Raw genomic sequence first — 288,358 nt, forward strand, 5'->3', positions numbered from 1 at the left:
ATTGATCCTCAGGCTTAACTTCAGACCAGTTAGATCAGAAACTGTAAGGGTAGGACCCAGGCATGTATATCTTCTGAGTGCTTCGGGTGATTCCAAGGAGCTAAATTGAGAATCACTGAAGATATAAATAATTGAGCTGTGAGGTAGTGTAAGGATAAAACCGTGCTCTCTGCTCCCTTCCTTCAGACCATACCTCCTTGTAATGTTTGTGTGACTTCAATTATTTATAACATAAAGGTTGCATTTTATTATTTCAAAATGCTTAACTACAGAATTCAACTCAAGCCTATTAATTGTATTTCTTCAACAAGATTATCAAAATGGCTAAATCTATGTTGTTGCTAATCAGTTAAAAATGTATTATAGACATTACAATTTTCTTTTCAGAAAGTTCTGGTAGAGTGGTAGCAAATAAACATTACCTGGGTGTAAAAGAGCAGCTTTCTTCAACATGAATATTCCTGAAAAAATTACTAGGCCTAGAATTGCCTTTTTGTTTTTTAACCTTTAACTGTAATAATCACCAAAAATAAAAAAGAAAGTTTAGCACCAAATCAATAGTACTCTTTGAGAAATAATTGTTTAAATAATTTATAAATGATCCATCTGTGGAAGATATAACGGTACGATAACAATGCCATCACTAGGTCTCAGTACTATCACAGGGTATCAGCAAACCACAGTTAACAGAATAAATATTTTTGGCTGTTGAGAGGTAGGCCCTCCAAACACAAATCAATCTCTTTAATGGATTTTCCTTACCTTCATGAAAAATGCATTATGGGCTCTTAAGTCACACTCAACACATTGTTAGGGCTCTATATGATGTGGGGTTGGCACAAAGATGATTTTTCTTTCACACTGTGGGTAAAAAAACAATGAGCTGGGTGGTCTGGAGCCAGACTATTTAATCACTAGGTAAAGACTGGTGACCAAGAGAAGCTGCAATAGTCTCACCATCCCTCTTTCTGCAAGAGCTCCTTAAAGTTTTTTTTTTTTTTCCTCGCATATACTTTATTTTTTTTTTAACATCTTTATTGGAGTATAATTGCTTTACAATGGTGTGTTAGTTTCTGCTTTATAACAAAGTGAATCAGTTATACATATACATATGTTCCCATATCTCTTCCCTCTTGCATCTCCCTCCCTTAAAGTTTTTTGAGAGGTAAAAAGAAATTATATTAATGGGTTTAATATCTGTGAAAATTTAAAAGTGTCAAAGAATGCGTCCCAGTTGGCCTCTTTACTAGTTGTCCTGATTTTCTTAAAAGCTGATTAAAGGAAAGTTGTCCTGGCACGCTGGAATTCCTCATGTTTATGCCTAGCCTTCCTTTTGTAATTATAATTATTTCTAAGTATCATTTAGATTTGCAGGTATCTATTTACTGACATAGAGGTAATACGTAGACGGACAATCACTCAGGACTGAATGCCCACATTAACCAGGTCACAGGCATCACATAACTAAGTTTATACTGCCTCAGACCCATCAAGAGGGGCAGAGGAACTTCGTTGCCACGCTTCTTGCAGTGTTTAATCAGACACACAGACACAGTCAGCCCTGAGTTCGGTAAGAATTTTTAGAGGGCAGATATGTGACACTCGTGAAGCTATACTCCACATTTGAGTTTTCTGGTAGTACTGGCCCTGCCTTCTCTTCAGTTTTTGTTTGTTTGTTTTTTACAGTTTCGGTTGCATAAAGCTGTTTTAAAACCACTACGTTTTTATTTTCTTTTAAGAAAAGGTCAACAATCAGCCTTCATTCACATGGTTCAAATTAGTCAACAGAGATCAGAGCTGAACCCGTGCCCTAGAAGTGAACGCAACTTTTCCTGGGAGAAATCACCTAGTGGCAGAACTGCAAGGTGAGAGAACTGTTACAGCTGTGCAGAGCATGCAGCTTTGAAATGACAGGGGCCACATCAAGTTTGCAGCACAGGATCTGCCTAGCAGTGCTATTTCTAAGGATCTGGATTTGCCAATCTTTGATAACAATATCGAGGATTCATAGGATGCCTGAATTGCAGGCAAAGTACCTTCCAAATATATCCCAGGAAGAAATTAATGACCTAGATATTTGGGGTTGTCAATCTGTAGGATGACTATATTTCATCACAAAGCCAAGTGAAGAAGAATTCGGAGGCCATTTCAAAATTTTATGAGCATTCAAGTAAGTAGTGGAACTGGAACAATATTCAGATTACAGAGGTAATTTAAATGATGGTGGAGAAGTACTGCTGTGACTATGGTGTCTTAGAGTAATTGGTTTGAGTTACATAATGCTGGAACTATTTTTTTTCTTTTCAATTAACTGTGTGCAGCAACCCATGCATTTTCTGAGCGTTTATCACTGAACTCTAAACTCACGTAAAATCTAATGTGTAGTATGGCCTTAATTTCTCAAATTTCACAGTTAATAACTTTTCTAGTATAGAGGCTAAAAGTCAATGCTCCTTTTTACAGTGAACGAAGATTGTAAAATAAAGTATTTTACCTCACAAATACCAGCCTAATTGTTACTTATTTCATTTTCCAAAGTAATATATGGAAATATAGAAAACAAGTAAGCATTTATGTTTACTCTTGCTTCACTTCCATCCATTGTTCACAGAACATGTGACATAAATTAGGCCATATAAACTTCTTCATTAAAAAAAGAAAAAAACTTAAAGGGTTCCTCATGGTGTTAATAATAAATCCAAACTTTATACAGGAGTCCAAACAATTTAGAAGACCTGATCCCTGCATCAGTCATCAACCTCTGCTTGTGTCACAGTTCACTCCTCAATCTCAGGTCGTTGGTCACTGTGGAAGCTGAATAGTGGTCCCCAGAGATGTCCACATCCTAATCTCAGGAACCAGTGAGTACATTACCTTACATACAAAAGGAATTCTACAAATGTGATCAAGTTAAGGATCCTGAGATAGGAGATTATTCTGGATTATTCAGTTGGGCCCAATATAATCACATATATCCTTATAAGAGGGAAGCAGGAGAATCAAGTCAGAGGGAAAAGATGTGCAAGTGGACACAGGGGTCAGAGAGGAGAGAAGATGTCATGACGCTGGCTTTACAGATGGAGGAAGGGGCCACAAGCCAGGGATTCTTAGGCCACTAGATGCTGGAAAAGGCAAGGAAATGAATTCACCCTCAGAACTTCTAGCAGTAACACAGGCCTGCTGACATCTTGATTTTTAGCCCAGGGAAACTGATTTTGGACTTCTGGCCTCTGTAGATGTATGATAATAAACTTATATTATCTTAGACCCCTACGTTTGTGGTTATTTTTAATAGCAGCAATAGGAAATGAATGCAGACACAGTGCCCGCTTTCATTTTCTCACATATGCAAAACCCTTCCTTGACTCGGGGATTCGCAGCATCTCTGGACTCTAAGATGTATGAAGGAGAATCTCTCTCTCTTCTTCATCCTTGTCTCCTGCATAAACAAGGTGCTGAACTGAAATGTGTTAGATAAATGAATGATTGCAATAGAACGTCAGAAGGTAAATGTATACACTCGGAAACTGGTTCAGGAGTGTGATTTTTCTTGTTCCACACAGGATCCATTAGAAAAGGTAAGCAGGAAACTACTACGTAACCAGTGTATACTGGAAATATTCTCAGCTTTTATTCCCCTCGCTCTGTTCCATACATAGGGCCCTTTACTGAAAGCATATAGAAAGGAAGTGATGAAAGCAATGGGATATGAATCACTCATCTTTCTTCAAAAGTGATAACTGAGCTCCTGATTACAGTAAGTCCCCTACATATGAACGAGTTCTGTTCCGAGAGCACGTTCTTTAGTCCAATTTGTTCGTTAAGTCCAACAAAGTTAGCCTAGGTACCCAACTAACACAATCGGCTATGTAGTACTGTACTGTAAAAGGTTTATAATACTTTTCACATAGATAATACCTAAAAAACACAGTACAGAAAGTACACAGAAGTACAACCATTTGTAGAGGACGCACGTGTGTGACAATGTACACCAGACACGTGAACTTACGTGACTGGGCATGCGAACACACATTCGCATCTTTGAAAGTTTGCAACTTGGAGGTTCGTGTGTAGGGGACTTACCGTACTACAAACACAAGCAACCCACCTCTACTACTAACCATGATATCACTAACTGCTGACCTCTTAGAGGACTTGACTGGTCATTATTCTATCAAATATCTCTTTGAGGAGGGAAAATATTACAAGGAGAAATTACTTCATGTCTTTCAGAAATGCTGCAAATTAATCCCAATTGTTTTAGGACCAACTGACCAACTTGTGCCAGGATCTTCTCTTGTACCTCCTCTTACAATCACATTATATCCAATAAAATAAGTTCCTGTTGTTCAGTTAGATCCATCAGACAACATATTGGCCTTCTCTATTATGTTTTTTTTTAAATTAATTAATTAATTAATTAATTTATGGCTGCGTTGGGTCTTCGTTTCTGTGCGAGGGCTTTCTCTAGTTGCGGCAAGCGGGGGCCATTCTTCATCGCAGTGCGCGGGCCTCTCACTGTCGCGGCCTCCCTTGTTGCGGAGCACAGGCTCCAGACGCGCAGGCTCAGTAGTTGTGGCTCACGGGCCCAGTTGCTCCGCGGCATGTGGGATCTTCCCAGACCAGGGCTCGAACCCGTGTCCCCTACATTGGCAGGCAGATTCTCAACCACTGCGCCACCAGGGAAGCCCTCTATTATGTTTTTATACAAAATTCTTTCTAGAAACGTTGCTAACCTATACTAGCACTATCAGAAGGTGATGAATTTGAGCTGCTCTTATTTTACAAACTATATTTTAACATATCCAAGTATGAGTCCCTATATGAAAATGTATATGCTGTTCTTTTTATGCAATACATTAGGAAGAGACAAACTTTTGGATCTTGACTTTTTTATTAAATATCTTCTCATATAATTCTCATTTGCTGTTGTTTTTTAAACTACGATTTTATAGATTAATTTGGTTATTTTAAAAATGTGAACAATACTTTCTTTGTGCAAAGAAACAATTTTAATAGTTAAATATATTTTCAAGCAAAGTATGAATATAGTGAAGCCATATTATTTTATTTGATGAGTAATACTTATGCCAGGTTTAAAAGCGTTAAGACTTTTTTCTTTCACCATGAAGTATGAAAAATATTTCTTTTTTTGAAAGCAATGCTTTTATATTAAAATTTCACAAAAATACTGTTCATTTTTTGCTAGCTTTAAAATCTTTTACATTTATTAAAGTCACACTATACTATTTCTTATTAATGAACTAAAAGTTAGGAATAGCTTTCTTCAGGATTGTTTATGAAAGCTCATGAAATCATAAAATCTCAGATCCTCTTTTTGCTTGATCTAGTCTTACAAAAATAATATTTTCCCAGAAATTCCCCCATCTAAAAACAAGATACTATAATCTTTTTAAAAATTCTATTAAGAGTTCACGGGGACTTATGATGACTTCTTGATCATGGAAAATGACTATAAAACAAAAAAATATAAACAAACAAACAACAAAAAACTTAAATCCAGACTTTTCTACCTAAGGAGGATAAAGGACAGTGAACAAGTGTTTTCTTTGAGTAGCTTAATGAGAGTCACAGGAACACAGAGAACTATTTTACTATTAAGATAAAGTACTGGGCTTCCCTGGTGGCGCAGTGGTTGAGAATCTGCCTGCTAATGCAGGGGATACGGGTTCGAGCCCTGGTCTGGGAGGATCCAACATGCCGCGGAGGAACTAGGCCCGTGAGCCACAACTGCTGAGCCTGCGCGTCTGGAGCCTGTGCTCCGCAACAAGAGAGGCCGCGACAGTGAGAGGCCCGCGCACCGCGATGAAGAGTGGCCCCCGCTTGCCACAACTAGAGAAAGCCCTCGCACAGAAAGGAAGGCCCAACACAGCCAAAAATAAATAAATAAATTAATTAATTTTTTAAAAAAAGATAAAATACTCATTCTAAAACAACTGTAATGGAAAAATCTGTTGAGCGTTCAAGACTAGCCATAGTTATCCCCTGGGACACAAATCATTTAATGGATTTTCAGTTCTGTTCTAAACTTTTTTTCTATGCTCCACCAGTGTTGTGCAAAATATCAGGTTTTCTTTAGCTTTATTTTCTTTTTCCTTAGAAACCTTTGGCCTTTGTAAATTGTTTGGAGGAAGAAAGTTTTCATCTCTCTACAGGAAGTCCAGCTGAGTGTAAGATACTAGAATCCAAAACCTTCAAAGATTATAACAAATGTACAATTATGCATTTAAAATTTATCTAGTTTGCTGCCAAGCTATACAACTTCAGCTGACAGACTATATTTGTGCCTTGGAAATAAAATAGTCAGAAGGTTAATTTGCCACTAAATGAGGGGGTAAAAAGATCAGCTGGCAACAGGATTGTGTCTTTTGCTCCATGTATTCTCTTTTATAAAAAGAAGGCAGAGACTAGTTAATCAAAATATTTTGAAGTTACTCTTTTGGAGAAGTTTTGTTCTGAGACTTTTAGTTTTGACACCGTAATGTCCCTGACTTTTAAGTAACAACATTAATTAGCAATTTTAAATTCTGTTTTATTAAAGCGGCAACATCTGTTATCAGATTTGCTGGAACATTGCTGATTGTTCTGCCCTCCACTGAGAGCCACCGGGGAAATTTCTATCTCAGCAAAAGAAAACTCCATAATTTTGATTCTGTTATTAATTAGAAAACTGAGCGATATGAGAGGAGAAAACAAAATGTCTATAGGGGACTGTAAGTCTCTTGGTTTGTCTGAATTAACTGTTAAGACAATCAAGTTTGTTTTGCTCTAGCCTGAGTTTACTTACTAAATTTCGAAGTAGTTTCAAGCATTATTACTGCACATACAACACAGGAGGCTAATTACCCTCTGTTGAATATTTTAATATGTTCCTCTGCAATACGATTGTGAATGATAGAGAATAAATTAAACTTATATTACAGGAAGAAAGAGAATCTACAAACTGGTGCTTCTTAATTGTCATCAAAGGAAAAGTAACAGCAACACACAGATTCATTGGGAGTATTAATAATTCAATCAACAGATGGCTGTGTACCTCTGAAAAATGCAGACAAATTAATTCTCACTTGCTCTCATCTATTGGGAGGTAAAAGTAGAACTATGTCTTTCTATCAATATATTTACATTACCTATATGCCAAGATACTTCATAATAATACTCTGATATAAGCAATAAAAGAGTATAAAGGGTTATTCTGCAGTTTCTATACCACATAATATCCTCATTGCAATTAGTTCGAAGAATATCTTACATTATTAAACTTGAAGTTCAGAGCTATTCAAGTCTTTGTTTCATGAGCTTGTCTGTATCCGTCAGTTTTCAGTACACTATGCTACAGTAACAAATCACCCCATCTCAATGGCTTACAACAAAGAAAGGTTTTGTTTGTTTGTTTGTTTGTTTTTCTCCTCACTCTCATGAATGCTCATTGCAGCTCTGTTTCATATAGTCACCATTCTAATACCTGGTGGAAGTTGCATCCTCTATCTCGAATGAGCTGTTCTCATGGCAGAAAGAAAGGAATGATGGTGGATCTAGGGGCTACTTTAAAATGTTTGCTGAGAAGTGTCATTACTTCCGTTCACATTTAATCGGCAAAGGGAGCTCACATGACCAAGCCTGATGTCAGTAAAATGAGAAAGTTTTCCTGCAGGGATCGTCCCTGCAAGAAGATGCAACAGAAATTTGGATGATAACACAATCTGTCTTATAATTATTTTTTCTAAAATAAACTTATAACACTTTTCACCAGTCCTGAAACTAAGTTCTTAATTCTGACAGAAAGACTTTGAGTAGACATGACAGAAAAATGAGGAAATATTATAGCTGATTATAAAATATGCTGCCATTTATTTACGTGTTTCCAAGTCTGGCTAAAATGTAGAAGAACCTGATATTATCACACAAGTATCTTCCATAAAAGGGTAGGTATTTTCATTAGACCATTCTGCTTGTAGTTAATCTGATCTATATCAGATTTATATGGCTATATGAAAAGATTGCAATCAGAATCAGTTCACTTCCTATTCTGAAATTTAATCGGTAACATGGCTTAATGCATGGATAAATACACAAATAAATTTATGTATCATGTACCAGGGGGTAAAAAGTTTTGGAAATAGAGTCAATGATCTGGCTCTCCCGTTACTGTAAATAAAGAAATTGTGATAAAAAATCTTTACATTAAACCCATATTCTAATCCTAGCACTGGGCTTCTTTAGAATCATTGGCAATATTTTAAGAACAGCTCACAGTTTACTAAATACCAAAGCAATGTCAGAGCAGAAAAATACTGCTCCAACTATGAAGTCATTCATAGAGTCTACCGATTCATCACCCAAAGTAATCAAGACTAGCTTTAAGCCAAAGATGTGGGATTGGCAATTGGCTGTTGTTAAAGTCAGAGCATGACCTCAAGAGCTCATTCCCAATGCCTGAGAGCAACGTTTTCTGAGTCTATAAACTCACAAAAAGAAGAAGAACATTTATTAGTGTCTTAATTAATATCACATCATGTACAACAAAGCTACTTTAATACCCCAGTAAATCTTCTATCCTATCTCCCCCTGCTTTATTTCTTGTCTGAGGACACTATACTCTAATCATGTATATTCTTTAGTCAAAACAAAAAGAAAAAAATACAGTAACTACATCTCAAAATATCTTCTCCCTCTTGTACGTATGGACCACATATTATGTCATGAAAGGCAGAATTCAGTAAGAATTATATTGTACGTTTTCTATATTAGACTCTTCCTTACACACACAAATCAAAATAGGAAAGTATAATTTATTACTTTGAAGCAAATTCTAATTAGATATTTTAAATTATTCTCTTTTCCCTTGAGAAATGATTTATCTAGTCTTTAGAAAGATTTAGAAGAAAGTATCCACACATGCAAGAATGGTGTGTTGAAAGTATGGTATCTGTGAGGCAACTCTAAATATATTTGTATTTTGCTTTACAGTGTACATTTGTGTTTTAATATATTCTGTTTAATTAAGTCTCTCCGTCATTCGGAGGATTAAAGACACTATCATTCAGAAAACTTGAGCAACTTGGTAGAGTGGCAAAGAGATTTTTAAAGAAAGATGTGAGATGAGAGCAGACATCAAGCCAAGGGTTTGCTCCATAGCCCGGACTCATAAGAGGCTGTGTTGGGTGCAAAAGGGGTCCAATAGGAAGTGTGAAAGGAGTAGCCCTCCCAATTCTCCAGCTTCCCAAGTCTCCTTCTACTGTCACCTACACCCAAGAGAGAAGCTTCAGCAACAGAAGCTGTGGCATTTTTGTTCATGTGTTTTATATACTGTGTTTCAAATATCATTTGAACCAACTGTTTTCTTTCTTCCCCATAGTGGGCTTCTCAGGTGTAGTTGTAATTACTGTGAAACATCAACTGACTAAACCATGCTCAGGAGGAAATAAGAACAAAATAAATGAAACACTGAGGACACAGGTAATCAAATAAGGGCGAAAGAAATGAGAATTCCGGCACAACATTTTAATAGCGTTATAAGAATTCATGGAAGGTAAATGCTGCTTTGTATTTAGAAACCTCAGTTTCTACTGAAATTAGTATTCGATGACATTTTCAATTTGCAGATATTGGGCACAAGGAAACTCAGGATTTTATAACAATACAGTTCCCTAAATAAGTATGCTCTATAATAAATTAAAGCTTTGTTTATTTGTTTGTTTCTAGGCCACAGTTATTTTCACTGTAACACCCTTTGTCCCTTGAGAGAAAGGAGATTATACAGTGTAATTCATAGAACTCAGAGAAACAGAAAAAAATAATTTATATACAATAGCAGTCAGCTAATGCTAATTTAGTATTTAATGCCAGTAATTACGGATAATGTGGCTTTTGAAGAGTAGTTACTCTGGTGGGCTTCATACTATAATTTAGCATTACTTAAGTGAGAACAAAATCAAAATATGCACTTTTGAACAACGTGTGAAAAATGTTTAATCCTTATTAATTTTTCTTTTTGTGATATGCCTGAACATGTTCCTTTTCTTTGTTCAGCACATTTTTATTTTTTAGAACTTGATTGTAAAATCTGGAATGTCATAAGAGGAAAACCATTTTGGGAAATTAAAATTATCTTTTCTAAGGCCTTGTTATTTACCTAATTATTATAAATAACTTCAAGGAAACTTTTTTGTCTTGAGACTGCCACTACCTTGTTATTGTGTATTCTTATAACAATATTTAAAGAAACAGCATTCTTAGATTTTAAAGGTTAAATTAAAAACTAAATTTTTGAGTGATGGCTACATCCACATCAAATATCTTAAGGAAAAGGTGAAGCATTTATACATTCATGAGTAATTGATTCTTTTACAGTTTTTTAGTATCTAGAAAAGGGCCTGTAAACCATTTGGGGCTTTACATTTCAGAGAAGATTCATTTGTAGGTTTTGTAGGTTTTATATTATTTTTTCCAGTTATATTTAAATATAACTGACATATAACATTGTTTTAGTCTAAGGTGTACAACATAATAATTTGATATACATATATGATATATATATCAAATATATATATATTTGATATAGATATTTCATTATATATATATAGTGAAATGATTACCACAAAAAGTTGCATAATACATATCATCTTACATAGTAACACATTTTCTTCTTATGATGAGAACTTTTACTATCTACTCTCTTAGCAACTTTCAAGTATGCAACACAGTATTGTTAACTCTAGTCACCATGCTGTACATTACCTTCCCAGAACTTATCTTGAAACTGGAAGTTTGTACCTTTTGACCACCTTCACTTATTTCCCCCCTCCTCCCACCCCTGTCTCTGGCCACCACCAATCTGTTCTTTGTTCCTATGCATTCAGTATTTTTAGATTCCACACATGTGAGATCATAGAGTATTTGCCTTTCTCTGTCTGACTTATTTCACTTGAAGCTTTTTTAAAGTATTCTATTATTTCACAATAAAAATTGCTGAGCAATAATATTATACACACATGGTTCCCCTTCACAAGAGCAACGAGTCTTCCAGGGACCATGTGATGATTTTTAACTCAATTACTTGAGAAGGATACTAAATTGGCTGCTCTAGAAATGATTCTGTTAACTGAACTGGCTTGCTATTTATGCCTGGAGTATGACTTTTCTGGTTGCAAACCGTAAGGGTAAACAATTTCATATCAGTATAAGAGAAACCTTAGATTTAGAAAGGTGAAACAATGCATCTACAATGGCTTTCTGAAAAGAATACATGTTTTGACAAGAAATATTGGAAAATTTGAACTCATTGCCTCAGGTCTAATGTAAAGTCAGGCAGACCTTGGAGATATTGAAGGTTTAGTTCCAGACCACTGCAATAAAGCAAACATAGCAATAAGGTGAGTTGCAAGAATTTTTGGTTTCCCAGTGCATATAAAAGTTATGTTTATACTATACTGTGGTCTAAGTGTGCAGTAGCATTATGTCTGATAAAACAGTGCACATACCTTAATTTAAAATGCTTTGTTGGTAAAAAATGCTAGCCATTTTCTGAGCTCTCAGTTAGTCATAATCTTTTTGCAATAGCAAAATCAAAGATCAGTGATCACAGATCACCATAACAAATAAAATAATAATGAAACAGCTTGAAATATTGTGAGAATTACCAAAATGTGACACCAAGATATGAAGTGAGAAAATGATGTTGGAAAATGGTGCTGATAAGACTTGCTCATCTCAGGGTTGCTACAAACTTTCAATTTGTTAAAAAAAAAAAAAAAAGCAACATCTGCAAAGCACAACAGAGAGAGAAGCTCAGCAAAACAAGGTCTGCCTGTCCTGACTTAGCGATATCTCACAGTCACTCACACTGTATTCTAGATACAAACCCCTAAGCTTTTCTACTTAGAATCTTCTGTATGAACTGACTTGAAGGCTCATAATAATATCATAAAGATCTTTCAAATTTGTTTGCCTCTTCTGTGCAGTAAAGAGCTTATACTTTTATACCAGGAATATTAGATGAGTTTGTTATCTTTTCTACTCGTTTGACTAGAGGCCAGATCAGACTGTACTAGTTTGATGACAGAAACTCCAACTTCAGGATTACAATCATTGTAGATGCTCACTAACAGTTTGGAGAAAAATGATCGGTTTCATCCTTCTCAATGCTAATGGAGCTCTGATTACATGTGGGTCACTTTAAGGTTTAATCACTTTACATAAATTAATCCATTTAATCTCAGACCATCTTATGAGTAGGTATTATTATCACCCTCATTATGCACATAGAGAAATAGCAAAGAGGAAGTAAATGGCAAAGCACATTGGTTCAGGATCAACGTCTTAAGTAAAGAGAAATAGGAGGAAAGTTCAATTGTATTATAAGCCCTGTTGTGGAAAACAGGGCAAAGACACACCATGTTAAGAAATGCACGCAATAGATCATTGTTGGTTATCTATTTTATACATAGTAGTATGCATATTTTAATCCCAAAGAACCTACTGTATAGCACAGGGAACTATGCTCAATGCCTTGTAATAACCTATAATTGAAAAGAATCTAAAACAGAATTCCAGTTCTACTCTTCATCAGTTATATGACTTTGAACAAAGCCCTAACTCTCTATTTCCTTGTATGTAAATTAGAGAATGAAATTACTGCTTCGTATGGTAGTTGTGAGACTTAAGTAAAATCAATTAATTAAATAGAATAGAATAGAATAGAATAGAATAATGTGCATAGGTGCTTAACATATTCTGGAGATCTTCTCTATACATGGCTTTGTATTTTTAGCTTTTTGATGTCATATTTTCTCTATAGATTCTTTAATATTGGTTCCTAATTTCCAATAATATTCACTATTGCCAGAGTCACACTCCAACACCGTTATTTCTAGTATGATCATTCCTGGCTCAATGTTTCTCAAGTAGTTGCAGTTTAATATCAAAGATATCATGCCAGTGTTTCACTCTCTCCACATTTTATCAGAATATACTGGGAAAAAATACTCCAGAGGGGGCTAATGTCTATTTCGAGATAAGCATTAACTTTGTCAGTTATTAACTGTGACTTTTTTTTTTAATAAATTTATTTATTTATTTATTTATTTTTGGCTGTGTTGGGTCTTCGTTTCTGTGCGAGGGCTTTCTCTAGTTGCGGCGAGCGGGGGCCACTCTTCATCGCGGTGCGCGGGCCTCTCACTGTCGCGGCCTCTCTTGTTGCGGAGCACAGGCTCCAGACACGCAGGCTCAGTAGTTGTGGCTCACGGGCCCAGTTGCTCCGCGGCATGTGGGATCTTCCCAGACCAGGGCTCGAACCCGTGTCCCCTGCATTGGCAGGCGGATTCTCAACCACTGCGCCACCAGGGAAGCCCATTGAGCAAGTCTCTTTAAGTCTCTGTTTTCCTCTCAGTAAAATGTGATCATTATTTTTGTCTGATCAACCCCACAGGTGTGATATAATGTTCAAATTAGATAACTCATTTGAAAACTCTTTAAAAGCTGAAAAGACATGTACAAGTATTAGGTAGTAGTGGAAAAAGAAGGAACTTTGAAATCTAGTTCAAACCCAGTTCAGATTCTAGCTCTGACCCTTATCGACCTTGTGGAGATTAGAGGTCACTTACCCTCTTTGATACTCAGTATTTGTAAAAAAAATTGGGAAGAATAATCTCTACTGTCAAAGGAAAATCCTATTGCTAAATATTGTGGGATTTTTGTAATTTTTGACATAAGTATGTCTTATCAATAAATCATGTTGTCCCTAGGACTTAGACATTATTTTATACCATTCTTACATGCTCCACTATGATCAGCACAACATACAGTAAATACAAAACAAAAATAAAAAACAAACAAACAAAAAACCCTGATAGGATAGTGATCATTATTCTCCAAACGTTTAGCCAGAGCTTACCATGATTCTAATAGGTTCCTGATTCCAAAGGAAGGAAATTCACTGGAGTCTTAAATAAAAATGAAAGGGGGATTCTTTTGTAGTCCATGATGATTTAATTATGTAGCATGATTATAAAGAGTGAAATTTGTTTACCATGACATAATTTCATTGCATTCGAATTGTGTAGACAATGGATGACAGTAAGGCCTAGACAGCTGTCATAAGATGGGATGAAATGGGTTGGCTGCCAGCGGTGAGAGCAAGCATCAAACACTGGCTTAGCCATAGACTTCAGAGAAACAAAAAGAACTGACAAGCCGGCCTGGTTTGAAGCAGGAAAGCATTAGTTCACCACTTGACACTGAAGAATCCCTAATGATGCTGAATGCAAAAGGCAGGGTCACAGATGATGATGATAATGACTGTATCAGGACAGGCTTGAAGAGCCGTGGCTCTCAATTGCTTATCAAAGAAACATCTTAAGGTAAATTGTGTGAGAAAGTTATTATTTTTTAAACTATCACATGGGTACACCTATGGCAATTACTGAGAAGGGATTTATTTCAACTATTGACAAAACTAAATCACACTGGATAAGACCATGTTTAACAGTAAGAATGTACACAGTATTATATAGGGTTTGGGTTCTTGGTAATTCTATGTTCGTTGTTTTACTGTTTATGCTTATTATTATGTTTGTCATTAATTCTTTAATAAATTTTTATTTAAAAAAACTAAATTACAAAGGCAAATTAAGAATTAACTATAATTTAGAGATACATTTTCATTTCATGTGTCTTACGGATTTTGTAATAGAAATCAAGTGCTGGGTAATCAGTCTTGATTTAGACTGATGGTGTTGTAGCTTACACAAATGAAGCGATCAGTGAATATTCAGTGTGTGGAAGAAAGATACTCGCCGTAAGGGTTCTTAGTGCTCATTCTTCAAAAAAGATATACATAGGTAACTTGGATTCGTGTATTGCCTGCTTGTCCCATTTTTTGTAAGCCAAATGGCAGAAGTCTCTGCTATCAAAATCTTATATGTAACGTCTAAGATTAAAATAAGAAAAAGTTACTTTGAGCAACCAAAGATATAGATGAGATTAACTGGACTGTTTTGTGGGGAACCTTTAAGAGAGTTTAGAATAAGATGCAAATGCATCACCCCAGGATCTGTGTGATTTGAAGGCTGCTTCTCCTCACTCCTCGTTTTGAGACTTCCCTCACCACATGGCAACACCCTGGCCCTTCTCAGGTCCTGGAACACAGCAACTCCTCGCAGTGTGATGACTTTGCTCCTTCCCTTCCATCTGTGTGAGATGCTCGGTCCAGCTCTTCACCTGACAGGCGCCTGTTCTAAACCTTAACTTCAGTAGTCGCTCTGAACCACCCCTGTCTGTAACTTACTAACCACATCACATCCTTTTAGAATTAAGAGAACACTCAGTATATTGGCTGCAAATTCATTCTTTTTAAATCCTTGTTTGAGAAAGTTAGACTATTTCCTCAAGTCTCAACAGTATCAAATTGGCAAAAACACTCAAGAAGCTTTGATTTAAAAAAGGGTCACAATTTTCTTTGTTAAGCTGTGTGTGAACATGTGTCTGTATCAAAGAGTGTAGTCACAAGAAAGTGTATCTCAACTGTTAGATTTATTGCTATCTTTCACTTCCTTTATTAACTAATCTTGTCTGTATGCTGATGTTTTAAAACCAATTTTAATATTAGGGGAAATATTAAAGAGGTCACCTTAGCTTAATGAAACCAGAAATTAATATTCTTGTACTTATCTCTGAAATTGTTCCAAACTTCTCAATTATCCCCAGAATTAAAAGACTTTACTATGAGAGACAATATTTTAAACACTTCAAACATTTTTTGCAGTGTTTGATACTATAGGCAAAATGTTTTTCTACATCAGGTTGCCCCATTCATTATTCTGATATTGTCTTTGTTACAGAGTGCTACTGTTAAACTATTACAGTATTTTACTTTGTTATTGGCCTTTACTAGTACTTATTAAACAAAATATAACTAAGGTTGGTAGAATCGTAAAGTAAAACTAAGTTTTCCGATTAATACTATAAAAAAAAGCAGCAATGAATTGTTATCTAAAATGCATTCAGAGTAGAATTCAGTGTATAAAGATATGTTTCTTTTGTTTTGTGACATTAATGGTGATAATATCATTTATACTATGATGATAGTAGATTATATTTTTCAAGTTATCTCATGATGATTACTGAGTCTATAAAACTATTTTTTGCCAGTTATTTCATGCAGTACCTTTTAGGAGATATGTAATCTGCTTAAATGAAAGACTTAAAATGTAATATGAAATTATATTGAATACTCCAGGGGAAATTTAGAAAAAGGAAAAAAAAAAAAACAGGACACATAGAGGTATTTTATTCAGTTTCTCATGAATAATTAGAAAAATATATGGTTGGAAAAACAAAAATGTCAGAAAAAAGCATGAACCATTTGGTTATTCTTTTTTTCTTCACAGTTTTGAATGTTTCCTTTCCACAGAATACAGCCACAAATGGATCCTATAACAATTTGAATGGAGTCCAGAGAAATTAAAATGGAAAATTAAAATCATTGGAATTGGAAGGCAAATGGAACTTTGAGATAGCTAGACAACTTGTCAGAGGTGATTATTCAGTAATTTTACCCAAATTATACTTCAGCTTTATTTCTCACAAACTCAGCAAACCATGATGAATCTGTATAACATATTTTTTTTGCTGGGGATGGATGACACCAAATTCTGTGAAAAAGTATAATCTTGAAACCAAATGAACCAGTTTCAAAATAAGTAGTAAAGGAGAAGACAAAGCTGATAATAGTTAGTTCAGGGCAAAAGCTCTCAAATGCCAGGAATTTTAAACTAAGTCTTACATAATTAGACTATGAAGGAACTGCTGAAAAATATTAGACAATTGCCTTACTTCAAGAACTTGTGTTCTTTAAAACTCACTAAACCTACTATTTTGTTACTTTAGAAATGCAGTAGATTACCAAAGTTTAGGGAGTTATTGATTACATCAATTGTCCAAAAGAATGCATGTGGAGCACACATGAGTACAAATAGAAATGTCTTTGGAAATATTGCAATAATTCTCCGAAAACCGAGCTATGCAAATTTTAAAGTATGTTGGGAAAGGAAGAGTCTAGTCACCAAAAATCACAAGCCTCTTGAAGGCAAAAGTCATCTTTATTCACCAAGTTCTTCCCAGCACTTGGCAGACAAGACTGAGCAAATTTTAAAAAGCATGCATAACCAAGATTCACTTACAGACTAATTTATAAGGAATAGTTAAACTTTAATTCAATGTCCCACAAGTATCTATTTAGAAAGGCCCATTAAATGCAGAGTGGCCAGGAATTGTGCTTTAATGTGGATAGAAAGCTCCCTATAAATTATAGATAATTGACTTTGCCACTTCAGAATCTCTTGAATATTTCTTGGTCTCATTCTGTTCTTGATCTGAAGCTGCATAAATTAAGACAATTTCAAATGCGAATGTACTTTTTCTATCTTACAATGCTGACAGCCCAAGCCATCCTCTTTCAGGAAACACTATTCTATAATCACTATCCATAAAACTTAAAAGAAAAAAAAAATTCTGGTTTTGATTCACTCTCCAGATCCATGTATCAGTGTGTGCAGCTCGTGCTATCATAAGCTTTTTGCATCAGTTAGAAGAAACATGTTAAAGACATGAATGGTTTCCTGTTAGTAGAGATCATCAAATCAAGTTTCATGATGACAGTTCTCCCAAAGCAAAAGAGGGCAGCCATCTTTTCATTTTCTATTTATCCAAAGCCATTTCTCATATTTATCAGTTTCCCATAAAGAGTCCATCTCATGATCTGACTTTCTGATGAGCATTACCCCTCATTCAGTACAGCATCTCTTTCTACAGACTCATAGCTGTAAAAGAATTAACACATTTTTGGAGCAGGTTATGCTGCACTTATTGTCTTAATCATACAGTTTTTCTGAAGCGATAATTCCCTAGATGTCTTACTTTTCGACATCAAAGTCAAGTACTAATAACTCTATCCTCCGCAGCATTCTGGCCTAAGACTGTGTGAGTACAGTAAGGAAAGGATGACTTAAGTGAGCAGTCAGCTCTGGCAAAACAGAATCTTATTCTGATCAACATCTGTACCACATACAATATGGTTTTAATTGGAAACGGGGAACTCATTGACATTGCCAAAGAACTTTGTACATTGGTGGTTATTTTATTTGGGCTAGAATGGTACACAGATTAAGATCCCAACTTTCTGCCAGAATACCATGATGACTGCACTTTGTACTTTTCAAACTGATTTGGGTCTTTGGCAAATTGATTCATAAACTAATAAAATTGGAAGTATCCAAATGGGTCACCTGGAAATTTTCTGCCTTTATGCAGTGTGCTTTTAAACATTCTGGGGTCTTTTCATTTTAATTATATATCTTCAGATATGGAGACTCTCTCACAAATATTTTCAGTATTTCTACCTTGAATATATCACATGATATATGAGGATTTGATGAGTCTGTCCATCCATTCAACATATTCTTTTAAGAGATACAAAGAGTCCTTAAGTTACCTATATGATGTCAGTTACACATTTGTCAGAATTGTCTATGTGAATTCTAACATAATTATGGGTCTGACATGTATACATTGTACGTATGTCAAATGTACATTAAAAAAAAAAAAGACTTCCAAGAGTTTTCCTGGTAAATGCCTAAAGTGTGTCTTTATATCTATTTTTTAAATTAATTATTTATTTAATTTTTATTTTTGGCTGTGTTGGGTCTTCGCTGCTGCACGCGGGCTTTCTCTAGTTGCAGCGAGCGGGGGCTACTTTTCGTTTCAGTGAGCGTGCTTCTCATTGCGGTGGCTTCTCTTGTTGCAGAGCACGGACTCTAGGCGCACGGACTTCAGTAGTTGTGGCACGTGGGCTCAGTAGTTGTGGCTCGTGTGCTCTAGAGCGCAGGCTTAGTAGTTGTGGCGCATGGGCTTAGTTGCTCTGCGGCATGTGGGATCTTCCCGGACCAGGGCTCAAACCTGTGTTCCCTGCATTGGCAGGCGGATTCTTAACCGCTGTGCCACCAGGGAAGCCCCTGTCTTTATATCTTAATCCTAGTTCACTACACTCAACTTGGATCCTTATTAAAATTCTAACATACTTTGAAAAAGGTTTATTAGTGATGCAAAGATGGAGGTTAAGTACACTCATTACAAACAAAGACTCATTATAAGATATTTGGACAAGCTTTAGTTGCCTTAAATTTAGGCATAGATTTATCGTCATGTCTTAGAGATACCTCGTTTGCCGCCATTTCCTACCAATATTAATCTACCTCATTCCACTTGAAAAATGTTCCTCGCAAATGATCTACTTCATAAAAATAGAAGTCAATTTTTAAAATTAAAATTTATGCAACCTTCTAAAAGGTAGGAATTACATACGTTGGCTTTATCAATGCCTCAGCAGTAAGGAAACAGACTGCTTTACTATTATATATCTTAATATGCTTCCTATTAATACACGCACAGGTTTGGATTGGTCATGGAGGGTCGCATGAATCAATCAGTGTTAGCACAGACATTCACCTCAGTTAAAAACATCTCTCCTTTTGTCTTCGGGATCTTCTTAGACATCAATGCAGAGTGGGCGCATATCCACATTCTCAGGGTTTCCTTTGCATTTGGAGATGCACTTATTTGGCAAGAGAATATGCATAAATGAAGGTTTGCTTCAACAATCATTCTGTTTCTGGGCCTGTTCTGAATTACCAATCTTACTCTTTATCCTCACATCCATTCGACCCGAAGGTTTCTGGGGTGCAGTCTTTGCTGGTGTATTGACAGTGATCTGGCCTCCCTGTCTCTCTGGCTGTTCCTCTAACATGGAATGTTCTCCTACTTGGGGATTCCCCATGCCACCGCCTCTGCCTGCAACAGCATCACCCAAGCGTGTCCGTGGCTTGTTTTCCTGCCTCATTCAGCGCTCTACTCAAATGTCGCCTACCCAGAGAGGCCCTCCCTGACCAACCCATCTAAAATAGAATGCAGGAATTCCCTGGTGGTGCAGTGGTTAAGAGTCGGTGCTTTCACTGCTGAGGGCCTGGGTTCGATCCCTGGTCGGGGAACTAAGATCCCACAAGCCATGCTGTGTGCTGCGTGGCCAAATAAATAAATAAAATAAAGTAGCAGGCACACTCCCAAGTCAACATTTAGCCCTTACACTGCTTTAGTTGGCTTGCAAGCATTTGTCTCCACTAGATATTACACTGCATAGTTATTACTGTATTTGTTACTTATTGATGGCTTGTCTAGCTCCTCTACCAAAATGTAAGTTCCTTTGAGGAAGGTCTTTGTCTATTTTCTTCGCTGTTTTATCCCATGATCTAGAAGAGTGCCTGACATGTAAAGCACATTTGATATTGTTTGTGATTAAATGGATTTACCCAGGACATTGAACTTCTTTATATCTCAGTTTATTTCTCTGTTGATGGAGAATGTTGTACTTCATGGACTTTGGTCTAGAATATATTTGTTTGCAATGATTATCATAGATGCATAGGTTATGTTAGAATTGAATCACTGATATTTATCTGTATGCATGAAAATTGTATGCACCAAAATTTATTAGAACCTAGTGCCTTTTGCCTCATTAACAATAAATGAAAGTACTGAATCATGTATAATACTGATCTATAACTCTTGGACTGATAAACCATTAAAACTGCTGGCTGGCTCAGTAATGGTAACCATATAAATTACTAATAATGTGACATTTCACTCAAAATACCTTTAAGGAATATATACTAGATTAATCACAGACTTTAATATTTTATTTCACACTGAAAGCTCTAATAAATATATCCCAAAATACATTTCATTTCTAGGCTTATTTTTCCTAAGGGGAATGTAAATATAGTCATCTTAGAATGTTAGTCCTTTTAAAATTGAATCTATGACATAAAATAATGAGAAAAGGAAAAGTGCATTGCTGAATTATTGATTCAAAAGTTTAAAATCACTTTCACCTTTTACACATTAATTTTATCATAATGTTGAATTCAAGTGAATAAAAATGCATTTGCATGAAAATAGGGATTTCTTAGATGTGTTGTCGGGAAGTAATGAAGTCACAGGGTGATATATTTTATTTTTTTCTTATAAATAAAATATAAAGAACATAGCTTTCAATAGTTTAAGTCCGTTATCATTCTCATCACCCCTTGGGTGGGTAAACATTTTAAGGGCAACATGTGAGGCAGAAGCTGTGCTCCACTCCCTCCTGATGCTCTGTTTTCCTCACATGATTTTAACATATCTGAACAAGTGGTCAATGAAATCAGCTAACAGAAAATTTTGGAAATAGCCTTGAAAGCAACAGCAATGGGCTCCTTAAGAGCTGAGTGATTGGAGTCCTGTGCCATGTCACCAAAGCCCACAGATCTTGTGGCTGAGTGATCACAAGCTGCTTTTCCTGGCAACATGCCCACTAAGGTATTTTCTATGTGTACCTGAAGGAAAGTAATGTTTCCTCCACAACAGACATGCAGGAAGAGCCCCAAAGAGTGACTGTATTCCAGGCAAGCCAATATACCCTTGCAAGGGCTGGATTAAAATTCTGAAGGCATGATTTTATGTGCGAAACTGCAGGTCACCACTAGCAATTAATTTGTGGGGATTGTTACCTTGTCAGTTTGTCTTCAATCCCCATTCCACTACAGTAATGTTATGTCATGTCACTGTTTCGGTAAGGATTAATTTCCATTTTGAATGAAAATTTCATTGCATACATTTCTGATTTGTTTTGCTATGTAAGTATTGTTCTTGCTTCAATGGAAAAGATTTAAAGAAGAACCAAAGGCTAGAAATTTTCCAATAAAAATTCTATCTTATGCCGAAACTGGGATTGATTAATCAAGGGAATAGTAATTCTCTATCTCACAAAGAATTCCTAGAGAATTAGAATACAGAATCCTGGCATCAGATTCCTTCTCCTTAACCCTTAGCTATAATCATGTCTATCATTTTACTTTTAGCTCTGTTCTCAATTATAGAGTTTATATTCTTGAGGACATTGAGATGCTGCAGAGTTTCTCAGAAAGAAAAATGTATCCTGTTTTGAGTTATGCAAAGCTATCAACATGTTCCCATATTTGGTACATAGATTCATAATCCTAAAATTCATAGGGAAATACTAAAATATGTTGGCTTATTGCAGGTGACCAAAAAAACCCCCCAAATTAGATTAGCATCTTACACTCAGTCCCTAAATTGTGTTATATGAATACTATAATTTAGATTATACCCACATTTTATTTTCTATCAATAATTCTGCCACAGATCTCAATCTGTTGTTACTAATTTAAAATATTTTATTTACTAAAAGCTTTTTCATATTTTATGTACTGAGAACTTTTACATACGGTTAAAACCTCTATTCATTATGGGGCAACTAGTGGTAGAGGATAATATTCTCAGCAAATATTAGGTGTGGGGCAGATATTTAATTACGAAAAGTGCTGAGGTTGTGACATAATTTGCAGAAGTCCTGTTATTTCAGATGTAACTATTTATACGCCACTGGATTTCTTCTGGGCTAGTCTCTTCTCCTGGATTGTTTCACTCTTGGGTGACTATGTGAAAACAGGGGTTTGTCTTGGCTAAGATAGTATGTAAAATTTGTTTAGAATTTATGCAGCAGAGTGATCAATAAATTAAACACAGGTACGCGTTACAGAGCTTTCACTGTCATTCTTCCTACCCACGACTGGACTTGGAAAATTTGGGGCTGCATCCTTGGAGAAAATGAGACCCAGACATTTTCCCATAATTAGCTTTAATTCATTGCTACTCCTATTATTATAAGCCTGGCCCAAAGCTGGCCTTTAGTGAACATATCTAGGGGGAACTTCCAAGCATTTTTTATCAGAATGCTTAAACCAGGCTCATAACAAAGTTAGTCTCCTAAGGTCCAACCTAGTCTAGACTCATTATGCTCTAGGGAAGTCTAAGAACCCTGACAGGTGGGAATGCACTAACGCGACCTTAAAATATCTGTTCTGGCAATTATCCATACTCATGTTTTTTGAAAGAAAATGATGTTGCCCATTTATCATTCAGTTTGTCATACCCTATTGACAAGTAAAGACTTCTCTCAATTGGGCATGGAAAGAGTATGGGAAAATGAAAAATTAATAGTACACTATGAATGCAAAGTATTTTAAATAAATATTTTAATTCTATCGTTGGCATTTAAAAGTAGAAAGCATACAGTATGTTACAAATATCAAACTGTGAAAAATATGAACGTTACATAAGTAACAAATGTAAAAAAGGTATTTTCTTACCTTCCCTGAAAGTAAGAAAACCATTCAGCATAGGAAAATATCAGTATCAAAAACACAGCTTCGGTGTAAAAAAAAGTTTTTACACAGTATTAAAAAAAGGGTCTACAAAATGACAGAAAGGTAAGAAGTGTTGAAATTTGACTTTATATAAATTATAAAAACTGGGTACTTGGGGTAAATGTTAAATGGCTGAAAACTAAGTCCGATCATAGGCTTTCTTTAGGTTGATTCTTTAAGATTTTAAAAGCATAGAACATTTTTCAATAAATAACTTTTAAAAGTGTCTCTGAGAAGTGCTGCTAGGACATCATTCCGCAGCAGGAGAGCGGCAGCGTTCTGGGGACAACATTTTGTTCCAAGTGGAAGCCTCATGAAAGTCAGAAGACCAAAATTGTTTACAAAAAAGATTCGGAATTTTTAACAAAACTTTGTAAGAAAGTTCTAAAGTGCTGAACAAAATGACTTAATTTTAGTACCCACTGTCATGACAAACATATTCAAATATTCAGACATTTCCGAGCAACATCGAATGCGGAATCCATAATTCTGAAAAGTGTTAATGCTTAGTCGTTCATTCAAGGATAGGAGGGCTCTTTCTACACTTTACAAAGATGGGTTAAACCTCAAGGATCTTGCAATGCAAAACATGACAATAATAATACAATGGAAACAATACACATACCCCACTGTGAAAGCACAAGTTCATTTCGGCAATGGCAACGGTATTAATTTTAAAAGTCACAAATCAAACATTGGTAAATAAGAAAAACCTTTCCAAACGCTGCATGCCACATGACTAGTTACAAAATACAATGCATGCAGGAAAAGAAATTCAACCAAACATATTTAAATTAAAGAGTTGTTTTGAGTCTGTTTCAGCAGCATTGTGGTTATTATTTTTAAGTTTTCCTCTAACACCAGTTCATACTGGCCTGTTTTGCAAATGTGACCCACCCTATTCGGCAACCTTACAATGGTTTGAGTGTTTCTTGTTTTTTATATTTTTATAATGCCAGCACACAAAGGTCACACATACTGTTCTGCTTCCCCATCTTTGGGGGCTGGCTTAGTTGTCCCACCTTTGCCTTCTTCATTTGCTGCTGCTTTTTCCGGGAGAGATGCCAAATCTTTAAACACATCTACATAATGGCCAAAGCCCGGGCCCCAGTTCAAAAGGTTGTCCCAGTTGAAATTCCCTGCTTGCTGCCCAAGCTTCAAGGGCAGTGTGTTGTCAGCCACCCCGGGCGCTGCTGCCTGTGTGCCCACAGGTCCCCCCTCAGCCCTGCGGCCGTGGTATCTTCTAGGCTTCAGTCTGGCTCCATAATTATCTTCATCATCTGCATCAGATTCATTGACTTGAGATAATTTGGGCATCCTGGAAGTATATACCATTGGTTTTTCCCTGTCATATTCCATTTCTGAGCAAGTGAAAGACTCATGAGAGTCACTATCGGAGGAAGATTCTGGAGCCGGAATGCCATCGGCTGGGTTCCTCGTTCTGGACAGTGGCCTTCTGCAGTCCTCTTCTGAAGAAGACCTCCCGTGATCTGCACTGCAGATACTTGGGTTTCTAGGGCGAGGGGTGTTTAGCCTCTCCACCTCCTCAATGGAGAGTCCTACTGGTGGAGAAGATTCCAGAGGAATCTGCCCAATTGGCTGCTTCAGGCGACTCCCCGGTCTAGAGCCATGAGATGCCATGGCCTGAGGACTCTTGCTTCTCCTTCCCAGCCTCGCGGCGTAGTTGAAAATGCCGGGTTGGCACACGTCGCCGTGCATTTCCAAAGTATTTCCATCCCTTATCGGAAGGTGCAATTCCCTGGCCGGGCTGTTCCTGTAGAAAGTGGAGGACTTGGAGAAAGGGGCGGGGCTGTGTCGAGACAGAGGGTTGGGAGTCGGGCAAGCCGAGTGGCTCAGGGAGCTGGATCTTAAACCTTGACTGTAGGAAGGCTGGTAAGTCAAGCTGCTGGCTCCTAAGGGCATGGGAGACTGCCTGGCGAAGCCTAGCGGACTGTGCCGCTGGATGGAGAATTTCGGGGTGTGGCTGCGGAACTGCTTGTAGTGTTGGATGATGTCTGCGTCCGAAGGGGCGATGCTGCTGGCGTTGTCGATGTCGTAATGCTCTATCTCTTGCTCCGGTGAAGCCAAAGGGGCACTGGGGATGGTTTCTGAGTTGTGGGGAAGATCGGTCTCATCGTAGATGAGGTAGGGATTCTCCCTTTCAATGATATCAGGCTTCGGGTTCCCTTCGGGCTGTTTCCTCACGGTCATGTCCTCCCCGTAGGGGGGGATGTTGTCTGGATCATCAAAAGCAACGTTCTCACTTCCCTTTTTCTTCTTCTCCTTCGGTTTCTTCTCCTCTTTGGGATTTTTGGCCTTCTTCCCCCGGCACTGGTTACACAGGATCAGGCTCAGGACCAGGAGGGCCAGGACGGTGGCACAGCTGCCCACGATGGCAGGCACGGCCCACAGGGGCAGGGAGATCTCCTCGGGGCCCTGACTCAGAACACAGACGTGCCCTCCGGGACTTCCAGCCTTGCACACCCTCCCCGGAGGACAGAAGACACCGAGACAGGCCACCACCGTCTCACAGGTCCTGCCTGTGTGTGACTCCGGGCAGCTACAGGTGAAGCCGGAGTGCAGGCCTGGCTCACAGCTGCCCCCGTTCTGGCACGGGTGGGAGGCGCAGTCCCCGGGGGGGACGCACTTGTACGCGTACCACTGATTGATGCACAGCAGATCCCCCCAGCAGGGGTTACTGGCACAAATGTTCGGGCCACGACAGCCCATCTTCACTGAGGGATCCGTCTTCGAAATGGAGGCCAAGCTGTGCTTCCCGCTGAAAGGAAGACTTTCTCCGCCGTACAGCACAGAAGCGATGCAGCCATCAAACCCTGCCGGGGCGAGAAGGAGCAGTAAGGCGTTTTAGGGAAAACCAAAGGCTTAACAGGCTGCACAAATCTGCCGAAGAGAAGCTTCGCAATCACATCACGGGAGTTTAGACACCACAGTCCCAGCGCCATCACCCCGTTCGAAGGCAATAAATCTGTGCACCTTACAGCAGAAGTTAGCCAGATGAGTAAGATTTCCATAACAAAACGTGGAGCACGTGGCTGGGATCCTGCTCTTTCTGAACATCCATGAAGGGCTCTACCAGGCTGCGTCTTCGTTTTATCCCTCCTTTAATTATGTTGGTTTTATGTTTATAGTCTATGCACCAAGAATTACATACATTAAAATAAATTTTATTTTAAAACTACTTAAAAAGAACCAACATAGGCCAATAGCTTCAAGCGTTAGATCTTGCACTCTCAATGGAGGTGATACGGCTCCCAAGGGGGGAGTTGAACATAGCTTCTTAAGGAGCAAAAGAAACATCTTAGCTATGACCATGACTTGTGGGCCTCCAAAGGGCAGATATAGAGTATACTTGTGGCGGGGGCATGGGGGGGCGGGGATGTGGATAAATCAGGAGGTTGGGATTAACATATAAACACTACTATGTATAAAATAGATAACCAACAAGGACCTACTGTATAGCACAGGGAACTCTACTCAATATTTTGTAATAACCTATAAGGGAAAAGAATCTGTATGTGCATATCTGTGTGTATATATATATATACATATATATGTATAACTGAATCACTTTGCTGTATACCTGAAACTAATAGAACATTGTAAGTTAATTATACTTCAATTAAAAAAAAATGGAGTATACTCATTCAATTAACGTTTTATGCGGTGTGATGGCAGGGGTTGGAAAAGAAGATCTAACACAGCTCCTTAGAGGGCGATGATTTTAAAAAAAGTTGAGAAAGACTCTGTTACACTAATATTTGTGTGCTAATATTGCTAATGCTCCAGTCACAAAGCCCAAGGATTTATCTTGACATTAACAAAAGGGCATAATTTACATTGGCTTATTTTCTTACAACATCCAAATGAATTAGCATCCATATTCTAAAACAAGCTAAATATGTAAGAACTAATTATTACCTAGGCTTTAACTTTTATGCTTTGCCTCCTTTACCCTGCAACACATTTTTCAATTTTCCTCTTATTTGGTGCATCATTCCACCCTAGTGTCATTTCCATCCCTGATACACTCTTTTTCCATGAGCTCCTGGGACATCTGCTTTTGTTCCTCCTCTCCTGGTTTTCTTTCTATGGCTTAGTCCCTTCTGTCTCATTCTCCCCTAAACAACCATTGGCTCTTAGAATTACTCAAGGTAAGGCCCTAGGCTTTCTTTTTATTCTACACCCTCATATTTGCTTATCATATCCATGCCCAGTACTTCAGTTACCTGCTCGATACTCATAATTCCTAAATAAGTATTTCCAGCTGGTCTCCTCCTGATTTCTAACCCATCTACCCAAAGGTCTTTCTCAAAGGTGCTCCAAACTCAGAAAGCTCCAAACAAAATCTTGATGTTCCCCATAGATGTTTTTTTTTTTTCTTTTTTTTGCACCCTTCCGCAGTTTCCTCTCTTAGTGGCACTACCCATTAGTTGGAATGTCAGAAACCTTCCTGAATTTTACCAAAAGTATCAACACTCTGGCTCATTTTCATTCCTAAAATATTCTTCCCTATCCACTACTTTTAAACTCCTGTGCCACCAAACTAGTCCAAGCTCACACAATACCTTGCGTAGATCACTGCAATATCTTCCCGGCTAATTTGTGCAAGTCCCCTCTTGTCCTTCTCCAATGTATTTTCCATGGTGTAGCCTGAAAGATCTTTAATGTCACTGTATATCTGATTTTGATACTTCTGTGATTAATTTTTCAGTAACTTCCCATTGTTCCAAGAATGAGATAAAAATTGCCACATAGTCTAGGAGAACTTTCATTCTCCAACTTCGTGTTTCATCTGTGACATCAGTCCCCAATATTCTGGGTTCTGTGATCCTGACTTAATCTACTTCTTTCCCTTTAGTTCCCATCAATATAAATTAACTTTCATACTTTCCCATCCTCATCTTCATAGTTCAGATTTAAGTACAAATGTCAATTTCCAGAGAAGTTTCCCCTTCTCCACGTTTTTGGCAATCTCTTAGAATTCTATATTCTTCCTCACATCATTTATCATAGGTTAAAATAATATAGTTTCTTGTGTAATGATTTGATTGATGTTTGTCTTCCTTACAGGACCATGTATTCTATGGAAAGAGTCCACCATTGTAGTTCATGCCAAGTACCTACAGGGCTCTATAAGTATTATGTGAATGAACAAACGGATGAGTAAATGAATGAATGTATAAATAAATATTTGGTACACAAGGAAAGGATCAAAACACCCTGGGCTGAGTTATGAACTTGGTAGAAAATGCCTAAAGAAAGTGACGACCAATAATTTATTACCAACTTTCTAAAGACAGTTATGATAGTCTTAGAATATTCATAATGGACATTATCAGATATCCAACTACTTTAAAGGAACAATTTTACCTTTCTTTTTTGCCTCTACTCAACACAAGGCTTTACCTGTTTGAGTATCTCGATGAGCTTGATTGGGAGGAATTCCTCCAAGAGATATAGTGAGCACGTCGAGGCCACCAAAATCCTGAGTAGGGTGAATGATATCTCTGTTATAAATTCTGTCGATGGACAATACTGTGGCTGTTCCATTTTTTCCAATTAGAAAAGTATGCCAGTGGCCGTCAGCAACGTAGACTTCAGGAATATTTCTCTCCACTTTCCCAGCAATTCCTGCATCTGACGTAAAATGTACTTTGCCATTCTTAATCTGTAAAACATATTAAAAATAGTGTACAATTAAACTATGATATGCTTGAATAAAAATAAAAGTGTCAAGAAACCTTAAAACATTGATCAATATAAAGCAGAGAGAACAGTTGAGGAGTCTGGTTGTACTAGAGTATGCCTTTACAATTTTAGGTAACATATACCTTCACATTTAATAGGTTCAATAGTTTTCAAGATATTCTTGTATTTATAACTAATTTGTCAAGATGTATAGATTTATTCTCCAGAACGTAACTGAGATAAATAATAGGGTGAATACTAATTTTAAGATAGGTAAATCACACCTTTTTATGAGTACTTATATTTTAATGGCAATTGCAAGTTTAAAAAAATTGTTTAATAAATGGCCCATAGCTATCAAAAAATTTTAAAACTATATCCAAAAAGAGAAATCAGTGATTAACTATAAATGAAGCATAGTTGGAAAAGTGAAGACATAAAGAAATTGTTTTACCTGTCATCTATTACACACTGGAATTTTATCTTAAAAAATCATGCTTATTATTTATTAAGATGACCACGATGATGAATAAAGGGTGAGTTCTTAATAATGAGGCATCTGGACAAGTCTTTATTTTGGCTGTCTTTTAAAATTTATCTAAGGGATATTTGGTTTCTTTTACTTTGCCCAGTAGAACATCGGGTAACAGGATGCTCTAACTCCAGTTTCCAGCTCCCAAGTTTGCAGTTTTCTAAGTAGACACTTAGAAAATGAAATAATTTATAAGGCAGGATGAAAAGAGCATAATCCCATCACTACTGCCAGACAGAGCTGGTGCCTCGGCCGGCGGATAAAGTGGCACTGCGTATCAAATGACGGGAATGAGAGGATGGATCCGTTTATTTTGTCACTCAGATCAAATGCTTTTTCTACATGCAACAAACACATCTGGTAGAATTAAAAATGAGTTCATTTTTACTTTATGGAAAATATGCCTAACACATTTACATAAGTTATTCATAATGTAATATTTTATTAAAGCAGTTTCTCCAGATAGTAATATATTCCAGTACTGAACCCAGGGGGAAAAAAAAAAAAGAAAATTGTGGTTAAATGACAATAACATTTCATCGAATGGGCAATGTCTCATGAAACAGACAGTGAAAACAGCAACTCCTCTTTGGTTATAGCCAGAGTCTTTTTTGGAAAGAAGCCTTGAGAAGAGCCTTCCGCAAGCTCTGTGTTTCTCTCCTAATTGATCACACCATGTCATCCTTTCATTCGACCAATTTCTGATAAAAGGGTCCTTGGAACATACCATGGAGTAGGATGAATAAGAATATATGTTTCCATTACAACATTCTTCATGTTCTCCTTCTCCCCAATAATACTCCACCTAACTCTTCTACCCACCCTAACTTTTGAAACGTCATGCTCATTTTTTGCTTGGTTTTATTTATTCATAGATTGATTTGCTCATTTATTTATTTTTGACTCTATAGAGCTCGGAATCATCCTAACTCTGTACAGCATACCTGGCCTCACTTCAAAAGAAAAACAAACAAACAAACAATACACCAAAAACCAGAATTGACTTGGAGTAGAAAGAAAGCCCATCATCTGGCATTATTACATTTCCAAATATGGAGATACCCAATGTGCCATGAAAGAAGAGAGATTTGTGAAACACTTTAAATACAGTTCAAAAGCCGTTATACATAAGAATGCTTTTCTTTTGTTTTCCTCTCTGAAATTTTCTCTCCTTAGTTTCTTTTTTTATCTGAATTAAAAAAAAAAGAAAGAAAGAAAAGAAGGGGAAAAAGGAGAGAGAGAGAGAAAAAGCAACTGTCAGAAACTGAGCCAAAAGAAAGACAGAAGAAAACCAGGGGCCTTGGTCACTGATAAGCTAACTGATAAGTAACAGTCCATTCTAACTTGCTTCCTCGCCTGGATAAGCAGATCGGATTCCTGTCATCCAAGTAACTTGCTTACTTACAAAAGTCGCTCTCTTCCTGTCTATTCAGTTCTTCTTAATCACTGTTTCTTTTTAATCTATTTACTCCACCTGCCAAACCCCTGAATCTCTGAAAAACCACCTTTCAAAATTTTCATACAAAAGAAATGTGCATTTTGGTCTGCATTAGTCATTATTTTTACTCATTTTCCCTTCAAGGAAAAAGAAATCTCTTTCTAAGTGCTTGCTACCAATGCAACGAAATCTGGAGAAGTTGCATGCTGCTGTCCTGTTGGAAATGCAAGATTTTATGGTGACAAAAACGGATGTCGACATTCAGCTTCTTCCTTGAGGAAGAAAAATATTCTGTCTCCAATTTCTTCAAGCACATTGTTTTTGTATCTCTTGGCTTAAAGAGATAACATACAGAAATATTTCATATGTCATTTAAATGGCACGAGGACTTGGAAGCAGCCTAACAGATAACGCACAGACCTCAATGTCAAAGCCTCTCAATGCATATAAAAAATGTTTCTGGTAGAATATGGTGGTCTACTTCTTTCCTTACTTTCTTTACTTCCAATACACTTTTCAATGAAAACCATAAACACCGAATAGTAACGTTATACAGTGACTTAGGTGTTTTCGTTTTGCAGCAGTTACTCTATTAATTCTGGATCTGGGCTCTTTGTTTCAACAATGGAGGTAAAATTATAACCTGAAGATATTCTCCAACTGGATTAGGGCAGAGTTTCTCAACCTCAGCACTGACATTTCAGACTGGATGGTTCTTTCTTGTGGGGTGTTGTGGTGTGCATTGAAGGGTGTTTAGCAGCATATTTGACTTCTACCCACTAGATGTTGGCAGCAGTACCCTTCTCACTCCCAACAACCAGGACAATAAAAATGTTCCCAGGCTTTGCCAAATATCCCCTGTGGAGGGGTGGTAAAATCACCCCCAGCTGAGAATGGCTGGACTATGGCGATTATGAGAATTTTAAAAAGATTATTTTTTATACTATTTAAAGCTCTGTACAGGCCACATAACAACTGAGTTGGCATGGACAGAGAGAAATTTTGAGAATAAAGAAGCTGAAGTTTAAAGGTGAATGTCTGTTTTTATTTTTAGTATTTTATGTGAATTAAACCTAGTAATTTTCTATGCATATTGCCCTTTTCTTTATGAACTAAGCATTCAGTAATTTTCAAAATATTGAGTTATAAGTGAAAATAATTCAGGAAATCTGGATTTGTTTTCTTAAGAATTAACTAAAATTCATATAAAAATTACCAGCAGATTTATAATAGACTGAATGATATTAATAAAAAAGCAGTTGATAGAACTAAACGAAAAAAAATGATGGTCTGAAAGATGAAGTCTTACTTGTGGGAAAGAAAGCAGAATAATCATTTTAGAAATTAAGAAAGCTAAGAGCTGACAGGAAATGCATATGTAATGAAATTATCCACCAGTTTAGCATCTCATTTAGAGCTGAGAAAAAAAATGTGTAAAAGCCTAATGATAAATCAATCATGAAATATAATGTTTCAAAAATATTTATTTAGAAATTATTTGGAGGAGTTAACTGAAATTTTACTTCCTATAAATTCCAAAGGTATTTAACTTTACAGGATTTACCTGGATAGTGAATTGAATATATGTTCCAGAATAAAGCCAGAAAATTTCAAAAAATTTTTTATTCTTGTCACTCCAATTAATATATACATAACAATGTTTGGAATAATTCTTGGGAAAACACATTTTTCCATTTCAAAGACATATTATCTTTTTGTTTCACTTTGTTTAAAAGTAGGGTAAAAACAATATAAATTTTTATCTGGCAAAATAGATTGCAACAAATTCTTTCTTTGCTGGCCTACACAGCAGTGCTCTCTACTCTAAACAAAAGTGTTTAGAAACCAGACCATTCAGTTCTTTGTTACTCTGGCCAATGCCTGAGGAATAGTTAAGATAGATGATATTGGAATAGTGCCCAGCCTCAGTCGGAACTCTAATGGGTTGTGAAGAAAAGGATAGAAATTATGGGAGAAGTGATTTAAACCATGACACAGCAGGCGGTCTAATCAAATGAAGTCACCATTAGCTTTTATCTTACCTTCACAGTAGTGTAATTGCTGCTTTCTTGGATATGGATTAAAATGCCATTCTCGCTTCTTGTCCTGAATTTTACTTCCAGGCTGTTCACACCAAAAGGTTCCAACATGGCACCTCGGATGCTCTGTCTCAACAAATACTCTCGCTTCTCGTTCTGACTCATGTGGTAGTCCAAGCGCCCTTTGCCTTCTAATGATAAGGCCGTGTCAGGAGTAATAGCTGAAAGCCAATGAAGAAAGGGAAACATGAACGCATCCAATAGGCATTTCATAAAGAGTTTCTTTGGTGCCAAAAAATTATAAAAAAAGAACAATGAAAATATTAAGGTTTTGGAATTAGCATCCCTTAATCCTCCTCTGAAAAAATAATTCCCACTTGTGAATTATTGTGTAAGTTGATTTCAAATGCTTAAATCCATTTTGGAACCATGAAATAGAAAACATTTTATGATAATTATTCATTTGGAAAATATTCATTAAAATATTTGATACATGCTACATACATTATGAATACCTCGAGAGATAGCCACATGTTAAAAATATACAGTTGAAGAATTTGATTATAAGTTTCACTGTGTTTCTAAAACTAATAAATCCATATATGTTTTCACAGTTATAATGATTTGTAATCTTTAAAGCCTCTAACATGGAAAATTTGAACAAAGAATTGTACGAACATTCACATTTGTAAGTAACTTTATTAGTAGTAATAATCACGTCGAATTTAATTTGTCATCATGTATAAACATCATATGTAATTATAATTTTTCATAATCTGATAAAATGTTCACACTTCTGAAGTATAAAAGTATGTGTGATAGCTAATAGAGCTAAAGAAAGGACGTAAAGAAAATGAGCTCAAAAGGGCTTCAGCAATGCGTGGTACATTTTAAGAAGGTAAACTTTGTAGTATGTGAATTATATCTCAACTAAAAAAAAAAACCTCAGGCATGGCTCAAGTGAGTGACATTTTATTTTCCAAATATAGTTGGGTTCCTACCTACTAAATACTCATTACTTTAAAAAATATCATGTGACAATGTACTTTTCCCATGTTTTGATTTTATCTTAAATAAACACAATTATACTCTGCTACTAAGATCTTTTTGATTATAGTATATACGTAATTTAATCATAAATTTCTATTCATTCTCATATTATAATAGAATCAAATGACTACTTAAAAAGTGATCAGATAAGTGCAATGATTTAAGCAGTAACCACTTATCTGAAAATAAAGCAATTTTTATAAAAGAGACTCCATTAGGGCTAGTTAGTGGGATATACAACTTGAAATTAGAGAATGCCATGCTCTAATGATGGCTTGAACATCATTAATGTCTTAATAACAATAAAATTAGGCTTTAGAAACAAATAACTAATAAAAGAATTTAAAAAGTAATATTCGAAGCCAATTCCAATAATTGCAATTTAAAATTCAAGTATCACCTTGAACTATAATAGATTTTATTGCCATTGCATGTTTTGAACTCAGTGTCTAGTGATTTAGTATTATACTTTTCAACCAAATACAACATATGCACCAGAGAAATATCCCCTAAATGCAGATAATATTAAGCCAAAGCCTGAATATAGCCTAGGTAAAACAAAAATAACTAAGTGATATATTTATAAAATGGAAATGAAGGACATATTTAGTAAATAATTCTAAAAGGATTTCACTCTTTCTCAGGTGAAAACATGAATTTAAAAATGTCACTGTGTTTTACCGAGTATTGCCCATTTAATCTTTTCAATATTTAGAATCAAAACATAATTCTTTTACTTCAATTACATATTTAGGTGCATATATTTATACTTTTAATGGTTACTATAATTTCTGGTGGAAGATGAAACAGCTTACATACATTTTTCACAGTATTTCCCAGTCAGTCCTTCTCTGCAGTGACACTGTTGCCACGACCAGTAATCCGTACACGTGCCACCGTGTTGGCAGGAACTGTGAGTACAGGCACCTTCTAGTCTAGGGCACCTAAAATAAACAGAATAAAGACGCATAAAGCACAAAATCGGGTGGCGGGAAATTTGTTAAAATTAGATATAAACTTGTATGAACCTGCTTAGTTTTCATGAACTCAAATCTTTGAAACTCAGGTTACAACTATATTTGGAGCATCTAATCTAACAAGGTGTCCTGTAACACATGCCCTGTCTCATTCATAATGGAGAAGATTAAACAAAATAACAACTTACACAATAAAGAAAAGGGGTGATCATTCCTATTTTTAAAAAAAAAAAATATTTATTTTTATTTATTTGGTTGTGTCGGGTCTTAGTTGCGGCTTGCCGGCTCCTTAGTTGCAGCACGTGGGCTCCTTAGTTGCGGCTTGTGGGCTCCTTAGTTGTGGCATGTGAACTCTTAGGTGCGGCATGCATGTGGGATCTAGTTCCCTGACCAGGTATCGAACCTGGGCCCCTGCATTGGGAGCGCAGAGTCTTATCCACTGCACCACCAGGGAAGTCCCCCTTTTTTTAATTAATTCTTAATTGAGCCTCTTGGTCAAATAAACACTTTGGTTCACGTGCTCTCGGGGCCACATGTTTATCTGAATACCCATCTCCTCCACCAGACAACTCACGCACCTAATGTTTATTGAATGGCTACTACCTGCCAAGCGCGGTTCTAAGCATGGAGATAAAGTGATGAAAAAAATCCATATGTTCATGGAATATTTTTTTTTCCTTGTGGGGGACACAGACAAAAAACAAAAAAATTAGATAATTGTGTAGTATGTTAGAAAGAAGGAAGTTCTATGGGAAAATTAAGGCAGAGAAAGGGGATTGGGAGTTTTGAGGGGATTGCTGGATCTCTAGGTTAGGCAGTGAAGGAAGGATCTGTTTTCGTAAAGTCCTAAACAAAGGGAGAGAGAGCAAAGTATTTCTGATAGAAGATCATTCCAGGGAGAGGAAAGAGCCGAGTGAGGAAGTCCTGAAGTGAAAGTGTCCTTTGCATGTTTCAGGAACATCAAGTGGCCAATATTGTCAGAACAGCATGAACAAGGAGAAGAGTACGTAGATAATGGTGAGGAAGTAAAGGGTGTGGAAAGAACTATCTCAGAAATGGCTGGGACTTGGGCTTCCCTGGTGGCACAGTGGTTAAGAATCTGCCTGCCAATGCAGGGGACACGGGTTCGAGCCCTGGTCCAGGAAGATCCCACATGCCACAGAGCAACTAAGCCCGTGCACCACAACTACTGAGCCTGCGCTCTAGAGCCCACAAGCCACAACTACTGAGCCCATGTGCCACAACTACTGAAGCCCACACGCCTAGAGCCCATGCTCCGCAAGAAGAGAAGCCACTGCAATGAGAAGCCCACGCACCACAATGAAGAGAAGCCCCTGCTCGCCTCAACTAGAGAAAGCCCACGCGCAGCAATGAAGACTCAATGCAGCCAAAAATAAATAAATAAATAAATACAAGAAATGGCTGGGACATGACCTAAGGACCTCCACGTTTGCCACCCATGCTGGATGTCTGCTGAACACTCTAAATTAAAACCGCTGAATAGTTGCTAAGTTGCAAAAAGGAAAGAATAATGCTGAGAACTGGACTTTTTCTGGACTAAAGAAAACATACCTTTCCCCAGTAACAAATGAGATGTGCTCCATAACCCAATCACATGTATAGAATAATTTTACCCTCCAGCCCAAATTCTGCATTAATTTCCCTCTTTTCCCTATAAAAAACCCCTGCCCATTTTCTTCTGGTGGGACATTACTTTGGTTTCTGCTGGAATCTGTGATCCCTGAGTTGCAATTCTAAGACCCCAAATAAACTGCCTTTATGCCTCTTTACAGTTCCTGGTCCATTTGGTTGACAAGAGGGAGGTCAGCCTTATAAGTCAGGGTAAGAACTGACCTCTGTTTTTATTTTATTTATTTTTTCTTTTTAAAAAATTTTTATTTTATATTAGAGTATAGTTGATTAACAATGTTGTGTTAGTTTCAGGTGTACAGCAAAGTGATTCAGTTATATATATACATGTATCTATTCTTTTTCAAATTCATTTCCCATTTAGGTTATTATAGAGTATTGAGCAGAGTTCCCTGTGCTACAATAGGTCCTTGTTGGTTATCTATTTTAAATATAGCAGGTTGACATGACTTCTGTTTGTTGGTGGATTGAATGTGGTTTGTCAGAAAGAGAGGAGTCAAAGGTGGTCTACAAATTGTGGCTGACCAGGTGGGTAGATTGAGTTATTATTACCTGAGATGGGAAAACCTGGAAGGAGTGGGTTTGGGAGAAGTCAGGAAGGAAGGCCAGAAGTTCAGTTTTAACCTTAAGTTTGAAATACTTTTTAGAAGTACACACAGGATATTCCGTATGCTGTTGGATATGAGGGTCTAAAGTTCAGAGGAGAGGTCAAGTTTAAGATAAACATTTCAAAGTCATCAGCTTTAGCGATAGTACTTAAAAGCAAGGACTATAAAAAGTGACTTAAAAAATGAATATAGATACAAAAGAGAAGAGGTTAAGGAGATGAGAAGAAGAATCAGAGTAGAAAACCAGGGGCGTACCATGTGCTGGTGGACAAACTAATAACGTTGTTCTCAATGTTGCTGAAGTTCAAATAAGATGAGACTTGACCATAGATTTTAGCAACACAGTGGTTATTGATCACTTGACAAAGACAGAACAATGTGAAAATGGGATTAACCAAGTTTAAAATAAAAGGGGGGGGGGAGAAATAGCAGCCTGAATTGAAATGAGAAAAGAAACACTTTAGAAAGCTGGAGTACTGTTTTAAGAAGGTTTGGGGGGATGGAGTCTATCACATAAAAGGGGGTTGGTCTTCGTGGGAATAAGAACAGTTCATTCAATAATAGGATACAGGGTAGACTGTAGGCTTCATGGGCAGACGTGGAGGAATGAGCTTTGGGGAGTTTTGTTTCGATTGCCCCAATTTTCTGAGCAAGTCAGGAAGCAAATTCATTAGCTGGGAAAAGGATGCAGGAGATGATGTTTGAGGTTTATGGAAAGAACAGGCATGAAATAGTTACTGAGGAAGTGAAAAGTGATTAAACTAGGGGAATATAATATATTGCCAGGCAATAATTATGGCTGCACTAGAGGCTAACAACCAGGAATTTAAAGAGACTATGAACTCCTCAAGAGCAAGGATCTGCCTTGTCCGTTTAGTTGAGCCTAGGGCCAGGCCAAGGGAATACGTACATTTATATGTAAAGCTATTTAATTTCAAATAGTTTTTGTACATATTATTGCTAACACTTATATATTACTATGTGCCAGGTTCCTTTCTATGTGATTTACTTACTTAACTCATATATTCTTCACAACTATGTAAGGTAAAAGGTATATACATACATATATGCACACATCCATCTGTTTTTCCCCAAATATCACAGCTATAAGTAAAAAATTAAAATTCAAAACAGCATAATACATTTGGTATTTTGAGGGCTTTGGGCACAAGAATTTCATCTTTTGATGCTCAATCATACACTTTTTGTGTCTTTCTTTAAAATGGTAAGAAATAAGGTTGCCATACTGATCTAGGATGCCTTGCGCTGCCAGAGCTTGGCTTGGTTCCAGAGGCCTTCCATTGACGGCAAACTCCATTATACACCCGACAAAATCGTGGCTTTCCACGTGTCCTCTCCTCTGAAGGATTGGTTCTAGCAATCTGATACCTCCAACTGTGACTCGATTTGGCTGAACGTCAAGAGTCCTGCATAAGAAAGGAAAGATACGTGTATTAATACCAATGCAATAGATTTCAGTACAATGTTTAGCTTAAGAAGAGGTGACTAGGGACTTCCCTGGTGGTCCAGTGGTAAAGAATCCACCTTCCAGTGCAGGGGACATGGGTTCAATCCCTGGTCGGGGAACTAAGATCCCTCATGCCGCAGGGCAAGTAAGCCCCGTGCCACAACTACTGAGCCCACGCGCGCCTCAACTACAGAGCCCGTGTGCTACCAACTACAGAGCCCACGTGCTCTGGAGCCCGCTTGCCACAACTAGAGAGAAGCCCGTGCGCCACAGCGAAGAGTTTGCTCGCCACAATGAAAGATCCTGCGTACCTCAACTAAGACCTAATGCAGCCAAAAAAATAATAAACAAACAAACAAATAAATAAAAGAAGAGGTGACTATAACTTTTTCTGGCATGTATTAAAGCACGGTATATTTGAATGGGAAACATTACCTATGGATGCATGCCCTCTAAATAGATACCTACAGGATTGTTAGATTTTCAGGGTATAAAAAAATAACAAAACTAATGGAAATAATATGTTCAGTTAGTCACATGAGATGTACATAACAATGTTGAGTCTTAGAGAAGGAGCATACTATCGGAAAGAAAATAAAATGCAGTACAAGTGACAACTCTAATATTAATGTCAGATTACATTTTTCCTTCACTACAGAGATGATAAGGAATGCCAATAAGTTGATTAAAGCAAATGAACGAGGTGTCACTATTTCTTTTTCTGTTTGTTACTATTTCTAACAAAATCACTTATGTTTTAGGTGAGGTAATGTATTTCACCTTCAGGTGCTATTGAAAAACATCTGCCAATCATTGTCACATACAACTTTCAGAAAATACATTTAAAAGAGGTGGGATCCTTATCCTAACCTTCTTGCAGGACCCAGGTCACGTGCAACTATTTCATGAAGCTTCTCAAAGAGGATAGGCTACGTTCATCTTCCCTTTCTCTAACTTTATCCTCATCTGTACCACTTCATTTTTACACCCTTTTTACACATTTTGTAGACTAATTATTAACTTTTTATTTTACAGTATGAAAATCCCTTCAGAGAAGACAAAATATCTTAAACTTTTGTATAATACTGAGCATAATAAAATGATTGTTAAGGTATAATTTCATTTTGAATGTCAAGTAATAATAAAGATCAAACGAAAAATTTTACTTACCAGTCATCTGAAACTGCCACATTACTGACAGTACAGTACCCTGGTTCTTGGTTTTCAGAACAAGAGTCCACAGTTAAGGAAGCTGCCTATAAAGCAAAAGAAAGAGATGTTCAGTTTGGATTCTACTGACCCTGTTGTCCTTTTCAGCCAACACTACCCAGGACTTGTTTCAATATGGACATGATTTTAAAGTTGAAATACATTTTTGATGTAGTATATTATAATATTATATAATTATAATACATGCTCAAATTAGGGGTACATATTTCTTTGATATATCTAAAGCTAAAATTGTGAAATTATTGCATGTAAGAAGTGGGAGGGTACTTTTAAAAATCTCCAGCCCCTTTGTTTTATAGATGAAAGAATAAAAATGTTATTAATGTCTCTTAGGATATCATACATTAAGTCTGGCACAGCTTCCTGGGATTACAATCTTAAGAAAAATGTTTATCCTACTATCCAACTATTCCAACAAATAAAAAAAAATTAGATTCTTAATTTTCAAAAGTCTATTTCCAATAATATTTCAGTCATATTCACAAAAAGATTTTGCAAGTATAATATAAACACTATTACTGCAAACTATGAAGGTCGTAATACTTGTATTAAAGATAAAGTTTGAGATAATTTAAACAAGTCGATTAGATGCTCTTTTCATTTATAAGAATCATTGTTTATAAATGGCATATTACAGCATATTTATGTATAATCTGAATGCATTATTATATATTGCTATACAGTAGAAACTCACCAATAATATTTAAACCACATCTAACAGTAATTGTTTTTGTATCCTAAGGGATGCATATTCCCCTGAGACAGAAGTCTTCTGTTTAGTAGGACAGATTAACACTCCATTTGATCAATAAACAAAGTCATCAAGTCAGGGTCACCAGGACCAAGAATATGATGAAGTCAGGGCTCTCTATATTGGGCAATGGCCATAATATGATGAAGTCAGGGCTCTCTATTTTGGGCAATGGCCATTGGGGATGGCTGTGGTCCAGTTTAAGACCATGGCTGTTGCATAACCAAGTTACTCTGTGCTCTACAAGGCTGTAATGATGCCCCCCCCGCCTTTGTTTCCCAAACTGCAGTGAAATTCCGCAAAACTTTGGATATCTTAACTGGTGAGATTATAAAGTTGATATTCAGAATGTGGTATTTCAGAACACGGCCAGTAATTCATAGGAAGAGGCCTAACCCCGAATCCAGAAACACAGAAGGACTAAGGGTTTCTCCTAATGCAGAAAATCAAAGGTTCTATCTAAATTTACTTGAATACCACAGGACAAGACTAATCCAACTTTGTCCACTTGTATAGCAGAAAAATAAATACTATGAAAGCATTTATAAGAATAATTGTCTTGAGGACAATTGTCTTCCCACTTACCAGGTTGAAGGAAAAAAATTAACGCTATTAAGTCTAATGTGGTTTAGAACTTGGTAGGATCCAGTAATTGTGAAGTCCCTTTAGAGTGTGATCAGTCTTTGGGGGATAATTGCACAGTCTCTTCTATTGCCATACCCCCTCCTTCATTTTTCCTGATCTTCTCCAATTTAGTATCAGAGTTTATGGGCGGGGGGGTGGGGCTCATGAGATCTCATGGTGCCTGGAAAATTCTTTCAGAAGCTCAGGGGCCACTGCTGGGTAGAACTGCCATCCTATGATTTTCAACCTAGACTGGCTCAGCAATATATATTTTTTGTTTACATATTTGGGTTCCATGTAAAATTTTGAGAAAAGGGCTGTTCTGCTAAAAAAAAAAAAAAAAAAAAAAAAAATTAAAAACCACTGATCCAAAACACCTTTGAGGCCATCTGCACTGGAATGTGAATTAAAGGCTTAGATTGGTGTCCTGTGACACATCAAGGCATTTTTATGGGTATCATGACATTTGTTTCTAGGTTTTGTTCCTGAGAATTGGGCTGCCCAAACCTTTCAGTCATGTCCAATTTTGTCATCATCGTGTAGATGTGGATAAAATCTTTTCATCATGGTCAATATGTTCTTTACAAATGTAGCAATTTCTCATTGAAAACTGCCCTCCTGGGGGAACATAATAGATTTCATGGTTGCCCAATGAAGAGGGAAGGTGCTAACTAGCCGTGTGGCTCCAAGTACATCATTATAGTAACTGCTTCCCTTTAAGGAATAAAGAGCTGGTATTACAGCCTTAAAATTCCCTTTTAGTACCAATAAAAAGACATTTTCATACTTGTTCTGGGAATAAAGTTTCTTCAGTAACAAAAAAAAAAAAAGAGAATAATTGTCATTTGAGGTTAATTTTAATGAAAGCAAAGCAAATGTAGGAAACACAGCACAGGGAAGTTAAGCAAGTTAACATTACCTTTGACTTAAATGCAAAAGTATCAGGTTTTCTATCTTCTTTCATTATGTATGGAAATGATTGGTTTCCTTAATATCACCTTCTTATTGACATTGCATATGACTTTAAGGGATTGTCCATAAAAATATATATTTAGGATTTGTAAAAGTATATCTTAAATATCTCACATTTCAGAAATAATAAATAGGGCCAATTTATACTTACTGTGCCTCAAATATTACTGTCTAAACTATTTAAAAATATTTCTATAAGTTAATTATTATAACTGATTATAAACTCCATACAACAAACTCTCATAAGCCGTGTAATTTTTTTTTGCCACCTTCTCAAAGAAATTATAATAAATACTAACATTTTTAGGGAACATTTACCTTCCAATTCTATATAAAGACTTTCATGTCCTATTTAGTTAACTCTTTCAGGAGTTAATTTTTTCCAGTGATCTATAAAATTGAGGGACATTCAATCTCAAAAGAGGTATTAGGTTTCCATAATACAATGTATGTTTATGTTGACTATTAATTTAAGCACAATTCCTTTCAATTTACTTCTAAAACAAAATGTTAACACATCTCTATGTATACTATGTAAGCTATCCATCCATTCTAGAGATCCTTAAAGTTATTACAAGCTAGAGAATATCACATGGATATTTATGAATGCTTTAATTAGGGAAAAAACCTTGCATAATGGTATCATATTTTCATGAATGTTAATACTTAATATATTTTTTCTTATTTTCTAAAAGCTTAGTGATACAACTCAAAGGAAAAAATACCTGAGGGAAAGTTTTATTTGAATAATAGCTCATTCAATTTAATCTTCAGAGTTAAATGTACCTTCTTTTACTGTTGAATTTTTCTACCACTACCACTGTAAATTGAGATATTTTTATCCTGTCTATGCAATAATTCAAAGCTGAGAAGTTAATGATTTTGCCAGTTTCCAAAAAAATCCTTTTGAACTGTAGAAAACAACAGATTCAAAATCCAGTAGGGCCTTATTTTGGATGTTTTCTGAAATAGGGAGAGATTTTTCCTCTGACTGAAGTAATAATGACAAGGGCATTTTTTCCACATTTAGTATTATTCAAAACCTCATGACTATGGTGACATATTACAAATGAACTGAAATAACTTCTTTCTCTTTCCCTTTGGGCATATTTCATGGTGCCTCTTTCTCTGTTCTCCCTCTTGCTCCCAAGCTCTTCTTTGATAAAATCAAATGTTCATGAAGTTTAAGGGGACCTTAGAGGTCACCACGTAAAATCCTCTATTCTATATAAGAGCCCACTGACAACATCTTAGCAATATGGTTACCTTACATATGCTTGGAGGGTTGTGGTGAGTGGTATCTACCAACCCCATTAGGTTTCCCTTTCAGTATTAGAAAATCATTATGGCTAACATAAGCACCAATCTACATATATACACCAGACTCCACGTTTGTCCTAATTTTGTCAGATTCAATATGACTGGGTACATCAATAATCAGGGACACTGGAATTTTCTAAATTCCTATTATCCTAGAGTTCGTCCTCTAAGCACACTGGTTTCATATTATGTTGGTGTAAAAAATCTCAGGCAGAAATGAGTGTAGCAACCTATTACTAATCTGAAAAATTATTTCCAAGATATATTTGCTATACCTCTATTAAATTTATTAAGCACCTTTTCATACAAAATGTATGCAATTTTAGATATAATTTATATTACTATTTGTGATAATGCTAAAAATGTGGAGATATTATCTTCACATTTTGATTTTCTGTCCAATTAACCAAGCCATCTGAATTACTATCAAATCAGACCTCCAATGAGTGCTTTTCAATAGATTTTTTAAATAGATTATTTTTAGAATCTAAATGATCTTAATTATAATTATTGTTACTAAATTTTATTTTTGTTTCATTCTCATTTTCAAAATGTTGGGGTAATTTTATAAACACTTTATAAATTAATTGTATTAGAAAAAAGTTATAGTAACAGATATTAACACCAAGTTCATAAGGAAATGGAAGACAATATAGAATTAAAATAATTCATAAATTTGCACTCCTTTTTCTGTTTTCTCACCTCTCATTATATTCAAATAGCATACATCTAATAATCTAGTAGGGTTCTGAAAGCAACACAATGGATGTGGTGAATGTACCTGATGAAATATCTGAACAGCTAACCTTGACCATGCTGACACAATCATTTGGTCACCTTAGGGTTAATCACTATTCTCTTTTTTTCCATAATTGGAAACAGTTCTATATTTTAAAGCTGTTTAGATCTTCTTTAATGTAATAAATTAGAGTGGAGGAGAGAAAAGCCATTGTATCTGATGCCAATTCAACATAGATTTATAGTATTCCTAGAAACAAATGGAGAATTTTGTCCTTGGATAAAGACAACTTGTTATTCATATTTGTCAGAAAAAAAATTAATGTTATAAGGTAGCTTCTGTCTTATAGCTTTATGAAGTTGGTAATTATAGAGGGCACAAAATTTTTGCTTTTAAAATTAATTATGGATCACAGAAAAAGCTAGCAAAAACATGGTAAAAACATTTTCAATATCGTTTCTGCAAGTTGCTTACATGTAGTACAACAATAAAAAGTATTCCCGAGGTTTAGTGGCAAAAATACTTCTCTCATATGATTCATTTCATCCGTCTCAGAACTATATAATTACCACATTTTTCATATTTTTCTAGCTTGTCATAGAGCCAAGAGGTAAAATTATAATCATTTAGATTCCAGTTTCTTCATTTAAAAAAAATTTCAGAGTATTTATTTTGTTCTTTTGGCTAATTTTTCTTTTAATAGTTGGTTTAATACTTTAACCATTCTATTCCATTTTTAGGGTGAAATAAAAATTTTAAAGAGCAGTTATGGTTTTAAAAGGTCAGCATTAAAATCCAAAAATATTTTAAAATAGTTTTTGTTACAAATTACTTTTTCCAAAATCTTTGATAGTTGTTGAAGACAGGGGGAACTATGGAGAGAGTGTTGGAATAAATAAATGAATAAATAAATAAATCCTTCCATGCTATTATTCTGTGTCAAATGTTTTCAAACATTAACATGGAAAAGATATGACGCATTTCCCTTTATAAAGAAAAATACTTGTTTAATGAACACAAGTGCTAAATATGTACCCTGCTTGTTATGAGAGCCATATAATGAAATGGAATATAATATGGAAATCTTGGATATTACTGAGTTATAATTTTGAGAATACTTTAATAGTCAAAAACCAATATTTCATCCTAACACAATTTCATGTCATAGACCTCACAGATGACAGTATACTGAAGTGCTGGTATAATAAGGATTATTACCTACTATATGGAAATCTGTGTTAAGTATCATCTTTTACCAGTAATTTATTTGTAGAAAAGTTTTCCCTGTTTGTTTTTAAGTCGTTTCTTCAGTTTGGTCAAGGATACTTAGAAAAGCAAAAGAGCCATTTTAAGTACTGTTCTGACACAGCCTTAAGTGGCACATATATACAATGGAATATTACTCAGCCATAAAAAGAAATGAAATGGAGGTGTTTGTAATGAGGTGGATGGAGTTAGAGTCTGTCATACAGAGTGAAGTAAGTCAGAAAGAGAAAAACAAATACAGTATGCTAACACATATATATGGAATCTAAGGGAAAAAAAAAAAAAAAGAGGTCATGAAGAACCTAGTGGCAAGATGGGAATAAAGACACAGACCTACTAGAGAATGGACTTGAGGATATGGGGAGGGGGAGGGGTGAGATGTGACAGGGTGAGAGAGTGTCATGGACATATATACACTACCAAATGTAAAATAGATAACTAGTGGGAAGCAGCCGCATAGCACAGGGAGATCAGCTCGGTGCTTTGTGACCACCTAGAGGGGTGGGATAGGGAGGGTGGGAGGGAGGGAGATGCAAGAGGGAAGAGATATGGCAACATATGTATATGTGTAACTGATTCACTTTGTTGTAAAGCAGAAGCTAGCACACCATTGTAAAGCAATTATACTTCAATAAAGATGTTTAAAAAAAAAAAAGAAAAGAAAAGCAAAAAAAAAAAAAAAAAAAAAAAATGTGTTCAATATAAGAAATGTATAAAATGGAATGTTTATGCACTAGGGTATTTTCTTTCCTTCGTTCCCTTTTTGTTTTTGAGGTGAGTTGTTTTTGAGACAAACAACGCTGTCATGAGCAAAAGAAGAATGTTATCCATTTGCTGCTGTAGTTCATAACAAAATTGGACAAATAATGAATACATATAACTGAACTCAATTTGCACCACAATTCATGCTTTAACTTTTCAAGTTTCCAGCCTGATTGACTGGATATTCAATAAAACAAGTTTTAATGTGGAATGAATATCTTACCATTCCTGCCCTCCGGGCAATCACAGTATGAAAATGTCCATCTGACACCTTCTTCATGGTGGTGAGTTTATAGGTACCACTGCCTAAGTTATAAGAGAACCTTAGTCTTTCTTCAGCAATTTCAAGGGCCAAAAACTCAGCCCGGTCCCCTGTCTGGTTGTCATAGTTGTAAAGCAATAAAGCATGACTTTTAATAGTTGCAAATTTGACATAAATATAGTTGTTATTGGGGTCCAAGCTGGGAAATTCCATGTATGATAACTCCTCAAATCCATAACTGTTCAGCTCACAGTGTTTTCCAAAGACACCTGTAAATGAGAAAATTGACAAACTGACACATCACATTCAAGTAAAGTTTTATTAAATGACTTTGATTAAAATATTTTTAAGTTACAATAATGTCACGTTTTAAACAACTTTTTATTACTCTCCAAAGAATACTGTCTAAATTTATTTGAAATAGAAAAAAAAGTGATGATCTCTAAAGCATATAAGAAATGATAAACTGGTGTAATTATTTTTCTTTGGCCAATATGGAAACATATCTAACTATGCCTCATTTTAAAAAATTAGAATTAGTAGAATGGAGTAGGTCTGAAGAGGTTTCTTTTCTGGAAAGCTTTCAAAGTGAGTTTGTCAATCTTTTTAAAGTTTAATATGCTGTGATTTTCAACCAAGTTATTTCCTTCATAATAAACAATTCCTGAAGACAATTTTAATTCAATTAAGGATGGTAAATTTTGTTTTGACCTAAAAATATCAGTCCCTGTGCTTGTGGTATTTTCAAGTCACAAAATTAAGGAAAGGAATATACTGCCTTTAGCGAAGAAAATAACTGTCTTAAGTTTTTATCTCTTTCTTGTTTTATACCCTCTTTGGGTATGATTTACAGCAGCTACTTTGAAACTGATTTCTGTTTTTCTGAAATCTAGCATTCCCACTTGTTTGTGCTGGTTCTTTTTCAAACTTGAAAAGTGAGTTTTACTGATGTTACAATTCTATGCCAAAATTCTTTTCCCACAAATATTAGTAGCCTGTAGCAAATAATCAGAAAATTAACCCATGCCAACACATCATAATTCTTATTAACTTGCAAAGGTTTCATTCCTTCATTTTGGCTGTACATCTCATGTAAATGCATTAAATTTAGATGCAGGGAATTGTTCTGCTAGAAGAAACCAATGTCATCATTTTACAGAATACTTAAAATTTGTCCAATGTCATAGAACCATGGGAGACAGAGCCAAAATTTGAGGCCAGATCTACTGATTGCCTAGTTGTTTTGACTACACCACATTTTATATCCAAATGTTCTTTAAATTAAAATGGCCTAGAATTTCCTTGTGTCATTTATCTTTCCTTTTTCTGTAAAGGCTTAGATAATATTCATTATAAATGAGTAGGAAATCTATATGATTTCTTTTTTTTTTTTTTTTTTTTTTTTTTTTTTTTTTTATGGCTGCGTGGGGTCTTCCCATTGCGGCGGCTTCTCTTGTTGTGGAGCACGGGCTCTAGGCACACGGCCTTCAGTAGCTGTGGCTCGAAGGCTCTAGAGCGCAGGCTCAGTAGTTGTGGCGCACGGGCTTAGTTGCTCCGCGGCATGTGGGATCTTCCCAGACCAGGGCTCGAACCCATGTCTCCTGCATTGGCAGGCGGACTCCCAACCACTGCGCCACCAGGGAAGCCCTATGATTTCTTTTTAATCATTAACTAAAGTTAACAAAAAGATAAAGAAATTATAGGAATTATATGTATTATATATCATATATATTATATACAGCATATGTTTATATATCATAAATGTATCTATCATATAGTATTTATATTTTATATAAAACTTATATTTATATATAATAAATTTTCAAGTTTATATTAAACATATTTTATTATATATATTATTTATATATGCAGAAAGAGTAATCAAAGTTAAATAGAAAGGAAAAATAAAGCATACAAATGAAACACATGATTAGAGAGAAATTTTTACTGTGTGTTCCCTCAGGTCTCTTATGATTAAATTTTAATAAATCTATGAAAACATATTTAAAATTTGAATATAAATATATGTAGAAAGTATATACTGGAAATATGTTCTACATTTTATTTAAATTGACACTGTACTTTCAAAAATGATAATATTTTTATAGAATATATTATCTTTCTAAGGGTTTTTGTTATTGTTTCTAGAGAAATGTAAATTTTTGTCTTTGAAATAATTTTAATGAGGATTTCAAAACTGTCTTCCAAATAGAATGCCATGAAATAAATCTACATAAAGGTTAAAAGAAATTATTTAAATTACCTTAATAAGAAATATTTTGTGTGTGTGTATGAAGTTATACGTATATATATAAAGTTATAGCTATATAGGTTCTTCTTTATAAAGTCTTAAGCACTTTATGTTTTTTATAAAACATAAGCTGAAAAATATATAAAAATCTAAAAAAAAATTAGTCCAAAACAGCAAATCTTTCAGTGATGAGAAGGGAAATGGTGTAAAAGTTTTTCCAACTTCAGAATTATAGCTAAGATGTTCTGTTATAGGATGCATGTGTAACTACCTCCAGCTATTTGCCTGAGGCATTCCATCTGCCATTTTTTTGTATGTTTCACCCATATTCAATTTGTAAAGGACAATACTTTTTCCTTTTAATTCTATCTCTCTTTTCTCATATCTGTATTGTTTCAAGGTTTTTTGTTCTGTTTTGTTTTCTTTTTAAGGCTTCTGTTCCCAACTAACAATGTCTAAGTTTAAATAATGTTTTTTTGCCTTTGCCACTGGAAAGAATAGGGGGGTAAATGCGCTCCCCCGGCTACATGTGATCTGTCTCTATTTTAATTTACGTTATTGTGCTAGTCCCCCACCCCTGAGGATCTCTGGTATGGTGAGGAGGTTTATTTGGACACCAAAACACTTCCATCCAACAGGCAATCACTGTTGTATCACCTACAATGCTGCAACAATTTGCTCTTATTTGTTATCAATTATCTATCTTAAATCCTCATATGTACAAATGGAATGCAAAAGAATCTCTAAAAATGTAAAAACTTTTGGTTCATTCACTTGAAAATAATTTTTCCACTTTCCACGCCAATCCCCTTATCTTTCCTTCCAAAACACAAGTTAAAACCATGAAACTTGATTGTGGTTATCGGTCGAAAGCAGCACCCTTTATTTAAAATGGAAAACCAAGGACCTACTGTATAGCACAGGGAACTCTGCTCAATATAATGTAACAACCTAAATGGGAAAGGAATTTGAAAAAAGAGTAGATACATGTATATGTATAACTGAATCACTTTGCTGTACACCTGAAACTAACACAACATTGTTGATCAACTATACTCCAATATAAAATAAAAAGTTAAAAAAAACAGAGATAATTGAAAGAAAGACGTTTTAGGAGATCTAACATTGTGGTTATTTCGACCTTGATCTACCTTTTACTGCTTCGAGGGTATTGTTGGTGAGAATCTGAAGAAGTTTTAAAAAAGAGAGGTACTGTGAATATCAATCTGGACTGAAAATAAAATTGTGTTTTAGTCAATATATCATTTTGGGGTTGTTTTGTTTTGTTTTCTCTGTTTGACTGTAGACAAAGCCCTCAATTTCTGGGCCTCAGAACCATTGCTAAAATACAAGGCTCACAATTAGATATTTTTATATTCTGTTTTTCTTTATCATTCTTTTGATATTGTGCTTTAGAAAAACAAAACTAGATAGTCATAGAATTACTTGAAAATGAATTAATGTTACATTTACTGGTTACTAGAAACCTGAAATTCTTTTTAAGTTCTATTCTCTACTATACATTGAGATTCACTTTTCAGGTCCATGTAGCACTGTAATAAATATATTCAAGGAAAGACTAGGAAAAAATCCTTCTCCTCTCTTGCTTATGGAGAATGACAGAGTCTCTAACTACTGCAGGGCCTCTGGAGACGAATACTATGTGGTGGAGTAAAGCAGCTTTTAAATAAATGGAATAATCACCAACCTATGAAACAAACCAAGTTAAAATAAAAGCTTCCTGCAAAGCTGTTCTCATAGTTCTTGGCTGTCCCAGTGTAGGGTAACATTTGGGTGAGACCTGGAAGGAATCTTTTAATTCATTCCACTATGATGAATAAATATGCATGCATATGAAAAAATTCTTTTAACAATTTTCTTCCTTAACAGAACACATAATTCTGAATTTTGATTAGTTACACGACACTATCTACAAAGCCTATATGGAAACTGCATGTCAAGTTACCAAATCCTTCTAACTGAAGTGGTTGAATTAATGCAAAAAAACAAAAGTAAAGAAGCAAAAGCAAAACAAAACAAAAACGTTTTGACTAGTCTTAAAGATTTTAGTAGAAAGTGATGTCAAATAGCTCTTAAAGGATTTTTCATTTGATAGGTTCTAGGCTAAAAAAAAGGCATACACAAGTTTTTGAGAGGAAATGTCCCGAGGAGACAACATCAAATTTAATTATCTTTGGTTGATTATTTTCTAGTAATGATCAAAACAATATATTCAATGGAATTTCCATAATTAACTTAGAAAATATTAAACCTTTGAGATTTTATTTTGCTAAAATCTCCTGTGTAAAACGACTAACATTTTCTTAGTCACTCCAAGACACGATAAAACAAAATTGCTAAACTGTGCGTCAAAATAGATTGATATTTTATATCAACCACTAAGTTTTACTCACCAAATGGACAATGGCAGTAGTATGACTCCACACCACTTTGACAGGAACCACCATTAAAGCAGGGGTTGCATTCACAGTAATTGACTGGAGATTCACACATTTTCCCTGAAAAGCATCAAATTCATTAAAAAAATCCTTACATAAATATATTAACACCATTACTGCATGACCATATGTAATAGTCTATCCTGAGAGAGCCTATCTTTGGAGAAAAGAAATACAAGAACATTTTACTTGACATGAGGACATAGGAATATTATATCCAAGTTCAAAGTCTTATTCAGTTGTCCTATTGTAAAGATGTGCATTATAATATTTAGGAAGTAATTTACATAATCATCTTGGAAGGAACTACTGTTTTCAGGGAAATCACAAATGGTGAACATATTTAAATGTTTTCACTGAATTTATTTTCTCTTGTCCATGCCAATTTTTTCATGTATTATAACTGGAGAGTTGAAACTTCTGCAGTATAATTTTCACCATCGAGATTTCCTTAACTCAGATTTCTCAAAGGTAATAATGAATCTCATTTAGCTTATTTGCCAAATTACAATCCTTTCACTCTCAAGAAATATTCTTTAACTTTGACTTAACCTGTTGTAAAGTAGAATAAGAAATAAAAAGACACGTCAAACACATTTTCAAATACTTATGAAAATTTATTCTTGACTATAGATTATGTATGCTCTGTCTTTCTTCTAAACCAATAATACCTAGCCTGCATATATTTCAGTGTATAAAGACTTCTCATACATCATCGTGTTAATTGAATCTGTTAATATTGACTGAGTGCCTATTATGGGCCAGGCACGCTAGAAGATGAAGGTCTGACAGTTAAAAAGCAGACAAGTGTCTTTACATGGTGTCTCCACTTTAGTGGGGGAAATTGATCCACACAACAGGAAACATATTTCACAGATGGCAGAGAAGAAGCCTTTGGAGGGTAATCTCTTGCCTAAGAAATTATAAAACTATGGTACAGACCATTGTAACTCTGCTCCCATATCCAGGTTTCAGACAGCTATAATTGAATAATTAATCACTTAGTAGGCAAAACTTAGGGTTTAAGGCCAGTCCCATCTGTGTTTTGTTATCGTTGTGATGTTGTGTGGTTTTTATGCAAATGTAAATTTGTTCTAATATCACTGTTCTATAATAAATATTGTAATAATTTAACATATTTGTTAGAACAGTTTTTAGTTTTCTAATTTGAGGAAATAATGATATTTCTTAATTTCCTAAGAAATTAAGACATTTCTTAGAGTTCTTAACTTCCATTCATTGACAGGAGGGAGAGTTTATTTCTGTAAAGCTATTACCTACTTCCCAGCATGACTGCACTAATGCCTTTATTCAATGTCTCATGAAAGGGCGTAAGTTTTATATGCACAACTAGACCATGTTGTGCATAGATAACCCATTTCATCATAATAACTATGCTTGAAACACAGTCAAAGTTTTTGTTTAATTTAGTTCTGCTTTTGTGGCTTGATTTTGTAGCCACGCTTGCTGGTTTGTTTGAAATTATAAGTGTGAGTCAGATCTCGTGACACTGCTAACTGAACATGATTCTCTACATCATAGGGTCATAAACACAAAATTTTTTCCTTTATAAATAAAATTGGGAATCTCCTTACAAGGCAAAACAGTACAATTTCAGAATACCTTTCTATTCTAAGGGGAAATAATGAAAATAAACAAGTTAACAATCTAGAAGCACAGAAATTAAGTTTTAAGTACTTTAGCAATGAGTCATACTGGAGAAACAGGCAGGACAAATTTATTCCAAGCCCATACAAACTATCGCACCAGAGAGATGCTGTGCCATGGGAGAGCTCTCTTCTCTGGTGTTTTCTAACTGGATTTGTGACAGATTGTTCTAGAGAAGTGTACTTTTTTCCCCTTAATACAATACTGATACCGCTCAATAGAGAATGAAATAAGACCTATTGACTATACTATTGATTATTTACCTAGTATCAGGAAAGTCACATCCCAGTCTTTCCATTTTTTCCACTGTAAGATTATGCATAATTTTCACATGTGCCGTTGTACTAAGTAAGGTTTTATTTTCATCTTTTCCTTTCTTTTTTTGAAAATTTCTTTTAGAGTTGTGTTAAAAGTAGCATGCATTAAGGATATAGACTAATATTCTTTACAGGTACGGTCAGTATAACCTTCATGTTGTGAACACATATACGTAGGTTACAAAATCACAAACTTCACTTCTTGAAGACTGGAAATGGGGAACAAAGGCTAATCAGTTTAGCGGGTGTGGTCATGTACACTTACTCAAGTAGTTGGACATCTGTGCTCTCCAAGAACAATGTATGACTATAAAAACCCAAATCACTGATCCTGTAAATCTCAACTCTCTACTTTTTTGAATCTTGTTGGAAAAGACCACCTTGAGTCTTGGTTTCTACAGCAATAACAACAAAGAAATTTAGGGTTTTTAAAAAATAATTATATAAAATGGTTATTTTATTTACCCCTTACAAAATAAGATTTTAACACAGACATCTGAATTTAATTCAAATACAAACTATGAGCTATTTCAGTTAGTCCAAAGCAAGAGGTGGAAAGAAACCCAAAAATAAATACGACTTACTCATGTGTTAAAACATACAGTGACTACATAAACAGAAGCAGCTACAAACTGAGAAAATATTAGTTTGAGAATGAACTTCTTTTAAGGAGAAAGAAAATTCAATCTTTCATTTGACATTTTATTTTAAGCCTGAGTTTTATCTTCATATTTGTCAAAAATTTAAGAAATGAATTTTCTAGGGGTTACGCAAATGAATTTATTGTTGAGTTTGGGTAAAATAGTCTTATTTGTTGTTGTTAGAGTATGTAAATTATTTACCATTCAAAACTTTAGTTTGAGTACTCCATTTATTGAGTAATATTTTTATTTTACAATTAGTAAATTTCAAAGAGGTTGCCGTACTAGATTCCAAGATACAGTTTGAAAACTCAATGTTGCAATTTAAGTTATTATTAAAAGAACATTTTTTCTTACATGTGAGGGAAAGATGTCATAATTTTACTTAGAATCAAAAAGCCTTTAAATGTGTATTTCTAGGGTTTGGAAAGTTTATGCTCTATTACCCAATTAGAAGTCAGCAACAAATTCTGTAATGTTCTGCATACATCTATGTTAATGGCATAATGATTATCAGAGAATGCAGCAGTTTGAATTACTCTAACATGCTTCTGCTACAAACAATCTGATGTGTTGGAGCACCGTGAAACAAAATTTTGCATCATTAACTTAATTAATGCTGCAAGTCAATTAACAATATTTGTCAGTACCTTGAGGCTTGGAAGTATGCTGATAGGGCTTGCACAGAGAAAGGCATTTATGTCTCCTGAACTCAAGGAGCCTTTTTCTATTAAGATATGTTAACTGTCAGAGCAGCTGTTTAGAGGAATAAAGTGATCTCATTGCTTTGACATTCATCAATTAATGGTGTTGATATACATTATTTATTATAGATAGAAAGAGATGTGCTTTTGGAAGTGTAAGCTCCTAGCACATGGAGAATGGGAATTGTTGAAGATGAAAGTGAATGCATAATAGGAGGCCAAGGTAAATCCAGACTTTTCAAGATTACAGTTTAAACTTACAGGAGAAATTTAGCATGTGTCTTCATGTTCTGGGGCAGAAGGTGTGATGAAGTGTTGAACATAAATCGAATCTGATGTGATCATCTAAGATCTTTTCGACAAGGATATATATTCAAGTTTCACTCATTGCAATAGCACATTTTAATGTTAAGTTAGGTATAATTGTGCTAAATTAATTCTTGCCTGTTAAATTCAGCCACCCTATGGGGATATGATGATTTCTGATATCCCATAGTTTGTGTAGGCTTCAATTTAATATCTTAGATCAGATATATGTTAGATCACCACAAGTAATACTTTTGAATCTCTTGTGTTTATACACAGAGGAGAAGGAAGACCGTGTGGAACTAACAAAATTCATTTTATATCTAAATTGATTATTTTATTAGCAAATATAATTCCATAATACATACACGCTATATATTCTGAATGTTTATGCTTATAGGCTTTTTTATTATTTTAATAGAAAGTAGCTGTTTTTTGCATGCTATGTAAATGAAAGGCACTATGAAGATAGCTCATCTAAGTATCCTGATCAATTAGCATTATGGTTTTTCACATGGAAACAAAGCAAAAATATTATGCTTAAATAAGGGTTGCTAGTAATAAAACCAAAAAGAAAAAAAAAAAGGTCTTACCTTCGTATATTAAAACACACACAAATACGATCTCAATGAGACTACAAATGATTATATATAATGATACACATAATATCTACGATAAGCTTACAAATACACGCTTATTTTCCACAGAAATAAGAAGCTTTTAAGCTACTAGAACCTGTTATTAATGCTTTAATAAGTTAATGTATCATTTGAGGCAAACTGTGTAATTCCACTCTTGGAAATAAAATTTGTTTATATTCTTTGGTTTCCTGGTCACATGATCATTGACAACATTAATATATGACTGCTGTGATTTTAAGAGAATGACTCTTAGTTACGACTCCCATCTTCATGAAAGCAAATGTTTGCCAAGTTTCCTGGTAAAATTACTATGCACAACCTGTAAATAACTTTACGGGCCTTTTTATACTGTCAAGTGACATAAAAGTGATGAATGGACAAATCTCATCCTCCCCTGAAATACTGGGACTTACTAGAGAGCACAGGAAAACTTCTCCTTGTGGGAATACACTCCTGGCGTTACTACAAATACCACACCTAAAATGCATCCAGATGTGTGAAAGTGAACAGGAAAGGTTAAAGGTGCTATGAACTAATTCTGTTATGAGAGACCAGGATTTAGAAATAAGTTCCATATACATGCTGCCCTTTATAACACCATTCATTACTATGAAGGATTTAATGCAGGGTGTACTGCAAACAGAAAACCTGGGAGCAGGAAGACAGATGCTGTGTGGTTACTGACTATAATTGTGCTTTCTAATTAGTGTTCTATTAAACACAAGGAATTTTCATTTGTATAGGAAAAGAAATATTAGATTTGTAGTTATTAGGCTGATGTTTTCCTCCAGGGTTCCTTGAACTTCTGAGGCACGAATAATATGGAAGATATTTTCTGTCAGTTTACTGGGGCACATTGACGGTTGATGCAATTTCTTATACTATTAAACTTTGTGAAAATCTAGACATTTTTTCACATGTTCTAGACTATATTAAAATTTATTCATCTTTTCTAATATACTCTACATATAGCTAATCAAAGCTTCATTTAGTGCTATTAATATAAAATTAAATTATAGGAAAATGTTCTTAACAGTGAAACATGAAGTGATTATAACGGAAAATGAAGTCTCAGTATTTTTTTTCTCAATTTCTTTTTGGTTCTTTTTCTAGTAACTAAGAAAAACCCACCCAAAATACAAGTTATACAAACAAATTAGTTTTCTCTAAAGTCATTAAATAAAAAATATTCTTATTCCATATTTATTATGTGACCCTATAGCCACAAACTTGAAAATAAACTTAAAAAAATAAATATATCAGGAATATGGTAGCAATATGATAATAACTATATCTCTTCATATCTTTTTGTTGTAATCATTCCATAATTTTCATTTTTCTACTTGCATCCTTATAAGATGTTCTCCACAAAGATTCCCTGTTGAGCTAATATTTAACCACTCTCTGTGGGGTATTCTTAGGATAAAGCCTCTCAACTTGCATCAATTCATAAACACTCATCTAATCTTTAGCACAATCTCTAGCTTCACATGAAATATTCAGTAGTGTGTGTGCATGTGTGTGTGTGTGTGTGTGATGGGGGGCAGCAGCTGAGAATTATTTTAATCAGAAAGTTTATATACTCTCACAGCTCCAATTTGTAACGTCACCAACTTTAAAAATCACTGAAAAAAAATGCAGTGAAAGTCCACAATAGTAAATAGAGTATAAAATATAGGTGCTTTGAAATAATTCTGATGATCCAAAAAAATCTGAATACAATACATACAGACTTTGAAGAAGGCTTCACTAAGGCACTAATACTTAATGTTAACAGAAGTAAAATCTAGCCAGAATGAATATTTAAAAATTCATTCTGTGAGGCACACTTGTGCTTAACTATGAATTTTGTCTTATGACTTATTAGCTCTGATTGGTTCTTTAAGATGTTTTGGTGCATTAGCTCCACCTTCCTGAGTCAGGTTACCTGGTAAAGACTAGCTGGAAAAAAGTAACTCAAAATGATACTTGAGGGATTACCTTTCCAAGGAACATTAAACATTTACAGACATTTAAACAATGCATTCCTAATTTAGTGTGTGGGTTAACAATTTGTCAGCATGGTTTTTCATATACTGTTTTCTGCAAAACAAAATAAAGAAATAAAACTATCAGACTTTAATTATCTGCTAGTTTTACTGGATGGACTTTGCATACAGAGTTTGGAAACAAAGAATAACATTAATTTAAAAATGTAAGATTTATATGAAGCATTCAATTATATGTTTGCTTATATCATTCCTGATCAATTGGATTATCTCCAATTATGCAAACAGGGACTAAAGTGAGCTCTGAGGAGGGACCACATGTAAAATTAATACATTACTTCAAATGATGTTCCTTAGAGAAAGAGGTTATGATCTCGTTTTTGGCAGCTCTGGGCCTAGAGTCACCAGAGTGTAGGCTCAGCTTCCTACAACTTAAATAGGAGCAATAGGAGGGTCTTTCTATGTCAGATATTCTCTGTTGACGCTCAGCTCCATTCCACCCTTCTGTATTGCAGGGACTGCAAGTTGGAAAACTATCATTTTTCCAGACTCCCTTCCAACAGGACTCAGGTTTAGCTTCTGCCAGTGGGTGAGAGTTGAATGATATCTGAAGGGTGAAAGCAAAGCAGGGACTGTTCTCCTGGGAGTCACTCATTGCAGCACTGCAGTGATGATTAGCAGCGGTTTCTGGAAATACCTGCAATGTCCTTATTGCTGAGGTTATGGGTGAATTTTCCTGACCTTCACTCTTATCCAGTTTGAGCATTCCAATACCTGTCTCATAGGCTTTTTGTGCGGTTTAAGTAGAATCATGGAAAAAAATTCTTAGAAGATATCACAGGCCCACTAGCAATACTCTCTAGCAAGTGCAGATCAAAGTGTGATGAGACATGACAGGCATATAAACAGCAGAGGCTCCGGAGTAAAGCTTAGAGTCAAAACTCAGATCACTTTCTGTGCCATGCTGGAGGCAAGTTATTTCATCTCCAATCCCTCTCAGATCCAAATTGTTTTGTTTTTAAATGGGAATGATAAAAATATTCATTTAATAGAGTTGTGAGAAGAACTGAATAAATAAGTGAATAACAATGTCTGTGATGCAAGGAGCTTTAAGCAGTGTTTTAAATAGTCACTCGATAAATGTTATTAATAGTTCATGATGAAAGAAGAGTAGGCTTAAAAGTTTCTACAACTACATTTAGAAAAGGATGCGGTGTATGTTTAAATAAAATGAAACAAATAAAGAAACAAACTACAGAGAAGTGAAGTGAAAGGGCTAGTTCTGTGCCCCTTCATGCAGTAAGTAACATTTATGCTGAGATCAGCATAGGGTGCCTTGCTAACACACTTTCCCTCTTCCCCATCTACTACCCAATGCAGTCACACTTTCTTCATTCCAGAACTAAGCATAAACTCACTCTAAGTGTGAATCAGTGTATTATACTAAAATGGGACAAATAAATAATCTTTATTGTTGAATTCCCAACAGAGGACGTAATGGGGGGGGGGTGTTGGGGGCAGGGGAGAAGGATGCGAAAGAGTGAGGAAGGTTTTCTAGAAACCCTGAACTCATAACATGTATGTAAGCCTGTTATTCATGATCCTACAAGTACAACTCTGGTAAGACTCGGACTTGCCTTGTGCCACTGAGGCTTGTCTTTATAGAAATCCTATGGCATACCTCTACATCTACCATTATACTAACACTACTACTAATGCTACTAATCAGCATTGCTACTTATTGAAAGCTGGGCTCTGTGCTAGGTGTTTTAAAAACATTATTTTTACTCATTACAACAACCCTAAAAGATAAGTAAGTATGATTATTCCCATTTTACAGATGGGGGAGTTGAAGGTCAGCAAGCTAAGGTGACTTCTCAAAAGCTATAGCTAAATCAAGTTCTGTCAAATCCCTTGATTCTTTCATTCATATGTTTGCTGCCCCTTTTTTCTTTACATTTCAAGGACATTATTTTGTAGAAGGCAAAGCTTATGCGATCTGCTTTGGCTTATTCAAACTTGCTTTATATCATCACCAAGCAATTCAATTCTCCAAATATAAAACTATAAGTCTACACATGATGGGCATCATTTTAAAATATGATATCCAAATACATTTTCTGAAAAACTTCTTTTAAAATAGTATTCTGCAAAACATCTACCACATTTTTAAAAATATATCCTGGTTTTACCTATTTCACTGTACTTTAAATTGTGTTCATAAACACTACAGGGCAACCCAATGTAATATATATGCTCTAAAAATGTATACTGTGCAAATTACAGCAGAGAAATTGTCTCTCCTCAAACTTATCAACAGCATAAATTTATACACATTTGAAGGTGCACTAACTACAGATCAGCTCATAAATAAATAGGTGATAGATAGATAGATAGATAGGGATAGAAACAGAGATATATTTATAAACATACATCATGTCCTATTAGGATGCCAAAGACTAGTCAAACAAATTTGCTCAATATGTTTCTAAAATGTCAAGGTACATTGTGGCTCAGTTACCTTAGAAATAGGCCTATGATGTTTTCTAAGCGACTACTACAAATAACAAGGCATTTCAATCTCAATCTAAATCATAGCTCTTGCTTCATTCTCCTCACAGTGTGGGTCAAATTTCAATCATCCTAATGATAATTATGATAAAAAATCATAAAAATGACCATGATAAAATGAAGGAACCAACAACAACAATTGAGAACTGTATTTAGGACATAAAATAGTCCAGGTCTTATACTTTAACTATACCATGTCCTTTAACTTTACAACACTTTTTTGAAGCTAAGATGCTCTTTTTGCTCTTGTCCAAGACAAGAACTTAACCTCTGGAATGAACTGTGTAAGCTCACATCCCGACTCTACAAAAAATCAACTGAGTCACCTTAGAAACCCAACTCAACTTCTCTCTACATCATCTTCCTCCTCTGTAAAACCTGGAAAATCATTATCCCTACCTCGTAGGTTTCTTGTGAGAAGTGAGTGAAATAAATACAGATCAAGTGCTTAGAACAGTGTCTGGCCAATAGTAAATGCTTCAGGCATTTGCTGTGATTCTGCTTATTCTTTAGGGAAAATCATTTGAAAATGACAAAGTTCATGACTTTCTATTATACTTGATAGGGCTAAAGTCTTGGTGGGAAAAAAAAGCCAAACATTGTCATACCTGTGTATCCAGTTTTGCAAACACAGTTGAAGCCTCCTGGAAAGTTCTGGCAGACGGCACTGTTCTTGCAGGGACTAGGCAGGCACTCGTTGATATCTCTCTCACAGGCCCTGCCAGTGAAGCCATCTGGGCAGCTGCATGAAAATCCTCCCACTAAATTGTGACAGGTCCCACCATTGTGGCAAGGGGACGGAAGGCATTCGTCTATGTCTATTTCACACCAGCTGCCAGCATAGCCTGGCAGACACTTGCATAAGAAAGGCTGCAAAGGTTCATTTGCCACGATGATGACCGGAAGGCTCTCATGGCTCTTTAATTCGAAGCTCACGGCCAGTCTCCTGACACAGCTGCCTCCGTTCTGACATGGGCCAGGAGCACAGGAGTCGTGATCTACAGACTCTACCTTCACTCCACTCTGCCGGAAGAGGATCTCTTTGATGCTTTCAAAGAAGGTGGCTACACCACTGGGATTCACATACTGATTATGGTTTCGCTTCACAGCTGCCAAAAGAAATGTTCTGTTGTTCCCTTCATAGGCCCCATACAGTTGCACAGCGGTCCCGAGGCCAGTCAGCTGTGAACTGGCAATGCGTAAGAAATGAAGGTAGTGGTTCGTCAAGAAGTCCTTTACACTTGGTACGCTGAGACGCAGCAGGATGCTGTTATCCACTGTCGTGTTGGAAAATCCAGTGAAGAAAACTCGGATATTGCTCGTGACCGCGCTGTGGACGCCATCATTGCTGAGGACAGTCAGATCAAACGCGCCATCCGTGGACCTTGGCTGGGAACTCAGATTGCAAGTGCCCCTGGGAATACTGAAGAGGCTCGTAACTCCCGAAGCCAGGGAGCAGTGGAAGGTGTCTAACACATCGGGATCCTGTGGCTTCACGGAGCCTAAAATCCCACCAGGAAACAAGTTGCCATAATAATTAACAAATATCTCCACCGTCCGAGACTGTGAAGGGTTGTCATTTTGGTCTATCACTGTGATATGCACGGTTCCTGTGGAAGACATCTGAGGAACACCGGAGTCCCTAGTGACCACAGACAGATAGAAGTCTGCAATTTGCTCTCTGTCAATCTCTCTAGTCGTGCTCAGAACTCCAGCAGTGTTCAGACTAAAATAGCTGGTGGCAGGACCCGTGCTCAGCAAGTAATAGGTAAAGGGGCCTTGATTTGGAGGGAGGTCAGGATCCGTGGACTGAAGGGTCATCACCAGAGTTCCTGGGCGTTTGTTTTCCATAACTTCTCCCTCACTGATGGTCAGCATAGGCCCATTATCATTTATATCTTCCAGGGTGACTAATAAGGAGGCACTTCCTGTAGCTGAGGGGGTCCCTGAATCCACAGCTAAAACCGTGAGATTATAGATGGGTAGGGTTTCTCGATCTAATTCTGCAGTAACGGTGATCTGTCCTGTCTGTGGATTAATGGAAAAGGCACCATTTTCATTCCCTGATCCAATAAAATAGGAAAACCTACTCCAGCTGGGAACAGAGTCTGAGTCGAAGGCACTGACAAAGGTCACATGTGTTCCCGTTGGGACCCCTTCACTGATCTGAACACTGTAGATGTTTAGACTAAAAACGGGTGGGTCATTGGCATCAAGCACAGTGACATTTACAGTGACCTCATCGATGTCTGCACCCCTAATGCTGCCAAAATTCTTGGCCAGTACCTTCAAAGATACCCTTTCTTCTTTTTCTCTATCAAGAAGTCCAGAAACATAAATTTGTCCAGTCTTCTTGTTGATCTGGAAACCCTTCTTTCTACTGTCACCAAAAATCAAATAATGCACTTCCCCATCAGTGCCCAAATCACGGTCACTGGCAAACACTTCTCCAACAATAGTACCTTTAGGAGCTGCTTCTGAGATTTCAAAATAGTAAAGTTTGGAAACAAAACGAGGCACATATTCATTTGTCCCTTTTAACTGTATATTAACAGTGGCAAAACTGCACCTTTCTTCATCGGGGACATTGAAAGCTTTCACAGTAAGGTGGTAGCTCTGCTTGGTTTCAAAATCCAAGAAGCCTTGAGTGGTGATGACTCCTGTGTTGGGGTCAATGACAAAGAGGTCACTGTCAGATGACTGTATAGTATATGCAGTCACAGCATTGGTTCCAGAGTCGGCATCTGTTGCATTTAGGTGGATAACTGTCGTCCCACTGGGGGCATTTTCCAAAACAGCGGGGAAATATTCATCAGGGAGGAACACTGGAGAATTGTCATTCACATCAATCACATCTACAGTCACACTGCAGTAACCAGTCCTTGCAACCCAGCCTCCATCTGTAGCACTAATAGTCATTTCGTGTTTCTGGCATAGCTCATAATCAAGAGCTTTGGCTAGTGTTAATACACCTGTGGAGGAATTGATTGCAAAGATGCCTTCTTCATTTCCTGAGGAAATACTGTACTTAATCAAGCCATTCATAGCCGTGTCTCTATCTCTTGCAGAAACGGTTCTGACAATGGCCCCAATACTATGGCTTTCAGGGATGGTTGCACTCATGTGGCTTTGAGAGAATTCAGGTGTGTGGTAGTTTTCCTCGGTGACAATTATGTGAACAGTGGCTTGGGATGAAAGTGGAGGGTTTCCCTTATCCTTCGCGGTGACAGTGATCAAAAAGTTTTGATTCAAGTCAGATATCAGGGGAGCTGCTACTGAAATCCACCCCGTATTATTGTCTAACTTAAATTTTCCCAAATGATTTTCATTCGAAATGAAATACTCCACTTCAGAATTCAATCCAAAATCTTTCTCATCTACTGCAGTAACTTTGATTAACTTTGTACCAATTTTAACATGTTTGGTGACTGGAGTAAAATATGCAGGTTTAAGAAATTGTGGTGCGTTGTCATTACTGTCCACCGTGTTGATGGTAACTGTTGTCTCACTAAGTAATGCAGGATTACCTCGATCTGAAGACGTCACTATAAAACTATGTCTGTTGATGTTCACGTTACTGAAGCCACTGACGTTTTGGTATATTAAGACCTGTTTATTGAAAATCTCTCCTGTGGTGGCATTAATCCTGAAGTACTCTGACTGAGATTTTATAAAATAGAACACTTGTCCGTTTGATCCCTCATCGGGGTCTGTTGCAGATACCTGAGTCACTCTGGAGCCAATTTCAGTAAGTTCAGGAAAATCTAAGTAATAGGATGGTCTGCTGAATCTTGGAGCATTGTCATTGACATCTGTCACAAATATCGTGACATCTGTACTTACAGTCCATCCAGAATCGTGGGCAGAAACTCGGATTCTATAACGGTCTGTGTCTTCTCTATTTAAAGGTCTACTAATTACAATATCCCCAGTGCTGGGATTAATCATAAACGGAAGACTTGTGTCCATTATAGAATATCTACTAATTGCATTTACACCAATATCTTCATCAGAAGTTGTGACACGTGTAACTGTGTACCCTAATGGGGAATTTTCAGGAATGTGGGCACTGAATATTTGCGAAAACCTAGGGGCATTATCATTTTCATCTAAAATGTTAATGATGACTTTTACTGAGGTACTCTGAGAAGGGGAGCCTTTGTCTGAGGACTTTATGGTAAGCACATACTGAGATATTTTTTCCCGGTCTAAAGGTCGAATGCTTCTAATTTCACCAGTAGCATGATTGATACTGAAACTATGTTCTCTGTTGCCATTAACAATTTCATAGTCTAACTGTCCATTGGGTCCACTATCCTTGTCCACTGCAGAAACAGTAAGTATTTTTCGAGGAGAAAGGTTTTCCAATATTTCAGATACAAATGGATCTTCCTTAAAAACTGGGGAATTATCATTGACATCTAATACTGTTATGTCAAGTTTCTCATAAGAGGAGAAAGGAGGGAAACCTCCATCTCTGGCTTCTATCCATACAACATATTTTTGTATCTTTTCAAAATCCAGAGGTTCACTAATGGACACCTGCCCTGATAACTGATCAGTCTGAAATGTGTTGCCAAGATTCCCACTTGCAATATAATAGGACAAAGGTTCTCCTCTCAAGGAGGACCCCGTTATGGTAGTGACAAGAGTGCCTACTGGTTGGTTTTCAGGAAACACGAAAGTTTGTTCTTTGGCTCTGACTTTAGGGAAATCTGCTTTGTTCACAAATCGAACAGTCACCGTTGTAGAATCTGTCTTTGGAAATGAGCCACCGTCTTTTACATGTACAGAAAACGTCACTTCTGAAGTGCCATTTAGTGGTCCGGCTGCCATAATAGCTCCTCTCAGTGGGTCAATGTGAAATTTTTCAGAGTTTCTACCCGAAAGAGAATAATGTAGTTCAGAATTGGGTCCAAAATCAGCATCTGTGACAGTAACCGCAAAGACGAAGGAACCTATAAAAGAGGGAGTGTGCAGTTATAATCTCATGGAACCCCAATAAAACATTTGATAGTAAGTTAAAACACTATATTAAAACTATATATAAAACACTATATTGCTACCTGACATAACTTTATTTCCCCATGATTACTAGGGGAGAACAGTACCTCTTATATTGTCTCTGAAGTTCCCCAGTCAAATCTAACAGTAGTCTTCAGGAACTGACCTCCCATTATCTACCTAAAACCCATACAGTCTACTGAATTCAATAATTTTCAGTGTGCCTTTGCGAGAAGCACAGGGAAGAGCAATGGCTAATCTTTCCGAATTATAGTTCCTAGGAGAAAAATCTGTACACAACAGAACTTCCAACAAACACAATAATACAGGAGTTCTGCTAAGAACTATGTTTATGCCCAATTGGGAAAAAAAATAATTGCTCTATTATGTCTTAAAATATTGTTGAATTACCTTTTATGTAATCATGTCAACAAAAATAATATGTTTAAAAAATTACTGTTGATTCCTTATACCCACTGTTTTATAGCAAAATTCTTTTATCTGTGAACTATTCTCATACGGAGATGAAGTGTATATATGTATGCGTGCATACATTATATATATAACAATTATAAATTACACACACACACATATATGAACAATTATAAAGTACACACACACACACACACACACACACACACACATATAAACAATTATAAAGTAGTAAGAAATAAGAACTGAGGAAGAATGGACTCAATTTGGATTCCAAAAGTCAATGCTTGGGATGAGGGCCAACTGGACAGATTGTAGAGGAGATACGCTGAAAAGCTGCCGTAAGGACATGTTTTCGATAAACTTATTCAGAAACCTTTCCCAAACCTGCACTCCTACCCGTAACAGAAGAGTTTGTGACACAAGTGAAAAGTCTCTAATTTAAAAAAGGCCAGTGATTCTGATTAACTATAATATGTCTAATGAGGAAAAAAATGCTTAAGCCTTACTCACTTTGTACAGGAGATGTTATATTGCATCACCACACATTGGGTGTGATTAGAATCATGCCTGCCAGCATCATTTCAGCTGAAGGCCGTCATCAGGGATTTATGACTTCACTATTGACATTTCCTTTTGATAGAAATTTGGCACAATAATTTATGGATTTTATACTTGCAATTGGTATCAATTAGACCTTCTTAAGTGAATAGAAGCTCAAAGATCACTAGAGGAGAAATCCTGCATCCGTTTTTTTTGTTTTTCTAATTAAAAATATTTTAAAGCAAGGAAAATTAATTATGGCCTTTATTTGTATATTTTCCTGTTTCAAAATTCATTTCAAAAATTACCAATGGCAGATGATTTCTGTAGTGCCTAAGAGAGTAGGCCATTCCTTGCAAAGAAACAAACAAAACCAAACTAAATTTAGAAGAGATGAAGAAAGATAAATACATATTGTCAATACGAAAGTGGTTCATTAACGGCTTCATACTCATACTAACAGAAGAAAAACTTCACTCATCAAAACTAGAGTAAAATATTTACAGTAATAATTAACTAGAAGGATTCCTTCATTAAACCTTTTGAAAACTTATCTATGAAGCATTGAATAAAATATTCATTTTCTACTAAGAAATACAGTTGAAGGCCTATTACTTCCCAGATAATGTTTCAGGTGCTCGGATATGGCATGGAAAAAGAGATAACGTCCCTCCTATCAAGGAACACACAAATTGCATCTCAGGACAGAACCCTCCCTGACTACAAGGTGAAATCTATTCTAATCTTTAACAATATTCAAGTAAAATTAAGAAACAGCACTAGGAAAGGTGTGGCAATTATAAAACCTTAAATACAATTGGTCTGGGAAGAAAGAATTAATTTGCAAGATTCGATGTTCCTTCAATGTATTTAGGCAAGAGTTGAATTTTAGAGGATTTGCCAACTTTGGCTATATCAGAAATATACATGTAAAAATAACAGCAATGTAATTATAGGAAGTGTCCAATGTATAGTTTTTATTTATCTATGAGACCTCCCAGTTGGTTTGGTTACCTGGAAGAGTAGGAGACGGGATGTGTGTGACATACGGGTGATGCTGAAACCTTGGTGGGTTGTCGTTGACGTCAGTCACCGTGACGAGCACACTGGCGGAACTGGAAAGAGGCTCCAGGGATCCAGTATCACTGGCAACGACCACTAAAGTATAATTCTCTTTTGTTTCCCTGTCTAGCAACGCACTGGTGATGATTTGTCCTGTGGAGGGGTTGATGGTGAACTGAGAATTTCCACCAATGATCCTATAACTAAAGCAGAGAGCAGACATGGGCATATTTCTTCCAGTTTTAATGCTGCAACATCTATTTACTATAATTTAATGACCGAGGCAGAAATGTCAAGAAAAACATTACAAGTAAGATCACACAACAACGAAAGGATATGGCGAGTTCAAATTTTATGTGAACATCACATTAACAATCTTTATTGTGAGATATCCCATGACCTCAAGCAGGTCCTCACAAGGTTTGTGGGTTTCTTAAATCATGCAAGTCCCCAGAATATACCCAGAAGACTATCGTGTTTTAAATAAACCAGCCTGAGAGCATAAATCAGGGCCTTGCTCTAATATTGTGGTCAGTGGCCAGGATCACAAATGAACATCTGTTAAATGAATCTAAAAATTATTTTTTCTGCAGTGCGCCATAATATACCAGAAAGGTCAGTGGAAGATCTTTTTCTTTAAAGACCAAACACTGTATTTGACACATATTGACTATCCAGAACAACTCAAGAACTGATTATTTATACAGAGACATTCCTAGTTACTAATTCTCTCATTTGCTATTCCTCATATGGCCATGCTGCTTTGCTTTCTTGTTGTAAGGAGAGGTATGACATCTTCATGGATATTTTGATGCTAACCAGATTAGTTAGCGGGGAGGAGTTTCCACTGAGAATAGCTTCTCTCTTCTTTCTGAAGAAAAAAGCTGTCTGTATATATTCCTGAGAGGTCAGCTAGGAAAGAAGTAGCTAAGCTTGAAGGTTCAGAAGCTAGCTGTGGTCCATAATTTTTTAAGTTGGAGGGTAGCGAGATAATAGACATCTTTCAAAGTTTTCTCCTTTATGCCAACAAAGAAATGCCCTTGTTGGAACTAACTGGTGTTTCTATGGTTTGTGTCCATAAAAACATAGCAACAGCAAGTGCCTAATAGAAACAGCAGGAAAAAACCTTGCATTGCAGCCAGTGAACATTTCTCCTATGAAGTTCATTGGTTAAAACAAACATTTCAGCATCTTCATCCTTTTTAGAGACATAATGAACCATTGGGAGCTATTTTTTAAAAAAAATAGAGGTTCTATAAAATGAGAGCTAAATAGAAAAAGAATAGAGAAGGAATTTGGTTGAGAAATGATTTTAGTATTGATAAAGTACTTGGTATCACTCAGATTTGAACACCCTTTGACACACCCACATGCCACGATCAGGAGTGAGAAAAGCACTGACTATATTTCCTAGACCAGAAATGACTCTTTACAAAGTGTAATTACTACACTTACACAGTAGAAGATATCTATTCCCTTTATCAAAATAAAAATATCAAAGGTTTGTAAATGATTTCTCAAAGTTAGAAATTCAGGACTCATGAAATAATCATATTGGGTTACCTTTTGGAGAAAGTCTGTAGACACCTGGATTATGAGAATTATGTGATTTTACTTTGGGAAACTTTGCTTCTGTCGGTAGGTGTAGAAATGACCAAATAAGTTAATAGGGGTTGGAACAAGTGCTTCATAGTGCCACAAGCTTTCTTACAGCTTTATGACAGCAAAGGCCAAGGTTCTCTCAAATATTTGTTCCCTTAAGCATTCACAAATAAAAATAAGAAGGATGCAAAATGCATGTAAATTTGATTTGGATGCTTTGTATGTGAGAAGACCATGGTATACTAGAATGAACAATGTGTTGAAAGGCAAATGATGTGAGTTCTGGCCCAGGTTGAACTAAATAATCCATAGAGGAACTTTATACTGTAAATTCTTATTCTTTATTTTATGCTATTGCACATAAGATTGTCTGTTTAAAAGTAGGTAATATATTTATTATTTTTTAAAATTAAAGAATGAAAGTGTATCAATAGTGTATTTTAAATATGAGATATTCTTTAATATCTCACAATATCTATAATACCAGTTTCAATCAAATTTATTCTTGTAAGTTACAAAAAAGAAAGAGATAAAAGAAACATAGGGGACAATATAAATGGATAGACTGCTGAGATCACATGCCCAGGTTTTCCCCACTTGTATTATTTGAGTCTTGTTTCACTTCTCATCCTTTCATACATCTCTCTCCTGCTTCTCTGGTCCACATTAATTTCTTTTAAGGTTATGAACTTAGATCAAGTCTTGTGCTACATTCTTAACAGCTAAACACCTACGCTGTTCTTTACAACTTTGCAGCATCTTACTGTGTTCTTAGTGTGTACCCAGCAGACTACAAGGCATTTTATATACGCTCTCATTTAAGCCTCAGAACAATCCTAACAGTCTGGCTTTGTACTACATTTTTTATCGATGAGGAATCTGAATCTAAGGGAGGCTAATCTAGTTGCACAGAGAAACATGCAATCTATAAATGGTACATGGAGAATGAACTTCTGTCTTTATGACTTCAGCATGCACTTTTTCCATTATCCTACAGCAGATGGAAGGTGAGACACAGCCTGAGGGGATGTGGGTGAGACAAGGCACACTGTAGCTCTTGCTAAGGCCAAAAGGGACTCTTGCTCAGGTTTGTCGATGTAGAATCAGTTTACAATGATTTCGTTCAATGCAAATCAACAAGGTGTTAATTTTTTTTCTGACTCAAGAAATTACTGTTTCAAATTACTGGCATAAACTGATCATTATTATCTAAAATCTAAATCAACTGTCGTTGCATTTGTAAAGCTGAAATATCCCCATTTGATTTTTTGAAACTTTTTTACCTCTTCCTGAGATTTGCTACAGTCATAAGGCACTGCACTGTGGGCTGCTAGAATACAGTGATTTAGTAATAGTTTAGAAACTGGACTTTGGAACACAGTTCCCTTGGACATGAATTTTGATCTCATTCAAGGACTTAAATTCATAAAGTTTCTTAGCCTTTCTAAGTCTTCTCTATCTATGAAGTATTATACATATATGTATTCCCTTCATTTGGTAGTTTTGAGCATCAAATGTAATTTCTTTTGAAAAGCACTTGGCATCGTAATTAGTATGTGACAAGAATTCAAAGTTTAGGTTTACACACATAACAGTATATATACGTACATAATTATAATTATTATATATAATCTCTTATAATCCATCTTTAGGTAAAGGGATGAACTAGTAGAGACATGGATAAGTAGGTAAAAAAATTCTGTGCTCAAGCTTATACCCTAGATGGAAGAAAGACACATGGAAAAGTAAATACAAAACCAGGCGTTATGTTTAAGTGCTATGAAATTGCTCAGAAGCAATGTTTTGGGAATTCAGAAGACAAAGAGATCACTTTTGATAGAAAAGCCTTTCTTGGAGAAATGTAAATTTAGGCTAAGTCTTAAAGAGGTTACCCACCTTACAATAGTATTGTAAAGGGAGAATGAAGGTATTTTAGGCTAGGAGTCAACAAATTTTTTTTCTGTAAAGGACCAGTTAGTAAATATTTTCAGCTCTTTAGGCCACCAGATCTCTGTTGCAACACTCAACTTGCTGTTTTAATGCAAAAGCAGCTGCAGACAATACGTACATGAATGGGCATGGCTATTTTCCAGGAACACTTTATTTACAAAACTAGGCACTGGGCCGAATTTGGCTTGCAGGCTGCTGTTTGCAGAACCCTGGTCTAGGATATAGAAGGATTTGAACAGAGCCATAATGCTTGGGAAAGCACAGGTCCTTTTCCCAGGAGCAGAAAGTGATCCAGTGAGGCTGAAAGTTTGGCTATACATTTGTACAGGATAAGCTTGGAAAGATGCTGGGGCTGTTTACGGAGGGGCTGGAATATGCAGACTGGGCGTTATGCCCTAGGCAAACTGGAAGTTGAAAGATTTTGAGGAGGGGGGAGTATCATTGCTAAAGCTGAACCACTGAGCTAGCTGTTTCATGTTACTGCCATTTTCCCTCCATTCACCGACTCAGGCTTTGCTTTATCCAAATCACTTTCTACAACACTGAGAGAGGAATCATCATAAAACGTAAACTAATCATGTTATTGCCCACCTTAAAACATTTCAGTTGCTTCTCCCACTAGACACAGAAAGAAATGTGAATTTTCTCCTATGGTATACAAGGCCCATTCCTAACCCACACCAACCATACTGAACAGCTTTGTTTTTCTGATGCTATGTTTTTGCATAGCTTTGGCTTTGCACCTGTTACTGTCTTTGCCTAGAATGCCTTTCATCCCTTGTTTGTCCATGAGCAACTCCTCTGTCTTTCCAAAATTCATCAATTACTTGAAGCTTATACTTATTTCCTCAGGTATCACCGAGTATGCTGTTCTTTCCACACATTCTGTGTTAAAACTATACTTGTTACAAGGTACTGTAATTGTAATATTGCAAAATTACCTTCTATATTAAAGTGTTCTTATTAGAACTGAAGTGCTTAACTCCTCAGAACTTAACAAAGTATCTGGGACATCGTAAGGGCTCCAAGATTATACAGGATCGTGTAGTATATAGATTGGAAGGATTAGAAACCAGAGTCAAGAAAGTAAGTTAATTTTTATTATAATAGTCCAGGCATGATGTAATTATGGACTGAACTAGGATCTTGGCAGGAGGGATGCACAGAAAAGAATGAGTGCCAGAGGCATTAGGAAAGAAGAAACATGAAAACTTGTCCACTGAATGAGCGTAGGGGGAGAGGATGACTGTTAGCCATCAAGATGGGAGGATGAAGAAAGCAAGGCAACATCATTAAAAGAGAGCAGTACACCAAGATGAGAAACAGAAAAGGTTAGGAGCTTCTGATACGTTGTCCTTATGACAACAGAACCTCTACGTAGAAGTGCCTCCTAGAGAGTTTTAAAGACAGGTGGGAATCTCCAGGATGGAGTCAGAGTTGGTACAACAGGTTTAGAGGTTTTCTGTCGAGTTTTCTGGGTAAGTTTTCTCATGGCTGCAGCCATGGAAATGGATGATTCTCTACTCTCTCTTTCTTTTATTCTTTCTCTCTCTCTCTCTCACACACACACACACAAACACATACACACACGTGCGGGAAAATAAAGAAAGGAAAGAAAAGGACTGAGAAAAAATGCTGTGGGGAATGTCCAAATTTCTTTGGAGAGAGAGAAAGAGGGGACACAGAAGGCAAATTAGAAGGTGTGGTCGCAGACGCAGGATGAGAAATAAGAAATAACATTTACACAGACACTGAGGAGAAAAAAAATGCCAATAAGAAAGGCTGACCTGTGGTGCAAATATTGCAAAAGGCAAAGGAAAATAAAGACTCAGAAATCACTGGACTTGATAAATTTCAGTAGAATCTTCGAATAGTCTTTTTTGGTAAAGCAATGGAGGAGAAAGACTGAGAGATTTTCAAGAATAAATGGCCAGAGAAAACTCTGAGGCAGTAACCCACCCTCTCAAAAATGTGGTGTGAAAAACGTGAGGAAAAGCAGCAGTCGTAAAGAATACTAGAATCATTCATTTAATGCATTTATTTCGGTGGCAGTCACTATTATGTTGTAGACATTTTTCAAGGAAGAATATATTAGGAATAAAATAGATAATAGAATGATGAAAAGAAAAAAAAACTAGTATAAATTTAGCGACTTTCATGTCCCAATAATGTGTTAGAGACATTTGCACATATTAACTGATTCCATATATGATACTTGGCACCTAGTAATTGGTCAATATATATTTAATTCTCACAAATTTCGAAAGTAGCAATTCTCATCTCCACTTTTACTGATGGATACACTGAGCCTTAGAGACACTAAAATGACTTTCCTAAGTCATGTAAGTAAATAAAGGAACCGGAACTCAATACCAGATATTCTGAGCATTTCTATAGGGATAAAGATATGATCAAGGAAAGAAGGATTACTTGAAGATCCAGAGCAAAATGTAGTAACTGCTGAATTAATGATTTGAGGGAAATCGAATGGGATGGGATTAAGAGCACAGAGAAAGGGATTTGCCTTTGAATGTCAACCCTGTTGATACAGTTTTGTCACTTTCTCCAATGTTATGACATAAAAGAATTAAAAGTGAGGTTTTGAATGGAGATTTGGTCAGTTGGGGAAAAAAAGGAATATATTTCTATAAGAGCTAAATTCTGGAATGGGTGTCTGGGAAACAAAGATATAAACTAGATAAGCTAGTAATTAATGCAGGCTGGTTTACTAGAAGGGAAAATATTAAAAGTTATGTAAAGTGTTTAACTCAAAATAAGTATACCATCCATTAAAATGCATAACTTGATCAAACTGGTAGAAAGAAGAATATAAATAAATATTTTTTGGGTAGCTGCTGTGTAAAAGATCATGTTAGACCATATGGGAAAATTAACATCACACATAAAAGGTTGTGCTTTTAGAGAGTCCATCAGTAGTTGGGTAAATGACTTAAATATGTAATACTTAAATAGTCAATATAAAAATTAATACATAAAAGCTCTGTTAACCAGAGGAAAAAGTGGATTTTCTCCAGGATTCCATGAATAACAAGGAGTGATTAACATCCAAAATATATATTCCATTAAAAACATATCAAGCCAGAGTAAATAAGATTTAGGTTGACATAACAACTTACTATTCTGTGAAAATATTTTTCATTTAAGTTGTAATAATTGTCTGTCAATTTAAAGTGAACATAATAGTTTTTTGCAAGATAAAAATGGCATGGATTTTTATTATATCTGACTATATGATGGCACAGTCATTTGAAGACTTTTCACCAATGGGTTTTAGCCCGGGGACTCTTGGCTGGCCATGGCTGCTTTGACAAAGAAAGTATTATGGAAGTGATTCTACACCGTTTCAAGGCCTGGTCTGTAAGAGCATTAGCAGCTTTCACCTGAGGTCCTTGTAACCCAGAGGTTCTTCTACTATATAAAGAAGTCCAACTACCCTGCTGAAGAACCACACTGAGAAGCTCTGAGACCACAAGATCAGAGAAGGGGCCCAACTGAGCCTAAAGTTCCAGCCATCCCTGCCAAGCCGCCAGGCATGCGAGTGAAACCATCTTGGACCCTCTAGGACACAGTCACCAGGTAAATACCATAAGTGACACTAGTCAACCACAAGAAGCAGAAGAATCTCCCACTGACCCATGCCCTAATTCCTCAACTACAAAATAATGAGATACAATAAAAATATAAATAAAATTAATAAGATAAAATTTTAGAACAATACATAAAATCATTATTGTTTTAATCCTCATTTTAGGCATAGTTGGTTATTCAGCAACCACAATTGGGCTATGAGTTAATGCTATGGAATTTCAGCAAAATGAAGCATTGTATGCATTTAGTCCAAAGACTAATGTTTAATGAGAAAAATAATTAAAATTTACAAAGGAAAATGTACTGACCTGATTACTGCGTTTGTTGAAGCATCAGCATCTGAGGCATTTACCAATAAAACATCTGTCCCAGTTGGGGCATCTTCAGGAATTGTTGTGAAATACATTTTACTGGCAAAAGTGGGGACATTGTCATTGACGTCATCCACTATGACATTGATAGTTCCAGTTCCAGTCAGGGCAGGGGATCCTAGAAGGAAAAGAAAATCAAGTCTTAATGTTCATAAATAACAAAAATAATAGCAAACTTAACAATTAGCTGTAGACAGAACTACGGAAGAGAATTTAGAAAACATCCCAAAGTAAAATTTGGGAACACATAGGCAAGTGATTGAGTGATTTTTAGTGTTGTTACAAGAAAAAAATATTTTTATTTAGGGACTAGTATTCCAACTCTTTCCTAGTGATACTGCACAAAAGGAATACGTCAACCTCTTATTCTATTTTAAAGGTGCTGATTCAGCAATGCAGAACACAACAATATCATTTAAATGCCACAAAAGAGGCACTTACAGTAAAATAGCTCAAGCCAGATTTGGAGAATACCCCTGGGCCTGGAATAGCTGGCCAGCTGACAAGGCGGAGTTAAAAACTGTATTCCTAGATGTGACTCTCAATGCTATTGTCAACAAAATTCAACTGGGCTTCTGAGGCCTTTAAATCCCCTTTTCTATACTAAACAATATTTGTTTGCAGAAAACTTAAAGAAGAAAGCTTCAAGTTAACATCAAAACTCTAATCTTCCACTTGCTGGAAATAACGCTATGTCAATGAGCTGACTTGAAATCATTTTTGTTGCATGTATTGAATATTTAAGGTAAATGTGAAACAATTCATTTTTATTTCCTGTTCTAGTTCCGTTATCAGCATATAGTGAAAACCCAGCATTTAACAAAATCTTGGAGTACACGGTCTGTACTACACAAGGTTAGCAGACTCTTTGTGGTGAAGGTCAGATGACATATTTGGTTAGACTCTGTGGGTTGTCCCACAGGTAAATGGCAAATCATCTGCCCTTAGTTGTGCTTTCAAAATCAGTTTTCCAACTTTAATTTCTCTAAATAGAAATAATGAAAGTCTGTTTAACTGTATTTATGTAAAATAAAATAAAGCCCTGGATACTCTCTCTTTCTGTTTAAGATACTATTCTTTCTCCCATAAAATTATCTCCTGTTAAACGAAGTTTAAATTCTACTTATTTCTAGTACTCAACATTTTGTTAATAAAGCCATTCATTCACTCGCTCATTTGTTTCTCTGTAAAATGTTTATGGAGTAACTCTTTAGTATCAGAATGGTGTTGAGATTCACAGCCTTCCAATATTATTTTTTCGTAATAATATTCTTGTGATTTGCTAGTATTTCCTTACTACTATTCAAACTTTTTCCTATTAGATTGTTATTACTGATGGCATAATACCAATCAGCTTTTATGCTCAAATGTATAGGAACCAAAATCAACAGACTAGAAAATTACGGAATGCAGCGGTTTTGGTGATCTGGTATTTTTGTGCTCTATGTAAGGAAGCTCAAATTCTACGTTAGATAAAAAATGTGTAAGACAACTTGAACTGGGCAGTGTAATGAGGCATGATACCTCCCGGAAACCTATGCAATTAAATTTAGGCTGCAAGCTGATCTTTGTTGCCATATATATCCTTCTCCATGACATAATTTATATTAAGCATTCCATTTACATTAACATATTTTTAAATTCATGACTGCAGAAATCCTACTTTTTGGGTGTTTGATTTAACATTAAAGGAAAGAAAACTAGTTCTCACTTTTTGCTTTTTTTGTATAATCGACTACAAATATTAAAATACTGTAATTGCCTTTTTACTAGTCACTTAAACAATGGTAGGCTGATGTCACAAACATTTCACACCCAGAATAGATCTAGAAGTATTATAAACACTGAAGAAGCACATTAAAATAATACTTTTAAAATCTCACTCAACATATTAATAATGATAATTGCAAATATTTACTGAGTCTTTAGGTATTCAAGTACTGGTTGAAGAAGTTTACTTGCATTGTCTAATCTACATAAGTTAGTACAACTGTTATCTCCATTTTATATATAAGTAAACTGAGAGAAAGGCTGAGCAACTATTTTAGGGCCACAGACTTAGTAAGGAATGGAGCTGGGATTTGACTTGAATGTGGAGCTGCTGACCACTGGCAAAAAGCCATAAGGTGTTAGCAGCTGGACAGCTCAGTGAGATGCTCTGGGACTCTGGACAAGCCGATCCCCGAGAACAGCACGAGGCAGAAGCTAGAGAAAAAGGTCCATCTGTGAGGGACCCTAGCTATTGTCGAGGTTGTTTGTGGAGCATTTGGAGACATCCGTCTGGTCACGAATTCTGAATTTTTCATAGCACGTGTTAAAACCAAAATCAATTTTTCTGCGGTATTATTTTTGGCCAATGTTTGGCCTAAAGCTCTTGAATGTGTTTAATTACACACAGTTTGATGAAATGGAAGTTAATGATGTGAACGATGTTAGTATTTCTCCCACTGGTTGCATTAAAAAAAATTAACTAGAGGATATCTGTGCTTTTGTGTGGACAGAAGGGGATATCATGGGAAGGAGGCTGTACATCTGATGAATTGAGAGAGGGGATAACTAAATTAATGTCCCAGAGGACATGAAGGGCTCTTTTATCTCTTTTATTGACATTGTACTCCACTCAGTAAATCTGTCTCCTTACATGCAAAATGGGAATAATGAAAATAGAACCTACCTCAAAAGAGGTGTTGAGGGGAATGTAACATGTTTAGGCTACTGCCTGGTACATAGTTAAAACGTGTTCTGTAGTAGCCTTTGTTGTTGTACTTGTTTTAGAAACAACAAAAAAAATGGAATATTGACCTTTAAAAGGTCCATTTTTAATCCTACAGATTTCTGTGTCATAGTTCTCAGGATTTTTGTTCCTCCACAAAACTTTCAAGTCAATCCTATCATAATAGTATTCAGGAAAAGATTTTGAATGATTCTTTTCTTTTAATGATTTTTTTGTAGTTATAAGTATATGAGATACTTAGCTTTCAAAACTTTCACAGCTTTGTGGAAGACGTTGAATTGAAAGTTTAAAAATACAAAATCTAAAAATTTACAGTGAGAGTTTAAAGAAGACCTGAATACGTCTGATATGCTCTCTAATCAACAATGCTTAAACTTGTTAAGAAATAACACAGTACTGCCAAACAAAGGTTTCATCTTTGGTATTCTAAAGTGTCTGATGACACACATATGGAAAACCTCATAAAATGATGACTAACTCATTTGGTCAGGAACATGTGATTTCTTTCCTGGTCTATAAACTACATAAATACTGTTGTTGATGTGTTTTCTGAATTAGTAAGCAAAGAGAACAAAACATTGTTTACCCAGGAAAATATTCGGCAAGTTCAATCTCACGGTCTCCATACCAGAGAATAATTTTTTCACAAGATCTTAAAAGCGCACCAGCGACAACAGATGGGCCTGGCTTGAGAAATGGCCCCATAGGTAATCCCATATCCACATGGGACATCTTCTTAAGCCAAGAACCATGCCCAGAGTCCCCTTTTCTCTTCTTGTTAGCAGCCACAGCCCACTTTCAAAGCACTTGGGGTTCTTCTCTTCCTATTTTCTTCAAGAATTGATAGAGTGAAGCACAATCTCTACAGCGGCCTCACTTTCTTGTTGCCCCAGGGGATGTGCACGAAGGTCTTATTTACTTTATAAAGTTTTACAAGGAAACTTCACAAAGACAACGTTCTACATTTCTAAGTCTTTTACTGAGATTTAACTTACTCCAAACTCTGCCTCCAATATTTTTCATTTATTCTTGGGGGTGGGGCTTTCCACCGCACACCTCACTCCAGCCTCAGACTTGTCCACTATAGCAGGAGCTCCACAAGGCCCTCCCTCTCAGCTTTAGGCAGGGAGATGAAATCAAGGGACAAAAAGCAGCAATGCCCCTGGATTTCAAGTGAGTAAGCCTCATCTCTACACACTCTTCTCGGATGAAGGACACAAGTTCCCTAGTCCTTGGCCCACACAGATTTTAGTGCTTCCTCATCTCCTAATGGAATGATGAAGTCTTGTTTTTGTTGTTGTTCTTGTTGCTTTTCTGTGTTTGTTTGCTTGTTTTTGAACCCTTCCTCTTAACTATGTGAAAAAGTGGTCCTGGCGCTTGTGTTCCTGTCTCGCAACATCTTTGTGGTTATAGCCCGTGTGAAGTGCTGCATGATGTTCACTATTACTTTATCTTTGGTCCAGAACTTCTGCTGGTTCCAGAGCCTCAATATTAGTATGTCAAAAACTCAAGTCTTAACTATTCTGTGTAAACTTAGCCCACATATTTATATATAAATTGAAAAACATATGTGCAAATACATATATATATTTATAGATGCCTATTATTGAACACTTATTTGATAACAGATATATGTATGAGTATCTTATATATGTATTACTCATTTAATATACAGATTCATGAAGTAAGTATTACTATTTAATTTTTTAAATAAAGAACTTTAGACCCAAAGAATTTGAGCAACTTATTTACATTCAGCCATAGTGGCAGAAGGAAATCAATTTTGAACTCTTAAAAAAATTATCTTTTCTCAGTTCATTAGGCTCAGATAAAAGTATGCCACTCTTATTGCACATTTTTACTCTATATTATTATTATTATTATCAATGTACTTCTGCCATATTCTCTATTAAGTTACAAATTAATTGAGAGCAGAAATAATTATTTAATTCAGCTTTATATAAAACCATAATGCATACCAATAGACCTTGTCCTCAATGTTTATTAACTTCTCCTTTGACTCGATATATGGAAATCTGATCTAGTGACTACATGGCTGAAAGTTCAAAAAGCTGAACACTTCTAGAAATATACATCTGGGAATATAGGTTTTAGCCTACAGCCAGGGTCAGAGAACAAGACTGTCGACAAAGGTCAAAGTTTTGGAGATAGTCTACTACTTATAACAGAGGGTCCCAATTAATCCTGAATCCCATGAGAAGAATCAGAATACCAGGGGCCAATGTTTAGCTTGGATAGATCTGATAAGGATGAATTATATAGGTAGTGGCGTACTAGGGCAAGATTACTTGATTTCATCTGGAATTGATTTATGAGAACCAGATGCAAACAGAAAGAAGAGGTAGGATGTAATGACACAGGCTGCTGGTAGAAGACAGTGAGCCAGTGAAAGGGGTTGAAGATACAAATGAAATAAAAGGACAAGATCTCAGAAATTTATAATTGTAGATATTAGGAGGGTACAGTGGATATTTGAAATACAATTAGAGGTCAGATGATAAAATGAACCTCAAATTTCATTTTGTAAAAATTATATGTATTGTAAACATCATAATCTGTATAAATATGTATATATGTATATACATATATAAAAATAAAATAAATATAGGTAAATTGATAGGAACCTTCTGAAATTTTTAGAGCAAATAGAAAAAAATACATATGATTCTGAAAAGCATTTTATAAAATTTGCAAAAACATATCTCACACACAAACACATACACACACACACACACACACACACACACACTATTCACAGCTTAATCTTCTGATGGTCCCTTATAATTGGGAAGTTCCAAGCTTTGTCTGAATCATATTTTATACTCTTATTTGAGAAATGATTAAACTGGTATTGCCTTTTAACACTAGTGGCCTAAAAAGATCAAATATATCAAAATAAAGTTCAAGGAAACTTAAAATAAGATTTTAAAAAGAGGAGACCTTCAAGATGGAGGAGGAGTCAGATGTGGAGATCACCTTCCTCCCCACAAATACATCAGAAATACATCTACATGTGGAACAACTCCTACAGAACACCTACTGAACGCTGGCAGAAGACCTCAGACCTCCCAAAAGGCAAGAAACTCCCCATGTACCTGGGGAGAGCAAAAGAAAAAAGAAAAAACAGAGACAAAAGAATAGGGACAGGACCTGCACCTCTGGGAGGGAGCTGTGAAGGAGGAAAAGTCTCCACACACTAGGAAGCCCCTTCACTGGCAGAGACGGGGGTGGTGGGGGGGAAGCTTCGGAGCCATGGAGGAGAGCACAGCAACAGGGGTGTGGAGGGCAAAGCGGAGAGATTCCCGCACAGAGGATCAGTGCCCACCAGCACTCACCAGCCTGAGAGGCTTGTCTGCTCACCCGCCGGGGCGGGCGGGGGCTGGGAGCTGAGGCTTGGGCTTCAGAGGTCAGATCCCAGGGAGAGGACTGGGGTTGGCTGCATGAACACAGCTTGAAGGGGACTAGTGCACCATAGCTAGATGGGAGGGAGTCCAGGAAAAAGTCTAGAACTGCCTAGGAGGCAAGAGACCATTGTTTCGGGGTGGGCGAGGAGAGCGGATTCAGAGCACCACCTAAACGAGCTCCAAAGACGGGCGTGAGCTGCAGTTATCAGCGCGGACCCCAGAGACGGGCATGAGATGCTAAGCCTGCTGCTGCAGCCACAGAGAAGCCTGTGTGCAAGCACAGGTCACTATCTACACCTCCCCTCCCAGGAACTTATGGAGCCTGCCACTGCTAGGGTCCTGTGATCCAGGGACAACTTCCCCAGGAGAACGAACAGCGTGGCTCAGGCTGGTGCAATGTCACACCAGCCTCTGCGGCCGCAGGCTCATCCCGCATTCCGTACCCCTCCCTCTCCCCGGCCTGAGTGAGCCAGAGCCCCCGAATCAGCTGCTACTTTAACTCTGTCCTGTCTGGGCAGGGAAGAGATGCCCTCCGGCGACCTACACGCAGAGGCGGGGCCAAATCCAAAGCTGAACCCCAGGAGCTGTGCAAACAAAGAAGAGAAAGGGAAATCTCTCCCATCAGCCTAAGGGCAGTGGATTAAATCTCCACAATCAACTTGATGTACCCTGCATCTCTGGAATACCTGAATAGACAACGAATCATACCAAAATAGAGGAGGTGGATTTTGGGAGCAACTGTAGACTTGGGGTTTGCTGTATGCGACTGACTGGTTTCTGGTTTTATGTTTATCTTCGTTTAGTATTTAGAGCTTATTATCATTGGTCAATTTGTTTATTGATTTGGTGGCTCTCTTCCTCCTTTTTTTTAAATATATATATAGATATATATATTTTTTTCCTTTTTCTCTTTTCGTGAATGTGTATGTGTATGCCTCTTTCTGTGATTTTGTCTGTATAGCTTTGTTTTTACCATTTCTCCTACCGTTCTGTCTGTCCATTTTTGTTTTTTGTTCTTTTCTTTTGTGTGTGTATAGTTTTTAGCGCTTGTTATCATTGGTAGATTTCTTTTTTGGCTTGGTTACTCTCTTCTTTATTTCTTTCTTTTTTTTTCTTTTTCTTTATTACTTTTTAATTTTTTTATTTTTAATAATTATTTTTTATTTCAAAAACTTTATTTTATTTTATTTTACTTTCTTCCTTCCTTCCTTCCTTTCTCTCTCTCTCTCTCTCTCTCCCCCCTCCCTCCCTACCTCCCTCCCTCTCTCCCTCTCCCTCTCTCTGTCTCTCTCTCTGTCTCTCTCTCGCTCCCTTTTCTTCTGAGCCATGTGGCTGACAGACTCACGGTACTCCAGCCAGGTGTTAGGCCTGTGCCTCTGAGGTGGGAGAGCCAACTTCAGGGCATTGGTTCACCAGAGGCCTCCAGGCTCCACGTAATATCAAACAGCGAAAGCTGTCCCAGAGCTCTCCATCTCAGCGAGACCCAGCTCCACTCAAAGACCAGCAAGCTACAGTGCTGGACACCCTATGCCAAAAAACTAGCAGGACAGGAACACAACCCCACCCATTAGCAGAGAGGCTGCCTAAAATCATAATAAGGTCACAGACACTCCAGAACACACCACCAGACGCAGTCCTGCCCACCAGAAAGACAAGATCCAGCCTCATCCACCAGAACACAGGCACTAGACCCCTGCACCAGGAAGCCTACACAACCCACTGAACCAACCTTAACCACTGGGGGCAGACACCAAAACCAACAGGAATTACAAACCTGCAGCCTGCGAAAAGGAGACCCCAAACATGGCAAGTTAAGCAAAATGAGAAGACAGAGGAACACATAGCAGATGAAGGATCAAGGTAAAAACCCATCAGACCAAACAAATAAAGAGGAAATGGGCAGTCTACTAGAAAAAGAATTCAGACTAATGATAGTAAAGATGATCCAAAATCTTGGAAACAGAATGGGGAAAATACAAGAAATGTTTAACAAGGACCTAGAAGAACTAAAGAGCAAATGAACAATGATGAACAACACAATAAATGAAATTAAAAATTCTCCAGAAAGAATCATACCAGAATAACTGAGGCAGAAGAACGGATAAGTGACCTGGAAGATAAAATAGTGTAAATAACTACTGCAGAGCAGAATAAAGAAAAAAGAATGAAAAGAATTGAGGACAGTCTCAGAGATGTCTGGGCCAACATTAAATGCACCAACATTCGAATTATAGAGGTCCCAGAAGAAGAAGAGAAATATAAATGGACTGAGAAAATATTTGAAGAGATTATAGTTGAAAATTTCCCTAATATGGGAAAAGAAATAGTCAATCAAGTCCAGGAAACGTAGAGTCCCATACAGGATAAATCCAAGGAGAAACACACGAAGACACATATTAATCAAACTATCAAAAATAAAATACAAAGAAAAATATTAAAAGCAGTAAGGGAAAAGCAACAAATAATATACAAGGGAATCCCCATAAGGTTAACAGCTGATCTTTCAGCAGAAACTCTACAAGCCAGAAAGGAGTGGCAGGACATATTTAAAGTGATGAAAGGGAAAAACCTACAACCAAGATTACTCTACTCAGCAAGGATCTCATTCAGATTCGATGAAGAAATTAAAACATTTACAGACAAGCAAAAGCTAAGAGAATTCAGTACCACCAAACCAGCTTTACAACAAATGCTAAAGGAACTTCTCTAGGCAGGAAACAAAAGACAAGGAAAAGACCTACAATAACAAACCCAAAACAATTAAGAAAATGGTAATAGGAACATACATATCGATAATTACCTTCAATGTAAATGGATTAAATATTCCAACCAAGAGACATAGACTGGCTGAATGGATCCAAAAACAAGACCCATATATATGCTGTCTACAAGAGACCCACTTCAGACCTAGGGACACATACAGACTGAAAGTGAGGGGATGGAAAAAGATATTCCGTGCAAATGGAAATCAAAAGAAAGCTGGAGTAGCAATTCTCATATCAGACAAAATAGACTTTAAAATAAAGACTATTACAAGAGACAAAGAAGGACACTACATAATGATCAAGGGATCAATCCAAGAAGAAGACACAACATTTGTCAACATTTATGCACCTAACATAGGAGCATCTCAATACATAAGGCAAATGTTAACAGCCATAAAAGGGGAAATTGACAGTAACACAATCATAATAGGGGACTTTAACACCCCACTTTAACCAATGGACAGATCATCCAAAATGAAAATAAATAAGGAAACACAAGCTTTAAATGATACATTAAACAAGATGGACTTGATATTTATAGGACATTCCATCCAAAAACAACAGAATACACTTTCTTCTCAAGTGCTCATGGAACATTCTCCAGGATAGATCATAACTTGGGTCACAAATCAAGCCTTGGTAAATTTAAGAAAATTGAAATTATATCAAGTATCTTTTCTAACCACAATGCTATGAGACTAGATAATAATTACAGGAAAAAATCTGTAAGAAATACAAACACATGGAGGCTAAACAATACACTACTTAATAACCCAGAGATCATTGATGAAATCAAAGAGGAAATCAAATAATACCTAGAAACAAATGACAATGGAGACACGACGACCCAAGACCTATGGGATGCAGCAAAAGCAGTTCTAAGAGGGAAGTTTATAGCAATACAATCCTACCTCAGGAAACAAGAAACATCTCAAGTAAACAACCTAACCTTACACCTAGAGCAATTAGAGAAAGAAGAACAAAAAACCCAAAGTTAGCAGAAGGAATGAAATCATAAAAATCAGATCAGAAATAAATGAAAAAGAAATGAAGGAAACAAAAGCAAAGAGCAATAAAACTAAAAGCTGGTTCTTTGAGAAGATAAACAAAATTGATAAACCATTAGCCAGACTCATCAAGAAAAAAAGGAAGAAGATTCCAATCAATAGAATTAGAAATAAAAAAGGAGAAGTAACAACTGACACAACAGAAATACAAAGGATCAGAGAGATTACTACAAGCAACTACATGCCAATAAAATGGACAACCTGGAAGAAATGGACAAATTCTTAGAAAAGCACAACCTTCTGAGACTGAACCAGGAAGAAATAGAAAATATAAACAGATGAATCACAAGCACTGAAATTGAGACTGTGATTAAAAATCTTTCGACAAACAAAAGCCCAGGACCAGATGGCTTCACAGGCAAATTCTATCAAACATTTAGAGAAGAGCTAATACCTCTCCTTCTCAAACTCTTCCAAAATATAGCAGAGGGAGGAACACTCCCAAACTCATTCTATGAGGCCACCATCAACCTCATACCAAAACCAGACAAAGATGTCACAAAGAAAGAAAACTACAGGCCAATATCATTGATGAACATAGATGCAAAAATCCTCAACAAAATACTAGCAAACGGAATCCAACAGCACATTAAATGGATCATACAGCATGATCAAGTGGGGTTTATCCCAGGAATGCAACGATTCTTCATTATATGCAAATCAATCAGTGTGATAAACCATATTAACAAATTGAAGGATAAAAACCATATGATCATCTCAATAGATGCAGAAAAAGCTTTTGACAAAATTCAATACCCATTTATGATAAAAACTCTCCAGAAAGTAGACATGGAGGGAACTTACTTCAACATAATAGAGGCCATATATGACAAACCCAGGCCAACATCATTCTCAACGGTGAAAAAATGAAATCATTTCCACTAAGGTCAGGAACAAGACAAGGTTGTCCACTCTCACCAGTATTATTCAACATAGCTTTGGAAGTTTTAGCCATAGTAATCAGAGAAAAAAGAAAAAAAAAGGAATCCAAATCGGAGAAGAAGTAGTAAAGCTGTCACTGTTTGCAGAAGACATCATACCATACATAGAGAATCCTAAAGATGCTACCAGAAAACTACTAGAACTAATCAACGAATTTGGTAAAGTAGCAGGATACAAAATTAATGCACAGAAATCTCTTGCTTTCCTATAAACTAATGATGAAAACTCTGAAAGAGAAATTAAGGAAACACTCCCATTTACCATTGAAAGAAAAAGAATAAAATACCTAGGAATAAACCTACCTAAGGAGACAAAAGAGCTGTATGCAGAAAACTATAAGACACTGATGAAAGAAATTAAAGATCATACAAAGAGATGGAGAGATATACCATGTTCTTGGATTGGAAGAATCAACATTGTGAAAATGACTATACTATCCAAAGCAATCTACAGATTCAGTGCAATCCCTATCAAACTACCAATGGCATTTTTCACAGAACTAGAACAAAAAATTTCACAATTTGTATGGAAACACAAAAGACCCCGAACAGCCAAAGCAATCTTGAGAAAGAAAAATGGAGCTGGAGGAATCCGGCTCCCTGACTTCAGACTATACTACAAAGCTACAGTAATCAAGACAGTTTGGTACTGGCACAAAAACAGAAATATAGATCAATGGAACAGGATAGAAAGCCCAGAGATAAACCCACGCACATATGGTCAGCTTATTTTTGATAAAGGAGACAAGAATATAAAATGGAGAAAAGACAGCCTCTTCAATAAGTGGTGCTGGGAAAACTGGACAGCTGCATGTAAAAGAATGAAATTAGAACACTCCCTAACACCACACACAAAAATAAACTCAAAATGGATTAAAGACCTAAATGTAAGGCCAGACACCATCAAACTCTTAGGAGAAAACATAGGCAGAACACTCTATGACATAAATCACAGCAAGATCCTTTTTGACCCACCTCCTAGAGAAATGGAAATAAAAACAAAAATAAACAGATGGGAACTAATGAAACTTAAAAGCTTTTGCACAGCAAAGGAAACCATAAACAAGACAAAAAAAACAACCCTCAGAATGGGAGAAAATATTTGCAAATGAAGCAACTGACAAAGGATTAATCTCCAAAATTTACAAGCAGCTCATGCAGCTCAATATCCAAAAAACAAAAAACCCAATCCAAAAATGGGCAGAAGACCTAAATAGACATTTCTCCATAGAAGATATACAGATTGCCAACAAACACATGAAAGGATGTTCAACATCACTAATCATTAGAGAAATGCAAATCAAAACTGCAATGAGGTATCACCTCACACCAGTCAGAATGGCCATCATAAAAAATCTACAAACAATAAATGCTGGAGAGGGTTTGGAGAAAAGGGAACCTTCTTGCACTGTTGGTGGGAATGTAAATTGATATAGCCACTATGGAGAACAGTATGAAGGTTCCTTAAAAAACTAAAAATCGAACTACCATATGACCCAGCAATGCCACTACTAGGCATATTCCCTGAGAAAACCATAATTCAAAAAGAGTCATGTACCACAATGTTTATTGCAGCACTATTTACAATAGCCAGGACATGGAAGCAACCTAAGTGTCCATCGACAGATGAATGGATAAAGAAGATGTGGCACATATATACAATGGAATATTACTCAGCCATAAAAAGAAACGAAATTGAGTTATTTGTAGTGAGGTGGATGGACCTAGAGTCTGTCATACAGAGTGAAGTAAGTCAGAAAGAGGAAAACAAACACAATATGCTAACACATATGTATGGAATCTTAAAAAAAAAAAAAAAAGATAGAAAGAAAGATGGTTGAAGAACTTAGGGGCAGGACAGGAATAAAGCCACAGATGTAGAGAATGGACTTGAGGACACGGGGAGGGGGAAGGGTAAGCTGGGACGAAGTGAGAGAGCGGCATGGACTTATATATACTACCAAATGTTAAATAGATAGCTAGTGGGAAGCTGCTGCATAGCACAGGGAGATCAGCTTTGTGCTTTTTGACCACCTAGAGCGGTGGGATAGGGAGGGTGGCAGGGAGACGCAAGAGGGAGGAGATATGGGGATATATCTATATGTATAGCTGATTCACTTTGTTTTAAGGAAGAAACTAACACACCATTCATTGTAAAGCAATTATACTCCAATAAAGATGTTAAAAAAAAAGATTTTAAAAAGAAAAATGTTTCAGGCAAATGCTCTATCAGAAAATACATCTTTAATACGTGTAATGAATGAGCCTAACCGTCTAATTAAAGTTCAAACTGCAGACATTTTACATTTTTTGTTAGCCCCTATAAATTAAACATACTTTCTTGAAACTTGAACAACTATTCAGCCGAAATAGTATTTTTGCTTAACTGAAATCTGTTGCTTTGCAACAAAGCCGATTTGTTCTTGACATCAAACATTTGGTGAAAGGGTCCCGAGTGGGTGTTTTTTTGTTGTAATAAAGTATTAGCTTCTTTTTTTACCCAGGCAGTAAATGCATATTTCTCACATTAAGTAAGCCGTCCCCTGAAAATGTATTGAAAGCAGCCATTCAATATTAACACTAAATTATATGGTTAGATTTGAATCCAGAAAATACATGAAGCAAGTAAGTATGTAACATTTTAAATATGACCATCAGCTTTTATCTTAAAAATTTCATTTTATAATATATTACCACTAATTAGTTTTATAAATATGTTTATATAAATTAGGTATATACACATTAGGTAACATTTTATTTTTAATCATTTCTCAGGAATCTTTATCAAAAACACTGTATTTCCTTAATATAAATTCCTATACTAAATAGAGGTGACAAGTAAAACTAAAGAAAGAACTTAGTAATGTTATGAAAATGAGACTGAAAAGTGGCCCACAATGTGAATGTACTTAATGCCGCTGAACTGTACATTTAAAAATGGTAAAAAAGGTAAATTTTATGTTATATGAATATATAAATTTGGGCATATACCCTGAGAAAACCACAATTCAAAAAGAGTCATATACCACAATGTTTATTGCAGCACTATTTACAATAGCCAGGACATGGAACCAACCTAAGTGTCCATCGACAGATGAGTGGATAAAGAAGATGTGGCACATATATACAATGGAATATTACTCAGGCATAAAAAGAAACGAAATTGAGTTATTTGTAGTGAGGTGGATGGACCTAGAGTCTGTCATACAGAGTGAAGTAAGTCAGAAAGAGAAAAACAAATACCGTATGCTAACACATATATATGGAATCTAAAAAAAAAAAAAGAAAAATGGTACTGAGGAACCTAGTGGCAGGGCACGAATAAAGATGTAGACATAGAGAATGGACTTGAGGACACGGGGTGGGAGGGGTAAGCTGGGACGAAGTGAGAGTAGCATGGACATATATACACTACCAAATGTAAAATTGATAGCTAGTGGGAAGCAGCCGCATAGCACAGGGAGATCAGCTCGGTGCTTTGTGACGACCTAGAGGGGAGGGATAGGGAGGGTGGGAGGGAGATGCAAGAGGGAGGAGATATGGGGACATATGTATACATATAGCTGATTCACTTTGTTGTACAACAGAAACTAACACAGTACTGTGAAACAATTATACTCCAATAAAGATCTATTTATAAAAAGAGTTTATAAAGTAATAAAATGTAATGGAAACTAAATATTTTATCCCCCACACAAAGCATGTCATGAGGAGTTACTTTTTGGAGAACATTTTTTAAAAAAACCTCTCAACACATGTTGAAACTCTGAAATACGAGAGGCTACCACCAAATTTGAAATACAACCTGCTTCCTGTCTACTTGCCTACTGAAAATATCAAATTAATATATTTATGGAATAATTATCAAAATAGGCCACAAAATAAGATCACGTTTTAACAAGATGAAATTTAGAAGATTTTTGAAAAGAAAAAATTTCCTCATAATAATAATAATAAGCTGACATTATTTTCTATTATATTTAATATTTATCCTTTCGGTAATATAAACATTCTCTTTAATATTTCAAATTGTTTGTTTCCATTTCAAACTTGGGTTTCCTTTGTCTACTCAGATCTATAGCTTAAATTGAGTAAATGAAAAGTAGACTGAAATTATCAAATTTTAATTCTATGTAACATGACGGCAATTCTAGACCTTATTTAGTGGAGTTTTGGAAGTTAGATCATCTTTCTTTTTGTATTTTTATCTTATGAATATACAAATGAAATTCTATGTAGGAAGAACTGTTCCTACTAAAGAGTAGCTGATTTAAAGAAAATTATTTAAATAAATGATTTATGATAATACTTAGTTGCTAACAGATTTTATACAAAAACTTACTAGAAATAAGAGGAAGTAAAACAATAACCAGTTATCAACCTTGGAAACAAAATGGAAATAACCAAAACTTCCTTCAACTCAAATGTATAATTAAGTGAAATGCAAGTGATTTCTGGTAATTGAAGATTACGCTAGCACAATCTGATTTATGAAATCATTGGTTCCTTTTGGAAAGTTCTCAAGCAATTTTCATTATTAAAAATGTTCTTCATAACAGACAAGGCAAGCTCTTCTTCAACATCTTCCCACAAATAACACTGACAAAATGCAGTCTTCCTGGAACAGTTATAAAACAACTCTCTTCATATCTAAAATATGATATGCCACTTTTCTGACCTCTCTTTTGATTATAGAGACATTTGCAATGCTGTGGTACTTTCAGCTGAACAATGTGACAGATAGTATTAATTTAAATGTCATCATATCCTCACCAAGAAAATAAAGCATAGATTAGCCCTTTTAGATTTTAGGATTAACTTTTGCAAAAGCATCATGTATCCCCTCCATCAAAAAGTAATTTCCAATCCCTGCATAAGAATGAAGTTTATTCCCTCTTTCAGTCAGATGATAAATGCCCTTAATTAGGAATGTTAATAACTGAACTTTTCCCCTCAGACCTATTAATTATGCTAACACATAGACAGTTCATTACCAGACTTTTTGGCCAAATCTATAGCCAGAATATCTCTATATTCCTTTAGTATATTAGACTGAGAACAGATAAATAAAGGTAATGTATTTAATTGGTACACAGATTAATCTCCCACCCCCAAATTAAATGCAAATACACATACAGCCCAATTGACTTATTGTATGTGCATGTATGTGTATATTGTACATACTGTATATTCTTAGTATAATATTTAACATTTGCTTTGCACTCTATAAAACCCTTGGATATGCATTTCCTGATCTGATGAGAACAGCAATCCTTTGATTTTGAATTCATGAATATTCTTATTTTACTTGCTGTCTTATTGGCAGAGAGCCAAAAGTTGTTTCTTTCCTTTTTTTTCCCTTTGCTGCAAAAACCAGTGCTCTTTTTAATATAAAAATAATATTTAACCCAAAGAGAATAAACTCTTAAAACATGTTTTACATAAAACATAATATGGTAGATGAGCTAATCTGTGGGAAACTGGGTAATGGTTAAAAAATGGTCTCCTTGATCAGGTTTAGTGGCTTCAAATCCTATTTCCACTGATTAACAGCTGCAGACCTAAATCAAGTTGCTTACCTTCTCTAATACTCAGTTTTGTTTTTGTTTTACTTTTAATCCCTAATATTGGAATCCAATTTACAAGGCAGTTATGAGGTTAAATGAGATACTATAGTACAAACTCTGGTATATACAAGCACTCAGCATGCACAGAATGAATATCCTCTAAAGTTTGACTGCCCAAGTTGTATCTCTACTCAAACGTCTTTTCTGGGAACTAAACTTTTATATCTATCTACCTGACATCTCCACTGGAGATCTCATAATGTCTAAAATACAATATATCCAAAAAATAATTAAGGATAATCCACCCTAAAAATCTTTCGTGGGACTTCCCTGGTGGCCCAGTGGTTAAGACTCTGTGTTTCCAATGCAGGGGACGTGGGTCCCATCCCTGGTTGTCAGGGAAATAAGATCCCACACGCCGCGTGGCGCGGAGGAAAAAAAAAACCAAAAACTTTTGCTTTTGCATCCCCAAATTTCTCTGGCCAGTATTCTAGGACTCATGCTTGATTTGTCTCTTTTCCTAACTTCCTGTACCTCCAGTTCCATCATCAAGTCCTATTGGCTCAACCTTCAAAAGGGATAAAATATTTAGCTCATTCACACGACCTCCACACTGTCTCTAATTTCAAACACTCTCAGGGATTGCTGTCATGGCCTTTAAATCACCATCTCTATTCCCACGGCTGTCTTCACCACTGCCACAAAACCAGATCTCTTCTCCACAAAGCCAGATCTCTCCAAAATCCCCTGTTGCTCCCCTGTCCAAAGCTTTAATGAGACTTGGCCTCACTCTGAATAAAATTAAAGCTCCTTACCCTGGCCTAAAAAGTTTAGATGATCTAGCCTCTGCCTACCTCATGTTCTAAGACTCTTCCTCTCCTTTACTCTGGTGCAGCCATCTATGCCCTCTTGCTCTTCTTTAGATATAGCCAACTTGATCTCTGCCTCCGGGCTGTTTCATCTGCAGTTTACCCAGTTCTTCACCTTTCACTGTCCTGCCTGTGCTATCAAAAATAATACCTCCAATTCCTATTTTGCTAGCCACTTAATTCATTTAACTTCATAGCATCTCATATAACTCTAGGCCTACATATTATATTTTGTCTATCTTTCTGACTAGAATGTAACTTCTGTGAAGACAGAGACTGTCATTTTTTCCACCACTGTATCTGCAGTTCCTAGAAGAATACCTGGGAGAGACTGCTCCATAAATATTTTCTGACAAAACACTGTCAAGATGCTTTTTACACATCAATACAGCCCGTAGAAGCATATGAGTCTCACTGACTCTAATCATAATTCACTCATAAGGTCTATTAAATTACCATCATAGTTTGGTTTTAATACATACAAAATGACAATTATCAGGGATATTTGGCAATATTATCATCTTCTACCTGTAAAGTCTAATGAATTTTTTATATCTTCTCCTACTTAGCAATTTAATTTGAACAGTGCCTAAATTGAAGCTCATTTTCAAACAATCACTTTTGAAATTACTGATTCCAATCGATTTGACTTCACTTAAAATATTTTGAAACATTTACTTATGTACTTGGAAAAAGAAAAATAACTGTAGAACATTTTGTTCATTAGAGTACAATGAATAGCATAGAAGATGCAAAGAAGAAAAGCTTTCTTAAAATCGTGTTTTTGGAAACCTACGTTTTGCAGACAGTCATAAGATCCTGATTTTTTGGATACAGTATAAGTGAGCAGGAACTCGGTGGTAAGGCAGAAGTCCTGGATATTACTCCTGACTCTGCCACTCTCCGGATGTGCAAAGCTCTGGCAAACTGCCGAATTATCACAGGCCTCAGTTCTGTTTCTCAAAAATAAAGGAAATGGACTGGCTCATCTCTAAGAAGTCTACTGGCTATGAAATTATCATTTTAAGTCAGATTTTTCTAGCTTAGAATTTTTTTATTTCTAGTTCTATTTTAAAATCCTTCCATATTACACACTGTGTTACAACTGTAATAACCCCTTATTGTCACATCATTTTGTTTTACTGCTTTCTTGTATATAATTCAGTTCCTTGCAAGAGTACTAGCAGATTTTAATGGCTCACAGACTCTGAAATTACTGGTGAGGGCAGAAGATCATCGAAGGTTTAAAACAATTCTAAGAGACCTGGAAAATTACATATATAGATACATATCTGTTAGAATAGCTTGTCTAAATACCAAAATCTTCATAACAAAACTCAAAACAAGCAAAAGTTTTCATATTACATTAATGTGAAGAATCCTAGGCCTTTAGTATTAAGCTATGTGAAGCCAAATACCACATATAGGATATATTTTTTTGTAGCTAAAAAGGTGTTGGGTATTTAGGAGATACGGAAGGCTCACACTTTTTTGCTTTGGGAAGCCCAGATATAAGAGAATCGCCAAATGCTGAAACTTTTCAAAAGCACAGTGCCTGTTTATGCAGATTTTGAGTTAGTGAACCAGATTAAGAAAAGGTAGGCAGCACAGCACAAAGTAGAGGTAAGACCTACCTAGAAACATCTACAAGATAACAGAATTGAATAAGAGCCAGAAGGTTCAGGGGAGAGTCATGAGAATATAGCTCAAGCAGTATTTTAAGCATCTGAAAGTGAATTAAAGCCATAAAATGCTTCAGTGGGTCCTTACATATGACTGCAGTTTATCACATCACACTAAACACCACACAGCCTTAAAACACTTGCACTGCTTTTCAAAGCAGGGGTCAATTTGAATGACCACAACCAATGTAGCAAAAACTTCTGGAATTTCAGCCGTGAGTTAAAAAATATTGGCACTTTTCCTTTTGGTAGGTCCTTTGAAATATCTGCAAGCGATTAAATACATAACAATAACATAAATATAAGTATGGTAAATAAATATGAATTAATAGTTACATATTAAAATAACAGGATGGTGATTAATTGATAACTAATTATCATCACTTTTCACTCATTAAATCATTCATTCATTCAATAAATGTTATCAAGCAAGTGCTATGTTACAGGTTCTGTTCGGAGTGTTTCTGGGAATTCAGTTTTCAACAAGACTTAGGAAGCTTACATGCTACTGGAAGGATGGCAGCTATTGATGGGGTAAACAAACTATACATACTCAGATACATTATATTCTATATGAGCATATAATTTTAGATAGCAACTAGTGTTAAGAAGAAATCACAACAAGCTAAAGTGATAGAGACACTGGAGAGATGGGAAGTGGGACCATAGATTGGTAGCCAGATAAGTCCTCTCTGAGAAGTTGACATTTTACCTAGAGGTAATGACAAAATGACCAAGACATGAATGGAAAACAAGTGCAAATGCAAAGGGCCAAGGGCAGGAAAAGGTTAGCATTTATAAAGGGGCCAGGTTACCTGGCACTGGCAATTTGCAATAAATGTTTAGCAACTGCTCTCCAGAAGCAAGTCACCTGATTCGTAAGTTTGCTGACTTCTGTGGTGTAAATACTCCTGCATTGGCCAATTTCAGCCAAATCAACATGAAGATACTGAACACAGAGTCGGGAGGTGACAGTGGCCAATGGTGGCACATGATAAAGGCAGCCAGGGGTTGGTGACAGAAGGGGTCAGATAGGTGGACAGAGGTCAGGTCATTTAATGCCATGTGGTCAATGGAAAGAAATATAGTTTTTCTTCTTGGAAATCACTGAAGGGTTTTTAAGTAAGCAACAGGGCATGACGATTTAAGTTATGGTTTTAAGGTTCATTAGTTGCTTGTTGGAGAAGGTACTGTGGGGAGAAAGGCAGTTAGGAAGCTCTCACATTAGCCCTGGCTTAGACTAAAGTGGTGGTAGTGGACATGAAGAAAAGTGGATAAATTCAGGACATTTTTTGAGGCAGAGTCTACTTGTCAATGGACCTGTTGAATGTGGAGTACAGAGAAAGAGGAATGAAGAGTGATAACAAGGTTTGCCTTTAGCAACTGTGAAATCCGGGACAGAGAATAATTTATGGAGATTAGGGTGGACAGAAGTCAACAAATTTTACTTGGCCTTACAAAGCTTAAGATGTCCAGCAAGTATGTTGACTAATATTAATAGCTAAAATAAGTCATTTCCGTATTTATTCCTGCCAATATGTTCTTCACATAGGAATTACTGTCTCCATTCTATAGACACGAACACAATGGTAACTTCTTCAAGGTCATGTACCTAGAAAGTGGCGGAGGTGGGATTTGAGCCTCTTTTTAACTACAAAGTTATGTATTTACCTTTAGGATATACTTCCATTTTGTAATTAATTCTTAGGATTAATTTTTGAAAGTATACTGCTCTGGGTTCCCTGATAATTCCCTGCTACTTACTATATTTAAAACATATTCTTTTATTTATTGCACTTATGAGAAAATGGTAAGGAAAACTTCTGTAAGGAAGGGTCCTTGGGAACAGAATGCCAAACCATGTTAAGGACATTAACTGCTTTAGGGCCAGCTCCCCTTTTAGAAGGAACCACGGAGAGCTGGGTTCTCTGCAGGTCCTGCATGACTACACCTAGGTGAAGCCTCAACCTCCTAGGAGTTTCTACTTGGTACACATTTCCAGAAGAAGTAGCAAGGAGTAATACAGACTGAAGGCAGACTATCCATACTTCTCATTACACCAGTTAAACAAAATATCACCAAACAAAATATCATCTTTGAGTTGTAGTCATTAAGTTAATCTTTAGTAAGTAAATCCTATACGAAAAAAATGAGGTAGAATTATTATACTCTGTCCTGGTATTGTTACTTAACATTGTAACAGCCGGTCCCACACACATAGGATAGCGTGCGTGCAGCTCATTTTAAGCAGTAGACAGGAGTAGTCAGAGAGTTTCCAGATGTCCAACTCTATAGCCATGCAGTCAGTAAATAAAAATATGATGATAGTGGAATGCTAGTATTTTCTCCAAAAATATTCAAAGATTTAGAGATCTGCTGATAAAAGTAAGCTGCTGCTTCAATCGCTGCCATATTGCCAAAGTTGACCCATCTTTGGGCTGCCATCAGGTAAGAATTTTAAAAGAGCGAAGCAAAAGTGATTTGTGAGCTAAGGAATAAAACTGTCAATTTTTTTCCTTCTTTAGAACACTGATATTTCCCTGGTTCTTAGAACACTGCAAATTTGAGAATAACATTGCATCTGGGACCTAAAAGCTGCCATATTTTTCTGAATTTTCTCATGTCATCTACCAATTTGACTTTTAAATCATAGCAGTGAATAAGTATTCTAAATCCTGTGTAAGAGACTTCATTCCTGGAGTATAGGATTAAACTGCAGATTCTGAAGCCCGATATCTGAAACTCTCACATTCTTCCATACTAGTGGATATCGATGATACCAAAAGTATACAAAGGAATGGACTATAAAATTATGGTCACATATGAGTTTTAATAATCTTAAAAGCATCTAGTCAACTTACTTCACAATTTCTGATTGCTTTACATGTGATCTGTATGAAATGACCTTCAGACACCTAATTGAATACTTACACTCCTGTGGCCTCATAAACACCAGTCCATTTCAAGGCAACCCCCAAAAAAGAACTCATAAAAATCTGTGCTTTGGGGCAAAATTCAAGCAATTCTCTAATTTCCAAGACTGCCAAAATACTGTGACCAAGGCACCAGTGTCCCTGAATCTCATTGATGTCTCCCACCATGCTCCTTAGCACCATATTTAAGGGCCTGAATGACAAACTTCCAGATATTTCATTTTACTGATGATATGAATTTTCGCTCTCTATAACTCTAACTCTCCTATCTCAATATTGGGTAGAATATACACACACTTGGTCTTCACATGTTTCATTTAATGGCAACAGTCCTTCATAGAAATGAGAGTTGCACTTGCATTATTTGTCCTTATATTAAGAATTCTAGATCCCCAATTTTCCCCAGCATTGAGACTGATGGCATCAGGAGTGCACAGAGTCCAGCTCCCTGGAACCAGGACTTGGTTCTTGCACAGTCTGCTCACTTAGACCAAGGCTCTATTGAACCTCCTACTTGCGAAAGTTCCTCCCAACAGGCTGAGTCACCCATGAGTATTAGAAGAGAATAATTTTAATTCTATCATTTCAAGTTTTCTTTCTCTTTCTTCCAACCTCCCTCCCTCCCTCCCTTCCTTCTTTCTTTTTTTCCTAATGAAATGTCCCTTTTGTGCTGTCATATTGATGGAGAAACAGCATTACAAGTGGTGGTTAAGCTTGCTGGCTAGCCCACAAAGGCTTCCTTAACCATAATTTGGCTGAACTACAGTTTTTAAATGGTTAAGCACTCACTTACTATGCAATATATTCTTTGGAAGTTTGAAAAAAAATCTGATACCACAATAAAAATTTTTAATGTAGTAATGTATAAAATGTAAAAATATGAACTGCAATTTTTAAAAATGCTTTTTAACACCAATTCACATATTTTCTAATAAGAATACTTATGTAGTAAAGAACAGGGCAAATATTTCTAAGAATTTTAAAATGTTTAAAGTGCATGGATCACAATTCTTTTTTAAATCATTATATACATGATGTGGTAGGCATATTTAGCAATTTAACATATGTTGTATCAATTAAACCTTGTAATAAAATATTTTGTAATTACTATTATCCCCATGTTACTGAGAAAGATACTGAGATTGAGAGAGATGATACTTTTTGCCTGAATCATGGAGAAAATTATGACAGAACCAGAATTCAAATCAAGATCAATTCATATTCAAAGTTTTATCATTATATTGTATTATATAGAATAGTATTGGGTTTACTTTGCAAATAAAATAATTTTGAAAATGAATATATCTTTCAAAATTTACTTTACCTCCACACTAAAACCTTCATATACACTAAACTTGGAAGTCAGATACGTTAGGGTCTGATTCCTGCTCTTCTACTTCTTGGAGGTGTAATCCTGGGCAAATTATTTAACCACTGTGAGCTGGGGTTTACTGTAAGTAGGGTGGAAATAAAAGCGCCAAAGTCTTTGAGATAATAAAGAAAAGTAATGTGTAGAAATGGGCTAATATCTGTAAAACCTGACAAACTGCAAGACTCAGATTGCCAAATGTCAAAAAAACAAGCATTCCCTTCCCCTTCACAATATCCCCCCTTGGCTTTGTAGGCACACAAAAAGATTTTTCAATTCTCAGAATGATTTGATTGAAAACAGGCACTCTTGTCTAGATGATTACATTCTTTCTCTACCATGGCTTTTGACTTTAGGATGTTCCAAAGTACAAATCCTCTGATGGGGAACTTCTGTGGGTTGTGCCCTGCCCCGCACTGCATTCTCACAATCACAATCTGCTCTTCACCCTGCGGTGACCTACTTGTGACACACCATCTTGTGCAGCAAGTTTTATAGTGACTGATGTCTTAGCGACCAGATTCCTGGTTCTGGTTTCTGCTCCCCCACTTGACCTCCACAAAGGCTGTTATTGTGCCTGCCTAGAATTGACTGCACACATCCAGGAACTGGAGAGGAGAGCTGAGACTGGGGTGTTTTCGTAATAAAACCTTGGTTCCAAATATCTGACCCTCTACCAGTTTCTACTCCATTTCATCCTCTTTTCCCTCCAGGTGACTCTTGAATACTGGAATGATTTGAACAATGTGGCAGTGACTGCATTTTTCACAAGAAAATGCTTACCTACTGACCAAGAAGCACTGCCTACACATATAATGAAACATGTTCCAGATCAACTTGTTTAAGTTTTATGTGGTTACCACACTACATTCTGTTCATCGTTCTCTGGGATTTTATAGTTTGCAAGAAATGTAACATGGTCATTCACACCCATTAAAAAATATAGAGAATAGTTCTTTCTTTCATAAAATAATAGTCTCAGATGATTACACTTCCAAAAGCAAATGGCAAATAATATATAGACAGAGCCACCTTGATTAATAAGCAATGGCACTATCATTTGAATACTTAACATAAATTTATTATTACTCAATCTTAAAATCTCCTTTTTTAATGAGAAGTGGTAACATGAAATTGTATACTTCAAAACTGGTTATATATAAAAAAATTGATATATTATATTCATCAAAAACGTTTCAACCACAGTAAAAACAGCTCATTTGAAAATTCAGAATTGTTCTTCTATAGCAGGAGCCACATATTTGCATGAATATACATATACAAAAAATGTCAGTCCTTTGAGTTTCAAACAAAATCTGCCTTGGCTTAAAACAATTTCAACAAAATTTTAAAATATGTCAACATTACTAAATTCCTCAATACTTAAAATACTAAGTTGCGACAATTTTTATAAATGAGTGTTACATAAAGACAATGTTTCATAATTCCCTGATACTTTTGTAGATCAATGATTCATTCATCCATTCATTCATTCATTCATTCAAAAAATATTTAAGCAATACCTATTTTCTTCAAGGCATAATGGTTCTTTAACAAATTTTTAGCTGTTTCAGTTTTTAATTAGAAGTGATCAACACTAATGAATAGAGTCAATATATGCAAAATAATGTAGCAGTAAACAGTAATGTTCCTTTTTTAATAGATGATTGTATTTTATGCTACTTGCTATACAATTTTATGTAATGACTATTTCCAAACACTAAAAGCTAACGTATACTGCTTCTCTTTCTCTCCATTGTAGTCCATTACACTGCTATCTCAGTGAGAACTCGGGGCTCTCACTGCTCTTTTTGGAGCTCTGTGAGGCTTCATCGAATGTTTATTATGGCTACTTACAATTTTGCAGAACCTAAAGGACTAATGAAGTAAAACTCTGGACCCATTCTCTTACCTCCATGACCAGTTAGAACAATTTGGATGTTTTCAAAGCTAAAGTATTGGGTTGGCCAAAAAGTTCGTTTGGATTTTGTTCTGCAAAAACCTAAAAGAACTTTTTGGCCAACCCAATATTTGCAATGCCCTGCAGCTCAAGTGGTAGAGCATCAAGTCACCCCCAGAGGTACTGGGGCATCCTTCCAGGCAAGGACACATTTTGTTTTACAGGAATAGAGCTTTGCTTGTAATGTGCTTAAGCTCTTACCACTTACATATAAATTTCATAAAGTGATATATGTTCTATAAATGATGTAAATACAACTGGAGTTCCAAGCATTAGTAAATTTCAACAAATATTTAAATTAATGATAGACAAAAATACTTCCATTTATTTATATTATGAAGAAATTCTTCACAGTTGAACAAGATTATTACAGACTTACCTGAATCTGTAGCTGTGATCAACAAGACAAAATGCTCCTTTGTTTCACGGTCCAAACTCTGTGTCACTCGAAGTTCTCCACTAGATGAGAGAGTAAAAGCATTGTCTTCATTACCACCAAACAGAACATATGAGAGTTTGCTGTTAGAACCTTGATCGTCATCTCTTGCCACGACCTATAGGAGAGAATAATACACACCATGAATGAGAGTAAAACTAACAAAATGTATATCATGAAATAAAGTGTATCATTAAAAATAATGAGGTAGAGCCATATGTCCCAATATTAAAAGGTTTCAAAGACATGTTTGTAAGTTTCAAGCAAAAAATTAAACTGGTACAGAGTACTATGCATTATTTGTGCAAAACTAGGCATAAAAGCCATACATTGCATTTTTGGAAGGCTTCACAAAAAATTTTAACAGCAGTTTCATCCAAGTAGTTGGATTTGTAAAGAGGGAAGGGAGAACAACATTTGTAACAGTTTTCAAACTTTTACATCATTTTATTTTCTTACCATGTGCAGATATTACTGTTATAGTGAAACAAAATTCAAAAATACACAAATGCATAAATATGTGCAACATGAGTGAACACAAAAGAATATAACTGAAATGCAATATTTAATCTACAAGGAAATCAACAAGTCCTTAGGTATAATTTTCATAAAACTGTCCTTTTCAAGATTTGCTATACCTGCAAGTAAGCATTTTTGGATGAGAAAGAGGAAGAGAGTGGGGGAAGCATGTACACTATAATTAAATGAGAGTCTTATAATGAACACAATATTTATTTTATTTAAATATACTGACCTGAAGAATTGTTCTGGGTAGTGTCCCCAAATTCTCAGGGACATTTACAGAATATGGAGATAGCTCAAATATGGGAACAAAATCATTAATATCCAGTAGAACAACGCTGACAGTGGAGGTATCAGTTCTGGGGGTGCTGCCCCGATCTGTTGCCTGAACAGTTAAAAAGTAAGTAGGGGTCTTCTCTCTATCCAAGGGCTTAGCCACAGTGATTGCACCTGTGACTGAGTCGATCCGAAATTCCTGATTGGCATTACCATCAATAATGCCGTAGCGGACCTGTCCATTTGTACCTTCATCTCCATCTGCTGCGGATACTTGTATTATATCCGTTCCAGTAAGTGTATTTTCATCAATCTCCACTTTATACACGGCCTGTGCAAAAACAGGGTTATTATCGTTGATGTCAAGTACCATAACTACAACCTCTGTAGATGAAGAGAGAGATGGTTGACCTTTGTCTGTAGCCACCACTGTTAGAGTATAATTAGAAACCTCTTCTCGATCCAGTTCTCCAGTGAGCCTCACTTCTCCATCAATGGTCCCAATACTGAACTTGTTTCCCGAAGGGTTCAGTAGGGTGTACTCAATATAGCTATTTGGGCCGCTGTCTGGGTCAGTTGCTTGCGCTTTGAAAACAATGGTATCAATAGGTGTGTTTTCTGGAATGTATGTCAATTTAGGGGAAAGAAATGTTGGTGGGTTATCATTTACATCCAACAAAATAATGGAGACTTGAGCAGTGCTTGTGAATCTGGAGACTGGAAGCTGTGGCAGGTCGTGCACTTGAACGACCAGATTGTAGAAGGACTGACTTTCCCGATCCAAAGCTTTCTGGACTTTCAGTATCCCATTCTTGTCAACTGTAAACTGCCCAAGGCTATCACCAGAAGCAATGCTGTAAGCCAACTGGGAGTTGATGCCTGAAATGGAAGGGAAAAATTAAATTTTCTGAAATATGTGCTGATTGCAAACTAAACTGCACCAAAATTTTCATGATATGAAACTGCACATTTGATATATGATGCCTCCAAACACACCTTACAGATGATTTAGCCACAGTTAATTTTCTTTATAAGTAATACATAACGCATAATCCTTTTCTTGTCAACGTCTGATCTGAAAATATGTTTACAATCTGGTGAACAAATGATCTATACACTGCGGGCTATTTACCATGGTGTTGAAATGCTAAATTACAAAAATAAAGAGGAAAAAAATATTCCAGAGAGCGGATATTTTTCTATGCATTTACTTATTTCTGTCACATAATTCCTGAGAGTTCAACATTAACAGTGCCACACTATACTACTAGCCAAACATTTATCACTTTAGTAATTTATTGAGGCCGACACCAATTTTCAGAGAAGGGTAATAAAATTTTCTGATGTATGGCATTAGTCATGGATGCTTTAAGTCTACTTTTACATTTCTTGTCAGAACCAATAAATACTTTTTAATTCCTATTAAGCATCTGGCTAATGGCCTTTGAGAAAATAATTCTCTTTCAAATTTTATTATGTATATGTACTGTGTTTTAAAAGTAATTTTTGAAAGAAATATTAGCAGTAAAAGGCTCTAAATATAAAGGTTCACACTATTTTTGGGCTATTTTTAGATAATATTTTATCTATTTTTCCCAGGAACATGTGTCGAGGACCTGCTGTATAGCACAGGGAACTCTGCTCAATATTATGTAACAACCTCAATGGGAAAAGAATTTGAAAACGAATAGATACATGTATATGTATAACTGAATCACTTTGCTGTACACCTGAAACTAACACAACATTGTTAATCAACTATAGTCCCATATAAAATAAAAAGTAAAAAAATATTATATATAAATCCTCATTTCATAAAATGATTGCAGAGATTCTTCTAACAAAGATGATATGAAGAATGGATCAACCTATTAGTTTAGTAAATAATTTAAAGGTAAACAACAGATAAGCAGTGCAAACAGAAAGAAGAATCATATTTTCTGCCCCAGAATAGCATTTTCTTCACTGGTGCACAATGTCATGTGTACTTTTATATTTTATCATAAAGCTGTTGGGCAACCATAGGATAAGAATTTCTAAGAAACATATTGTATATCTAGATAATTCATCCTTAATAAAGATACTGTACTCTGGGATCTTCTGTTAGGGAAAATCTGTTGAGTTACATAAACTGCTTACAAACAGCTCCTATATTTCTGAAGTTAATTTTAACTATTCAGGTGTCAGAAATGATGTCCACTCTTTGCCAAAAGTCTTCTAGAACAATTTGATCGCCTTTTTCCTCTTTTATTTCTTGAAAAATACTCTTTCTCAAGATTCTATGAATATTTGAGTTTGCTTTCGCCTTTTCTTTAAACTCATTACAATATTTATAAAGGTAAGTTTAGTTGAGTAGCAGGATTTTTTTTCTACCAGGTAAAGTCTGCCTGTTCTTTTTTATAAAAAATGCTAGAATTATTGTTTTCCTGTGATTTAATAGTCTCTTATCTAATGTCTTTTGTCAATATGTTGATGCAGAGAAAAATATTTATGGAGATAACTTTCGGGAACTGGCTTATTCACAAAAATTTCTAGGATAAACAAGGATTGAATAGATCTTTAAAAAGGTAGGATTTTTCTCCTCATTAAGAGTTGTGGCTTTTAATCTTTGTAGTTTATTTAAGACTATTCACAACAGAACAAAGCAGAGGTTATAAAGTTCAAAATACTTAGGACTCTGAGGATCAGGAAAAATGTGAATAAATAAAGCTAATGGAGGCCACAGCTCAATTCACCAGCAGGAGATAAAGAGAATTTTAAGATCTGGATAGAACAAGGTCAACAGCCTACTTCAACTCTTTGACTTAAAATTCCACAGGTTTGGGGGAAGAAAAGTTCTATCAACTGATGCAAAGAAAAAAAGTTTCATCAACTGGTGCAATATATGTATATATTACTTAGAAAGTAATTTGATTTTAAAGATATATACACCCATATATATTATATATATATATATTTAATATATTTTTAAATAGAATTTCTAAGGAAATTTTTTGCATTTCCTATGGCTAACTTCATCAGTAAATATTTAATTCCTATTCTTTGAGGCACAAATTCATACACAATTATTATTGAGAAAAAAGCTATGAAGACATCTGGATAAAAATAATACCAACAAGCAGAGATATAGTTCTATGTAAGCATATAAAACCTTTCATGCCCAAGACCAAAAGAAATTTAAAATACTTACAAAATTACAGATGGCTACAAAGTGATGGCCTAACATTTCTACATAAATCAACTGGAATGCAAGTAATTAAATCAAGGATCTGAACACCCTTGGTCCACTGTGTATGCTACTTCCTGGAGTAAACAATTAACTTGCAGCGGCAAAAAGAGAACATGATACCAAGATTTTATAGCCTTGTAAACAGCAGGACAGCCTCCTTTTTAGGGAAAATGTTTAGTGGAGTAGGTGGATGGTGGAAGTAATAAATATTAAACTTTAACTAGAATTATGAAAAAAGAAAAATTTGGTTTTATATTCAAATTCATAATGACAAATATATCAGGTGATAACATTAAAAATGAACTGACGATAACAATCATTATCTTTGAAAAAATAAACATAGAAATACAACTAGTTTTGCACAAAATATTGCAGCATCATCTAAGAAACAGCTCTCATCTCAGGAACTGAGACCTTACGGTTGCAATTACAGGCCATGGAAGCCATCTATATGGACTTTACTGTAAAGAAAAGGACTTTTCATTCCTGTCAAGTCTAAGCAACTCTGGGCATGTGCTCTACATCTAGAAAATACATGTAGACATATTGAAACTCAAAATTCTCCCTGAACTTTTGTACTATCCTGAAATATAGAGAGCTCAGGCCATTCTTCTCTCTCTGCTCCTTGCATCAAATATCCCAATCATGAATCACTAAATATATTATTTTAGCATTCTATAATTTATTCATATGTGTTGGGACTTGAATTTAGTGGGCTTTCATAGCACCAGATTTGTAAGCTTAGAAAAGTTCATATTTCTAACCATTTGTGTTCAATGTTCTGAAAGCAGTTTATTTATATGACTCTTTCTTTCTTTCTGGCAGCTTTATTGTGTGTGTGTGGTTGTGTTAGGGTTTTTTTTTTTTTTTTTTTTTGGTTGATTTTTATTTCAATCTTAAGAATAATTTAGTTCCAGGAAATATAGCATATAACTATAGGTATGTAGCTCTGCTATGAAATGTGTATATTTATTCACAATCCATAAATATTGTCTAATTATTTCTATGATGAACTAGTATTTGTCAACTTATCATACAGCTATAACACATGGAACTCTTGCAAATAGCATTCACTTTTATGAAGCAGTTCCAACAAGGTCATCAGGTCACTGGAATATGAAACCCATTTACAGGTCAAATGATCTGCATTGTGTACCAAGCGTATATTAGTAAATTTATTCAGCAATAATTACAATTGCTTTATGACTCTACAACTCCCCAATATTTTGAAGAGTTTATGAATTTATTTCTAGGATAATGTAATAATTATCAAAGCCAGAATATTTCCATGAAACTTCCATTTTATAATACTTTGCCTCAATATAATACTTTCTTAACTGTATGCATCAAAGCCTTGAGATTAATACAAGTGCTACTTATCTTGTGAATACAGTAAAATATTTGCTTTATTCTTATTAAATGGTATGTAATCTAAAATTTTAGGTTAAAATTAGAGAATTTAGATATAAGTAACAGAAAATGTTAAATTTATTTCCATATAAAATGTCTTCATTTAAGATGACAATATTCTCTCATCTGAAAACTCTTGATCAGAGATTAAAATGAATTTGCTAATTAGAAAAGTCTAAATAATATTGTTTGTGAAATATGTTGAGAACTATTTAGTATAACTGAGTTGGCAGTTTTAAACAAAGAAGGTTACCCTTGTACAGTCTTATCATGATCCTTGTAATTCAGAGAGATTAGAAACTGTGTCCTATATTTTAGGTCAAAGTACAGGAAATTACACTGATAAAAGTATTCTAAACTAAAACAATGGAAAAATGTAGCTTGAAATTTTTACCTAACACAATTAAAGGCCAAAAATAATCCATAAAAGGTAACTTGAGGTCAATGGTTAACACATTTCTGTGCATATGCTTGCATGGATTATTCCAGCAGCTTTCACAAAAAAAGTGTCTTATTTGCTATTTTCCCAGTTCCCTACAATCAAAGTGTGAGGATAAATGAAATTTACTTTAGAGCTGCACACAATCCTATGATACAATGGACTCTCTCTAATACATAATAAATAAGTCACAATGAAACCTGGCAGATAATTCTTCACTACAGAAAAGTTGGAACCAATAAAAAAAGTTCATATCCAGGGCTTCCCTGGTGGCGCAGTGGTTGAGAGTCTGCCTGCCAATGCAGGGGACACAGGTTCGAGCCCTGGTCTGGGAAGATCCCAAATGCTGCGAAGCAACTGGGCCCGTGAGCCACAACTACTGAGCCTGTGCTCCGCAACAAGAGAGGCAGCGATAGTGAGACGCCCACGCACCGCGATGAAGAGTGGCCTCCGCTTGCCGCAACTAGAGAGAGCCCTCGCACAGAAACTAAGACCCAACACAGCCAAAAATAAATAAAGTAATTAATTAATTAATTAAAAAAAAAAAAAGTTCATATCCAGAGATCAGGTAAATTAATTAAGTTTATATCAATAATAATAGAGAAATCAACATCCAAAATAAAGATTAACCTCAGTTGTGTATAAAGCCTAATGGTAGACAATTACAGAGCTGGGCTGATGTACATGAAATAGTCTGAGCAATGTTCTTAGGCCAGGACTGGGTACATACTAAGGACAGGTGGCCCATCATATTTGCTGGTTCCCCATCCACGGATTCAACCACCATGGGTCAAAAATATTTGGGAAAGAAAGATTCCAAAAATTTCCAAAAAGCAAAACTTGAATTTTCCATGCACTGGCAACTATTTACATAGCATTTATATTGTATTAGGTATTATAACTAATCTAGTAATCTATATGGGAGGATGTGCATAGATTATATGCAAATACTACACCATTTTACATAAAGGATTTGAGCATCTTGGATCTTGGTACCAGTAGGGGTCCTGGAACCAATCCCCTGCAGATACCAAGGGACGACCTGTATTTGACAATTGTCGGTTATTGTTATTAATATTATTAGCAATTTCTAGAACTAACATTATAGGCACTTCTATTTTGGGTATATTTACGTGTCCAATATTAACTGTGCTTAAATAAGAGGGGAAAACTTCAAAATGTACTTAATGAATTCTAAAGAAAGCATTTTCATGTATTAAAATACTGTGCTCTTTGCCTCTCATATCTTTCTAAGTGGCAATTCTGGACACTCCTGAAAGGAAACTAAGTATAGAGCAGAATGTTGAGATAGAATGGTACTCTGAGATTACATAAATCATTTAAGTCAGCAAGAACCAGGAAATTCTAAATTAAGGTTGATATGCCTATGTCACGAGGCATATCCTTGGGCTAGAGACCCATTTCCTCTTAAAATAATGTCCCTTGTTTTCTCAACTGATTGAACATTTAGCTGCACCCAGTGGAAGGGAAAACAAGGTATTAACTTTCCAAACAGTTTAGTTAAAGACTGATAATCTATACAATGTTATCCCTGAGCCTATATTATCTGATATTTGTATATACAAGTTAGTCTTAGAAGAAAGACCAAGGGAGTCCTATTTTAAAATAAAGTTTTTCAAATAAATAAATAAAAATCAAGCAAAAATCAAACATTGTAAAGTCTAGATTTAATGTAAAATCTCAACTGGATTCTATAGCATAAATTAAAGAGATCTGAGACTGTCCTTTGAGACAAAGCATGAAAGCTTGCTAAAATACTCTGAGCAGTTTTCAGTCAGAAATATAAAACTAATCATGCATTCTTAAGTATTTTTTGAGACTTTGGTTTTCCTTTTGCATCCATATTTTATCCTTTTCATGTTAAAAGAATATATGTAAGCAAATAGTTATTTATCTGACATAAACCTACCAAAAAGCTGTTCTATGACTTCTACATTGCTAACCTGCAAAAGTGTCATACAGTTAGGGAGAAAAAAAGAAAGATAAAGTTTAAAAAGCTTATAAGATGATAACAATGCATGCTGTGTAACTTATAAATAAGAAATTAACTAATAAAATACTTAATCTTTTCATCCTCTATAGTTAAATTATAATCTATTCTTCAACTTTGGACCTATACTTACAAAATGCAATTTTGTGACAGCTGCACACAGTAAAGAAATACGAGATAAAGCTGATGATATTTTTTAATAAAGTTTAAGTATATAAAATAAAGTACCTACCATCATCTGCGTCAGTAACATTAAACACAAGAACAGTAGATCCTAGAGGTAGATTCTCCATTAAAGATGTGCTGTATGAATCCAAGCTGAAAATGGGTGGGTTATCATTTACATCTAGTATATTGAAATAAACCCTAATGGTAGTAAATTGTCCCCCACCATCTTCAGCTCGAACAGTGAGAATATAATATTGCTGTGCTTCATAATCTAATATTCGAGTCAAATTAAAGACTCCAGTAACTGGATTCAGGAAAAATGTGCCATCTTCATCGTCTTCATTTACAATATATGTAATTTCTCCATTCACACCAGAGTCATCATCTGTAGCTAAAATAGCTGCTACCAAAGAACCTATCAGAAAAATAAGAGTCTAAAATTAATGGGACAGGGTATTGCTAAGAGAATACTTATGATATCAAAAACTTTATTTCTACAGTAAAGTATTTTAACTAGAGAATTACTATGAAAATATAATGAACACAACATTCTGTAGATTTCTACGTTAACACCGATACCAACATTCCCAAATAGTATCAAAATGTATAGCATATTAGATATCCAGTAGATCTTATGTTGCAATGTAAATGTTCTGGGGAATGAACACTACTTCAGACATTATTTTTCTACCTGGCACTACCAATTAATAAACATATTGATGAATTCAATGAGCATATATTGGGGCCCATTGCTAGTGTCAGGAACTGGGGATTCCAAGCAATAACACAAACTTATGCTGAGGGGATACCACTTGACAGCTCATATGACCGAGACAGGCTGGGACCTGGGGCCCTTTGCTGCAGTGCTGCAGTACTTACACCTGCACACACCTCTCCTCAAGCAAAACAAATACAGAGAAACTATATGGGACTAAAAATAACTGTGTGCATGCCCAGTTGGGGCAAATTCTGGACCAAGAGATAAAAAGAAGACCAAAAACACCAACTGCCACTTCTGAAGAGCCAGGAACAAAAACTGGGTGTTGGAGCAAAAGCAGGGTACTGCGCATGCCCCCTGCACTCAGCACCACAAACGGGTGGGCAGAACACCTAAGCCACCCCTCTGGCCCGACGCCTGGGCACACCCCTACCCTGACCCCACATAAGGAACCAGCTTGCCCCCCCTCAGGGAGCGAGCAAGGGAACCTGTTACTTGTTCTTGCTCCTTCCTGCAGGGGCAGGGGCCCCAATAAAGCCTAGCCTGAATTTCTTGTCTGGCCTCTAGTCAATTTCTATTGACTGGGGAAGGCCATGAACCCTGGTCAGTATCATGACCATTGCTAGAATTAAGGTGAGAAAGAAATGTAATGGGAATTACATGAAGGACATGCATAACTCATCTTGGGGACTAGTGAAAAGTAGGCTTCTATAAATGTTTCATTCCTCTGTCAAATGAGTGTCTAAAACATATGCCTTATTCCAAACTCATTCTAAATGTAATTCAGAATACAATTTCACTTTTAGATAAGAATTTCCAATAGTGGGAAGGAAGCATACCCACACCAATTACATGGATTTTGGGTACTCAAACTCAACAGTCACAGCATAATATGTTCAAATAGACAAGGTGGGAATTCAGGATTCCTATTCTACTAACATTTATTGAGCATCTGCTAATCCTCAAATCCCATGTTAGCAAACTCATGTATGTTTTACCTTAATTCTAACAGGAATTGTTGTTTCCATATACAGAAGAAGGAACTGAAGCTAAGAGGAATGAATACACTGCCCTGGTTCACACAGCTAGTAAGTATTAGAACCAGTATTGACAGGTTTTCATGTGCTTTTCTTTGCTCTTTCTATGCACAGCAACATAATCACATCAGACTTTTTTTTTTTTAATCTTTATTGGAATATAATTGCTTTACAATGGTGTGTTAGTTTCTGCTTTATAACAAAGTGAACATCAGACATTTTTAAAGTGGAAAAATGCTATCAAAACTATGGTTGCCAGAAAAATCCACAATGCATGTCACAAATACTTTCAGAAACAGAAATATCTGTAATTAGTAATCAGATGATTGGCTAACTTCATTTGCTCTCAACAGTCTAGAAATTTGTTTGGGAATTGTAGTGAAGATGGTTAATTAAAATATTTCAAAATCCAGCATTTATACCTAGTAGCATATGGTAAAAACTAGTCACAATTTAAGAGTAGCCAAAACATAGTCCATAATTGCAGTCAAAGGTGATCCTTGCCAATACACTTATGGGCGTGCTACCTACCTGGGGTAGTGTCTTCTGGGATGTCAAAAGAGTACACAGGCCTGGAGAACTTGGGTGTGTGGTCGTTCACATCGCTGACAGTGATATTTATTCTCATATCTGAGGACTGAAGACCATCATCTGCACGAACCAGCAAGGAATATTTGGAACGGCGTTCCCTGTCCAATCTCTTGGTAGCTATCAGATCTCCAGATTCAGGGTCAATTCGGAAACTGTCATCGGCTCCACTAATGATTGTGTATGTGACAAGAGCATTTGCACCCTAGGAAAAAAAGATGAGTATCTGAACTGCTAGAAATAGAACAGTAAGAGTACCACTCCTTGTGCTGAATATGTATTTGACAAAGTGAAGCTTTGGGGCTTAATTTCACATGATACTGTAAGATTTCAAAAGGTAACAAGCCAGAGTAGTATATTACGTAGTCTTTCACCATTCACTCCATTAAATAACAACAAATCTCAGCCTTCAGTATTTATATGTATATTTCAGTGTTTATATAACACAATGAATCTCAACCTTCAGTATTTATATATACCATTCACTCCATTAAATAACACAACAAATCTCAACCTTCAGTATTTATATGTTTTTTAATTCTTAAAATATACTCATGGAAAATACGAATGATGCTAATACTATTAACCACATAACCAGAGGTTTGCTAAAGGCTTGCTCTGTGCCAGGCCTAGTGACAGCACTAAGTATGCATTATCTCGCTTCAATTCACAGCTCCGTGAGATACTATTTCTCAAATGAAGACACGGGGTTCCGAGATGCTAGTTAACTTATGCAGAGTCACGCTGTAAGTGTGAGCGTGGATTTCAAACCCTAGTCTGCCTGACTCTGAGCTCATGAAAAGGTAATTAAACAAATCAAGCACTAAATGGAGGCTTGCAATAAGCAGTGTAAGAACCAAAGACAAGGATTATTTTGACAAATTTGGTAGTGTGGAGAGTTTAAATCTAAAATAAAAGAAGAAAAATCAAGCTAAAGTATTAGATTATGGGTATATGTTGGAGAATCTCAGTTGTAACACACATTGAATTGTATGGCCAAGAAACCACTAATCTTGATTTAATTGAAAACAATCTTTGAAGGCTCTCGATAGTGTAGAACGGACTAGAATGAGGAGAGGCCAGAGAAGGGAGACAGTGAGTAAGGTTTGGCCCCAAGAGACTGGGGCTTTATTTCCTCAAGATGAAACTCTATACAATCTTATCTTACAAAATTATTTTCTGGTTCCAAGTCCCTGTTCTGTAAAATGAAAGCAGGGATCCATTCTTGTTTTCTCTCAGATCTTAGAGCTGTAGCACTCAAAATCTCAGGTATGAACTAGGAATTTGGCAGAAGGAATGGAAAAGTTGAGAAAAATAAAACATTTATTAAGTGTTTATGAAGTGCTAAGCACTGCTCTGAGCACATCGCTTCACGGGCACTAATTGTTTAGGTACTTAAAGGTAATCCAGTTGGGTAAGTACTATTATTATCCCAATTGTGAAGATAAAGAAACTGAGACAAAGAAATATGAACCCTGGCTATCTTGCTCTAGAAATGAGACTCTCAATTATTATGTACCAAACATAATACACAGGACAAATTAGTAAGATCTGATAGGTTACTGGATATAGAAGTAACAGTAACAATATCTCTTTTGTTCAACATTCCCCTATATTCTCATTTCTTTCTTTTTTTTTTTTAATTGCAGTTGATTTACAATGTTGTGTTAGTTTCAGGTGTACAGTAAGTGAATCAGTTACATACATATATATATATATATATATATATATATATATATATATATATATATCTCCACTCTTTTTTTAGATTATTTTCTCACATAGGCCATTACAGAATATTGAGTAGAGTTCCCTGCGCTATACAGTAGGTTCTTATTAGTTATCTATTTTATGTATAGTAATGTGTATATGTCAATCCCAAACTCCCAGTTTATCCCTCCCCCCTGCCCTTATCCCCTGGTAACCATAAGTTTGTTTTCTCCATCTGTGACTCTACTTCTGTTTTGTAAGTAAGCTCATTTGTACCCTTTTTTTAGTTTCCAAATATAAAAAATATCATATGATATTTGTTTTTCTGTGTCTGACTTACTTCACTCAGTCTCATTCCTTTCATTTAACAACTCTAGGCAATGGGTGTAAAAGTGAAACAGAAGGAAAAAACTTTAATTTCAAATTACTTTGGCTGTGAATTAGGAGAATACTCTTGCTGAAGACATCTCAGGATAGGATCTGCTTTGACGCAGGAGAAAGTATGCAGTGAAATTTTATAATTTTATGTATAGTATGTTAAGCGATTGAAGGATAGTTTCATAGAAATGGTTATGTGGCAATGGTCATAACCATAGAAATGGTTGTGTGGTCAGAGGTTTGAAAAGAGGTTTCATAAAACTATCTGAAGGTCGATATATGTAGGTCACAGCTGAGGCCACAAGATTTGTTGAGGATTTAAATTAGAATAGATCAAGAAAGGAACAGCAGCATAAAGATTGAATACTACATTTAGAGAGTGGGAAAAAGGGGCAGGGACTAAGGGAGGAAGAGGGGGAGGGACCTAGGAGACCCAGAGGTCAGCCTGCCACAGAGGTTAAAGGGAAGGTTTCAAGAAAGAACAGATTTTAGCAGAGTCAAAAATAAAGAAATTAAGGCAAATTAAAATTAAAGCACCCAGTGCTCACTTCGGCAGCACATATACTAAAATTGGAACGATACAGAGGAGATTAGCATGGCCCCTGCGCAAGGATGACACACAAATTCATGAAGTGTTCCATATTTTTCTAATGAGAATCTATTGTATAGCTCAGGGAACTCCGTGCTCTGTGGTAACCTAACTGGGAAGGAAATCCAAAAAAAGAGGGGGTATATGTATATGTATAGCTGATTCACTTTGCTGTACAGCAGAAACTAACACAACATTGTAAAGCAACTGTACTCAAATAAAAATTAATAAAAAGAAATTAAGCACCCATCTGCATTTGATGATGGGGTATGCTAACTTTACAGTATTTAAAAATCTCTTATAAACTTACTTATATATTGTTGCAATTATAAGCAGTTTGATTTAGATATGTTTACTTATATGTATATTATAATTGAAATATTAAATTAAATATTATACACTGTACTGGTTGAGATCTGATGCTCTGCGGTCATAGTTTTGGGCTTGAATATTTGCTCTACTACTTATTAATTGTGTGTCATTGGGCCACTACCTAACCTCTTTGAGCCAGTGTTTCCTTACCTGGACAATCGGGTTGGTAATAATACCTGCCACATAGGGCTGCTCTGAGGATTAAAGGTGCTTATACATGTAAAGGACCTAGAACAATCCTTGAGAAGCTTTAAGTGTATGACAATGCTAATTGTTACTTTTAGTCCTATTTTAATTATTTTCTTATAAAAGAAATACAACCAGTTAAATGTATTTGATGATTGAGTTGTTTGCAAATAAATGATTTAAGTAAAAATTTGATTAGAGTTGCTATATATCCCAAGGAAAATATTTTCTGACTTCCTGTTAATATGTAGTATTGAGTCTTGACACTGAGGTATAAGTAGTGTTGTAATTGTCAACTTCAAAAATTGCTTTTTGATTTAAATATACTCACATAAAACAAATATACTTTTTTACCATATTAAGCTATAGCAAGGTATTTATTAAAATATATAGGCTAAGAACTCTCCAGAAGATATTAGGAAGAATATAAATTTAGGGTGTTTAGACTATAAAGCTGACATGCTGGGAAATTTCAGCAGCTGAAGTTTCCATACATCTTTTCCATCACAGATTAAATATATTTTATCTTCATGACCAAACACATAAGGGGATGATTTCTAACAGTCGAAGGCAAAAATACTCTTTCAAAATTTATGTTTAGTGGCATTTGCTATATTTGTACTGCATTCCCTAAGCCAATCTTAAAATTTAGTAACGTGAATACCTCAAAGAACATTTTAATTTAGTAATGGAACAGCTGGGTTTAACATACTATGCACATTTATCTTGTATATTCAGGTGTACATAGAGTATCTAACATATTTATTGTAACTGTATGGTTTAACAAAAACATTCAATAAGAATTTTAGACTTCTAATCTGACCACGTTCTGTACCATTTGTTCTATTTCACAAGGAATTCGATTATTCTGGTAAAACAGTCCAAGGAAAAACAGCTACACTCAATTCTGACCTATTAAAATGGAATTTGGAAACTAGGGGAAAGCCAAGATACAAAAACATATTTCAAGCTATTGTACAAATGGTTTGAAATTTAGAAATGTCCTGTCTGTAAAATGACTATAATAATTAATACTCCTAAACTTATGACAATTCTTCTGAACAGAAGCAAAGGCATCAGACTATGTCGTTAAACCATCTTTTTCACTTTCAAAATCAGCTGATGTGGTGCATTACTAGTTCTAGTGAATGTCTGAAAATGCATAGCCAAGAGTAATGATTTAATTAGGTCTTTTGAAAAGTCTATTTATTTAATATTCCAAATATGCAGTATCAGCAATGCTACAAGAAACAAATATCGTATTTCAGCTGTAGCCCAGTGGAAATAATACTGTTTAAAAATATTCCACTCTCCTGAGGAACCACAGAGACAAAAGTAAGTGGAAGGAATTCTAAAAGTAAATAGCTATAAATTGCAAATGCATTTTATGAACTTAAGTAGTATTTTCAAAAACACGTATGGTACCATGGAACAATGCTTGAGTATCCTGGCCAATTACAAGCATAATAATTCTGTTTATAGAAGGAACCAAGAGACTGATGAAGTCACATGCTTCTGAGAGATGTGTATCTTGATCCAACACATGTTTCAAAAGATATTTAAATTATGTTCAACGTGTATATATTGCTTTCTAAAACTGATTCCTTTACCCAGGCATTACTCTTCAGTGACCTACTAGTTTCTCTAACATACTAATATTTTTATGTTCAATTTAGTAATTAAGGACAAGTGTATAAACTAAAGAATATATGGATATAATTTGCTGATTACCTACATAATCTTAGCATTTTAAAGAATTCTATTAATCTTGCAAAATCAATCTACTGGATAGTTGTGTGACAATTTAATGCTGGCCACAAAGTAAAAGAAACTCCTTGCTTTCAATATTGATTCCTACTCAAAACTAGATGAAGAAAGAAAACAGAGCCATGATTTGGTAAGAGAGAAAACATTTCAAACATATATATATATATATATATATATATATATATATATATATATACATATTTTCAAATTTAACTAAGAGGTAAGGAGCTGACAATAGAGAAGAAGATAGAAGGTTTACCTAAAAGCATTAATATTAATTTATTATAAACCACTCAAAAAAGGAAACAGCCAATAATTCTGAATGCCACAGGAAGCCTAGGTATCCATTATGCATGGCATACAGCCAAAGAAATTAGTTTCTAAAGCCAGCATTGGAAATAGTCAGTAGTCATTAAAATGCTACTAAAAAATTTAAGAGAAAACATATCCAAGAGGGAAAACAACCTCAGGAGCTTAATCTTTTAAACATAAGAGTCCAAATGCAGTTTTCCAAAAATGTCCTCCTTTTCTTTTTCTTTTTTTTTTTTTAACATCTTTATTGGAGTACAATTGCTTTACAATGGTGTGTTAGTTTCTGCTTTATAAAATAGTGAATCAGCTATACATATACATATATCCCCATATCTCCTCCCTCTTGCGTCTCCCTACCACCCTCCCTATCCCACCCCTCTAGGTGGTCACAAAGCACCGAGCTGATCTCCCTGTGCTATGCGGCTGCTTCCCACTAGCTATTTTACATTTGGTAGTATATATAAGTCCGTGCCACTCTCTCACTTCGTCCCAGATTACCCTTCCCCCTCACCGTGTCCTCAAGTCCATTCTCTACATCTGTGTATTTATTCCTGTCCTGCCCCTAGGTTCTTCATAACCTTTTTTTTTTTTTTTCAGATTCCATATATGTGTGTTAGCATACGGTATATGTTTTTCTCTTTCTGAGTTCCTTCACTCTGTATGACAGTCTCTAGGTCCATCCACCTCACTACAAATAACTCAATTTCGTTTCTTTTTATGGCTGAGTAATATTCCATTGTATATATGTGCCACATCTTCTTTATCCATTCATCTGTCGGTGGACACTTAGGTTGCTTCCATGTCCTGGCTATTGTAAATAGCGCTGCAGTGAACATTGTGGTACATGACTCTTTTTGAATTATGGTTTTCTCAGGGAATATGCCCAGTAGTGGCATTGCTGGGTTGTATGGTAGTTCTATTTTTAGTTTTTTAAGGAACCTCCATACACTTCTCCATAGTGGCTGTATCAATTTACATTCCCGCCAACAGTGCAAGAGGGTTCCCTTTCCTCCACACCCTCTCCAGCATTTATTGTTTGTAGATTTTTTGATGATGGCCATTCTGACTGGTGTGAGGTGATACCTCACTGTAGTTTTGATTTGCATTTCTCTAATGATTAGTGATGTCGAGCATCCTTTCATGTGTTTGTTGGCAATCTGTATATCTTCTATGGAGAAATGTCTATTTAGGTCTTCTGCCCAGTTTTGGATTGGGTTGTTTGTTTTTTGGATATTGAGCTGCATGAGCTGCTTGTAAATTTTGGAGATTAATCCTTTGTCACTTGCTTCATTTGCAAATATTTTCTCCTATTCTGAGGGTTGTCCTTTCATCTTGTTTATGGTTTCCTTTGCTGTGCAAAAGCTTTTAAGTTTCATTAGTTCCCATTTGTTTGTTTTTGTTTTTATTTCCATTTCTCTAGGAGGTGGGTCAAAAAGGATCTTGCTGTGATTTATGTCATAGTGTTCTGCCTATGTTTTCCTCTAAGAGTTTTATAGTGTCTGGCATTATATTTAGGTCTTTAATCCATTTTGAGTTTACTTTTGTGTATGGTGTTAGGAAGTGTTCTAATTTCATTCTTTTCCATGCAGCTGTCCAGTTTTCCCAGCACCACTTATTGAAGAGGCTGTCTCTTCTCCATTGTATATTCTTGCCTCCTTTATCAAAGATAAGGTGACCATATGTGCGTGGGTTTATCTCTGGGCTTTCTATCCTGTTTCATTGATCTATATTTCTGTTTTTGTGCCAGTACCATACTGTCTTGATTACTGTAGCTTTGTCATATAGTCTGAAGTCAGGGAGCCGGATTCCTCCAGCTCCATTTTTCTTTCTCAAGATTGCTTTGGCTATTCGGGGTCTTTTGTGTTTCCATACAAATTGTGAAATTTTTTGTTCTAGTTCTGTTAAAAATACCAGTGGTAGTTTGATAGGGATTGCATTGAATCTGTAGATTGCTTTGGGTAGTATAGTCATTTTTACAATGTTGATTCTTCCAATCCAAGAACACGGTATATCTCTCCACCTGTTTGTATCATGTTTAATTTCTTTCATCAGTGTCTTATAATTTTCCTATAATCTCTGGGAGAGCTTTCACCATTTGATATTACATGGAGTTGGGTGGTCTCTGGTGGACCAATGTCCTGAACTCGGCTCTCCCACCTCAGAGGCACAGTCCTGACACCCAGCCAGAGCAACAAGACTCTGTCAGTCACACAGCTCAGAAGAAAAGGGAGAAAAAAAGAAAGAAAGAAAGAAAAATGAAATAAAATAAAATAAAGTTACTAAAATAAAAAATAATTATTAAAAATAAAAAAAAATAATAAAAAAACAAAGAAAGAAAGAGGAGAGCAACCAAAGCAAAAATCAAATCCATCAATGATAACAAGCGCTAAAAACTATACTAAAAAAAAAAAAAAGCAACAACAACAAAGAAATGGACAGACAGAACCCTAGGGCAAATGGTAAAAGCAAAGCTATACAGTCAAAATTACACAAAGAAGCATACACATACACACTCACAAAAAGAGAAAAAGGAAAAATATATATATATCATTGCTCCCAAAGTCCACTGCTTAAATTTTGGGATGATTCGTTGTCTATTCAGGTATTCCACAGATGCAAGGTACATCAAATTGATTGTGGAGATTTAATCTGCTGCTTCTGAGGCTGCTGGGAGAGATTTCCCTTTCTCTTCTTTGTTCGCTCAGCTCCCGGGGTTCAGCTTTGGATTTGGACCCACCTCTGCGTGTAGGTCGCCTGAGGGCGTCTGTTCTTCACTCAGACAGGACGGGGTTAAAGGAACAGCTGATTCGGGGGCTCTGGCTCACTCAGGCCGGGGGGAGGGAGGGGTACGGATGCGGGGCGAGCCTGCGGCGGCAGAGGCTGGAGTGACGTTGCACCAACCTGATGCGCGCCGTGCATTCTCCCGGGGAAGTTGTCCCTGGATCCCGGGACCCTGGCAGTGGCGGGCTGCACAGGCTCCCGGGAGGGGCGGTGTGGAGAGTGACCTGTGCTCGCACACAGGCTTCTTGGTGGTGGCAGCAGCAGCCTTAGCGTCCCATGCCCGTCTCTGGGGTCCGCGCTGATAGCCGCGGCTCGTGCCCGTCTCTGGAGCTCCTTTAAGCGGCGCTCTGAATCCCCTCTCCTCGCGCACCAGGAAACAAAGAGGCAAGAAAAAGTCTCTTGTCTCTTTGGCAGCTCCAGACCTTTTCCCGGACTCCCTCCCGGCTAGCCGTGGCGCACTAACCCCTTCAGGCTGTGTTCACGCCGCCAACCCCAGTCCTCTCCCTGGGATCCGACCTCCGAAGCCCGAGCCTCAGCTCCCAGCCCCCGCCCGCCCCGGCGGGTGAGCAGACAAGCCTCTCGGGCTGGTGAGTGCTGGTCGGCACCGATCCTCTGTGCGGGAATCTCTCCGCTTTGCCCTCCACACCCCTGTGGCTGCGCTCTCCTCCGTGGCTCTGAAGCTTCCCCCCTCTGCCACCCGCAGTCTCTGCCCGCGAAGGGGCTTCCTAGTGTGTGGACACCTTTCCTCCTTCACAGCTCCCTCCCACTGGTGCAGGTCCCGTCCCTATTCTTTGTCTCTGTTTTTTCTTTTTTCTTTTGCCCTACCCAGCTACCTGGGGAGTTTCTTGCCTTTTGGAGGTCTGACGTCTTCTGCCAGCGTTCAGTAGGTGTTCAGTAGGAGTTGTTCCACATGTAGATGTATTTCTGATGTATCTGTGGGGAGGAAGATGATCTCCACCTCTTCCTCCTCCGCCATCTTGAAGGTCTCCTCCCCTTCTTTTCTTTAAAGTTGCAGGTGAAACTACTTCTTCCCTTCCATCCTCTGCTGCCTCTTCCTCCTTCCACCTCCCCTCTCCTTGCCCCCGCATACAGGTCCTATTACAAAATACTCAGTGGTGATTTTTATGCCTTCAGGGGCAGTCACATCCTGCACAAATTGTCAACATCCCTACAGCCCCCTGAATTGCAAACAATTCTCCTTTCTTTTCCCTAGCTATTCCTGCTTTATAACTTTACCCCTTTCTGCCCCTTTAACTCCCCACCCTTTCTCACCTCAAATGCACTTCTTGCATATCCTAGCTATCAACACCTTACATTTAGTAATTAAAAAAAAAAAAAAAAAAAAACTGGAACATCTAAGGATAACACCAGTATGGTTACTTACATTTTTTTAACTTAAAAAACAAAGCTCAATAGAAATAAAACAAAGTACACTAAAACCGTGTTGATGTAAATACCTAGAGACATAAGGACTTTCCCAGCCTTCTTCAAATTTCATCGTAAATATAAACACATCTCAAAAGACGAACTTGAAGACAATGCAAGTGTGTGCGGGCATACACAGACACAGAAAAGTTAAAGAGAGAAAAAAAAAACATGCAGGCAGCATTGCATTTGTATTAACCCTTCTTTGTCATCTTTTCATCTTTGTCATCTTGAAAAGAAAAAGTAGAGAGGAAAATAAAATTATTACAGTATCAACATAACAGTATTAAAAGGGTTGAAGGTTGGCATCTCTTTCAAACAATCAGTTCTTAAGAGACTAGTGTATCCCATCAGAATATATATATATATATATATTATGATTAACATATTATTGCTTCCTGCCTTGGATAAATCGCTTGAAATAAATGAGGTTTATTCATTCTGTTTCTACAGAGAGTATAGCTAACAGAGCAGTTGTTACAATTACAATTATTTGATGTATCGATTGCGTAGGCTTATAGCAATTGCATGAGCTTCCTTTTAGTTGTTGTTTTTTAGCTATTTTGCTAAATAAGAGATAATGAAATTTTATTAATTGAGCTATCCAAATATATATTATCAATGATGAGCTTTAAGGAAATGCAGTATTTACTAAATTGTAGTTGATGATATTTCATATCTATCAATAATAATAGAAATATTCTGCACACAACTCTTAATGGTAGCTGGAGTTGGGAATAAACTTTTCTCTATATAAAATTGAGTAGGAGGTACTAAACTTGAAACACCAAATCTTTTTCAGTAGAAAACTACAATTACCTAAATGCCCTTGCTTTATTTTGTTTCCTTTTCCTTAGGAAAAGGAAATTTGGCAAAATGTATAAATGACTAAGTCATTATATTTCTGTACTGGCTGTTAAAAATTAGTCTGCTATTGAATTATTTACCTTTTTAAAGTCAAAGAAATAAGCCAAAAATCAAGTTTTCAGATACTTCTGGATTTTAATTGAGGGTAAGGAAATTAAATTATCTGACCTGTTTGGGGCTTAGCTTAAAGGGAAAGGGTATACTAGTGTAGGGGAACATTATTCCTCTTTCCAAAACTCTAGAACATTAATTAAACTCTTTACCTAGCAAGAAGGAGAAAACAAGTGATACTATTTTTTTAATGGGAAAAATGTAAATTACAAATTATATAAGCTGCCATGCCATTTGGAGCATTAGCTAAACTTAAAATATAAATACAGAAGATAGAAATCTAGATTGTGCCCCCAAATTTCAATTTACCACTAGGAAAGAAATTTCTGTTTATTAATGGAATTGAAAACTCATTAGCTACCTAGATAATTTCCTTAAAATATATAAGGCTATAATTAAATTATATATATTTATATTTGCATATATGTATATATGCAAATTAAATGAAAAGTTGCAAGGTAGCCTTAATTTTTTTAAAATTTTAAATAATTTGCTTTTTTCAATTACAAATAAAAAATAAATTCTTAGCTATATATGCTATAAGATAGCAAATGGGAGTGATACTGGCATTAAAAAATAAGATATTTCTGTAGGTATTTTTTATTATTTGAGAAATTAAAATAATTTGGCTAAGAAATCCAAAATGTAGCCAGCAATGAACTGAGCTGTTCAAAGGAAAATTACGACTAGACAGTCTTTATTTTAGCATTCCTATATCACATTTCAAGAATTACTTAATTTCTTTGGAAAAGAGCACACAACGCTTAACCTTAGTTATTAGGAAATAAATGTTGTCAACATACAATAGAAATTTGATAGATCACTGGAATACTAGGTTTCAAAAATTCAGAGAGAGTGTCTGAACTACCTCGTCAGCATCCATGGCTGTTAGTTGCATAATCTTAGAGCCATCTCCAGTGTTCTCCTCCACTGTGAGATCCAGCATGTCAGTTGGGAACACTGGTGGATTGTCATTGATATCCTGAAGTGTTATTTCTACCTACAAGGAGAGAAAGAAACAATGTATGAATATTGCATATGTCTGCAAGATACCAATTAAATTGTATACCAAGAGTCTATTCAAATAGTCTTTCCAAAAAGAATCAGAACCTTCATATACGACATCAAAAACAGAAAATACCCTAGAGAAAGTTGTGAAATATTTATAGGAAAATACAAAAGGCAAATAAAGATCATTTGACTTGTTGATCATAACTGATTTTAAATGATCAACTTGGAGTTTATAATAGAATAGGTCCACGATCAACTGTCATTTTAATCCCCAGATTTGTGCACCAGTGAAGAATTGTTCAGACTTAGGACTGTCTGTCTTTCAACCATTAAATGTTGCCTGACACACAGATGAGGTTGTATAAAATTTCTTCCTGAAATGTTTACATATTGGCAACTAATGTCCAAAGGAAATAAAGAAGTTCACATTTTGTTTTAAGAAACACTCAGCATTTTTCCCTTTAAAGTCAACTCTCAATCTTTGGGGGAAGAAAACTACACACATCTTTTCTTTCTATTTCCACTCCTTTCAACACTTCTTAATGTGACTAAAGCTAAATAATCATTCCATTCAGATGTAGCATTCATATAAATTGCAAATATTAACAGCTTTGTTTGAAAGATCCCTGTCAGAGTTATTTGTTTCCCTACCTAAGAAAAATTGTTTAGAAATAACAATTTGTGAAGTTTAAATAATAACTTCAAACCATGTGTTTTCTCTTTCCAGCTAGGTGCTAAAAGCTGAATATCTGATAAGAAAAGGGGAGACAGCTGCTAATAAAACTGAAAGTTTCCCCAGTTGGGTCACAAAATCAAGTCATGGAGAAAAATCCATCCATCCATTTAGCTCAGATATAACCAGGACATTTTTCTCCTAGGATGAAATGTCATCTTTTATAGTTATACTGTAAAAATTCCATCAGATCCAAGAGTGATGAGTATGAATATTAGGAGAGAGCAAAAGAATTCTGGTTTCTTCTTTTCCAGGAAGAGAGGAGGGTGGGCTTGGGTGGAGGAAGAAGTAATAGGTAGGACTGTCATTATTCTCTGGCAAGGAATGAGTGGGAAATACAGGAAAGCTAGGCAAGTAAACAGATGAGCAATTGATAAAAAAGAAAAACCCAGAAAACAATGTACAAAATTCAGTACTAAATAATTATTATAGTTCCACCATTTAACAGGACAGTTTTGATCATAGCTAGTGGCTCAAATTAGTCTAGGAAATGGTTAAGACGGCCTCAGTAGTTAGAAATCTGCCACTTCTTTTTTGGCTGACATCATTCTCTACACCACTTCCTTTAGAAAAGATCCACAATGGCTAAAACTGCAGTCTATAAGGAGCACTTCCAACTTCCTTGTAAGGTTGTAAACAACATGAGTTTTTGAACTAGAAAGACTGGAGTTCAGATTCTGTCTCTGCAACTTATTAACTGGGGAAACTCGAGCACTTAATTTCTCTGAGCCTCAGTCTCCTTATCTTAAAATTAGGATAATAACATTTATCTTGGACCATTTTATGAAGACTAAACCTTGTTGATGCCGGCAAAATGCTTAGCACAGAGGGAAGCATTCAATAAAAAGTAGATCTTGGTTTTCAAACTACCAGGACAGAACTAGGTGTTCCTCAGAACCAGAGAGAGACTGCATATGTGACAGAATATGCATATATATGAGTATGTTTATGTAAGTATATGTGCATATCTGTGGGGGGAGGAAGAACACTAAATTGAGGGTAAAGAGAATCCAGATTGGCACCAATTAAACATGACATCAAAGATACATCAGGACCTGTACCACACACTAGAAGCATGTTGGGTATAATAGAAAGAGTCATCATTATGAGTGCATGAATTGAACAAGACCCTTCTATATTTTAATAGTTATAACTAACATGCACATGCCAAACACTGTTTTAAGTTATATGTATGTGTATACACATATACACATGCATCCACACACACACACATATATACATATAAAATCCTCAAAAGAGCCCTATGAGGCAGGTACTATTATCTTCCATTAGAGAAATGAGTTAACCAAAGGTACATAGGTTAAGAGCTAGTAAGTCAGTAAGTTTTCTTCACTACAATGCAAACCTGTCTTTCTCTCTCTCCACACATACCTCCCTCGCTTGTGTGTGTGTTCAATAAACATAATGAATCATATCTGAAAAGTATGTCACAGCTATATAAATATATTTTTACAAATGTGCATATTATTCCTGTCTGGAATTTGGAACACTTACATATGAACTAACTAGCCATATAATCTTGCGTCAGCCTATAAATCTTTGTCAGAATTAAAAAATTAAAATGAACTAGGTGATTCCTAGATACAGCTCTAAAAGTCTGTGATCATGTGTTCTCTATGAAATTTTGGCCAACTCCATCACTTCAGGTACAGAAAAGTATCTCCTTTTTTATTAGCAAGAATAAATTTAGTTAAATATTAATGAGTTCAAAACTAAACATTTCTGAATATATCTAGAATCAACGAGTTATAGACACAGATCTAGAACATCTCATCGTTGGATCTGATATATGCAAAGGTTATATTTTTGGTTAAGGATACAATAGGGCATCCATTTAATAAGCCAGACTATGCTTTTTCCAAATCAGTGTCAGCTTGCCAATCAAAAAGTTGAAACTTTATATTCCTTTTTAAAGAAAAATCTGGATACTTTCTCTAACTGTCCAGTCTCTCTTCTCCACTTCACACTTCCTCAAGTATTCCTGAAAAGCTTTCAGCATGACTCCTCTAGATTCCCTCAATTGCCTGGGGTACGAATTACCTAGGAGAGGAGATTTGAACTCATTGGCGTAAGTAGGTGTCATACTGCAATCCCTTCACTTCTGATTCGGTCTGCCATGTTTCTACTACCAAGAATTCCAAGATCATGGACCCTGTTTGCCTGTGAGGTGGTCACTGATTCCAATATTTATTCATGTAATATTTTAGGATCTATCACATAAAGGGTATATGTTAGTCATTAAAAATACAGATGAAAATAAGGCCACCATCCCTTGTAGGGAAGAAATGAAGTTTGATCATGGAAATATGTACAAATAGAAACATTTACAACTACCTCCAGGAAAACACATTGTTGACATCTTGATTCCAAGAAGTTAGTCCCCCACACCATGGATAATTCTTTGAACTGCCCTGCATCTTGTCCTTGGCAGTTACCATCTTTCTTGATGAGTCCAGATCCTAACATGCACTTGGCTCACTCTCTTGGATCTGCCACCAACCTGAGAGTCTTATTCCATTACTACCCCCTCTTTGGACTAAGATTTGGTATGATTTGTTTTGAAATATTATCATATAAAACACAGGAGTCAAACATTAAAAGTTTAGAGAAGATATCTGGAAATAAGTATTAAGACATTATAATTTTTAAAGAGTCCTTTCTTTCTGTACAAATTAGATAACTTTAAATAATACAGATAATGGCTATTAGTGGTTTATTTTACAATTCTGAGATTTAAAAACTGTCTAAAATATAATTCCTAAACTAAAAAAGTATATGTTGATAAATACATTCCATTCTTTTAAAAGACATACCAAAAACTACAGCATAGCTAAGCTTTTAGTGCCAGCATTGCCCCTTTAGTGTTTTACATCTATTTTTATATTTGTTTGGACCTGAAATAAGCAAAATAATTACATTTAAATATTATTTTGTAAAAACTATCACATTTTAAAATATTTTTTTATTTTTTAGGCCAAGCTGTGCACATGTGGGGTCTTAGTTCCCCGACCAGGGATCAAACCCATGACCTCTCTGCATTGGAAGCGCAGAGTCTTAACCACTAGACCACCAGGGAAGTCTGAAAAATATCACATTTTGAACGCAGAAGCTTCCCTTCACAAGTGGCTGTATTTTAAATGAAAACAAAACAAATACAAACTGCCAGTAGCTTCCATAACTTAAGTCTGGGGACATTTTAAGTTGTCAATTCTGTAAGTTGGTGAAAATTGACCCTCAAAGATGAAAGAAACATTACACCATTAAGATAAGGTACTTGCATATTTTATGCCTGCCTATCAAATGTTGACCTTTGTGCTTAGATACTTGACCCTTAAGGAACATATGTGGTTTCACCTGCTACAATTACAAAGGCAGTTGGTAGCTTTTTGGTTGACTTATTCATAGCAAAAACATCAGCTACAGCTAACGGCTGAACCATAGGTATTGTCTACGGCCATCACTCCATTACCATTTAGGTACCTTCAGAATAATGACTTTCTAAGCTGAGGCACCTGATCCCTAGGCAGTGAAACCTTGGTAAATGATGATATTTAAAGACAAAAACATGACCGAGATTAAGGAGCTAATGATCAATTCATTAAAAATTGGTCTGTCTTTTGGTAGTTTTGTAAAGGTAAAAGTTAATTAAACATATGGCTTTAAATATTGTCACCAAACTTATTTATGCTGAAGGAATAGAATCCTTGATATTCCACTTGCTGAATAGCCAAATGGATATTTAAAAACTAAAACTCTTACTGTGCAAATAGTTGCTATGAAATGAGTACAATGCTTTTCTCTTTAAAATTTTTTTCCTGTTATATGCAATTTATCGTTTTATTCTGCACTGCATCAGGAATGATGTTATATCTTGGGGATTTACTTTTAATTTTTTAAGTCAATAAATCAGAATACAGCTACATAATAAATGAGCAATTGCTAGTTAGCAATAGCAATTATCAAATCATTACATATGTGTAAATATAAAATATGGTATTTCACTAAATTAAGTTGATATTACAGAAGTAATACACTATATTCAAGGCTAAGGAATTGACTAAAATATCAAGGTCCATTATGAGCTCATTCTCCAGTTAATGAACTGATAATTGCATTGTGGTCACTATCTCAACCACAATTAAAAACATATTTTTAAATACACAATCTCTCCGCAAGCTAAATAAAGTGGTTCTTAGTGAATCAGGATGAAAAATGCCCCAAAACATATTTTTAATTCACAATCTTCCTGCAACCTACATAACATGTTCTGAAAAACAATCTTTCTTTTTTCTTTTGTAAGATTGTAGAATTTATAATACAACAAAGGTTTAGAAATCCATTCATTTGCAAGAAGAAATATTAAAATTCTTAGAAGGAATCTTAGATTTCATCAAGTTCATCTCCTAATCAAAAGCAAGGCATTGAAGTGTCAAGTGATTTATCTAAGAAAAACTATTGTCAGCCTCTTAACTCTAGTCCACTGATTTTTGCAGAGATCTGTGGAAAGAATCACGCTAGGGAGCAAGCAGCATAATATGCCTTAGACCACTGTCTCTAATCTTTGCACGAAGACAGAGATCATTCAAACGAAATATGCATTTGATGTGTACGGGAAAATAATGTTTGAAGAAATTAATGTTTGATTATCTACCCTAAAAATACTATTTTATCCACATTCTTGCTCATTTTTAAATTCCTTTATATATATTTACATTAAGGGAAAATAATCTGTTAAGGTTTGCCTTATCGATGTCACTGGAAGACTATTAAACATTCAGCAAAAAGTGGTAGATATACATTACAAGTAAAGAAACTATAGCTAAATTCTCTGTAGGTATCAGTAAAAGTTACTGCTTTTAAAATGTCTACAAAGAAGCTATTTCTTTTTCTCAAAAGATGCAGTAATATTCATTTTCAGAAATGACTAAAGTCTAAATGGTTGGTGGGACAGACATAAAGTACATAAACTATAAAACAGTAAAAGAAGACATATCACAGCAAATAGTGCTTGATTAGTTGCTTTTTTTAGTGCCAGACGTAATTATTTACATTACTGCCTTTTTATTTTTGTGAAACTGACACTCCAAGTTTCTCAAATACTACTATTACCACATAAATTGTGACAAAGCATTGCACCAAAAATAATGCTTAGGGTTCACATGTATTACTTCCAAAGATATTGTGATAATGCCACCAGATTGTATTTAAACATACCTTTTTAATTAATAATTCTGCCAAAAAATATTTATTTCAAGGGAAGTATTTTTTGCTTTGATTTCTTTAACACATTTATATATTATAGAAATTGGTCATTGCAAAGGTTAACAGATCATTTATACTGCTCAAATTTGTAACTTCTAGAATTTTGAGGGCAAAAATTGTCTTGCTCATTTTTGCATTCTCACAACTTATCCATCTCTACCATGTAACTTTCTCTCCAGAGATATTTGTTTTAAAAGCAAACCCAGGTTATTTTTACATTTTTATTAGAGTCACATGTTCAGCAAATTTAATAAATTAGATATGTTACTGGTATATAAGGAATGTATTCATCAAATTTGCCCTATATTACTATAATATTTAGAACCAATCCAATTCCATTGATTTCCTAGTTCTTGTGTGTCCATGATGCCATCATGTATAATTTTTATGATATGACATTATATTTGATGATAATTCAATAACTTTATACTCAGAAGAATGATTTAAAAGAGCTTCAGGAAAAACATCTTGTGTATAAACATATACAATAACAATTCAGGAAATCTCCCAGTTGGGATATTGGAATATAAGATCCTATGAAATGCCCATCACTGCTTCAGAAACAACTGCACTAAATGCCACAAAAGTCATGAATAAACCTGAAAAAATAACTGAGGTCATTCAAATGTGCATTACCCTTAATAGGTCATTATGATGTCACTCCAATAACACTTTGCTAAACGATGCCCTAGTTTATACTGTGTAGGTGCTACTGAAATTCAGTGAGGATAAAGTCTAATCTTACACTCAAAACAATTTTTATTTCATCAGCGTGAAACAAAATGCTGAAATCTAGCATTTAACTTTCTGTATGGAGGTTCAAGTGAGAAGTTGAAGCTGAAAGCAAAGTAACCAAACTGAAATCCACACCAGAATCAGTACAACTCTCAAGCCCGAGCTGTCACTTCCTTTGGCTCTGAAAAGGAAAACTCCACCTTTCCTGTCTGAGATGAGGCTGTGTGTGAAGTATGAGTCTGCCTGCAATTCAGTGAGAGGCTTCGTGCTGGGGGACATCAGGGTGGTGTGTGCAAAGAAACATTCTATGACTTGACATTAAACTTGGGAATCAAGAGCAACATTCATTAAACAAAGACATCAAGATAGAAATATTGAAACCATGGCTCAAGTAAATAATCACATTTATATTTTAAATGTTTGGCAATAACTTCCCATTCCCTCTCTTCAAATGAAGCCAAATACTATGTGATTCACCCAATTCAGTGAGATTGACACATTTTACATGCTATGTTGGCTTCCAATAACAAGGCTTTATTTAGTAAATTTATGTCAAAGCCTATATATATTGAGAATACATAGCAGAAGGTCTAATTACATTTCTGCAGAAAGTGTGACATTCTATATTAGCCTTTTGGTAGAAGAACTAACCAAATAATTTCATTTGGTAGGGCATATATCTTACCTCTTTTTAAAATTTCAAGTATGAGGTTAAGTTCAGTCATTAGGAAAAAGAAAATTCAACACCTACTTGTACTATCATTTATGGGTTTAAACTCCAAGTACTTCCATCTCTTAACAACAAGAATAAAGAAAGAGCTGTATTGCCATGAAGGGATGGTGCCAGGGTTTGCATATTTCCTTTAATTTTGTTCTTCATTTCTTTCCCTATTTTGGGTGACCACTGGGAATTCTGCTGCCATAAGTCTGGGTGAAGTGTTTCACTACATCCAGAACACTTCATCATGTTGCAGAGCCAAAATCTATTATGGTTTGCAAGTGACTCATACTTTAGTTATGAGAGAGCCCTAGCAAAGAACAGTTTACATCGAAAAGTCCCTAAATGTCAGGAATGTCTTGTTTGGACTACATAGGTATGGAAGGTCCAATCATACTCTGTGAACAATGCTTTGAGGTATTTATTTATTTATGATGTATAACCAACATTATTCACAAGAGTCTGTGGTAGCTGTAATCATAGTGTACTGTCTCATCTTGATGGTATTTCTGAACTTTTGAAACTGAAATCTTGAAGAAAATGGGGGAAATCAAACTATGGAGAAATGACCTATGATCCCATACAATGGAAGACCAGTAGGGGTTAGATGTGACCTATTAGAGAAAATTAATAGCACCACTACTGCACGTATACATGAACTAGAAATTCTTGAGAACACAGGTCTGTTGCAGGCCCCAACTTTACTGAAGCTTCAGGGATCATCAGAAAGGAAATCTTTGCATTTAGGTACAGTGTTTCTTCAGAATGACAAGAAAAAATAGAAAAATCATGTATTTCACAGAAATTTAGCACTAAAATATTACCTTATACACTAAACATTATTTTACTATATTTTTAAAGAGAAAACACTTTAATAAGAGAAACATGATATAATGATAATATTTGAGGAAGCAACATTTAATTTGGGAATTAGAATACTCTTCTTCTTGGAATTTTAGGCTAACAAATACTTTGTCATTTCAAACTTTATACCTGAAATTTAAATTAAGTTTTGTGTATATTTAGATATCTGTGCATTTATTTCACATAAGTTTGTACTTTTTTCCCTTCCAACTATTCTGGAATAAGAGGAAAGCAGGAAGCATATACATTTTAGATTCCTTTCAGCATCATTTTTAAAGGCAAAGTAAAAATGACTGTCATGAGTTTTAAAATAGAACATATTTTACATATAAGCTACATGTATGTAACCGTGACCAATTATATTTCTCAAACAAAAGCAATTACATTAATCTCTCACCACTCTAACTCTTCTAGCAGTCAGCAGCATATGTTCCTGGGATTTCAATGCATTTCTTACCAGGAAAGAAGTATGTATGAGTCACAGGCAAGCTTGGACAGTAGCCAGAAATGACAAGAATGTCTAGAAGTGCGGACAAGACACAGTTAACTCCATTCCTGAAATAAAATGCTTTCCATAACTCACCAAATGTGTGGTGACATAATAAAAAGCTAGTTTTGTTGTGCTTTCAATATTGTTCAAATTAGAACCAAATAAGGATTTCTTTTAAGGCAAAGGCAATCATGTGTAACCACTTCAACTTTTCCTGAAATCAATACCGCATAATTTCTGCATTTTAACAGATTCTTAAGGACTCCTAAAAGTAAATGCAGAATAAAGTATCAAGTTAAAATATCTGTGGTTGCATATGAAACTTTATGGAAATTTTTATACTATTCTTCAAAACAAACACCCTGCAAAAGCATCCTGGAGTACACTTTTCAACAGTTGTTCATCTGAATGTGGTAAACACACATCAAAAGGAAAATGTAGTATAAGAAAAACAAATAAAAATATTCCACCAAATTTTTCTTCACTTTTTTTTTTGACTTAATAGATCCTGGATTTTTTTAAAAGAAAAGGCTTCTATTAAGACTGCTGAAAAATAGAAAAGCAGTTTGATTTATATTAAAGATACAAGCTGTGGTAGATTGAATTATTGATCCCAATTCTTCACCCATCCCTATAAGCAACTTCACAGTCTCTCCCACCTTTAGGTGGAGTTTCTCTCTCTGCCTCTTGACTTTGGGCTCATCCATGATACTGTTTCAGTCAATGGGATATTTACAAATATGACCCAAGTACAGATTTGAAATGTATTTGCTTTCTTGTACATCTGCCATGGTTACTAGAATACTATGTCCCTGCTAGTTCGCTAATACCAGAAGGAGGACAACAGACATTGAATAGAGGTGGCATTGACACGGAGAGACTTGTAGCCTGAAGCAGAGCTTTCCATTTGAGCCCAGCCTAGATCAACCCAACTGCCTACACAAAGATGCATGAGAATAAATGTGTATTGCTGTAGGGCTTTGAGATTGTATGGCTCTTTATTATGCAACATTATTGTGGCAATAGCTGACAGATACGTTAATGTAAAAACAATGGATTCATTTACTGAATATGTTAATTATTATGTTTTAAATAATGGATTACTGTTCTGTTTAAAATGAGGGGCAAAAAGAAGAAAAAAAAAGTTAATGTATACTGATACCTGTAGTATACCTTATACTATGAGGTAATTTTTAATGCTATGAACTTACTAACATCTTCCTTCCCTGTATAACTTCCCATCCTTAACACACCATGCCCCTTTAGAAGGACAACGCAAAACAAGATATGATCAAGTTTTGATCAAGCTCCCCCACCCCTCCCACAATCCAAAAATTGGAGCAAGAGGGTGGGAATACTTGACCCAAGAGGAACAAATTATGACTGGGTTGAGTCAATGAAATCGTCTTTCTTAAGAGTGAAATTTATGAAAAAAATAGGAAACACTACAAGAAAATAATAATGGCACAACTACAATGCAGCTCCTATGAATAAGTGGCCCCGCCTTTAGTGGTTTTCTAGTACCCACATGAGGCCTGGCTAGACTTTTCTTATGGAATTGCTACAATGCCAAAATGATCCCTCTGTCCCATTTCACCTTTGCACATTAGCTTTCACCTTTAAAGAAATTTCTATTACTCAATACCAAAGACATCATGTTTTGACTTATAGCTATTCTATCTTATTTTAGTTGGTTATTAGTTTATACTGCTTATATTTCTGTATATATTTTAAACAACTATTTCACACTGTAAAATTAAAGTCCCATTTATAGTTTTGTGTTTTTTTAACTTCAAAACTGTAACAATTTCTATTCATATGAAACAGCATTAGCTCATCAATAATCAGGAGTGAATATAACTTTAATCTAAAATCTAAAATATATCTTCTGAAAACTTTGAATTCACTGTCAAAGCATAAATTTTTTGCAATGCACTGTGCTTAATTATATTTAGAAAGCCTATTTCAATGAATTAAGAAGGACTGTTTCTCTTCTAAGCTTCAGTGGAACATGGAACATTTAGTTTCTGGCATAGTGTTTAGCGTACAGTAGGCACTTAATTTACATTTATTTTATGATTTAAAAGCCAGTATGCTTATTGCAGTAGAACATTTTGTAGTTATATACATAAAAATGAAGAGAATGGTATTTTATATGCAAAATTAAGAGCAGAGGACACCAGCTGGGGTGAACCATCAACTGTAACAATTATATTGAGTAATGAAAGTCCTAAGAATGATTCCCTGATGTTTATCAAAGTAAAAACTAATTAATAGGAAAGAATATTTTTAAATGTAAAAAATAAAGAAATAAATGGCAAAATACATTTTCTTTAAAAAGATATTTCAGTGTGGAAGGTTGTCTTCTATTTCTCATTGTCAAAGCCAAAGTACCAAATTTTTTAGTGTGATAACAGTATCACAAGAAGATTAATACATTTTTTTAAGAGTATTTCACTTTAAAGAAATCATTGAACTGCTACAGAAGTGTACTCTCGAAAAGAGAAAAAAATGAGCAAAATACAATAAAACATCTCTATACTTTAAGAGATTAGACTCAAGAGTAATGAAAAAGATATGCCAATCATAAATACTTACTGACTACAAGTAATCATCTCCATGAAATAACATGGTTTGATTATTTTGTCCAAATATACTCTCACTCTTTCTCAATTTATGACTCTATAACCATGAGTAGGATGACATCAATAGATGCTTTGATTTTATTTTTCAAAGTCATATTCTTTTCACTAAAACCAAAACAAAAGAAAAATGTTTCATGTAATCTTCCATTACTAATTAGTTTTTTCTGCACTCATATTTAAGTAACTTTTAAAAAACCATTTTAAAGCATTTTTTAAACCCATGGTAAGTATGCAAAAATTAAACTATATCAGAGTAGGGGATTCATGGAAACCTGGTAGTGCAGAATTGCAAGCACTTCAAGTCTGTCAAAATTAATAAGAAAAACAAAAGAAACATTGCAGTTCTCCTGTCTAGACTAATAGAATTCTCACAGTCTGCTTATGTTAATAAATGTTACAGGAAATCTATCCCTTTCCTCTAGTGATTGTATGTAGATATTAGAGCCTATGAGTGTTTTTTCAGTTAATCAGAGAATACTTTTTAATAAGAGAATAAATTACAGTTTTAATAGTCTTTATTAACTTTTTTATTAATACTAAAGTGTGATTAAGCATTGTCAACATGTTTTATTGACAATTTTTAATATTCTATGTATGTATATGAAAAATCATTGTGCAAATTTTCATATAAAATTCCCCTTTACCAAAAACATTTGTCCATTACACTGCATGGTCTTTCTTTGTAAAGTATTTTCTAAAAAGAAACCAAAACCCTCAAATTAGACTATTGATTGTGACAAAAAAAGACCCTTGCAAGTTAATATTGTTATTTGAATGTAGTAATAGTATTTACAACAGCTAAGTTTACCTCTTTCAATTTGTGTCTTTGTAGTAGAAAACCACCTTCACCCACCTAATTTCCCTAAGAATAAACTCCATAATAGCATAGGAAATACAAGTTGGAAATTTCCTTCTTTAAAATGTAACAAGTATGAATTAAATTCAAAATTCAGTGAAGAGAAAGATTAAATACATAAAATTTATTTACTAGAAAATATCGATGTGTTTGTTTTAGAGCTCTACAATCTATTAATTCACTTTTTAAAAGTTGATTTAATATGTTAACATTTTTCATTCTCTTTGACATGTTTTTAACCATGGCAATAAAATAAAATTTGTTCTCACTTTTTTAAAAAAGTATATTCCGTGTCAAAACTAAGGCACGACAAACTTTATGTTTCCAAGTAACTGCAAACTCAAAGATATTGGAATGAGCCTGTAACCATTTTCCACACTTCATTTAATCAAGGTTTTTTCTGTTGATCCTGTGTAGATACAGTTCTTATTCACAAAGCACATCTTTTTTTTTTTTTTTGTACATCATGAGCTTTCAATAAGACCAATGAAATTGCAAACCAAGCAGTTTTCATAAACATTCTACAATAGAGAACATAGGTCCCAGTTACTACATTGCCAATGAAACCACCTTTAGGAAAACTTAATCTTCTCAGTGCAGTTTACTTCCTACATTTAAAGTTTTCATAGTAGCAATTGAGAAAGTAATCTAAGTTATATTACAATGGTGAACACTGAGCATGAAATTTTTTCTCTTATTTTATTGCATAGTGTTTTGAATGTTGTTAAGTTTAAAGGATATGCTCATATCTATTTGAAAAATTGCACTGCAATATTTGGTGAGCAGGAATAATGATAAATATTTTTTTAGTCACATGAAAAGTGAAATTGTAGTCATTTTCACAATATTGATTCTTTCAATCCAAGAACATAGTATATCTCTCCATCTGTTTGTGTCGTATTTGATTTCTTTCATCAGTGTCTTATAGTTTTCTGTGTACTGGTCTTTTGCCTCCTTAGGTAGGTTTATTACTAGGTATTTTATTCTCTTTGTAACAATGGCAACCTAAATGCCCATAAACAGACGAATGGATAAAGAAGATGTGGTACATATATACAACGGAATATTACTTAGCCATAAAGAGGACAAAATTGGGTCATTTGTAGAGACATGGATGGACCTAGAGACTGTCATACAGAGTACAGTAAGTCAGAAAGAGAAAAACAAATATCATATATTAATGCATATATGTGGAATCTGAAAAAATTGGTATAGACAATCTTATTCACAAAGAAGAAATAGAGAATAAATGCATGGATGCCAAGGGGGGAGGTGGGATAAATTGGGAGATTGGGATTGACAAATATATACTATTGATACTATGTATAAAATAGATAACTAATGAGAACCTACTGTATAGCACAGGGAACTCTACTCAGTGCTCTGTGGTGACCTAAATGGGAAGGAAATCCAAAAAAGAGGGGATATATGTATACATATAGCTGATTCACTTTGCTGGACAGTAGAAACTAACACAACACTGTAAAGCAACTATACTCCAATAAAAATTTTTTAAAAAGGAAACCAGCTCAAAAAAATAAAATAAAATAAAATGTGCATGATTACTCAGAACATATGTAACAAAAGAATAAATAACCACTCAAGTATGTATTAGTTAATAGTCATAAAATAATATATTTAAGACTTACTAGTGGTTTATATTTAAGAAAATCTTAGCGAAACCAAAATTAGCTTATTTGGGGTCTACTTTCAGAAATAACATTAAGTGTAAGGCAAGAAAACATAAGCGTAGGAAGAACAGCATAATCTGGAGTGGAAACAGTACATTCTTAAATACATAAAAGTATAAACTTGGTAAAAATTTTGTAAATGTATTTACAAATCAGAAACCAATAAAAATTTTCAAATTAAATGTATACTCAATAAAATTCAAATTAATAGCAATAATTGTATATGTTGTTTTGCTGAAAATAAGGTCTCTGTTAATCAGCAGGGTGAGATTTAGCAAAGTTACCTCTACATTCCTCGGTTTTAATCTTGATGCTATTATCCAGGGACCTGTCACCTTTTCTAAGCCTCAGCTTCTTCACATATAACATGAAGCTTCCAAATGCAAAAGTAATGAAGTTTTGCAGAATGTCAGACAAATATAAAGTCATCATATAATGATGGTGACTATCAACATAGTCATCACATAGTGCCAGTGACTATAAATCTTAGTAATTTCTTATTAAAATGAAAAACTTACTAGTAATTATCACACATTAAAATGTTTTTTAATAAAATCTTAGAATCAGTTAAAAATAGTGATTAAGTAGTTCATTAAAATGCTTTTGTGGACGGCATCAAAAGTCAGGAAAATCTCTTGAGGTAAGTTACAAAGACATCTACTGGATAATGAAAACTACTGAACCCAGGGCAGAGATAAAAAAGAGCTTACTTACTTTCAATGCAGTGGTTTCTAACGAGGTTTACAAATTAGAATCACCAGACAGAAATTTAATAATACACAGTTCCAGGCCCAAACTCCAGGGAACCCACTCATTAGGGCACCCAAGCGGGTGGCCAAGGACTGAGTACACATAAAGAATAATCATTCAGTGAAATGAAGAGGAACACTCAGGCAAATGCTCATTGGAGCTACGGGTGAAACAAGATAGGGAATAAAATCTCATTTTTTTTTCGTCTTTTCTATATTAATAACTGCCTCAACCAAGTGTACACATGAGAAATAATTTAGCTGCTTTTGACAAATATGTTGTGCCATTAAATTTTAAGATAAAGGAGACTGCCAGTGAAAATGTTCTTGCTATGCTTTCAACTTAGAATCAACAAGAAGGAACCTAAAATAAGGATCAAACTTTCTTTTTGTTGGTTTTATGAGCTGTTAAATCACTAGGGCCCATAGAAAAATTTCAACTTTTGCCACTAAATATGATGATGTTGCCCTTTCTCAAGTGATAATCTATTTAAAACAAAAAACAAAAAAACTACTCTTGAGTGTTAATTCATTTTGCTCTGAAGATGCTAAGATGTGTCTATGAATTTAAGCCCCACATAAAGTGATTCCAAATATATGAGACAAATGTCATACTTGGCAACTTATCTGATGCTAACAAGCCTACACTGTTTCTCTAGGTGCTAAAATTACAAATAAACATGTTATTTTAATCATCCATTTGCATGCCTCTGGGAATCTATATCGGAATACTTAATTACTCCTTGTGTTTTTACAAGCTATTTCATCTGCATTTAGCTAGGATTATCTGGCTCCCTCTGCTATACCCTTATATCCATGAAGTGGTTTATTCAGCAAGTACTGGTAGAATGCCACTACCGAACACTTTGTGGGGATAGATGCTCTTCAACAAGCAAAGAGAGAAAATATGGGTCAATCTGGACAGTTCTGTGAATGTACTAAAAACCAGGGAATTTACCCCTTAAAGGGATGAACTTTATGAAAAGTGAATTATATCTTGCTAAAGTTCTTAAAAAGTAGGTAAGAGGCCTTTGAAATCAGTAAATCTATAGAATAAGGAAGTGATGCCTATTTTATACAATTTATTTGTACTGAAGCCAACAAAGATGGCTGTTTATAGACAGCATCTTCCTTTCTGAGTTTTTCTAAAGAATAGTTTTAGTTATGTGTCATGGAATACTATCAAGCTTGTTAAATTACACTGATGCTTCATAGTTTTGAAAATAGGGGCTTGTGTGACTAGGTTTATCATTCTTTCATTACACTCAGTTTCACTTTACAAGTAAGGATTCAAGAGAAACATGTGGAGAAGGTTGAAGCCATGACTACATTCACTGACTCACAGACAATCAAGTGATAACATAGTAGGTGATTTAATAGAATTTTAGAATTGGAAAACACTTTAGAAATCATCTCCTTTGATTCTTCTGAATAAAGAATTCCAGGTCAAAGAGTTAAAGTGGTATCCCTAATTTCAGGGTTAGTAGAGATCTATGACTAGAACTGAGATTTTTTCCTAACATTTCACACTTTAACAAATATGCCATTTATCTTAATTTATTTAAAGTGGAAAAATAGTCTGAAATAGAATGCATATAATTCCCATTATTTTCTAATACATTTGTTATCTTCATCTAGAGGCTATTTAAAATTAGATATTAAACAAGGGTTGTTCCTTGCTTACAACTTATTTCTAAAGGTAGACAAGCATGCTATTAGTGGGTTTAAATCCTGGATTTGTCATTTTTATCTATATGAACATAGAAAATTATTTAACTTGCATGTGCCCTTGTTTCTTCATCAGTAACTTTGAGATAATAAAAGTACCACATTCAGTGGGTTGTTGTGATGATTAAATGAGATAAAGGGTGTAGAGCACATAGAATAGTGTCTGGCATACATTTAGTGCTCATTAAGAAAAGGGATGTTAGTACTAGTATTGAATAGTGCACTGCTGAAGTGTTGTTTGTAATCAACAGAACACAAACATTCAATACACACACACAGAAATGTAGATTCTAGTTATAGAAATAAAGCTTCACTTATTAGAAGGAACATATTTTAGGTTCACAGTAACAAATGTCAACATTTTTTAGAGATCTGACCCTTATTCAGATCTCTTTTTAGATAAAACATGCCTTTGTTAGCACAATTAAGATAAAATCAGGATAAAAAAAGGAAACTATAAGCAAAATATTCCTCATGTTGACTTACTTCATATATGTGAGACCACATCACTATAATTCTGATTTGAATAACTCATAAAATTACCGTTACTTCACTAAATTAAACTTAAATAATAGATTTAAATCAAATAATACTCTAGCTTTTACACAAATTTCAAAACACATTTCACATTTGTAATTTTTTTTAGAATAAAAGGAGTTCAATTACTCATAGCAGATTATTAATGGTGGTTATTTCTGTTTTGTTCTTTAGGATATTTTATAAATTCAATACAATGAAGAGCTAACATTTTGTAAAAAGGGAAAAATATATACTATTTAAAAAGTAAAGGTGTTAGATTTAGAATTTAAAATAAAAATATTTTAAATACATAAAGAAATCCATAAAAGCAAAGATTCCTCCTATTTGATCTTAAATTAAAAGCATGGGTTTTCCACTTGCTAGTGTATGTGACATTGATCAAGACAACTTTTCTCAACTACTATTTCTATGTCTATAATCATGAATATGATAATACTGTCTTTCTTATTGGACCATTGTAAGGGTGCAAGCATATCAAAACTGATTTGAAATCAGTCCACTATTATTATGTAAATAAATGTGATTTTCACTCATAAAAATTCCATACTCAATATTAACAACACGATTAATCATGAATCATTGTGACATATATTTAAGAAGAGGACTATTTGAAAAGCTCCTTCTGTACCTTTTTTTTTTTTTTTTTTGGTCAGTTCTGTCATTTACTAGTTGTGTGATCTAAGTATCTCAAACTCACCAAATGTAGTTAATAATTCTTGGCACACTACCTCAGGTCATTCTAAAAATTAAGTAACATGACATCTATTAAAATATTTTTAAAAAGTAATTTACACTTATAGAGCATTATCATAGTATGTTTACCAAGGACCAGGCTCTGTACTAGGCACTTTGGATGTACTAGCCAACAAGGAAAACATGATTCTCATCCTGATGGAGCAGACTAGTTGAATGATTGACATTTATGATGCCCCGTTCTCAGGAGGCAGTTCTCTAAATGACCTTATATTGATATAAAGGGTATTCTCCACATACCTCCATCATTCTCCAGTACATCACTATATTTAGTTTTATTCATAAAACAGGTCACTATCCATAATTATCCAACTTATATATTTGTAGAATCATCCTACAACTCTCCCACAATTGATCCTCCCCCCAGAAGAGACATCTTTCATCTTATTCACTTCTATGTTCCCAGCCTCTGGGACTAAGTCTAGCAAATACTAGAGGCTCTCTCATTATTCACTGAATAAATGAAATTGTGAGCCAACTATTTCTGTATTATTACTTATGATACTTACAGCAGACAGCAGGAAAGCAAGTCAGTTTCTCAGTTGGATGCACTCTGCTAAGTATACCCCATCCCACAAGGCTCTAGCCCTCAGTCTCCTGCCATCCTTCACAACAGCTATCCTGGGAGATTTCATGGCTCTCCATACTCTCCACTGTTAGTTTTTGGAAGGAAGTCTCTTAAAAGGCATGTGCAGTATTTTTAAAAAGATTTATTAATATAATGAATATGCATCACATGACCCAATATTTGTGTTACATATTTGATATGTAGAAAAAAATGTAAGTTCCTATAAAACAACTCAAAAACATATCAGTAGGTTTTTCAACTGCTGATTAATAAAGAGACTTGAAATGATTTCTATAAAATTGTGACATTAGAAAGATGATACCCACCCTCCCCCCAACCCCCTTAGCCCCACCATCACCATTAAAAATTTGATTGTATTGGGAAATAAGATTCACCTTACACAATTTTAGTATTATAAACATTTTGAATATTTTCTCTATATATGCTTTGTAGTTTTTGCTTTAATTTACTCTTTAGTCATGGTGATTATCTATATTAATCCAAATGCAATAATCTCTTATCAAGGCACACCTTTTTCCAATGCCTGCCAAGTGTGCCACCTATGGCTATGAAACAGAACAGTTTTTATTCTCCAATAGTATATCTCGCATTTTTATGTATGCCAGGCACTGTGTAGAATAACCTTTTGCATGGTTTAGTGCTTTACAGTTTAATGGGAAGTTTCTCACATATGTCACAATATCACAACTCTGGGAAATGGAACTGTCCCTGCTTTATACGGTTTCTGTCAGAATACATTAAAAAAACATGAAAGTTTAACAATTATTAGCTATAACAATAATACTATAATACTATAAAATACAATTGTATCCCTATTTTACAGATGAGAAAACTAAGTCAGAGAGAAATTAACTAATTTACCTAATTGAGGCATAACTAAGTCTAGCTTTTCTGTTTCCAAACTACTATGGATTTTATTGCCCCATACCTGTCTTCTTTAAGAATCACATAATATTAAAGCTCAATGCATACAATAACCAAAAAAAGCAATCCAAGTGTCCATCGATAGATGAATGGATAAACAAAATGTGATATATACATACAATAGAATATTATCCAGCTTTAAAAAGGAAGTTCTGACACATTCCACAACATGGATGAAACTTGAAGACATTACAGTCAGTGAAATAAGTCAACCACAGAAAGACATATATTGTATGATTCTACTTATATAAATTACCTAAAGTGGTCAGATTCACGGAGACAGAAAACAAAAAGGTGGTTGCCAGGAGTTAGGAGTTGGAAGAAATGGAGAGTGTAGATTTAACGTATACAGAGTTTTAGTTTGGAAAGATGAACGAGTTCTGGAGGTGGATGATGGTAACAGACCTGTACACTTAAAAACAGTTACAGATACATTTTATGTTATGTACATTTTATCAGAATTTAAAAAAAAGACCCTCAATGGTATGGCCACAGTTTCACCATTTATATCATACAACAGAATGAATTAATTAATACAGGTGATAGTAATCTCCCAAATTGTTTCAGGAAAGTTAGGCATTTTTCTTCTTGGTCATTTTTCATTGTAGATAGTTGTTCCCGATTCCTTAAAAAACTATGTTGATAAGATTTAAAACATTACGTTTAGATAAGAGCTCTGCTGATTTTACATTATTCACCTGAAATCATATCTCACTTATGCCCTCCAACCATAGTATGTGTATATCAGATATTTGATGTGCATTTATTTTAATGGAAAAGCAAAAGGCTGATATCGATTTATCTAACATAAGAAGACATACATATCATACATGAAAAATACAATTCAAGCTACATAATATGATTCTCTCTTGGCATATTTATTCTTAAAGTATTCTAAGATTGTGTAGTGCCAAACACAATATTTTTTTTCGTCCCTTCGCCAAAGTGAAACTTGACCACTGAAGTCTAAAAGATGTACAACAAAAAGGCACAAATAGATGAGACTTTAAATTCACTCGAGGAACATTTGGGGCTATGCAAGCATGGAGAATATGATTACCTTAAAAAGTACAGTTTCCAGAAATTCTCATAAGAATTCCTCAGCAGGCATTTGGCTAGAATCCAAGTTTCTCTTTCTCCAAAAAAAAAAAAAAAAAAAGCGCTTTTGGATATTTTCCTATCTTGACATTTTAGAGAGATCTAAGGCATTGTCAAATGTCATGTGTGCATGTGGTATTTTTTTAATCATACTTTTAAAAACATCTTAATTTGCCTCAAGTTTTCAGTTTCAGAATCAGGAGTCTCAAATTCAATGGAAAGAGTTAACATTTTTTAGCCAATACCACATATATATATCCTAACTAGAGAAATATCACAGACTTCCTGGCTTCCCTCCAAAGACTCTACCAGTCAGGCTCATTGGCTCAATTCCCATTCTACTCTAAAACGTCTTTTTAGTTTGCTTTTCTTTGTCTTTTTTATATTTTAACTGCATAAATTGTTTACTACGAATGCTATGGAGCTTCCCTCCAAGCGACTCAGATAAAAAACAAGCTTTTTAATGATCAGTCAGTCATACTGGATAAGCCGACTTTCTCAGTCATATACTTTATTTCCACAAACCTACACTTTCTACAAATCAGGATTTGCACTTGAATATGTTCAAGCTCTTCTGCCACAGTGAAAGGCCATTTTAAGATTCTCTTATAGTCTTTGCCAAAGTTTCTGTCTATAAATACTTAACACTTCATACTGGCTCCAGAAAAATAATTTCCAAACTAGTGACAAATACTAAATTGACTATTCAGAAAGCCCTATGAAACCTAAAACAGAAGGGGGAAAAAACTGCACTGGCAGATTTAGAGAGTTCTACACCATCAGATAGGAAATTGCCTTTTCCTCTTTTGTTCATAGTATCTACCTACCTGAGACAGGGTGGAATTTCCACACACAGATACCCTTTCTCCTGTTTAAAACTGTGGTAGATTTGTTGGCAAAAGTCTCCAAACCCATTTCTGTATATATTGTTTGCAGCTGTTCCTTATGTGTTACTTAAGGAGAGGTGAATGCTGTGAATGTTTGGGTATAAATGGTAATGGTCACCCTTGAATTTCCCTACAGGAAACGTTTTTCATTTCAACCATCTTCCATTGAACTCTACCCACTTTGAACAACTAAATAACTTCTTAATTTTCTATGATATACGTTTTAAAACTAGTTACAGAATATGTTCTTTTTTTCCCAACCTGATATTTAAGCTGAGTATTTTTTTAATTTCAGCTTTACTGAGGTATAATTGACATAAAATTGTGAGATATTTAAAGGATAAGTTGTGGTGATTTGAGATACGTATACATGGTGAAAGGATTCCCCTCATGTAGTTAATTAACACATCCGTCACCTCACGTGTTTATCTTTTTGTTTTTGATAAGAACATTTAGGTTTTACTCTGTTAGCAAATTTCAGTTATACAATACAGTGTTATCAACTATAGTCAGCATGTTTTAAATTGGATCCTCAGAGCTTATTCATCTGATAGCTGAGAGTTTGTATCATTTTACCAACCTCTCCTTATTCTCCCCACACTCCAGCCCCTGGAAACCACTTTTCTACTCTCTGTTTCTGAGTTTTTAAATATTATGCGTATTTCAATAGGTATTTAAAATATCTATTAGATATCTATGTATAATTAAATATTGTTATGCATTTTTTATATACCCCACTGTTCCTTAGCACATTAGCAGGTTCTTCAACCATATGAAATCTTTTATTCTGCTGGATAAGAATACAGACTTTGGAACCAGAACACCTGGGTTTAAATCTATTTCTGACAGTTACAAATTGTATGACCTTGGGATAGAAACACCATAATCTTGCTGTTCCTCAATTTCCTCATCTGTTAAATGTGTACTATAAGTAAGCATCTCATAGAATTTGTATAAATATTAAATGCTTTAATATATGCCAAGTGTTTAGAAAAAATGTCTGGTAAATACTTATTCCTAGCTCTGTCAAAAATTGCTTCAAATCAATTTTACCTGAAAGAATTGTTATTGCTAGATAAGGCTTGTGTAGAGCAGTGTGGTAAAATAAATTGATATCACTTGATGCATATTTGCTATGTTAAAAATGAAAGGGAAAAAAGTTCTTGTATACATACATGTTGAGGCATTTCAAATGTCTCCCCTACTAGTTTTAATCAAACATTCATTTTCCATTCTTCCATGCCATATTCTATATTCATTAACTCTATCCTTTTTCATCCTTCCCCACAGCTAATATCCTTGTTCAAAGGACGGTCATAACTCTCCTAGCCTAGTCTCCTAACTCTTCTGCACTAGTCTGTTAATCTGGCAACCAGTCTTGCTACCCTCAAATATGTAATAGTTCTGGTGAGAAATAAAAATAACCTAATTAGACTATTAGAAATAGAAATGGTGGTATGAACAAGAAAGAAAATGGAGAGCTAAACTGATGACTTGACAATTGATTTCATATAGGAAGCAAGAAAGAAAGAGGAAGAGGAGTTACAGGACACAGTTGAGGTTTTGAACTTGCAGTGATGGTGCTTAATATCAAAAGAGAGTCTACTCTCCTTTGGATAACACATCTGCTGTCATCTGCTACTTTCATGAATACTGAACTCCAGATCTAAATTTTAACCCGGACTGTTGCGTTCCAGATGCAAATATCCACCTAACTGATATTTCCATTGGGTGTCTCAGGGTAACCTCACTTTTGCATTCATCACCTTCCAGGTATTGCCCCTCCTCCCATGTTCCCTAACTCACCACTTAGCTGTTCACGGCAGAAACCTAGCCAGCATCTTGCCACTCCCAACATCCTGCCATCATCCTCCACATTCACATCCAGTTCATCACCAAGAAACACCAGCACCACCACGTCAACGCATCTCAAACCAATCCCTGATCTCCAACATCTCTGTCACCTCCTAGTCCACGGCTCCATGTTCTCTATGCTGAACTACTAAGACCACAGCGTCTCTGACCTCTAACTGCTCTCTTTACATCCATTCAGGTAGAAGACTTTTTATGAAACACAGATATGATCAAATCAATAACTGGATGAAAACTCTTCAATGGCTTCTCCTTTCAGCATGAAAAATACCAAACATTTAACCTGACTTCTGGAGTTCTTTACACTCATACCCAGGCTAATTCCCCAGGGTCATCTCTCACATCTTTCCTTTCAGCTCTGTCAGTTCAATAAACTTCTCTTTTTTCGGTTACTCAGAGTTGTACTCTCTCAGGTCATTTATGCATGGTATTCCTTTTGCTTGGAACACAGCCTCCTAACCACTGAACTTGGCCTAATTAATTTCAAGTGATCCTTCAAGCTACAGTGTAAATATCACTTCCATGGTGACTCTTTCAGTGATCCATAGTCATTTCAGTTCCCTTCCAATAGTTTCTTAAAGTGCCCCATTTTTCTATCACACACTCATCATAATTTATTAAACTACCTTATTAATAACTATTTTTCTCAATGAGCAGAGTGAACTGGAAGAGGATTGGTGGCTAAATTTCCAGGTAGAAATCCAGCAAATATTCAGAATGTGATGCTCTTGAAATAAAGAGAGAGAGGTAAATAGTGACCAGCATAAATGTGACAGCTGACACTATGAGACTGCTAAGGAGACACTGCAGAGAGAGAGGAGGGGAAGTCCAAGGAAAAGTCTTTGAGAAAACCTCCACTGAATTTGTAGCAGGAGGGAGGTTAGGGGAGAAAGGGAAAGAGAGAGAGAATATAAATGAAAACATTCAGAGAAGTAACCAAAGAAAAAGCAAGTCTCAATTTAACTGGGTAAAGTAATAGGATAACCCTAAAACTGACAGACCCCGCTCCCAGGACATCACTCTAAAACAAGGAACAAATTAGAAGAAATTATAGTTGAATATGAATATTGTAAAAGTACTTACATGGGTGCTTCTATTTTATTCTTTCAAACTAAGGTATGTATAATTATAAGTATCCAATTTTATTAATATATTGCTTTAGTGCAGCCGAGACATAACTAATATATGTAAATTAAATTTCTTTAAAAGTATTCATTTATTCCTGTCTATCTAAATGTGTGTATAAATATATATATATAGTTTGCACTGTCCAGCATTTCAATTACTGTGAAATTTAGTTTGATAATTGGTCTTATTTATTTTTAACTGAAGGAGAAATTTATTTTTGTTTAATTGAAGCATTTTTTCTAATGAGTGCTAAGAGGTTTACAACCTTTATATAAACCATCCAATTAATGGTAAGCTAGAAAAAAATTATCTTCTCTTTTGACTTGGTCGTAAGAGCTAGATCCATTCACACAGGCTTAGAATATTATATATTTAATAGAAGTTTTGCTGTATTTATTCTTCTTTCACTTGACAGAGTTCTCTGCTCAAAGAATATGTAGTTCAATAAATTATCTTCTATCAATAGTAATTTTGGATATTTTACTAATAAATTCACATTGTATTCAACCATGTACTAAAGATCAAATAGTAAGTCTATTCATCTCCACATATGGTCATAAACTGAAGGGTTCTGCTTACAGATTCTTCACTTTCATATTTTGGAAAACTTTATTGCTTTTTTACTTCTTACCAAAAGAGAGGAATCACTTCTCTTCACCAAACTTCATAAAATATTCCTTACTTTTGTCATAATGATATCTCTACTTACTCTTTCAACTAATATCTTTCAACGTATACCTGAGGTTCTCAGACTAGTACGCTGGAAAGAATCCAATGCTTGCCTTCAAAGAGTTTGACTCTTGTCTTCTTGAAAGGAAATATAGAGACTGCATTTCCCTACAGAGTTGAGAAAGGGGGAAAATGCATACGTGTGCACACTCACACAAACACACACATATACACACTCTTAATCAGTAACCTTGGTAATAGAGGGGGTAATATGGAATAACACTGGAAAGAAATGTAAATGGTATTGTCTGCAGGTCATGAATCCAGTGAGGGGCAACAACCAAGAGCTTCCAGGGAGAGACAGGACTTTGCCAGCAACTGAATGTCAGAAAACTGCAAAGTTCACCCATGCTTAGTGAGGAATAAAATAGAATGTAAAACTCAAAATAAACAGGGCAACATTTTACCCTCGCAATCGAAGTCTGGTTTGAACCCAACAGTCCTTTTCTCCCATTTCTTGTGGGAGTCCCTGTGATTCATGGGTAACTGAAGTTCATCCCAGTGAGTCTGGGATGTGCACATGAGGATAAATGAATTGAGCTCATGACTGATGTATGGCGGAGAAGGACGGGCGACCAGCAACAATTAAAAGGAAGAAAATGATCACTCGTCTGTATGGATGTTCTTGCTTCCCACAACATCTCCCCTACTTTATTTCCCTATTCTGTATCACAAAATCCAGGTTAGACAGAGTCATCCTTGTCAGATCCTGTTCTACCAACGAAGTGAATAACCCCTTCTCTGTGTGGCTTTGTGGCTTACAATTTCCCAAAGGTTGTAAGTATCACAGCTTTAAAATCAATTGTTTATTTGTCTGTCCTCCCTCTTAAGGCAAAATTAATGTCTTTTTATATCCTCTAACACGGTCCCTTGTTCAAGGTGGCAGGTTTTGAATGAGCATTTGTTAGATCACCTCTCAGCATCAGTGCCTGCACACCATCCTAGGTTTAAAACAAAGACAATGACTAGATTTTCCAAACCTTGGGCATGCAGGTCCCTACTCCATCACTAACTATTGAAAATGCATCATCCTTTGTTTACTCTGTCAAATGCCATCTCCCTCACAACGCCTTCCAGATTACCACAATTTGATGGATCTTATTCCCTTTATTCCCACTGCACCTTGTTATACTTCATTCATTGTACATGTTATACTGACCTGCTTCATATGTGTAACTGCTTTATATGCTTAGCTAATAATTGACTGAAACCCCAAAGAACAGAGACACTTTTTTTTTCATTATCTTTGAATTCCCTCCAACATCTAACACAGTACCTTTGTGAGAGAGTTGAGATCTAATGCATATTCATTTCAGCTAATTGATTTGAACTTGGCCCCAAAGGGAAAAAATGCAATATTTAGCCTCACAGTAACTAGCAATTTGATACTGAATGTAAGGGAAAGTATTTGAAGTAATACACATTATTATATTTATATCCACAAATATTTACCCCAGAATTAAGCAAAACCATACTTTACCTGTTCCTCATCTTTAGTAAGTTCAAATTTTAATGAAATAAAGATGGCTATGCCTCCCACATCATATCTGCGATCCATCCTCCACCTCGAAAGGTATGCTGAGTTTTGTAAGTATATTCAGGGGTATGACTACAATTGAGTGTGCATGTACTGCAGTTCAGTGGAAAAAGTATAGGTGCATTATAATTATCCCTGAGCTGGTCAGCCTCTCCTACCAGACTGTGAGCTCCTTGAGGACAGTACCTGTTTACTCAGGTCCTTGGACATAATAGACTTGATCAAATAGTTCCTGAATTAGTTAATTATTTTAGAAATAACAACTTAACAGAGGGGTTGTACTGTGGGAGCAATAATAATAGCAGCTAACATGTGAATCTATGCACCACCTTGTATTCATTACATAATTTTATCCTCCTTACAAGCCTAGGAGGGAAATGTTGTGATCCATGTCTTCAAGATGAAGAGATGGAAGCTTAATGAAGTTAGTTAACTTGCCAAGGTCACAAAGCCAATAAATTTTGAAAGTGGGATATGAAACCAGATATTGTGACTCCATATCTCTGAACTGCTTAGGAAAGAGGGAAGGAGGTGGTAATTCCCAGGGTGAAAGAAGTGCTGATACTGGTAATTCATACAGGGGAAACATTGTAAAGGAATAGGAGAGCTTTGTGAATGTCAGAGGGTTACTAGAAAAGAATAAAAGATAAGTTGAATTGGAGTGGCGAAACTGAGGGAAAGCCCATGGCAAGAGGGAGAGAAAGAGAGAGCTTTAAGACACTCAAATTTAGGTTATTGTGTTCCAAGGGAAAATCCATCTAGGAATACACAGGTGAGTGGATTCCAGGGGAGAGTCAATACATAGTGTTTCCACAGTAAGGTTAAGAAGCACAAACTTTGGATTATTTCTCCGCAGAGATTCAGGCTAGGGCCCATGAGTAAAAAAAAACATAAACAGATGAGAAAATAAAACAATACACAAAACTAGGTAAAACATAATGGCTTTCATTCCCTGTATGCTAATATCGCAGTTATGTTTCAATATTAACTTATATGCAATTATTATTTTCTTCTGACAATTACTCTCCACTATTTCAGTTTTTCCTTTGAAGCCTCTATTTCCTTTTGCATTATTATGCTTATACCAACAAAAAGGCACATATTTTTGATTTAAAAGGAAAATTAGACAACAATAGAATTATAAATAATGATCTCATAAATATATTTTCAGGACTGATAAATCTTACACTACTCATTAGTTGATTCACTGAGGAATAATATGACAAGCCACAGTGAAATAAATTATTTGCATTGAAAAATAAACAGTGTATTGTCTTAAAATATCCTGTTTAGCAAAGATGTATGAATGCAGTATATTTGGGGGATATATTGGTCTTCAGCATGTATTGCCAGTTTAGAGTTTTAATACAGATAACTAACTTATTAGGAAAACAATAATATCCCTAAAATCAAGGATATTTAACAAATAACCTAAGTCACTACAGTAAGAAGAATTTTCATTTGGCCTTAACAACCTTGGGTGAGTTACCTCCACCTGTCTATGATGGTTTTCTCATCAGGAAAATGGAGATAATAGTGGTACCTACCTCACAGGACTGTTGGGGGCATTAAATGTGCTAGTATGTGTCAACATGTGGGAGCAGAACCTGGTAAATGCTAGATGTTTGTATAGATGTTTGTGCCGCTGCTTCTATTATTTGTTGAACATTTAACTTCTGTTTGATCATAAACGTAATATAGACCAATCAACAATGGTGATTATTACTCATGCACAATTAACTACCTTCTAAATAAAACAATGGTAAAATAATCACGTTTTGTATAGTGAACAAGTTTGTATGATTTATAATACCTAGAATGTGGGTTCTAAACAAAGGGCGATGTACATGGCCTTACTTTCCACTTTGAGTTGACTTCCTTTTTGTAATTTTTGGCTCCTAAATCCATAGCCCACACCAAATCCTCACAAAAGACAGAACATGTGGATGTAAATGGTAACAGAAAATCATATATCTCACAACATAACAGGTGATTTCTTTATAATAACAAGTCCAAATTATTTCAAAATAAAGATGTAAAATTAAACGCAATTATTCTAAAGAAAACAACATGGCTAATGTCAGTCAACAGAAATTCCATTTACTTTTTCCTAACTACACACTCATAACAATAGTGGGGCTTTTTCCCCCTTGCTGGCTCACTTAAAAGAACTCTAGTTGGATTTATGTATTTAAAGCTTAAATAACTACAAAAGAAACTAATACCAAAGGGCAAAAGGAAATAATCTTACAGCTCTACGAAGCAGTTAGCTATTCCCTTCATAAGTGAAGGGGAAGGGATATATGGCCCAGTTCATTAGTCTGTAGGATTTGACAAACAATGTTGAGAGGTTTTCTGAGGCTATGCCCCACAATGAACAAGAGCATCTGTGGTAAATGACAGCCCCCTAGGAGGAAGGTCTGAGCCCTTTGTAAACTCCCTTGATTCAAACATACCCACAGAGCACATGCCAGCCGTGTCCAACAATTTATGCTTTAGCTGTTACACTTCAGATCTGAGCTGCAACAAGGAGATAAAATATTCTGTTTTTCTTCAGTGAGAGGAGTAAAATCCACCAGAATGAGCAGTAAAATAACATCTCCTATGTCTTTGTGTGAAAACCTAATGTGATCAAATACAGCTGGAATGTCTGATATATTTCACTTAGTTAAATGCCAGTGGGCATATTGGTAAAATAATTTCTATTAAAATTCCATTTGAGTCCTTGGTTTGGTTATTATTACTTAAAGGTCCAAAATTGTCTGAGTTAAAATATATATCTGTCCCAGATCTTGTTTTATAGGCCTTTTTTGCTCTATAGGAATCTGTATCAATTTCAGTGAGCAACTGACTATTTTTATTATAGAGCAAAAGATTGTACATCTGCCTAAATTCATAAAAACTGGAATGAAGAACATCTTATTCAGACATACTTATTCACTAGAAGCAAATTTAGTGTTTTGCTCTATGATCACCTGTCACACCTGAGAGGTTTTAATGTCTCTTTTTGTTTACAGATGCTCAAAAACAGCAACTTTTACACTTGAGCACACTGATGATCAATTATTACATTTATTTGAATATGGCCTTAAACTGCATTTTATATAGCACATCATATGGTGTATTTACTTTTTATTTTAGTCATTCATCATTAGTGCCATGCGCTTTGTATAACAGTGGCCAACGGGAGATGTTGCTGTGGGGGTGAGTGGTTAGGGTGAGAAGACAAAATAGAAGAAATGCAAAAACATAGCCACACCCTCAGGAAACTTAATTTTCATATTTCTAGATTCATGAATGTTCAAAATGGAACTATTAAAGATTGAATGCAATGTCCCACCATCTATCTTTGGTGAATGACTTTCATTTGTATGTGTGTTATTAGGCTAAATTTATTAAATAGTCTCTAACTCAACTATATCTTACTTTACCATCTGGTCTTATCACTTGTATTATACAGTCACTTTTAAAAATAATTCTCACATAGGACCTTTCCAAATATGTAAACATGGCTCGTGATCTAGAAAATGGCAAAAAAAATATAGATCTACAATTTTAGAGCAGAATATTATTACTATAATGATCTTCTACATAGGTAGAAGACTTCTTTTCATATCCCTTTAATGAATCAAATAAAACAAAAACCTTCAGATTGTGTGTGTACATACCAATCTGTTACATATTAGTTCAAGTATCTGTTTAAAATAAATATTGATTCAGACGTGCAATAAATTCATAAACAGCACTTCTCTGCATTTACTTTGAAGACAAATTACCCAGGGAGGTAAAGATGTCAGTTCCTTTATCACAGATCCAATTTTAAGACATGTCAAGGAATAAAAATGTATGACTCTTAGGCGACTTTGCTCTTCTCAAGCTGAGGAATGCAAACCAGGGTGTACTATTATTGTTAGACTACAAAGATAAGACCACCCTGAGTGGCTCGTGTGAACACTGTCACAGCTGCTTCTTTTCTCTTTGAAATCATTCAAAGTGATGCAGGAGGACGAGGCTGCTTTTATCAGCCTCCCACTCGGGGTCTGTTTAGCCCACTGAGGAAAATACTTGTGATACACTGCTGACAGACAACAAAACATGATCCAAACAGCAGGGCTGCTACTCACAGGATATTATCATGTCAATCAAGGGATGCAGCTGTGATAGAGAAAATCCTCTAACGCAAATATATTTGGGGGTAGGAAGAGACTATTTGTGCTTCTATATATCTGTGTTAGGCAAATTGTCAATGGCCCTGTAGCAAGATGATCTGTATTTAAAAAATCCTGGAAATCGCTTTCATCATCATCACCATCATTATCACATATTTTTCTCTCTCTTACAAAGGAAAGCACCATGCATCCCAATGCACTAGAGTCCATTGATTGTGGAGGAAAAAAAGATTGAACCACACCATCTCCACATCACCAGAAACAAGTGAGATAAAGCTGTAAAATATTTTAACATATAACGTAAAGGGCATTGTTATATGTGCAATACATAAATTAAATCCTTTAATCCTTATAAAACCCTAAATGTAGCTGTCTTCCTCATTTCACAGATAAGAAAATTGTTCACAAAATTAAGTAACTTGACCAAGAGCGTAGAGCTGGTAAAAAGCTGAGATTCAAAACATATCTACAATAATTTTCCCATCATACCATCACCACACCAGGATCAAATTTTTGTTTTAATTTACCCAAATGCATTTGGAGTCAGATCTGGAATGTATCTTGTAAACAGATGGATCAAAGGAATTTTTATTTTTGTTATATTTTGTTATATTAAAATATATGGAGGCTGTCAATTTACTGAGAGTACCTTCCAAGTATTCTGTTATAGCTAGCCAACTCTAATAGATACTTCAGAAGCTATTTAACTTTACTGTAAAGAAGTATGTTTTAGGATTAGAGGGAATTAATAAATGCATTTATAAATCATTTGATTGGAAATCAATATTTCTTTAAAAAGGTCTTTAACTTTCTTATCATATGAAGGTCCTCTATAACTTAATGGGATAAAAAATATAAATTGTTGATGATATGCAGGAAATCATTTGGAAAAACTGAAGTATCAACATTATTAATAAGTAGAGGTTATATGAAATTTCTTTATATGAATATCTGAATGGAAAAATACGTGGATCATAGGAAAGGCTGCCATGATATAAGTGTACATTGAAGCTAAACTATTATGATTTTCTCCCCAGTTCTTGAATCCAAGATTTCAGAAAGTCTCAGAAATAATGTTTTGGTGAAACTTCTGTAGACTATCATCACTAAATACTGGTTGGTTTTCATTTTCAAATTATTGTAAAACTGCTTGAATAAATAAGTCATTCTAACTGAATGCCAAACTTTCTATAGAACTGAACATTTCTTGAAAAATGAGGTCTGATTTGCATCATTTAAAACCTTTATTAGTCATTAAGAATGTACCTTTTGCATCCTTCTCAATTTTGCATCCTTCTAAAATTTTAGAAGGATTTGAAACATCTTCAAATTAGAGTGGAATCATATTTTAACATTACCATACAGAAGAGGGCTAATTATGAATTAAAAATACATTCATCAAAGGCCCATTATGTGCAAAGCACTCTGCTGGGGACAGGGAAATACAGAAATAAATCATTTTTCTAATACCACCATTGCATCTTATAGAACTTATTATAGGCTTATGGCCTATATAGTTGATGCTAGCTTTTTTTCCTTTAGTGTCAAGGTTGCAGTGTATTGGAGACCATAAGAAAGCCCCAGTTTTGTTTCACAGGAGGACAATTTAAACATGTTGAACATGCAAAGGAGAAGACTGGCAGTGCTCACAGAAGAAAGCACCCCTGTCATTAGTTACCTATATGGGGAAGTGATCTGAAAAGCCACTCTTTGAAATCAGGGACCTCAAAATCCCACTTTAAAAATGCCCTTACTGTAACAAATGGAATACTTGAAAATACTGACAGATAGACATGAAACGCAACAATTGAAAGAGAATGCTTTATTTAAGAGGAACAGTCAAGCAGAGGAGATGTATTTCCCAAATCTGCTGGCAACCTGTGTGCTGCTACATTTTCAAACCAAACACTTAGTGATTACCTATTCTGTTCAGAATTTTTTTGGTCATGAAAAATGAATTGTAATATTAAAAATAAATGGTAGGTGGAAGAAAACATTTGAAACAGTTAAACTTGGAGCTACTCTGGTTGAAATAATGAAGAGCAAGAGAAATGTTGGTGACAAAGTTCTGCCCGGCCCTTGAGGCTTCTTCAGCTCTAGTTTGGAAATCACTGCATTAGGCAATCAAAAATGCTTCCAGAATATTTTAATTTCCCTTCATATAATCAGTTAGAATTATACTATATTTAAGAGCAGCACTTCAATGTATGAGTCATCATCATAACTATTCTATATGTTATACAAATCCTGAAAATTAAAGTAACAACTTTCTGCAACAATCTAAATTCCTTCATTAAAAGGTTTTGTTAGAGAAAATAAGAGTTACACTATAATAAAGTTAAAAGCTTAATATAGCTACTGTTTGTTGAAATTTCAATATAAAATGCTTGAACAGGTAGAATCTATCTTTCTGAAATGGTTTGAATTGTTGCACAAAATCCAGTGTCCAAAGTGAGGTATCCTTCAAAAACAAGTTTATCCTAAGTTGGGAAGAGTCTAGAATTCTGTAGGAAGTGGAGGAATTCCAAAGAATTCTGAAGAGCCCATCTTTCTCAGAATGAAGAATAATATCTCATGGAAGGGTGAATTGTGAATACAAAAATTTAGTTATCAGTCATGATCAAAAGGAAATTTGAACAAATATTTCTGATGTTCACTGACCAGTGTTGAAATATCATAACAAAATTCTGCCCCTTCCGCTTGCTAACTTTACATGCAGTTCAGGTCTATATATTAGCACAATCAAGTTGTCACCTGAAACGGCTAAAAAGCTGTGGCACGAACAAGAGCTCTTGTACACACAATAAAATTGAAGTTTTTCTGATAAAAAAGTGAAGTGTGAAGATTCATCATATTGCAGACTGGCTGATACAAATAACATGACTAGAAAAAATAGTCGAGACAGTAGACGATAACAAAAGAAAATGAATCATATTATTCATGGTTTCTCAAAAATGTAAAATACTGTTTTGCTCATTTATTTACGACCAATACTGCTAGAACTAAAAGTTGCCAAACTAAATGTGAAAAAAAAAAAGAAAAGCACATGGACCAAAATCAACAGGAAATGAACGTTATGAAGCCTTCGAAAGTAGTCACTGTATCAGCAACAGTTCCTGTGTTTCATCTGTACATTTAAATTCCAAATTGATGGCAACAAGCGTATTTCATAAATATTTTAATCTTAAAATTAGAAATTTATGATTCATTGCCTTTGAGTTTAAGTTAATTAAATAAAAATGATGTAAAACAGAATTTAAAACTGGAATTGGTACCATCTGACCAATCAACCACATCACATGACCATATGCAAATCCACTGAGTATTGGCTGTGGTTGGCTACCATGTGATGCAAGGCCTGGAGTAAGGAATCTTCCACTGAGAAACCTCAGTCACCATCCCCATGCCCTAATACAAAAACACTAATACTAATACCAGTAATCATTTAAGGGTCTTTTCATTCCAAATGGTCAGAGAGGGAAACATGATGAACCACCATTCTTCTTCAAGTTTAATGGACTGCCTAGCTGGGAAGGATGAACAGATACCTCAGAAAGCTCTGCTTAGTGTCTGTCCCTAGTAACATTAAATGGCTTACTGCAGTGCATGAGGAGAGAGAACTTTCAAGGAAGTCAGCAGGAGCTCTGTAAACTTGTTCTGTTTTCCTATGGATGACAGCCAGTACCCATTTCTCCAAACTTGTAAGGATCCAAGCCTTCCTGGAGGCCAGCTGTGGGGACAAAGGTGCTTCTCCAAAGCTGTTACAGATAGGGACATTCGGACTGAATGAGAAACACAGTAAACAAAAGCAAAAACTACCAACTCGAAACACTGGCTATACAACACATACTTCCTTCCTACTCTTCCACTGCTTACAAAGACCAAACTGGATTCTTTCCGTTGTACACAAGAAACTAAGTCATTGAACTGATACATATATATATATATATATATATATATATATATATATATATATATTTTTTTTTTTTTTTTTTTTTTTTTAAGCAGCATTAAGGAACAGAACTTGGGAAGATCATCTAAATAAAGTAGGATGAAGTTTTGATTTTTGTACTTGGAAAATAAAGATAAAGAGATTATAGGGCCAACTCAAAATCTATAGTTTTCTCAGGTTTTTTTGAATTTACATGGCCCAAATACAGAAAAAGCTTCGATTATCTCATCTCGTCGAGGAGGAAGAAAGAAAACACTGAGTGTGACCAAAGATAAACACAACCACGTTACTTAGGCATTCAACTGGTTCTAAAGTGTGTGAACTGTGGGAGTCGAAATTTACAATTCCTTTGTGTTCCTTCAAAAAAGCTGTCCTATCCAAAACAGATCATAATGGAAATTACTCACTTATTATGTGAAATGTGAATTTTTATGAAGTGCCAAACAACCAGAAATTTACTAAATCCAAATTTAATTGAGATTAATGGATTCACACATGAAAACTTGACCATACTTGCAAAATAAATGCAATGTAGTCAGTAATTGTAAATTCAGTACACACGCCTGAAATTTCACATTGAGCTTAGGGTCCTGTGAAAGCACTCTGAATTGAATTAAGGTGGATTTTAATCAGTTTTCATTGTCTTTCGCCTTTGTAAAAATTAATGTTATTTGTTATTTTATTTCTGAAATGAGCTTTTGTACATCTTCATATGATTTGAACCCAGCTTATGTGACATATGAATGTCAAACAAAATGACAATATTCTAAACAAATTCATTATTATATTCCAAAATGCACTGCTGGTATATTTAAAAGTTTAAAAGTGGGCATATATATTAAATCGAGCCATTGCGTATATTACATATATAATTCTATTTCTGTCATTTGCCTGCTTAAGTCCCCATAAACCTCTCTAAGTATGACGTTAACCTAGCATATCAGATCTTCAGTGCACTAGACCCAATATTCTACCTCTGGCTATGGGAGCACTGGGCCATTTGTGAAAGAGTGTGAAAGTCGTTCACAAATTAATTTAAACCTCTTTTAAACTTATACAATACTTTCAACCCATTTCATCTCATGATATTGGTATAATTCAATCTATAACACATGTTAATATAGTATATATAATAGAATACTGTGTATTATATTACTTTTCCTCAATACATCTCTTTCAAGCTACAAGTGTTAGCCATTATCTTTAATATATTGGGACATTCTTAACAAATGCCAGTTTCAGCAATACTTTACATCATTTTATAAATTTCAACAAAAATGCCTTTTATTTGCTTCCCTAGACTTAAGAGCCCTAATTTTTATATTTTTATTATACTTTTCTAAACCCGCTTAGATAATTTATGTCCCTTTTTCAGTATCATTGTATCTTTCTCAATTATAGCAACCAAAACTATATACAGTATTCCTAATGCACAGATTCATTATTACTTATATGATGATATATTTAGTTTCTAATCTTCTTCCTGAATTTAGTTGGAATTTTGGAAAATAACTACTATTTTCGGATCAGAGAATTATCTATATAGAACTCCCAGATTCTCTCATATTCTTTAACTTCATAAAATACAAATGCAGTTTTCTCTTGGATGTGATAATTTTAAGGTAAATTATCCTCAGTTTTCAAATAAACAGCACACTCTTTTAGGGAAAAAAAATGCCTTCAATCACAAGTAAAATATAGTATTATCAATGTCATTTTGGCTGAGATTATCCATGTAGACAGCTCTATATGGTTCCAAGTTTGAATATTTACTTAGATCATATACACATATTCTCCAGAATTAGTACTTTACATAATTACATGATAAAAATACAGCCCTTCCAGTGTGCAATCTAGGCTAAGAATATAATTTTCACATTATTGAATTTTCTCCCGCTCTAATCCTGTGCTCTTTATGCACTTCCTCAATATATCATTATTGATTGCCCTCTAGTTGTCAGGCATTGGACTCTGCAGGGGATACAGTGATGAGAGGACAAATGAGGACAGAAAGAATCCCCCCACGTTTCCGAAGCATGTACCCTAGATATTGCAAATGTGCAAACGTTACTAAACTGGCATTTCTTATCTTTCTTCTTTTACCTTTTGCTGTATCACTTTTAATTAGTACCATTAATTGGTAGGTCATCCCATCTATATGTCTATATCTCTCTGTATAAAATAAGTCATATGATTGAAATATATATAGAGAGAGAATATATGTTGTATATTATGTATGTATAGGGTATAAACTATATATTATATAAAGTTGGTAATATATATCTATAGTTGATGTTCATTAATTGAAGTTATAGGAACCAAAAGTAAAGCATTTCTTATCAGTTATTCTCACAAGATATCAATTCAAAGAACACCTTTGTTCCTTTATCAGTTTCCGGAAGACTGCTTCATTCTAAATAAATATTCATTTTCATCATTGCACAATATACTTTATTACTCATTAAAAATGCAACAAATTTCTATGTTCACTGTTAGCCACTACTTTCTCCATTACCTTGTCATAATTTATTGATGTTCTCACTTATTAAACACAAACATTGATTAAGTCCCTAGTGAATATATTGATAATGTTGGTAGTAGATCCCACCTACATAATAACATTTCTGTTGAGTTCCCATAAAATTAATTCATAGAAAATATCCATAGATTAAGTTGGTGTCAAAGAAAAAATGCCTGTTAAAATTCACTAAGGCAATAACTAAATGCTGAGCCATATTTCCTGTACAGTTGAATATATAATACAAATATTCACATTTGTTAATGTCAAGATTTAGAAATCCCCCCAAAAATATGCAAGGCTACAAATTCTTTTGGTTTGGAAAAATTAACCTCTTCGTATTAGTATTTTTATATATTCCTTGACTAGCCCTGAGCCTACCTCTCAGGTTCATGCTTTTTTATAGCATTTGCAATTAATTTCTCCCATCTTATTTCCTTCAAAGAGTGTAAGTGCTTCCACTTCCTGAGAGTCACTGAATTATAACTTAAGTATTTCTCTTAGCACAGTATAGACCTTATTTAGAGAAAAGGGTAACAGTTTCATGAAGCACTACAGAGGAAAATCAGTCAGCTTCAGGACACAAGGACTACTGTTCCTATTCACAGCTTTGTTTTAAATCTTCCCTTGTTTTTCCTCAACAAACCATGGCACAATGCTTGCTGCATGTTCCCCTCCCAAACTGCGGCTGTCAATACCAGGTTGTTCAGGCCCTGAATATGCGAGCTGGCAAGAGTCAGTCTTCCCATGAAAATCAAGTCAATGACCTGCCTCCTTGGCTTCTTGTGAACCAAAAGACAACCATAATTTTTCATCCTTTCCATTCTCACGTGTTGTAAATGTTCACTCAAGTCCGCAATCCAATACAAAATGCATTAATTCCTCCAAAGTGAGTTCACCGTGCATGATTTAATTATAGCCAATTGGACATACTTTTCCTTTATTTTTTCTAAAAACATAATTCAAGGCTCTAGCTCTAAGAGATTTTTCATTCAATGGTTTTGCATTATCCTTATTATCTAACCATGTGGGAAAGAAATAAGGTTTTGTCCTACTGGTTTGTCAAGAAAAAAAGTATAGCCATAAAAGTTTTACCTACAAACTTTATATCCACAAAGACCTAAGTTTAGTCAAGTGACAACCTCTCTATTTCCCACCACTTACTGTACCCCAACTTGAAAAAAAAAAGAAGGAAAACACTGCAATCGCTTTTATTTTAATCCCTCACATTTTGCAGTCACCATTGAAGTCAGATATACAAGATTATGCACAGTTTTCCAAGATTTGCATTTAAAAGATTGTATACAAGCTTCAATACAGGTTGCTTTTCTGTGACCATACAAACATCAGAAAAGTTGGAAAATTCAGCTCACTGAACTTCAAATGACTTTATTAAAGTGTCACTAATCAGAGTTAAAAGACGGAAGGTTTTAGTGTTTGGCCTAAAAGTGAGTAACTCTCAAAGTCTAATGACCTACCAAAAGAGCATTTCTTAAAATTAAAAAAAAAGAAGAAGGTCTGGTTGAAAGCAAATTAAACAAGAAAAAACCTTCATCGCCTTCTCCAAAAGATTGATTTCATACAGATAACGACAGCTCAGCTGAACGGTGACACTGAGTACTGTGCCCCTTGTCTGGGCAGCTGGGAAAATCTGCCTGGTTAACTTTTAATGCACTCTATGTATAGATTTAGTTAAAATATAGCTGTCAGTAAGACTTCATTTCAAGAATAAATCTGGAACTTCATTTGTAGTTAATAATGTTAAGTTATGTAAACTACAACACTTTGAAACTCTAAATGCATTCTAATTTAATTATAAGCCACAAAGAAATTCCAACATGCAAATGCAAATCAAAGTCCATTAATAATGCATGCTAGAATAATATTCAGGAGTGCTACCAAAAGTCTACACCCTAGTTATTGGCTTGAGAGATAAGAATTGTTTTAAAAGCTAGGCTTTCTCCTACAAATAGGAAAGTGAAGAAAAAAAGAAGTGATTATAATTTTTCTTTTTGTGGCATCAAAGGTTATCTCTAATATTAGGTATATTTAAATGGCTATAATAACAACATCAAAAAGGACCAGAAAAAAATTAAAGGAAAATAATTTACTAAAAGGGAAACAATATGTATCATTGTCATCACTTTTCCCCTTCTTTTCCAATGGTTCCTAAGAGGTTCTTAGATATTTCTCTTTGGCCTTAAGCAGAAGGTTGACAGGGAAGAAACTGGAAGTGCACTGTGTCATGTCAAATATATAGCCTTCAAATCAAAAACGCAGAAGGGTCAAACTTAGCAGCACCTTCACTGCCCAATATTTTTCTTTTACAGAGATTCTTCTCAGAGTCCTACTCCAGTGGAAAAAATACGTTGAGGTGATTAAGCAGGACAATGACTTGCTCCATTCACTCTCTCCTCCGGGGGCACCTGGACATTCACCTAGTTCACCAATTTCACAAACACTTGTTGATCACTTATACTGCGTAAAAGAAAGGGTCAGCTACTGTAGGACTTTAAATAAAGGAGAGTCTTTTTTCTTCTATTAACAATTTACATATGACCAAATTACAAATGTACCTGTCAAAGTAAAAGGGAAATAATCTGAAAATAATAGCTACCACAGTACCAAGAAAACTAAACCCAGTTATTCATACAACTCACTTCCATGAATTCATTCTCTCAGCATTTATGGATCATGGCCATGTGCTAGGTACCACTATAGACATGAAGATTCAGGGATGGGTGAGGAATGGACCAGGCACAGAGATATCATAATCTGGAAAGGGAGGCAGTTGGGAATGCTAGTCACTGTATTTCAATATGGTAAGCATTACAGGTGTAGCGTGACTAAAATGTTAAGGAATTTAGGAGAAGGGGATAATTAATTCTACCTGGAGGGCAACTGAGGCTTTTTTTTTCATAGAGGTGTTCTTGACCTAAACAGTGAATGATGAGAAGGAATCTTCCAAACAGGAAAGGTAAGTAATGTCCGTCAGCTAGAGCACGCAAAGAAACAACAGCAGCAATTAGGTATTCCTGAACTGAGGACTGGTGTTTGGGGTATGCTCTTGAAGTTTCCAGGATGAAACCTTTGGTTTTAATGGAGCATCTCCACTTGAGTAAGCTCACAAGGAAAAGTAAATTAAATTGGTACCAGGCCTCCTATTCTTGCTATGCACATGCTACTTGTTCAGTTACAACAAAAATGAAATAATTTACCTAATAAATTTGCTTCTGAATTTTTCAAGGTGATTGGGAATTTCACTCATCACAGGAAGGGTAAAATACATTAAAATAATAAATTTATAAAGCAAATAATCTTTTTAAAACTCCACATACAATATGTCTTGGATATGCTCTGGCAAAATTTATAGAACTGTTCAACGTTCATCAGAAACTTTCTGCACTGTAGTAACTAAGTTATGAGAAATCCCTCCAACTTTAAAAAGTATGAATTGTTTAACTTAGCAAGAAAATCTCTCGGTCCTAATGCACTCCTCCAGATCACTTTGCCTAACTCACATCACAAACCAAACCTGTATCAGTTCCTCCATTATGACACCATATGGTCCTGTGACTAGCTCAGTTAACTGTCCTTGGTCCTCATTTTACACAGTCCTGGGTTCAATTCGCCCTTGGAAAATTCCTGGTGTTTCCTCCCTGCACATTTATGTTTAGCAATCCATGTAAGTCCAAGATCAAACTTCTCTTCAGGAAGCCCTTTCAAATTAACCTGCTTAATAATATGGTTAACTCATTTATTCTGTCTACTCACACAATTTTCGCTACACTTCTTTTTTTCTATAGTGTGGCTTCTCAAATTTTCTGTCAGATCAAGGCCAATATTTATTTTCAATTTACTTTCTTGAGCAGTGAAGTTCTTCACATATTAGATAGTCAATACTCAAACCCAGACTTTTAAAAATCAGTTCAAAAGTCTGAGATAAAACTATGAAGAACTGCTATTAAAACAATATCAAGAAATAAAATTAAAGTTTCATCAATTTTTTTTAAACAATTGGAATTGTAAATGAGATGAAAATTCTTGACTGATTTAGGGGTCAAAATAGAACAGTAAGTAGATGGTCACATTCTAGAGGTGAAGCAGGGGAGTCTCCAGCCCTGGCAGCTGGAAAGTAACCAGGCCCATGAACTGAAGGTGCTTAATTCATCATTGTCTTTAAACCAGTAAAGATAGTTCAACACAACTGGGATAAAACACTGATTTGTTTCTGAAAATGTCTGCACTGACAAAGGAGAGTATATTCTCAGTATGCAGAAGAGTAGACACAGAGAATTTAATGACATGTGTCAGCTTACACAGGAAAATACGAAGGCCCGATTATAAAAACCACGCATTTCTTTACAAAGAATCCACTGGATGGGATTGAAAACTGCAAAATGATGGATTACCTAAAGCTTATGTATGTTCTACTTAACTTATGTTAAAGTCTGGCAGAAATTTTGCTATCTAATAAATAAAACAGTCATACAACTAATATTGGCCTGTATCATTAATTACAACCCATTGTGCAGTTTCAAAATCATACAGTATTGATTTATTTACTTCAGAATACTTATTTAAAAGAACTGCACACAGATAAAACATTTCTCTGTTTAAAAACCCTGATTTAATATAATAATATGGTCGTTCTACTTTTTATTCAGAATATATAAATGTCAGTCAGTGAAAGGGAGCTCTGATCAGCCAAGAAAGAACTGATAAAATTCATTCACTTTCAAGTAGGTTTTCAGGTTTTTGTTATGGTCCTAAATTTTTTTTTTTCCTGTTTTTCTTGGCTTAATCCTTTTGCCCAACCCTGTGTATATGTAGTTACATAAAACTATATAATTTAACTATGGAGATTTGCATATGTCCTAGACAAGAAATAACAAAAATCTATCTCGTTGGTGACCACTCCACATAAACATTTTACATTAATATAGGTCACTGAAGAAGCAGCTCAGTTCTAATTTGGACTGTAAATAATAAATTTATAACATCAGTTATGTAATCTCAATAAAAATTTTAAATTTCAAAAATCAAAATACCAAGAGTTATTATAATAAAAACTATAGCAACTTCAATTTCATAATATAAAAGGTATTTTAATCACTTGAACTATAAGATTTAGAATTATTTGAACTTAATAAACATTTTACTCTTAAAAATTCCTTTATAGAAGTAAACTACTTCATATCGGTAAGACCAGATCTGTCTGATGCCTTAAGTTTATCAACACCAATCACCTCATGCTGATATTTTAGAAATTTTTAGCTCAAAATTAGACTTATTTTACAGTATCTTTAACGTGTTTCATAAAAATCACTTACATATTACACAATATGAAGATAATCATATATTTACTCATTCATTCATTCAATCAACATTCAATAATGCCAAGCTCATTTTTTTTTTACTTTGGGAAAATTTATATTTTGTATCTGTTGATAAATTGTTGAAACAAAATACTTTGCAATATTTCTGTCACCTTTGTGCATACAACCTCAAAGATGTCATTTTGCTTAAATGTATGTATTCATTTTATAAAAAGAAGGAATGAAAGAACATTTAGGAAATCATTAATCTTTTGGATATGAGGGAAAGCCACACATAGTCTCAATAAATCAATGTCTTTGGAAGACACAAAAGATTTCTGGCTTAATTCAAAATCCTTTATTTAGAATGCCAAATGTCTTTATTTTATGCAGAAGCTCTCCAGATGGCTAGGCACATGTTTCAATTACGCTGAATTGCAGTTTTTTTCAAGTGTCCTCTTACTCTTTTACATCTAGAATGTTATCGATTGTATCTTGAGTGGGCAGGTAAAAACACTCTTATTTGTAAATGTAAATGCTTTTTGGATAAGGGAAAATATACATGAATTAAAAGACACTGTGCAGTATACTGTCAAAAGTTAGAAAATATAACTGAGCAAATGAGGGATCCTAAAATGTTGTTAAAGTTTTATTAATTATTGATCAATTTTCTCATAAGTGGATATTACTATACCTTGCATTTCAGTGTCTCAGAAGACTTCAGAAATAAGAAATACTTTGGGCCTCTATGCTAGTAGTAATTCCACAGTTATAGAACCATAATATGAAAACTAAGAGGTCCTTCTTAAATAAGTCAGTAAAGTACATAATATATTATTTGTTATTAAATGTAAATCTTTAATATTAGTATAAATTGCCATATACCTACTGTCTCAGGCCACCTCATGTATTTTTTAAAACACCCCATAGATTCTGTTCAAAGCAAAGTGTCCTTATTTCAGGTCCTTTTAAATATACTCTCCCAGGGTTGACTCATAGAGCCATCCCCTTGTACTTGGAACACTACTTAGTTCTTTCATATTGTTCTTTTTTCCTGTATCTCTCTGGGAAATATTGCTTTCCATAAGAAGATTTAATCTCTGAAAGTTTGGCTTATACCAACAAAAATCTATTACTCTCATCTTCTTTCTAAATGTATAATAAATGTATAAATTAAATAAAATAAATAAATAAAAGCTATCTTGTGTAAGGTAATTTCTGAGAAGGCAGGGAGGGGATTCTGAATGCTACATAGCTATTTATAACACATTTACACGAGCTTAATTAATCAATAACTAGGACGGTGTACATTTTTATTTATTCAATTTACATTTTAGTATTTCATTAGTTGCCGCAGATGTTTGTCGTCAACTAAAGCCAAAGTGTTCTGGTATTTCTGAGTCGCTATCAAAGGGGAAAAGGTAATTATCCACTGGGGCTCCCTGTGTTGAGCTTCCTACTATTACCACCACTACTATTACTTCAGAGAAGTTTCCAAATTTGCAAAAGTATAATTAATCTCATAAAAATCCTAACCAATTAAAGAAGAAAGGTTTCTTACAACAAGGTCAGGGGGCCATTTGCATCAGAATCACTTGTGCAACTTGTTAAAATGACATGATTCAAGGATGTTCCTTGAATCTTCTGAAAAATAATCTGCATTTTAAATAAGCATCCACGTAAGGAATCCTCACATGCATTGTTTTGAGAACTAATCAAACTAAAACATATCACCATATGAAAATGGAATATTTTCAAAAGTTTGAATTTTGCTTATTGGATATACAAAACAGAAACAATAAATGCCTTTGAAAAAATATGTTGAAGAAAATGTTTTCATACATTCTCATATTTTGTATGAGTCAGTGATATTTTAAAGAATGTTTTTCCAGATTCATCTGATTAAAATTCTGCTTCCACATTCAATCTATTTTTTAATTTATGATTCATTCCAAAAGAGACTTAAAGTGATCTTAAAAGCCATCTATGCTATACACATATAAAATTATACAAATAATATACCATGTACAGTGAAAACAAGAATTACTTATTTAAATTTCCCATACTGATATCTTTGTCAGAAACTTTGTCAGAATGTGCTATTGGTAGGGATGAGTTTTGGAGTTAGTGCCTGGGCTTCAGTCCTGGCTCTATGCCTTGCTAACTGTATGACCCAAAGGAAGTAAATTTATCTTTCCCTAGGCCTGAGTTTTCTCATCTGTAAAATGGCAGTAACAGCATTTATTTCACAGCATTATTTTGAGATCTGAATTAAAAAGCACAGATAGCCATCTTTTCTTAATAAATAGTTTGTATTGTTTTAGGGGTGGTTGCCATTGTTGTTCAATAATTATTATTTAATAACCATGCTGTTATTGTTTAATAACCATTATCAGAGATAAGGAATAATGTTGAAGACAGAAGAATAAATATAGTTCCTTACCAAGATACACACGTTCATCAAATGTAAGCATGCATAGAGGCATCTAAGGGCAAAGGTAGCTCCTAAGGGCAGAGAGGCAGCCCAGAATGGACCAGTGTCCTAGCAGGAAAGGAGGAAAGGCACAGTAGGACTGAGTGGCAGCCTCAAACTATCTAAGAGTATCTTAGATACTAGAGTATCTCTGGGATGAGGCCCAAGATGGATATATTGTAAGTTAAACTCTATTTAGTTACACAATGATATCTCATATCAAATATTTTAAAAACAGGAAAATATGAAAAATAGGTATTGTTTTACAGCTGTCTTCTCTGACTGTAGACCAAGAAAATGATTGCACTTCAAATAATTTAAAACATGCAGACAACCCCTTATGAAGTACAATAACTGAATTCTTTTTTTTTTTTGAATTCTTAAGTAAGATAAATCATCTCAATTGTGTGAAACCAGTTACTATAATCAATTGGTAAAACTTTATTTCATCATAGCAACCTTCTACATTTTCTGATAATGGTTTATGTGATGTTTGTCTTCCTGTTGGACTGTTTGTCCCTCGAAGGCACAGATCTGTAAAATGCAAATTTGAATCTCCAGTACGAAACACCCTGTCTGGCATATTGAATACTGGGATGAAAGTTAAGGATGGGAATCAATATAAAGGCAAATAAATTGTTCACAATAAAACATAAGAACAAAGTCCTAGTACTTAACCCTTCTAATTTAGAAGTCCTTGATTATTGCCTATGTGACAATGTGGAGAAACAAGATTTTAGCAAGGTGAACATATACATCTGGGCAAATGGCCAGAAGAAAACTGGAAATCCTAAGTTGCTTGAATTCTCCACTGAGAAACACTGCAAGAAAGCTCTCAAACTTGGTCACATTTAAAAGCAGGTATGAAAAACTGAGGTGTCGTTTATGCATCTCTCAATGCTGTAACCTTGCTATCTTGCCTGATTAATGACAAAATTAGCATCTATGCAAATGAAAAAAGGTGAGAAGGAAGTGAACTAATACTTATTTGGGGTGAACATCCTGGGTACGCTTATTTATTTTATTTCTCAAAACAGCTCTGTGAAATAGACTTCACAAGGAGGTAGCTGGCACACTAATGTATTAAACAGCTCCCCTAAGATCATGAATTGTACTACTGTGTCTATACCAAAAGCCCTTGCTCTTCCCACTGTTTCCTAAATTTGAATTCAACAGTCTTTTCCTGTTCACCTGCTCTTATAAGGAAAACTTTACACGTGAAATAGCACTAATCTTCAATGCAACCTGCATAAAAATATACCTGGTTATATGTACATAGGTGTTTTATAATATATAAATGTATTTATAAGTGCAGGCTCCATATTACCCCTTCTTCCATGACTAAATCCATATTAATTATCAGTTACTAAATTGACGTTAATTATCTTATTTTTTCTTTCTTCTAGAGCCATTATTAAAAGCAAAAATGGATTCATTCATTTTTAAGTATTTAATTAGGAGATCGGTTTAGGTATATCAAAGATAGTCAACATCTAATTTAATTCAGTTAATCATAAGTTCAACCATTAGCAAACAGAAATTTTCTGTGATTCCTCAGCATGTCTTGCCTTTTAATGAGATTCATGGTTAATCTTTGAAGCAAGTAATGATCTTTGAAGCAAGATTATTAACTCTTTAAAAAATATTATTTGATTATATTGTTCAGTTTTTAAAAAGTGAATATTCAGTATATAAATATTCCAAACAAAAAAGTAAGATCTGGTTATGATACAGGTCAGGATTCAAACCAATGCTTTCTTTTATATTTATGGGGTTTTTTCTTTTAATCCCATTCTTTCTCTTACATTAACAGACAACGATTTGTAGTAATTAAAGAGCCGTAGAGTGTGGTGGAAAGAACAAAAGCTTTGAAACCAAATGAACTCAAATCCAGCTGTACCACAAAACAATTTACTCAAATTGTCGTGGTCCTTGATACTCCATCTGTGAAATGGAGATACTGTTATGTGCCTCAAAGAATTTTCAAGAGGAGTAAATGATATATTTGCAAAGCATATGATACAGTGTATGACACAAGTTGGAAACCAACAAAAACTGGAATCTTCCTATCACTCCAGGTCTGCTTAAATTTATTTGCCTTCGTAATCAGAGTACGCTTAAAATTGTTCCAAGAAAAGTGCCTTGACATCAGAACAAACACATTAAGAGAGCAGTACCATGTTTCATTTCCTCTTTTAAAACAGAAAGACTCCTTATTCAGAAAAGCACACGTAAAATGAACAGTTTTCAACATAATTTTTCTTAGAAATAAAACTTGTAAAGTTGCAGTGCTTACAATGCACTGTTGGAATATTTAAAATTGTCTCTTCTAGATGTTTCAAATATGGTATTAAATTGAAATAAAGGTGTTTTAGAGTTGTTTCTGAAGTCCAATTTCTAACAGGCTGTCTTTTAACAAAGTTTTTATTTTAATTGTTTTCCCCAGGTAGGCTGCCTGTGTTTTAAAATGACTGCAAAATTTGATACTTTTAAAAGAACACAGTCCATAAACTGGATGATGCTTATCTGGTTGTACATTATATTAAAATTAAAAGAAGGATCCTGAAATTTACTTAAATTATATGCAAATAAACAATTTAAACACTACACCCATTTCCTTATCTTAGGTAATAACCTTTCTTTTCTGAGTTATGTCTTTCAGCTTACTAGTCACCATCATTTAAAAGTTATTTTTCTACCTGATATAGTAGAATGAGAAAATAACCAAAGAGGTATTTTTCAATGTGCTTCCTGAGTAATTTCCCTAAAATTAGGAAATGTAATTTGTAAGTTTGGTTTTGTTTCCCATCTACATGGTATCATTAGAAATGTCATCACAGTTCCTACATGAACAGTAGCTATTTACATGCCCAGTAGCTGTTTACATTTTTTTCTTTTTAATCATTGCCTTCTTGACCACACAAGGAGTAAATAACTGAATGCAGCATCAATAAAAGTAAACCAAACAGACTTTTAGGAAAATATGCACTGCTATGTTCAGTGGTTAAGATAAATAGTTAGAATTCTCTCCCTTTAGCAGATGAAGGCGCTGTAGCTCAGAGAAGTTTAACTTCTGCTTCAAGGTCACACAGCATGAAAGGGTAAAGCCAGGATTTGAATAAAATTAGTTTAACTTTCAAATTTATGTTTATCTCAGTATTTAATCATGCAGTGCACAACTACACTCAATATTAAGAATAACATAGAACTCCTTCAGAAATTGAAGTACATATTAAATCTTTTAATTGAGGATTTAAAATAATTAATTTTAGAAAAAAATAAAGTCAGAAAATAAAATTTCAATTAGAGTTTCACTTCGTCAAATGTTTACCCTGTGCACTATAAGAAGTTAGATTAACTAACATAATGCATTTACTTAGGCCATTATTTTTTCAAATAGTATTTGAGGTAGAAGGTAGAGACAAGCTAAGAAGTAAATGTACAATGTGAATTATTTAATTTTAGACATATATAACAAACACCTTTCTCCTGGAAAATTGCCTTTGCTTAATGTTAATACTGCTCAAAGCAACACCTCCCTACACTCCGCTATCCAGTATCTAAAACTACCAATTTCTTTTTCCTTAGCAAAAATGTATTCTCTAAATGTATATTCTCTTGGTTGCCAAGCAACAAAAATTCTTCATTTAAGTATAAACACACTGACACACAGGCAGAAAAGTGCCTAGAAGAAAATACAATAATAGACACCTCTATCAGCTATGGCCATCTGTGCTCAGTTTGACCCAAAGTTTTGGCAAGCTTATGTGGTCCCTCCTATCCCAAAGCATCGTGTCCTATAAAGAAAATTTTTACTCCCACTTCCTTCATTTTCCAGCAAGTCTGGGGTCAAGTGTGTTCTAAATCTGCCAGGCTGTGGACGTGAAATACTAAGTATTCATTACTTACTTGTAATTAATGACAACCTCAATGGATAAATAGATAACTTTACCTATTTTATTATGCAAAGTAATAAAATACTAAGCTGTAGTTGCAACACAGGCAGTTCTGTCCCATTTAGTCATATACATGAATTAGTATTTTAATCTTTTTATTGGAGAATTGAAGTTACCATCTTAAAAAAAGAGACTGAGTCAACTTTTTGTAGCAATTAAAGGACTGCCATACAGCTACCTGTGAGGAAAAAATGCTACAATAAAGCAATATAATTAATTCAAGCAGAATTTAGTAACTCAATTATGTTTCTAAGAAATGGCCACAATCTAAGACACAGGTTGCTTGATGTGGGCCAACTATTTTAACCAATTGCTTTAAATGAACTTTTAAAAAAATACAAGTAAAGCTAAAATCTTACCAAAGGATTAAGCTGTAATCTTACCGAAACCCCTATCATCCGGTTACCCCTGTGATGTGCTGCAGATATGCTAATGTGAAAACCTCAGTAGGAATGTTCATCATGTGATTATAAAATATTAATCCACTACGTGAAACAAAGCCAAACAGGAGCACTTTATCAACGGGGGAATCTCTTTTGATCCATAAATAAATTATCTGTTAGAATCACAGTTTTACAATTTGTCATAAGTACATTCTAAAAGACATCACAATTAATCTCCAAAACATACAAGCAACTCATGCAACTCAATATCAAAAAAACAAACAACCCAATCCAAAAATGGGCAGAAGACCTAAATAGACATTTCTCCAAAGAAGATATACAGAATGCCAACAAACACATGAAAGAATGCTCAACATCATTAATCATTAGAGAAATGCAAATCAAAACTACAATGAGATATCATCTCACACGGGTCAGAATAGCCATCATCAAAGAATATACAAACAATAAATGCTGGAGAGGGTGTGGAGAAAAGGGAACCCTCTTTGCACTGTTGGTGGGAATGTAAATTGATACAGTCACTATGGAGAACAGTATGGAGGTTCCTTAAAAAACAAAAAATAGAACTACCACACGACCCAGCAATCCCACTACTGGGCATATACCCTGAGAAAACCATAATTCAAAAAGAGTCATGTACCAAAATGTTCATTGCAGCTCTATTTACAATAGCCAGGACATGGAAGCAACCTAAGTGTCCATCGACAGATGAATGGATAAAGAAGATGTGGCACATATATACAATGGAATATTACTCAGCCATAAAAAGGAACGAAAATGAGTTATTTGTAGTGAGGCGGATGGACCTAGAGACTGTCATACAGAGTGAAGGAACTCAGAAAGATAAAAACATATACCGTATGCTAACACATATATATAGAATCTAAAAAAAAAAAAGAAAAAAGAAAAAAAAAGGTCAGAAGAACCGAGGGGCAAGACGGGAATAAAGATGCAGACCTACTAGAGAATGGACTTGAGGATACAGGGAGAGGGAAGGGTAAGCTGGGACAAAGTGAGAGAGTGGCATGGACATATATACACTACCAAATGTAAAATAGATAGCTAGTGGGAAGCAGCCGCATAGCACAGGGAGATCATCTCGGTGCTTTGTGACCACCTAGAGGGGTGGGATAGGGAGGGTGGGAGGGAGGGAGATGCAAGAGGGAAGAGATGTGGGGACATATGTATATGTACAACTGATTCACTTTGTTATAAAGCAGAAACTAACACACCATTGTAACGCAATTATACTCCAATAAAGATGTTAAAAAAAAAAAAAAGAGAACTGGGGGGAAAAATAAATAAATAAAAGACATCACAATAGGAGATACTGAAAATCTGTCATTGTACTAGTAAATGTACCACTGAGAAAATCATCACTTAAAAACAGATCTCTTTTGAGCATCTGTAAGATAAATTCCTCTTAGGTCCTTAAGGTTTAGAAAATCTATATTTCTTTTGTTAACTGTCTTATGTATGTGCTTGTTTAGTCTAGGACACCATGACTTATCTACCTGATCTTATTTCTCTGTTTGATTTGGCATTTAGAAAATTAAACTTAGTGGACTACCTAAGTCATACATTTCTGTATGCTAATCTTACATATTCCAGGATTACTTTTTAGCTATACTTATTTTTACTTCCTAGAGGTTAATTTAATGATTTTATCGTCCTTTCATTGTATATATAGTTTTGTAACCTGCTTCAAACCCACTGTAGCATGGAGTGGCTTCATATATATATGTACACACGCATATATATATATATATATATAGAGAGAGAGAGAGAGAGAGAGAGAGAGAGTAAATATCTTGACTAAAAAACAAAGTTACATACTATAGAACACTATGTCAAGCAGAAGGGAAGCACATCTTCTTTGGGTATTTGCTTTTTTTGAACAATTTCAGAAAGTAATAAAACATTTTTCTTTTCAGGGAAATATTTTAATTATGAATTAGAAAATTCTCACTTAAGAAGTTACCAGAATTTATATGTTTTGTAAAAAACAAAGTAGTTTTGAAGAAAAGATAGTTTTACCTATATTTGATGGGACCAGCGAATTTGACTTCAATTAATAGAATTGCATTAAGTAATTGACAAAAAATTTTTTTTCAAATTAGGTCCTCAGATAAACACACATGATTTCATGGTAGTCAATATCTGACAATTGAGAGATGCACATTTCTCACCTAAATGAGAGAGAAGGCTTTAAAATGAAACAGACACTGAATAATCTATTTTAATTTGCTTGTTTCATAAGCAACTAAGCCTCTCAACAAAGTTTCTGGATTAGTAAATTAATTCCCTTAAGAGACTATAACTATTATTTAATTATGTCAACAATAATAAAATGATGGATGGGTAAATAGCATCAATTTAACCACAGACGGGCAGTGTGGTTTAGTGCCAAGCACGTGGACCAAAGTCAGAAAAAACCTACATGTTACTCTAGACTTGTGATCACATGCAAATCATGAAATTCTCTGTGTCTTTTCCTTAAAATGAAGCAAAAAACACCTGATATGCCTCTGTACAGTCTTGTTAGGGAAATTAAAAATAATAATAATAAAAAGGAGGGATAGAATTCTAAAACACTTTGGAAATAGAAAGCGTTTTTTTAAATGTTAATAGTTCTGTGCATATCTGCATTTTGGAAAAAAAGGAAGGAAACTAACAAACTTTAGTGAGCACCTTTTTTTACCACCCTCACAAGAAGCCATGAAACAGGTAATCATTTCCATTTTACAGATGAGAAAAATGAAATTCAGAGAGTAACCATGAAAACGTTTGAATCAAGCTTCTTCCAAATCAAAAGCATGCACTATTTCACATAAACTTCAGTCAGAATGAAATGTTAAACAATATTTTATTTGCTGTGTTTTATTAATCAAGTTTACTAATACTATTGATGTTAAATATTGAGCAACGGTGTAAATTTGAAAAAGGAATGACAGTACTTAAATGTATCAATATCCAAAGTGAATATTGTTATCCTGTTTTTCTGCAGAAAGAAAAACATGGTTTACAGTAAGTTAAGATTTGCTCTCTAAAGCAAAATTTGATAAGTTCTAAGGAAATGAGAAGACATGGTAATAGAGTAGCATACATTGTTATATATACTCTAAAATGTTCTACTTTACCAAAATGTCTATAAAATAAGCATTAGTGATCTCACTGTACTTTAGACAATACAGATTTCTGGATATTGAGTTACAGGCTCTTAGCCAGTCAAGTCACGCAGCCAGGGTCATTCTACCCAGGAAAATCAGTCCTGGCCAATTAGCTAGTTTCACTAATTTCAGAAGAAGCTCCATGGCTTGGCTTGAGATATGAAAAATGACTCCTTTCCTTCAGCATGCATCACTGACTGAGCTTCTGGCCCTTAAGCAGCATATTTGCAGCATGTTCAACAGTAATTCCTTACTTTATCAAAGATTTACTGAGCATCTGCATTGATCCAGCCCTATTGAAGGTGATGGGAATACAGCAATAATAAACAGATGAAAACCTTTCCCCTGGTGGAACATATATTTTAGAGGGAAGACATACCATAAACAAAATAAAGAAGTAACATATGTGTTATGTTGGGTGATGATAAGGACTAAGAAGAAACAAAAAGAAGAAAAGAGAAGAAGGAAGGTTGAGGGAATGAGAACTTTGCAGGGTGACTTTGAGAAAAGATGTGAGAGAAGCACAAAGCCAGCAGTCCAGGCTGAGAGCCCAGGCAGCCCAAGGCTGTGAGGCAGGAGCACCCGAGGCTGGGCCACAGCCCACAGTGAAGCTGCTGAGCAAGCTTAGGGAGGGAGAGCCAAGAAGAGAAGTCAGGAAATGACTGACTGATGAGAGCAGGCCACATAGGGCCTTGGGGCTCTCTGTAAGGATCTGGCTCTTACTACGAGTGAAATGGAAAGCTTTGGGTTTCGAGCAAAGGAGTGAAATGATCTGACCTACATTTTAAAGGATCACTCCACCTGCTAGACTAAATCAAAGAGATGAAGGACAGAAGCAGGGAAATCAATTCATCCATTCATTAGTTATTCATTCATTTATTCATTCATTCATCCAACAAAAATTTACTTTGTGCCTACTATGTTCCAGCTAATGTTCTAGGCTCTTGAGGTACATCAGGGAACATAGCAGATAAATACACCTGCCCTTGTGGAACTTCATTCTAGCAGGAGGAAGACAGATAAAACATAATCAAAATTACAGATCAGCAAATTATATCACCCATGCACTTATACCTGTACAGTGTATATATATTATTCAAAGTAATGAGATTGATTGGGCTCCTCACCTCAGTGGAATAGAGTAGATTAGAAAGAGAAGAATTTCAAGAATTGATTCCAGGGGCATCCCAGTATTTAGCATTTCGGGAGATGAGAAGAAGCTGGAGAAGGAGGCTGATCAATTCTACAGGGGAGGAATATGAAACACTATAATAGAGAAATGGAGATCAGGCAGGATGAGGGGGTGGGGAGCTACAGTAATATGTCAGTAAAGGAAGGTTAGTTCTCACTTAGAATGTGAGATATGAGCAAACCCTTGAAGCGTGGGAGGAAACTATCCAAGTAGATGCTCTGGAGGAAAGAGCATTCTATGCAGAGTGAGGAACCAGGAGCAAGAGCTTTGAGGCAGGTGTATTCCTAGCAAGTTTTGGGACTCGCAAGAAGCCAGTATGAGTAAAGAAGATGAGCAAGGAAAGAGAAGAGTGGGAAAGAATGATGGAGATCAGTAAGAAGATGTCTGTCTTCAATAATCCAAGGGAAGGATGATGGCGTCTTAGACAAAGGGAGTAACAGTATAAGTGATGAGAAAAGATCAGTTTCTGGATATATATATTTTGTTGTTGTTGTTGTTGTTTTTGTTTGGCTGCGTTGGGTCTTTGTTGCTGTGCGCGGGCCCTCTCTAGTTGCAGAGAGCGGGGGCCACTCTTCGTTGTGGTGGGTGGGCCTCTCACTGCGGTGGCCTCTCCTGCTGTGGGGCATGGGCTCCAGGCGCACGGGCTTCGGTAGCTGTGGCTCACGGGCTCAGCAGTTGTGGCTCGTGGGCTCTAGAGCGCAGGCTCAGTAGTTGTGGCGCACGGGCTCAGTTGCTCTGCGGCACGTGGGATCCTCCCGGACCAGGGCTCGAACCCGTGCCCCTGCATTGGCAGACGGATTCCCAACCACTGTGACACCAGGGAAGTCCTAGATATATTTTTAAGAGAGAGCCAAGATTAACTGACAGGTTGCACATAGGGTGTGAAAGCGAGAAGTCAAAGAACACCAAGTTTTTTGACCCGAGCAGTTAGAAGATTGGGGTTGCCATCAATTGAAAAGGAGATGGCTGAGGGTTGTTGAGTCGGTTTTTATTGGGGAAGATATCAAGAGCTCAGATTTGGAAATGTTAATTTAAAATATCTATTAAGAAACTAATCAAATGTAATGAGTAAGTGGTTGGTTATATGAATATGGAATTCAGGAGAGATATACAGGGTGGAGACAAAATTTTGGACTCATCTGTTCATATGTTATTTAAAATCATGAGCTTGATTGAGATCTTCAAGGGAATAAGTGTAGATTAAAAAGGAAGAGTTTTTCAAGAACTAATTCTAGGGATATTCCAACAGTTAAAATTTGAGGGCATGGAGAGAAGCTGGTGAAGGAGGCTGAAAAGGAACTGGTCCAAGAAACAGAATAAAAATCCTGAGAGTTTAATTACTTAGAAGTATATATACAATGGGCACTGAGACCTGCCCAATGGATGTAAACATGTGGCTATCATGGTGGCTTTGGTAAGAGCAATTTTACTAGAGTGGCAGAAGCCAAGCTTGATGGGGGTGGATTTAAGAGATAATGAGAAGAAAGAAGACAGGTATAGGCAACTCTTTCAAAAATGTTGCTGAAAAGGGAAGAAAGTAAATGAGGCAGTAACTGGAAGAATGGAAATATATTCTCACTGTACATCAAAAAATAAAATGAAGAACTGACATTATAGGTCCATTTATTCAAGCCTAACCTAAATAAAGATTAATAGGGACCTAAAGTAACCCTACTATTGGGTCATTAACTAAACTTCACTTTACCCTATATTTCTTCAGTCACCAGTATGAAGAAATATAAAAATATGAAAACTTTTTACACAGTAAAACTTGTATGCCTATGAGAGTATAGAAAGTATCAACCATTCTTATAACATGTTGTGTTGGGATTAAACATACATACTCAAGTCAGACTGCTGGGTTCAAGTTCGATTCCACCATAAACCAGCTCCATAAACTTGACCTCCATTAGCCTCGGTATCCTCATTTGTCAAATGGTGAGATGTCGTGGATTATGGTGAAGGCAAGACAATGCCCAGTGCTCACCAGTGTCTGACATAATGTAAACACTTTATATATGTTAGAATCTATACATGATAAAACATTTCAGAAAAATGTCAATAATCTGAAACAAATCATCCATAACAACGCCATTGGCTCCCAGTTGCCAGTTGTCAAACAGGGTTTATAAATGTCTCTCAACATTTCCTCAATACCTTAAAACTTGGTTTTCATTCCCTAATTGTTTCCTAAATATGCATGCATGTCTGGAAACTGCACCCCTATAGTCAATTCCTGACTGCCACATGTAAATTATCTTCCAGTTAGATTCTGTCATCTTCATGACTTTATTGTCCCATTTTGTCTCAGGATTTTAACACCAGGGAAAATCCAGTAATCTCTGTACAATGGTTGCATACATGTTAGTACATGGTATTTTATATATATATATATATATATATATATATATATATATATAACATGTATATATTTTATAAATGATATTTGTCTAACAGAATTTTTAAAAATTTTCACTTCTCTGCCTTCTTCATACTCTCTCCTCCTTATTTATTGTACTACTAAAATTGGCTGCTGTTGTCACAGACTACTTAAAGCCTGAAAGCATTAGAATATATTTACCATATTCCATATCTAGGAGACTTTAAGAAACCCTTTAATTCATTTTGGCCATGTCATTTGCCAGTTACTCTTCTTCAATTTCCACTCCCAGCTCCTTCTTCTGAATACTACCTAATTTCATGGGTATTCATCAAGAGCTGAACCTTAGCTATATTAATTTTTGGAAGAGAGGACATACCTCAGGGCCTGTGGAATCCTTTATAGTCACTAACTCAACAGTCCCTCACAGCTAATGAGGTTCTTTGGCAGTTTTTCATTGTAATGATGCCAAAGTGCAAGCTGTAGACAGTGCAATGAAAAATTGATTCCACAAAATATGAAGTACATAAACATCTTTTCAAAACTATTCCTAGAGTAGTTGCCTCAAAATCTAATTGGAACAATAAAGGATTAAAATAATTTGGGTTTTAATAAAGGCAAAAAAAGAAATAAACAATACCTCTGTCAGAAAATAAACTATATCTATAGAAATATATCAACAAAAGAGAGAGACCAAATCAAGCATCCTGAAGCCATATATGAAATATGCAGCATGAGCTTAATTGCCCATCAATATTCCTGTCTGTGATACACATTTGTACATGTCTTGAAAACGTATAGAGGCCTTTAAGTCACAGTTTAATAAATTTAATAAATTTAAACACATACCAACAGGGAAAAAGTAGAATCAGAAAATAATCATAGATTGTTTAAAAAAAAACAAAACACTGTGGAAGTCAAAAGTCGAGGAAGTAAGAAAATGTTTTCCTCCTTTTAATATAATCTTCACACTCCACCCACACAATTTCATCATTATTCCTTAGGAGAGTAAGATTTATCATCTGAAAATCCAAAAATGGATTCTCCACCTTCATAAAGTACAGCAACTGTTTCCAACCTGTACAGTACTGTAAATTAGGAGAGTCACTGCATATACGTGTGCCCTTCCTTTGTCTCCAGTGCCCCTCTCTCATATTCTCACCCTTCTTCCCTGCTCCAAAAACACCTCCACAGGTCCTCAACTTGGAATCCTTGCTGCTACCAGTAACTGACCCATAGGAATGTACAGCATCTGCTGATGGCCTTGATTGAGGTGGCAAAAATCATGCTTCTCTTGGTTCAGACAATACATAATACCACTTTTCAAAGAGTTTTTAACACCAATAAGGGTGTGAAAACAAGATTATCAAAAGCATACATCTATACTTTTATCTATGGAGTAAAAAAGCCCCTCTATTAATGAAGGACACAGATTGCCCTGTCTTTATAGGACAGTAGCTATGAACACAAATAATGGATTTTGCAAGTCTGGTTGTGATTTTTCTTTCTATCAATCTGAACTTAAGCAAATCACTTAACTTTTCTGAGACTGTTTCCACAACTACGAAGTGGGAGTGATCTGACTAATGTTGTTGTGAGGCTCAAATGATAAAAATCCCTAAAGAAGCACTTAGCACTCAGGTCAATGACTGAACATAGTGATATGCAATAAATTTTATAATAATGATAATTATTATTATCATTATTATTAAATATTCAGTTCTGTTGCTTATATTTTGCTTGTGAGGAATGACACACAAGATATACAGACATTTAATATAAGGTGCACTAACTCTTCTTCTAAACCCTTTGGAAGAAAATCATTTCTAAACTTGATATTCAGTATTGATATTACAAACGTCTCCATCATTTCTCCTGGAACTCTTGATGGTTTCACTGTAAAAATAAATTTATTTATTATCAATTGCTAAAACTCACTTCTAATCTAAACGTAATCATAATTTGTTCACTTAACATTCTAAACACACTTTTAATAGAATATTTCTAGTTGCTTTTTTTGTTGTTTTTTTTACTGAATTGCAAAAATCTCAGTGCCTAGACCAATGGTTCTCGCACTGTGGAACATGGGGCCCTAGGCATACCAGAGACCCATTAAAGATGCCTGGAAAATAAAAACTGTGTTCATAATTATACAAAACATTGTTTGCCTTTTCACTATGTTGACATTTACACTAGAGGTGCAAAAGCAAAGGGCAGGTAAAACTGCTGGTGCCTTAGCACAAAGCAAAGCAGTAGTTCCAAAGTATTCACCTCTAATTGTATTCTTCACTTACTAGTCACAGTAAAAATGAAATGCCAGTTTCACTTAAAAACTGAAGAACTCTCCCTGAAGAAACAGTAAAATGATTAATATTATTAAATCTAGACCATTAAATCCTGACGTCTTTTCAATATTTGGGCGACAAATAGTGAAACGTGCATAAAGAACCATTAATCTGTACCACTGTAAGTAGTCTCAAAGAAAAGCATGTGTGTGATGGATTGAGTTAAAGGCTGAACTAGGTGCTCTATTTACAGAATACAATTTTTACTTGAAAGAACAACTGACAGAGAAACTACGCTTTTTTTAGATTTGGTATGTGACAGACAGTTTTTGTTTGTTAGTTTGAAAATGAACAAAGGGAGCTTAATACATCAGGACAACAGCTAACAATATATGCTACAAATGATAAAATTTGAGCTTTCCAGTGAAAATTCAAATTTGGAAAACTTCAAACCATCACCATGAGGTTGTGAGTCAATATATTTAATGACTCTTTTGATAAGATCCTTATCAGTTATAACCGATATTTTCCAAATGATCAATGCCTGATATTTCTAAGTCACACATAGGTAAAATTTCCATTCAGAATGCAAGATAGATCAGTATTTTCATGCAACAAAGTATGAAAAGTTCACTGGTAGGGTTTCAGATTCCTAATTGCAAGTAAGCTTTAAGAAACAGCCAGTTGTGGAATTCCGGTGTAGCATCAAAAGAAAATCATCAATTATCTGAAAAGGATATCAAAATATCTTTCCCTTATCCAGCTTTGTCTATTTGAGTGAGAACGGATTATTTTCATATACTTTAACCAAAAGAACATATTGCAATAGATGGAATAAGAAGATTTGAGAATCCAGCTGTCTTCTCTTAGGCCAGATATTAAAGGGATTTATTAAAATGTAAAATAATGTCTCTCTTTTCATTATTTTTTATGTTTGGCAAAATTAAGTTCTTTTAATAAAATAAAAAAAAATATGTTATATGGTTAATGTGATTTTAAAGAAATTAATAAACATTTTTAAATTTTCTCAGTTTTAATGTTCAAAATATAAATATTAATAGATAAGACACACCTAAGCAAAAGCTCTTTGGGGTCCTGCAACCAACAAATTGGAGAACTGCAACCTAGAAGCATATACAGTATTTCTCTCCATTTAAACCCTAAGTTCCATGTGAGACCACCCACCTAAATTCCTCTTTCCTCTTTGAGTCTTCTGACAATTCTCAGTTCATTTGTAGAACAGACATAATTGGTATGTCTTTATGTCCTTAGTTCAAATAATGACCGAGATCAAATTTACTAACCTCCTTTATTCTCCCGGCTTCTCTCTGCTGATTATTCCTGAAGCACAAGAATGCACACACCAGTCTTAGCTCTTCTACCATCTCATTCAGCAAACATGTACTGAGCACCTACTATACACCAGGCTCTAGGAGATATTATTATCAAGGAGATATTATACTAGGAGATAATAAAGACCAACGAGGTGGGATAGGGAGGGTGAGAGGGAGGTTCAAGAGGGAGGGGATATGGGGATATATGTATACACATAGCTGATTCACTTTGTTGTACAGCAGGAACTAACACAACATTGTAAAGCAATTATACTCCAATAAAGATGTAAAAAATAAAAATAAAAGAAATAAAGACCAATGAGACAAAGCCTTTGACCTTCAAGAAGTCCAACCCAGTCCCGAAGTTGCATGTTCCCATAACACACATATTAAAAGAGAAATGCTTATGGATGTGCTACATCTCCAATTTTTTTTGTTGAACCTAAAAAAGTGGTACAAAATGTATATGAGCTATTCTAACATAATCAAGACTCTTCTTAGAATACAAAGATATAAAATAAAAGGATAATAAACCTTGTGTCTGCAACACAAAAGCCATCCTTCAAAGACACTCTCATCCATGCCAAAGTTTAAGCTATGACAGGTAGGGGCAGTGAAGGTGTACAACTGGACACAGCTCTGCAATGAGAAGTATCAGAGCCAAGTCCCCAGCACCGCCCCCTTCCCACACACACACACAAGTGTCAGAGCTTGAAAAAGAATGCAGATTAAATCATTTCTCTTTTACCCACTGACCCTCTGCTTGCCCATGGAACGTGATCAGCCATGACTCTAGCCAGAAACCTGAGTAAGCAACCCAGACTCCTCTCAGTGTACATGAATAAATTGTTAAAAAATGCATTGGAGCAAAGTTTACACTCAGAAACAAACAATTGAAAAATCACCTCTGACAACCAGAGGTAATTTACAGCTTCTTTTTGCAGAATCACGGTAAATTAACTGTTTGAGCGGAAGGAAAAAAACTTTATTGTATACACTTGAAAGACACAACCAATAATAATATGAAATTCTAGCTCCCAACTACTGCTTTCAATATTCTTTGGAGAAACACATTTGCTTTTAATTTTAGGAGTGGTTGGAGCTTGGGAACTCAAACTCGGTTTACAATTTCAGCACTTCAGTTCACAGAAGGTACCCTGACAAACAATTTTTTTCTCATAAAAAAATCATCATGATGAATTCTCTCCAGATTTTTAAATAGGCTACAGTAAATATGAATAACTTTTCATATTGGTGCTATTGGAGGTTAAAAAAGGTAACAGACATATAATCCCCTATTACTAACAAAATGGTTTATAATCATTATTTTTTAGTCCTCGTGCCTAATGCAGAAACAGCACTATTTAATAAATTTAAGCTAGGCTAATCTTTGCATATCTCATGGATAAATAATAAGACTAAATAAATCTTCTAATGAAAACAATGGACATTTAGTCTCATTGCAGAGCAAATGTAATGCATTGAACCAAACAACCAATAACATAATTTGTTTTACAGTTTAACAAATTTAAAGTCTAGAATGACTTAATTGCCTGTCTTTAATAGCTACTTAAATCTCTTCATCTAAGAAATAATTCCAGAGAAGGAAGGTAGAGCCAGGGAGTGGGTTTAGGGGAGGAATAACCCCAAATCAAAATAAAATTACATGTAAATCATAGCCTGAGTTAAACCAAATAGCTCAATAAGTAAGACCTATGTTAAGATCTTTAAAAAACTAATTAGGTAAAAGAGGACATATGGGTTAGAAGTTTCTTCAGGGCTATGTGTATAAGATAAAACTGAATTCCACTTAAAATTTTATCTCTAAGAATTATATCTCTATTAAGAATTATATCTCTAATTATATCTCTAATATCCTCTAGGCCATGAATATACTGTTCCATCCATAGAATAGACATAGCTAGCTAACATGAAAAAAAATCACAGGGGATTCAGAAAGATAAAAATAATAAACGAACATTTTAAATGAAGAAAACCCCTCACCTCTGTAAAAAAAAGAAAAGAAAGCAAGAAAACAAACACATGAGCCTCAGTTTCACCAGCATGTCATGTCTGGGTTACTGCCGAGTATCACAAACCACATTTGATATTTTGCGTTTTTGGATGAGTGACACCAGAATCTCTTTGAAGGGAGTGAGGAGAGAGAACTTAGGAAATGGCAAACGAGCTTTCCAGAGTATAGCTATATCATTTCTAGTTGATTATCAAAACAACATTGGAAGTAGTTCAACTAAAAAGCAAATCAATGAAACACTGAGGTAGTAACAGCCAAAAATATACCCCGGGAAAGGCCAAGCTTGAAATCTTTTGGCTTATGCTTTGAAACACTAGCTTCTTGTCCATCAGCAGACAGAACAACTTGTACCTATACCATGGCATTGAACAACACAGTTTTGTCTCAAGAAACAGCTTCTAATCTCTGATCATTCACAGCACACTACATGCTTTAGTTCAAGAGGGAAGAGAGAGGATTACTCTAAGTCAGAAGATAGTGCCTAAACTGTGAAGGCAGATGAAATCAGGAATCTCCCCAAACTTGGCCCAGCACATTGAAATTAGTCACTGTCTATAAAGAAACTGCCAAGACTGCTGAGGATGTGAAAGTTAATACCGTCCTGATGTAAACTGTCAGTCCACAGCCACGCCCCCTTGAAAGCCATGCTATAATGCTGATTTCTACCAAAGTTATTCATTTTGGAATACGGATTTCTTAAGTCTGAAATTGCTCATTCTCTGGTAGACTTCCTTACTGTGAGGTGTTTAGTTTAGCGTGGTGACGTAACTTAGATAAATGAATTTTTTTTTTTTTTGCACTTCTGAAATGGCTAGAGTTCTCATTAGCCTTACATATATGATGGTGTGAGATGAAATATAAGGTAAAAACTGTTCATTGTTTGGTTTTGATCAGGATTAAAGCTAAATTGCATGTAATTCTTGTTAGTCTGTGTGACAGAACATTTTTATATGCTCCTGTCAGTAAAATGAACAATCAACAGTAAATTACTATAGAAAGTAAATATAAAGAGAACGATCTTCCTAAAAAACACATCAACAAATAATCATAAGGGATGACAAAATCATTACCTCTGCTCTCTGTGTTCTAGGAAAAGCAGTTGATTTTTCTATGGCATAAACATCCACCAGGTAAAGACAGGCTCCTTGTTCGCGGTCCAGAATGGCTGCAGTCTGAATTATGCCAGTTTGTCGTCCAATAGTAAAGAGACGTCCCACAGTTTTTTCTTCACAACGGACTGAAACAATATAATACTCCACTGGCGCTTCAGATCCTCTAGGGCTAGCTGCTTCTATTGATATCACATTGGTGCCAATGGGTTCTCCTTCCTTCAAAATAGTTATATATTTGGGTTGTGTAAAAACAGGTCCATCAAGGCCCTGAAGAATGATGGTCAATTCAGTGGTTGATTTCCTCCTTTCAGGGCCAAGGTCTGTTGCTGAAACTATGAGGTTATAGATCAGCTGAGAAGGCACCAGCGCTGAAGCCACTCTCAAGTCTCCGCTATAACGATCCACAATGAAGGTGTCTGTGTCCCCATTGATGATCTCATACTCCACCTCTCCATTCGCCCCTTCATCTGGGTCAGCAGCCATAATTGTTGTCAGAACAGAACCAATCACAGCTGAAGGGTCGGCAGCCAGGGCATTTTGTGATATAAACATTGGAACATTGTCATTGAGGTCTGTAACCAAAATGGTCACGTTTTTCAAAGCATACCGTCTAGTTTCAATGGGCACAGCTTGATCATTGGCTTTTACAGTTAACTCAAAGAGATTAGCAAATTCCCGATCTATTTCAGCATTTGTATAGATAGTGCCTTTGACTTCATCTATGCCAAAGTGGTTGCCCCTTGGCATCTGTTGGATGATCGTATAGCAGAGTTGCCCATTAATGTCTGCATCAGGGTCATGTGCAGTCACTGAAATGACAGACGTTCCAATGGGAATGTTCTCAACAATAGACTTGAAAATATCCCCAGGAGGGAAGCTAGGAGGATTGTCATTAAAGTCTCTCACATGTATAACCACTGACATTGTAGATGAACGAGGAGGCCTTCCTTGGTCTTTTGCTGTTATATTTAATTTGTACAAAGACTGTGTCTCAAAGTCCAATTTTTTGGCAAGAAAAATACTCCCAGTGTTTGGGCTAATGCTGAAAGTTCCATGATTGTTAGTCCCAGTAATACTGTAATGTAAGTCAGCATTGTCACCTGAATCTGAATCAGTTGCAGTAACAGAGGACACGAGTTCACCAATTCTCATGTTTTCCAAAACATCAACAAATAGTGTTGATTTAGGGAAAGAAGGGGTATTGTCATTTTCATCTAAAATATCAATATTTAAGGTACAAGTCGAATTGAGGGAAACTGCCCCTGAATCCACTGCTTGAATTACAAGGGAATAGGCAGGTGTTGCTTCGTAGTCTAATTTGCCAATAAGTGTCACCTGACCAGAGGTACTGTCTATAGCAAACTGTCTTTCTTCATTTCCTTTTATTACAGAATAATGAATAAGTCCATTATTACCTTCATCAACATCTGAGGCAGATACTCTTAAAACTTGTGTCAGGTTGGCTGCTGACTCTGATATTGTCGCTTGGTAAAAGTCTTTTAAAAATTTGGGAGCATTATCGTTTATGTCCTTCATGTAAACATGTACTGTGGCCTGATCCTTGAGAGGCTGAGGGAGCCCCTGATCTGTTGCAGTGACTGTAAAGCTAAACACTGCAGTCCCTCTCCGCCTCATAAGAGACTCCCTGTCAAACTGATGAGTATTTGTAATTTCCCCACTAATTGCATGCAGCTCAAAATCTGGCTGCACCATTTCAAAAGAATACCTTACTTCTCCATTTGGCCCAAAGTCTTTATCTATAGCATTTACTTTGCCCACAAACGACCCAGCTCTCTGTTCTTCTTCAAAGTAAAATGTGTAATTGGTACTGTTAAAAAGAGGTCTGTTATCATTTACATCTTCTAAAACTACAGTAACATTCACAGTAGCACTAAGGGGCTCCACTGCTCTGTCAGAAGCAACAACCAGTAAAACATATCTGTCTTGAAGTTCACGGTCCAGTTCACTTTTTATATACAATTGACCATCTGGGAATATGCCAAAAGCATCCCCTGTATTGCCTTCAGCAATGCTGTATGCAATTTCACCATTTGCTCCTGAATCCTTATCAAAAGCTTGCACTTTAAAGAATCGAGAATTCACAGGTTCTGACTCAGAAAGGGTGACCTCATAAGAAAGTTGGTCAAACACTGGTGGGTTGTCATTTACATCATGGACATAAACTGTTAAGATGAAACTAGAGGAGAGCTGGGGAACACCCACGTCAGATGCCAAGATCTCTATCTGGTAGGAACCAGCGTGAACATCCAGGGGTCCTAGCAGACTAATATTACCATTCCTTTCATTGATAGTAAAGAGGTTCTTGGGGTTTTGCTTCAGGCTATAGAGTACCATGCCATTGACACCTTCATCAGGGTCCACAGCTTTGGCTTGGAAAATGCTGTGACCTGCCTGCCAATTCTCTACCACATTCACACTCTCTACTGCCTGAAGGAAATGGGGAGAGTTGTCATTTAAATCCTTAACTGTGATGTTAACCATCGTGTCTCCAGTCACTGTGCCCCCACTGGCTACTACTTTCAGCTGATAAAAGGATTGCTCTTCTCTGTCAATCACACTTGCTGTGGTAAGCTGCCCAGTGACCTGGTTGATAGCAAACATACCTTTCTGATCCCCAGTAGTAATGAGATAACTGATGTTGGAATTGAGATCCATGGTGGATGCAGACACACTACCCACATGATATCCCAGAGCCACATTCTCAAAGACCACGAAGCTGTAGGCAGCCTGGCTGAATACAGGTGGGTTGTCTTGAGTGTCCAATACAGTGATGGTTACTATTGCCTGGTTTGGAGATTGTAAATTGCCACCATCAGTAGCCACTATTTGCAACTGGTAAGCAGTTTTTTCTTCTCTGTCTAGGGCCATTCTTGTAGAAATAACCCCACTCTGGGCATTGACCTGAAACCGAGACCTGTCCCCAGCTGATATACTATATTTGACAGTTCCATTGAGACCCAAGTCTGGGTCAGTGGCAGACACTGTGGTGATGTAGCTACCTCCAGGCTCATTCTCCTGAATATGAGCAAAGTACTGGACTGGGTAGAACACAGGGCTGTTGTCATTAATATCCAGGAGGCTCACATTTATTCGAGCCGCTGATGACTGGGGAGGAGAGCCCAGATCTGTGGCCAGAACCAACAGGGAGTAGAAAGCTTGCACCTCCCTGTCCAAGGAGGAGATAGTACTCAACCTCCCCGACACAGGATGCAGGCGGAAGGACCTCTGGTCAGTCTCAGACTCTTGTAGGGAGAAACGCACTGTCCCATTGTCACCCAGGTCCCCATCAGTTGCCCCAAGCACCAGTAGTTCAGTCCCTGTTGGGGCATTCTCAACCACAGACACATCATATCCTTCCAGCTGGGTAAATACTGGCTTTTCATCATTCACATCCAGGAGGGTGACTTCAAGCTGGGCATAGGAAACCTTGGGGTGAACCCCCTGGTCCCGAGCACTGATATTCAGCACAATCTGGGAAGCGAGTTCACGGTCCAAGCCCCCAGCAAGCCCAGTGGTCACCAGGCCGCTGTGTTCACTGATGTGGAACCAACCGAGTCCATTCCCAGAGACAATGCTGTAACGCAGATTAGCATTGAGACCAGAGTCGCCGTCAGTGGCAGACACTCCACTCACATAGCTTCCCGGGGGCGCCTCCTCGCTCAGGTTCACCCTGTACACTTGTTGGGCAAAGACGGGAGGGTGGTCATTGATGTCATTGACGAAAATCACCAAGCTCGCCACAGAAGAGCGCGCCTGAACCGCTGCGCCAGGGGGCGCCCCGTAGTTATCAGAGACAGAAACTGTTAGGTTGTAAGAAGGGATGCGCTCCCGGTCCAGGGCGCTGGCTACTTTGATGAGGCTCAGGTTCGGCACTTTGCTGCTCTGCACCTCGAAGTGGCGCTGCTCGTTGCCCCCAAGGATCTGCACAGAGATGTTCCCGTTGGCCGCGGGGGAGTCTGCGTCCGTCACGGTGAGCAGAGCCACCACAGTGCCCACCTGAGCATTCTCATCTACCGAGGCGTAGCGTGAGGTGGCAGGGAAGTAGCGGAATTTCACCACAGGGTCGTTGTCGTTGACGTCCAGCAGCTGAATCAGCGCCTCGGCGCGCCCAGTGAGGGAAGGCACGCCTCGGTCCAGAGCCTGCACGGTAAGCGAGTACTGGCGCCGGGCCTCGAAGTCCAGGGGCTCCCGCACCGTGATAAGCCCAGTTTCGGGGTCCATTTGGAAGGGGGTCCCCTCGTCCTGCAGCCGGTAGCGGATATCCGCGTTGGTGCCCTCGTCCGCGTCCGCTGCCGCCACCTGGAGGACGCTGGAGCCCACCGCCGCGTCCTCAGGCACCCCCGCCTGGTAGTGGGAACTACCAAAAACTGGGGGGTTGTCATTAATGTCCTGCACAGTTACGTTTACCTGAAGGTAGCCCCGCCGCTTCGGCTCTCCCTTGTCCTCCACTTCCACCAATAGTTGGTACTGCGGCGTGACCTCGCGGTCCAGCCCGCCCTTGGACACCAGATGCAGGAACGCGCCCTCGCCACTCGGGTTCAGGGTGATGTCCAGGCGGAAGCGACCCGCCTCGTTGCCCTGGATGATGCGATAGGACCGGTGGTCCACACCATTGGAGCCGATGTCTGAGTCGGTGGCCGTATCCAAGATGACTTGCCGCCCGCTGCTACTGTCCTCCTTGAAAGTGACCACAATCGAGGGTTCAGGGAAGACCGGGGCGTTGTCATTGAGGTCCCGCACCAACACTCGCACTTCGGTGGGGTAGGTGGGTGAGCTGGAAAGAACCACCAGGTTGATCACGTCGCTGGGTAGGCTCTCGCGGTCGATGGTGGCAGTGGTGTACAGGGCCCCGGTGCTACTGTTTATGGCAAACAGGGCGTGGCTTTCGCTGAGTCGGTAGGTGAAGCCTGGGCGCGTCTGGATGGTACCCACCAGCGTGCCGGGAGGTTGCTCCTCCAGCACCTGAAACACCTGGCGCTGCTCGGCCCCGCTGACCCGGGCCGGCCGCGGTAGCAGTGACAGCAGCCAAAAGACGCGAAGGAGCTGAAATAATGATAAAGTGGGCAGCGGGAGGCACGGGCGGCCAGGAGCCCTGTCTGCTGCCAAGTCCATGGTCCTGGCTCCCTGGAACGGTGTGATAAAGAGAAGGAAGAGGTGAGGCAAAAAAGAGTGATAACGACAGGGATCAAGTAGGCACCAGCAAACATGCAGCCGATGTATCTGTCTGAGAGCTCTGCTATTTCAAAGAACCTCCAGTCCAGCAGAAGCAAGTCGCATCAGCAAAAGGCTCCAGGTAGCCATTTGGACGCTTAGCGCGGGAGAGATGAGGAAAAAGGAAAAAGCGGCAGGGCATTCCTCGGGGGGCACTCCTGTTTGTTGACGAGTCCCCAGAAAAGTTTCTCAAACCTCCTATATTTTCCCCCTTCACTTTGTTTTCGAATCCAGAAAGCCTGAGCGTTTTCGGCTGGGTGGATGTGAGTTGGGAGAGGTTGCCTGTATTTAAGGTATATGAGGAATCATTGCAAACAATTGTCTTCAGAAACTTTAGAACTTACCCAAGGCGAAGAAACTGAAGAGGGAAGGACAAACGTCCGTAGCGGTGTGTGGAAAGAACAACTGCGCACTGGGGAGGGGGCGATGGGGAACCTGGAGATTATCAAATTGCTTTCCCAAAAGCTGGAGACGAGGGATTTCCTGGAGTCCCCTCTCCTCAAGAACAAGGCTGCAACGCCCCTCCAACAGGGCTGCAGAAGTGGCCGCTGAGGCCCAGGCGGCGGCGTCTGAGCGCGGGCAGCTAGCAAACTGCGTTCCAAGCGCTCGCTTTGGCGCTAGCGTTCCGGTACCCGGGAGCGCTCAGCTCCGTCCCTTCTCCTCCAGCAGGAGCCGCCGCCGCCCCTGCTGCGGCTTCGAGCCCTTAGTCGGGCACAGGCAAAATCCAGCGCTCCTCAGCATTTTTTTTTTTTTTTTTTTACCTCTGCCGGGACGCCTGCCGACCCATTATTTGTACATCCAAATCGAGCGTAGGTCCCGCTTTCTTCTCGGCCTCGCCGGGGTCGGGCAGGAGCAGCGCGCTGTCCCCGAGTCCCCTCCCCTCACCATGCCAGGGGGCTCCTTCTCCGGCGGCCCCAGTCAGAAGCCCACTCTAGTGCGCCTCGCCCCTGACCTCGTGCCCTTTGCTTTTATTGTCCCGTGTCAGTTTCACTTTGTAATCCACAAGGCTTTTTGTTTGGGGCGGGGGGGTGGTGGGTCCCTCTTTCTCCTTCACCGTTGGCGGTGGAGGCGGGGAAGTCGGCGCTGGGCTCTGGCGGCGCCCGCGGCAGCTCGGGACGGCGGCTGTCAGCGCTCTCCCTCTCGCCTGCCCGGGCTGAAGGTTGTACCGCTGTGGAGCTGGAGCTCCGCGAGCCCCTCTCAACCTCCGGCTGCTCCCTCGCACTCTCCCCGCCCCTTCCCCGCCGCACGCGCGCGCGCACACACGCGCACACGCGCGCGCGCGCGCGCGCGCGCACACACACACACACACACACACACACACACACACACACACACACCGCGTTGTCGAAACACAAACAGAGGGGGAGGGAAGACCGTGAGCTGGAGCAGGACTCAGAAACTTTGCTCGCCACTCATTGATCCCCGCACTTTAGTTTGCCCGGACTCCCCCTAGCTCCCCGTGCTGTCACCTACTGCCCCTCCCTCGCCCCAGCCCCATTGGGCCGGAGCTAAAGCAGCCCCGCCTGGCACTCCTACCGCGAGCGCTCTCCGACTTCTTCCGCCTCCGACTGGCTTCTCGGGATGCTAATCACTCCAGCCTCCCGGAGGACTGTAGGCTGTCGGGTGTGGGAGCTCGGCGAGTAGGAGGCGCTGAGAAGGGGGTGGGGTGAGGTTCCCCCCCCCCTTTTTTTCTTCTTTTTGGTCACATCTTGGCCGGCATCTGAGCAATAACAGCAAAAAGCTGCCGCCGAATAGATGGGGGTGGGGTCAGGTTTGCAGATAAATAACTTCAGTGATGGGTTCTGGGGGAAGACCGTTAGGTTGTTATGCTAGTAATAACTCAGGGGTAAGGGGTGGGGGGTCGAGGGAAATAAAAGAAAGGCAGGGGGTGAAGGTCTATTAGAGCGGGAAGAAGGATTAAGCAAAGCCTGTCTGGGAATGCAGAGCGCAGATTTGCTTTAACCGTTTCCTGCCCCTTCTCTTTCGATGGGAGAGGAGGGAGTTGCTCTACAGTATGATCCGGCAGCATCCAAACCAAATCTTCCCCATTCCTCCTCTGTCTACAGAGAGAGCTAATTGCAGTCCAGATCTAACCCTAAGCCTGTCTCCACTTCCAGGTGAGTAGGGGCACCAAGGCCTCGGTACCGACCGCACTTTGGATTTCCTATAGGAAAAGCCAGGGGAACTCTGTTTTTTTCCTTTCCCAAATGGATCCCAGGTGCCAGTAGCCAAACCTTAGAGTTTCAACAATAACAATGGTAGCCCTTTGGAAAGATGGAGGTCTCTTCCTATTGCAAAGTTTGGAATTTTGATCTCCGTTGTAATATTTCCCCCTAGACATTTTAAAGCCAAAGGAATCCTGATGAAGGTTTGTTTCTTTTTGCTTTGGTTTGGTTTTTATCTGGGGAAAAGACGGATATGAGGAAATAGAAATAAATAGAATGAAATTTAAATTTTAAAATTACCCACGTGCCACGCAGGTCACTCAGATTACTGCAGCTAATTTTTGTGGTATTATTCAAAGAAAAAAAAAAAAAAGACTAGGAATCAGGTCAGTATTATTTCCCCTTTAAGGACAACCGTTTCGAAAATAAGAATTTAAGCCAAGTAATGCAAATATAGGGCATGTGTCATACGTTTCAGCCACAGTAACCCCTCCAAATTTAAAACTTCTGAGTTCGGAGATGATTCAGCCATGAGTAAATACTGCCCTCTGCTGTTCTCTGTCCGTCTTACATTTTTAGCAGTCTGGTTTCTTGCTTAAAATTAAATGCAGAGACGAGAAGGATCTGGTTACAAGGCTAATTCCTCCTTCTTGCCTAGGGATAGTAGCAAAGAAAAAAGATCTTTAGGAATCTCCTAGTGCCTTTCTTTACTTACGGTTAAAAAAAAAAAAAAAACTTTTTTTAAGCAATAAGGCAGAGAGCAAATTCAAGTCCTCTGATCCAGACAGCCTGTAGCCCAAAACTGATATATGGAAACATGAATGGTAAAATCTCTATCACCAATTCCTTTGTTTAGGTTAGAATATTTACTTCTGCATTTTCCTCTACTGTAGATACTGATATATACGGTACATATAATGGGTGAATTGGAAACAGACAAGAAAGTTAAATTTCACCATTTTTGTATTTTTAGGCCTTGAAAACTTGTGAAAGCATTGGAAGCTATTCTTTTAAGAGAGATATTTTTAAGCATTTTCTCAACACTCATATCTCTGCCAATAAATTACAGTCTTTATTTTGATGTAATTTAACACACAAAGATTTGTTGATTAACTAAAGTGAAAGCAGAAATTTTTACAAACCATGGCTATGATGTGTGATTTTAAGAGGGTTTTCTTACTTGTATGATATTGTTTACTAATGTGTCACAGTTCAGTCATTCAGGTAGGAAAGTGTAGAAAGAAAACATTTAGATACTTGTAGGGAATCAGGTACTTTTTTCTGTTTTCTTGTTTGTTTGGAAAGCCTTTGGGATCATCTTCATATTTAGTCTCAATAGTATTAAATTTGCATCACTTATGAGTGAATTTAATATTGGGGAAATGGGTAAAAATCATTCATTTTGTGGAATAGGAAGTGTAATATATATTTTTAAGTAAAAAAACAAGATATGACAAAATTAAATAATATAAAAAATGTACATATATTCAGTACATAAAATAATTTTTTGAACATTCTGAATGAAGACTATCAAAAATGATTTAGACAATGGCATGGTTATTCAAATAAATGGAAACTTTCCATGATAACTGCATTAAAGTAACGCATTCGTTTATAGATAAAACCTACACATAAAATTACAATCTATGTACACATAGGTACATAATTTAAGGTATAATATAGAGAATGGTTTTAATAAAAGACAAAGAATAAAGCTTTTATTATATTTAATTTTTCTCCCTTGGATTTCAGAAATTCTAGTAATATAATGCATGATAAAAAGTAAGGATGCCCCCAACAAAATCAAATGAAATCAAATAAAGACACATTGTAATTATACGTGTGAAAAAGCAAAGTTTATTTTTGCTTTTCCACCAAAAGCTTAATTATTTTAAGAAAAGGATTATTTAGTGAAAACTTTCAATAAACATAAAATTGCATGCTTCTAAGAGAGAAGATATTCATCAATTTTAGTAAACTGTAGGGGAAAATTGTATTTTTTTATGTCCAAGCATGAAAGAAACTAGAGAACACAACTCATTTGAAGTTTAGAGCATACATTAAAACAAATAGTTTTTGTAATAATTTGTTATCCTGGTCTGTACACAATTACCATCATTACTTCATTAAATGTTTGAAATTACTTTCATGTTTTAGACCCTAGGTAAAGAAGCTTAGGTTAATCGTACTCTACAATTCATATCACATTAGCAACATAGTCCCAGAAAAGGATTCTCCCCGCTGCTTCTTCCTTTCCATTCCTCTCTTCTCCCTTTCCCTCCCTTCTTCTTCCTTCCTTTCTCCCTTCTTCCTTTCTTCTCCCTTCTCTCCCTGTTCTTCTCTTCCCCTTCCTTTCCTTCTTTTCCTTCTTCTCCTCTCCTCTCCTTCTTCTCTTTTCCCTTCCCTTCCAATTCCTGCCTTCCCTTCCCTCCACTCCCCTCCTCTCCCTTCCTCTCCCATCCTTCCCCTCCCGTCCCTCACTTTACTCTTTATTATACTTTGCTCACCTTACCTTATTCTGCTTTACTCTTTTCTCCTTATCATTCTTCAGTCCTGTTACAGGACTCCCAGAGGCAAACATTCTAATAAGTGGAATGTGTACTTCTTGGTTCCATGCTTTTGCAAAATATGTATTATTTAGTTGTCCTGTATTTTTAATTGAGATAAATGGTTTGTGTTATATTGTGTATGTGTCTCATCCTCTTTTTTATCTTTCTACCGAGCGCTATTTTTAAGGTTTACACATGTTGTTATGTGTTCCTCTAAATTATTGTTTCTGACTTTTGCCTTTTACTGTAAGGCATGTATTCATAACTCTTAACCTGTCTATTTACATGGTTATAGGCATCAAGGTTGCCTCTAACTCCCTGACATCAAAGATTAGTCTGCGATGAACATCCTTGTAATTGTCCTCAAAAGGAAATGAATAGTTTAAGGATATGTAGTGGGGAATAGAAGAGGACTCCATTCCATATCTGAAATGAAGAGCTGATTGTTTGCTAAACAAGAGAGAGTTGTGTTTGTGGGATACAGTGTTTCTGAGCAAGAAGACTGATCCTAGGATCGGGAAGCATGGAGTTCAGAGATGGCAAATTTTCAGAAGCAGGAAGGGTTAGATATTGGTTAACTTTTGAGTGTGGAATTGAAATTAGTAGACTGTAGTTTTTGCAGATTGGCTAAATTTCATATTTGTGATTACCAATGTGAATTTAACATGATTTGGGATGGGTTTAACACTGGTTCTTATAATTGGCTCTTGGTATCATTGACACAGGTGGATAGGATTTTTGTCCTTATTTCTGTTATTTCTCTTACTCTTATATCTGGCTCTGTTGCTTTCCAACTTCTTTTGCTAAATGTTTAACTCTGTATTTTAGACTTTCTTATTTCCTGATAAATATATTTAAAGCTATAAATTTCCCTCAAAGTGTCGTATGAGCCTTACTCCACAAAATATTAATTACAAAATGCTACGTGTAATGATTTCATTTTTATTTAACTTTAAATATTTACTAACTTATTTTATGGTTTCCTCTGTAGCACAAGATTGTATTTAATATATAAATACATTTCTAAATATGTGTTGAGTAATAAAGAGCCCTCTCCTTCAGCAATCCTGCTGCCTTTCACCACCTTCCCTTTGTTACTATTTCTTCATTGTGTTATATTCAAAGTATCTGTGATACAAAGGGAAGGTGCCTGCCATCTGGTGGCATTTCTTCAAAGAATTCTATCATTCAAACGGCACAGAATACTCATGTGAAGGAATATATGATAGCAATGAAAAGTGCTCAGTTTTAATTTGTAAGTGGTTTCCACTTACTTCTGCATCTCCTCCTTCTTAAAGGTTGACTGTGAAACATTTTTTAATTGCAAGTTTGCTGAACACATCCCAGATGAAACAGTAACTATGCATGTCTAAGAATTCAGCATGCCAGTGTACCACAGTCATTTTTAACACAAATTCAAAACAACAACAAAAAAAGTGTTAAATATCAAAAAACAGAACAAAACAAAGTGTCTGTGATAAAAAAAAAAGTCTCCAGTTTCTGTCCTCTCTTCTTATCTTAACCCACTCCAATCAGTTTTACCCAAAGCGATCCTCCGAAATTTTTCGTATCAAGGTCTCAGTTGATCACTTCCTTCTCCTTGATTAACTTTATTCGTTTCCCTTCCAGGATGCCATCCTGCCTCATCTTTTCAGTCTCAGATATTTTACTATGTAGCACCTCAGGGCTCGTGGGACAAACTGCCACCGTCCATCCTCTAAACTCTGCCTCTTGGTGATCTCATCTTGTAACAAGTCTTCAAATAAGTTGATGACACTCAGAAAAGAATGTGAACTGTGCAGTTCATGGGTTCAGTGTTCTGTCCACATCCATTAAGCTGTTTGTTAATTATGCTATTCAGATCTTATATATCATTACTGATTTTCTGTTGGCTTCCTGTATTGATACTAAAAGAGGCATGGAGGCATGTTAAATCTGCATTATGATTGCAAATTTAAATCTCCTTATAGTTATGTAGCTATTCTTGTTTTGCATATTAAGGCATTTTACTATATATATTTTATATTTTATTTATTCCCCATTTTATATGTTTATATATTTATAAGTACATATATATAATTTTATATATTCATCATGAATTAAACCTTTTCTAATTAAGATGTGACTCTCTTTATCCCAAATAATATATTTTCCTTAAAGTCTATTTTTGTCTGATACAAGTACAGGTAACCAGCATTCTTTGGTACTATCATGACAGATTTTTTTTCCTATCCTTTCACCTTGTATTCTCTGTACCCTAATGTTTTAAAAGTCTTTTTGACACAACATTATATTTGAAAATGCATTCACTGATTTTTTTTTATCATCATTGCTTCTTAACTGGAGCGTTTAGTCTATTTACATTTAGTATAACTACTCACATTCCTGTTTAAATCTCCTATCTAACTTTGTGTGTTGCTATTTTTCTCTAGTTTTATCTTTTTGTTTATTTCTGTGCTTCTTACCTGTGTTTTTTAATTAATTAGATATTTCTTTCACTTTCTGCTACTACTTTGGGTGATATATGCTCTGTTTTGGCTATTTTCATTTTACTTCAAGAAATTGCAAAAACATTCTTCTCAAAGTCTTAAATACTTCAATGCCTTAAGGAAAAAGGACACTTCTTGAACAATACATTTTAAAATACATTCATTTACTTCTCAATTTACCTCTTAATTTGGTGTTGCTTTTTAATTCTTTATTTAAATTTTAATCTTGCATAACATTTTTATTTTTAAAAAGGCAATAATGTATTTAACACAGTTTGTTGTGTTTTGATCTTTCCTCTATCACAAACATTCTATCCTGGATCTCTTGCATTCTGCCCGAAATATGTTTTTCTGAATTTCCTTTGGAATGGAAGCTGTTGGTAGAAACATTTTATAGTGCCGCATTCTTGAAATATTTTTTCTTTAAGAATAAAATTATAAATTCAAAATTAATGAGTCATTTAGATATAAATTTTTTGTCATATGCCATTCTAGTGCAAATATGAAAAAGGGTATTTAAAGGAAATAAATTAGGGTATTTCTAATACTACACATTGATAGTTTAATTCACATGATTCAGAATCAGCACTATATTTATCAGCACAATATTTATCAGCACAATTTAATTATACAGAAGTTTGACTTTCATTTTGCTGTCGATCTAATTATTTCTTTTTAATCTCTTGCTCAAGGTAATCTGTCACTTTTCACTGATTCTTCCTGAAATGCCTCAGTATTTTTGATGTTTTGCAGTTTTGCTTTGGTATATGTGTAGGTGTGAAATGTTTTTGTAATCATGCCTGGAAATTGAAGTCTTCATGATGCAAATCATTCTTTCATTATTTCTGAAAAATGTTCGGCCTTTATATTTGTATTTGCAGATATTACTCCTGGTTTCCTTCTCCTTGCTCTTCCTTCTGGAACTTTACTTAGACACATATTAGGACTTCTCACGATATCTTGTATATCTCAATTATCAGTTTAATATCTTCTCTTTTCTTTTCTCTATGCTTAATTTTGAATAATTTTTTCTGACTTGTCTTCCAGTTCACTAATTCTGTCTTTAGCTGTGTCTAACCTACTTTTAAATTCATCTATTGAATTATAAGTTTAATTACTGAATTCTTATACCTTAACATCTTGATGTGTTTTGAAGTTAGCTATCCCCTTCAGATATTTTCAAGCTTGTTTTTCATTCCTGTGAGCATGTTAAACATAGTTTTAGATGTTATTTAGATAGGTATCTGAAGATTCCAGTATCAGACATATTTAATCATGTTTATGCTTTCCATTTTTATTGCTAGTTTTAGCTCATAGTAAATTGTTTCCTTGTGTGAGTATTTACGTTTGAATAGGAACTGGTCTTTTTTTAAAAAAAATAAATTTATTTATTTATTCATTTTTGGCTGCATTGGGTCTTCGTTGCTGTGTGTGGGCTTTCTCTAGTTGCAGTGAGTGGGGGCTACCCTTCGTTGCAGTGTGCGGGCTTCTCATTGTGGTGGCTTCTCCTGTTGTGGAGCATGGGATCTAGGCATGCGGGCTTCAGTAGTTGTGGCACACAGGGTCAGTAGTTGTGGCTCGCAGGCTCTAGAGCGCAGGCTCAATTGTTGTGGTGCACAGGCTTAGTTGCTCCACAACATGTGGGATCTTCCCAGACTAGAGATTGAACCCATGTCCCCTGCTTTGGCAGGCGGATTCTTAACCACTTTGCCACCAGGGAAGTCCCTGAACTGGTCATTTTAATTGGTAAATTATTTATGCTATTCCTTGAGGCTTGGGATTGGTGTGCTCTTGTAAAGAAGAGCTGAGTATGCTTCCGTTAGGTTCTTGTGGGTTACTACTTGTCTGCAACAACTACTGTTTTCATTGAAGCTAAGATGGCAACAGCAAAAGAGTAATAACACTTTATGAATCACAAGGTAACACTGCCAAGTAAACCATAAAAAATGCTTTCTCATCACTTTGGAGTTTTATTTAAAGACAGTTTTACCCTCATTTAGATTGTTGTCATGTCATTCTTCTATATGTATGAGAAGGAAACTATAAGCAAAATAAATTGAACAAGGCAATCTTAGATCTTTTTCACATTGAAAATCCAGCTCAAAGTGGTATAGCATTTATTGAAAAAGTGTTCCATTTTGTCTGTGATTTTTTTCTAACCTACTAACACTGCATGTTTGCTGTATAGTCGATGATAATTAAGTCACAATTGCTGCCAGGCCTTAGCAGATATAATACACATCCTAACTGCTAAATATTAAAATAGGACCAAAAAAAAGTTGAATCTTAGAACAATTAAATATGGTGAATTTACAACTTGAGGGTTTTTTCCTGCACCTCCTCAGTAATGTGATTTTGAGTGCTGCCTTGGGGCTTCAGCTTCTTAGAGATGGTTTCCCCCTTCTCCACACCTCAGTCTAATGATTGCCAAGGCAATATTATTTTCAATACTTTGGAGAAGGCAGGGTGACTAGGTATATCTGCATAGATAACTAGTTATCTTAGGACTAGTTAACTTAGGACTTATGATTTAGGAGCTCCAGCTTTAATAAGAAAAATTTCCTATTAAACTCCACACCTTCAGAGAAGCCTGGGCTTTTTCTCTTAGCTCTCACACTTTACCACACCTTAAAAGTCAAAGCTCATATTTGTGAAGTTTGGCAAATGTCCTTAAGGCAAAAACTATTTCAATGTTGAGCTTACCTCTATGGGTTCTCATCTAGACTAGATATGGTAATTCCTAACTCTCATATCATGTCAGCTTTTTGATCTTTTAAGAAAATATTTTAAAATTTAGTAATTTTAGTCGTTTTTAGTGGTAAGTAATAGCCTGGCATATTACCAGAATAGGAAGTCTATCTTCCTTATTTCTTCAAATAGTTTCCTTTTTTCATTTGTTTTTTCTCCTTTGGGAAATCTTATTATTTGGTACTTATCCATAAGTCAGGTCTCTTTAGCTTTTCTTGCTGTTTTCTGGGAAAATTCCTCAATCTGATGTTCCAACTCACTAATTCGGTCTTCAGGTATATCCAATCTACCACTGTTTAATCTTTTGTTCTCTTTATATCAACTCAAAATTTTTTGTACTGACCAAATATTTATACTTCACTCATTTTTAAATGAAATTTAATTCTTGTTTTACATTGACAATAACTGTCTATCCATTAATTGTCTATCTGTGCTGAGGAGGGATCAAAGGCCAGATCTCAGTGTGTGAGTTTAAGGTAGGGGTTGGCAAATTTCTTCTGTGAAAGAGAAGATAGTAAATATTTTAGGTTTTGAAAATCAGACAGTCTCTGTCGTACCATTTAAACTTCCCCTTATAATGTGACAACAGCTATAGATATTACAGAAATTATTGGGTATGGCTGTGTTCCAATAAAACTTTATTTACAAAAACAAGAACCAGGCCCAATTTGGCCTGCAGGCTGTCATTTGCTGACCACTGTTTTAGAGCATAGGAGATAAGCTTTGTGCTGAAAACTCCACCAGATGACCATTGCTGATCATTCCCATTTGTAATCTTTTTTTTACATATATATGTACACGTATATAGAGTCAGTATTTTGAATATGATTCAAAATTTCTGTCTGTTTTACAGACACTGCATTTCTTTTCTTTTTACCATCTGACCTTTTGTAATCTTAAATTTTAAACTTTGAGGTATAGTATGATTGGGAAGTGACAATCTGCCTAAATTGTAATCCATCGTCTTAGGGATTTTTAGAGAGTAAGATGGGATATTCAATACCTAAGGGCAACTCTTCAGAATGCACTTATTTCATTTGAACACTGATGTCTTGGCTACTGCTGCCAGTTTCTGCAGTGAAGCAGGCAATAATAGCCTCAAGGCAACATACAGTAGAGGCAAAAACTATTTTTTTCTAAACACTCATCTTTTCTAATCTCTATAAAAATTTTCTGGCCCTTATTACTTGGTGCTTAGCTTTCTCCTTCCATTTTCCATATCCCCTTTTTATAATTTATATATATATATATATATATAATTATACAATATATATGTTTACCCATCTTTTTCTGGCCAGTGTTCAATTTCCAAAGATTGTGGAACCACCAGTGTATGTAAATAAATCTGAAACTACATCATGGAAACTAAAATCATATTTTTTAACATCACACTTATGGGAGAAACAAAATGAAGGGTTAGCTTTAAAATCCTTCATAATATACTACATGTGAATATGTGAGCAAACCCACTGGAATGGAAATTGCTTACACTAAATGTGAGAGTAGGTTTCTGAATACTGTGGCATTTGCCACAAACTAGTAATTACCTACCATAATTTGGAGAAACTGCTCGGTCCAACAACTGTTTGTGACAAGCTACTCTTTTGTTGAAATATGCATATCATAGGTTGGTTATATTTTAATCTTTATTAGGTATAGGTATACAATTTATCTCAAACAAAAATATATTAATATGGGTAATAGTTAATGGCTGCATTAACATTAAAATGACTCTGATGTTGAATTTCATGCTAGAATATAAAGAGAATTAAGAAAATAGATACCTCTAATATATATATATTTGTCATGGAGAAGAGATAAGTAAAATGATATGATATTCACTCTAGGTTTACTAGACTTTTAACATGTGAAAACATTTGAAAATACAGAACAATTTGAACTGTAACTTCCATCAACAATGGGTGTATGGAGAATTAGGAGAGTCCTGCCAGAAGAGTTGATTCTAAGAAAAAAAATAATTTTTTTTTTTGCATTTTTGAATTTTATTTAATTTATATTTTTATACAGCAGATTCTTATTAGTTATCCACTTTATACATATTAGTGTATATATGTCAATCTCAATCTCCCAATTCATCACACCACCACCACCCCACTGCCACTTTCCCCCAGTGGTGTCCATACGTTTGTTCTCTACATCTGTGTCTCTATTTCTACCCTGCAAACTGGTTCATCTGTACCATTTTTCTAGGTTCCACATATATGCGTTAATATATGATATTTGTTTTTCTCTTTCTGACTTATTTCACTCTGTATGACAGTCTCTAGATCCATCCACATCTCTACAAATGACCCAATTTCGTTCCTTTTTATGGCTGAGTAATATTCCATTGTATATATGTACCACAACTTCTTTATCCATTCCTCTGTCAATGGACATTTAGGTTGCTTCCATGACCTGGCTATTGTAAATAGTGCTACAATGAATATTGGGGTGCATGTGTCTTTTTGAAATGTGGTTTTCTCTGGGTATATGCTCAGTAGTGGGATTGTTGGGTCATATGGTAATTCTATTTTTAGTTTTTTAAGGAACCTCCATACTGTTCTCCATAGTGGCTGTATCAATTTACATTCCCACCAACAGTGCAAGAGGGTTCCCTTTTCTCCACACCCTCTCCAGCATTTGTTGTTTGTAGATTTTCTGATGATGCCCATTCTAACTGGTGTGAAGTGATACCTCATTGTAGTTTTGATTTGCATTTCTCTAATAATTAGTGATGTTGAACATATTTTCATGTGCTTCTTGGCCATCTGTATGTCTTCTTTGGAGAAATGTCTATTTAGGTCTTCTGCCCATTTTTGGATTGGGGTGTTTGTTTTTTTAATATTGAGCTGCATGAGCTGTTTATATATTTTGGAGGTTAATCCTTTGTGCGTTGATTCATTTGCAAACATTTTCTCCCATTCTGAGGGCTGTCTTTTCATCTTGTTTGTAGTTTCCTTTGCTTTGCAAAAGCTTTTAAGTTTCATTAGTTCCCATTTGTTTATTTTTGTTTTTATTTCCATTACTCTAGGAGGTGGATCAAAAAAGATCTTGCTGTGATTTATGTCAAAGAGTATTCTTCCTATGTTTTCCTCCAAGAGTTTTATAGTGTCCAGGCTTACATTTAGGTCTCTAATCCATTTTGAGTTTATTTTTGTGTATGGTGTTAGGGAGTGTTCTCATTTCATTCTTTTACAGGTAGGTGTCCAGTTTTCCCAGCACCACTTATTGAAGAGGCTGTCTTTTCTCCATTGTATGTCCTTGCCTACTTTGTCATAGATTAGTTGACCATAGGTGCATGGGTTTGTCTCTGGGCTTTCTATCCGGTTCCATTGATCTATATTTCTGTTTTTGTGCCACTACCATATTGTTTGATTACTGTAGCTTTGTAGTATACTCTGAAGTCAGGGAGTCTAATTCCTCCAGCTCCGTTTTTTTCCCTCAAGACTGCTTTGGCTATTTGGGGTCTTTTGTGTCTCCATACAAATTTTAAGATTTTTTGTTCTAGTTCTGTAAAAAATGCCATTGGTAATTTGATAGGGATTGCATTGAATCTGTAGATTGCTTTGGGTAGTATAGTCATTTTCACAATGTTGATTCTTCCAATCCAAGAACATGGTATATCTCTCCATCTGTTGGTATCATTTTTAATTTCTTTCATCAGTGTCTTATAGTTTTCTACATACAGGTCTTTTGTCTCCCTAGGTAGGTTTATTCCTAGGTATTTTATTCTTTTTGTTGCAATGGTAAATAGGAATGTTTCCTTAATTTCTCTTTCAGATTTTTCACCATTAGTGTATAGGAATGCAAGAGATTTCTGTGCATTAATTTTGTATCCTGCAACTTTACCAAATTCATTGATTAGCTCTAGTAATTTTCTGGTGGCATCTTTAGGATTCTCTATGTATAGTATCATGTCATCTGCAAACAGTGACAGTTTTACTTCTTCTTTTCCAATTTGTATTCCTTTTATTTCTTTTTCTCTGATTGCCGTGGCTAGGACTTCCAAAACTATGTTGAATAATAGTGGCGAGAGTGGACATCCTTGTCTTGTTCCTGATTTTAGAGGAAAGGCTTTCAGTTTTTCACCATTGAGAATGATTTTTGCTGTGGGTTTGTCATATGTGGCCTTTATTTTGTTGAGGTAGGTTCCCTCTATGCCAACTTTCTGGAGAGTTTTTATCATAAATCAGTGTTGAATTTTGTCAAAAGCTTTTTCTGCATCTATTGAGATGATCATATGGTTTTTCTTCTTCCATTTGTTAATATGGTGTATCACATTGATTGATTTGCATATATTGAAGAATCCTTGTATCCCTGGGATAAATCCCACTTGGTCATGGTGTATGATCCTTTTAATGTGTTGTTGGATTCTGTTTTCTAGTATTTTGTTGAGGATTTTTGCATCTATATTCATCAGTGATATTGGTCTGTAATTTTCTTTTTTTGTAATATCTTTGTCTGGTTTTGGTATCAGGGTGATGGTGGCCTCATAGAATGAATTTGGGAGTGCTCCTTCCTCTGCAAATTTTGGAAGAGTTTGAGAAGGATGGGTGTTAGCTCTTCTCTAAATGTTTGATAGAATTCACCTGTGATGCTATCTGGTCCTGGACTTTTGTTTGTTGGAAGATTTTAAATCACAGTTTCAATTTCATTACTTGTGATTGGTCTGTTCATATTTTCTATTTCTTCCTGGTTCAGTCTTGGAAAGTTATACCTTTCTAAGAATTTGTCCATTTCTTCCAGGTTGTCCATTTTATTGGCATAGAGTTGCTTGTAGTAGTCTCTTATGATGCTTTGTATTTCTGTGGTGTCCGTTGTAACTTCTCCTTTTTCATTTCTAACTTTATTGATTTGAGTTCTCTCCCTTTTTTTCTTGATGAGTCTGGCTAATGGTTTATCAATTTTGTTTATCTTCTCAAAGAACCAGCTTTTAGTTTTATTGATCTTTGCTATTGTTTTCTTAGTTTCTATTTCATTTATTTCTGCTTTGATCTTTATGATTTCTTTCCTTCTGCTAACTTTGGGTTTTGTTTGTTCTTCTTTCTCTAGTTCCTTTAGATGTAAGGTTAGATTGTTTATTTGAGATTTTTCTTGTTTCTTGAAGTAGGCTTGTATTGCTATAAACTTCCCTCTTAGAACTGCTTTTGCTGCATCCCATAGGTTTTGGATCATCATGATTTCATTGTCATTTGTCTCTAGGTATTTATTGAGTTCCTCTTTGATTTCTTCAGTGATCCCTTGGTTATTTAGTAATGTATTCTTTAGTCTCCATGTGTTTGTGTTTTTTACAGTTTTTTCCCTGTAATTTATTTCTAATCTCATAGTATTGTGGTCGGAAAAGATGCTTGATATGATTTCAAATTTCTTAAATTTACTGAGGCTTGATTGTGACCCAAGATGTGATCTATCCCGGAGAATGTTCCATGCACACTTGAGAAGAAAGTGTAATCTGTTGTTTTTGGGTGGAATGTCCTATGAATATCAATTAAATCTATCTGGTCTATTGTGTCATTTAAAACTTGTGTTTCCTTATTAATTTTCTGTTTGGATGATCTGTCCATTGGTGCAAGTGAGGTGTTAAAGTCCCCCACTATTATTGTGTTACTGTCGATTTCCTCTTTTATAGCTGTTAGCAGTTGCCTTATGTATTGAGGTGCTCCTCAATATGTATGCAACATACAATATGTATGTTGGGTGCATATATATTTATAATTGTTATATCTTCTTCTTGGATTGATCCCTTGATTGTTATGTAGTGTCCTTCCTTGTCTTTGTAACATTCTTTGTTTTAAGGTCTATTTTGTCTGATATGAAAATTGCTACTCCAGCTTTCTTTTGATTTCCATTTGCATGGGATATCTTTTTCCATCCCCTCACTTTCAGTCTGTATGTGTCCCTAGGTCTGAAGTGGGTCTCTTGTAGACAGCATATATACGGGTCTTGTTTTTGTATCCATTCAGCCAGTCTGTGTCTTTTGGTTGAAGCATTTAATCCATTCATGTTTAAGATAATTATAGATATGTATTTTCCTATTACCATTTTCTTAATTGTTTTATGTTTGTTTTTGTAGGTCCTTTTCTTCTCTTATGTTTCCCACTTAGAGAAGTTCCTTTAGCATTTGTTGTAGAGCTGTTTTGGTGGTGCTGAATTCTCTTAGCTTTTGCTTGTCTCTAAAGCTTTTGATTTCTCCCTCGAATCTGAATGAGGTCCTCGCTGGGTAGAGTAATCTTGGTTGTAGTTTCTTCTCTTTCATCACTTTAAGTATATCATGCCACTCCCTTCTGGCTTGTACAGTTTCTGCTTAGAAATCAGTTGTTAACCTTATGGGAGCTCCCTTGTATATTATTTGTCATTTTTCCCTTGATACTTTCAATAAATTTTCATTGTCTTTAATTTTGTTAATTTGATTACTATGTGTCTCAGCGTGTTTCTCCTTGGGTTTATCCTGCCTGGGACTCTCTGTGCTTCCTGGCCTTGGGTGGCTATTTCCTTTCCCATGTTAGGGAATTTTTTGACTATAATCTCTTCAAATATTTTCTCGGGTCCTTCCTCTCTCTTTTCTCCCTCTGGGACCCCTATAATGTGAATGTTGTTGCGTTTAATGTTGTCCCATAGGTCTCTTAAGCTGTCTTCATTTCTTTTCATTCTTTTTTCTTTATTCTGTTCTATGGCAAGGAATTCCACCATTCTGTCTTACAGGTCACTTATCCGTTCTTCTGCCTCAGTTTTTCTGCTATTGATTCCTTCTAGTGTACTTTTCATTTCAGTTATTGTATTGTTCATCTCTTTGTTTGTTCTTTAATTCTTCTAGGTGTTTGCTCTTTAATTCTTCTAGGTCTTTGTTAAACATTTCTTGCCTCTCTCGATCTTTGCCTCCATTCTTTTTCCAAGGTCCTGGATCATCTTCACTATCATTATTGCAAATTCTTTTTCTGGAAGGTTGCCTGTCTCCACTTCATTTAGTTGTTTTTCTGGAGTTTTATTGTGTTCCTTCATCTGGTACTTAGCCCTCTGCCTTTTCATCTTGTCTCTCTGTGAATGTGGTTTTTGTTCCACAGGCTACAGGATTATAGTTCTTCTTGCTTCTGCTGTCTGCCCTCTGGTGGATGAGGCTATCTAAGAGGCTTGTGCAAGTTTCCTGATGGGAGGGACTGGTGGTGGGTAGAGCTGACTGTTGCTCTGGTGGACAGAGCTCAGTAAAACTTTAATCTGCTTGTCTGCTGATGGGTGTGGCTGGATTCCCTCCTTCTTGGTTGTCTGGCCTGAGGCAACCCAACACTGGAGCCTACCTGTGCTCTTTGGTGGGGCTAATGGCAGACTCTGGGAGCGCTCATGCCTAGAAGTACTTCCCAGAACTTCTGCTGCCAATGTCCTTGTCCTCACAGTGAGCCACAGCCACCCCCTGCCTCTCCAACACTAGCAGATAGGTCTGGTTCAGTGTCCTATGGGGTCACTTCTCCTTCCCCTGGGTCCTGATGCACACACTACTTTGTGTGTGCCCTCAAAGAGTGGAGTCTCTGTTTCCCCTAGTCCTGTTGAAGTCTTGCAATCAAATCCCACTAGTCTTCAAAGTCTGATTCTCTAGGAATTTCTCCTCCCGTTGCCAGACTCCCAGGTTGGGAAGCCTGACGTGGGGCTGAGAACCTTCACTCCAGTGGGTGGACTTCTGTGGTATAAGTGTTCTCCCGTTTGTGAGTCACCCACCCAGCAGTTATGGGATTTGATCTTGTTGTGATTGTGCCCCTCCTACCGTCTCATTGTGGCTTCTCCTTTGTCTTTGGATGTGAGGTATCTTTTTTGGTGAGTTCCAGTGTCTTCCTGTCGATGATTGTTCAGCAGTTAGTTGTGATTCTGGTGCTCTTGCAAAAGGGAGTTGAAAACAAATAATCTTGACCCACAGCTAACATTTTATTTTTTTTCTATTTTAACTTTATTTGAGATGATGAAATATAGACTACTATAAGATACCTTTATTTTGTGTTATTGCCTAATGAGCATTTCCTTGCCGTTGTAATAATTTTCTGTAAATATTGTTTTATTGGATGGATACTATTTGTAATATGAATAGGCCAAAAATTATTAATTGTTCCTTCAATGTTGACCTTCAGGATTTTTCCAGCTTATTTTGCTATTAAATGCGTGCTTTGATAATTATTCCTCACTCCTCCAAATAAAATTTATTGAAAAGTAACTGTGTCAGGTACTTTAAAAGCTACAGAGGGAAGACAATAGTGAATAAAACAGACACGGCTTCTGCCATGTTTAGTCAAATTGCAGAAATTTTTAAAAGAATTTAAACTTTTAAGGACCTTTATTACTTATTGCCAAGTCACCTTCCATAAATAATGTATCAATTTATAATTGAAACCAAAGTATATCAGAGTTCTCCTCCCAGCAAAACAAAGAAACAAATACATTTGAATATAACATATCTTAAATCCTGGTCTATTTACGGGGGATTAAAAAGGTGTCTTCTTTCAACATGTGTTTCTATTATATTTTTCATATATTAGCTATTTATTTTCCTTTTTTTAAAAGAAATTATTCATGTTTGTTGTCGATTTAATCAATTGGGGTCTCAGATCTATTTTTTTGGTTGTTGCTGCTAATGTTAATCAATTTGTTCTCCTTTATAAACACCTACCTTTGTTTTAAATTTGTAATTCTTTCCTTTATCCAGCGACTATTCATAAAACTTTAATTCTAGTTTCCTCTTTCTGCTCTTCCTTCTACTTCTTTGTCCTAATTATGTTGTATCAATTGGCATAATGCCACCAGAGCAGGGCAGATAAATAATTTTCTTTTCTCTGAATCTAGCATCACGTCTGAAATTCAGAAAGTATTCAACAGGAGTCTGCTCAATTTCATCCCAGATAGGATGCCTAAAATTTTTAAAATATATATAATTTTAAAAAGCAGTAATAAGTGTTTTGAACTCTACAGTCTAAAACATTGTTTTCTAAAATGTGGTAAAGGATGGTACTCACAGATTTTTCCAGGGGGCTCAGAAGAAGGTACTGAAAAGAGTAAAAAACATGAGACATTAAAAAAAAAAAAAATCAAAACACTATGGTGAATGTTGTGGCTTGACATTCACCTTCCATTCACACCTTCCAGCCTACCTCTAGTGTGCATTTCTAGAAGCTTTTCTTCAGACACCCTCTCATCCACGGTTCTTCATGCAATGGTCCTCTATTTGAATGCAAGCACTTGGAATTTGTTAGGCAAACATGGGCAGAGGCCGTCTTCATTTTACTTTAGCCCTTTCTCTGCCAGCCAGCGCAGTCGTGGATGCAGTTCCACAGTGGTGTGCAAGTGTCCAGTCTATGTGTGTAGAGAACCAACAATTGTATCATTTGCTGTTGCCACAAATTCCTAACCCCTGAATCGCAGCTACTATGGTGTGTTGGTGAAGTTAATTATTTCAATGGTGACCTCCTGTTTTTCTACCTTGCTGATTGTGGCAGAAGTCACAGTGCCCACAGTGGGGCTTTTCTGTTTCTATCACCATGCCCCCAACAATTCTGAAAGCACCTAATTCCCTAAATGTTCTTCTTGAAACAGCTGGACTGCCTAACAGTTCCTGCAGCTGGATGTTGACTGATACAATCACAAGTGATAAAAATTATTCCACTTTCATTTCTCTTTCAAGTAAAGGAGAAATTCTATGGTTAGAATCAGAATGTTTACCTCCTCTTTAACATCACATATCTTCCTTTTGGATAGAGAGTGTTCTAAGTGAATAGACACATATGACAAGCATAATTGATGGAGATTTGATTAACATGGTACTGTTTGAACACAATATAGAGTCTCCTTAATTAAAGAAGATTAAAATCTAAAATGAGTCAGAAGTAGTGCGCACAATATAATTGGAATAAAGAAAAATCTCAGGACTTGGCATATACTAGAAGACAAAGGAAAAATAACAGAGGATCTCAGTAGTACTTAAGCATTTTGATATTTTATGGTACTCAAAGCCCTTATTAAAAGAAAGAGTGCATTATCTGTACTATTTAGTTGGAATATTCCAGATGTCTCTAGTCTTTATAAACGTATCACAACATCTTAATCTTTGTTTATTTGAATTGCTCCTTGGTCATGTCTCTTTTTCATTCCATTCTTAATCACTGAGTTTGTGATTAAAAATGGCAAACATGTGTTTTGAGAGAAACTAAGCTGTGATTTCAGTTGTGGGTAGTAATTTCAGAGTGGCAGACATATTAACCCCTTCCTTTCCACCCTACTCATGAACTTATAACAAGACTCAAGGTAATAGTAAACACAAAAGAAGCAAGCAAAGCATAGAAAAATGAACTACTTTTCAGTTCAAATAATTTGTATGGTTATACCAAGGAGAGGTTTCTGAAAGAACAAACAAAAGTGACAGTTTAATATTTACAAAACAATGTTCAGCTAAAATAACACAGACAATCATAGATAGGATATTATTGTGGTTAAGACTCTTAATTTTTGCTCTTAAAGAAAGATCGGTTTTAGAATCTGACAATCACTGGATCCAATCCTACTGACTCTGCTTCTTCCTCTCTACAGGGTCAACTGTAAGTCATTTCAGCATTCCACGATTGACTTCTCCATTTGTAAAATGAGAGAAATCAGCTCACATGGCAACTGTAAGTTGATTATCATCTATCAATCAGAGCAAGAGACATACCTCAATTTAATTAGAAAAAGTTCTAGATAAAAGTTAAATACTGTTAATCATACCTATACTGAGGGAAAATTGAAAATATAATTTTAATTTTCATGGAAAAGAAACAGTTTTATTCATTTCAAAACAGCATTGCATAGTTATATGTATAGAATTTCAAGAATTATCATAAATTTCTAAAAACCTTGGAACAAAAAATAAAAATAATATAAAATAAATATATTGAAATATTTATGGGTAAAGTGAAATATTATAATATGGTTGTGTGAAAGACAATACTAATAGTGTGTTTATTTTTAAATGAATTTGAATAAGTTCAATGGAGTAGGTTCAGACAGAACAATTTGTTCAAAAATTTAGTTCAAAGAAAACAATAACCCATATAAAGTTGAAACAGAGCCTATATAAGTAGTCATAGTAACACAGAGACAAATATTTCAGAAAATCTAAAAGTTTTGTTGGCTCCAAATTTTAAAAAATACATTTAAAGAAATTCCACTGTCATGTTAATACTTTCGGTAAAACCACATATGTCCTGAATTGCTATACTGCAACCAAAATACTACTCTATAGTCCTATCACTAGGTTTTTTGGGGAATCTATATATTGAATTTGAACCATATTTTATAAAAAATGTTTTGTTGCTTTTGAGTCAGGAGATTGGTAGTAAGAAGTTTACATCAATCATGTTAAGGCGTTAGTCCAAACTCTTTCTGATCCCCAATGGGTCTGTGACATGTTATTTTTTCTTTTTTAAAGAATTTTCTTTTAAAAAAATACTATGATTTGAAATAAGCATCTTTGCTTTGATAACTTGTGTTTCATCTTTGCCTGTTGAAAGGTGCATTATGTTTACTGCCTCATTGAAGACTACTGCTTGCAAATGGTAAATTTGTCTCTGTTTTTCAGCCCTTTTTGATGATTGCATTTATCATATAATTTCATAACTCAAGACATTAAATTGATGCTATTAAGAAGATTGAATAAGATGATCTAAATGCCATACCAATTCATTGCCAATTGTTTATTTCTTTAATAATTTTGGCAAAGTTTGCGATAATTTTGCTTGTTTGCAACGTTCTGTATTATTAATAGTTCAGTTTTGTTCTCAGTGAATTCTAATCCTTACAGCCCACCAGATATCTCTTAGAATTAAGTGCTTTCTTTTCTATCTGTCCTGGAGGTACATTGTGATTTTCAGATTGATTGATTGATTTAATGAATGATGGTAGAGAGCTGTATCTTCCATGATGGAAAATATTGAAAATAGAATCAATGAGATAATGTCTGTAAAGTACTAAGTGCAAGGAAGAGTTCAATAAATGTTAGCTATTTTTCCTATTCATGTGGCAAAATTCAACAGGAGTGCTCATTTAGAGCAAATGAATAAAATCAATTACAGGAGTTATGTTCAGTCTTTAAAAAGAACATGGTAAAACTCAGTGTATTAGTTATCTATTGCTGCTTAACAATGATACTATAAACTTAGTGGCTTAAAACAGCACACATGTATTTCCTCACAGTTTTTCTGGGTCAGGAGCCTGGGCACAGTTTAGCTGAGTCCTCCGCTTCAGGGTCTTTCAAAGTTGCAATCAAGGTGTTGGCCAAGTGATGGCCATCGGAGGCTCAACTGGGGAGGAATCAGCTTCCTAACTCACAGTGTTATTGGTGGAATTCAGTTCCTTTCAGTTTGCCAGACTGAGGACGTCAGTTTCCTGCTTGCTCTGAGCTGGAGCCTACCCTCGGCTCCTTGCCACATGCTGTTCTCCACATGGCAGCTCACAACATGGCAGCTTTCATCTTCAAATCCCGCAAAAGAAAGAGTCTCTTAGCAAGATGAGTTACAATCTTTTGTAATATATACACATAATCTAGTACAACATGTCACCTTTGGCATATTCTGTTGGCTAGAAGCAATTCATAAGTCCCAGCTACAATGGGGGGGAGGGTATCAGACAAGGTATGAATACCAGGAGCATGATGACGGGGGCCACCTTAGAGTCTGCTGATCGCACTCCTTGAGAACAAAAATTACAAAGTAGTGACTATATTTCATGGTTTAAATTCATTAAAATCCTTCTTGCTGCCCTTATATTATGAAAAATATTTTTTTCTAATTAAAACATTTGAGGAAAAAGAGCTCTTTTGTAATTTTTAAGTATTATAGCACTGGAAGGAGATAATATCTTGGGTTTGCATAGCACTTTAGAGCTCACAGTGTATTGATATTTATAACTATTATTATGTCAGACTAGAAAATGGACGGTAGAACTGATGTTGATTTCAAGATTACAACACAGAGTTTAGGCTCCAAGTGAAGCCTTAATTACAGCATCCTGCCATGTATCTGTTGATGAATTCAATATGCGCCTCTCCTGATTTGGGCCATTCTTCTTAATAACTTTCTTAGTTAAAAATAATTCATATTGGATGGAATGGTGGGTAGGGGAGTGGGCAGCGGCAGGCTTGCACTGTGGCCAGATAAGCTGTTGGGCTGGGAGAGTCAAGTGCAGAGAGCACTGTATTGAAGTCATCAAGATGAAGGGCGCCACAGGTCAACTAGAAAATGTATGCCAAGCATGAATTAAACTGGTGACACAGATCTTTTCATTTCTTTGTTTGAAATACATGTTATGAACCATTTTCTGGAGCATGTCTACAAGCACCGTGTGCAAAAGGTCTGGTGGTCAAGAGAATATTTTCACAGGGGACCTACAAACCACAACGCCATGCACAGCTCGAAAATACAGCTGCCTTCTAATCTCAAATTGCTTCCCTCATAACTAAGACTGTATCTCCTGCCCCAGCAGTAAACAAATGGCACCCATGTTTCTTACAGACCCTTCTCTCTGGAATACTCTCTTCTTGAATTATTCTCTTCTTGGTTGTAAAGCAGAAGTTACTTGGTGTCTATGAGTAGCCATCTTATAGCTCTTCATTAATGTGGTTCAGAGTAGCATTCATATGGCAATCACTTTATCAAGATGACACATTTAAGTCTATAGTGATTATCACTGATAATTCTCCAGATGGTGACTGTCCATAGGGGGTTTGATATTTCTATCTTTCACCCACTAGCTGATCCCAACTTAGGTCAACTAGATATTCAGAGAGCATTTGCAAAATGCAGGTGGAACCATAAACATACTTGTTAAGTGTTTATGTATCCATGGAGAGTTGAAACAGCAAGCCTCCTAAAACCAAAGGCTGCAGTACTGTATAAAAAGATAGTTAGCTTTATGAAAGAAAAATGCTCAACATTATTAGAGTATACACTGTGTGTTTGTTTGATAAACATAAATTAGAAGACCCTATGTAATTAGTTTTCCTCCATGAAATCCGTCTGTATGTGATGAACTCATAGAGAAGATGCTATCTCATAAAAAGAAACTTGATGAACACCACGATAAAAGTCTTCAGGTTACAGAATTCCAATGTTTAAACTCCAATGTGCAGAGAACTTGTAAACTGTCATTCCTGTGCCTGCAAGAAAAGGAAGAAGAGGCAGGAAATCAGTGACTTTTCTTGGACTCATCAGAGACCTGAGATTATAAGGAAAATTGTTACCCTGAAATCTGTAGAGACAAGCAAATTCAGAGAGTCACAGATGAGATCTGCTTACCTGGAGCAGAAACTGTTGGAGCCATAAATTGGTAGCGACACTTAAACAATCATTTTGATGAATTGCTGGAGGCTGAGTGTGGGCTAGCATGAGAGGGAAAAGCCCATGGGGGCTGTGGTCTTGGACGACCCCCATACCTTCACAGGTTTTAGCTCCAGGAGCACCCCCCTGGGTTTTCCTAGTGCACATGCAAATTCTCTAACCTTGTGATTCTGGCTGGAGGAGGAGATATGAGTAATCATTGTGTAATATGTCCAGAGGATTCTCCATAACAAAGGCCTACTTTTCAAGGGGAAAAATTTTACCCAGAGCCTTATCCCAGGCAGCAGAAGGGAATGCTGCCTGACCCAGATCACTCTCGCCTTCCTGCCTAGCCTAGAGGGTGGAGGGAAGCTAAACAGTTACTGTGGAAATACCAGTCAGTGTTTTAGCCCAGAGTTTCAGGCACACTAAAAGACTGAGATTGAATCATAAGATGACAGTATTGGTCTTCTGCCCCACACACTGGATTCCAGGAAAATGACAGTGTAATACAGCTGACAGAGCTGCAAGATGCAGACCTACCCTGAGGAGGGAGTACTGAGGGAAGCCCACAATGAGGAAGAGGGACAAAAATCAGGACCCCAGAGGAATATGAAGCCACTGGCACCAACAGCTACGGCAAACATTAATTAGGCCCAACTCCTATTCAGATTCGCATAAATCCTCACACTAAAAGCCTATTTCCCTCAATACTTATTCACCAATACAGCATCACTGGCATTCAACAAAAAACTACAAAGCATACCAAAAGGCAAGAAAAAAAATATCTGAAGAGACAAAGCAAGCATCAGTACCAGACTTGGACATGACACAAATTTTGGAATTATTAAAAAAAGAATTTAAAATAACTGTGAATTATGTAAGTGCTTCAATTGAAAGAAGAAGACAATATCCAAGGATAGATAGCTAATGTAAGCAGGCAGGTGGAAACTCTAAGAAAGTATGAAAAGGAAATGCTAAGTATTAAAAACACTGCAACAGAAATGGAGAATGCCTTTAAACATCTCATCTGTATAGACACAGCTGAGGCAGGATTCAGTGACTTTGAAGGTAGACCAATAGAAACTTCCCAAAATGGAATGCAAAGGGTAAAGAGAATTTTTTTAAAAAAAGAATAGAAACTCCATGAACTTGGGACATTTCGAAAAGTAACATACATGTATTAGGATTGCCAGAACAAGAGGAAAGAGAATGTGGAGCAGAAGAAATATTAAGTAATAATGGACAAAATGTTTCCAAAATTAATAGCAGACACCAAACTACAGATCCAGGGAGCTCAGAGAATAACACGGGATAAATGCAAAACAAACAAACATAAAAACTACACCTGGACATATCATATTCACACTACAGAAGACCAAAGACAAAGACAAAAATCTGTGAAGAAGTCAAAGGGAGGGAAGGGAAACACCTTACCTATAGAGGAAAAAAAAATAAGAATTATAGTGGACTTCACATCAGAAATTAGGTAAACAAGAAGAGCAGAGTGAGATATTTAAAGTATTGAAAGAAAAAAAAGCACCTAGAATTCTACACCTAGTGAGATTACCCTTCAGAAGAATGTCCTTCAAAAGGATATTAAGACTGTTTATCTCTCTCTTGTGCATAGACACACACACACACACACACAAACTTAGAGAATTCATCCCCAGCAGACCCGTCCCGAAGGAAATATTAAAAGAAGTGAATTGGAGAGAAAGGAAATGATGTAAGTCAGAAAACTCAGATCTACATAAATAAGGAAGAAGGTTGGAGAAGGAACAATTGAATAAAAATAAAATATTTTAATTTTCTTATTTTAATAGATATAAAATATAAATGTTAAGAATAATAACAATGTATTGGGTGCTTATGGCATATGGATAAGCGAAATGAGTGACATAAATGTTATAAGGAAAGGACAGAGGGATGGGGAATACTCTCTAAGACACCTGTGTTACACATGAAGTGGTACAGTGTTACTTGACAGTGACTTGGATTAATTTAAAATGTTTATTTCAAGCTCTAAAGGAACCATTAAACAATTTTATAGTAGTATAATTGATATTCTAAGAGAGGAGACAAAATTCAAATTATATAAAATGCTCAATGTAAGCCATAGAAAGCAGAAAAAAAAAAGGGGGGGAAATGGAAACAAAGAATAAGTACAAGAAATATTAAAAAGTTACATATATGGGAGATATTAGTCCAACTATATCAATGATCATTTAAATGATAATGGTCTAAATGCACCAATTAAGAGAGAGATCGACAGAGAGAATAAAACCATATTTTGTCTATAGGAAACCCATTTTAAATATAAAGACTCAGAAAAGTTAAAATTAAAGGATGGAGAAAGTATAACATTTTTAACACTAATTAAAAGAAAACCAGAGTAGCTACATTAATTTCAGAGACAATGGACCTCAGGACAAGGAAGATTATCAGGGATAATGAGGGGCATTACATAATAATAGGGGGATTGATTCTCCAAGAAGATATAGCAATCCTAAACATGTGTGTACTTACCAACAAAGCATCCAAATACGTGAAGAAACAAATGATAGACCTGAAAGGAACAATAGACAGACAACTATTGTAGTTAGAGACTTCAACTCTCCTCTTTTAGTAATCGATAGACAAAGGAAGCATAAAACCATTAAGGATATAATTGACCTGAACAACACTATCAATCAGCTTGATCTAATTTTCTCCAATGACTTCTTCTCAAGCTCAAATGGCATTTGCTAAAGTAGACCATATAAGTGGTCATAAAATACACCTTAATGAATTTAAAAGAATGGGAGTCATGCAAAATATGTTCTCATACCATAATGGAATTAAACTTGAAATAAAAAATAGGAAGATAGCTGGAAAATCCTAAAATATTTGAAAATTAAACAACACACTTTGAAATAACTTGGGTCAAAGCAGTGTTTCAAGAGAAATTTAAAATATTTTGAAATGAATGAAAATGAAAATATAACATCAAAATCTGTGGGCTGCAATAAAACCAGTGCTTAGAGGAAAATTTATATAGCATTATACAACAAATAATGTAACATTAAATGCATGTACTAGAAAAGAAGATATAAAATCAATAACCTAAGTTTCCATCTTAAGAAACCTTATGAAAAGGGGTTAATATTCAGAATATACAAAGAACCCCATAAACTCAACATCAAAAAAAGAAAAAAACCCAAATAACTCAATTTAAAAATGGGCAGGACTTCCCTGGTGGCACAGTGGTTAAGCATCCACCTGCCAATGCAGGGGACAGGGGTTCGAGCCCTGGTCCGAGAAGATCCCACATGCCGCGGAGCAACTAAGCCTGTGCGCCACAACTACTGAGCCTGTGCTCTAGAGCCCACGAGCCACAACTACTGAGCCTGCGTGCTGCAACTACTGGAGCCCGTGCGCCTAGAGCCCGTGCTCCACAACAAGAGAAGCCACCACAATGAAAAGCCCGCGCACCGCAACGAAGATAGCCCCCGCTCGCCGCAACTAGAGAAAGCCTGCGCGCAGCAATGAAGACCCAACATGGCCAAAAATAAATAAATGAATAAATAAATAAATAAATAAATAAAATCTATTAAAAAAATAAAAAATAAAAAAATAAAATAAAAATGGGCAGAGCACCTTAATAGACATTTTTCTAAAGACATATAGAGGGCCAACAGACACATGAAAAGATGCTCAACATCACTATTCATCAGGGAAATACAAATCAAAACCACAATGAGATATCACCTCATACCTGTCAGAATGGCTACCATCAAAAAGACAAGAAATAAGTGTTGGCAAGTATGTGGAGAAAAGGGAACCCTGTACACTGTTGTGGAGGTATGTAAATTGGTACAGCTACTATGGAAAACAGAATAGAGTTTCCTCAAAAGATTAAAAATAGAGCTACCATGTGATCCAACAATTGCACTTATTGATATTTACCAGAAGAAAAAAAAAACACTCATTCAATATGCACTCCAAAGCTCACTGCAGCATTATTTACAAAAGCCATAATATGGAAGCAAAGTGTCCATCTATAGACAAATTAATAAAGAAAATGTGGTATATATATATACAATGAAATATTACTCAGCCATATAAAAATAAAATCTTCCCATTTGTGACAACATATAGATGGATGTAGAGGGTATTATGCTAAGTGAAATAAATCAAACAGAAAAGGACAAATACTGCATGATTTCACTTTTATATGGAATCTAAAAAACAAAACAAAGGAATAAACAAAACAATGAAAACAGACCCATAGATACAGAGAACAAAAGGGTGATTGCCAGAAGGGAGGGGTTAGGGAGGTAAAATGATAATGGTGATTAAGATGTACCAACCTCCAATTAGATAATAAATGTCACAGGGATGTAATTTAAGCTAATATTAAACTGTTCATTTTTGAACTTTATCTCCTGTCTTACAGAGATTTCAATTCTGCTCTTACCCTCCTTAAAAGTGAATGAGTATTGGAATTATTGTGCTCAACTTTAGCTTGCAGAATATATTTTTCTTAATTTTAATGGAAATTTTAAAACATACTCAAAAATACAGATAATATTACCTATCACCCAGCTTCAAAATAAATCATTGACATTGTGCTAATCTTATTTCATCTATCTCTTCAAAAATATTTTTAAAAGTTTTATCAGGTACAGATGTCAGATAATATGTCATTTCATTGATAAGAATTTAATACATATCTCTAATTCTTAAGGGCTATTCATTTTTACATATCCAGTTGCCATTACCACACTTAAAATAAGTTTAAAATGTTTCTTTAATATCTTCAGGTACCCAAAACCCAATGGTCCAATACTATTTCTGTACTTACTTTATGCTAAACATGATACTGATCATTTATTTAGATCATGTCACTTAATCCTTACATAAGATTCATAGAGTATTGATACTCTATTTTTTTAAATTAAAGTATAGTTGAGTTACAATGTTGTGTTAGTTTCTGGTGTACAGCAAAGTGATTCAGTTGTACATATATATATATATATATATATATATATATATATATATATATTCTTTTTCATTATGAATTATTACAAGATAGTGAATATTGTTCCCTGTGCTATACAGTAGGACCTTGTTATTTATTTATTTTATATATAGTAGTTTGTATTTGCTTATCCCAAACTCCTAATTTATCCCTCACCCCTTCCCCCTTTGGTAACCATAAGCTATGTCTGTGATTCTGTTTCTGTTTTGTAAATAAGTTCATTTGCATCACATTTAGATTCCACATATAAGTGATATCATATGATATTTATCTGTCTTACTTCACTTAGTATGATAATCTCTAGGTTCATCCATGTTGCTGCAAATAGTATTATTTCATTCTTTTTTATGGCTGAGTAGTATTCCATTGTGTATATGTACCACATCTTCTTTATCCATTCATCTGTCTGTGGACATTTAGGTTGCTTCCATGTCTTGGCTATTGAAAATAGTGCTTCTATGAACATTGGGGTGCATACATCTTTTCAAATTAGAGTTTTCTCCAGATACATGCCCAGAGGTGGGATTGCTGGATCATACGGTAACTCTATTTTTAGTTTTTTAAGGAACCTCCATACTGTTTTCCATAACGGCTGTACCAATTTAAATTCCCACCAACACTGTAGGAGGGTTCCATTTTCTCCACACCCTCTCTAACATTTGTTATTTGTAGACTTTTTAATGATGGCTATTCTGACTGGTGTGAGGTGATACCTTATTGTAGTTTTGAATTTGCACTTCTCTGATAATTAGCAATGTTGAGCATCTTTTCATGTGCCTATTGACTATCTGAATGCCTTCTTTGGAGAAATGGCTATTTAGGCCTTCTGCCCATTTTTTAATTGGGTTGTTTGTTTTTTTTGTTGTTGAGTTGTATGAGCTGTTTGTATATTTCAGAAATTAAGCCCTTGTTTGTCACATCATTTGCAAACATTTTCTCCCAGTCCAGATGTTGTCTTTTCATTTTGCTTATGGTTTCCTTGGCTGTGCAAAAGCTTGTAAGTTTGATTAAGTTCCATTTATTTACTTTTGCTTTTTGTTCTATTGCCTTGGGATACTGACCTAAGAAAACATTGGTACAATTTATGTCAGAGAATGTTTTGCCTATGTTCTCTTCAAGGAGTTTTATGGTGTCCTGTTTTATATTTAAGTCTTTAAGCCATTTTGAGTTTATTTTTGTGTATGGTGTAAGGGAATGTTCTAACTTCATTTATTTACATATGGCTGTCCAGCTTTCCCAACACCACTTAATGAAGAGACTGTCTTTTCTGCACTGTGTATTCTTATCCCCTTTGTTGAAGATTAATTGACCATAGGTGTGTGGGCTTATATCCGGGCTCTCTATTCTGATCCATAGATCCACGTGTCTGTTTTTGTGTCAATACCACACTGTTTTGATTACTGTAGCTTGGTAGTATTGTCTGAAGTCTGGGAGGCTTATGTCTCCAGCTTTGTTCTTTTTCCTCAGGATTGCTTTGGCAACTGATGTCTCTAGTGCCAAATCAACTTCAATCCTGAGATAGCAAATACTAACAGCAACAGAGTTGTACCTTAACTTTTCAAGTGTATATTTTAGGCTTAAAAAAGTGGAGAAAGATCAAATCAGAACAGTCTTAGATTTGGTGATTTTTCATTGTGACTTATGAAAAAATGTATTCAAATTTTTTCAGATATTTTTTCTGGAGTCCACAGTTCTTGTCAATGATTTTTTTGGGGAAAGGGGTCAACAAAAAACTCTAAACCCTTATGTAAGACGTTTTGGACTTTCCTCAACCCATAATTTTTTTAAAGTTTTATTGATTATTGATTATTTATTTATTTATTTTTGGCTGCATCAGGTCTTAGTTGCGGCACGCGGGATCTTCGTTGAGGCATGCGGGATCTTTCGTTGCGGGGTGTGGGCTTCTCTCTAGTTGTGCATGCGGGTTTTCTCTTCTCTAGTTGTGGCACGCAGGTTCCAGAGCACGTGGGCTCTGTAGTTTGTGGCACGCGGGCTCTTTAGTTGAGGTGCGCGAGCTCTTTAGTTGAGGCTTGGTTGCCCCGCGGCACATGGGATCCTAGTTCCCCGACCAGGGATCAAACCTGCGTTCCCTGCATTGTAAGGTGGATTCTTTACCCCTGGACCACAAGGGAAGTCCCTCAACCTATAATTTTTAAGAGGGAGTGAAACAGAGTGGTAACCGTTCTCTATGTCTTTCTGCTATTACATTATAAAGAAGAAAGAAAAAGCATTTGGAATTGTAAATTATCTTTTCCTTGACTGATCCTTTACCTAAATTATACAACAACTGAAATAATTTTACAATGAAATGTAAACCATATACAATTAGTTTGTATAGAAATAGATTCTTTTTTTCCATGTGATTCTACAAGAGGAGAGGCACCACTGTGGTACGAATAATTATGAGGATAAGAAGTAGGTGACCTTGCCTTTACAAAATTTGTTTTTATGTCTAGAACATAAATCTCAACAATTAGTAAGAATCCTTAATCAAAGTATATTGTTATAGATTGCTCTTATGTAAAATTAGTTACACTTCTTCACATAGTGATAATAAGTTTTCATCTCATTTCAGTAAGAAGATCACAAAACAAGCATTCTGTGTGTATTTATTGATACCATTTTTATTTAGCTTATGAGTGTTATTTTTATTTTTCCCTTGTGGTTTGTTTGCCATGACATGAAAAAAATTGAAATACTTAGGCACTAATTCTTAATAAGATGATAATTTTTTCCTTTCACTATTAGTGCTACACTATACTAATACTAGTAGTATTATTAATTTTGTCATCCTAGTACAAAGTAAAGCTTAGATATTTTTGTTATTTGAAAAATGTAATTAATATTCTAAAAAACAGCTAGAAACTTCAAGACATGGGGAAAAAATAGTTTAGGTCCTGATATATATAGTTCCAGTGTCAGACAGTAGTGGGTTAAAATCCAGTTCTGCCACATACAGTCAAGTGATGCTATAGATACAGTTCATTGACATTAGAGACCAATCTAGAATGTGAGGATTCTGTCCTGGGCTTGTGTCAGGACTCTACGAGAGGTGACAGAAATAATACTTGCAGACTATAGAGATGTCATGTGTATCTACCTCAAAGGCTGGTAGTGAGGAAGAAATAAATAACTTATGTGGAATGCTTTGCATAGTAATAATATTACCACAAACGGATGTTCTATGTTGATTAAATTAGATTAACAAAGACAGAAGCGCACACAGTGTATGGCATACCCTCCTATTTTCCCTTCTAGATCTAAATGCTTAAGAAAAATCACTTCTGAAAATGTTGTTTTTTAAATTAGCCACTTGGTGGCAGCCTTTAACCAAAAAGGGACAAATGTTTCTTAAAAATCATTTGCAATATCATATTTTGCTTTAAACAATTTGCAAAAGACAAAAGTTTACAAAATTAAACGTAGGAAGGCACTATATCTTATTCATCTTTATAGTCTAAAAACCTAGAAATAGAATTTCATGTATCAGAGAGTTCTGTTTTGGTATCAGATAGGGGGCCTCTTTCTCTCCCCAAAGGCTGTCCTGTAGAGTGGAAGAGATGGGTCTTTCATTTCACTGGATAGTTTTTCTCTTCTGAATCTCTTCTTTTGACCAGGTAGAGACAGGTTATGCCTAAGAGGAAAGATCAATTGTAATATGAGTTTAAAAACATGAATATTAGGGTTAAAATCACAAAGACTAGTAGGTTATTAATCTGTTTTTACTACTTATACTCTCTAATGTCTCATTTTCATTAAAAAGTTTTTAAAATGCTCGACACACATGTGATATATATCACAATATGTTCTAGTAGTAATCTACTACTCGTCTAGATTTTTGCCTTTTGCCGCATCAAAATAGTTTTCCCTAACCGTCAGTATTTTCTTTCATATGCATGTAACAACCATATCCTTCTCTCTCATTGCACATCACCCCCTGCATATATACAATATCCTTGTCTTATATGGAGATTATTACAACATATTATACATACTTCAATATACACAAGGATTATTACAACTGATTGACTTTCAAAGTGGAATTACAATGTTAGAATTTCTACTACTTTTAGTCTTATCTTTAATATATTGAAGACATATATTATTTATGTTTTATATGTTAGTTGGTTTTAAAAGTACTAGAGAAGTAACTGCAGTATAAGTTAATAAACATCTTAGCCAGTAACTGAAAACACTGGTCTCTGAGGGGCTCTAGCAGAAGGCAACTTTATTCTTTTTCATGTCTGCTCACTCCATGGACCCCATCTGCAGGCTACTATTTCCTCAGTCATTTGGATAGAATCTTGATGAGTTGCAGAGGTGTGGATATTTTCAAGTTCAATCGGTCTAATATAAAATCTTCAGACTCTCTACCAATTTAAAGCCCTTTTGTTGCCCCACCTTGGGCCTGCCTCAAAGGTGCTTGCAATGCGGTGAGAGGGTCCTCGTTGACAATTTCTGTGTTTCTTTATTCAACTCTATTTGTGCTTCTTCATCTCCAGGTTTGGAGAGTGGGGAGGAGTAGCAGTGAAGGACAGAAAAAGTCTTCTTGAGGGGCAGAGCTGTAATCAGAGGTGACAGAGGTCCACAGCTGACCCTTTCTCAGGGCTCCTTAGGGCCTCCCTGCTGTGGCCTCCAGGTGAAGCTCTCTTGGGGGTGCTGCCTTTTCTGGCTTCTCACTTACAACTCCCTGCCCCATTATCTCAATGTGCATGCCCTCTCTGCTGAGGCCACCTCCCTCCCATCAGGAAAACTTTCTTCATGCATCCTATTCAAGCACACTTGCTTCATCCAGATGTCCACGTAAGACTTATGGAGAACGTGCCTCTGGCTCTCTGTCAGTGGAAGTATAGCTCACTCCCAGAGAACGCTCTCCTGAAACACTCACTCCAGAAACAACCCTTTGATTTCAGACTTTCCAGATCTGTCTCTTTCCTACTCAAATTCCAGAGCACACATGTCAAGCTCTCCCTCTGGCTTAGCCTAGGGTAAAATGCATACTGCCCTTCTCTCCACAGTGGGTAGGGGACTGGGGAGGGCAAGACACAAAGGGCTTTTTCAAATGAACTTCACATTCACTCTTGATCTTCTCTTCTGTAGGCTAGGTGTGGGTAATGGGCTGATGTGACAAAAATAAATTCACAATGTTCTGAGTAGGTGGTTTACGATCTCACTTTAGAATATGATGGTTTTGAAGATTTGTTTTATTGATCTCAGTATTTGGGACTTTGATGAAATTATAATACAATGGAAATTTCGTATTTAAACTTTATGTATACATGTTAGGATTTTATTAAGTTAAAAATGATGTGCAATAAAAAAAAATTTTTAGACCATTAATGTAGTAACGAAAATATAAATTTTGTAGTTGGTCTAGGTTTGAATGCAGAGTGAGATTATTAGCTGTGTGACATTGTGCAAGTTGCTTAATTTATCAGAACTTCATTTTCCTCATCTGTAAGAGGGAATTGCCTCACATGTTTTTTGTACAGAATTAAATGAGATAATGCGTAATAGTACTTAACATGTATCTAGCACGTTAAGCACATTTAATAAATGATGGTTTTAAAAATATTTCCATTTCATTGTTCTTCGGCAACTATGCTCTCACTCCTCAAGCTGGTCCTATATGCTATTTCAAACTGATGCTCTAAACATCCCACATGCTTAGCTTAGCTTAGCTTACTTAGGAATTAGTGGCGCCTTCCTGGCCTGAGTCAAATTTAAGTGTTTTAGCTTAACACGCAATACTGTCCAAACTCTACCAAACACCCCGTCCAGTCATATCTTTATCCAAAACTCTCTTTCTACCATACTCAGTGTGTTTATAATGTTCCATGTGTGCATTCTTTTCTTTCCTACTTTGCTTGTACTATTTTCCCTACTAAACACATTCTCTCTTTTCCTTAATTATCCAAATTTCTCTCATCTGAAACCCCATATTTAAGCCCATAAATTTTCCCTGACCTTTCAAACCTGTTGTATTCTCAGGCTTATCTCCTTAATGTTTTCCTTTTTCTCTCTTAGTCGGCACACCATCCAAGCTGTGTCACTCCTCTTGCAGACGTGAAGGAAATATACCCCTAGGAGCTTGGGATACTGGTTGCTGAGCAAGGCAGACATGTAGGGAGTGGCTCCCCACGGGTTGAACCTTGACCGGTGAAAATAGGAGATAAATTCCTCTTCCTTTCTCTCTCCTGTGGACCCCTCTGAGGAGTAGTTGCATTTTACTGTTCTTTTACCAGTGTCACATGTGCTGTGTGAACATGCCTGCCAGCAGCTGCTGTGTCCCAGAGATTGTCCTAAAGAAGGGGCCGGTACTGTAATGCTTCTTATCATACTATACAGCTTTTCATCTTTCCCTGTCTTGTTTTTTTTTTTTTTTTCCATCAGCCTCATTTGTCTGGGCTTACACCTCCCAAATAAGTAAGGAGTCAACACTTCATCTAAGCCTCAGGGTCTACTTTCTAAAGGACCGAGGTCAAGACAACTGTGAAAAGTCTCTTTCCCAATGCTTAACATTATATCATATCTACAATACTCATTTGTACTTAATACTTATTTGCTGTTCTAAGACTGTGCATGTATTGTTACTTACCTTTTTAATGTTCCATCAACCAGTCAGACTATGTTTTCTTTATGGGAAGAGTTCATATCTTTTTTTTGTTCTTTAATACATTGTCAAGTAACGTATTCCCAAGAAAGAAGCTCACTATATATTTTTAATAAGGATTATATGAATGATGGACCCTGTTTATAGCCATTTGGTTATACCAGTTAGACCAGTATTTTCTATTAGAAATAGAAATTTCCTGTAAAAAATTCACTGCCTTGAAAAGGACTTATTTCTCTTTGTTTATAGACCCACAGTATTTACAGATTTTTAAGGTTCAAATATTCTTTAAGACAAAGGCAAACATCTTTATTTGAACCATACTTGTAGTTCTCTAATTCTTACTACCTTAGGGCCCCAAAAATAATCCAGCAAAAATTTTAAAAAGCAACATTTAGCAAGTAATGATAGTAAACCAGGAATAGAGGGCACAGGGTTTGTAGGTAATAAAATAGAAAAACGAGGCTCTTAGCAAGACAAATAAAGAAGACAAACACGCCAAGGAAGAAAATTGCTCAATTACAAGGCACTTTTAAAATTTCTCTGGCACTCTTTTTACATTGCTATAGGCCGAATTTGTAAATCCTGGAAAGTTACAAAAGACAAGAAAATGACTTTTGTAAAAACTTGGGGATGTTTAAACCTAGTGAATACATGTTATTACGTTGGGTTGATGGTATTTTCACATAGTTTGCAGGCTAGTACCTAGAAATGTCCATTCTCTTAAGCTGGAATAATTGAGCATTAACATTGGAGGAAATTTAGAAATAACCTGTTCCCATCCAACATATGAAAGACGTAAGGCAGAGAAAAGTAAAGCAATGCACCAAAACCACTCAGCTAGTAAGTGGAAGAACCGATTTTACAATTCACAAATCCTTTTTTTTTTTTTTTTTCACACACACTGTATTTTATTTTTACAAGAGATAAATAGAGACACCAAGCATTGTACATGGATGACCACAACAAAAGCAACAATGATTGCAATTACCAAACATGAAACACACTCATACTATGTCATAATATTGACATTCAGTCCAATAATCCTCCACTGCAACAGCTCCTTTACTTTGCAGTGAAAATTGATTTGTATATTCTTTGCCTCTGAGTTCTTGTGGGATTTTTTCTTTTTTTAAATTCAACCAGAAAGTCACAAAAATTATACTCATCCTCATCAGTTCACTCAGTCCCATGTAATTAATTTTTTTTTTTTCATCTTGATCTTTTGTTAGCACTTTTATGAGCTCATCAGTTTTTCATTAGAGTTCTGAAAATGCTTATTCATTCAGTTCAGCAGTACAGTCAGGTACCAGAAACCTGTACTTGTCAGAGTCTTTTCCATGAATTTCCTGAAGATGAAACCCTTTTATAGGAACATATTTACAAAAGCATCAGAGTACACCCAGAACTGTCTGTAAATGACAAAAGACTTAAAAATGACCACGGTTAAAGATTTGATGAAAGTTCATAATAATGCAGTTGACAAGAAAATTAGTTATTTCTGAGATATACATTTTAAAGTAATAACTAGGATTATGACTTATAACATTATACCAGAACATATAAGATTTTTAGAAATTTCATGTAATGTCTTAAACATTTATATTAACATATTTCCATACAAATAACCCAATGAAAGTTTAGTATTAGTTGTTTTGTTTGTTTGTTTATACTGCAGGTTCTTATTAGTCATCAATTTTATACACATCAGTGTATACATGTCAATCCCAATCGCCCAATTCAGCACACCACTATCCCCACCCCACCGCAGTTTTCCCCCCTTGGTGTCCATATGTCTGTTCTCTACATCTGTGTCTCAACTTCTGCCCTGCAAACCGGCTCATCCTGAAGCATGGTATGGTGTCCTGTGAAGTAAATCATCATTTTTCAGTTGCTTAATTAAAATGAAATGAATGCGAAGTGTTCTATTATCACGGTATTATATCATTGTAGAAATTGGGGTATCTTTCAAAATCATGTAATGCAACTTGGAGTTGGTGATGCCAAATTTTAGAAATAAGACCTAGAAAATTTAAACAAAGACCCTCCTTTGAGGCTGTTTTAAAGGAATAAGGAGATCTTCAAATACAGATAAAGATTTATTTTTAAATCTAATACTTTAAAATGTACTTTGTAAGGTAAAACCATCACAGTAGGGAATACACTCGAGCATGAACTTGTAATTTAGTATCAAGCAATGGAATCAGTGAACGTGTGTATATGTCTTATAAAAATCAATCAATACTTATTTAATAGATATTGGCTGTGTTTGAATTACTAGGCTATATACAACACAGATGAATATGTGAAAAAAATTTAGGAAAAAATATGGAGGAAATTGTTTGAATCTATGTAAGTTTACTATCAATATACTGAAAGACAAAACAGAGGCTTAGAAACAGTTCTGGTTTCTTGGAATAGGAAATGAGGAAAGTGAGAATAAAAGAACAAATAGAGAACAATCTTCATGGCAGAGTGTCTGTTTGAAACTCAAATGGTAATATTTTCATAGATGGCTACTCAATAGTTCCTCTCTCTCTCTTTCAATAAACTTTATTTTATAGAGCAGTTTTATGTTCACAGCAAAATTGAGAGGAATGTTCAAAAAATCCCATGTACCCCTGTCCCCACACAAGCACCACCTCCCTTGTTATTATTACACATCACAGTGGTATATTTGTTACAACTGATGAACCTACATTGGTAAATCATAATCACTCAAAGTCCATAGTTTACTTTAGGGTTTACTATTGGTGTTATGCATTCTCTGGATTTGGACAAATATATAATGACATGTATCCATCATTGTTGTACCATACAGAATAGTTTCACTGTCCTAAAAATCCTCTGTGTTCTGCCTATTCATCTTTCCCTCCCCCCAACCCCTAGCAACCACGGATCTTTTTACTGTCTGCATGGTTTTACCTTTTCCAGAGGTCATATAGTTGGAATCATATAGTATGTAGCCTTTTCAGATTGCCTTCTTTTACTTAGTGATATGCTTTTAAGGTTCCTCATGTCTTTTCATGGCTTGATTGGCATGAGTGAAAGGAAGGAAGCCAATGTGGCAGGAGTGAAACAAACAAAAGGAAGAATGAAGAGATGACGTCAGAGAGCTAACAAGGTGGAAGGGGGTCATCATGTAGGGCATTGTAGGCCATAGTAAGGACTTTGGATTTCATCTTCACTTTAATCTTCTGCATTGACATTTTTTCAAACAAAATAAATTAAATATCTTACCAGTCAGGTTTCTCTAGAGAAACAGAACCAACCTATAGAATATATACATATATAAAATGAATTGACTTAGGCAATTATGGAAGCTGACAAGTCAAAGCTGCTGTCAGCTAGCTGGAGATCCAGGAGAATTATGTTTCAGTTTGAGACTGAACACAAAAACAACCAATGTAACAGCTCCAAGAGAGTCAGGCAGGAGGAATTCTTCCCCACTCAGTCTTTTTGTTCTGTTCAGATCTTGAACTCATTGGATGTGGTCTACCCACATTAGAGAGGCCGTTTCTGCATCATTCATTCTACCAGTTCAAATGTTATTCTCATTCAGAAATACTCTCAAAGGCATACTCAGAATAATGTTTGGCCAAATGCCTAGGCATCCCATGGCCCAATCAAGTTGACACATAACGTTAACTCTCATAAGTGTTATTTCTTAAGAATATTTCTATATCTAAATTATTATTTAGAAGAAATCCATATGTACTAATCTGACATTTCATAAGTAATTTCTGGATAAGGGAATTCTATTTTTCATGTATCTCATTAATAATTATGTACCAATTCTCTTGAAAAATTTACCTGGATTCTAAAATTCATGACTCTACCCATAGCACTTTAAAGATCTAAGCAATTCTATCTTTACCTTAAGGAGTCTATATGACAGCCAGAATTTCTTTTCTTTCCTAACCTTCTCATTCACTCTACTTAAAAGAAGCTTCCAAATGTCTATTATGGAGAAACTAGGTGACATATTTCAGAACTTTATAAGCAATAGCCTAAGGAATCAGAGCTTTGAAAATGCTGTTGAAGTGACATGGTTTGTATGTGCTCACTCCCTGAATCCTGTGAACTGAAGTATATAGTGTTACCACAAAGAAACCCACATCTTAAAACTCCTTAACATAGTTAATCATGCTGACTTTTCAGATAGATGCAATTATATTCAATAATTATAGCTCCTAGTTTGTTTTTTTAAAAACTCTTGTCTAAAAATTATTTGTATGTTAAAAAATATAATGAACTTAAGTAGAATAATCTTGCTCGTACTTGTTTGCTTTGCTTTGTCTTACTTGTATCTCTCTTTCCTTTTTAATGAACACATCTAAAACATTTTAGCCCTGGCATTTATATTTATGCCGTAAAATTAACTTCATCATCTCTAGAGTTATTGAGTTATCCTTCTAAGGGGCACTAGAGTCTGCACTGTGTCCCAAGAGCAATTATTCACATCTCATTGCAACTCCATGTTCAGTGGTGTCATGTTGAAATAGCTTGAAATTGACCGTAATGGGAGTACTTATACCACATAAATGAAAAAATGCGATGTATCAGGGTTCCCTTACCTTCTCCTCCTCCACCCCCTCCCCAAACACCCTGCAAGCTGGTTGTTAAACATTACTACTTATTACTCTTATTTAGGAATACTTTCTGATAAATATGTTAAGAAAGATTTATTGCATTTAAAAATTTAAATCTCTTTTCAAAGCAGCTTAAAATAATAAACAATTTTTATAATTTTATACAGTCAAAATGGAAATTTCTGCCAGTTTTTAGGTCCTATGCTTTTTGGTCACCTCTAAGAAGTTCAGAAAGTAAAAAGTGTATAAATGAAATGTGAATAATAATAGTACCTATTCTAAAAAATTGTATTGAATACTAAATAATCAATGCAAATGCTTATTCTAACATCTGCCTTATAGTAAGTGCTTTGTAAATGTTTTTGCTAACAATAGCAGAATTAGAAATATATTTGTAGTAAAAGAATATTGTGTAACTGCCTTCACCCCTTTGCACACCACCCTGCTAACCTAATCCAACTGCTTAAGGAAATTTTCTGTACTTGCATATGAAGACATTGATTTGCATAAAACAATATAAAATAAGATATACTATAGAATAATATGTACTTCTAGTCATTTATCTGTTCATACTTATATGTATACATACATCCTATGTACACAAAGTTACATATGTATTTGTTTTTAATGGGATTATGCCATACATTTAAAAGACTTTTAAAAATCTAATATATCATGATAAAGTTTTCAGGCTAGTACATAAATGTAACTCAACATATATGTGTAGGTCCATACTCCCTTACTTGAAACCCTTGGGACTAGATGTGTTTTGAATTTCAGATTTTCTTTTTAATTTTGGAAAGGTATTATGTTACACATACAGTATATTATTATAGCATTTCCCATTATGTCTTGGGGGGCACTGTGATCAAACAAATTCATATTTCTGCAGGGACCTGAATGCATAGTCACGTTAAATAGGATAGCAATCATAAATAACCTCATGCCTAGTCAGGTTAGGTTTTATCTTCAGATAAGTTTCTGTTAGATTTGCTGAAGGGATTATGGATCTTTATAATTCCCTGATTTTTTAAAAGGTCGTTAATAAGCAATATCTCTAAAAATGCAGTGAGAAATGATGATCTGGATGAGGCTGAGAAGTCAGAAAGGCCAAGGAGTTCTCTGGAACTCCAGTGAGCTCAGAAGTGGCGTGACACTCCAGGCAGCTAAAAAGTCTACCAAAAGAATAATGGTTTTGCCCAACGTCTGTTGTGACTATAAAATACAGCCAGGCACAGAGCCATTTTCAGCTTCTTGATCAAATCCTAACATGTATACACCACAGGTGTGAATTCTGTACACTCTGGGAAGGGGGTGGTGTGAGAGAGCTTTATGGGTGAGCTGAAAGATTTACTGAGTCATCTGAAGAAAACCAGCGTGGGAAAATTCTATTCTGCCAATGTAGGGAAGAAACAAGAAACAACCGGTTCCTGGCTGTGATGCAGAGTTCCCACATGTGGAAACAGGCACAGTGATGGCTGCTGGGCATACATGTTCAGGAATATTATGAAATAAGGAAAGATTGTATCCTTGGATTGATTTTGACCTCTTTGAAAAAATTCAGAGAACTGATTATGATTCATATGTACCAGTCATAAGAATAAAGCGGTATTTCTTTGCAAGCTCATGCTGCATACAATAAAATATATTCTCTTTGAAAAATCAATTCCATCTATTGATACTTATATCCACATAATCACTAGATACTACACAGGCAGATGAACACAAAAGGCATCATCTTCTAGCTCAGAATGCTCAGCATTGCCTTTGATTTCCAGTGAAATTTGTTGTAAGTCAAGAAAAATGGAAGTTAGAATGCATGCTCATATTCATACATATTTTTATTTACACAATACATGTAATACTTTTAAATGTTTCACATTAATTGTTCACTCTCAATTAGTCTATTTAGCATTTAGTATTTTGTATTTTTTACAATGTGTTTAAGCTACAGGGCAACAAAAAAATCAATATATAATTCATCAAGATGAATAAAATAAGGGCTTATCAGTTAAAAATCTACAAGATGAAATAGAGGTAGATTTAAAACCAGAAAACTCAATTTTATTCCTGATTCTGTCGCACTTTGAGTCTTATATCCTTTTTCCAGCTGCTTAACTTCTTTGAAATTACATTCTGCCCTTACCAAAGAATTATTAGGATTGTGTTTTTAATGTTAATTATGACTGTGAAAATGTTTTCTAGAAATTTAAACCACTGTCGTTTTTCATTTATGCATTTATTAAACATTTCTTGAGTTCGTTAAATGCCAGGCAGTGCTAGTTCTTGGAGTACATAGGAGTAAAATGGGCATTTTTGGAAGGCAGATGCTGAGAGAAAGATGGGTATGAAATGCCTATGTGATATTCTAATAGCATATATAACACTCATACTCTACTGTACATCCTATAGCAATATGTGTGTGAAACAGGGAGAATAGTTCACTCTAGAGAAATAAATATAGGCTTATTAGCTCTGTATCATAGTAAGTGAAAATACTCACATAGCGAGACCACTGGGGAAGCGAATAGGGAACATCAAAAGTTAAGGTGCTTTGGAAAAATGGTAATCTCCAAATGAAATGGAAATGAAGAAGGGAGAGAAGTGGGAGGGAAGAAGAGGCAGCAGACTAATATGGGTTAGTATTTAGACTCACAGTTAACAGACAGCAACATAAAAAGGACAGTAATCCAGGGCATAAAAATAAATGAAATGAAGTAACAAGCAGATGTTGGAAATGGTTAGAAAAACCTCTTTGTAAAGTAACTCCTAAAACAAGTGACCTTTTATGCTTTACGCATCCTGAGTTGCCTCTTTTAAATTGTCTGTGGTGTATCAGAACTGTTTATGAAATGATGTGCATGGTACTTCTAGAAGGGCAGATTCACCATGGGAAATAGCAGTATACAAATTAAGGTAGTCTATGAAGTTATTGTATTAAAGGTTTGTCAAAATATTTTGCCAGTAAAACCATGAGAAATAGAAACATGTTAACACATATCTGATAAAAGTATGAATTGCAACATTTCTGAAAGCAATTTAGGGCATGTAAGAATTGAAGCAGTGCATATTTTATGATCTAGTAATTTCACTTCTAGAGATCTAATTTATAAAAACAAAAATCCCAGTCTTTAATTGGATAGGTCAGAAGATGTTTATTGCATCATTCTTTATACAAATGTACAAACAATTAACTAAAATTCTTGGGGCCAAATCTGCTTAAGAATTCTGATGTTTAGGGATTTTTATAACAATAATATGAAACATATACCATATATTATTAATACCACTAGGGTGCCTGGGGCAGTGCCTCATAATCAAACACATTTATATTTCTGCAGCAAAATGTAAGAATATTCAAATTAAGTAGCTTAAATAAAGATTATAAATAGCCTCATATTGCTTCAGATCAGGTTTCCCAACAAATTAGAATTAGAAAAAAAATTAATTTTGGAATTGCAAATAAGTTATTGAGAACCTATAAGTAAATTTTAAAAAGGAATAATCTGAATATCTATAGACAATGTTCTGCTTCTATTTAAAATATTAGGTTAGATTTATAAGTGTTGACCTGGGAAAATGACTGTGATATATTGTGTAAAGGGAAAAAAAATAATTTTTCAGATTAACATGAATAGTATAATCTCATTTCTGTGGGAAAAATCACCTGCATCTCTACATTTTTTATTTTGTTATAAGCATGGGAAAATGTATAGAAGTATGTCTGCACAAAAGACAGCTGTTAAATATAATTTTAAATCATCACAATATAATAGGAAGATTAAAATATAAAGTAGGATTTATTGAGTGTATCATAAACTTTGACCTCACATGGTTGGTTTATAGCAATATGGCTATTTATAGATAGTTTGTAGCCAAGAATGTAGTTAGTGTTGCTTTAAATTCTCTGATGAGGCAAGCAATTCACAAAATGTGTGATTAACATTTAGGTGCAAAAATGTATTAACTCAATTAATTAACGTTGCAAAGAGAGTAATTAAAATGTAGGAGGGGTATTCATCTATTTTTACTGACAAAATAAGTTGCTTTAACTAAATATAGAAATTATATTTAGATCAAGGGAATTTTAGCCTGTAAAGAATCAATCCTCCTTCTCTGAAGTCATTAAAATCATGGTGTATGGTGCAGTGTGTGTTAAAATTCTCATTTAGTGATATGTATATAAAATAGCATAGAGTATTAAAAAATTAATGAAACTAAATGTTAAAAACTTATTTAGAATAGGATCTCAATTCTGTTAAGTGGCTGATGAATTTTAAAACTTAATAATTTTGCTAAATGCCCTGCCTCTGTGTTATAATTGATTTAGTTTTTTAGCACATATGGGACATTTAAACTTCTAGAGATTATAGAATTGTCTTGAAAGCTCAACTTTTATGCAATGAACTGAGGTTGACTATATATTATAAGGCCCTACAATAAAAATATTTTAATAAGTATTACAGAATAGGAGCTCCAATCTCTTTCATTTAGGAGGCCATACTTTCTACATTCAGCCAAGTGGGGCTGGTCTTTACCTCATTTGCATGGCACGGCTCTGTTAGATGATTAAGACTGGTGACTCTTACAGTTAGTAAGTGCCTGGGACTAACCCTTTATTACATATTTTGAATATTCCTTCACCAAGATTCTTGAAAAATAATATTCCTTCCAAAGAGTTGTTGTTAGAATTCAATAAAGTGAACTATATAAAGTTAAAATTACTGCAGTAGCTGTGAAACACATCTGTCTGATTACACCATTGCCCTCACATAGGTTCTTCCCAAAGAGGAGACAGTAATTCTGTTAAAAGAGAAGTGAAATAATGCCTTTCTTCTGCTCAAAACCCTCCAGTAGTTTCCTATCTCACTCTGTAAACACCGAAGTCTTTGCAATGACCTGTAAGTCCCTACATGATCTAGCTCTGAGCTAACTTATTACCTTCATTTCCTTGGGATCCCACTGCTCTAGCCACACTGGCCTCCTTGCTGTTTCAAGAAAATACATGAACCACTCTTGACTCAGTACATTTGTACTTAGTATTTCTTCTTACTGGAATGTTCTTCTCCTAAATATTCACATGCCTCAATCTTTCACATCTTTCAAATCTTTACTCAGCCGTCACCTTCTTGGTGAAGCCTTCCATGGCATCCTCTTGAAAATTTCAAACTATACCCATAACACTTTTGACCCCCCATCCTTAATAATTTTTCTCCATACTACCAGTAACATATAAAGTGCTATATTTTACAATTTTATTTTTCTCCACTAGTATATATGCTCTGTGAGACCAAGATTTTTGTCTAATTTGTTCACTACTATAGCTTCAGCACATAGAAGAATAGATAGAACTTAGAATGCACATGATACACATATTTGTTGAATGAGAGAAGTACAAAGACAAGAGTCAAAAATGACTTTAAAGTTCTGACCGAGCAACATGAAAGAGTGAGTTGACTTTAAGTGAAATGGGATATAGGCTGAAAGAGAAGTAGGTCTTGAAGGTGAGGGAGTCAGCAGCTCACTTTTTGACATTTACATTTGAGATGCCTACGCAAGTGAAGATGTTGAGTAAACAGTTGGATACCTGGGTCTTGAATTTAGGGGATAGGTTTACTCAGAAGATATAGAGTTGGGAGTCATTGGCATATAGAAAGAAGATGAGATTGCCAAGGAATTGAGTGTAGATAGAAGAGAAAAGAGACCTAAGATTAAGGCATGATTCATTTCAACACTAGCAGGTGAAGGAGATAACTCATTCATTGAAGAAAAGAATAAACACAGCCAGTGAGTTGAAAGGAAATTCATGAAGGGGGTCATGTCTTGGAAACCAAGAGAAGAAAGTGTTTCAAAGGAGAAAAGAGTAACTGACTACATCAAATACTGCTGACAGATCAAGTAAGACGGGGACTGAGAATTGACTGAGGGGCCGGCAATGTGGAGGTCACTCAGGACTTTCACGAGAGCAGTTACAGGAGAAAGACAATGGTGAAATCCTGGTCAAGTGTTCCAAGAAGAAAGGGAGGCGAAGAATTGGAAAGAGTGAACATAGAAAACTGTGTTCAAAGAATTTTATTAAAAGGAATGAGAGAATTGAAGTGGTTGTTGAAGAGGGAAGTGGATTTGAAGGGATTTGTTTTTGTCCTATTTAGTTTTCTTCTTTTAAAGAGAGAAGTTGTGGCATATTATGGAGAAATGCAAGAGAGAAGGAAAACTTCACAACGCAGGAGAAAGCATGAATTGCAGAAGAAATGCCCTTGAATGGTGATGAGGGTTAATGGGACAGAGTACACATGAGGAGGTTTTTCTGTAAATTGGAACATCAACAGTTCTTATATGGCAACAAGAGAGATAGCAACTGAATGTGGCTAGATGTAGGTAGATGGAGATATTTGATTGTGGTACGTCTTTTCTGAGGCTTCAGAGAGTTTCATCAAAACAGGAAGCAAGATCATTCAGTGAACTAAGAAATGGGGAGTAAATATGAAGTTGTTGTTTAGGGGAGGGGAGTGAGTAGATTAGGAAAACTTGATTGTCGTATTTTTAGGGTGCAACCTGAGTCAGTGGTCACAAATTTGAGGTAGGACAGGTCAACGTGTGTGTGTGTGTGTGTTTCCTTTATCCCAAATATCATAGGTGTGTGGGCATGGGGTAAATAGAACATGCATTGGGGTATAAGTAAGACAGTGATTGTAATTCTTGATCATGAGACAAACTAGGTAAGGGGGACATGAGAACATGAAAGGAGTAAGAAACAATGAAAGATGGCAGTGTCAAAGCCCCAGTGGGGTTAACAAATTATTGGAGTCAGGATACTGTGGAAAGTGAACTGAAGATTGGGTTGAAGTTTAGGATGCTTAAGATCATGGCTATGGAGAGATTATAGCTGCTAAAATTGACAAGGTCTAGGTTATGACTAAGAGAGTATGTGGCTGAGGTGTGGGGGGCAGGGGGGAGAAAGATTATCTGTGGAGAGAGGACAGAAACTGAGAGGTCAAGCTTTGTGGGATTCCTTCCCTGAATTGTGACTGTAGATATGTATAAGGAAACAAAACACTAAATATTTAAGGAAAAAGGGAAAATGAACCAGGAGTTGGTAAATGACTACAACAATGAGGGATAGTCTTTTTGTATTAATCCTATATCATAAAATTCTGAGGTGATGGTTTCAGGGAAGAATAAGAGAGAAGGACCTGGACACAACAATGAAGAAGGATGCCTTTGACACCACACCAGTGGAGGGGACTTTATTGGAAATATATACTCAGGGGTGAGCCTGGTTTCAGTTAGATCAAATGAGGAAAAGAGCATTCAAAGAAAGATTTGAGGGGATTTTTCAGGTAATTGACCTTGGTTAATCCAGAAAGTATCAAGGGAGTGTTGGGAGTTTGGAGAGATATGGTAAATGAGGCCAGAAGTGTTATTTATAGAACCTATGAGTAGCAAGAATGAGACAGGAAGTGGGCAGGGCACAACTTTTAAAAGAATGACAGCCATTGAGGACACACATACACTGGTTAGAACCAGTTAGGTACAAGATGGCGGAAGATTTGACTTCCAGTAGACCTTAAGACTCATTATATTCTCATTATAATACATTAGCATGCTAAATGACACACCCACAGGTGCCATGACAGTTCCGAGGCTAACCATAAAAGGTCAAAAAGCGGGTGGTGGCCCAATTCCTGGAAATCCCCACCCCTTCCCTGAAATAGTTGGAATAATCCTCCCACTCATTAGCCGTTGAAATTACCTAGCCCATGAAAACTAACCACGCCATATTTCGGGGCCTCTTGCCTTTTGAGATGGCCCACACTCTGTCTATGGAGTGTGTATCTCCCTGAATAAACCTTCTTTCACTTTGCTCTTGAATTCTTTCCTGTGCGAAGCCAAGAACCAACACTTGGTGACTGTCCCAGAGACTCGCCTGAGACCTGAGACTTGACCAACTTCTTGCACCCCACTTTCTTTCCTGCAACAAGACCATATAATTTATTATCAAAACCTAAAAAGAGACCCCAATAATAATTACACCAAGATAACAAGCATACACTGGAACTATCTCAGGCAAATTATATTATATGGTCACCCTACCCATCAGACTTGCAAATTATGAGGTTATCTGTAAAAACAGGAGAAAAGTGAGTAAAGGTCTTTGTCTTGATGGTCCCAAGGCAGATGGCCCCAGAGCAGATAGTTGTAGTTGTCGTGGTAGAAGAATAGATAAAGGGCCAAGTTCTCTCTCCGGGCATATATAGTGTTCTTGACTGCCACTTGAATCCTTTCTGTAGAGCTATGGCCATAGGCATTGAAACTATATTATTTCAAGCTGATGGGGAATGTAAAATAATTACCAAAATGCACTGGCTGGATGTAGCTTCTTTCTCTTTTCTTTGTTTAGTTTCACTACTGCCATTTCTTACATTGTTATCTCTACCTGGAGTTTCCATTCCAACTGCTTATGCAAATGTCACTGTTTTTGAGTCCAGTATGAAATATCATGGCCTCCATGAGCCCGTCCTTGATTCTTTCAGCTGGGTGTTATCTGTCCCTCCTTTAAACTCTCACAGTGTTTTATCAAGCTCTCCATCTAGCATTTATTAGTTTCTGCCTTTTACAGTCCTAAATTACTTATGCATGTCTTACTTTTCATTCTCAATGAATAAGAAGTTCCTTAGGGATAGAGTTTATATCTGTAAACCTCCATTATCCTACCACTATGTGTTTACATAAGATAGGCTTTCAATAATTGTATAGATAAATAATGGAATGCATGCATTTTGAAGAAAAACCTAAATTTTTTTCTCTCTCTTAAATACTGGAAAATCAGAAGAGCTGCTCTGAAAACAAGGTGGCTGATAGCAAACAAAGAATAAAATATTAGAATGGATGTTAGTATCTCATGTCCAAATTACAGACTTGAAGAAACTTAAGATATAAAATATTTCCTCATAATATTGAAGTGTAAAATAGATTATTTATTCTTTTATAGATAAGCATTTACATACTGATACGGTTTTTGAAAATAAGTGTTAGTTATTTCACTTAGGTATGTAAAGAAATGTGCTTCCTGGAGATTAGAACAAAAGGTTATAACAAATTTTGAGACAAGTGTATACGAATAATGACTAAACATGTGCTTGCTCAGGTTTCTAAACAACACATATCTTAATAAAACAATGAGTCAAATCAGGCCATGTTTTCAAAATTAAGTATGTGTGTGTATTTTGGTTTACTCTAAAGAGATCATTCTTGCCCCAGATCTTCTAGAAAATTTAACATATGATACAATTGTAAATTATCAGTAGTAATCCCAAGAGTCTCTTCTAGGAAAGAAGAGGGTTGTTTGCTATCACAACACTAGACTTGCTCAGTGAAGAGAGGAATATATAGTCCCCACCTTTTTTGAGGATATTCTTTTCATATCTTTTTTAGTCCAGACATACCTCAAATTAATTCACGGAAATCTGTTATAAAACCTTAGACTAATTACTGTATAAAAAATTCAAAAAAATGCAACAGATTGAACATCTCAAAATATAAAACAAAGTGAAGATAATTAGATTCTTTTTTATATTGCATACATCAAATTTTATTTACCAATCCATTATAACTGGACATTTACAATGCTTTAATTATTTTTATATAAACAATATTATGATAAATATGACTGAATCTTTGTACAATTGTCCAATTACTTCCCTTAGGATAAATTTCTAACATTAGAATTACTTATGCCAAAGGATATATCTTTTTAGCTTTTAGTATACTTTGACAAATTCCTCCAAAATTTTTCACTTTAATTCACTCTTACCAACAGGGCTGAAGAATGCCTTTCTTCTATATTCTTACCAAAACTGAGTTTTAATTTTGAAAAATATGTCCGTATATGGAATATCTTGTTTTATGCATGTCTTTATTACTATTAAGGTTAATCTTAGTTGGCCATTTGTTTTTCTTATATGAAACTCCATTTTTCATCCTTTGCTCATTTTTTCAATTGAGTGGTTATCTTTGTATTGCTTAATAAAAATCTTTTTATATGTTAATGTTGATAGCTTTTAACTGTGTATATAAGTATTTTTCAACATTTTTCCCCCTTTAAGTTTATTTATTGTAGTCTTTGCTATATGGAGGTTTTAAAATCATATATAAAAAATGTATTATGGTTTCTATTAGTGAGTTCTTCCCAGTAAGATTATTAAATATTAATGAGCAGATGTTTATCATGGGTATTTACTCCACATGTTACCTTATTCGATAAATTATTTGTTCAAATTTATCAACAATTCATGCCGAAACATTTCATCTTTATTTTCCTTTGGTATAGTTTGTCCAGAGCCACTCAAATAATTGAGATTTTAGTTTTGGCTAAGAACTCTGTTTAAGATGTTGAGGTTATTTTCCCTTTAATGTTTTCCAGGTAATTATACTTTTATATTGATAAAAAGAGGGATTATATTAATAAAATACATGGGAAATTTCATGGGTAATTAAAGAATAAAAATGTGTGATAGAAAATAGGGAAGTTGTAATAGATAGAATCAGGGGCTCTGAGTATTGGACAAAAACTTAAAGGTTAGGTGCAACTTCTCTCTGACAGGGATTCCCTGGGCTGTTGTCAAACTCAGTGCCTGGCCTCCTCTTTGGTCTTTCGGAAGTTGCATTTCTGAAACTCAGAATTGGATACTGTAACTACATGAGAATAACAAGATAAGGACTCTGCACTCAATTCTAATCGTGGGGGTGAGGGGGGGATTCCCACACATCCAAGCAATTCTGTGACACCAGTGGGTGTCCTACAATTCAACTGAATTCTGACACTACCCAACTGGAGAGAGCATCAAATCCCACAGGTGAATGGCTCAGTCCTACAAGACTGCTCTCTCCCTGCCCCCACTTCAGATGCCAATAGCAAACCCAGGTTGTTACCTGTGCTTCGGACTGGCTATAGATTGGCGGTTCCAATCTTGGACTTCAGATGCCAGTCCCAAGTCCAGGTTGTTACTGGTACTTCTCACCAACTGGCTATAATCAGAGGTTCCCTTGACATTCTGACCCTTCCACCCTCCTAGAGGGTGGCTCACAGAACTCAGAGAAACATTTCATTTATAAGATCACTGGTTTATTATAAAAGGATATAACTCAGGAAGAGCCAGATGGAAGAGATGCATAGGGCAAGGAATGGGGAAAGGTAGAGTTTCCATGCTCTTTCCTGGTGTGGCACTCTCCAAATCTCCATGTATGTTCACCCACCTGGAAGCTCTGTGAACCCCTTCTTTTTGGTTTTTTTGTACAGGCTTAATTACAAAAGTATGGCTGATCAGAACATTGGCTTTTGGGCATGAATTTAACCTGCAGCCTCTCTACCCTCCCCAGAGGTCAAGGGGTGGGACTGAAAATTCCAACCCCCTAATCACAGATTGGTTCTTCAGGCAACCAGCCCCCATCCTTAGACAAAATCCAAAGATGACCTCATTAACATAAAAGAAACCTTTCTTCCTCTCATCACAGGAAGTTCCAATGGTTTTAAGAGTTGTGCTAAGAACAGACTAAAAAATTTACTAAATAAATTGCTAATCTTAATTCTCTTCTTTGTCTTTTTTGGTTCTTGGGTATCTTGCATATTTGCCTTTATATTAGTTCCTATCTATTTTGCCTTAGTGACTTGTACATGTGCTACACATTGCATTGCTCAAACATATGAAAAGAAATGGTTGACTTAATTAATTTATTAATAACACTATTTTGATAATTTCTTTTGTTTGAGGAAACATAGCAAATTATTGTTCAGAGACATAAAAGCCTCCTCTTTTAAGGTCAAAAGTCCTGTTTAGCCCTTTGGGACTACAACTCTCAGAAAAGTTGAGTATTAAATTTTCTTTGAGACCAAAAATACCCCAGCTTAGCCAAAGCTTATGAGATCAGCTTTCCATTTACACCTATCATGCATACTTTCAACCTCATTGAAAATGCAGTTGTCAGAAAAGGATAAATGCTATTCTTTTTAAGTGAAAAAATACCCAGCTCAGTGGAAGACTCGGTTTGGTCTGGATTAGTAGGCTATTAAAGCTCAGCTATCAATAGGGCTCTTGCAACAGTAAAATTTGCCTGGCTTCATCTGGCTTTGTTCACCATTCTTCAAGATTCAGTGTTCAGGTCCTCTATGGGTTCTTCCCTAACTTCTCCAAGTCTGGGTTAACGCCCATTTTACAGCACCCTTGCTAAGCCCTACTGGTATAACACACTCAATCAGTTGTTCTGGAAGTGTCTTCCCAAGAACAGCAGAATCAGCATTTCTCTGGAACTTGCTAGTAATGCAAGACCTCGTGCCCCACCACCTCTTGAATCAGAAATTCTGGGGTTGGCGCTCAGCAGTCTGTGTGTTCAGGTGTTCGGGGTGATTGAAGACTATTACACTGAACATATTCCGTTTGATCTTTTATTTACCTATTTATTGGCCCCTAGAATGTGTCCAAAAAATAGTTACTGTATCAATTATCCAAATGAAATTCAGGCTATATAAACCTCTCAGGTCTAGCTAGAGGGTAGATTCAGTCAATTTTATTTCACTGTTTTAAAAAATAAAGAATGACAAAAAATAAAAATTCATTTTTGTAAGACAGTGAGTGGAAAATAAATTTTGGAACAGTTAAAAGGAAAATAAAAATATTGATAATGCTGATTTATTGTTTAGTCTAGGCATTGTTTTGGTCTAGTTTTTGGCTAGATATATATCAAATATTCATTCTCCTCCATAGGTTTTTATTTATTTTTTTCCTTTAGAAACTCTTCTGCTGAAGGAGTAAATGTTAACTTCCAGGTATCTTATAGAATAATTCTTAGAAAAGTTGAAAGTATTTTTTAACTCTCACAAAGTGATTTATAGTTATTAAAAGATATTTATACCTCTGCGGGAATATGTTATCAATATGATACATGTGTACATCTGCAAGTATATAGCATGTAGACATATGATTCTTGTATATATACCTGCATGATACATGTGCATATGTTTACATATGACAAAATAATAATAAATTTATTTGACTCTAAATCTATATAAACAGTTAATGATTGGACTTCCATGACAGTTTTTTTCTGAACAAGTCTTAATAAATTAAATCTTAGGTGAGTTTCCAAATGCTGGTGCAATACTACTATTTACAAGCAAGATCTAACATATTGCTGATCAAATGTGTTTGACAAGTAAATTAGTATTCTTGTGATTATGTACAATTTATCTACGTATGAATCTATAGTCCCTTATAAACAGTAGAAGTGAAGATGCCAGTTTCTGTTTGAGTGAAAAAGTGTGTACATTAATTTATCAGTGTGTAAGGAGTTATTTTCTGAGGGAAGAGACTTTCTGTGAAGACTATATTAATCTCTCATCAATTAGACTATTTCAGTAAATCGTTTAAATTTATTTTCCTTTGAATGGTTTAGATTTCCATCCTGTTATTTTAGTTTTTGTATCACTAGAGGCCACTGTTGTCTCTTCAATATATTTCATAACTAGGGAAGTCTTTAAATACAATGTCTGAGTAACTCAAAAGCAATAGATTTTAGAAATAGGAGAAAAATGTGTATTATCTTTTGTGAAGTCAGCCTATTTGAAATAGAATATGATTTTTAATACTCAAAGCAAAATGTGAAATCTTTATTTAAAAATTGTCATTTATACCAAATGACAAATATAGATGTTACTCCTCATACTATATTTGTTTTCCCCAAAATCAATGTTCTTCAATAATTATAGAAGGATTATAAACCTACTTTCAGTGAAATATCTTTGAAAAATGATGGATTCTAAAAGATCCATCAAAGGTAAAATAGTATGGTTAAAGTTATTGAGTGCCAAATATCGTTCTAAGAATATTACATTCATTACACCATTTAGTTCTCATTACAGCCCTGTGAGTTATCTACCAATGGTATTCTCAATATACAGTTGAGGAAAATAGGGGACAGAGAGTTTAAATAAATGGCCAAAGATTGTATGCCATTAACATTATGTTACAAAGGCTACCTTAAAAAAAATTAGACGTGGGATATAGCTGTACATGTATATAAGTGTATATGAAGTTATATGTATAGAATTGTATGTGTATACACACACACACACACTCACAAATTTGATAATGATATCATTGTCCAGAGCTGTACAGGGTCTGAGATTTTACCCTACTTGCTAGAAAATTAACCTGTTACTCTTTAATACATGCTGACAGAAAACATGAAACTCCTGGGTCAGAGACAAAAGACCTTATTACTCACAGCAAAAGCAATAACCAGAGCTTCATATTTGTGTCAGTTTCCCCATGCCCTCCAGATCTCATGGATTCCTGCACATGCAGTGGATTGCATTAGAGCAGAGGAATACCCAACTTGGGGGATTTACTGCTTTTATAGCATGTGAGAACAAGCCTGTTCTCTGTCGAGGGAGAGATGCTACCTCATCTCTCAAGGTTTCTCACTGCAGTCACTACCTTGAGAAATGGCTCAGGTAAAGAGCTTGTCAGGGTGTTAAATTCTTAGAATACCCAGCAAGAACATGCAGATCCTATGGCAGATTGCCTCTCCAAACAGTCATCATTCGTTGTTGATAAAAAGAGGTTTTTATTTTTTTTATATTTTATTTGATTTTACACTTTTTTATGGCTTACTCCTCAATCCTCAAAGGATGGAGGAATGGAAAATATATGCAGTGCTGTAAAAGCAAGACAAAGATAGATATATTTCCCTCAAATGCATTTCTGTGCCTTCCTCGTAGTCTGTATTAATTTTGCTTGGCAGTCTCAGCATAGGTTGTTTTTTTCCCCATTCTGTCTTGTTACATTCTCATTCATTCAGTAAATATTTATTCAGTGCCTACATTGTGCAGGTAAAATTTTTGTGTTAAGAACATGTTCATAACCTCAAAATAGAAATTTTATTTCATCTAACTATTTAAGATGTAGTTTTAAAAAAATCTAATATATGAGAAGGTCCCAATATTTTTTTAACATTATATCAAGTACGATATAATGTTATCAAAGTACGATATCAAAGACAAATTGCATTTATAAACTTTCTCCTTGATTTTATGAATATTAGCAGCTATAATAGCACTAAAATTGTTTCTACTTTTAAGTGAAATATAGTTGATTTACGATATTATAGTTTCAGGCCTACAGCATAATGATTCAGTATTTTTACAGATTATACTCCATTAAATGTTATTACGAGATAATGGCTATAATTCCTTGTACTATAGAGTATATCCTTGTTGTCTATCTATTTTTTTTAAACACCTTTATTGGAGTATAATTGCTTTACAATGATGTGTTAGTTTCTGCTATATAACAAAATGAATCAGCTATACGTATACATATATCCTCATATGTCCTCCCTCTTGCGTCTCCCTCCCACTCTCCTTATCCCACCCCTCTAGGTGGACACAAAGCACCGAGCTGATCTCCCTGTGCTATGCGGCTGCTTCCCACTAGCTATCTATTTTACATTTGGTAGTGTATATATGTCCATGCCACTCTCTCACTTTGTCCCAGCTCACCCTTCCCCCTCCCCGTGTCCTCAAGTCCATTCTCTATGTCTGTGTCTTTATTCCTGTCCTGCCCCTAGGTTCTTCAGAACCATTTTTTTTTTTAGATTCCATATATATGTGTTAGCATACAATATTTGTTTTTCTCTTTCAGACTTCCTTCACTCTGTATGACAGACTCTAGGTCCATCCACCTCACTACAAATAACTCAATTTCATTTCTTTTTATGGCTGAGTAATATTCCATTGTATATATGTGCCACATCTTCTTCGTCCATTCATCTGTCGATGGACACTTAGGTTGCTTCCATGTTCTGGCTATTGTAAATAGAGCTGCAATGAACACTGTGGTACATGACTCTTTTGGAATTATGGTTTTCTCAGGGTATATGCCCGGTAGTGGGATTGCTGGGTCATATGGTAGTGCTATTTTTAGTTTTTTAAGGAACCTCCATACTGTTCTCCATAGTGGCTGTATCAATTTACATTCCCACCAACAGTGCAAGAGGGTTCCCTTTTCTCCACACCCTCTCCAGCTTTTATTGTTTGTAGATTTTTTGATGATGGCCATTCTGACCATATATTATAAATATATAATTCTTTATCCATTCATCTGTTGATGGGCTCTTGGCAATTGTAAACAGTGCTGCTATGAACACTAGGGTGCATGTATCTTTTTGAGTTAGTGTTTTCATTTTTTCCAGATATATATCCAGGAGGGGAATTCCTGGATCATATGGTAGTTCTATTTTTAGTTTTTTGAGGAACCTCTATACTGTTTTCCATAGTGGCTGCACCAATTTACATTCCCACCAGCAATGGACAAGGATTCCCTTTTATCTAGATCCTCTCCAACATTTGTTATTTGTAGACTTCTTGATGATAGCCATTCTGACGGGTGTGAGGTGATATCTCATTGTTGTCTTAATTTGCATTTCTCTAATAATTAGTGATGATGAACATCTTTTCATTAAAATTGTTTCTGATTTTATTTTGTAAAGTAGCTTTAACTTTTAACTATCTATTTGTTGAAATCTGGTAGTATTTTCTTAAAACAGTTTTATTCTCAATAGTTTAAAAAGTGGTTTTCAAGATAAAATAATTTGAAATCACTATTAATAATAATTTTGCAAAAGAAATAATGTTTTTACATTACCATTATCTTACATTCTGAACATCGACTTTTACTGAAAATCATAGAATAAGAACGCTGACTTCACAAATGGAGTTCAAAATGTCCTCAAAATTCAAAAATCAGAGAATATAACTGAAAATAGAATAAATTTTAGATAGTGGCAACTTAATACTGGAATCGATAACATAAGCATGTTATCCAAATCCATACTAATTTATCTTTCTTTCTGGTAAAAATAAATGGCAGGATCTAATCCCAAATATCAAATCTTAGTTATATGACATTGCGTTGTTCAAGTCATGCTTATCTTCATCCATTCTGGGAAAATAAAGTTTAAAAGTATTATTGAAGAGTTTTTCTGGAATTTTAAAAATATAATTAACATACTGGTAAAGAGAATATGCATTTTATTGTTCAATATACATTTGTACAGTGAAAGACTTTTCACTTTTAATCAAAATTCCAATATTCCACTTCTTGAGTTATTAAATTTCAATTGTGAACTTAATTTTTTTGAGAAACTATAGATCTTTGTAATTAGCAGAAACCTTGAGGATTTGCTCTTCTATTTGTCCACATAATTAAGAGAGGAAGATGTGCCTGCAAATATACTTATGAGGTCACCACGCGTTCTTTGCATGAAAATTGTCCAAATTTATTTTTCATATAATACAAGTATACTGAAACCTCTTCATTCAAATATTTTAAATTAATTTAGAGTAGCATCATACTGTAGAGGGAAAAATATAGTGCTAAAATAAAAGTTGCAACATTAGCTCTGCCATTTACTAACCAAAAATATTGGTATTTATATTTCTGAATCTCAATTTTCTCCATTTCTTTCTTATCCTTAAAATATCAGAGTAAAGATGTGGGAAAGATAAAATTGTCTTCATCACATGAAATAACACAGGTTAGGGATGTAGAAGTCTGCCTAGAAATCAGTCAGTGTTAGCTACTCTTGTTTCTTTTGCCATCCCCCTTACATCAATTTTTATGATGCCTTTGTAGCCTCGGGTAATTCTATAGCTTTCACATATACTGTCTTGTGCACAGAGGGAATATAGGACCTTAAATAATATAATTAACAGCAGCACTCTAAATGATGAAAGAAAGAAATATAACCATGTTAAGCTATTCTAAAATATTTATGGAAAGGTCATTTCTTTTTGTATCAGTAAACATAATTCAAAAATATTTCACCAGCTATTTCTTTGAAAGAGTGGAGAGTCAACTACAAATTTATCATTTTGGGGGCAGGGATTTTTTACCTGTTAGTTAATGATGATAAAGCTATAACTATTTTTTATTTCCATGCAAGTTTTCTATCAATTGAATAAGTTTACTTCTTTGGAAATCTAATGTGACATAAGATTAAATAATGCTAGAAACATACATTCCTTTGAAAACAAAAGGAATAATTGATTATTCCCTGTACACCTTTTATCAAAAAACCCTGCTATAAAATTAGATAGGGAGTTGATGGGACACCTGGGAGGCTTTATCAGTGCTATTTAAGTAGCTAATTACTAGGAGAAGGAAGAAGAATGTGCTTTAGACTACAGACTTCCTGAAAAAGTGAGGGAGTTTAGAGTTCATTCCATAAAAGGGCTATTTTCCTGTCAATCATATTTTACAACTAGAATCTATAAGGTCCCATAAACATCAGCAAATTTGCTCAATGAAAAATAGGTCCCTAAATGTTCTTATCTTTACAGATTAAAACACCTCAAAGTCATTGTGAGTTCTAAGAGAAAAGAATTCTTCTAAGGTGCTCTATTGACACAGTAACCTTATTGGATATTTCTCCAGGATACTTAATATAATGACTATAAGTACAAGCTGTTATGTTAATTACAGTATTGTGTCTGCACCTCAGTGGGAGGATCATAAAATTGGTAAGATCCCTAGACTGATGATGTTGCATATTTGGGAGAGAGTTATGAGCAAATTAATGCAACAATGGTGGCACCGAATAAAGGCTGTTGTGCAAGCTGGTATGACTTTTTGATTAACTCAACCTTCAATGGCCATTGCTTTCACACATGCCGATCATATTTTAAACAGCTGACTAAAATAACCAGTTACTGTTATTTAATTACTGAATGAACAATTAGATTAGACGTCCCCAAACTTTTTCTATAAGGACCAGATACTGAGTATTTTTAGGTTTGTGGGTCATAAGGTCTCTGTCCCAAATAGTTGACTCTGCCGTTGTAGCATGAAAACAGTCAGAGACAATATGTAAATTAATGGGCGTGGCTGTGTTTCAGTAAAACTTATTTACCAAAAAAACAGTTAGCAGGTAGGATTTGGAATGTGAGTTATAGTTTACCTATCCTTGGATTAGACCAATCACAGCATTTTAGCTTACATACCCCATCTAAACTTAAGTGTCATGCAGACAGAGACCACATCTGTCCTGCTTACCCTCTGATCTGCGGAGTTTTGCATAGCACCCGGAAGATAGGAGGAGTTAATAAAATTTGTTAAATTAAAAATTAAATGTGTATACACTATAAAATAATTTCTAATAATTCTCCAAATTGTTGCTTCATACTAAGCTTGATTTGTATCAATAGCTATACTTTAGAACATACTAATAAATTTTGGTGAGTTTTATTATAGTTCTCAGGATACATATCCTAACATTTGACATAATTTCTAGGCTATTATATACCTTAGATAATCCCGTCTTTCTTATCAACATTTTTTAGGAATAGTTCCAGGATAGAAAACCACAACAATCCTTTTAAGTTAGGTACTACTCACCAAAGGTCTTTAATAGACAAGAGCTCCCTCCTTAGTACATAAGCCACAGAGAATGTTCATGTACATTCTGCTCATCTATTGTCTTAAAACACGATATACATAATAAAGACAGTCCAAAATGACAAATTGAAAAATATGGCCATATATGCAGATGATCAGAGTCACACAGAGATAATTTCAAAGGGAAATGAGAACACAGGTGACAATTACACAATTGAAAGAAACAACAATATGGAAAAATAAAAGCCAAGGATTATAAAGGTTGGAAATAAAGCATAAGGAAATAAAAATTTTTTAAATTATGAATAATTCTTTGATTAGGATAAAGTGTACATTGAGATGCTAAACAAATCAAATGCATTTGTGAGGTATTATACTAAATCAATAGAATAAGAAAGGGATGGATACAAAGCATAGGAAATTCGCAGTCATCTGTTCCTTGAGGAAACGGATATGGTATTTGACAAACATGTAAATAAAATAGTAATTCCCTAATGAAGTTCTTTGATAAAATAATTAGAAATTCTAACATGAATATTGAATGAAAGAAAAATATGACAAATAATATAAGAACAGCTAACAGAATGAAGACAGACACTCTAGAGAGATAAAAAAGCTATTACCTTAGTGAAAGCATAAACAATTGTGTGTATATGCTTAGATTTTAGGTTTTCTAAAGAATCTATCAATACCTAATATGTTGCTTGTACACAGAGCATGAACTACTTCTGCTTGAAAAATATGACAACAAATATACCAGTTAGGTTTGCTTAGGCTGCAAACATCAGAAATAGAAAATATGGAAACCACTTGTAAGTGTAATTTTCATAGAAGTCCAGACTGTAGGCAGTCCAGGACTGGAGAGGCGTCCAAGAGGAGACACTGAGATAGAGACTCCACCTCACTCCCTGCTCATGGGGGCAAGGTGGCTGCTTTATCTCCAAACATCGATTCCATACCCCAGATGGAAAGTGGATTGCAAAGGAGACATTTCCTAGCTAGACCTGTCACTTTTTAATATTAAAAATAATTTGCTTTCAAAACAATCCATTTGGCTGACTTCAACTTAAATCTTGTGGCTCAGAATCATGTCATACAGCTATCCTTAGGAACAAGGAGGCTTTGGGAACTAAGAATTTTAATAGGACACATCGCAAACCTGAATAAAGTCATGTGTCTCATTAAAGAAAAAAGAGAGAGTAGATATTTAATAGAAACCTAGCGGAGAAAAGGCAAAACAACACAGGTATCTATATCATCTATATCTGTATCTGTATCTATATCTATATCTATATCTATCTATATGTAAAGCTTGGCTAAGGCAGGACGAAATCCTGTTCATCTTTGAATTCTCTAACTCATGATAATGCTGTGTAAATAAAGATGTTTGCTGAATTAATGATATCCAGCATCCTAGATTTGGAAAAGACTTTAGAGACCATATTTTCCTCTTCCTTATTTTACATATAAGTCATGTAAGATTCATGTAAGGAAATTGACTTGCTTACAGCACACAGCAAATTCGGCTCCTGATTTCCTGTTCCTCCAACCACATACTCTTTCATTTTTTTTAATTAATTAATTAATTAATTAATTAATTTATTTATTTATTTATTTTTGGTTGCATTGGGTCTTCGTTGCTGCGCACGGGCTTTCTCTAGTTGCGGTGAGCGGGGGCTACTCTTCGTGTGGTGCACGGGCTTCTCATTGCGGTGGCTTCTCTTGTTGCGGAGCACGGGCTCTATGTGCGCAGGCTTCAGTAGTTGTGGCATGTGGGCTCAGTAGTTGTGGCTTGTGGGCTCTAGAGCACAGGCTCAGTAGTTGTGGCACACGGGCTTAGTTGCTCCGTGGCATGTGGGATCTTCTGGGAACAGGGATCGAACCCGTGTCCCCTGCATTGGCAGGTGGATTCTTAACCACTGTACCACCAGGGAAGTCCCTCTTTCATTTTATTTTATTTGCAATATAACTCTTCCATTAAAGCAAGGGATACAGCACAGCAGAGTTTGGAAATCTAGATTCAGCGTTTCTGAATATTTCTTATTCTGCATATTTTTAGCATTCCTGTATTTGATAGGTAGATGGCTGAAAAAAGGCCACATAGAGAGTTAAAAAATGCTCATTTTGCTTCAACAGAAATCTTTCTTGGCAGAGGTGGAAGTACACAGGTACAATCTAACATTGAAATGTAACTATTATCAGACATGCCTAGAATGGGGGTGGGGGGTGGAAGCACAAGAAATGCATGTAAGTAATGTCCATAAACATGTGGAAATGGTAATGATAGTGCTTGGAAATCTCTGTGTAACAACAGAAGGACAGAAAATGAAGTAGATCTCTTCTCCTCAGGGCCCAGGACACATACTGAACAAAAACAAAACAATGTTTATGTAGAAATCTTTTCAGTAATGCTTTCATTTAAATTAATGCCTATTTTAAAGTTTTAAAAGTTTGATATTTTAAACTATATTTATCATTTTTAGTATGTTTAATCTGTCTTACAGCAATAAGTCTTTTGTACAACAAACACACTACACATACTGTTGGACATGAGTAATCCCTAAAACGAACCTAATTCTTGAACAGTTATTGATAAGAATTCCTATTGTAATATCAAAGAGTGCAGTAAATACTTTTTCTCCCTTTTTGTTGTTTGTCATTATAACTTTCCACCTTTGTATGAGGCTAGGATGATTTTCTCGTATAACTGTTCCTCTTTTAAACTGTTAACTAATGCTCAAAGAGTGGTATTTAAAGAGATGCAATTAAAATAATAATAAAAATGCTTTCTATACAATGTTCCTGCTTTGTATTCAGTGCTCTCTCTATATGTGGTTTCTTAACTTAGTTCAGGTCAGTTTGTAGAAAAGATGCTTACTTATAGGTTTCATGCTGTAATGTCCAGTCTCAATTTTATTAATATTGTAAATAGGAATTTTGATTGAGTTTCTCAGCAAACAAATGTGTATTAGTTTCAATCTTGTAATTCCTCTATCGGTTGTCTGCTTCAATATAGTCATTCTGAGGAGAAAAAAATTGTAGCTACCATACTTAACTCCACTCCTAGGAATTCCCAGATGTTATCAAGCAGTATCAGCAGACAGGAGTCTGGCATGACTTACTGAAACCTTATAGCCCACCTGGGTCATGGTTACTTTTGTAGCACTTAAACTTGAATCCTCTCCAGCACTACAATGCATGATCTGGCAATAATCTGGAATCAGTCACTTTTGTTTTTTTGTGGTGAGATTGTTTCTCAACCAAATTGATGCCTAGCAGCTGTGAATATCAAATTATGCATGAACTTCTGAAAGCAAAAGAAATAATTGTAGCACACGCTTCTAAAACCATATAGCCAGTCAGCAGGAGTTCCTGTCATATAGTTACAGAGACTTTTAGGTCAAATTGATAAGGTCTGTTTGCTAAATTATCAACAGCTAAATTCCATCCTTAAAAGAATAGAAGTTGCACTCCTCCAGCTATCCATTTTGTGGTGACTGTGTGTGAAACAGTGGACTAGACAGAAAAGTAGAATGAATGAAGTAGTTAGTTTGGATCATTCTTAAAGATTGCGCTTGTTAAACTACTCTACAAATATTAGAAAAATTGCTTAAGTCAAACCAATTAAACAAAGATGTTTATTAGCTACCTTCCATGATACAAAAAAAAATTACTATGCCAAATAGCAAAGAAAGTAACAACACAGCTCAAGCGTGGACTTTTAGGAGGGGTTTGACTGCTTTCTCCTTCTCCTGCTTAAAGTTCATCAGTGAGGCATTGAATAGCCTGCTGGTGTGTGTGAGCACAATTCCTTAAGCTCGAATGCCCTGCTACCTCCCAAGGCCAGACCCTCAGTTTTGTAAATGTGGACAATGGTGCATTATTTGTTCAAGACCCTGACATGTGACCCTCGGAGATGGAGCCAGTGGAGGGGAGCAGCTGTTGCTTGCTCAGCCATTCTGTCTGAAACCCCTTCCCTCCAGACCTCAGTGCAGCGCTGAGCGACCCCATTCAGTCATAGAAAAATGGATCTCTGAGTTTTCGGTAAAAAGAGATGGAAAGGAAATGTTCCACATAGCCTGCAAATACACTGCCAAAGCAACACTAGGGATTATTTTTAGTATCTAATTAACAGCCAATTTATGAGATTCTGTATTTTCATAAATAATATCTAATACTTTAAATAAGTGAAGGCTTTTTTTTGCATTTATATATTATAGTTTCATGAAATGTGCTACACAGTCAATTATTTTGCTTGGAAAAATTCCACATATCAATACAATAAAATGTCCAGGGAAACATTGTAACACCCAAGAGGATGGTCTAACTTCATTTTAACTCCGAAAATGTTCACTTTTTATGAAATAAAAACTAGAATCCTATTTTTAAAAGATCTGTTTGATTCCTAAAAACAATAAAAGTACTGTTTCTCTGTGAGTACTGTGCGTTAGCATTTTCTCAGTATAGCACTGAGCTATGTTGATAAGTAGGCTGCTTAAGCATGAAAAGATACTTGAACTGAATTTGAACAATGCAAGGAGGAAGAAAGGACATGAATCTAAAGCAGGCACCACCTGAACAGAATGTCCGTGAACAGAGGAAGAAATAGGATTTCTCATAATCATTCAACCAAAAAACAAAATACAAAAACATACTGCAACAAAACAAAACAAGAGCCTTTAGGAATGTGTCTTCCTTAGCCTTTTGCAGTAACTTTCATTGTATCTCCAACTAAAATTTCCTGCCAATTTATATGGCTGCTATGGGATTATGCTTGTTCTAAGACTCCACAATAAAAGGGAGGAGGCTAGGGATCTACGTCCCTTTCCCTTCGATGATTCCCAACTAATTAGCTGCTTGTCACCTTGAGTATGTTGCTAAATCTTTCAGACCTTCACAAGTTCTAGCTAGTTGATCTTTTGTGGTCCTTTTCAACTTCAGGGTCAATAATTTTATGCTGATTACCCATTATTTTATAAAACATGCTCTAAGTAGGTCATTTTTTTGTAGTGTAAACTCAGTGGTACACAAAAAGTCACTGCTTCCCTTCACAATATAGTGGTTCCTATGTGTACACAAATGTGGTAGGTTTAAAATTAATTCACTACTCACTTTATATAGCAATGCTATTTAAATCAATCATTTGAAAAACATGAATAATATTTTTTGTAATATTCCCTAATCACCACTTTTAACTTTTATTCATGTAAATTTGGATTTTTATCCATGAGGTCAACAGAAAATGAGTTATTCTGGCATATGCCTTAAGGTAGGATGGAGCTCTTAAATTGAATCCTTATGTTTTGGACTCAGTTACACAAAAGTAAAAAACGATTAACTGGGTGACATGGGTTACAGGTACTGCTTTGGCGGTTTAGTTACAATTATACAGGACCATCTCCCATCACTTCTCTGACCGCCCCATTTGTAATGGCACACCCTTCATTGCCCTGGTTTAACATATGACTTTGTGGCGTTTTACGTTATACATATTTATCTGCCTATTGCTTATGCAAACCCCACAGGACAGGAACTTTGTCTTATTCTCCACTGTGTGCTTGCTCCCTAAGCACTAGAAGAACTAGAAAGACATCCTTAGAAGGATGTAGTAGTTGCTCCAAAAATGACCTGGGAAGCATGGCTTGTAGTCCAAAGGCAACTTGGAGAAGTCAAACAAGCTACTTAACTTCTCTATGGCTAGTGAGTAAAAAGTGGAGATAATAACACCCGAAGATTTACACCAACTAATATCGTATTGAAGGCTTACTCTGTGCCGGGCCCTGTTCTAGTCACTGAGGCTCCAAAAGCAAAAAACGCAGATGAGGACCCTGCCCTTAAGGACTTGCCAGTGAAGCAGAAACAACAAACTATTCAGAAGAAATTCCTGCATTATCGAGGTAGCACAGTGCCTGAATCAGTAAACAGTCACTTGCTGCTATCATTAATGTTCTCATTCCACAGATGGGGAGGTTTATCAGGAGTCCATAGGGGTTTATTAGGCTGCAACTGGGAGTCCTAAACCAAGACAGCCAACGATGCTGGCATTAGAGCTGTGAGTCAAAGAGACTTGGGAGAAAGGTGAAACCAACATGCCAACAGATGTGTCAAGGAGAAAAGCATGTGGAAAGGTGATTAAAGACAAACACATTGGGATTAGAGTTCAGATTTGGGGGAAGGAGGAGTGAGTTAAGCAAGCTGGGATGAAATCAGTTGAGAGAGTAAAAAGAATTTCTGAGAGACGTTACAGGGCAGCCTGAGCACAATATTTAGGAGGGATAGTCAGGCTTCAAGAGCCAAGAGGAGGAGCAGATAGGAATTCCCAGGGGCTTAGCATACATTTTGTCATTACTTATAAAAAATAATTTGATATATTCACACAGTATAGTCATTTTTTAAAAACATGTTTGTGAATCGGAAGATGTAGATTTTAGTTTATTTAGTTTTTTATCTTTTATAAATCACATAGCTTATTTAGATCTTAGGTCCCTTATTTTAAAATGAAGGCTTATAATGTTATATGGAAGGCTATATTTTATTCTAGAAGTCATCCCTTTATCTTATAATGACCATATGCTATTCATTTTGAAAAGAAATGATTTCCCATAATTTAAAATATATTTTGAGTAAAATCTTGCATTTATAAAATCATAAAATACACTTAATAAATTTTGTAGCTGACATATTTTTTGCACATGACAGCAGAGGCACTCAATATACTAAATCGGACTGTGTTTATTTAGGAAAAAATGGAATAGAGAAAGATGTCCTTAGTGAATTAATTTTATGGATTTTATAGAGTCTGCAGATTTTTCTGGCATGAGAGTGTGATCACACAGGATGTTTAATTTTTAAGGTAAAGTTATTTTAACTCATCTCAGCAAAAGCTATCCATTCCAGCTCTTTCTATGTCAATGGTATAATATCAAACATTAACTTTCACACAGCAACAGATGTCAGTCTATTTACAGTGAAATCAGTCTCTGTATCCTGCTTTCATCCATTCTTCATCCCCGCCTGCTCTTTATTTGGAAATGTTAGGAACCAAGTCTTAGTGCTTTCAGGTACCTCATATTTTGTGTCTGAATCTCCCTTTGTATACCTTTGACAATTTTATAAATCTTAGTCAAGATGACTCAGAGGAAGAACTTTATTTCCTTCAAAAATAAAATTTTCAATTTGGGTTAAGTGGAATCATTCATCAACCTCCACTCTTTAATTAAAATCTCCTTTGTCTATCCTGCAAAGAAAACCAGTATATTTCTACCTGAAATCAAATCCTGTTTCTCAGTGGTTGGTAATGGACAGAGAATTTGCATGTCAGGAGGGTAATTTGAAGCTTGTAGATCCAGTGCTTGATTTCCAGAGCCCAGCTTTCATGCGGCTTTCTCTACTTATTTCTGCCATCACTCACATTACTCCAGGGACGTAAATGACACAAGCCTAATAATTGGAAATAAAATGGCTATTACCAAAGAATAGTAGGGTTAACTACCAAAAAGATGAACATAGAACAAACATATAACTAGATTATTAGCTTAAATATAAAGCTCTATAATCTTAAACTTGATTTCTCCTATAGGATGCTAGCCTCCCTTGTATGATAAAGGTTTTATGAGACATTTAAAACCTGGCCACTTCTTCAAAATCTAGAGCCAAGAGAAAGAGTCTCAGAAGGAGAAATAGGTTCCCTTCAGCACACGTATATAAGACCTGAATTGTATGTTTCAATTTCCCATCTCAACACTTGACATTGGTTGATTGACAGTAAGATTAATCCCTTTCTTCAAAGTAGACTAATTTATCACTAAGGGATATAGCCCTATTCATGATGTCAAAAGGATAATTCTCTCAAAATAATTTAAAATAAATATAACATCTGTTTAAGAAAGACATATGGAATAAGATGGGGGTAATATCTTTTTTAATATCCTTAATAAGATTTAATTCTTGAAAAAGCAATATTACAAAAGTTAGGCCAATGAAGGCAATTCTGAAAGCCAGAGCTGGTATTCAAAACTATTTTAAGAAATGAAACTATAATGGATGCCTGATTACAATTACCATTTTATAGAACCTTAATTTGATTTCCACTTGAATGATTCTTTTGTTTTAACTCTGTATTTTTTGTCTAGGATAATACCGTTTAACATTATCCTGCTAAACTACTAAAATAATGCCCTTGTCTTCAACTTTGTAATGATGATGATATTTTTTGTTGTTGTTGTGAGTAGTTTTCTATGAGTAGTTTTCTATGAGTAGTTTTCTATGTGCTTATATCTAACTTTAATCTACTTTCAGCTTCTACTCATTCAAAAGTGTTTAATATCCATTGGATTGTTTAGTTTCTTCTCATTCAATGTAATAATATAATAATGATGTAATAATTCATGTCTATCACCTGGCAATTTGTTTTCACTTTACTTGTTTCTTTATTTCACCTTTCTTGACTTACTTTGGGTTAAGCAAGTATTTTTATTCTATTTTTCTCCTTGAACTAGCCTTTTAGTAATCTATTCTTGGATTACTCTTAATGATTTCTCTATACTTTAATGTATTCCCCTCGCATAGTACAATCTACCTTAAATGTTTTTTATGGCTTTCTGCAAGAAACTTAACATGATTTAATTCATGCATTGTCTCTTGCCCTTTTTGCTGTTCTTAGTGTAGGGGAGGAAAACTTTTCCCTTCTTCCCTTTTAGGTTCTTTGCTGGTCTAATAATTAAATGGCCATGAGACACATTAACAGGAGAACAACAAATTTAATTTTGTACATATGGAGCTTATAAAAATATGAAACTCAAGGAAGTGACCAAAGCAGGAAGCTTTTATACCTTTTAGACAAACAAATATTTGTGAAGAGTTGACAAAGGGGTTTGGGTTTGTAGTAACAAATCAATAAAGAAGTAACAAAGTTGTTTATACAGCCTTTTCAGCCTTGAATTCCCTATCTCTGGTGATAAGGATGCCTTCTACCCTCCTGGTATAGGAAGGGCACCTTCACATGGGGGATTTATTTCCTGCTTTCAGAAAGACAAAGGAGGGTCAGAGTGTCCTTCTCATACTAGCTGTTTCTTAAGTAAATTTAATTCAAAATAATCAACATGCTAAAGTGACATATTTTTTGGGGTGGGTGGCAAATTTCGCTCCCCTTCATTGCTATTTATTTCATCGCTGTGTAGGTTATAATTCCATAGGCCATTGTATTTTTATTGAAGGATAAAATACAAAAAGGTGCATAAAGTGCTGTGATCTTAGGTTTTCACCTTGATTTTATACACACACACACAAACATGCACACCCACACATACATATTTATACATATATATAAAGAGAGAGGTGTTATTGTGTACATGAATAACTCATTCTTTGTAATTGCTATGTAGTGTTCCACTTTATGGGTATACTTCAACATTTACCATTCTTCTGCTGATGAGCTTTCAGGTTTTGGCTATTGTAAATGACTGATAATATGCATTTTTTTGTGGATATATTTACTCATTTTTCTTTGATATATGCTCAGAAATGAAATTACTAAGTTATAACTTGGGTATACTTTAGCTTTAGGAGAAAAATGCCAAACTTCTCAATAGTACATGTGCCATCTTTATACTGGCACCAGCAATGGGACAGTTTTAGTCATACCACGTTCTTGCCAAAACATTGTTTTAGCAGTTCTGGTGGGCATGTAATAGTATTTTATTGTATTTTCAATTTGCCTTTCTGTATTGGTTTTCTACTGTTGCTCTAACAAATTACTATACAATTAATAGTTTTAAAAAGCAATCTGATATGGTCTCACTGGGCTTAAATCAAGGCATCAGCTGTATTCCTTTCAGGAGTATCTGTTTCTGTTTCTTTGCCTTTTCCAAGTTCTAGAGGCTGCCCAGATTCTTGACTCATGACCCCTTCCTTCCTCTTCAAGGCAAGCAACTTTGCAACTTCAACCAGACTTCTGTAGCACATCCCTTGTTCACCTGCTCACCATAACCATCTTGAAGTTTTGTGTTTCCTTCTGGGTTTATTTACCTTCAGCCTGAATTAACTTCCCTTAATATTTCTTCTGCTGCAGATCTTGGTGATGAATTGCCTAAGCCTTTGTTTGCATACAAACATATTTATTTTACTTTACTTTTTGGACGATATTTTTGCTGGCTATAGAATTTGAGGCTAGTAATTTATGTTTCTTTCTTTTAGCATTTTAACACTAATATTCCACTTTTTTAGCCTTTCATTAAAAATCAATTATCACTCATTATTATTCTTTGAGGTTAATGTTTCTTTTTTCTCTAGCTGAATTGTTTTTTTCATGTTGAATTGGCTATAGCAACATGACTACAACATACTTAGGGTTTGCTTTCTTTGTAAGTATCCTGTTTGAGGTTTGCAGAACTTCTGGATTCATGGATTGACAAATGCCTTGCATCGATTTTGAAAAATTCTCCACGTATATTTCTTCAAATATTGTTTCTGTCCCATTTTCATTATTTTTGTCTTCTGGAACTCCTATTAAATATACATTAGACCATTTGACTGATCATCATATCTCTCAGGCTTGGTTCTTTCCAGCTTTTTCTCTTGTCTCAGTTGAAATATATTCTTATAATCTGTCATATGTTTACTAATTTAATTTTTGTTTTATTTATTCTCCTTTTAAACCCCTCCATTGAGTTCTTAATTTTAGATTCTGGATTTCTCAGTTCTGGGATGTCCATTTGTTTTTGTTTTTGTTTTTTATGTACATTTTGATTCTTTGTTGAAATTCTATTTTCATCTATTTTGTATCTTTTTTTCTGTATTTTAAAAAATATGTTAGTTATAATTATTTTAAAGCCTTTGACTTTTAAATCCATTCTCTGGATTATCCATGGAGCTGCTTCTATTTTATATTTTTCTCTTAATTAACAGTCACATTTTCCTGTCTCTTCCCCTTTCCACAAATTTTAGTTAAAAATACAAAAACTATAGAACTTCAGATAACATACAATTTATTTCCTAGAATAGTTCCTTTTGCCATCAAATCCCCTCTCTCTGTGTTTTTCCTATATATGGAAATGATAGGCTACAGATGATAAAATATTCACTGAGTTAAATGAAAAAATTCAAAATTATAAGGTATAAAATCCATATCTCTGTCATTGCTAGAGTCATATTGCCATCTGAAAGCTTTTGAAGGAAATCAGGGCCAGAAGAACTTCAAAATTCTAATCAATGAGGATAGGAATAAAATTAAGATACTTAGAATAAAATAGTAGACACCTAGGAAGGAACTTATGATAAGAGCCATTATATACCTGGGAACATCATTAGTAAGTTACCTTAGTTAACTACAAAAATGTAATTAAAATCTGTGTAGAAGAATCAAAAATTCCAACCTACTAGTTTCCATAGTTCTCATAATTCCCATTCATAAAGGCTGCAGGGATGCAGTAATCATGTAAGATTTCTCTGTTTGGGGTTTTCTTTTTCACTAATCAATTTTTCTTTTAGTTAAGGAATACTTGAACATTTTTAACACTTTTCTTGTTTTGCAAACTTGTTTTCTTAGTCAGTGATCTTTAATATGTCAGTTATCTGTAAAATGAGAGAAAGGAAACTATAAATGTTTTAAATCTTTGGTTTGGAGAATATGTTATTTCTAATGATGTGTCAAAATAGATATTTGATACAACTCAGTTTTGAATCTAAAATCACCCACAGCTTACTCCACTTGATAACCTTCATTAGGATACTATTTTTGATGATTAAGTTGGTGTCCAGAGGCAGTGGTCTGGAGTTCTACAGGTAAATCCCACCCCCCTTTTTTTTTTTAATTTTTATTTATTTATTTATTTATTTATGGCTGTGTTGGATCTTCGTTTCTGTGTGAGGGCTTTCTCTAGTTGCGGCGAGCGGGGGCCACTCTTCATCGCGGTGGGCGGGCCTCTCACTATCGCGGCCTCTCTTGTTGCCGAGCACAGGCTCCAGACGCGCAGGCTCAGTAATTGTGGCTCACGGGCCCAGTTGCTCCGCGGCATGTGGGATCCTCCCAGACCAGGGCTCGAACCCGTGTCCCCTGCATTGGCAGGCGGATTCTCAACCACTGCGCCACCAGGGAAGCCCAGTAAATCCCATTTTTATAGCAGTGGATCATATTCCAAGTAAGTGTGGCTTTTCATTGCTCTGAGAGTTTCAGTATTCTAGAACACACACCTAAAACCAAAAGCTGAATGCCAGGATGCTTTTAGTCTTTGAATATATCTCAAATACTGGCTTTCTATCTTTTGAGTTGATGAACCCCCTCTAAATATGCTTGCTTAGTTTTAGGCTATACTTTGTTTGCCACACTGCTGTTTTGTTTTTTCTTAAATAACTTATGCCATCACTCACCCTTAAGACCATCAACTAACTGTGCAAGAGTTCTTGTAATAAGCTATAATTTGCACTCCATTAAAATGAGTTATAAGGAAAGATCACGTGTCTCTCCTCTCCCCTTGAATTTGGCAACGAATTGGCTCTTTGAAGCAAGTTTGACACTGATGCTTCTTGCAGGCTGGGTCACCCTAGAGTAGCAAATCTCTATGATTGTCATGTGACAATCACAAAATTTATTAACTTCTACACATTTACAGGTTTTCCTCCCCTGTAATGGTATGAATTTTGTCTTTGTGCCTCTGGCTCTTCATTCTACTACTCTCCCAGTGTCCTCTGAGAAAAGGTCTGTTCTTGTCAGCCTACGTCCCAAGCTTTTGGTGGCCTTAAGTAAAAACATGTTATCAGGGTAAGATAAGATCAAAGAAAGAGTTGGAAAGACTATAATAGAATTATTTGTTGCAATACTGCCCAGGTCTTCCTTTATTGCAGAAAATGGGAATAGAAAACAAAGAACAGGAAAAAGTAAAGTTTTGTTCTTTCAAAACATAAAGTCAACCAAACAAAAACAACAACCACACACACAAAAACAATCAACAAAAATTCAGAGATTTTTAACTTTATCTATTAAAGTAAAAAAAGAACTGAGACGGAGAGTATGAGAATATGAGCAGCCGATGTGAGGATGTGAGAAAGTTCAGGTGTGTGAGAGAGTGGAAATGGAGAGAAAAATGGGGTTTTAAGAACTTTCATTTTAGGTTATACATTGGATATCCTTTAATATTCTTATATAAATGTGCTTCAAGATTTTTAATTATTGTTGGCAACTTGACAATGTCTTTAACTGGGTCACTAAAATGAGCCTGAGCCACACAGGAGTCCATCTGGGGGCCTCTATGACTTGCACCCATCGTCACTGGTTTGCCTGTTGTCAAATTCAGTGGGTATGTTTCTCTTTCTGTCCTCCTGTCTCTTGATCTCCTGACAGAATCTGGCGGGATATACCACTCCCTCCTTCTGGAACACCGTCCTCTTTCAGATCCTATAACACCATTTTCTTCCAGTTTTTCTTCCATTTCTCTGGTTATTCTTTACCTTTGAGCTCATCCCCTCTCCCTAATACAGCAAGCAGTGCCTCAGGACTTAGTACTAGGTCTCTTCTCCTCTGTATATCCTCTCCTGTGCTGAGCTGCCCTAATCCTGTGGGTTTAGAGACCATCTGTAGTTTGATGATCCCCAAATTTATATCTGCAGTCCAGACCCAGGTAATTATATATTTGAAAATTTCCTTGGATGTCAGACTAGGGTCTCAAAATTAAAATTCTAAAACCGACTTTCTGCTTTTACTCTTAAAGCCTCATCTACTGTATTTTACCAAATAGAACTACCATCTCTTCAGTTCCAAAATCAATATACCTGGGAATTGTTCTTCATTTTACTTTTATCCCCATGTCCAATCTATCAAGTCCTGTCATTTCTTCCTCTAAACTATATCTCACATCTGTACATTCTTCCATCGTTCCCAGCATGGCCCTAGTCACCTCTTCATGTCTCTGCACTCTACCTCTATTACTTTCATTTAACTCATTCTTCAAACAATTGTGGAATAATATTTTTTTAAAAAACACAAATTGGACCATATGATATCCTAGTAAAATTTACCAATGGTTTTTTTATTTTCCTTCAGAGAAAATCTGAATTTCTAATATTGGCATTCAGGACCCTGAATGCTCCTCTGGTTCATCTTAACTTATCCAATCTCATATTATTTTCCCTTTTTCCACATTCCTTCTACATAAACATTGCTTACTTCTTAAAATGTGCTAGCTATTTCTCTTGTTAGAGCCTTTGAAAATACAGTTTTTGCTTTGATAAAAGCTTTTATTTCAATTAACTATTGCTAGGCAACTGTCAAATCACTGAATAAGGTGAAATATCACTTTCTAAGGAAACTTCCTTGGTCGCTTTTAGTAAATTAAAAAAAAAAAAACCCTCCTTCTATTACTCTCTCAGGACAATCTGCGTCCTTCATAGCATTTGGGCATTTACAGCTGATTTTTTGTTTACTCATTGTCTTCAGCTCCAAAAGGGAAGGGAATTTGTTTTACTTACCAAGTGCACTGCTTGACACAAAGAAGTCATTCAACAAATACTACACAAATGAATAACATTTTTAAAACGAATTTATTTCCTTTGGTCTACAACTGATGGGTATTTCACAGGTCTTCAACATACAGCTTTCTAAAATAGATATTTCTTTAAGAGCACAGTCTTTTTTTAGAAGAACGAATTAATTAATCCTATAACTGCTACAACAAGTTATTTAGTATAAACTGTCTTCTAGTCATCGCATGAAGCTCCTCTACATGCTCTATGTCATTAACTGCAGTATTATTTCTAGCTCCATTCAATCAAAAAATAAATTAAAAGTTGGAAAGGTTAAGTTTATAACCTTCTTGAGTTGAATTAGGAAAGCAGAGTTTCATAATACCATAAAGTTTCATAGTATTCAGCCTTCTCATCTCGGAGGCAAGCCACTAGCCATGCAATTATCCTGGGATCATGGTGACTGAAGTCTTTTATTTTTCTTGGTGGACTCTCATGGTTTTCAACTGTAGAGCTCGTCACTCTCTCCCATGAAAATCTACATCCAAGGATCAAGAAGATGTAGAAACAGTTTCCAAAATTTTCCACCCTTCATAACATGTACATGAACTGAGGCTCACTTGTTTATCATTCAAGTCTCTTTAATTACCTCTGATTTCCTGGAGGGGAAAATTTTTTTTGAAAAGGACTACTTCTGCCACTTACTCTAGTTGTTAAAAGTGTAAGTTAATATTCTTACTTCACAATGATTAATGTGTTTAGTGAGCTGTTCAACATTTATTATTCAACACATTTCTGTTATGTAAAAACATTACTTTTTCATTTTAGAAAATGGAATGGCCAACTTGGAGAGTTTAGTTTCACTGTTTGGCACTCTGGCATTTTTCTCTCATCTGATGACCAGAACACAGAATTGAACCTGAAGTGAGTTTAGTTTATCCTGAGCAGGTGGTGGTTAGTCCAGAGCCCTGGGAGAGAGTGAGAATCTCTGTTAACATTTCCATCTTTTCCTGTGCTAAGTAGCATCTGATTGAATCTAGCAGCTGCCCACTCTCATAATAAGATAAACTTCATGATCAGTAATCCTGAGGAATCCCTGTAAAATAAAAAAAGGTGCATGTAGCCACATGAATACATAAATTAAATTCAAAATATTAACAAACTCTTTTTTAAATTAAAAAAAAATTAAAGTACACCATACATTTTTTTTTTTTTAATGAATTCAACTAAATCCTTCATGTAGGAGTTGGAAACTGGGTTCTACCTTGATTTCAGTAGATCACTTCATCTTCTTGGCTACAATTTATCACTGATAAAATAGGGAGAGGTAATGTTTTTTTTCTTTTAATGAGTCAAATTGGACATTATGAAAGTAATTAAACTATTTTGAGTTTCTTAATGGTTTTTAAGGAGCCGATTTTAATTTTATCATATCCTGTGTAGTAGCTCTTCTCCACTGACGAATCTTACCTTCTGGTATTCATCTGTGTGCTCTCCTCTACTGCCTTAAGTCTGGGCTGACTTTGTAACTTTTTTTTTTACCAATACAATATGGAGAAAATGATACTGAGTGATTTCCAAGGCAAGGACAGAAGAAGCCTTGAATCTTCTGCATTAAGTCTCTTAGAAAGCTAGCTTTGGTAGAATTTAGCTGATGACATGTAATAATTCTTACCACCCTGAAACTGTCATGCTGTGAGGAAGGCCAAGCTAGCCATCTGGAGAGGCCACTTAGAGATATGACTGGCCAGCCCCTGACTCTTCCAGCTATCTCAGTTCTGATCCAGACATTTGAGCGAAGCAGACAACTTGAATATTTAATGCAGTGCACCTTCAAATAACTCCAGCCCTACCCTCCACCTGCATATAACTCCATGAGAGACCTCTAGTGAGAACCATTCAGCTGAGCCCAGTCAACCCTCCAAACCAGGAAAGATAATAATACATTGTTGTGTAAGCTTCTATGTTTGAGATGGTTTATTATACAAAAATAGAGAACTGGAACACCTTCATATTATGAAGGTGATAATAGCTTTTTGGAAACCACTTGTTGCAAGTAGACATAAGTATACAAATAGAGATTGGAAATGTATCTCATCTTATCTTTAAAATTAAACACTTTTTGGTTTCTTGGTATTGAGGTACAGATGGAACACACAGTCTGGGAAAGAAGAAAGACATAAAATTAAATATTATTGCATTAATAATTCAAGAAAAATCAACAAAAATACTAAGATTCAGGAGTTAGAAACGCTATTGATTTTTTCACTCTTCAAGGCTACCAGAGAAAGAAACATTTTTCTCATGCCTTTCCTTTTCTACTTAAAAGTTTGTGAGAGGCTATGTGATTTACGCTGGGAGATATACTTAAATAAATGAACTTGAATATCAAGAATGAACAGATGGCCTTTAGCATTCCCTCTTTCTAAGACCTGCAGGTGACTATGGTAGCACAATAGTAGATTACACATTCCTCTTTGGATGCATTGCACACATAGTCTTAAAAGAATAATTCTCTTCCGTTCAGAAGAAATTTTCTTATACAAAATTTCAAGCTTTAGGAGGGATTTCAAGACCTATAATAATAATGTTACATTTCTCCTTCTGCATAATAAATCTGCATGAAGATTTCAGCATAAATAAAAAATTAAGTATGTGATGGGATAAGTTTTAAGAGACATTTTATTGAATTCGATTTAAAAGATATTTAAAGAAAGCTAATCTATCTTTATACTTAAAACAAACTTATCTGTGTCCCAAAGATATATAATTTCTATGTTATTAATATTATTTCAACTCTATAAAATTATTTCAAAATCTCTCAGTGTCTGTATTACTAGATTTATAGCAGCTGTTAACACATTAATATTGAAAGTGGTGGGTTGGCTTCAAACTGAAGACGTCTTCCAAATTCCAATGAGTATTTCAATATGTGACAAATATTTTCTTAGAATTTTGACTGATGGGTTGAGAAAATTCTGATTCTGAAATCAAGTGTAATTTGTTGATTTTCAACGGTTGTTTCTTCTACTCAATTTGGCTTTCTCCTTCTAACACAGGAACAGATGATGTGAATATAAAATGATTTTTTTTCAAAGTGAAAGTTTCACAAATTTATTTTTAAAGGTATGTTTAGAATCTTTAACCTTAAGATACTCACAAAATAGCACTCTGGAAAGACTAACAATGTTTCTTTATAGATACTATTTGGAATTAACTTCAGAACAAGATCAATTTTGAAGAAAACAATGCTTTGTTGTTACAACTAATACTCTGAAATAAACCACACTTAAAACTCTATAACTTATAAAGCAACCTGTAAACCAAACAACAAAGTAACCATGACAAAAAACAAAAAAGAGCTCTAGTTGTGAATCCCTGTACTGTAAACCAGTATTTCTGCTTAGCTAAGCAAACTCTTTAAACATTTACAAAGCCATTTCTTTGTTATAAGTAATAGATATAGAAATCAAGTACCTACATTTTCAGAATTTGCCCCAGAGTTATCAGAGAAGAAATAGTTCTTTTGTAACACTGCAGCATGCATAATCAAAAGCCATTACTAGTGTACTCCGATATATTTCTAAGGGTTTTATATGTATCCTATCATCCTGAAAATCCCTCCCTTACTTAGTGACGGACTCAAGTTTACTCTGGTCTTCTATTACAAAGGTTTTGTGTCCCCAGTTATAACTGCAAGAATCCATCTTTATGCAACTCATAATTCTAGTAAAAGCTACTCCAGCAATAACAATGAAAAAATATAATATGAGGTGGAGCCATGGCCTTAATGAATCTTTTTTAATCTTCTAGATGTTCTTGACTCAGTGTAAAAGGGGATCATATATAACATTGTGATGTGAACACCAAAAAATCAATCTCTCTTTCTGGTTTGGAAGGGGAAGAAGCCTGTACTGTCTTGCGGACAGTTTGCTTCATGTAGACTTTCACAGTTTTCATAGTTCTTACAGAGGAGTCGAATATCATTGCAAAAGTTTGGATAAGATTCATATTCACAAATTTCTCAAGCTCAGTTGAGGGCAGATAAAGATCCTTGTAAGACATTGCGCTATATTACAAATAACCACTACTGAGCCATGTCTTTTACAGCTTGTATTAGAGGTTCTTTGAGTCACATTGAAAAGTTATTATAAAGAAAACCCTCCACTTCGAATATTCTCCTCTGAAGGGATGGATCAACATAGTTTCGAAACTCCAGAAGTGCCAAAAGAGATGGTACAAACGAGATAGTCTTGGGTATGTTTTCAGATATGGTCCAATGAATCAGAATTCCTTACTACCTTTCAAGTTTGTGTGTGGACCTGTTTTCTGCTTAAGACTTTGGTGCATCTGGAAACAGTTATGTTATTTAGCTTAGAAAAAACCTTACAAAAAAAAGTAAGTTTAGGGATGACCATAAAGATTGCTAAGAAACTAATCAGCCCTCATGAAAATATCAAGGAATTTTGCTTGTATATATTTCAGTTTTCTATGTGATGCTTTTATGAGGTAAGCCATTAGCACCTTGACAACTTCTAGCATCTGGTGGCTAATCAGAGCCTTCTACAACAACTTAAATGGAAGCAATGGTGGAAACAGCCATTAGATCTTCTTACCATGCCCTCTTACAGTGACTACTATGGTACAGGATACTTTGCCCTTCAGGGAAACTAAACACAATAGTCTTCTAGTCAGTGTGAAGGACAGTCTCATTCTCTCCTGAAACAAACAAGACTCAAATCCCAAAGAGAAATGTGGAACAACTTATGACAAATTACAAAACTCACAAATGTGCCACAATAAAACCTCTCAAAACCCCATTTTATTAGGACAGAAAAATAATCTAATCATATTGTAGGTCTTTTGAAGGTGCGTTTATACCAATATATTTAGTCTTCTAATTATAAATTTACAAGTATAATGAGAAAACATTAATTCTATTACAGAGTTATACCATCTGTTTAAACATTACCATTTTTGGAATTATTTAGATAATTAGGTCTTTGATGAGAATTTACTTTATTGTTCTAAAAACTGTATTAGGTTAAATCCATTCAAACTCCCTGTACTAGTACTGAACAGCACAGTACACGAGGGCACAGGCTTTGGCAAAGACAACCATGTTTCAGTCTCAGTTCTACCATTTTCTAGCTGTGTAATCTTGGGAAACTGCTTCTTAAGTCTCAGTTTCTTCTTTTGTAAAACAAGAATAATAAAATCCTAACTAACTGGCATATAGTGAGAGTGCAACAAGTAATAGCTAATACTACTATACACTCAAAGCAAAACACTAATAATGAATGACACTTATCAGCATTAATGTTTTCCTTAACATTAAATCATTTAAAAATTAATGATATTTTGCTACAGTTATTAAAAGTAACATTGTTAAGTATATGTCCTACCGCCAAATCAGCCGTATTCAGAGTTTATTCAATTCAAAGAGCTCATAAATTGATCAATTTTAATCATGTATTTTCTTTTTAAATTGTGCAAACATCTCACATATATGTTTATTTTTATGCAAAATTTAACTCTCAACCTACATAGTAAATTAAGTAAGTATAGTATCATATGTATAGTATATATGTTATACTAGCATGTATAATATATATATTTTGTATAGTATAATATAGCATAGTAAATTTAGACCTTTCTCAATATGAAATGGTGAATAAGCCTGGATGTTAAAACAATCAATGTTCTTTTTTAAAGTCATAGTTATATTTGATTATATTATATGAACTGAAGCAATAATTAATCCAGCCAGGCCATATATATTCTAACCTCAGGCTACTTTTATATCCACACAAAGTGTATGACCAAGTGTGCCACCCAAAGCTTGGCCTATTGGGGGATTTTCCTTCGCTGCGATCTTTCAAGACGAGGCTGTAGTGTAGTTGCTGTTCATTTTTGGCTTGTACTCACATGCCAAGGTGACCCATCTATAACACAAGCTTGGCCTTTTTCTCCTCTCCCAGCTGGTCGTATAGGGTCCATTATACAGCCACAGGCATGAGCTGAGGGAGAGCCATTGAGTTCAGCAATGGTGGTGGGTGTCATGGGGCCCCATCTTCCTCCTCAGACACCTTGCCTGTGTGCTGTAGTCCTATTTGTCCTCAATACTTGATGTTCCACTTCCATCTTCCATTGGATTGTTGCTGGGTCTTCTTGATTATGTTTTGGTGGGTCTGAGAGAGCCCAATATATGGAGAGCAGTTCTGGATTCATGGTCACTTGGTGTCCCTTGGTCAGAAATTCCATCGCTATCAGGGCCAAGTAATATGCCAGCAGCTATTGTTCAAAAAATATATAATTTGCTGATCCAGATATCATGGCCTTGGTATAGAACCACAATGGCCAATCTAATTCTCTCACCTGGGTTTGCCATAAATTCCCCATGGGCACCTTTTCCCAACAACATAGGGTCTTATGTATCTTATGGCCCAAACCACAGATTGCTTGTACTGTAGCCTAGACTTGCTATAGAGACACTTCCTCCTGGGTCCCACTCAAAGCTATCAGCTTTCATGTCTTCCAATATATGGGCTGTAGTAACACCCATAGTCTGAATTCTTGGACCATTTCTGGTACCAACTGGTACAAGTTGGGTTCTCCAGAAGTAGATGTTAAGATGGAGTTTGATGTGCAATATATGGTATGCCCTGCGAAGGAGATGGACTTTGGGAGGGGTGGCTCATTAAAGTTGAGGTAGACTCTGAAGGCATTGATGGTTGGAATAGTCCAACAGGTGGGCAGCTCCTCAAAAGAACATCACTCTGATTGTCACACCTGTCTTAGGCCATTTTCTCAATGTATTTCCTAAGCATGGAAGGCTGTTTCCCTGAATTATTGTAGGAATATTTCCTGTTCATACTTCAGGTATTACCTCAAATTTCACTGTTTTAGATAGGCCATTCTAGACCAAACAATTTAAAGTAGATTAACATTCTTTCCCTTTAATCTTTATAATAACACTCCTTTTTTTTTCATGATACTCACTGTAATTTTTAATTACAGATATATTTGTCTACTTCTTTGTTGTCTTTCTCAGGTAGGCTGGAACTTCCTGAGGTCAGAGCTCAGGCAGAACACAGGGCCAGATAGGCCCAGTTACATAATTTGCTAGGCCTAGTACAAAATGAAAATGTGAAGCTCCGTGTTCAGAAGTCACTAAGAATTTCAAGACAGAAGCAGCATTAAATCATGTGTGAGATGCTTCTGAGAATGGAGCCCTGTGTGACTGGAAGGGTTGTACACTCTCCAAGCCAGCCCTGGAGCTGACAGACAGCAGACACTCACCATGTATGTGTTGATAAGTTATTAAAGGGATCCATGACCCCAAAAGATTAAGAATCACTGCTTTGTAAATGACTACTTATTCTGTCAGAGCCCTATCAATGATTTTTTAAACACTTTTCTTGATGAATCCATTTTCTGAAAGAAATTTAAATGACACAAACATTTTTCATCTTGAGCCTCACAGATAATTTCAAAACACTCTAAAATCATAAGAATTTAAATAACTGAGTGATTATTAAAAATCATTATACTCAGATCCTAAAAGATGAACTTGCTTATAATTTTCATTAGTGTTTAATTACATTAATCAAAAATGGTATTTTCCTATGAAAAAATTAATACTTGTGTTGATATATTAAAAGATCAAGATTTCCATCATTTGTAAAGTGCTTAAGATCAAATGTGTTTGAAATTATTGTGCTTTTGGTATATCTTGAGTCCTCTGACTGACAGAAATTTCATTAAAAATAATTTCTTAAATTTTGTTTGAAATCTCAAGTTGTTAAAGTGATAGAAGTCTCTGAGAAAAGGTTCAGTCATAATGACATAACTTGTCTGTGAAAAAAACATACATTTTAAAGGAGAGCAATGCAACTAACTCTACTTGAACCATAAAAAGAGGTGACATGTAGGATAATTGCCTCTTGAAACATAGTGAGAATTTCTTCTACATTCAGGTAAGTTAATATTATAAACTCAGAAGAGTTTTCAACTTTAATCAAAGGTTTAATAGTCCATGTAAATTAAACTATATTTCAATCCTATAATAGGATTTTGAAGATAAACCCACTTTCCTTTAGCTGTTTTACAATGCATTATAAGACAATAGTGTTTGTTTCCATACACTTGAGAGTTCTTTAACATGTCTTAACTATTCCAGAAAATTAGCTACAAGACTTTTGATTATAATATCATGCTTATACAATATTTGATTCAGGATGATATTCTTCCAGCCAAGAAAATGTTCAAATACTGATTCATCACTATATCACGAAAGGAAGATTATTCATAGTAAATAAAATGTACACTTAAATGAAAGATTAGAGAAACCGGAAGTTTACAAGGTGATAATAAACATCTTACAGAGCATATTGTAGGGGAGTATATCTTTAGAAGTAAATTGGTAAACATTTAATTCTAAAAGACTGTTTTTATAAGCAAGTTTCATAACCAAATTGGTAATTGGTAATAAAAGATTTTGCTGCCCCCTAAAAACAGATACTACAGAGAATAAAACATGGGATAAAGCAAAATGGGACACACAGAAACCAAACCCATACTAACCTAATATTATTCTGATGTTTATTTTGATTAGATTGTAATCATTTCCTCAGTGAGGAAGTGTTGGAGCAGGGAATCAGAATCTAACATATCTTTCATATGTTTTGTATGCAAGATATCTGCTAGTAAATGGTAGGTTTTTGACATAAATGCCTGTCTATGTAAACATATTAAATCCAAGCCTACGTTTACAAGTGAATAACCTTAGATAATGTTATGTAAACACTCTAAGGTTTAGATTATTTTTTGTAAAATGAGAACAGTACCTACATCATAGCTTTAGAGAATTGTATAAAATAACTCAGGTGCTTTGCATGGTACTTGAAATGTAGTGCACATTTAATCAATCACTAAAACAATGTCTTTGGATGCCAAGAAAATTAGAAATTCCATACACAAGAATTCAAGATATAAAACAAAGAAAGGAAAGGGGGAAGAGTGACAATCACGTTTATTGAGTGTTTACTGTGTGCTTGGTACACAAAACACTCATTTAATCTATGTACGTAAGTTTAAGTTTTTCAGGAAATCCTTCATATAGATATCATTATTACCCCTCTTGTGAAGCTGAGGCTCATTAAGCAAATCGACCACCTAGGCAGCTGTCATTGGATCCCCATTCTCTTTAATTAAATAAATGTTCTTACTTTTAAATTCTTTTAATTCTACCTCTTAGTTTCACATACAAGTCACGCTAGTTCTTGAAATTTTAAAACTCTATAAACGAAAATGATTTTAACTTCTGTACCCATTTACAGAGAAAATTTTGCCTTAGTTTCACTATACAACATCTGAGAACATGTCAATGTTCAGTGATGAAAAACTTCCATCCTTTACTTCAAAAAGTTGGAAAGACAGTAGGGCTCAATGATTAAACGCTTGGGCTCTGAAGTATGAGTGTGACAGACTGAGACCCAAATCCTGTATCTTCACCTGCTACTTCACAAAAGTGTCCACTTCCTCATCTGTGAAATGGGCTCTGAGTTGTACTTTTCTCAGATAAAACAAGGCAAGTGTAGAACTGCTAGCATAGTGCTCAACAGACATTTTTTAATTTTATAAAAATTTTAAGTTAGTGTAAAGAGCGTCTCACATATGTCTGTGTTCTTTTGTACTCAAGTGGAGACTCATTTGAAATAGCTTAAGCAACAAAAACAAAGCCTCAGAGTAAATCTGAAAAAGTCTAGGGTATCTCACCTAAGACCACGAAGAGCCATAAAATATTATAAGCTCAGGAGAAAACCGCCTTCAGAAAACTTTCTTAGTTCATTTATTTAGCTATGTCTATAACAACCCTGCAACATTATCTTTAAATCTTATGAACAGCAAGCAACAGTCTGCAGAAACCATGTTAAAAATGCTATGGAAATAAGATGAAATTATTAGGTTCTACCTGTTTGCTCTATTGAGAAAAAAAAAAAAAGAGCTCCTGTGTTATCCAGGTATGTGTGCTAAATATTGATTTCGGAGTCTGTATAATATTTAATAAATTTTTTAGTTTATTAAAATTTTATGGAGTTCTAAGAAGATTAGTCGTACTCAGTAGGAAGACTATAGTCTTTTTTTTGGTAAAGTCTTTTTTTGTCACTAGAAGAAAATACGGACTTTTTTTGTAAGAGTCAATGTTTTGTGTAATATTTTATGGTTACTTAAAAAACTGGATACACCTAGGGAGAATAGGAACAACATGGTTAATATCGCTGACTCTCAAGCCCCACTCTCTGGGTTTGTACCAGACTTTACCCAATAAGTGTGTGAAGTTGTTTAGCCTCTGGGTAACTCGATTTCCTCATCGCTTAAAGTTTTAAAAAGATTTTATATTTCAATGTGTGTAAAGGACTGAGGACAGTGTAGTAAATGCTCGATACATATTAATTAATAGTAATATAAAAATACCAAAAATGCACTCTAGTCCCATAAAAAGAACTATGAAATTAATATCCCAGGAGCAAAGTATTGTCATAAAACTTTCTTAACTCATTCTATGATGCTATTCTGACCATTTGTTTCATTACCTACTCTTTAGTAAACTAAATATCTGGCCTACTTGGGCTTTTCAGATGAGAAATGAAAGCAAAAAATTTCAACAGAAGCCTAGGATTCCTTTCCATGAATGATGTAACTGGAGGCTACTATTTACCTGTTCATGCAGTCATTCAACAAATACTTTTATGAACATCTTCTATGTGCTAGCTATAAGTGCCCTTTCAAATCATATTGGAAAATAAGGCAAAAGGAAAAATATATATTCTTATATCAGTGTTTACATGCATTTTCATGATTAATTTTTTTCAGAACATTATAGCAATTCAAAAATGTTGAAAAAGTCTCAAGCTTATTAAAACTAACAACATTAAGTTTAAATATTTTATTTATGCTCCCAAATGAATTTATTATAATTTTACTTTTCTTTTAATGGAAGTAAACTCATAATAATATTTTCAAAATTTATTTCTTTGAGAGAGCATGTTGGCTAAGTCACAAGGTTGATACATGTAAAGGCCAGTTATATTGTTCTCCATCAAAGGCAAGTTAGCCACCACAGATAGTTTTTTACAAATAACTCACTAATGATGAAGATAATTCATAATACAATTTTTATTATATGGGCTCTCATATTAAATTCTGTCTCAGACATATACATACATACTTAGGGGAATATATGTGTCTCTGTGTATACACGTGCAGAAAAATCTATATAAATTACTGCAAATCACAGGTATTCAAACATTTCTTTTAGGCTTAGTAGAAATATATTCATACTTTAGAATTATGTCATTTTAATTTACAACTGAAAAATGGTAGTAGACCCTACATTTAATATTGTTGTGAATTCTTCTCTGAATACTGTTTAACAGCCACTTTATTGAACATAATGTGGTCTGTTGCTCTCTAGTCTCTTACTTTTCTTCATGCCCCTTAGCCTCATCTATTATTTTGTTATCTGAGTACTTGCTTACTGTCCATCCTCTTACACAAATGAAAGTGTCTGGAGAACCCGGGCTTTCTTGTTCTAGTCACTGCTTTGTTCCCAGTACCAAGACTTGTGTCTTGCTCATCACAGACATACAATAAATGTTAATTAAATAAATGAGTGAATGAACAGCAATTCTCTCCTTCCTACCAACCATCTTTCTTTCCTCTTGTAATAGTACTCCAAATTTCTTTGGGAACACTATTTTCTAACTCTGAGTCTGTGACTTACCCTGTTTGCAGGGACTTCTGGGCCATACATAGGGTATCTCCAGTTACAGTGATCACTGTGTGGGCACGAGGGCCAGGACAGGCCAATAAAAGCCAGTGAGAAATGTGGAGTTTTTGTTGGAAAGAGGCCATTTCTACTGGACGTATGGTCAGAGCTAAACACCTAGAAAGCTAATGTAGTACTGATGACATTGTTTAAGTCTGCATGTCTAGACAGACTAAAGGCCATCCGACCAGGCATGCCAAGGAATAAATTGGTTATTTTTTCTTGTTTATATATATATATACACACATATATATATATTTTGCTTAAGTAGCTTTGAGTTTGTTGCTCTCCCTTGCTATTATTTTGACTGTTGTTTTATGTATATATAATATGATCAGGTAACCTTTCATACCAATTACAATGCTTTTGCGTAATTACTAAGGCTAAATCCATATTAACCTAATATTTCTCAAGGTGAAAACTGAAGCAAATTTATACATGGAAGTTACATTAAAGTACTGTTATATATATTTTTTAAAACTCTCAGTCCCCAGATTTTATTTTATTATTTAAATTTTTATTGGAGTATAGTTGATTTACAATACTGTGTTTGTTTCAGGTGTACAGCAAAGTGAATCAGTTACACGTATACATATATCCAATCCTTTTTAGTTTCCTGTGTTATACAGTAGGTCCATATTAGTTATATATTTCATATATAGTAGCGTGTATATGTCAATCCCACTCTCCCAATTTATCCCCCCTCTTACCCCCTGGTAACCATAAGTTTGTTTTTTACATTGGTAACTCTATTTCTCTTTTGTAGATAAGTTCATGTGTACCCTTTTTTTTAGATTCCACATATAAGCGATATCATATGATATTTGTCTTTCTCTGTCTGACTTACTTCACTCAGTATGACAAATCTCTGGGTTCATCCATGTTGCTGCAAACTATATTATTTTGTTCTTTTTTAATGGCTGAGTAATATTCCATTGTATATATGTACCACATCTTCTGAATCCATTCCTCTGTTGATGGACATTTAGGTTGCTTCCATGCATAATTACTAAGGTTAAACCCATATTAACTTAAAATTTCTCAAGGTAAAAACTGGGGCAAATTTATACATGGAAATTACCTTAAAGTACTGTTATATTTTCTTTCATATGAACCTTGAGAGTATTTTGGGATTTTAAGAAAAATATTGTATTTGAGAACCAGAAAATTATCCTTTGTATGCTTATTGAACAACATGTGTGATGGTATTCAGAATCCAAATTACAGCTGGTGGTACTGCTGCTACCTTGTCCTGGGGCTGTGAAGGCAGTGAAACTTCAAGGCACATCATTTAGTGTCATTATTCGTAAAGACAATAAAAACACTGAGACAGTGTCTGTTGTTGACCTCTCTTAGTCACTTTTACATGGATAATATGGTCTTTCTAATAAGGACACACACATCATTAACCATTTTTCAACCTCTAATTAGAACAATACACTAGGTACTTGTTTCATTAACTATCTAAGAAATTATGTGAGAATGTTCATACCTATATCACATGCATAAGCAGGAAAGTACACAATTTAATACGTAACAATAAAAAAAATCTGTTTAACGTGGTCCATATTTAAGTCTGTGCTTGAAAACTATTTATTTCTTTGTGGAGGGTTGAATTAAGACATCTGCAATCCTCATCATTCTATTAGGGGAACTATCTTGGAATTTAAAAGAGCTTCTTCTTTTAGTCCAGGGAAGGGTAATAATTCCTAATGAAAGTAAGATACTAGATAGAAGAGGTGTGGAAGGGCTAGGAAGAGAGTAGAGGAGGAAGGAAGTAGAGACAATAGTGGAAAGAGAATGTTTGGGAGAGGAAACTTCCCTATGGGACACTCTCCCAGTTATCAATACTAACAAAGCCCGTTATACTGCCTGCCCCAAGCAGTTTAAGGAAACGAGGGATATAAAGTGTCTTCCTCTGCTTCATCTCTACCGGGAGCTTTGCAGAGATCAGCTTAACCATTCAAAGAACCATGCCTACCAGTGTATTTGGGCTATTTCAGAGCAGATTTCTCCGGTCATCAGAAGCCACCAGTAGTGATGATAGAATTTCCCAGGCATCACCAGAAGTGAGAAAGGCTCATCCTTCTAAACAGAAAGTTCTAACTTGGGTTGGACTTGGAAATTATGTTTCATGAACTTGTTGGATGGACAGTGTGCTGGAAAGGACACAGACAGGTGGTCAGGAGACACCAGATGTGGCTTTAGCTCTTCCGATAGCTAAGTAGTTGAGTGGCCTACAGAACCAGCCTCCTCCTCTTATGTCACTTTTAAAAAAAATACCTGCAAATCCAGCACTAACTCATCACAGAGAAGCTGAACGGGGATGAGGGTACATTTTCATACTCAGCAAAAGCACTTTCCAAGACACAAAGGAAGTCTTAAAATAGCTCGAAACAGATTATTGGTTTGTGTAAAAGGAGCCTGAATTTACCTGAAATGTGAATAAAGAAAAGCTACAAAAATGGAGTAGCTTTGTGGCTGTAATGATTGAATTCTCTGAAATACAGTACTATCCCTCATTCACACTCTTCCCAATAAGATTACAACACAATGTATTCACGGATTATTTTCTTCTATGTGAAGTTCTGTATTTCTAAATTGTTTACAATGGGAATATATTAATCTGGCTTTCAGAGACTTTTTTCAAAACAGTTTTTTCAAATAACTTTAAAAAGCCTCTTACTTTATCTTCCACCATCTACACAGATTTCCAAACTTTTTGTATATATTATGTATATGTGAGATCACAAATTTATATCCACTATTATTTAGATGAGAAAAGAAAGTTAGCTCCAATCATTCCTACAACTTATTTAACATTTCTCATGATTCCTACATCACTGAGTAGTGACTGAGGAGGGAAAGAGACTTTTAAAATGCGTCAGTATTTTAGAGTCTTTTACTTTACATGTTTCTTTTAGTTACAATCTCCTTTTTGGAATGTCTTGGACTTGAGTGAAATTGTCAGGATAAAAAATGATCCAAATTTATACATGAAAAAATATATTAAATTATTTGTCATATTTTATTTCATTTGAACCTTCAGAGCATTGTGTTAAACATAGAAGTAAAGATAGACAGTCTCAGCTTCCCCGTGTTCTTCTGTAAGATGGTGTACAGGTAGATGGAGTTTTCATAGTTTTATGGAGGAAAGAGACCCACATGCAGTCTGATTTTCAATATGATGTTTTTCTATCTAAGATCCTCTTTGACTCTGGGGCCCCCTTTAGACATACCCTGCTGCACTGCATAATCCTACAAGCATATTGACTTTGGGGAAGTCCTTGTCCCTTATATTGTCTTTGTGGAAACCCCAGGCCTTCACGGTTACATCGATCCTCCAGTGGTCCACTGATCATTTCAGCATTTCCTTATTTCCCCACCAAAGAAGTAGGAACCTCAACCACCAATAAGCCTCACCCCACTACAGACTATGGGAACCAAGAACATGGCTTCCGATTCATCTGTCCACCTCCACCTGGGCTTGTTGGACTTCTTCAAGGAGTCTGTAACACAAAGTGTGTTTGAGAAACAGGCCTGTCGCTTTGATGTCCACAGATGCCTCATAATTTTTATCGAGGTGTTGCCTAGCTCCATACATGCTACCCAAGGTTGATTCACAAGACCGTGAGAAAAGACTGCAGCATCGTATCTCCTAGCTCTGCTTCTGTCTTCCTCTCCTTTCCGAAGTCCACTTGAAGTGGACCGGTACACTTTCCATTGCTTCCCACTGGAAGGCAGTGACCTTTCAGCCTGTCTTTCTCTGTTCCAATATATTAGCCCTGTCCCTGTCTGGGAGCCATAATCGGCAAAAGGAGTAAAAGCAAAAGAAACAGGCTAACTATAGATTAGTTATGGATAGATATTATGATAGATATATTATGGATAGATATTTCAGAATCAGCTTTGATAGACATAAGTAGATGGCTGCATATTGATAGATACAAACTAATAAAGATATGGCTATGGATAGATAAATGACATTCTTTTATAACTGAATGTCTCAATAATTAGGAGGTATGCCCCTCATCTTTGGAAGAATCAAGCTCAATCAATCTTAATAACCTAGAAGTAGTTTTTAGGACTCATGAATGTGAATTAAATTCTCAGTGGTCAAAAGAACATTTTTTGATTTCCTCTTCTAGGAAACAGCATTCATAAGGAATGGTATTTAAATGACAAGTCACAAGATTGTGACAGTCAGAATACCACATTGTTTTTCATAGCTAACCCAACAGAGGGAGGGAAATGTATATATAATGCATTTATAATCCCATCCTTCTAGTCTCTGACTTAGTTCAACAACAATGGGAAATTGGCCCTCTTATGTGGAAAAATTATTTTGTAACAACAGCAGCACAAGGGCCAAAGAAATAACAAAGATTTAGTTATAAGAAAACAATCACTGATAGTTTTGTGAATATTGTCCAAAGATAATTTAACAGGGGATTTTCCCACAAAGTTAATTGCTACAAAAAATAAGGCTGAATTCAAACAGCTAATTGCTATAAACCAAAAAAGAGATTCCAAGAATTTCTTGCCTAATGAGCTTTCTGCAACCTTATAATAAAATCTCAGCATTGCTTAGAAAAAGCAATTTTCCAGCAACCATGGGAGAACATGTAAACCTCTAAGTCTAATTTATTTAACCTAGTTTATTTCACTTCTTCTTATTTTTGATTTTTATAAAACCTTCAAAGAGCAATTTGTTATGAATCAAACACAGAGTGTTCTTTCCAGCCCAGCCCACCCCCTCTCCATCTTTCTTGGCATTCCACCAGGGCAGAAGAGCCTGACTAATACCTTCCCTTCTCCTATCTCCTCCCTCATCTAAATTGGTGAATACTGGCCAATATACAGCCTAAAACAAATTTCCCATTATTCTCAAGAAGTAAGCATGGGAGTGTCTAACCTGAAATGCAAGCAAGTATATAAAAATAATTAGGAAATTGATAGGCAAAATTTCCTTACTTTTACTTGACTTACAGTTTATTCAATTCTCATAAAAAGAATAAGAAAAAAGAATAAGAAGAATAAAAGGATAATAGTGCAAATATAGAAATCACCTTCAAAAAATGGTTAATTATTTATGGAAGCACATTCCTCTATGTGTGTAAGTTTGAGATAAGAAAAAACAATTGCTTTTTTTTTTAACATCTTTATTGGAGTATAATTGCTTTACATTGTGTTAGCTGCTGCTGTATAACAAAGTGAATCAGCTATACGTATACATATATCCCCATATCTCTTCCCTCTTGCGTCTCCCTCCCACCCTCCTTATCCCACCCTTCTAGGTGGTCACAAAGCACCGAGCTGATCTCCCTGTGCTATGCGGCTGCTTCCCACTAGCTATCTATTTTACATTTGGTAGTATATATATATGTCAATGCCACTCTCTCACTTTGTCCCAGTTTACCCTTCCCCCTCCCCATGTCCTCAAGTCCATTTTCTACATCTGCGTCTTTATTCCTGTCCTGCCCCTACGTTCTTCAGAACCATTTTTTTTTTGATTCTATGTATATGTGTTAGCATATGGTATTTGTTTTTCTCTTTCTGACTTACTTCACTCTGTATGACAGACTCTAGGTCCATCCACCTCACTACAAATAACTCAATTTCGTTTCTTTTCATGGTTGAGTAATATTCCATTGTATATATGTGCCACATCTTCTTTATCCATTCATATGTCGATGGACACTTAGGTTGCTTCCGTGTCCTGCCTATTGTAAATAGTGCTGCAGTGAACATTGTGGTACATGACTCTTTTTGAATTATGGTTTTCTCAGGGTATATGCCCAGTAGTGGGATTGCTGGGTCATATGGTAGTTCCATTTTTAGTTTTTTAAGGAACCTCCATACTGTTCTCCATAGTGGCTGTATCAATTTACATTCCCACCAACAGTGCAAGAGGGTTCACTTTTCTCCACACACTCTCCAGCATTTATTAAAACAATTGCTTTTTAAAATAGAAATAAAGATTAGTATTCCTTCTCTGTATGCTCTTTTAGTCTCAGAATCTATTCCCTTCAAAGAGGTGGGAGATTTTCTTCAGGTTTCCATTGTTTTAGAATAATGCTCTTGACAAAGTAATGAAACTGTTATATGAAACATGTCAAGTGTTCATTATGGATGGTACTTCCAGGGATTATCTCTTTCTCTGTTTCTTAAACACACTAGACATAAATGACAGAAACAAATACCTAACTCCATATGTTGTCAATGAGAGGAGGGACGTTACCTTTGCAAAGTAAGTTTTGTGAACATATTGTGTTTTAATAGTTGAAAATTCTTGGCTACTTTCGATTTACAATATTTTGAATGAAAGAAAACGACAAAAGTGAAGGTTAGTGTTAAACATCTAATAAGAGTATTAAATAATGGTATGAACCCCCTAAGTTTATGTATATATAAATATACTAAATCTATATACTAAATTTATGTAAATACACAAAATGTATAATATGTAAATATATGTAACTATACTAAACATCTAAATTTATATATTAAAATACTACTTTACATGTATACATGACATATGTATATATCTACTTATATATCTATGTAAAGTGTATGTATGAAGTCCATACCAGAATTTTTGATATATATGCATATATGTAGATAACATTGATATATATCTACATATATATCAAAAATTCTGGCAGACTGTGTGTGTATATCAAATTGTGTGATCACTAAATTTTGTTTTTATGGATTTTACAGTAATTACTCTTCATTCCCCAAGAAGGACACATTGATGTCCTTTGAATTAGAAAAGTATGATAATTCAAATTGAATTAAATTTAAATCAATTTTTGTCCCAAATTCTTGAGCTTTTTAATGATTAGTGTATAAGATGAAATCTTGAACAATGAGACAATGAAAGTAATAATTTCAGAACATAAAAATGAACATATTGAGAAACATATTCCAATTTTAGTCAGGTTTAAAAAGAATCTCTATTACATATTATTTAAAAAATAAAATATGCAAATGACCACTAACTAGAAAGACTGAATTTTCTAGTGTTTAGAAAGGTTACCAAAAATTTGGAAATAAGACAACAGAGAGTATGTACCATACTGAGGCATTTTTTTGAAAGGAAGATTGGAAGATTATTTAATTATCTAGGTGAATACACCCGTGTTCTAATACTCAGAGCCCACACACTGAGAAGTTACATGTCAACTTGTACACTTCTGTCCAGTTGGAAAGAGAATTCCAAAGGTTATAGTTTTATTGTTCTGTATGCCATTGATTTGTTTTATTTTTAACTTAACAATCTTATTCTAATCTTTTTATTGAAAAATAATACTTGTAAACGCCCAGTTCCTCAAGATGCTGAAATTCTCCAAGTGGATTTACCTGATGGAGACAGTTAAAGTGCACTGACTGAGTGCACCTCATGGGCAATTGATGCTCAGGTTTGTTTTCTTGGCTTTCAGAGTGATTCCCAAGTAGGACTAGCACTTTACTTTTTTGGACATTCCTTTTCTTTAGTTGTTGTTGTTGTTATTAATATTCTAATGTTTTCTTTTTGTTTTTGTTTCTGGTTAAGTCTATTATTCCTTCCCTCTCTTGTCTAAGTCAAGGTAATTGCTGTGTCTCTTTCTACAACAGAGACTTAGTGACTGTCTTGTCTCAGGACACTGAGTTGGTCTCAACTATATACAGAGAAAGCTTTCTCTGTATATATCTCATCTGTGCAAGACGAGGAAGTTATTCCCCATGAGTGGCAACAAGGGTTGAAAATCTGGTTTTATCATCTGACAATTTGGTGATTTCTATTAGGAAAATAGATGCCTATTTTCTGTTGGATGAGGGACAAGAGAGAATATCATTTGTTAATCTATTTTTGGTTATTTTGTCTATTTTCCTTATTTGTAGCTCAAATTGATTAAGAAAATATTTCGTGTCAACTGGAAATGAGAACAGATTTTTGCACACTGATGCAGTTAGTTTTGCGTTTAGTGTTTACTTTTGACCCATGTTGGAGGGTGGACAAATGGAACTCTAAGCATTCTTTGTCTATAAAAGTCAGAAAAGGCTTGACTTCTTTTGTGTGTTTCTGTGAAATATTTTTCCACTTCCATACCTATTATTAGACATTGTTATTATTACTAAAAAAAAAAAAAGCTATGTTCTTACTAGTATAGAGAGTTTATTATCTACCTACATAAATCTAATAATCCGATATAGAGCTTCAAGATGACGGAGGAGGAAGAGGTGGAGATCACCTTCCTCCCCACAGATACATCAGAAATACATCTACACGTGGAACAGCTCCTACAGAACACCTCCTGAACCCTGGCAGAAGACCTCAGACCTCCCAAAAGGCAAGAAACTCCCCACGTACCTGGGTAGGGCAAAAGAAAAAAGAAAAACAGAGACAAAGAATAGGGACGGGACCTGCACCAGTGGGAGGGAGCTGTGAAGGAGGAACAGTTTCCACACACTAGGAAGCCCCTTCGCGGGCGGAGACGGCGGGTGGCAGAGGGGGGAGCTTCGGAGCCACGGAGGAGAGCGCAGCCACAGGGGTGCAGAAGGCAAAGCAGAAAGATTCCATCACAGAGGATCGGTGCCGACCAGCACTCACCAGCCCGAGAGGCTTGTCTGCTCACCGGCCGGGGCGGGCGGGGCTGGGAGCTGAGGCGCGGGCTTCGGAGGTCGGATCGCAGGGAGAGGACTGGGGTTGGCGGCGTGAACACAGCCTGAAGGGGGCTAGTGCACCGCAGCTAGCCGGGAGGGAGTCCGGGAAAAAGTCTGCAGCTGCCGAAGAGGCAAGAGACTTTTTCTTGCCTCTTTGTTTCCTGGTGCGCGAGGAGAGGGGATTTAGAGCGCCGCTTAAAGGAGCTCCAGAGACGGGCGCGAGGCGCGGCTATCAGCGCGGACCCCAGAGACGGGCATGAGACGCTAAGGCTGCTGCTGCCGCCACCAAGAAGCCTGTGTGCGAGCACAGGTCACTCTCCACACCGCCCCTCCCGGGAGCCTGTGCAGCCCGCCACTGCCAGGGTCCCGTGATCCAGGGACAACTTCCCCAGGAGAACGCACGGCGCCTCAGGCTGGTGCAACGTCACGCCGGCCTCTGCCGCCGCAGGCTCGCCCCGCATCCGCATCCGTATCCCTCCCTCCCCCCGGCCTGAGTGAGCCAGAGCCCCCGAATCAGCTGCTCCTTTAACCCCATCCTGTCTGAGTGAAGAACAGACGCCCTCAGGCGACCTACACGCAGAGGCGGGTCCAAATCCAAAGCAGAACCCCGGGAGCTGTACGAACAAAGAAGAGAAAGGGAAATCTCTCCCAGCAGCCTCAGGAGCAGCGGATTAAATCTCCACAATCAACTTGATGTACCTGCATCTGTGGAATACCTGAATAGACAACGAATCAACCCAAATTGAGGAGGTGGACTTTGGGAGCAAAGATATATTATTTTTTCCCCTTTTTCTCTTTTTGTGAGTGTGTATGTGTATGCATCTGTGTGTGATTTTGTCTATATAGATTTGCTTTTACCATTTGTCCTAGGGTTCTGTCTGTCTGTTTTGGTTTTCTTTTTTTTTTTTTTTTTTATACTTTTAAAAGCTTGTTATCATTGGTGGATGTATTTTTTGGTTTGATTGCTCTCTTCTTTCTTTCCTTCATTTTTTTTATTACTTTTAAAAAATTCTTTTAAATAATTATTTTTTATTTTAATAACTTTATTTTATTTTATTTTATCTTCTTCTTTCTTTCTTTCTTGTTTTTCTCCCTTTCATTCTGAGCCGTGTGGATGACAGGCTCTTGGTGCTTCAGCCAGGCGTCAGGGCTGTGCCTCTGAGGTGGGAGAGCCAAGTTCAGGACATTGGTCAACCAGAGACCTCCCAGCTCCATGTAATATCAAGCGGCGAAAATCTCCCAGAGATCTCCATCACAACGCCAAGACCCAGCTCCACTCAACGACCAGCAAGCTCCAGTGCGGGACACCATATGCCAAACAACTAGCAAGACAGGAACACACCCCACCCATTAGCAGAGAGGCTGCCTAAAATTATAATAAGGGCACAGACACCCCAAAACACACTACCAGACGTGGACCTGCCCACCAGAAAGACAAGATGAAGCTGGCTTCATCCACCAGAACACAGGCACTAGTTCCTTCCACCAGGAAGCCTACACAACCCAGTGCACCAACCTTAGCCACTGTGGGCAGACACCTAAAACAACTGGAACTGCGAACTTACAGCCTGTGAAAAGGAGACCCCAAACACAGTAAGTTAAGCAAAGGTAGAAGACAGAGAAACACACATCAGATGAAGGAGTAAGGTAAAAACCCACCAGTCCTAACAAATGAAGAGGAAATAGGCAGTCTACCTGAAAAAGAATTCAGAATAATGATAGTAAACATGATCCAGAATCTTGGAAATAGAATGGAGAAAATACAGGAAACGTTTAACAAGGACCGAAAAGAACTAAAGAGCAAACAAACAGTGATGAACAACACAATATATAAAATTAAAAATTCTCTAGAAGGGATCAATAGCAGAATAACTGAGGCAGAAGAATGGATAAGTGACCTGGAAGATAAAATAGTGGAAATAACTACTGCAGAGCAGAATAAAGAAAAAAGAATGAAAAGAATTGAGGACAGTCTCAGAGACTTCTGGGACAACATTAAATGCACCAACATTCGAATTATAGGGGTACCAGAAGAAGAAGAGAAAAAGAAAGGGACTGAGAAAATATTTGAAGAGGTTATAGTTGAAAACTTCCATAATATGGGAAAGGAAATAGTTAGTCAAGTCCAGGAAGCACAGAGAGACAGGATAAATCCAAGGAGAAACACAACAAGAAACGTATTAATCAAACTATCAAAAATTAAATACAAAGAAAAAATATTAAAAGCAGCAAGGGAAAAGCAACAAATAACATACAAGGGAATCCCCATAAGGTTAACAGCTGATCTTTCAAAAGAAACTCTGCAAGCCAGAAGGGAGGGGCAGGACATATTTAAAGTGATGAAGGAGAAAAACCTAAAACCAAGATTACTCTACCCAGCAAGGATCTCATTCAGATATGGCAGAGAAATTAAAACCTTTACAGACAAGCAAAAACTAAGAGAATTCAGCACCACCAAACCAGCTTTACAACAAATGATAAAGGAACTTCTCTAGGCAAGAAACACAAGAGAAGGAAAAGACCTACAATAACAAACCCAAAACAATTAAGAAAATGGTAATAAGAACATACATATCGATAATTACCTTAAATGTGAATGGATTAAATGCTCCAACCAAAAGACATAGACTGGCTGAATGGATACAAAAACAAGACCCATATATATGCTGTCTACAAGAGACCCACTTCAGACCTAAGGACACATACAGACTGAAAGTGAGGGGATGGAAAAACATATTCCGTGCAAATGGAAATCAAAAGAAAGCTGGAGTAGCAATTCTCATATCAGACAAAATAGACTTTAAAACAAAGACTATTAGAAGAGACAAAGAAGGACACTGCATAATGATCAATGGATCAATCCAAGAAGAAGATATAACAAT

The 288,358-nt window shown here is 35.7% G+C and overlaps 1 protein-coding gene, 1 non-coding gene and 1 pseudogene across 2 annotated transcripts; 2 read left to right on the plus strand and 1 right to left on the minus strand.

Annotated features, from left to right (window-relative positions):
* Window positions 1-24,146: 24,146 nt before the first annotated feature.
* On the minus strand, window positions 24,147-190,799 carry FAT4 (FAT atypical cadherin 4). The gene is made up of 17 exons (XM_061191994.1): window positions 185,316-190,799; window positions 122,368-122,499; window positions 110,945-111,206; window positions 108,723-109,073; window positions 101,358-102,280; window positions 100,547-100,721; window positions 74,793-74,973; window positions 67,276-67,526; window positions 60,891-65,240; window positions 51,402-51,506; window positions 46,698-47,005; window positions 39,981-40,066; window positions 38,590-38,769; window positions 34,927-35,051; window positions 33,061-33,278; window positions 28,767-29,028; window positions 24,147-26,173 (listed from the first exon to the last, which is right to left on the minus strand). The coding sequence occupies exons 1-17, from the start codon at window positions 190,488-190,490 to the stop codon at window positions 24,309-24,311; spliced, it is 14,949 nt and encodes a 4,982-aa protein (XP_061047977.1). The 5' UTR covers window positions 190,491-190,799; the 3' UTR covers window positions 24,147-24,308.
* Window positions 113,630-113,736, plus strand: LOC133092840 (U6 spliceosomal RNA). The gene has a single exon (XR_009701191.1). It is a non-coding gene; the product is annotated as a U6 spliceosomal RNA (small nuclear RNA).
* A 23,065-nt stretch (window positions 190,800-213,864) lies between the features above and the next one.
* Window positions 213,865-214,737, plus strand: LOC133091741 (AKT-interacting protein-like; annotated as a pseudogene).
* Window positions 214,738-288,358: the final 73,621 nt, after the last annotated feature.

This window comes from Eubalaena glacialis, chromosome 5 (genome assembly GCF_028564815.1).
Source record: "Eubalaena glacialis isolate mEubGla1 chromosome 5, mEubGla1.1.hap2.+ XY, whole genome shotgun sequence".
Classification (NCBI taxonomy): domain Eukaryota; kingdom Metazoa; phylum Chordata; class Mammalia; order Artiodactyla; family Balaenidae; genus Eubalaena; species Eubalaena glacialis.

Coding starts and splice junctions, on each gene's coding strand:
- FAT4 (XM_061191994.1), bottom strand. CDS start 190,490: ATGGACTTGGCAGCAGACAGGGCTCCTGGCCGCCCGTGCCTCCCGCTG. Junction 38,770..39,980: donor GTGGCAGTTTCAGATGACTG/GTAAGTAAAATT, acceptor TTTCTTATGCAG/GACTCTTGACGTTCAGCCAA. Junction 33,279..34,926: donor TGGGAAATACTGTGAAAAAT/GTATGTAAGCTG, acceptor ATTGGCTTTCAG/CTATTACTCCTGACACGGCC.